The sequence below is a fragment of the Plutella xylostella genome, chromosome 22, assembly GCF_932276165.1.
Source record: "Plutella xylostella chromosome 22, ilPluXylo3.1, whole genome shotgun sequence".
Taxonomy (NCBI): Eukaryota; Metazoa; Arthropoda; class Insecta; order Lepidoptera; family Plutellidae; genus Plutella; species Plutella xylostella.
In genome coordinates, this window is record NC_064002.1 from 6174646 (window position 1) to 6404623 (window position 229978).

At 36.0% G+C, this 229978-nt stretch overlaps 8 protein-coding genes across 14 annotated transcripts; 6 read left to right on the forward strand and 2 right to left on the reverse strand.

Annotated features, from left to right (window-relative positions):
• Positions 1-3294: 3294 nt before the first annotated feature.
• On the forward strand, positions 3295-12231 carry LOC105394879 (elongation of very long chain fatty acids protein AAEL008004). Its single transcript, XM_048628933.1, has 5 exons — positions 3295-3578; positions 7956-8148; positions 10148-10222; positions 10307-10606; positions 11914-12231. Exons 2-5 carry the CDS (start codon positions 8059-8061, stop codon positions 12118-12120), a joined length of 672 nt encoding a protein of 223 aa, XP_048484890.1. The 5' UTR covers positions 3295-3578; positions 7956-8058; the 3' UTR covers positions 12121-12231.
• Positions 12232-14566: 2335 nt separating this feature from the next.
• Positions 14567-31488, forward strand: LOC105394878. The gene is made up of 12 exons (XM_048629099.1): positions 14567-14729; positions 15020-15114; positions 21318-21514; positions 22050-22124; positions 22508-22807; positions 23813-24012; positions 27866-27872; positions 28094-28148; positions 28361-28551; positions 28927-29001; positions 29093-29392; positions 30380-31488. The coding sequence occupies exons 2-12, from the start codon at positions 15060-15062 to the stop codon at positions 30602-30604; spliced, it is 1680 nt and encodes a 559-aa protein (XP_048485056.1). The 5' UTR covers positions 14567-14729; positions 15020-15059; the 3' UTR covers positions 30605-31488.
• LOC119694927 lies at positions 17185-20314 on the forward strand. Of its 2 annotated transcripts, XM_038122540.2 has the most exons (3): positions 17185-17234; positions 17449-17682; positions 18117-20314. In XM_038122540.2, the coding sequence occupies exon 3, from the start codon at positions 18125-18127 to the stop codon at positions 20039-20041; it is 1917 nt and encodes a 638-aa protein (XP_037978468.2). In that variant the 5' UTR covers positions 17185-17234; positions 17449-17682; positions 18117-18124; the 3' UTR covers positions 20042-20314. The 2 variants fall into 2 exon arrangements, with proteins under 2 accessions (XP_037978468.2, XP_048484886.1); XM_048628929.1 differs by lacking the exon at positions 17185-17234 and having other exon boundaries at positions 17357-17682.
• A 1592-nt stretch (positions 31489-33080) lies between the features above and the next one.
• On the reverse strand, positions 33081-49729 carry LOC105392381 (elongation of very long chain fatty acids protein 7). Of its 3 annotated transcripts, none has more exons than XM_048628930.1 (7): positions 49545-49729; positions 36764-36942; positions 35924-36114; positions 35421-35501; positions 34699-34998; positions 33807-34164; positions 33081-33656 (listed from the first exon to the last, which is right to left on the reverse strand). In XM_048628930.1, exons 2-6 carry the CDS (start codon positions 36822-36824, stop codon positions 33874-33876), a joined length of 924 nt encoding a protein of 307 aa, XP_048484887.1. In that variant the 5' UTR covers positions 36825-36942; positions 49545-49729; the 3' UTR covers positions 33081-33656; positions 33807-33873. The 3 variants fall into 3 exon arrangements, with proteins under 3 accessions (XP_048484887.1, XP_048484888.1, XP_048484889.1); XM_048628931.1 differs by having other exon boundaries at positions 33803-34164; XM_048628932.1 differs by lacking the exon at positions 49545-49729 and adding an exon at positions 37865-38030.
• A 717-nt stretch (positions 49730-50446) lies between these two features.
• On the reverse strand, positions 50447-55775 carry LOC105392396 (elongation of very long chain fatty acids protein 4). Its single transcript, XM_011564012.3, has 5 exons — positions 55721-55775; positions 54829-55016; positions 53955-54023; positions 53309-53608; positions 50447-50846 (listed from the first exon to the last, which is right to left on the reverse strand). Exons 1-5 carry the CDS (start codon positions 55773-55775, stop codon positions 50640-50642), a joined length of 819 nt encoding a protein of 272 aa, XP_011562314.3. The 3' UTR covers positions 50447-50639.
• A 14638-nt stretch (positions 55776-70413) lies between these two features.
• On the forward strand, positions 70414-108123 carry LOC105392404 (elongation of very long chain fatty acids protein 7). 4 transcript variants are annotated; one of them, XM_038122440.2, is made up of 9 exons: positions 70414-70500; positions 70927-71111; positions 86210-86487; positions 89481-89671; positions 91652-91732; positions 95104-95266; positions 96069-96205; positions 98944-99008; positions 107117-108123. In XM_038122440.2, exons 3-9 carry the CDS (start codon positions 86388-86390, stop codon positions 107373-107375), a joined length of 996 nt encoding a protein of 331 aa, XP_037978368.2. In that variant the 5' UTR covers positions 70414-70500; positions 70927-71111; positions 86210-86387; the 3' UTR covers positions 107376-108123. The 4 variants fall into 4 exon arrangements, with proteins under 4 accessions (XP_037978368.2, XP_037978366.2, XP_037978367.2 ...); XM_038122438.2 differs by lacking the exons at positions 70414-70500; positions 70927-71111 and adding an exon at positions 73634-73958; XM_038122439.2 differs by lacking the exons at positions 70414-70500; positions 70927-71111 and adding an exon at positions 85721-85887.
• A 3938-nt stretch (positions 108124-112061) lies between these two features.
• LOC105392766 lies at positions 112062-171849 on the forward strand. The gene is made up of 13 exons (XM_038122429.2): positions 112062-112373; positions 120679-120958; positions 164328-164466; positions 164877-164941; positions 165715-165853; positions 166207-166319; positions 167838-167972; positions 168420-168545; positions 169178-169397; positions 169814-169959; positions 170116-170475; positions 171069-171269; positions 171656-171849. The coding sequence occupies exons 2-13, from the start codon at positions 120802-120804 to the stop codon at positions 171754-171756; spliced, it is 1902 nt and encodes a 633-aa protein (XP_037978357.2). The 5' UTR covers positions 112062-112373; positions 120679-120801; the 3' UTR covers positions 171757-171849.
• Positions 171850-176495: 4646 nt separating this feature from the next.
• LOC105392776 (dual specificity testis-specific protein kinase 1) lies at positions 176496-229572 on the forward strand. Its single transcript, XM_038122564.2, has 9 exons — positions 176496-177128; positions 209556-209677; positions 221558-221756; positions 223030-223115; positions 224346-224475; positions 224832-224957; positions 225320-225435; positions 227343-227449; positions 227633-229572. The coding sequence occupies exons 1-9, from the start codon at positions 176724-176726 to the stop codon at positions 228700-228702; spliced, it is 2361 nt and encodes a 786-aa protein (XP_037978492.2). The 5' UTR covers positions 176496-176723; the 3' UTR covers positions 228703-229572.
• Positions 229573-229978: the final 406 nt, after the last annotated feature.

Below are 229978 nucleotides of genomic sequence, written 5' to 3' on the forward strand. Positions count from 1 at the left end.
ACTTTTGGCGGTAAAAATTTCCAAACTTTTAGAAGTAGTATTCAATGATTTGTCATAGATGAAATGGAATATCTCCCAGACTCACGCCGAGAAGTCTCGGCGGGAGATTCGTCGAGAGTTCTCGCGATCTCGGTAAACCATCCACACTAACGGTGTGGTCTTACTTGTGTTCGTGAAATCCCTTTGTGTCGGGCCAAAAGACCGACACCGATCGGAGAACACCCGAGCGAGAGAATGAGAAGGCGAGAAACTCACCATGCACACTCTCGCCTCTCCAGTGTTCTCGGCGTGAGTCTGGATGAGGCATAACAAGGCATAACGTGTTTCGGAAAAGCGTAGTGAACCCCAACTATCAAGTACGTACAAAAAACAGAACTACCTCTACTTTATCCATTTCATTTGAGACAACGCTATTTTTGCTAATATTTCCATGTACACTAGATAGGTTATTCGGTTTTATAAAAGATCTTGATAAGCGCGCTGTCGTATCGTTGATATTAATGAAACGCTTACAAATTCCAGTACCACTCATCAAATAACCTATTAACGAACTCAATAAAAGCATCAAGGGACCGCCAGCACCATTCTGTTCATAAGCAAATGAAGAATAGCAATGTATTTTCGACGACACATACACATTCAATAACGGCCAGGCGCTCAGTTTTTTTATTTATGTCCCACTGCTGGGCAAAGGTATCTCTCCCTGGGTCTTCCACCTATCCCTGTCCATGGCCTCCCCATTCTAGTTTCTACAAAATACGTCTAGGTCACCCCGCCATCTTCTTCTGAGTCTGGTCCTTTAGCTTATAGATTTGGAAAGCTAGGTAGGTATCTCTCCCTGGGTCTTCCACCTATCCCTGTCCATGGCCTCCCCATTCTAGTTTCTACAAAATACGTCTAGGTTACCCCGCCATCTTCTTCTGAGTCTGCTCCTTTAGCTTATAGATTTGGAAAGCTAGGTAGGTATCTCTCCCTGGGTCTTCCACCTATCCCTGTCCATGGCCTCCCCATTCTAGTTTCTACAAAATACGTCTAGGTCACCCCGCCATCTTCTTCTGAGTCTGCTCCTTTAGCTTATAGATTTGGAAAGCTAGGTAGGTATCTCTCCCTGGGTCTTCCACCTATACCTGTCCATGGCCTCCTCATTCTAGTTTCTACAAAATACGTCTAGGTCACCCCGCCATCTTCTTCTGAGTCTGCCCCTTTAACTAGGTAGGTAGGAGCATGGTAAGCTTAGTTCACGGACTAATTAACAGTTTTTATTCTAAATGTTAAGCATTTGTAGAAGTCGGCTAGAAGGGACTCTTTCAACTTTACCCTCTGATGCGATTCTTCAGAGAGGTACAACGAGCCCACATGATTAACCGACCAATTTAAGAAGTAATTTTTATAATTTTTTTAGTTTTATGATTTTTCTGTAGTTGTGAAAAATTATTTGATACTTGAGTATATTTTTTATATAGTAGTTGTTACTGAGCCACAATTGCTTGTTGGAAAATGAAAATTCATACCCTGTTTTTACCCCTTTACCCACGCTAGGGAGTGGAATAAAATTCTGAAAAAAAAATGGGACCACCCCTGAGCTCAACCCAATACATCAAAAAAATAATTTTCAAAATCGGTCCATAAATGGCGGAGTAATCGGTGAACATACATAAAAAAAATATATACAGACGAATTGAGAACCAGCCAACCAAGGGACTCTTTCAACGAGAGAGGGACTCTTCAAACGTTTTATGATTTTTCTGTAGTTGTGAAAAAATATTTGATACTTGAGTTTATTTTTTATTTACGACTTATTCTTAATAGTTGTTACTGAGCCACAATTGCTTATTCATCTTCAAAGTCAGAACCTAAAATTCAACCTCAAAGGATTCTTCTGTGTCGGTGTAGTCGTCATCATATTGTAGTCAAGAAAACAGTGACCAAAAAAATATCTACAACGAAAGTCTTGGAACTAAATTTTTTGTTACGTATCAAAAGACCTTTAAAAGTTTACCCATAAGATAACCAAGATAAATGGTTGCCTATCAAAGTGTTATTCCAGGGATATCAGCTTAAAAATGCCTCTAGAATATACGCACATCCAACTTGATGCTAATAATATATTATAAACGAGAAAGTTATGTTACACACTCATTCAAGGAAAATGAAAAAAATAGGAAACAGAAATAATAATAACGCGTCGTGGGTTTAAAAAACGAAAATCGAATGACGGGTTAAAGACCGAAACGCAATATAAATAATTCACAATCACTTATGTTTATTTATTGGTATTTTAAAATTTCAGGAATCCTTAGGTGTATGGAGTAGTACCTAATTGTAACCTCAAGCTGGTACTTACGAGAATGTCAACAAATGAATAAAGTCGCTTTAAAAATGATTTACTTAATGATAATTATTGTAACTATTATGTTCTATGTATACCTAATTAATATTCATTAATAATTTGCCTTTATAAAAGTATGCCTTAGCCTTACGCTATTACATTATAATGTAAAACGTAACTATATTATTAAGTAACAAAACAAAAAGTAAATATTACGGACTTCTGCAAATGTTACAATTCGTCTTGGACTCGATCATCAGATCTCAACCCATACATAATAGGTTACTAGCGCCACAGAATAATAATTAGTAAAAGCGCAAGCCTGTTATTACCCCGAGGTTATTTATTACTTACTAATTCGCTTCGCCTTAAAAAAATCCCGTGGGAATTTCGGGATAAAAAGTAGTAGTAGCCTTTGTGTTAACCATACCAAATTTCATTAAAATCGGTTCAGCCGTTTTGATGTGAAGAAGTAACAAACATACACACATGCATACATACTAACAAACTTTCGCATTTATACATACCTAATATTAGTAGGATTATGACAGATAATAATATACATGTACAGACATCTCACACACTGGCATCCGACCCCAAACTAGGTAGAACTTTAATATGCATATCGGAGAGCTGATGTATCTACACTTATACGTAAATATATACTTATCATATACCTATATATTAACACCTAATAATACGCGAGTACAAATATCTGTCTTTAAACAAATATCTGCCCCATCCGCGAATCGAACCCGAGACCTTCAGAATAGCAGTCACGGTAACTCATCTAAGAAAATTATAAAAGTACACTTAGTGATGAACGTCTTTCAACCCTACGAATATTATAAGTGTATTTTTTGTATCAAGCTACGGAACATTTATAAATATTCGTTTTCAATTGAATAGGTAAATAAAGCTTATTAGATAATAAAAACGTAATGCCCAAAGGTCTAAGTGTAAGTTATTATTCGGTTTGGGCCTCAAAAAATTTACTCAACAATACTTAATTTAAGGAAACATTCAGAACAATTTTCCTAATGAAATCTATTTAACTTGCCAAATTGCACCGAGGTGACTTGGAATTCGGTATAACGATACGGCATTATTTTTTATTGATATAAAATAAAAAATATATTAGGTACACTTTTATCAAAAATATCTGCTCAATAAAAAAAGTGATTGCGAACTAAAATGGGTGCAGTGCCATTGAAAAGTTTTGACTTCGGGTTTCTTCATAAAAGTTCATGTAAGTAAACAACGCAACGGTAAGAATAGTTTTGTAATTTTTTTTGTGTCGGTGAACTTATACACTCACGTGCAAAGAAACAGTTCCACTTACAGAATTCCGAGACTAAATGACCTATAAATAGTTCATAGGAAATTTAACCATTTTTTTACGTTTTTAGGTATTAAGGTAACGGGTCCATATATCGCGGTATTCAAAATGGCGTCCTTATTTCGAGTTATATTTATTTTCATGATTATTACTCATTTTAATAGGTTTGGATACTCTAAAATTACATTTAATCGTTCATTATCTTTAACTGAAACTACTTGATGTAGTAAATATGTTTAAAATTACTAAAAACTCATGTAATGTGCCGTGAGGGCGACGCCGCCATGTTTTTCATACAAACGCGACCCGGCTTACGTAAGGCCAGCCATATTTAATAATTGTGTTTTTTAATATTTATACGACGTTCAACTTTGTAAATAGTTTATATTTAGTTTATTATATTCTTATACTTACATTAAATTTAAATTTTAACACTTTTTAAACTAATTTAACCCCTTTAAACTCAAAAACAAAATACCTCGGTATAAGGGCCTGATTTTTATACGTTGTTCCTAACTCCGAGGTACCCTCGGTATAAGGAAAAATACTATGTCATGATTTTTAGCTTATAACTTTACAAATAATAACATTTGAAGTATATGCTTGAGTACATAATAATAATGATGAACGTGACAAGCTTATAACCTAATTCGGCGGTACAAAATATCCTCTAGGAATCTTAATATGACACGATAATTGTTGACGCAAAAATCATGATTACCTAGAAAACCTTGACTTAGTATGTATATTTGAAATGATAAAAAACAGTGTTATTTTATCGCTATTAACGTAAGTGATACATATTTTTACCAATATTTTATGCAAATCATAACAAACATATCTATATTGTTTCTAAATCAATAATTTGATAACTCGAAATATGGATTATTTTAAATACTTGCTGAACCCCTAATATGGAGTATGACATTTTACATAGGTAGGTAAGTACCTCGGAAATCGGAATATGACTCTACATCACACCTTCGCAGTGTCATCCGATGCCGTCATCAAACTATAAAATCAAGATGAATTAGCGACTTTCTTCCTAAATTTAAAAGGGGTCTGGATAGATATGCCTGACTTTACGAAACTACTACTAGATACTACTTATTACTCTTTTTAAAAGAAGAAAGAAAGAAATTTGTAGACGTAAAACTTTATTTGGGTGAATAAAATAACACACACGACGGTTGAGTTTTTATAACACTTATATACACAATTGCCTAATTTTATTTCCATTATCCTTCTACTTCGTGGTCTGATGGCCGTTGTAATATTGTTATCCCAGAATTCCCAGATAAATAAATGTCCTGTATACTGCATTTCATGTTTGGTTTAGGGGTCTGGTTGACTTTTTCACTTTCTTGTTGTTGTCACTGAAAAATAAAGTAAGTAGGTAAATTGTATGGATAGTTGACAGAATTAAGCTTATCCTTATAAGTAGGTACCCATTTTCACAAAACTTAGTGAGTTTAGAAACGAAAACGCTAGAACAAAGACCTAGGTTAGTAACTAAACTGATGCCAAATTACTGATAAAAACATAAAAATATTTCCATTTTACGTAGGTAATTTCCTAAAATAATTCGCACACAAGCTTACCTTATCAATTTTCCAATTGCATATTGCAAATACAAACATAATAATTTAATAAAAGATGTTTGTTTTGTAATGTAAAGACTTAACAAAAATACTTTCAAAGAATAGCGGCAAACTTTTCGGCGGAGAATTGAACATGGCGCCGGCGCGCCTCCAGTCCAGCGCGCATGCGCCATAGAGATGTACCTAGTGCAATGTTCCTTGCTTCCGACCTATGCTTGAATGAAAAAATAATCGATGCTGGATCGATTCCTGGGTAGATACTTTTATTATAATCATATTCGTTTATGGTAAATACATTAGGTACTCATCGGAAATTAGTACTGATAAGGTATTTGGCTTTTGTAAGTATTCGATACTTTTCCTCATCCCTTACACATCTACTTTTATTACGTATCATCAACTTTTAAACATTTAAGTAAGAACATAAAATATCGTGGAAAAATTTTAGACCTTACTTAGATAAAAACTATAGTAAAAAATGTTTAAATCATTCGAGTTCAATAATCGATTATATTCGATTACTGTCACTATTTCATCAATTTACCTCATCTCTACTCTATTTTTTTTTTAATCGCTTGGAAAAGTCCATAGATCATCATAGAAGCATTATGAATATTTTTTCTAGCCAATGTTACCAGTTGCAATAATGAATTATGAAAATGTTACATAAATAATAGAAATTATCACGAAAACGAATATAAATGGAGAGTATTTAATTCTTTTCATTATTTTCAACTACTATTTAGAATAATTAAATTTATTTGGAGTACTTTAAGGTTAAAAAAGTATATCGATATTTTCGATTGTAATTTCCTTATGTTCATGGCCACACTCATGGAGCCACTGACAGGACTAACTCGGAATATGGAACAGGCTACCTCGGTATATGGAAGAAACCATAATCCTACCTCGGTATTAGGGCAAATCGACATGTGTAATAAATTATATTTTTTTAAGTATAATTAATGTGTTATCAATGAATCTGTGTTCAGAAATATAAAAATTAACGTATATTCTTACAGAAGACAATATTTCACATCAATATTGATGGTTACAAATGCTTATTTTTCTTACTTACTTTCAAATGTTGTTATTTACCTCGGAATATGGACCCGTTACCTTACGTCTGGTAATATTCTAGTTCTAGAGTTTTTCAATGTAGGTACTTCAATATTGCAGACGGCGTCATTAAGCTAGCCTTTTGCGCTTAGTAATAACTTGGTGCTTTTCTGACTGGAACTTTTTCATTGCCCGTGAGTGTAATAACGTGTCATATATATTTATAATAATCTATGTAATCTATATTGCTGTAAAGTAAAGTAACATAAATAACAAAAAATGAGTTTCTGTGCTTAAATATTCTCAAAATATGTATAATGCACGATTTGGACTTTTGAAATTGACTGTACTTTCTATACCAATAACATGATAATTTGTAAAAATGAAGTCAGATCGTAACTATGTAACGGCTTAGCTGATTTTAATAAATCTGCGCTACAGATTTTATCCTCGATTACGACTCAAACCACAAAGTATTTGTAGTATTGACGTACCTAAGGCCTAATTTCACACCATTCGGTTAGGTTAAAAATACCTCGGTTTGGTTACATTTTGGACCGTTAAGGTTAGTGAGTGTCCCACCATGCTAAATCACGGGGTTAACTCCCTTGATCGTGTGATAAACTTGATTGCTGCTGTGGGGTTCCGCTAAGACTTGGTTAAGACCGGTAACCAGGCAACGGGTTGTTTACTTGTCACTCATTCTGTCAAGATTCAAGATGGAAAAATGAACAGAGCCTTTGATAAACAATATACGAACTAGATGTTGTGTGACATAAAGAATTAAGCGAAATACTGTCTGGGTTTTATATAATGTCAAACCGAGATAAAAGTTTAAATTTAATGTCCTAACCTAACTTGGAACCGCAATATAGAAACACAAATTGATGGCCCTACCTGTAAATCGAACCCGGGATCCCTGGGTGATGAAGCTGAGCTTCTACCACTAGACCACAGAGGTAGATTCAAGAAGTTAAACCGAATGACTTAATGAGAACTATTGAATTAAGTGAAAAATCTTCTAACAAAATATTTTAAAATAAGACCTTACTTAGAAATTGATATGTTATTTCCCGAGAAGTTTCTTTTGCACTGACACTCCATCTTGTTCGTTGTATTGTTTTTCAAAGGGCATGGCGTAATAATATTATTTTCAATGACGGATGTCAAAAAACAACCTCGGTAGAAATAGTAACCATGGCAACCTCAAAACCAAAAAGTTTGGTTGTTTGAGGTTGTTTGAAATCACAGAGACATAGACAACAAATTTCAATGAATATGACAGAATATTGAGTGAAGTGTGAGGAAAATGAGTGAATGATACACATAATGCTGGATTTATGAATGGTCTGTTAGATTTTCGTCGTGGGACTCATCCAGTTAACAAGGGTAATAATCCTTAAACGCGTCGTCAGCAAATCCGTTATTGAGACTGTAACTAACAGAATCATGAGAAACCAGGTCTTAGTGTTTCAAAGTTATGGAAGACTAAGATGCAATTTAGAGTCTGATATAATTTTCTATTTTTGTAATGATGATTGTGCATTAATATTAATATCAATTAGCAAGTTTTTATAATAATAGGTATATTGTGTATTCTTATATTATATTCATTATTTACTTTCAGATGCAGAAGTGGATGAGTTTCCTTTCATGCAGACACCCATACCAATAGCACTTATAATTATTTCCTACATACTGTTTGTTACCAAAATTGGACCAGCATATATATGAAAAATAGAAAGCCCTTTAACTTGAAAACTACCTTAATAATATACAATGCTGTACAAGTTGCATATTCAGTATACTTAGTAGTAAGGGTAAGTGTTTTGTAAGATGATACTCCCTAGTGTTTACTTAATGTACCTATATTGAAAATTTGTCATTCATTCTCATTAGTTACATAGTCAAATATGCTGAGGAATATTTCATAACTTTCTTTATCTGTGGTCTAGGAATGGAAGCTCCGCTTTAGCACCAGCGGCCCCGGGTTCCATCCTCGGGTAGCACCTTAAATAATTTGTGTTTATATACAGGGTGATTGGAAAGTCGGTGTATTCCTTTAAATGGGTCATAGTCGAAGGCATTTCCAGTCGATTGAACCCCATAATGCATTATCCGAAAGTCAATCATTTCTGAGTTATTTAAGTTTTAAGTTTTTTTTTATTTTTCCCAAAATTTATGTATAAAACCAAAATTTTTAAAAACTAACCATTTTTTTTATACTTTTTTGATTGTTTTGCATTAGTGACACCTTAGCAAACTAATTACAATCATTAAATGCGCAATATTCAACATAATTTAGACACAGTGCTTCAAAATAGTTGAAACATTAAAAAATGTTACGAAAGGTGAAAACAAAAATGCTAAATTAAAAAAGAATTTTATCTGAACATTTTTCAGGTACTATAGCTTAAAAACTTAGTCAATTTATTAGCTTTAAAATGATATATTCCAATCTCAAATCAATTAAGGTATGACCAAGATATAGCCAAAACAAACTACATAGGCGGACAAATCTCAGTAGGAAAACGAACAAGATTTGTTCCAATTTTAAGGTAAAGAGTCTTATAACTGGACTTTGTAGAGTTCCGAACCGTTTACTAATGATTGTTCTCCGATAGCACGGTTCCTCAAAAGCACAGATCGACGACAACGTTGCTTCACCGAAATAATACTTGTCCGATTACACGTTAGCCGAAAGTACTTTTCAATTATGATTGGTAACACAAAATAATTCTTCACAACCCGGTTCCCCAAAACCCAAAACTACTGTTTGACGACGGTTATTTCGCCGAAAACATGTAGACACATTTTCCAGTAGCACGTGACAATAGCACTGTTCGAAAATGATTGTTTTAACTTCACCGTGTTCAAACACTATGCCAAATGTTTTAGCTGAAAAGTTTCACCGAATAGTGTTATTTATCGGTTTTTTAAACAATTTTACATGCTATGCAGTCGAAAAAGCATTCTATCGTTGAACCCATCGTCATCGAAAAGTACTTACTACTTTCGGCTAAGCGTGTTATCGCACAAGCATTATTCCGGTGAAGCAACCTTGTTGAACCGCGCTATCGGAGAACAATAATTTAATTATTAGTAAACGGTTTGGAGCTCTACTAAGTCCAGTTTTAAGACTTTTTTACCTTAAAATTGGAACAAATCTTGTTCGTTTCCCTACTGAGATTTTTCCGCCTATGTAGTTTGTTTTGGCTATATCTTGGTCATACCTTAATCGATTTGAGATTGGAATATATCATTTTAAAGCTAATTGACTAAATTTTTAAGCTATAGTGCCTGATTTTTTTTCTAATAAAATTCTTTTTTAATTTAGCATTTTTGTTTTCACCTTTCGTAACATTTTCTTAATTTTTCAACTATTTTGAAGCACTGTGTCTAAATTATGTTAAATATTGCGCATGTAATGATTATAATTAGTTGGCTAAGGTGTCACTAATGCAAAACAATAAAAAAAGTATTAAAAAAATGGTTAGTTTTTTGAAAAAATTGCTTTTAAACATAAATTTGGGAAAAATCTAAAAAAACGTAAAACTTAAATAACTCAGAAATTATTGACTTTCGGATTATGCATTATGGGGTTCAATCGACTGGAAATGTCTTTGTCTATAACCCATTTCAAGGAATACATCGACTTAACAATCACCCTGTATATTATGTTAAGCAGTCGGTCCTGCGCCTAGCTCTCCGCAGTTGTGTCAGTCATTCATCCCTATTGAGGAAACACAACGGACTTGATAATGATGCTCCCGTATAAATGGCTAATCAACAATCCCATAAATCGCTCAAATGTTACAGATTGGAAGATTTTTATCAATAACCGGGATTGCATATTCAAAATGCTATTTAGAAGATAAAGCACACACAAACGAGGTGCGTATTAGTTATAGATTCCTTTCAGATTAATAAAAGTCGTCATAATTAAAATTCTAAAAATATCTTCAATGTTTTTTTCAGGTCCTGAGCGGAATTTGGTTTTATTTTTTTGCAAAACTGACGGAGCTACTGGACACAATATTCTTTGTCCTACGTAAAAAGGACAATCAAATTTCATTCCTGCACGTCTATCACCACATCGCTATGCTCATTGGTTCCTGGCTCTTCCTGAAATACAGCCCTTCAGACAATATTGCCTTCCTCGGTTGGATGAACAGCTTTGTCCATGTGGTCATGTATGCGTACTACGGGTTGGCAGCCTTTGGGCCACACATGCAGAAATATCTGACCTGGAAAAAATATCTCACAACATTGCAATTGGTGAGTAAATTGCACCTAATGTGTAGCAAGTAGCAATAGGCCATGTCTGTTGTACTGACGAATGTGAGTTTAAACGAGTTCTTGAATTAAGACCTTGGATAGAAAGAAAGAAAGAGGACAAAGAAAGGATACGAAAACCTATCATCGGTCTGGGTCGCTGGACCTGCGACCCTAGAGAGGTAGCCGGTTAAGGCTCGATGAGGCTGAGAAGGAGAGGAAAAGGAAGGTACACACGGCAACGTCAAATGGTTGGCAGGGCACACTAACGTAGTGTATGTGTGTGTCGGCGACGCTACGTCAACGTAATTATTTAGTTCTCGGCACCAACACACGGATATTGTAAACATGTAGTTGTGCCAGTGACAATGATTCATTGTTTTTATGAAGCAAAATTTTGCAAGGCATTGTAATAGATTGAATGGCTCAATTGGTATGACACAAGACTGACTAAAACCGAGACGGTGATTCAAATCCCAATGAACCTTAATTATTCTTTTTTTGTTTTTTTTAATAGATTTAATTTATCTTACAAGATGGTTAATAAAAGTATTGTATTATATACGTATAAAAGCATAGAAAGTAAATGAAACAAGTTATTAAGCGTTAAAATTTCCAAATTTATTCTTGCCGTAATATAAACATTAAGGATGTTATGTTTATGTTGTTTTTCGTTATAAAACATAGTTCTAGTTTATATTATTAAGGAAAATTTTCAATTTGTAGTTTTAAATCATAATAAACATCAGACAATAAGTAAAATAAAAGAATTAAGTAAAATAAAAATACCCAACAGTAGACTCGAACTCACGACCTATGTTTCATAAGTCTAACTTAATTCTACCAATGAGCTACGAAGTGTATAGACACGGGCAGTGAAATTTTGCTTCACGTCAATTTTATAACTATTAACTAACACGACCGGTTGATATTTTTATGTCACAGCAGTCTGCTGGTGCACGGGCGTTTGCCTACGCGCAAACTCGTTTGTGCTGTTGTGTGTGTGTGTGGTTTGTTACTGGTGTGTAAACCACTTTTATGCACACATGGACCACGTCAGTGTGCACACATACCTACACTACGTTAGTGTGCCCTGCCAACCATTTGACGTTGCCGTGTGTACATAGGCCTCCATGTGTAGAGGGCGATTGCAGCATGATGGTGATATTCTCACGTCCGACGGGTTCCTTCGGGTGGTTTTACTTGTGCGCCTGTCTGTTTAACTACGATTTTAATGAACATTTAGACCCTCATATATGTTGTTACCATGTTTAAATATAATTTACCTATATATATTTTTTTATTTACAGGCTCAGTTTGTGTCGCAGTTTTTGGTATTAGTTGCGCAGATCAACCTCACTGAGTGTCCAATGCCTACAGCTTTGACCTTAACTGTATTTGGAAACAATTTGTTCTTTATTTATCTTTTTGGAAGATTTTACTATCAGAATTATATAAAAAATAAAAGTAATATACAATACAATGTGGACAAGAAAAGCAAAAGCAGGTTGGATTGAATAATAATTATTTTAAATTGTAAGTTAATCACAATATCAGCTCTGTCGTGCGTAGTGTAAAATTTTGCATAATTAAATTAATTACATAGAAGAAATAAATTATTACTCAATTTTGTTTGTATTATTTATTTTATTTAGTGCTGCTGGCCCAAACATTAATTTTAGTAAAACAAATAAACACTCTGAGATTGACCCGTCAATAATAATTAATGTATGCATTATTCTGCGTCAGTGTCTGTTATGCATATATATTTTTGTCTCTATTTTCGGATCGCCTGAGCCTACTCGATTCATTGTTCAAAACAGAAAATCTAGTCGCTATAATTTTGCTTAGGTAGGTATACAACGCAAAAAGTTGCATTTATTAGGTACTTAATTGACTATTTAAGGTATGGTAATTTTAATCATTTATTATTATAAAAGTACTGTAGTAGTTAGGCATAGCACACGTGTAATAATGAAGTCTATTTTTATCTTCACTCATTCAACGACAACAGCGACCATGAGGTGTACTGTTTAGGGGTTGAGTATTCTGTAGATTCGAGTAGATGCGTCTGCTAGTAGTCACGGTTACCTTACTGCATCTTAAAATACCATTGAAGTAGGTATTACGCTGCCAAATTTAAAAGTCATCAGTCATATTATTATTATGGAAGTTAGTCAGATCGCTTCATCAACAAAAACACACGGTCAACGACGGATACACGTTCTATAGTATTGTTTAGGTGAGCATGTAAATAGGTGCCCTTCAGAAGGACTATCTAATATTCATAAAACCTAATGTACTAAAAATAGAATCTGAGGTCATGGCCATCTCTATTTTACAACATATAAATAAATTTTGCGCTTATTATTATGTTCTCACAATAAAACTGATCTTATCACTGCTGGTGGATGTTTTAATTGTAAAACATTGTAATAAAATATTACAGCCATGTAATTTTTATTTTACATTTAATGATTTGTTATTAATTTTTTTTTAGTGCAGGAGAATAAGTTAGGTGCTAGCGCCGCCTATGGAAAAAAAAAATATTTCCGTTTGAAAGCGTTATTACAAAAACTGCCAAGACCATTCCTAACAGACATGATATTTCCAATTTTTAGTACCTTTACGGAAGTTGTGTTTTTTTTGGGGGAGCATATCGCCTACATAATATCGGACGTAAATGAGATATCCTATCTATGTTTGAATTGGAACAAACTATGTCTGTGTAAATGATTTATTTTATATGTTTTCTAAGCATGCTTTTTCGACACATTTACGTCAGAGGTATGTTTTTGTCTCAAAAGCGTCATTTGCGCATATTTAATTAATTCTATTGTGTTGTTTTTGAAAATGTGACCATGCAGGTACCTAGATAGACTTCATGATTAAAAACAAAAATCTCATGATCATTATTTTGCAAGCCCAAGGTTTCGTTTTTATGAGTTCTCAAAACTCATAAAAAAACAAAAAGTCCTGCCTGGGTGTTGCATTACATGTCATTGTGACTTTATTTGTATAAATAAGATATCGATATTTTCATCATTCATCATCACATTACAAATCCAAACTCATGGACCAATATTACTATCAACTCGCACCTGTTTCGCACTTAGCACGGGTGCAAAGTTGACTTTAGCTGACACTAAATACCTACATGCCAGAAAAACTTTAAATAAAATGGTTGTTATTATAAAAGAACCATCGTCGTGAATCACTATCTTTAAAAAACAACCGCATCAAAGTCCGTTGAGTAGTAAAGTGACAGAAAAAGCTAATTTGTTTTTTTTTTGTTTGTTTGTAGTGACTAGCCCACACTGAACGTACTCGTTATTCTATGTCCAAACCTAATTTCTAATAAAATATGAAAAATAATAAATAAATAAAAAAAAATCATAAAAATAAAAATAATAAAATTTTCTAAACATTGGGTAGGAATTTAATAAAAGATATTCTATGTACATAGAATATCTTTCTGGTGGATATTCTGGCCACTCCTGAGTTGGCCTATCAGCCCTTTAAGGGATAACGTTGACTTTTGGGACACCCTGAATATATATTCTAAATATGTATTTAACTCGGCACTAATCTACAAAAGTACAATAAAATAATAGAAAACATCATTCTAGATATTTACGTTAAAATAATTAATACTCGTACACAAAAACCGCCCGAATGAAGAGTATTATGGTTGACTCATTGCTGATTTTACCATTAGGTACATTTGGAAAATGAGGTAAAAAACAATTTCCAAAATATGTTTTCTTTTTCTGTCTTAACTTGTCTACTTGTGATAAAAGAAAAACTGTCTGATTTTGAATCTGCCAATGAATTATCAGGCTATATTATATATGTTCTGTTAAAATTACAAAGGTAATATACAAGTTCCTTATCAAAGTCATTATTTAATCTTAACAAAAAAAAACTCCCGGTATTTAACTAGTTGCAAACAATGACACTATAACCATTATTATAAACGGACAGGCACCGAGACGTTGAGTATTAGGTGTACACGTGTTTCTTTTTTTCCTAAAACCTTTAATTATATAAAATAATTCAAAAAATAAATATAAAAGTTATATTAACTACAACATTTACCTACAATCCAGAGGGATATGAGGGATAGGTACCTGCTAGAACAATTTATATAGTAAATTAATATTTTTATTGTACTTGGGCTGGCTTGCGCCAAATATTAAATTAAATCTATTGCTATCTTGCTTAGATAGCAGACGAAATGAAAAATAGATTTTATATTTGTTGCTTATTAGGTTATATCAAAAAAACATAATATTTACAATCATGTCCAGTTCCACATTCCCCGAGTGCAAACAATAGAAAATAAAACAAACAATTTTAATGTAATCAGGAAAAAGTATAGTGAAAATATTTATTTTAACTTATTCCTCTTTCCAGTCTCACTCTGTGAGTGATCAGGAGTGCGACAGTGACTAGGATGGCCGCTTTCATTGAGCAGAAAGGCAGTCACTGGGATCTAACTAAAAGCCAATGTAAGTAATTAAATAATAAATTAAAAGTACCTAGGTAAACTGTGCGGCAAAATATTTGTGGTCACTTAAAACTGTGTTTTGAACTTCTATAATTCTTGACTGCCTCGACGTAAAGATACGGTTTTGGTATCATTTTTTAGCTTATTTTAAATACTTTTTAATAAATACATAAAAATACCATCAAAGGTGGGCTATTTTCAAAGTTATTCAAGTAAATGTACATTTTTGCTGTTTTTATTGACACAAAAACTAGATTAAGTGCTTGTAACTTATTTTATGTAAATATTTAGCAGTTGTGCATATTTTTATTAAATAGAGATGACTTTTTGCGGATAAAAGCATTTTATTTCATGTCCGTAAGGCGTTCAAATCTCGAGATATAATTTTTTATGAAAACTAAGTATCTAAAACTTTAAAATGGCTGCCATTTCTATAATATTGAGATTTAACCCCACATATGGGGGTGTTTTCTCGATGAAATTACTCACAGAAAAAAAAAAAAAAAAACACGCACTCACGCCTTGTACTAATGTACTCCCTTGCGGGGTAGGCAGAGGTGCATTGCTGCACCCACTTTTCGCCACTTTACTCATAGAATACACCCTTAAAGTTTGTCGGGTTCGAAAAACAACGCATTGTATAGAATAAAAATCTCGACTTAGAGGATAAAAAAAATATAAGTAATTATAAACAAACAAAAAAGGCGGGGACCAGCAGAGGGTTCACCATTTAGCTGAATGTGACTTAGATAGGTGTACCTTGTGTGGCGATCAAGTTGGTCCCCGCCTGCGATACTTTCCATTAACACTGGGGCTTATTTTCATCTTTTTAGCGTGCAGTCGGGTTTTTGTTTGTTTATAATTATATTTTTTTATTTGTAACTTTTTAGTTGTTTTTATTTTATGAAATTGTATGTTAGTAGTCAAGTTTTAGTTTATTAACATTTCTTATTTCAATAATTTTGATTTTGTGATAAAATATGCATATTTTTGTAATGTGCTAATCAAGCCCTTTCATTTAATACCCCACACGGCATAGTTGGAAAAATATTGTTTTTTCGATCATCACTTTATGTCCTCTAGAGGGCGCTTTATACATTTAAATATTACGTCACATAGCCTATAACACGATAATAAACAATACGCTTCTAACGATACTTCATACATCAAAATCTATCAAGCCGCATAGGCTACAGGAGGGAACAAAGAAACAGACAAACATACGAGTACATACATACATACATACATACAATCGAAAAACATTACCCTCCTCCTTCGGCAGTCGGGTAAAAATGAAGTGTTGCCAAACTTTGTCATATATAAACTATAGTATACTTATAGAAGATCAAAGATTTCTTCTTTACTGAGCTTTGGTCACGAGACAAAGGATTCATCCGTGCATCCCCAAAACGCTCCTATTTAGTGTTAAAAGATAAGCATTATACTCGTTGCCCATTCCAATAGTTGAATGTTAGGAGTAGTTAGGACGCTACCATATTGTTTACATAAAACTAACAACACTTAAGAGGGAAGTATACCACGTGCTCGTATATACAAAAAGGGAAAACGTTTTACTACCTCTAAATATTATCCAATCTCCATGATTTTTAGTATGTTATTGACACAAGGAATCACTAGGTTTATAGCTTTTCCTTTTTTCTATTGATTCAAAATTATAGGCACATCAAATAACGTAATTTTTGTGATAGAAACTTTGTAGAATAACACCGTTTGTGGAACAAAAACAAAGTATTTTTTGTAAAAAAACGAAAGCTATAAACCTAGAATAAATTATGCTGAAGCGATTGACATCAAAATCAAAGAGATTGGTTGATATTTAGTTAGTGTAAAACGTTTTCTCCCGAAACCAGAATTTCATCAAGAAAAGTACCTATTGTCAGTCGCGCAGTAATGGGATTTTACCCGGTAAATACCCAATTTTGGGTTTTTTCCCGGGTAAATTCCGAGGAAAATACCCGATTGGGTAAATACCTATTTGGGTTTTTTCAGATGAAACACATGGCAACGTATACACTGTATATACATATACAGTGTAAACTCCATATAATGTCACTCGATTTAATGACAAACTCCTTAAAGCGTCGATATCACTTCACTTTGGTTGGTTTAGCTTGATAATTTCTTTCTTTTTTAATGTAACATTTTATGTATGCTTTTTAAATTCTGTGTATGACTGTTTATTGTTTGTAATTTTTCTACACAATGTGTATTGTTCTGGAATAAATAAATATGAAAATATGAAAGCAAAAAATAAAACCGAAGATGGGGAGGGGGAAAGCAGGTAGTCTCTACCTGGACTGCGGGAGGGAGAGAGGTTGCTTACGCGCGTCACGGCTGGTTCGTGGAAGCAGCATGTGTAAAACCCCAACTCAATCACTTGTTGTTTTCGCTTTGTACCGTACGCACTGATGTTAGTTTGCTCTCTGACGATCTGAATTTTGTTTTGTGAACTTTTGTTTGCCCAGTGAAAATACGTGATTTACATTGGATTGACGACTATTGCGACCCTAACGGACTTCGAGACTTATTCTACGAGCTAAATTTATCGGTAAGTTTATATAAAATTTTAAGAAAGCAAGACAAACCTCGCCACTTTACTTCAGAAAGATTACTAACTTGTATTTTTTAAAAGCTAAATGTCATTTAAATGAGTCTCATTTCGGATAAAGTAATAGACGTTACAAATAAAAATTGATACATAAAATATTGTCGTCCATTTAAATAAAAAAAATGTGAAATTAGCAGCATGCATAAACGAGTTATACGTAATGAAATGGTCCACTGGCCACATTAGCATCAGCGCAAGTTGCCAGTATATCAAGATGGCTGCCGCGCGTTGATGACAAATTTATTTAACTTAAAAAAATGATATTAGTAGTTTTAGAGGAACTATGCTTCCAAACTATGCTAGTTTTTTCATTTGACTTTCTTTAGAACAAACAGTACTTACTAGTGCACTTAAGACCTTTTTTGTTGTTTTAGATAACATCATGCCCAGAAAGAAGAAAAATGATATATGGGAAAACTATTTACATTCAGCAACCACTAAAACGGTTAAGTGCAAGCATTGTGATAAAGTTTATCAATTTGCTAACGTCAACAAGATGGCCAACCATTTGTTAAAATGTTATAAATGTCCAGTGGTTACCAAGAACAAACTGAAGACAACACCGGAAACTAATACACCTGTGATAAATATGCCCCGGCCAGATGTATCACTGATTGAAACATCACCAGTCCAAAGTATGATAGATGTTAATACTAGCTCTACTAGTACAAATTCAGAACCATTAATATCCGCAGAAAAGAAACTTTACCTGGATCAGCTTTTATCAAAAGCAATATTTGTTACCGGTTCTCCTTTGTCCATGGTTGAACATCCGCTGTGGGTAAGATTTTTTAATGAATTGCAACCAATTTACAAGTTGCCATCTAGAAAAGCAATCTCAACTACACACCTGGAAGCCACTTATAATGAGATGTTAAAAGAAATTACTGAAGAGTTGAAAACTACAAATAATTTGCATCTGCAGTGTGACGGCTGGAGCAATCAACGCAATGAAGGAATTATAAACTTTATTATTGCAAAACCGGAGCCCGTTTTTGTAAAAAGTCTCAACACTCTTAACAACCGACACACAAGCGAATATCTTTGTCAAGAGATAATTAAAGTTATGAATGAGTATGGAGGACAAAAATTTGTAACTCTTATCGGAGATAACGCTAACAATATCCAAAGAGCATTTCAGATGGTAAAAGAATCCTATACAAACGTAATACCGCTTAGATGTATAGCACATACCCTAAACTTACTGTGTAAAGATTGTTTAAGGCCAGAACCTGTAAAAGCATTCATATCGATTGCAATTGACACTATAAAGGCAATCAAAAGAAGCCAAGCTATGAGTGCTTTACTAGCCCTGATAATTAAAGATAAAGGATCAGGCGAAACATTAAAATTGCCTGGAAAAACCCGCTGGGGTAGTTATTGTACGGCACTTAAAAGCTTAAGGAATTCAAGAGTAGCATTACAGACATTAGCAGTTCATGAAAATGCAGTTATTACCCATGAAATAAAGAGCAATTTATTAGATCCCAATTTTTGGACTATGACTGAACATTGCATTAAATTGTTGGAACCGATAACGGACAAAATTTTCAAATTGGAAGGTAACGGGATACTAATAAACGAGGTATTCATGGCTTTCAGAGACATTCAATCTACATTTAATTTCATAATACCCGAAATTACCCTGTTAAATGATGAGCATAAAGAGTTTATTACTGAAGCTCTAACCAGAAGAACTAATAATTGCATAAAACCTATTCATTATGCTGCATATATGTTAGATCCAAGATCGCAAGGCATTGAACTGAATGAAGAGAGTGAGGTGAATGCTATAGAATTTATACATGATGTGGGCCAATCTCTTAATATTGACATAGGCGTCGATCTAGCCAATTACAGAGCTAAAAATGGTTTATGGAGCAAACCATTTATTTGGAAACACGTTGCCGAAATGGATCCAGTTGTTTGGTGGAAAGGACTTTGCGGTTCCAAATTGCTGAGCAGGGTTGCAGTGCGAATTTTGACTGCTCCCTGCACTTCTGCAGCCACCGAACGGTCTTTTAGTACACATGCACATATTCATAGTCACAAAAAAAATAGATTGACAGGTACAGACAGGACAGCAACGATTGCATTTATCTCATACAATTGGAATCTACTACATAAACAAAAGAATAATAATGACGAAAATGACGACCCCTTATCTTCTCCTACGATTCCAAGCAGTCCAGTTACTGATGAGCGACCATCTACATCGCGAGGAAACGAAGCTGAAATAGAATTCTTCGATATAGCTAGAATATCAGATTCCAGCGAAAACAGTAGCGATAGCGACTAAAAATCTAATTTCTTTAAATGGTTAATGTTTAATTTAAATCTAATTTGTTATATAGTCCTACTTCTTAATATGCCAATAATACCTATTTAATAATTTTGTTTTAAATAAATATGAATATTATTGATTTTTTTTCTTTTATTCTGTATAATTCCATACTATTAGTTGTTACACATACTGGTACAGTCACAAGCTTAAATTTGGGACACACCTTAGGTTGAATATCGTGTAGCAAACTTCCGATATTGAGCTTGACATTCAACATTATTGCACTAAACTGTAAAGGAGTCTACACACCAAACCCGCCGACCCGCTGACTCAGCCGGCGTCGGCGAAGCCGAAGTCGGCGGCTAAAAAAGTTGTACTGATTTCTTGCCGCCGACTAACTCACCGACACAGCCCCATGACACATGTTGGCGGGTTGGCGGGTCGGCGGGTTTGGTGTGTAGACTCCTTAATGTTCACAGAAAATTTAACGACAGTGGGCCACAAATTAAAGCTCGTGACTGTACCATATTCACAGCAAATCGGCGATACCATAACGAGATGGAGTCCATAGTTCATTGCAGCGCGGGAAACTGATTTCTACTAGTAGTCATCGCTAAAGCGTCTATGAACTACGAACTCCGTCTCGTTATGGCTTTGCCGATTGAGTTTCTATGAAAATGGTACCTGGTAATATGTTTAATCGTAGTGTACAGTATTTTTCACAGCGCCGCGGGTCGGTTCTTACAGATCAAAATACGTAATAGTAACAAAAATGAAAATACCCGTCGCTTGGGTTTTTTCCCATGTAAATACCCGGTATTTTCCCAAATGGGAAAAAACCTGGGTATTTTCCCATCGGGTTTTTTCCCAGCGCCCATCTCCGCGAGCTGCAGTGCATCTCTATCGCACCCGTGCCAGGGGCATGAGAGTACAAGCGATAGCAAATGTTTTCCTAAATACCTATTTCGCTAGAATCGCGAAGGTATACTCTCCTCTTAACGACTGCTGCCGAAGCAACAACCGGGACCCACGGCTTAACGTGCCGTCCGAAGCACAGAATCATCCAGAAAAGAACCACTTGGAATCGGTCACCCATCCAATGGCTGTCCGTGCCAGTTGTTGCTTAACCTCAGTGATCAGTTACGATCACTGAAGCCAGCTCGACTACGTACGCTTCAAAATAATTTAATGTCAGTAATTTAAAAATTATTTTAAATAGCAATGTAGGGCTCACTGGCTTAACTATACAATTATTTTACCCATGTCAGATTTTCAATGAAACTATTTTCAGTTTCAGATGACGAGCTCAGCGATCTGCCGTTCATGAGCTCTCCTGTACCCATCCTGGCTCTGCTTCTTGCGTACCTCCTGTTTGTTCTTGTCATTGGACCTAAACTTATGGAGAAGAGAAGGGCGTTTGAGCTGAACAGTGTTTTAATTATCTACAATGTGTTTCAAGTTATTGTAGCGGCGTATTTGGTTTATAGGGTAAGAATTTTATAATTTATCTCTAGTTTGAAAAAACAACAATTTTCGTTTTGTTCCCATCAAAACAGTATCATGTTAACGGTCACTGTCAGACACTTGAACCAAGTTTCGAACCTCATAATAAAATTATGGCTTACCCCTTCGTTTAGGTTCAGCACTAATTTTGATTCAAAAATTTTGAATTAGATAGGTACTTACTCGTAAAATGAACAAGTCGCTGTTAAATGTTTCTTTTCCATATTTTTGCTATGAATCGAAATGTAGGCGTAGCATTTTCTTACGCCATGAAGACGCGTTATAGTGAGAAGCCTATGTCCACAAGTGGACATGTGCCTACTATTGATGATGTTGACTATACAGTTCAGTACAGACAGGATATTGTTTATATTGTATTTTTTTGATATTGTATTGTTTTCAGAACTGTTTAGACCGGACTGTACCTATGTGAGCAGAGGGCACACCAGATACATAAAACATAGCTAAGTTTTTTTTTTTGTATTTGTTATAAGTATCATGAGTTTCTTTTTTTTTTCAGTATTTGTCAACTTTGTTCGAGAAAGGATTTGTGCATTCAAAATGTTACATGACGGATAAAACCATGCGTAGAGAGGTATGGTGTATTTTTATAACCTATTATTTAAAACGAAACATAATTAAAAATAGAGTGTTTTAGATAATTAAAAGTATTAATTGTAAACCGAGTGAAAAGGCTTGGTAGCCTTATGATCGGATCGCTGGTAGTAGAAGCAACGTTTATTGGTATATTACAAAGGGTCATAAACATAAAAGATAACTTAACATACCGCCCACCTATACCTAATCGTCCTGATCAATTTTTGTTTTATGACTTTGGAAAGTTTTTTATTTTCAATTTACACGGTATAACAAAAGTGATGTATTAAACGGAAAGAGGACTCAGGGGGTATTATTTTTTGAAATTTCCGTAACTATATTAGCTTAATTTTATTATAACATTAAACCGATTTATTCCAGATCATCATCGACATATGGCTGTATTTAGCCACAAAGGTCACAGAGCTCATGGACACAGTGTTTTTTGTTCTACGGAAAAAGAACAAACAAATCACGTTCCTACACTTGTATCATCACTCAGCAATGGTTTTCACAACTTGGGCGTTTCTGAAATACGCGCCTTCTGACAACGTCATCTATATCGGCTTCTCCAATTCTCTGGTGCATGTGTTCATGTATACTTACTATGCGCTTTCAGCCGTTGGGCCTGAGGCTGTCAAGTATTTGTTCTGGAAGAAATATATGACCAGCCTTCAAATGGTAAGCATGAACAGGTTGATAATATCCCACAGCATGGTTTTTGTAATTTATGTTTGTAGAATATTGGCATAATAAGTTCCAAAAGAGGTGAAATCCCTTCAAAACCGATCACTGTAAATTGTAGCCAAAGGACTGAACTCCAAAAGTAACATCTTACGTAGAAGCAAGTTGTTAGTTGAACCATAGACTAGAATATTACAACTGGAGATAGACGGGTATGTTCGCACCTTTTTTAGCTAAGCTCACAGTTACGCCATCTAGTAGTAATAGTTTGGCAAAAAATAGGCCTCTTAATTATAGCAGGCATAACATAAAACACATAGAACACATGAAAAAGTTGTAGGGTCCTTCAGCAAAATTTTTCATGACGGCTACAAGGGTAGATTATCTACTTACCATCACCATTGGTGACTGGGCATCTCGGAACACAACACCTCAGAAAGGACATTGGGCTTGAATAGTCGCCCTTAGTCCAAATAAATTCACAGGAGTCTTATATCAGTTACGAGTATAAACACATTGGAGTCCGATCTCAGTTCAAAACAATTATATATGCAAGTTGTAGTTTAAAACGAGCACTTTAACTCACACTTTCTTCACTTTATTAATAAATAAGTCATAATTATTATTGAAATGAAAATTTGAATTTTTTCAATAACTGCATCATCACAGACTCATGACATGTTTATGACATTGACGTGTCAACGGAGTCCATAGCTCCGGCTCCTTATTCTGAGGTTTACTATTTTACACGATTAAGAGCCATCTAACAAATGATGTTAGTACTACTTGCTTACTCTGATATAATCAGACAACTTCGCTTGTTTTAAGTTGCCATAGAATGGGTTGAACTACAAACGCTGCGACTTCATAAGTGAATGCATCAAAATAACAATCTTAATACTTATACAATATTTAAATGATACAGGGTTTCTTCGATCCTTCGTATCGGACCCCATTCAAAGACCATAATACCAAGACTTTACAGTAATATTTTATTTCCAGATCCAATTTGTGTCCATGTTTGTGCACTACCTGATCTCCCTGATGTACTCCGAGTGTCCCCCATCAAAGGGAGTCGCCGTGTTCTTCGTTCTGCACATTCTGTTCTTCCTGTACCTCTTCGCTAACTTCTACAGCCAAAGTTACAATAAGAACAAAAAAGTCAGTTTCAACATCTGCATGGTAGATCAGAAATGTAAATAGTAAGTGCGTCAGAAAATCTTAGTATGTTACGTTCATTAAAAAAGTTATTGTTATTTTTGTGAGTAAAAATCTGTATGCTAATAGATACTATTTTAATAATTTCCGCGTGACCTTTTAGGTACTATGTGTTAAAAAATAAGATTTAAGTGTGTTTTACAAATTATTAGTAATTACTAAGTAAAAGTGTTTCTTAGTAACGAAGGAAAAACTAATTTTTAAATGTATGATTTATGCTAATTCATATAAAGCGCTAGACTTAATACCTATGATATTTTAAACTTTAATAATTGTACCATGCGCTGTGACTTGATAACCAGGTTTCAGTTTGCGGTTGACATAAATAAATATAATTTTAATTTTAATCTATGTTTTACTTACCTAGCCTTTTTAATAAACTCAAAGTGAAAGGATGTGGTGGATTTAGGCCGGACTTAAGAGGTAATAATATATAATAAAACCGGCCAAGTGCGAGTTGGACTCGCGCACTGAGGGTTCCGCATAAGTCTGTGAAGATTGAAACTTTTTCATTGCTTTTAAGTGTATATTATGTACTTACTCAGCGCTGTGGGAGGTGAAGAACGACGAGCTGGTACTGTGGTGCTACTTGCAAAAAGCCTATGTAAAGTAAAGTAAAGTAAAAATGTTTATTTCCTTTAAAAATATACAAGAGATGGTGAATGAACTGACCCCCACACTAGGCAATGCCTGTCCCGTGGAGGATAGAGATAATAATTAACCCATTTAAATACGGCTTTACAAGAACATAAAACTTATACAGTGCAATCTTGGATAAATTTGATATATGTTAGAAAATAAAATAAAAAAGTGTGTGTGTGTGTGTGTGTGTGTGTGTGTGTGTGTGTGTGTGTGTGTGTGTGTGTGTGTGTGTGTGTGAGTGATGGTGTGTTTGTGTGTTTAGATTACTTTACAAGGAGTGCCAGAAAGTGTGTACATGCGGTAAGTGCCAGGAGGTGTGATGAAATGTGCGCTATTTTAACTGTTTTAATAGACTTTCTGATTCATCATAGGTCCAGCTTATGAGATGATTGGTGATAATTAATTTGGTTTCAATGGTGGAGCAGTGTTTGAAGTTAAACAAATAGACCAGTTTATTATAAATGAATATCCGAAGATGAACATGTCTGATGATCAAGTGCATAAAATATATAAACTCACAGTAAACACAACAGAGGCTGGTAATGCAGTATGATGTAAAACACTATCTGCGGTATATATTTTATTATCCATTACATTTTATGTACTGCAGTGCACGTGTGTAGGCTGTGCTAATATAAAGGCCTAACATTTTTATTACTTACTTTAAAAAAATGCATCAAGGTTGTCAAAAATACGCTCTAATAAGACATAACGTCTCCAAAAAATAAATTCTTAAATACCTAACACTCATTCCTCTGCACAGATAATCCACCTTAGATGGATAGTACGTACCTGACTACATACATTCATATAATAAAGGTATATATAAATGTAGATGTCAAGGTACAAGGTCTGGATCAGGATCACAATGATGATCTTCAGCGGACGCGCTTGTAAGTTTACGCAATTTACCTACTGGTACAGTGGCGTGCAATAGGATGAGGTGATTTAACGTTTAAAAAAAAACGAAAAACTTAATACACGCGTGTAACTTGGAAAAATATTTGTGGGTTGATTATTTATTCATGGGGACATCTACGTACTTGTGTACCTAATTAAAACCTTAATATTATTATTCATCTACTGGTAAATTTCTAATTACTACTGTAGACCAAACCCAATTACAGAGTATAATCAACTGTAGGATTCCCCTATACAGCTATTACTTCTAATCACAGGTGGACCAAACCCACAAACACAGACGTAAATACATACATTTTACAGTTTTTTTTTCGGTAAACATTGGCCACGGACAACAATACCCAGACAGATTAGCGCTATTCCTGATTGCCGATGGTATAAATAAGGAACAGATTATAGGTATAATGCTTGAGAAGGTTTCTTCAGATACTTTAATGTTTCTTAGATTACTTTTGAATTTAACTATCTACTGATAGCATAAATAAATTATACAACTTCCATTTTGCATTATTAGTCCTAATGTACTAACTAACTAAAGTGAAACGTTCTGAGATTCCAAAATCGAGCAAATTTATAATCCATTAATAAAATGTCCAAAATTACATGCTCGCCACTGTACAAGTTAACTAAATAAGTAATGACCTAACTTCAAAATCTCATTTGTCTCTTACAATACTTAGTAGGTAGTGGGTGCTACAGCACCGCCATTGATAGATGTTCCTGGGTTAAAAGCTAAATTAAACATTTGTTAGGTACGGAAGTAATAAGTGTGTCGTCTAAAATATATTCTGGAATAAAAGTTTTATAGGTAAGTTTATTTTAAATTCAAAATAGAAATGACTTTAACAAATCAGTAATTTTATAAATATTATAAGGTGTACTTACAAGCTAACTCGTACTAGATTTATGTTCAGACATATTCTGATGAATGGCAGTATAATTAGTAGGTATTACCTTTATCGAAATAAAATAAACAGTGACCCTCTTTCTCCTTCAAAATCCATTCAAAATTCAGAACAATACTCAAGTACAAGAAATTTGATGAATGAAGAGGTGACTCATAAGCAAATCAATTTGGTAATATCTAAATCAGGGGTATAAAAAGAGGGGTGTTATAAATTTAACGTGTCCGTGTGTCTGTGTATCTGTCTGTGGTAGCGTAGCTCCCAAAATGCTCAACCAATTTTGTTTTGGTTTTTTATGGAGTGTTCTTCGCCTTTTTTATACATTCAAAAGATTTGCTACTTCAAGTGTTGAATATCGGAATTTTTTAATGTTTGTTGGGTTATCTATTTTGTTCTTTACCATGTTACCATGTTGTTATAATATAGGCACTGTCATGAAGTCATTGTTGTCCTAGGCTAGGTGCGAAACCATGTCCGTTTATCTGTATTTATGATGTACTTATTGTATAGAAGTGTAAGTAAAATTAGTTTTAGTCTATCTACATACATTCATGGTACTTACTCATATCTTACGGAATTTTCATAAAGCGATATATGCCTACCCAGAATTTCCGAAATAATATATTTTCGTTTGTAAGCTCAAATCCTTCGTGAAAATAATTCTTATTTTAAAAAACCATCGAATAACAATAAAACTATTTAGATCATCTCTCTCTTACTAAAGTGTATCCTGGTGGTTATCATAGAATTAAAAATTCTTAGTATTTTTCACTTCTTTATTTCCAAAGCAAGTTTGCTTTGTGGTTGAGAAAAACTACTCAATGGTCTATTAACACGTAGAACACGTTTATGTGGACAAACATATTGTTTAAATAAACTACCAAGGCTGTGACTAGATGGAAAATGGGAAACCTAAACAGAGCATTGAGATTATTTAAAGAAGATTATTACTATGCTCCATCGTGTTTTGTACTCTGTACACAAGTCTTATCACAAATATAGTTATTGGCAATACTTAACTAAAATAACAGTAGGAAATTGCCAAATTGGGACATTTTATAAATAACCATATTATTTCCCGCATAGAGATAGGTACAACATAAGTTGTAGATCGTATATATTCGTATCTATATCTGACATAATTTAAAAGTATTTATTTTTATTTGTCGGCACAATTACTAAATAAAATGTAGTTAAACCGCATACCTTAATATTTACTATATTGGTTTTAATTACAAATACAACTAAAGTGAACATTAACCGAGCATAATGGATTAATTAATATTACCGGTGTCACTTTCCACTGTGGTTACGAAATTGAAATAGTTAATTAAGTCTAAATAACAAGATGCATTTATCAAACGTGCAGTGGGCACGTAGGTACATAGACTAGATAGTGGAAGGCGAAATTTGCCAACTGTAAATGTAAGCCTCAAACTGTTAAATCTTCAACTTTCAAGTGTGGTGGTTTACTTGTGTTGTCATTTTTACCAATAGGCACTTCTTTAAAACTTAAAAAAACTCTTAAAGTGTCCTATTCCAGTACTTAGGTAATCGTTTTTATTTATTTCAGGCACATAATATTTAAATATTTAAGATGGCCACTGCATTTGGAATCAAGAACCCATCTTGGGATCTAACTAAAAGCCGACGTAAGTTATTTATAAAACATTAGTACTTTATTTGTGAATGTTTCAGGTTTGGAATACTTTTATTGTTTATCAATTAATTTAAGTTTGGTTCAATTACAATTCAAATTTATTTAAGTTTCGCTTATGTTTACGTTCTCAGTTGTGGTTCTGCGGTAGCAAAACGCAGCATGTTTTAGTTCTTGTAGTAAATAGTGTATTGTATTGTATTTCAGATGAAGAGACCGATGTATACCCATTAATGGGCTCACCAGGACCAGTGATGATGATCATAGCCCTATATTTGCTGTTTGTGTTAAAAGTGGGACCATCATTTATGAGGAAACGAGAAGCATTCAGATTGAAATATACGTTGATTATATACAACGCAGTCCAAGTGGCAATCTCAGTATACCTTGCGCAAAAAGTAAGTAAAATACGATTGAATAGAGATAGAACCAAACTTCCAATGCAAAATGTTGCCTATAATAGACTCTAGTTTTTCCCATGGAGACCTTATTAATTGAATCGTAGCTGGGACACCCTCTATTCCGCTGATCTGACGACCCTGTGTATGTCTGTAAGAGACATTATGTATCGATTATTGGATAATCCCGTCACCTTAGTATTCTGCTATATTATGAATTAAGATAAAAGTTATTAATTTGATGAAAGTCAACATGTAACTGCCTAATACATAATTTCTGAAATTTTCTCACAAAGTTTAACTTTATCCATGCATTTTGTAAAATTGAAGTTGTCGATATAAATGAAATAAAACTGGATTGATCTTTATTTTCAGTACCTCCGAGCACTAATGCAATACGGTCTATTCCCTGAAACTTGCCTGTTAGATAGAGAGGACACCCGGCATATGGTATGTTTTATATTTATCTATGAGAAAATTATTGATACAGCTACGACGTTCAACTTCTTTATCTCACATAATTGTTTAACTATGATTACAGTTGATAGAAGGAATCTGGCTGTACTTCGCCGCAAAAGTGACAGAACTCCTGGACACAGTGTTCTTTGTGCTTCGGAAGAAAGACAACCAAGTGTCGTTCTTGCACCTTTACCACCACTCCATCATGATGACGGGAACTTGGGCGTTCCTCAAGTACGCTCCTTCCGACAATGTCATTTTTATCGGATTCTTCAACTCTCTCGTCCACGTCTTCATGTATACCTACTACGGGCTGGCCGCGCTAGGACCACACGTGGCCAAATATTTGACGTGGAAGAAATACATGACATCATTCCAATTGGTAAGTTAATGGGAGTGGTTGTTTTCTGTTTGCATTAATGTACAAAACTAGTAGCGTTATTGTGTGTTATGTACTTTGCAAATCGAGCTTTTTAGGGTTCCGTAGCCAAAATGGCAAAAACGGAACCCTTATAGTTTCGTCATGTCCGTCTGTCCGTCTGTCCGTCTGTCCGTCTGTCACAGCCGATTTACTCGGAAACTATAAGTACTACAGTGATGAAATTTGATGGGAATATGTGTTGTATGAACCGCTACAAAAATATGACACTAAATAGTAAAAAAAAGAATTGGGGGTGGGGCCCCCCATACATGTAACTGAGGGATGAATTTTTTTTTTTCGATGTACATACCCGTGTGGGGTATCAATGGAAAGGTCTTTTAAAATGATATAAAGTTTTCTAAAAAACATTTTTCTTAAAGTGAACGGTTTTTGAGATATCAGCTCTCAAAGTCGTAAAAAGTATGTCCCCCCCCCTCTATTTTTATAACTACGGGGTATAAAATTCTAAAAAAAAATAGAGGTGATGCATGCTAATTAACTCTTTCAACGATTTTTGGTTTGATCAAAGTATCTCTTATAGTTTTTGAGATAGGTTGATTTAACTATTTGCTGCTACGGAACCCTTTGTGCGCGAGCCCGACTCGCACTTGGCCGGTTTTTTGTCATTGTATTGATACTGACGTCTACTTAGATTCATAATGGTGTCAATTCTGAGGGCACCAATTCTAAATTTAGTGCTGTCGATACATTAATCTCATTGTTTAAAATAAAATTCGACTCTATGAGTGTATCGGTAAATCTCGTTTTTCATTGACAAAATGTATAGTTTGATTTTGCTAAATTTTTATTTCACGCCTTCAGAATCAACATCATTGACGCATAAAAAATATACGACTGACAAAAATGACCTGCCGACTTGGTTTGTTTGCGGACAAGATTTCCTTATTTGTTGTCTGCTGTTTCAATATTGGCTTTCTTTGTCCTCAGCTTCAGTTTGTCTCCGTGTTCTTCCAATACCTGGCGTCACTGAAGTTCTCGGAATGTCCGCCGTCAAAGGGAGTCGCCATCTTCTTCACGTTCCAAATCATATTCTTCCTGGTTCTGTTCAGTAATTTCTACAAGCAAAGTTACACTCAGAAACAATCTAAATTGGCAAACGGTGGGTCAAAACTGTTGTCCAATGGTAAAACAAAAGAAGAGAAGGCATTATAAATGTAGGTAGACGCTGATGTAAATATAGGTAGGTAAATATTTAGGTACACAATTCGGGAAGATTATGTGGATAGATACTTAATAAAACCTATTTCACGATGCCAATAGGATAAAATAAATTCATTCTGTCATTATCTAAAACTTAATTTATAGATCATGGACAGCATGAATTTTATCTCACTGATAACTTTTATCCACAAAATGAAATTGTGAGACGGCCGTTATTTATGATTTGTTAAATCAAAATAATTTGAGTGATTTTTGAGATTGAAGTGAGAGAGAAATAATTGAGTTCATATATCATAATGAATTTTATGGTCAAAATAATAGGTAAGCTTACTACGTTTTATAGTAACAGTTATCTTTACAAAATAGCATAACCTGAGTTTAAGCTTTCTGGTATTATAGTGTGTCTATTGTTCAATGAATGTAGATTCTAGTTCTATCAAATACAACACAAGTCATATATTTTTGTAGGTAAGTAATACAACCTTTGAAATATTCTAGAATGTATTTAAATTATTTTAGATTTTATGTAAAGGGATCCTTACATTTTTTATCAAGACTTTAATGCAGGTAAGTTAAAATATTGTGTATTTTTCTAATAGAAAAGACAACCCCCATACAAATATTTACAGTTCTGTCCAGCTGTTTATGTCTCATGTAATAAGATGTATATTTGATCTTTCCATTAATTACGAAGAACAACCAAATTATGGATACCTAGTTATAATGCTGTATATGTGTTGGTAAATTTAAGTATGTACGTTTTTCTCCCGTAGAAGTAGATCATGATGGTTAAATGGCTGAAAGTTTGTACAAATTCTATTATGGTTTAAGTTTTTTTTTATAACTTGCAATATAATATTATTTGATAAATATTACTTACTGTCTTTGATTTCATAAGCACTTAATTATTTAAGTATGTCATTGTCGTTACGAGTATTAGTTTTTGCGGGCTGGGAGAAGTTAATTCAAGTTACCCTTAATAGGGCCTAACAGGTTGTGACCTAAAGTCTCTTCTAGTCTTTAATTGTCAAGTTTTTAGTTAATAATGTATAGGTACTTTAGTTTCCGTGGCTGCTGTAAGAGCACAAGATTAACTGCTCCGTAAAATCAGAAATTTATAAAAGGTGCAATTTTATCAGTGTATGTATTTCGTATCGGCGCACCATTCATTTTATTTGAGTAGATTTTAAAATATTCTATGAAATAGCGTTTGATGTTATAGTTGATGCGATACTTAAAATTGTTCAGTAGTTGGGATAATTGACCTGACATCGGGAATTACACTGATAAAACTCCATACTGTATATTAAAAAAAATTATGTGCATTAATAATATCTCAAATTAACAATTTGTTCAAATTAAACATGGCATCATCTTGGTACGTGTTAATTTGATTAGCCAATCCAACATTTCATTGACCGGGCTCGGAGTTCAAACTCGCGTGGACAATGCTTTGATCGTCAATTGTCAACATGACAATGAGGGATCATTGTTACGGTTCAATATCTTCAAAGGTCAGATTTACGTTTACAAGTGTTGGTTTTTGTTTCCGTTTTAATTGACATTGGGTATGAGGTTGCAGCCTTTCTATTGTGTAAGGAAATTATGTACTTACTCGTTATAAAATTGTAGCATAATTCTGCTGAACTTCGCCTTGATACGCTTAATTAATTAATTAATGGAATTGCACGTTAATTACTTATTCCTTTATGAGAGCTGAGACCATATCTGTTATGCCACCACGACTCTAATAAATATTATTTCACTTTTACTTATATTCTTAAATCATTTCAATGTGTAGTAGATAGTTGAACTGTTGATCTTTAGTCTTCAACCAGTCAGACTTACCGGTGGCTATATTAAGAGCTTTCATTATTCACACATCCTATTCTTTATCGTTTGTATCTATCATTATTCATTGTGGTATCATAAAGATGACATATCTGCAGAAAAAAATACCTTCGGCCACTACACGGGCTCGCTATCGACGTCGATAAACTTGTTGAATGCGCGTTAAACCAATCGCAAAACCGTATTTATGGTGAATCGCGATATAGTGACGTTTATCTACGTTGATAACGAACCCGTCTAGTGACAGCTTAGTTTTTAAAGTGAAAGATTTTACTGGTAATGGTTTTTTAAATGCACACGTCAGTTTCGTAGCGCCTGGGCGAATTTTAAATAGCAATCAGCAAGCCTTCCATTCCTTGTGTAATATACTATTTTTCAGGCACGTAACTTAATGTTATGGTACAGTATAAAATGTATAATATATCTACTTATTTAAGTAGTGTCACATTAGTTACAAAATACCTACATTTTAAGCTCCTGACTTCTCTGTGTGACTCTTGCTACTTTGGCAACAGCAGTGCTCTTTAACACGACTATTAATTTTTAAACTAACAAACTCACTACACCTCGTATTATTTAAAAATTATGTTTTAAAAACATAAATAAAAAATATGTATCAACAAAACCGTTTATTGCTGTTTCAAATTGAATTTGTACGTTACAGCTTACTTAAATACAATTTTTGTGGTTTGTTATCAATTCGACGTCACCACAAGATCTCCAATTAAATTTTTATAATCTTTTTTAATGAATCTTGGTTACCAGCACTATAATTATACAATACATGTCATAAGTTTATGCATGTTGCATGGAGGTAAATAAGTATTAGGTACTATGTTGGAAATTTACACAAAATATTGAGATCAAGTGATGATATTATATTTAGAATACCGCCAATGACAGAATATTATAATTGGTATACTTATATATTTTACATTAATTTTATTATTTTTACATTTCTAAATTGTACGCTTTATGTGCGTTCTTATAACACTTATATTTGAGCATTAATTATTGATTGGTAGATCGATAAAATTAAATAACTAACTAACACCTTTCTAAATTTAACATGAGTGCCTACACTAAACTGATTTAAAATATTATATTTATTTTTAAAATACCAACAGGTATCTTTATTTACAATCATCATTTACAATGCCATTAGATTTTACGAAGATAAAATATAATCTAACCCCCTTATTCATAGAAAAGTTACAATACGTTTTAACTAATAAACTGTTTTGTCCCTCTCTGTCAAAGAACAAATTGTACTTTGTCGGAGAGGGACAAAACAGTTTATTAGTTAAAACGCACTGTAACTTCTCTATGAATAAGGGGGTAAGTATATTATTATACTCACAATATACTTTATAGGTTGGTACATTGAATTATAACTTTTAGCTACAAAATCAATCAATTTTCTTGGTTGTCGTATCACGTTTGATGCCATTACTCAATCCGTTCGCTACATGATTAGTTTTACCATTTTGCTCCTTAATCTGTGAGGATTTTTCTTGTTTTTCCGTTCCATTTTCAATTTTCTTGTCGCCAGGTTTGCCGTAGGCTTTGTAGTAGAAATCGTAGAAGAGGTAGTAGAAGAAGATAGAGTTGGGAAGCGTGAACACGACGGACCACCGCGGGTACCCGCAGTCGTAGAAGAGAAGTTGCGACGAGTGGAGGAATGCAATGCAGAACTGAAGCTGGAATGAGAAAAAAAATATGTTATTGGCAAAGCTAATATTAATAATGCTTAAGCAGCAGCCTAAAACATTTACTCTCGTGCAGGTACCTAATTTTATTTTTAGCGTGTTAGTGAAAAATACGAGTCTATAGACGGAGTCTATGATTTGTAACCGTTAACCGAGATTCCTACAAATGGCATAGTTTACAGGAGCGACACTGACCGCTGCCGCTCCCTAATAGGCTAGTAGTAACGAAAATTTCTAGTGGTAGTGCATAACCAAATATTTCTGCAGGCTACTTGTCTTAGCTCTTAAATAATAATTTAGCAAACTTTTTATGTAAACACCTAGTATTGCATACGGCGATACTACACAACTGCATTCGACGTCCAGTTATACATTACATTGCCTAGAGTTGAATTTAGCAACTGAACGCAGTCACTGCGATGCAGGTGGTCAGCCTAATTTATCCTTAGGTAGATTTACTATGCACTACACTACAGTTCAATATAAATCTCGAATATGCACTACATTTCTATCACAACCACTCACCATTTGCAACGTAGTGATATGTTTTTTCCACAACAAATACGGATGGAACCGGGGGCCCATGGCTGCGAGCATGTAGTACGTATACATGATGATGTGGACGAAGGAGTTGATCACCCCAATGAGCGTCCCGTGGCCCCCGGGGTAGTACTTGGTGGCTCCCCAGGAGATCATCGGCATCACGGTGTGGTGGTACATGTGAAGGAATGTGATCTGGCGCTCCTTCTTTCTGATGACGAAGAAGACTGTGTCGAGCAACTCGGATATCTTCGCCAGGAAATAAATGTACACCCCTCTGGCCACCTGGAACACAAAGAAATGATAGCTTATTAATTACGCTCTAATACAGGCTGTTTTATATATATGAGAACTTGCTGACGCCATGTCGCTGTTTATGATGATGAGTATGAAGATGAAAGAATACCAACTGAAAAATATCTGCTAGTTAGGAAATCAATGCATGGAAGATAAAATCACCAAATGGCGATTTTATCGTTATACATATAAAGTATTATGCTATTGCATTTTTAGACTAATTCAATACTATGCACATAAATTAAAGTTAGTAGGTAGTTATTTTAAATTTTATTTATATTAAAACAAATACCTAGATCATTCCAATCAAGGGGCACCTAGTAATATACGCCTAAAACTACTTGCTGAGGGTATAATTGTAGTCGGGATCATCCATGTTATAAAATAAAATGTCCAAAATGTAAACTTACTCGAATAGCTTCAGGAGTATCTGAGAAATCAACAGGCTGGCATTTCCAACTATATGTCCTTAGCCATCCAGCATCGAGACCCTGAAATTGAAAATAAATCCGGTTTTATTATAAGAAAACACCCTAGTGACCCTAAGTCTGCTATACCTATAGCAGAGTTCGGGACCTATTGACGAACCATTATGACTGAACTTTATTCGTCACTTCAAAGGTATTTAACCAACTTTACGGTCAAATATTATATTTAATATGATTTAACAGACTTGTGACCGGAGCAAACTCTATTGTACTAGCTTAGGCTAGTTTGGATCCCATGAGTTTAAATATCTCCAATCCGTTAGCCAAGCATGGAGGGTTGTGGTTCGTCAGTCAGTGAATAATCTACCAATACTGGACATAAGACACTTCCAAGATTTCCAAGTAGCACTAAAACTTGCCTTGGCCATTCGGGTGACTATTAGGTATTCATAAAACTTATCCAAAATTAATAAAGAAAAACTCACCTCATAAAACAACCAGCAACTAACAAGAACTTGGAAGAAATTATACACAACCAATGTCTTTTGTAATTGGAAGGGTTTCTTATCCGTCATGTACCTCGGGCCCCATTTGAGTACGAAGTACAGGTACAATCCAATAATGGTGAGACCAGGGACTGGACTCCTGATCAAGAACCAGTCGTTGGTCCTGGGATCTGAAGAAAAGGAAACAAAGTTATTAGTAATATTATGATAATTTTAGATAATATTTTTGATAGAATAACTCGCGGTCATGATTATTTTTGCAAAAATAAAGCAGCTGTGTGATATTGTATTTGTCGGTGGTGAAATAAGGAGGACAAGGTGTTCTTTGTCCTTTACTCTTTACTGCAATATAGGTATTATTCTGTCCTACGCACATTTCCTCACAATATTTATCTTAGCAAGTGTATTTCTCAATAGGGTACTTAAAATGGTCATCTATGGGAGTGACAAACTCGTATAAGTTCAGTAAGTTATGGCCTAAGTTATTTTCATTACTTATTAAAGTTTTGAAATTCATGGTGTACCTATCTATATTATATAAAGTTATGTTAGTTTAACAATTAAAATTCCATAACTGGCTATTTATAGGTATTTAGATTCAGTAATCAAACCGGTTGCAAACCGGTCATGTTAAATTGAAAAGTTGATAAAATCTAAAAATATCGGTAAAAAATTTAGAATTTAGTCATACTGACCGAAGTTTTAGCAAACTTTTTATGTAAATAAGTACCTACTACTATCTACTTGTACGTATTGGACCATTACTCAAAATCTGAAGTTACTCAATTCTTAGTTAGTGTCAACTATAATTAAACTTACCAGCTAATTCCACAAACAGCCTATTGTAGACCCTAGAAAAGGAATTATTGGTGTCGGCCATCTTGGCGCTTTCCTTGAGTTCCGGTTGAACTACTTCCTCTTCCGGTCAGTATAATCCGCTGCAGATGTCATGAGAGAGATTTCGGCATTTTATACACTACTGCCTCCTCGCTCACTTCCTGAAATTGAGAAATAATAAACTATTAGCATGGACACCGGACAGTTAGTGTCTGATGCTCGGGCTGATGCTTCTGTAAAAAATCATCGTAGGCTCATTGATGAACAATGATTTTCCTGTACATAGTGTTGCATTTTTTTTTAGTAAGCTGAAAAAGGGTGATTCAAGCGGTCAATCTGAATAACTTTTGTTTTGCCCCTCTGTGTTTTGGTTTATGTAGGTACCTCTACCACCTTCAGCTACCACTACTGCAACACCATGTTTATTAGACGCAGATGAGAAAATGTGTGTAAAAAAATATGATTATGAGATAATTTTCGTTTTAATGTTGTGTAAGGTGAGCTAATGAATAAAGAATATCTAGGTTATAAAGTTCCATCTTTGGTAGTAAATTTGCGGCAAGAAAACAATACAATAACGTAGGTATTCTTGTTAAGGCATCGCAACTGCCTGTGGCTACGATTGCTTCTATTCTTGGTTGATTGACGTATTATTAAATATTTTTGTTTACATTCTTATTTCTTACAGATGGTGGTACTCTCATTTACTAACTGAGATACACTTGCTGAAATTAACTAGGTAAGTATTCTCAGGTTTATAAGAACTCCCCAAAATTTGATTTAGGTGCAACGTTGACTATTTCAGATTTATGCATGCATGCTTGATTTCTAATAATTATATTGAAATCAGACTGAACATTTTTTTTTTGATTATGGTAGGTAACCCTACATATAGGGACTTAGAGGTAATATAGTCAGAAGTATAATTTAAATTTAGTTTTAAGATGGTTACATAAAATTTAAATGTGTTTATGCATACAGATGTCACCATCTCTATCAAATTATATAAGGTAATGTGTCCGAGCACCTAGTAAATGAAGAACCCAAAATTTGATTATTATCAGAATTATAACATTTCATTACCCGACGTATAAGCAGCACAGATCTCATTTCCAACATTTTGAACAAACTAATGCAAAACTTATTGATTGAAAGTCCGCATAGCGCAAAATTCAGCGTTATAACCTAACACTGAAGGTCCATTTTTGTTCAGTTTCCCGCAGCACGTGTTATCGCGAGGGGTACGCAGACGCGACTGACGTATTTCTCCCTTCTCCCTTCCCTTACCCCCCCTTCCCTCCTGCCCATTGTATGTCTTCTTCACCCTCGACCCTCCACTCTCACCCCAAATGAGAGGAAATAGTAGGGAGCAATGTGAAATATGGTTTGCACGTTTACAATCATGCAATCGATTAAAACATTCAGCGAGACTATAAGTACTAAAATTTTAAAACGGATTAAGGTAAGTATTTTATTTAGCTACCTGATGATGATAGTTGGTTTACTATGTGCATTTATTGAACTTTTTAGTATAAATAAAACGTTAAGTAAGATGTACATGGTACTTTTCAGACCACAACCACATTATAATTATTTAAATATATTTTTACATAGTAAGCTTTCCTACATAGGTACGACAACGGACTAACTACATGCACTATGCTTTCTTAGGCAACTGAACCACATACAGTACATCTACCATGAAGGACTATAAGTCCAAGCGTTAAGGGCGATATTACGGCATTATATGTGCAAATGGTATAGAGAGACAAGTTTACTTGACAAGTTAGTGAGGATTGCAACATTTGTTGGGTATGCCTATTTGGCCTGAATACCTAAGCATACATAATATTGCTCAGTAAATACTGAAATTACTCAAAGTCAAACACAATAAGCCTAACCATGTGAAAAATATCCAAATCTAGTAGTAAACTGACTAATTGCACTTTTTTTTAAAAATAACTGTTGCCTCTCCCTACGTGTGCTTGTATGTGATTTGTATGTATTCACTATGTTGCAGATTATACTTTAATATTTAAATATATACCTAAAGGACGAAAATACTATTTAATACTCATGACAAACTTATGAGTATTAAATAGTATTTTCGTCCTTTATGTATATATTTAAACATTTAATTGGGGGGGGACGTGGAGGGATATGGGTTGGATATGGCTAACTGAGCCTCTAATACGGGTTTTGCTATTTAGGAAAAAGAAAAAAGGTTACGTTTTCTCTTGTCATCTGCATACATTATCTGTCAAAAGTTTCATGTAAGTTTCCGCTTGAGGCGCCACTTTAAGTTTATGCGAGAAAACGTAAACTTCTATAGTTTTTGACAAACTATCAAACCTGTACCAGACCCTCTGAACTAACAAATTGTATATTTACTTAATTACACCAAATATTTTTTGAGCCTTTAAGCTTCTTAGGTACATTTACCATTTAATTTTAATTATAGTTTGGTGTCTTTGTATTCCTACATTAGAAGCGTAGGCTTTAAAAAAGGTATCAAGCGGCTAAAGGCATCGAGAAACTGATAAGTAAAGTAAAGTAAAGTAAAAAACGTTTATTAACAAATTGCTTAAGTATTTGTGATGTGGCTGCAAATTCCACACAAATAATGTCTCGTCACATGAAGTAACGTCTCGTTTGACAACTTAAATTTCTGACCAATCGACTATTATTATTATCGATATCAACTTTGAACTGGTTAGGATATTTTTATACGTGTTTGGCTACTTTTTAAATGCTTAGGTACCTTAACTTTTTTTGTTCTATAGCGTATATAAAACATTTGAATGTTACCGTGAAGGTTTCTGTGCTAGATTCCGACAAACACGCGAACTTTCGCTTTTAAAAACTCAAATTAAATTCATAGCTTTCACTGTAACTATAATTTGGACAAGTTGGTTGGTTTGTAAGCAGTATGGGATAGTTAAGAAAAATCGAAAAATATGATGTTTTGAGACAGATTTTATCCTTTGTTAAAAGAGCGATGAAAAAAGTGTAAAAACAACCTTTTGTTTCACACTTTTTACAGCGCCTTTTTACCAAAGTATAGTCAATTTCTGTCTACTCGTTGAGATCTTCTTACATTGTAATCGTTCACTGTGGACGTAGGTGTCTCCCTAAAAATGCAAAACACTGTCCAAGCCGAGCATTCCTTCAAAGTACTTCAAACTCTACTGTAAAGGCATCAGGCCAACGGGATGTATTGTAGGACGTCCCACAATACGTTTAAATTTTAAACGTATTGTGGGACGTCCTACAATACATCCAACAGCTAGTCATTTATAATCCTATATCTATTTAAACTTTAAATAGATATAGGATTATAAATGACTAGCTGTTCCCGCGCGCTTCGCTTCGCCTTAAAAAGTTTTCCCGTGGGAATTCCGGGATAAAAAGTAGCCTATGTTCTTTCTCAGGGTCTATACCGTATGTATACCAAATTTCATTCAAATCCGTTCAGTAGTTTTGGCGTGAAAGAGTAACAGACAGACAGACAGACAGACAGACAGACAGACAGACAGACAGACACAGTTACTTTCGCATTTATAATATTAAGTAAGGATAAGTGATATGTTTCAGTCGATATAGGTACTTAGTTAATAATTTCCGGTAGGTTTGTTTAATATCATGAGTTAGTAACACGTAGAATCATTAACAAATTGCACAAAATCTAGATAGTATTAATTCAGCATGGGCTAAATTATACTTAATTAATTAATATTTATTATATGTTTCACATAGGTAATGTGCAGCGGAAAAATTGAGTCAAGTTATAGGCACTGTTAATATTCATATTCAAAAATATATTTTATCCGGTTTATGTAAATGCCTATATGAACAAATTGTTTGCTTATGTAAGTATAGCTCAAATATTTGATGGTGCACCTCATACCATGTACTGCAACTGCATGCCTTTACACCTGTAGGTCCAATATGGCTGTTTTATCCCACAATTGTCTTTTATAAAATTTTAATATAAATATGTAAAAGTAACACTGTTGAAGAATTAAAATTGTGTAGCATTAATGTCAAGTGTGTGCATAGTATCATGAAAAAGAGAATGGTTTTCAGTGTGGATAAACAGACAGATTACATCCTCTGCCAGGAGGAGGAGCTCATGACCGCTATGTAGCGACGGTGGCGATGACGGTGCCGTATCGGAACGTATTATTTAGCTACTATGTTCGTTTCTCGTGGACCATTGATTTTTTTTATTATACTCACGGGCAATGAAAAAGTTCCACTCACAAAATGCCGACACCAAGCGACTCAAATTTGTTTAAAATTTGAACAAAATATTATCGTTTTTAGTTGGTAATATCCTGATGCTCTTTTAAATGTACTTCAATATTGCAGAGGGAGTCATTAAGCTAGCCTTCTCCGTTTAGTAGTAATTTGGTGCTTTTCTCAGTCGAAACATTTCATTGCCCGTGAGTGTATTTTACTTTCTCTAGGTCATCTGCAAGAATTACTTTGCTTTTATGTTTTATTATATTTATGCTATGCGGTAAAAATAGATAGATCTTCATGGAATAATGGACTTCCCCGTACTAAGAAATCAATGAATATAATCATCAACTAGATCATTACCTTGCTGTAAAGATGACGTATAAAATGATGATGAACTTGACTGACAATATAATTATGATATTGCAATATTCCAAGTTTCTTTTCCTTATATATCTTTGTAATGTATCTAGACTTACAGAAGCAAAATTATAAAAACAAATGAAAAAAAAAGGATTTTTTTTTCGAAATTAAAGCATATTCTTGTAAATAGCATATTCATATTCATGTTATAGATCCTGATCGATCAAGACAACGTGAATTTGAAACTGAACCACATCAAAACTGATCCATCCGATTGTCAGGTAACGTAATTATGAGTTGACTACGCATAAACACACGTCAAGCTTGTCATGAAGGGACCTTTATTTCATTCGTGTTAATAAATAGCGTAGTTAATAGGATAATCGGTGCTCATTATCTGATAAATATTTCCCTTTTCCATCTATTATCAACCTGTCATTTGTCACGAGAAACAATCGAGAAGAGCTGCTGTAGTCCTACTTCCTGGGTCCTGAAAAAATCAGCTTTATCCATCGATGAATGTTCAAATCACGTCTCCTTTATAAAATATTGTACTGTATTCAGCGATTTTAATTCGTACTAAAAAATGTTTTGGCTTGTTTTACTTTTTGTTTTTTTTTGCTAAAGATCTTACGGGATAATGGGGTCCACCAAATAAAAAAACTAGTAGGTCTAAGTATAATTAAAAATTACTGATGTGCTATATCCTGCCAAGAATCGGTGTTTTTTGACGCTGTAGATAGGTTTTACTGTACTTTTTCATGCAGTTCTCTTTAATTTTCAACGCTCTACCACTGGTCACGCTTGGCATCATTTGGATGTTATATTAAATTTAATTCGTTATGTGAACGATACATCATCTGATTATTACGGTTCTACCTTTTTTGGCATAAGATTTATTTGCCTAATCTCGTATTGCATAGTAACGTTTGGTCAAAGTCTCGTTACGCCGAAAATCGTATGGCATAAATCTCGTTTAGTAAAAACTTATTTCGCATAACATTGTTTAGCCTAATAATGGTATGGCCAAATCTTGAATAGCCTAATAATGCTATGGCATAGGTTTATTAGGTTTATACAAAGTAATAATATTCGTTTGGCTTTAACTTTGACGGAGCGTCTCCCTACATAGCGCAAACTGGTGCCTTGTATTGTTTCCGCTGTTTGGAAAACGCTCCGCTCCGCTTCGCTGCGCTCCGCTTTGGTTTTGATGAACATGTGCACCTAACACGCTCCTCCTCGCTTTGCTCGTCGTCGCACCTATTTTTAGGTTTCGATCTCATGGGGTTTGTAATAATTATATTGGTCGTTAACTTTCGATTTTTTGATCATACAATATCGTGATTTTCGGGATGTAAGAGAAAAATACCACAATTTGTACATTTACTACGTACTTAATATATTATTTATTAAGATAACATTACGAGAAACAAGATTATACATAGGTATAGACGAACATAAATTTGAGCAAACGAAACTTAGGTGTTTAAAGATTGTGCCTTAAGAGTTTTAGACGAAACGAGCCTTATGCCACATAAGTCTTGGCAAAGTGATGGTTCGGCCAAAAAAGTTTAGACCATACGAGTTATGCGAAATGAGTTTTGGTCAATAAAGATTATGCGAGATGAGCGGAACCCGATTATTACATAAGCACTCTCAGGTGGTGAAAGTTTGCTCGGTCATGTGTCACGAGGAGATCTAATGTCAGAATTATTTTAACATTAAATAGAAAACGGTTCAATCGGAAAAGGAAGTAGTTTTTTTTTATTATATTTTATTCTAGTCACCTCATGCTAAACGTATTTCAGTTCTTTTGGTACTACAAAGCCATGGGCCGCCAACTACGCTACTTTTTTTTCTGTTGATATTTTTTCCCACTAGTCCTTGAATTTCTGAATGACCCCTATTTGCTATTTGGCCCTTGTGGTTTCAAAATCTGCGATTTTGTAGCCCTGCGCTGTTTGCTTCTGTGGTGGAGTTAAACACTGTAAATTGCAACCTCTGCCTCTGTGGTTAGTGGTTAGAGGTTATGTCAGCAATTTTGGTACACAACTATACATTCTTATGTGGTTTTGCGTCAAAAGAGAGGGTGACAGGTTGTTTTTGAACAACCATAAATTCGACAGGCAACAAGTAAAGACAATCATCTCTGTTTTTTTTATCATATCGTCAAATTATAATTTCCTCCGACATTCACAGTAACGTCGCTATAGCTCGACAACTTCGTGCGCGACCCTCCTTGCGGGGTGAAAGAAGTGGCGGGGGCGAGGTAGCACGACATTTTAGAAGACGAGTACACACGGAGAAAAGTGTGCCCGGATAAATCTGGCGATGACGTGTCACTATTTGTGACGTAATGTAAGAGTACCTAAATTATGTTGATCAATAAAAAGGTTCTAAAAACTAGTTTCATTATTTAGGGTGGATTCGACCAAGCTCGAGTAACTTTTTACTCACGATTAAACTATCAGTTACTCGGGATTAAGCAGATTTTGCATTCTACCAAACCTCGGCCAAACCAGCACGGCACACGGTTCTACAGAAAACCCCCGAAATAGTTGCCGGGGAGTGGGCACGAGCTAGCAGTAGTTGGTCCATGATTCGATCAGCCAGGTTGGTATCGCCATTTATCATCACACCCCAGAAATAAAGGCACATATAGGTAGTACACACTCGATTTATTCGGAATTACCGATCTTACAAAATACACGAGGATGCACATGATACAGTTGGATTAACTTTGATAGCGAAACGTGGTGATCCCTGCGGAAGGTTCACAACCGACTCGTTCAATAATTTAAATCAGATTAACAGTCCATCCCTGCTCAACCGACTACCCACCTTACCTTTTTATTTTTTAATATGCACCGTCCACAGATTCCACCCAACTGCCAACATTTCAAGTGACAATTTGACGTTTCGATTAATCGAATGAATTTAGTAAACCTTAATATAAAGCAAGGTAAACTCAAAATCTTCTTGAACTCCGACATAGTTTTATAATGCGATTTAATCTATTTGCGAAAATGTACGATTTGTGGTTTTTGACGTTATTTTATTGACGAATCATAGATAATAATAATATGATTATTAAAATTCAAAAGGTAAACATTCCAAGGATTGTGGCGGTTCTGGCCTCAACACTCATCCTAAGACTAATGGTCTCAGGATCAGTGGTCTCATGTGCGTCGAACTCAGATTATGACAGATTTTACAACACATGTGGCCGCCTCGACTGCTCGGCCGAGACTGCCATAATAATGACGTGCAGTGCACGCGTTGTCCTTCCCCGCGACCTCTCCCGCTACCCGCTGTCGTCTTGGGTACCTCGTCCCCTCCGCGTCTGTCACCCCGCAAGGAGGGTCGCGCACGAAGTTGTCGAGCTATAGCTGTGAGATGCAGGTGACGGCTCGCAGATCATGTTAGGTTGTCTATCTCGCGTGTTGGACCCTCGTAAAATAAATTATTTCCATCTCTGCCAGCTACGGTTTTAAAGTTGAAAGGCAAGGAGTGTATTTCTCAACGACCACTGCGCTAAGACGGGCTAAAATAACTCAGCGTATCAGTGTTAAACTGGTTAGAGAATTTATACAATTATTTACGTAACACAGTCATCAAAACAACGAATTATATTACTACGTAGAGCTGGTTTCTCTCTAATTACAACCTCTTTCAAATTCGTCTTACCTACCGGAAGGAAATACCGGCAAACCGGATTTAGTTTTTGCAATTCGCAACCTTATGTCATGGTGATAGTGGTCTGCAGATTTACATTAAAAGCTAATCACATACTTTCGTAATCGATTAAAACGATAAGAGTTGTGATTCAATTTAATTGAATGTTATCGGTACATTTATTGTCTACCAAGCGCAATATTGTTTACCAAACATAAGTAACACGGTAATATGTTATCATGAGCTGGTAATAGTCCACTGTTGGGCATTAGCCTCTCCTAATGAGCTATACAAGTAACTATACACAGAACACTATGTTCTCAACCTTACTTTTCTGGTCACTACAGCTTATCTGTCTCTAGTGTCTAAAAGTTAGTCGGCCCAGCAGCCGTCCCACGCTAGATCTTTCGTGGTCTCCATACGAGACCTTATGCTTCTTCCCAACGTGTAGGGTTTGATTATACGTAAATTATTTAGTGTACGGATAAAATGAAGTAGATTTACACTTGACCAAACTAGAACTAGTTTCCGAGACCGCAACTACCTCGATTAAAACAGAAAGTGGTATAAGATACGTCATAGTGAGAGTGAAGTTAACTATGGTTAACCCCGGTTGGTTGAAGAACATGAATAGTTTACTTTACCATATTACTGTAGTTATGTTACCTTTATTTATTGAGTTAATTATTATTCTATCAACTTTTAGTACAATATCATGGATCGGATAAGATAAGTTTTGAAGTTTACAAATAATTGAAAGAAGAATGTGACAAAATGACAACAAGAAAATACATATAATATGTTGTGGCATTTCCAGGATTAAAATATCACTCTATGTTTGTGCAAAATTTCATGAAAATCAGTGCAGTGGTTTAGGTGTGAAAGCGTAACCAACAGGCACAGTTATTTTCGAATTAATATTATAGTTACTCTGTTAGAAGACACGTTTATTAAGCACTTCGGTAATTCGATTCTGTCACCTCTAATAATAATAGTTCTTTACTATGATGATGCAATTTATTACGAATTTTATACAAAGAATGCATTTTAATAATTTGCTAAATACCTAACTGTTATATTATTTTTACAAATTTAGCCTCTTTAAATATAAGTGTATGACAAATTCTGGTCCTTTTCCATTATAGACAGCGTGAAGTTTTTTTTTTTGTGTGGTTTAAAATAGTGGCTAATGTGTAAATTAAAATACCCTAATTTGCTATACAATTACCTGCTATCTGGTGAAAGTAAATTCGTATCAACTCTACACTAGCTTGTGTTGCTTTTGTTTTACCCAATATAATAAACCCAAGAATATAGCGGTCATATAATTTTAAAAACTTACTTCATTATCATCATACTATGTAGGGTGTAGGTGCCAATAGTAATTAAGAAGGTATTATCAGAGTAATTTTTAGCTGATTCAGTTTTTTTTAAGTAAATTAGGTATGTAAGCTATTATATTATGTAGTATGATCATGGCTCACTCCTGGATAAAAATCTCCGTATGTGATGCTTAATCATGAAATGCAATATCACTGCCTTTTCTATTCTCCCTTCTGATTCAATTAAATTGTTAATCAAGTAAGAGCACTTAGCTCTATGCGTAAAAAATAAGAAAAAATGTTTTAAATCTGCGATAAGGCCGCCTATTGTACATTAGTTCTAGTCTATAAGAATGTTTTTTTTTGTATGTCTGATTTATGTGGTGTTCAATAAAGCAATATTCTATTCTATTCTATTCTATTCTAAATCTGTCTGACAAAACGTTATGCTCCAAGTTGTCCGATTTGTTACAGCCTCCAAGTCTTGTTTTTTAGGCGTATAAGACTACGGTATTTATTGAGGTGACAGTGATGGATCGATGTACCTACCTAGTACTTATAGCTAATAATAAATCGACTCCTAACGTTAAAACAACTCAACTGATTTTGATAAAACAAAGAAGAAAACAGTCTTGGTCACACAAAATTATATCTATACAAGTGCCATTGACTATATTATGTTCTTACTTAGAGTCATAATCATGACTTATAAGTATTATCATTATTCTGCATAAGCGTGTATGTAAGACTATATGAGAAGAGAAATTTTATTACCGTTATCACAATAATCACAACACAACAATTTGATCACAATAAATTATATAACCTTAACGCCGTTAGAGCAGAATTCTTCAAAATAAAAACGACTAGTTTTTGAAAAAGCAACACGAGCGCTAAGCTACAGTTTTACCTACTGAATTTCGGAGCTTTACCGTTATTAGGACTAACTTTTTTTTATAACAAGCATTCTATGAGTGGCATTTAGCTTCAAATTGGCGTTTTGCTCCAAGATAATATTCGTTTCGTGGCGACGTCAAATAAGGACAAAGAATATAATATAATTATGAAATATAAGTATAGTGCCACAAACTTATCTGTTCCGGTGACAGCTCACGTAAATGTGTAATATTTCTTTATTCTATTAGATTTTAAGTTTGCCAGTAGTTGTAATTCGCTCTTGTGGTTTCAATAAACCCATCTAATCTATATCAATACATAATTCATTAGTAAATAATGAGATATGGATCAATTTAGTTCGCTCTCACCGGAACAGATAAGTTTGTCGCACTATAGGAAAGTAATATCGTGATGAGTTTATAATAACCTAATACGGTTTCTGGATAGTTAAAGTTTGATAATTAACTGTTCTTTCATTGTAGCGCTTGTGAAGTGAAAGTATTCTAATTACCGCTGTACTTTATATAATTAAAAACATTATTTTGGACCTCTCTTTGTAAAACAAATAATATTTAAGATGTCTATTGTGTATGCCTTAAGCGTGCATGGTCAAACTACAAGATTGCTGAATGAAATACCAAATTATACACTCAAAAGAACCTTATTCTTCTTTTGGTGCCGTCAACTAACGGAGGTTGGCAATCATCTTGATTTCTTTACCTTAAGTACTTACTCAGACACAATATTGAGTGCATGAATGCAGGCATTAGTATTTTAACGAGTAACCAAACTTTAAACGTTATAATAATAAGAAGAATCATTGTTTTGCATAAGTTTAAAAAAAAACCACGTAAGAAACTTTTTCTTTGAAAATAATTTTAAGGCGAAGGAAAGGTCGTCGTTACCTACCACCAATACCGTATTAAATGTCTAATTTCAACTAGGTAAGTCTGAGTTTCAAAAATAATATGTATGAACACACGCTTTGCTCTCAGCAAAGCGCGTTGGTATTTTGATACTTTCACAAAAAGACTTAACTCTTCAAAAATTTAGGTTACATTTTGGTATAATAATCGCTCGATGACGTCACCGTTTTCACAAAAGATTAGTTCGTGGTATTGTTCGAACTAGAAAAGGTTACATAATTAGTGCTTTGGGTTCAGTAGACTAGAAAATATAAATGCATGTCAAAATGTCGCCGCTACTTTACAAGTGTTACAAATAAATAGAAGTATTCGCAATATAATATATTATCACAACTATTTTAACTGCGCTCGGAAAAAGGGTGTGCTATAGGTAAGTTGTAAGGTTACCAGGCGTGCTTCAAGATTTGGACATACATTTGACTTGACCAAAAAATTTCAATTTACATCAAAATCAGTGCAACTGCTGAAAAGTCGAATCATTACTCGTAATTGTTGGTGGGTTTTACAACCATAAAAAAATTATAGCACCTATAATCACCCTGAAACAAAATACAAAATATTTCGTAGATAACTTTATAACTTACTGCCTAATAGGTCAAGAGACTCAAGAGGTACTACCGAGTAGAGCAATACACTTAACAGGCTAGTACCGTGGTATCTTATTTTATTTGCAAAATACGATGTGTACATTAGGCAGTAAGTAACAAAAAAAAATTCATAGTTATAACAATCATTAAGTGCAAATGACCAATTTTGATCAGTCTATAATCATAAGCCATGTAGGTAGTTACTTTAGAGTAACTACACTAAGTTCTTATTTTGTCAAATGCTACTAACAGGATACTGTACCTACGTAAAGATAATGCTGAACCTATCAAAAATGAATTTGGACATTAAATATCAATTTGGCATGCTATATTTAATACTTAGAAGCATGGAAAAAAACACTCATTTTATGGCATACCGTTATTGTGAAATACCTACTTTGGTATTAATGGGTACCTTCGTAATATTATATGTACATATAAATTACCTATATTCATTGCACGTACATAGATTTCTATAAAGCCTACGGCACAGCTTTAATTGGTTTCGTAAAGGCGTTAGGGTGGTCATTAGTGAGGAATCGATTTGTCCACTAAGTGCATACAATCAATGTTGACGCAACTCTACAATCATAAAAAGACGTAGTGGCAATTGATGCGTTCGGTGCATTCAGCAGAAAATATTGCAAAATTGGGTTGCAATTTCAAACGTCGCACATCAAGGCATTTAGTTCAAACCTTTCTCGAACTAAGTAATTCGACTCCCAAAACAGCTATTATAAAGCACACTGACCTTTTTGTCTAAAACGTCGTTCCGAGTTCAAATTTAACTGGCACAATTTTTTTGACGCACTGGCTGGCGAGAAAAAGATTGACACGCGCGATTTTGCCGGCAGAAAAACGCGGTTCTTTTTTTGAATGTAACGGTTGGAGCGAGTGGCCGGCGGAGCGGGCGGATGGTGACTGTCTCGGGGCTCCGGCCTGCGCGGGAGCCTGCGGATGCTACTTACTTCCACATCCACAAGTTCCACTTTAAAATGGACAGTAAGTAGGTGAAACCGCGTAGGTAGCTCGGCAGGTGGACAAAGGAGGTTACAGCTAGTGGACATTTGAATGAAGTGACTGAAACTGGCTTGGCTTAGGTAATATTTGTAATTTATGTCGAATCATGGTTAATTTTCGATCGTTCTAGGCATATCATATTTTCCTAGTTGGTTGGTGTTTGTGTTTGCTGAGCTCGTGCTCACTATAAAGATGCTGTTTATTGTTTAAGCCCCAGGAAAAGGACAGAAAGTAAGTAAGTACCTATTCGTTTCTAGTGTGTCTGACAAAAAGACTGAGACAAAACGAAATTAATTAGGAATTCTTAAAAGTTTCCATTCTGTTATGCATTGAATTAATTAAAAATGAATGTTTTGTTTTAAATCATACAGAAATGAATGTTTTGTTTTAAATTTTACACAGAAATGCGGGTCCAAATCCCGTGTGTGAACCCATCAACCAGCAGTGCAGCAGCGTCTGTGGTTATTGTTCCAAGATTAGGACAGGAGTTTCGACTTTGGGGGCTTGGTTCAGCGAGCTGTTGGAACTACACACAAAGAAGAGAATATAATATCATGACTTTTTGTAAATAACAACAATCAGAGTTATACAAACAAAACTAGACTATAGATAATATATTGTTATATCAGGAGATCTCGATAAATATATTTTATTAAGTTTCAGCATACTTTATATACATACTACATTACAAAACATGAGTGCTGTTACGTAAGCAATATTAATAAAACACTCGACTTAAAAACTCATCAAATTAAAGATACTTAATTACTTGTACATGTAAGTACATACTATTTTTACAATAACATAGTATTATTCAACTCAGAAACTATTCTGCCAACAGCTTTTTTTCTTCTCTTATTTTTTCCGCCCTCATTTTCATTTGAGTTTTATAGCTTTGAAAATAGAACCTCATGAAAAGGGCAAAGAAGGAGCAAATAAGAAAGAGACAGAAGTAGTGGAAGAAGCCAGGTATAGGACAAGGACTCCATTTTTGCTGGAAGTGAAGATTGGAAACCACCATGATGAACTGGATCTGAAAGAAAAGACCTCATCAGCATCATTAAAATATATAGAAATCCAGTCATGGGTTAGGTGAATGTTTTTATTCATAGATACTTAATTCTTAAGGCGCAGTTAACTAAAATGCAGTTTAATTTCTCTTAAAAAATAAATCATGTCAGTAATCAGTCATAATTCCTCCATGTAGGTATATTTGTTACTTTTTCACGGGAATGTAACTGAACTATTTTTTACGAAATTTGGTGTGAAGAAAGGATGTTATTTTGGATTAACACTAGGCTACTTGGTATGCCACAATTTCCATGGGAAACATTTTAAATCGAAGCGAAGCCCTCGGGCACAATTCGTTCAGGATATTATAGTGGCAGAAGTAAAGCAGAGCAAGATACACAACTAAATGAAAAAGTGGTCCTAAAAGATATGTGGAATCTGGCCTATACAGGTTTTTATATTGACCAGTGTAACTTGTGCTAATATTAGATAGGTATTTAAATCGCAATCTGCAAATCTTGACCGCACAACCAAATCTTGCTATGATATTATCATGTTTAAAAAAGAAAATATATTATTCGGCCATTAAATGTTTTCGCATTTTTGCTGTACTCGTACCATCAATATTCTATCAATCAATCAAATAGTATTCAGGAGCAAACTGAAATGATTACAAAAATATCAGCAACTTTGTAAGGAGTCATTCTGATATTCATAACTCAGTTTTATATTATTTCTGAACAATGCAAGGATTTCCTGATGAATGGGTTAAAAATTTTCTTTTAGGTAGGTTATTTACATGTCTACTATAAAGTATAATTGCAAATTTTTGATGGATCTTCGCTTTCAAATATAATTTTTAAATAAAAAGTAAAATGTGCTAACATACTAAAATTCTGTAGGCACAAATTAGATGATACCTATATCTTATTTGATTGTACTTTTCGTATGATGGATATTATATACCTAAGAAAGGAAATATATAAGTGCAAGTTAGGCAGTAAAAGTAAAGTTATAATAATTTTATACAGTGTGTTGTTTTTCGGACCCGACAAACTTTAAGGGTGGATTCTACGAGTAATTTCATCGAGAAAAAACCACTTTTTCTTCTTCTTTAAGAAAATCATATCTCGAGATTTAAAGGCTTACGGATATGAAATAAAATGGTTTTATCCGCAAAAAGTCATCTCTATCCAATAAAAATATCCACAACTGCAAAGTTACATAAAAAAAATAAATTCAAAGCAACTTTAAAATGGCCGCCATTTCTAGAATATTGAGATTTGACCCATATTCTATTCTCTGTGGGGGTGTCAGTACCTGCACCTGGCTCTCTCGAATGGAACCTTTGTGCATATCCCCAAGGTCTAAACTGCCTTCCTAAGCTTGGACCATTTCCCACCACGCTGGTCCACTGCGGGTTGGTGGGTTCACATATCTAGATGTGCTAAATCTAGATATGCAGGTTTCCTCACGATGTTTTCCTTCACCGTAAGAACGATGGTATACATTGTACTTAAATTCAGAAAAGAACTCATTGGTACATGTCAGCGCCGGGATTCGAACCCGCATCTCTGGCGTGAGAAGCGGGCGCTTACCCGACTGAGCTACCACCGCTCTCCGACTGAGCTACCACCGCTCTCAGACCTTGACCCCACATATGGGGGATTTTTACTCGATGAAATTACTCGTAGAATCCACGCTTAAAGTTTGTCCGGTCCGAAAAACAACACACTGTATATTTGATTTGTTCCGGAATCGTCTTAATACAGTCCATCCATAATGAGTATCGTACTTTTTTCATAAAACTAAATTCCAGACAGCATGATGGGCAAATAAGTTGCCGAAAAATAAAATATAAATTGGCGTTTCTCCAATAATTTTGAATCGAATGAGTGTTAAAATTATATAATTATAATCAACAAGCTACATGTAAACTTCCCATATAGCAATCGCACGCATACAATATTCTGCCATTACGATTTAAAGCAGGCTCGCAACTCGCAACAACTAGGTAGTTACTATCGGGCTTATTTTAATTTTTTTTATTTATTAAAGAAAGTTATATGTTAAATATTTAATTTCTGTTTTGTATACTTCATTAAAAACGTGACAGGATGCGGTGACGGGAACTACACCGACAAGAGCAAGGCTCTTAAATTTAAGAAAAATATAATTAATTAGGTTTTCCTTATTGATATACTTATAAAGGTACACCTACATATTCTAGATTTTTAGAATGAATTTTTACTATTTTTAGGTTTGAAGCTAATAACGGAATACTTAAAGTAGGTAGGTATATATTTCTATTTTATCAGATCAATAATTTCGTCTGAATAAAAATAGTCCTACGTAAACTTCGTCATATTGCCATTAAAAGCTTAAACTATGTTTAAGAATTGTTTGTTAGCCCTAAACATCTGTTTAATACTGTGTAATTATTGAATGTCCAGAAATCTAAGAAAAGACGTTTACATTACTCACCAGTTGCACGGTCGTCAAATGTTTCTTCCACCAGATATACTTCGCATAGTCCGGCCCTAGAGCCGCGATACCGTAGTACGCGTACATCAACACGTGGACGAAGCTGTTGATCAGTCCGACGACCACGAAGTTGTCCGTGGGATGGTACATGAGGTGCAGCCAGGTCCACGAGACCATGGTCGTGTGGTGATACAGGTGGAGGAATGTCACCTGGTTGTCCTTCTTGCGGAGCACAAAGAACACTGTGTCTAGCAGGTCTATGTGCTTCGCTATGAAGTAAGGCTTGATTTCATTTATGACCTGAAAGAAAATGGTGGGTGCTTAGAGTATATTATACAATACTCAGGGTGGGTGTGAGTGTGAGTGCCGTTGAAATAAGATTAGCTATTAGTAGCGCCAGTGTTTCATATTTTCATAGTGTCGATAGACGAGCGCATACATTTTGAGCGGCTGCACTGATTTGATCATGATACGTGCCCAATTATAATGACTCAAACAGCAAAACTAGTTGTATTCGAATAAGTTCATCCGTTTAAAGCGACGACATGGCCACAGGAAGTCAACATACTCTCGCTAAACTAATAGTATATTGCTTTTTATGCATCGAGGGTTAGTAAAATTATCAGACGCAATGTTTTGTTTTTACCTGCTGCAAGTCATCTCCTTTTGGACACCGCGTTGTTATAATTCCATGTTTCAGCATGTATCTAGCATACTGAAATATAAACATAACATTATAAATACATTGCATAGCAATAAACACATCAGATACTTATTGCTACTGCCACTAGGGCAGTTTTGAACCTAGTGACGAAATCTAGTGCCTATAAGTATTTTGTACAACCCACCATATATAATAGAAGCGGATAAGATAATTCGTGCAATATCCCGACGACTGCGAGATAGGAATTTTGACCGTCGCTCCGGGTCGTTCCTGTCTCAAAGGATATCCGTGGCTATACAGCGCGGAAATGCAGCTAGTATAATGGGTACATTTGAGCCAGGTACGACCAGGGGTGGCCTATTTTACTAGATATATTATTATTATGAATTTATTATTATATTTAATGTAATATTTTTGACGAAGCACGTTGCTGATGTTTCTATTCTAGTGATTTGACGATGTATATTACAGAAAAATCTATGTTTTTATTTTTATATTGACGAAGCATGTTGTGGATTATTTATTGTTTGAATTTTTATATTATTATTTTTTTTGCATGATTGTATTTTGAAATTATTTTAAATTACATATAATTATATTAAAAATAAACAATTTGAATAGAAGCGGTCGTATCTCAGTCGGATCCCTGATTCACAAAGGGTTACTTTATACTGACAATAAACGAACGAACGAGCTGTCGTGCAATTGGCACGTTTAATACAGCGAGGTTGAGTCGTGGCTCGCGCAGCAGCGCTTCAAAACTTCGTTTTTAGTCATATAGAGTGACCCCCTAGGTACTTACAGTCTTACACCGCCACATAGAATAGAATATAATAAACAGAAACAGTACACTCACAATGAAAACTAAATACACCGAGTAGGCCACTTGCAGCGCGTTGTACACTAGCAGCACAGTGTTCAGCTTGTACGGCTGTCGGGTGGCCATGAAGTCGGGCAGGAACACCAGGACTATGACCAGGTAGGCCACCAGCACGAAGAACAGGCCGAAGCCCGTGTCCGCGAGTGTCCATGCTTCCGTCGGATCTGGGACATGGAAAAAATGATATGGTCTACCGGGAAAATTGAACAATTTTCCGCAAGAAACATATACACAGAGTGTTGCAAAAGTACCAACTTATTTTTTTATAGAAGCTTTGTTTGTCACGTGACTAATATGAAAGAGCCAGGAATAGGAAGAGTCGTTTTTTCTGCATGTTCCTAAAAGTCCCCCTTTTGGTTTACTATAACACTAATTTTTATTCATCTATAAATTAAAGTAACAATGCATAAAGTTTTTAATTTTGTTTTACAACTATTGCGGGTACTATGCGTATTTCATTCTTAAAATTGACCTGTCTATGTTTTTAAGCTATGTTTGTAAACTAGCAAATTCAGCACAGTCAGGTTAGCTAGGTACCTAGGTGATTTTATAAAAAACATCGTATAAGTACTTAAACATCGATGAGACATGACTTGTCCATACCGAACTATAATAGTTCATTTCGTGTCCATAAATATTCATAAGATTAAGCGTCATCGCTGAATTAATTTATTACAGAACTGAATTACCAGTCGATTCGTCCGAAAACACTATAACCTGCATTCTCAGTCCGAATTTCTACACTTCTCTAGCAGTGGAAGAAAAACGCGAATTGCTGCACTACCTCCGCGCCATACAAATTCGTAAATATTTTGCCAGAACATTTAATAAAAATCCAGTTGACTCTCTGAACGACAAAGGTACTTACTGACGTTTTGTACGTTTCCAAAATTCTCAAATATTCTATCGTAGGACGTTTCCATTTTTACTACGGATTATAGTTTATTGTTCCATAAATTCAATAAATTGACACTGAGTAACTGGATGCACTTGAAATATTTTAGATCACATTCTAACTTAAAACAATAGTTGTTGCTATGAAAATCGGCCAGTGAATGCTTTCACACAAAATTAGAAATGGGAAGTTAACCAAATACGGAAATGAACTATTTAATCGAATTCCTTTGTATTGTAATGGGCCCTAGTGAAAATTTATTTAATGAGGTTCATGACTGTACTCTAACGTAAAGGGTGGAATTTATTAGTGAAAGTGGTAATGATCAACATATTTTCATGGTGTTAAAAAGGGTAGTACGCTGAAAGCGGGTGACACTCGATATTCATGAACACTTATTGTTAAAAAAATACGTAGGTAAGAATTTCCTAAAGTCGTTGAAAAGTTTTGAATTGAGAAAAATACACAAATTTTATAGATGTAATTTTGATTTTGATCATCAAAGTTATCCACCGAATGAAAATGAAGAGTTTTGTAAGTTTCATATCTACAAGTATTTAATATGCACTTTGCCACAACAGACTCATTTTTTTAAACGCTTAGTTTAAATTTAAATACCTAATAAAATCTAAATTGTTATTAAAGTTTATTGAAATTTGGTAAATAATTGATTTGCTCATTACCAATCTCCAGGTAGTGTGGTATTTTAAAAAAGCATACTAATGTTTACGTTTTGAAACTCTTGCTATGTTTAATTTTTGAAGTCACTGACGACTGTACACCGTTTCACCGGATAATCTGGGGACACGGGAGTGCCCCCACCAAGTCGAGCAAAAAAGCGGCACGGCCGTACCATCGTTTTCTCGAAGCAATTCAGGCCATTTTCGACCCCCTGTAACTTCGTTGTGGATAAAACTAGAAGACTGAATTTTCACTAACCATGCAGGCATTGTAAAGACACGGTATATTTCAAATTTCATTCAATTTGAACCAGTATTTATTTATTTCTTTATTTTCTATGGATAAACAACAGTAATAGACTATAAGTAACTTAAATTTAACATAACAGTAGTTTAAAAATCTCTCACTCACCGATCATAAAAATTCTAAGGCACTTCTAGCAGACCTAGAAGCTTCAAATTTGGAATATAAGTAGTGTTCAGTGTATGAATCAAGGGAAAACTAAAATATTTGGGGGCACGGTAGTGACCATGCCCACCAACTCGAGTAAAATTTTTCAATTTTGGTCCCTTGATAGGTACATAACTACTTAAATAATTTCATCATCATATCGTGCCCCCACCAAGTAAATTTAGGCGCACGGTAGTGCCCCTGCCAAATCGAGCAAAAATTCCCGTCATGCAAATTAAATCCGCAAAGGATGGATTACCTACCTACGGACAAAGCACATCAGGCTACCAGTGCTACCACTTATAGTCAAATTTTCTTAATGTACAATGAACTTTGTGTATTGGAAACTAAGGTTGAAATTTAATTGGGAAAATTTGATGCAGTACGAAGTATCAAAGTTACGTTTATTCATTACGTACATTACGTAGCCAAAAATAAAGATTCTTGATTCTTATCTCAAGTTTGCGATTTATGTAGGTATGTAGGTACCTACCAAACTAAGTTAACGCACCTAGAAGGTACCGAAAAGAAAATAAAGTAGAACTGTCTACAAAATACAAAAAGAAATGAGATCCCATCAAAAACAATACTTGTCAAAAAAAACAAGTCTCGTAATACGTAAATAATTAAAAAAAATATTTAATGCGATGACCAAGTCAATATATTTATATAAAACATTTTTAAGTAAAGATTTTTAAGTTTGAGATGCGTGCGGGGATAAGACTTGGTATTACATGGATCTCACAACTTTTTACCGTAGAACAACCGAGTTACGAGACTTGGTTTTTTTGACAAGTATTGTTTTTGATGGGATTGATTTATCAAAACCCTTATTCGATTGGACTAAGGTTGGATTTTGTTAGTTTAAGTCATGTTATTTGATGAAACGCTCTATACATACTAAATTACCATAAAATATTACCCGTATATGTATAGAGAATGTTGCAAAAAGGGTACAGTAGGCCCAAAGAACATATCTCAGCTAGCTATTCCGTAAGAAACGTTATCACGGCTTTCGTGATAAGAAATTTTAATACCCATACTAAAAGACAAGTGTGTAGAGAATCGCAAATTTATCAAACTGAAACAAAAAAAATTGTGTTTAGTTTGATCACCTGAGTCACCTGAGTCCTGAGTCCTGTCCACTCTCTCACTCACTCACTCACACCCTTTTCTAACACCCTGTATATATTATGTACTAGCTGTTCCCGCGCGCTTCGATTCGCCTTAAAAAGTTTTCCCGTAGGAATTCCGGGATAAAAAGTAGCCTATGTTCTTTCCCAGGGTCTAGACCGTATGTATACCAAATTTCATTCAAATCCGTTCAGTAGTTTTGGCGTGAAAGAGTAACAGACAGACAGACAGACAGACAGACAGACACAGTTACTTTCGCATTTATAATATTAAAGTAAGGAAGTTAGGATTGTAGATCTGTCTGCCTGACTCGCAGTTTTGTAGCGTTGCTATGAGATGTAACTTATGAAAAGTTAAATAATTTGAAATAAGACTTTCCAGAAAAAAAAAAATATACTTACCTAACTATACATCATTCTGTTCAAGGAGCTTCACAACTATCAGTCTTTGGCCTACCTCATCACGCTACCTGTCTATAAGGCCGTCGCGTCGGTCCAGCCACCAGGAGGGTAGTTCCACGCTATATTTCATGGATGTTAATATTTATCTATCTGTGTAGATATACACATCAGGTGTGCGATACCCACTATTACAGGCTCTGCCTAGCTTGGGGTCGGAAAGCCGTGTGTGAGATGTCTCACATATTATAACTATGTATAACGCTGAATAAGACCGAGATTCCCTTGCACCGTTCAGCTTTTGGGGACAACCCACAACAAACGCCAGAGGTGACATATTTCATCAACAACATTGTGCTGATGCGTAAACAAAACACTGTAAACAACTGAGAAATTTGCGCCATTTCTTCGTTATCACAAATACAGTAAAGAATCCGTAATGGAAAACTGATCCTCAGACATTGAGAGGTTACAAGACTTCAGGTAAACATGAACATTGTTTAGTGAACGGTGGGACTTCAAGCTGACATGACCGTACTGGCTGAGTAGGTGACCATATCATCTGGCCAGTTGTGGTCTTGGGTTCGGTTCGTTGTAGTGAGTGTTGACGGCAGCGGCGGCGGCGGTGAAGAACATATTGTCGCGGATGGTGTTTCATATCTACGAGATAATGATCAGGTAATTTGTCTTTGATTTTGGATATACAGTGCGTTTTAACGGTGATTCCGTGCCTTCTACGGCCCTATACCTATGAGCCTATATGGCTCAGACAAGAGACAAAGGGTATCTTATACTTAATTCAATATAGGTACTTCTTACTCTGATTCAGCATTTAGTTTTTGTCACCGTAGTGAAACAGACAGATAACAATTTGTTCTTTGACAGAGAGGGACAAAACAGTTCAATAGCTAAAGCGTCCAGTAACTTTTTTATGAATAAGGGGGTTAGTTTATTGCACATGTTATAAATGAGCCTGTATTCCTTATCGTAAAATTACGCATAGAAAGAAATTGGGTAAGTTAGTAAGTACTTACATAAATTATTTATCCATAAGATATAACAGAAATATTTATTAAGACTTGGTATTTTTTGCAATTTACATAGTATTTCTATGTGCCTTATTTGTATAAAACTAATAATTGCATATTACTTATGCAATTACTTGCATGACACCTGGATGAAACCGGAAACGAAATAATAATATTTTTTTATTAATGCACATCATTAATAAAAAAATATTAGAGCTCTACTATGCTCAGAAACAAATCGAAGCAAATCCCCAACCTTAAAGAAAACCATACTTTTTAATGACCTACCTAAATACAGTTAACCCTTAATAAACAATTTTAGAACATGTGTTACCTAAAATGCATTCTAAACCGTCCTATTGTTTCTTTTTCATAGACAGCCATGGTCATTATCATAACCCACCATACCGTCGTTTGTAGGGCTAAAATACTTCAGAATACCTCCCATCTCATTACGCTCAGACCCTCTGAAACGGATGTGTAAAGTCAACTTTCCTCACAAACGTCTCGGCAAGGCGCGTATCCTGGCATCTCGTTTAACAGCCAACAATCACTTGCAAGTCCAGCTGGTTAGGACACCGGCACACCGGGGGCGATTGAGAAACCTCCGCCCGTTCGCCCGCTCTGTTCTCAGTCTTCGACGAACCACGGCCTCATTTGAGCCACTCCCGCGCACCGTGGCCTTCGCCCGACCTTCGGGTGAGTACGTTGCGTCACATTTCACTATAACTGCGGCCTTGAGCTTTGTGTGTTGCCATCTTTATTTGCATTTATTAATTGCATTTTTTATCGATCGCGCGTGGACGTGACGCGTTGTTTTGTTTTTTTTTTGTTGAGGTAGGATAATCGTGAACCTTATACATAGAGGGCTCATTGTATCTAATCACAGTTTGCAATAATCATGAACGAAATACGCACAAAAAAAATGAATGCAAGGAAGTCTCCAGCTGAAAATATCTGAGTTTTCAGGATTTTAGGTCGCGATTTGTATACAGTAAATAAAGTATAGAGTTTGTTTCGGTTCGTGGGTCATCTTTCTAGCCAAGTAAAATATACAATAAAAACACCAGATCCAATGCTATGATGTGTAGGTATAGGATATCAAACTTTTTAAAAAGAACTTTGCCTACTCCTCCATTTTATACTGTGGCTTTGTTAACGTAATCTTAATAATAACTGATGTTTTTAACAACAAATATAAAAATAAAATATATAAACACTCACACCTCGTACTAATGTACTCCCTTGCGGGGTAGGCAGAGGTGCATTGCTGTTCCCCCCCTTTTCGCCAGTGTCTATGTTAGTCCCAATGTAATAGGGGGCGGGCCTATTGCCATTTTACGGGCACATCCAAGACCCGAGAACAAATATCTGTGTTTAAACAAATATCTGCCCCGGCCGGAAATCGAACCCGGGACCTTCGGCACAAGAGTCAGCGTTGCTAACCGCTGCGCCATCCGGTCGTCAACAAATACCTACATTAAAAAAATATCGAAATATAGATTTTTTTACAATCCGACCATTTTAAATACATATAATTTTTGCGTACCTACAATTGGATTTAATTTGATTGGTAATTATAAAATTCCAACCACAACTTTTGACTTGGCCTCCACAGCTATAAATTGTTCACCGTTTCTAAGCATGCATAACTAAGGAAATTAAGGATATTGCCTAACTTTACGTAGTTAAGGAATATTCCATTGTTAATGTATTGAAATAAATAACAACAGTTTCATGGGATACTTATATTATCATGTGTTACATACAGATGATATGTATAATATGCATTTTGTGTTAGTTTTTTTAGGAAATCTATTATTCGTAAGGCCGGTATTACGAGTATACCCGTAGTTTTCAGTTACTCAGTATGTGCTAGATAAGATTATAACTATTGAATCTACGAAACAATATATGAACAAACAAAGTTTTATATTATAAAATAATATATAAAACAATAAATATAGTATGTAGAACATGATTTTAGCCGCTGTAGTTTACACTATAAAGGCAACGAGGCATTTCATCGTCAGCTGTCGGCTTGCGTAAGGCTCCGGCGGCTCGAGTCGACGACATTGACAGTTGCTTACACTCACCTCTATCGATTACCCCAAATATAGGAAACAACATTTTTGTGAAATATGTTAAAATGCGTCTTAGGCTGTGGGTAGAGGCTTCGCTTGGACAGTCAGGGTTCACTACATTAATTCGATTATTTTTTTTACGATTATTTTTTTTATTATGAATTTCTACTGCCGATTTATTTACAAATCCGAATTTAAAGTTTCCGAATAAAGAAAATGACTTATAGGTAGGTAGTTAAGTTTTATCAACTATTCGTCATTTTGGTTATTTGGTTTAAACAACAGATTTATTGGAATGTATGAAATTCATAGTTTTAAATATCATCATTTTTATATTCATAACAAATAATTCTGATAAACGTAGTGTACTCGGGTACACACAACACAATGACAAAACAATGATAAACTGAAATGAGCCATGTCAAATACGCATTAGGCATGTAAACAAAGTAATATTTGGGTAAGTACCTAGTTGGTCATAATGCCATAAGTAGGTATTATATTCCAATACCATTTTTTTTTCGGCGTGACTATGCTGGCTGCTGTTAGGTCTAAGCTTAGATTAACAAAATACGGTAGAGTTTCAGCGCAAAAAAAACGTCTCGGTAAATAAAATGATACCTCACTTTTTGAGTGAGCTTAGTTCGGTTTCAAGAAAGTGAATAATATGCAAACACACGTCACAATGCATTAAAAAGATGTAAAAATAACTGCCGAAAACGCAATGCACCTTTGATCCTTCCTATCAATACCTTTTTAATCATATTGCTAGGGTCTCAGGTCAGACTTTATAACTAACTTGCTTCATAGATCTTGCCCAAGAAGGAGTATACCATCGACTTACTAATCAAGAAAGCTTTTTTACATGTACTTACTTATATTGTTTTCTATATGTAGGTAGTACATGTACGGTCATGTCCAGAGAAACCTGACCCCCCTCTCATAGTAACAATGCTTCTGAGGGGGGTCAGGTTTCCCTGCCACTTAATGTACTAATGTACTTATTTATATTGTTTTCTATGTGTAGTATCTTATGATTAATGAGTGTACTCACTGAAAGTTACAAAATTCATAATGGATTTTACAGCTCGCTTTGCTAAATAACAAGGTTGTAGTGGTAGACATTTGTCATATGATTTGTTTCACAATTTATCTAAGGTTGTCCCAATGGTGAGTGTAAGTAGCGTTTCATTAGCGTATGCTGTTAACAGCACCTTGCTATGTTTGACTTCTTATTATTAAATTATATGGGCCATCTCAAGTTTTTGTAATGTTTTACAAACGCATCAACTGAAAAAAAACTGACGGTGTAATAAATTGTGTAGCGGTTGTCTGAGATTCTAAAACTTTACAGGGATGAATTATCATTGTTACTGAAAATTTACATAGCCCATTCAGTTAACGAGAACTTTGGGTCATTGAATTAGGTAATTTTAGTTTTATGTGAAAGGCCGTAAATTTGCTCAATAAATGATTGTTTGTAGTCCAATAAAACGATTATAAATACCTACCTCAATAAATTCGACATTTAAAATGCCGCCACCGCCGCCGTTTGGTCAGTGGATCTAAAAGACGTGTGTGAAAACAAACGGACCATATTTAATAATAATCAATAATTGTCATGCCATTCGCTACGGTAGCTAACGAACTAACCGCAGCATACTCGTCAATAGATAGAGGAATGATATGGTGAAATAACAATCTCCGTTGCGAGACTTGCTAAAGTTGGCAGTTTTGCAATTTTATTGCGATTAGTTTGTCTCCGCGTGTGCGTGAAGGTCATTGACAGATTTTGAGCAGATGAAGAAATAGGTCAGTAGGCTCTACTTCCTATGTTTATTCGTGATATTAATATAATAACCCCGGCTCTATCAGTCGATTACTCAATACGCAATTTTAGCTCGAAGAGATACATTTTACGATATAATACCGGTTTTTATTATAATATTTAATATTGTTTTGGTAAGCGGACGTGTACCTACCTAATGTATAAATATCTTCAATTTCACATGTTTAAAATATTAAAATAGGTTTCATCAAAAAAGAGCCAGCAATTCGTCCTCGGTAGTTCGCCAGGTGGCTGTCGAAGATTTAAATGACTAACACAGGGTGCTCTCGACATTGAGTAAAAGGCTAATTTTATCGAGTTCAAGGTGGGCTCATCAAGTCATCAGACATAAATTCTTCTTTAAAGTAAGTATGAACTATGTTGTGAAATCTAAAAGTAGGTACGTAATCTAGCCTTTGTTAGTATAGTCATAAGTATGTCTTTGTATTGATTATTAATAAGTAAGTAAATTGCTTTTGCTAAAAGGATAAAATACATATCATGATGCATATTTAAATTTTTTGTCATTATACGATAACCTCACCGGACAATAAGTACTTTCGGAGTTAGTTGAAAAATCTCACTAATTACTATTAAATTAAGGCGAACTAGTTGACCTCTCATAGTGGAAGTCGGAAGGAAGTAGTTAGGTTTCTAATTTTTATTATGTGCGCAGTTCAATTAATCAAATGTATGTAATTAAAATTTGCCTATTCCTTAAAGTAGGGCCACTTAACGTTAATTTAAGGTACTTTATGCAAATGTACGAAAATATCAGGTGAAAATGTTTAAAACAGCACTGTTCTAGACTTGTTATTGCTAAGGGAACAGAAAGTAACCATTAATATTTTCAGTGAATATGTTATTTGCCCAAAATATATATATTTATATAATATGTGCATACATACGTAAGTACATATATGCAAAGGCTACTAGGTACATCATTGATCAGTTTATTACTTACCGAAATCTAATTAGATACAGAGTAGACGACTAAGTTAAATGTATTTCATGCAAGTACAGTAAAATTAACTCTCAATTGCAACAACCTTAACGAATTGCTATGTACGAAAGTGACCGCTTCATATTCGTCCATACAAGTTTAAAAACAAGTCTCATTTAAAAAGCCGAAAGTGTAACAAAGATCATAGCAAGGCCGGATAAAGGTCGTTTAAGAATTACAGATTTAATCAAGAAAAGACAGGTTGAAAAGTGATGAAAATAATACGAATGTAGGTAGGTGTGAGCGGCCTTGACCAAGATATGCAGTGGCCGGTTTCAAGATGGATCTGTGCAGGAATTTCGTAGCGGACACCGATCGATGTGACGTGTCGACTGTCGAACCACTATTCGACACTCGTTTGTTTTTTACGCGATGTTTTATGCCTTAATTATTTAAAGAAGAGAATGCACTTTGTTCCATGCCTGTGTTTGTATTACGACAGAGAAGTAGAGTCTGTTAGTGTAAGTACTTGTGTTTAATGGTTCGTACTGATCTGCAGTATTTTTTTGTTTATGGGTATAATTTTTCTTCGTGTGTAACAATAGATGTGTACTAGGGCAGATTAGATGTAAATCGTAGATGATCTTTGACAAACAAGATGATTGTCGGTGCAAAAGAAAAGTCTCGAATTGGTTATCAAAGTTAACTATATATTGCTGAGAATGCGCGGGGCGTATAATATAAAATTACAATATTTACCTACTTTATTTGGTCCGAATGAAATCTCAATGTGACACCTACTACTTGGTGTCCCCCATGGCCTAAGTACTTAAATTCTTTCGGCGTTGAACGTCAGAAACTTTTAAGGTAAAGTAAGTTTTCTCACATTCGTCTAGAAAACGTAGCTACATGTGTTTCGCCACTGTGTCGACCGGATCAGTGGAGTTGCCTCACCCGACTCGCAACTGTTGGCATTTTCCGAGACGCTTCTTTTGACTATTGATCGCAATTATACGAGTAAAATAGGTAATAATAGTATGAAACCGTATACCTTAAATGATATTGTCAGTGAAATGTGAAAATGGATAAAAATACCTACGAGTAGGTAATAGTTTTCTCTGTCTATGTAGCATTTTCTCGCGAACTGGGTTGATTAGTAACAACATTTTGAAAGATTGATTTTTATTTGAACACAAATACACTGACACGTTAACTTATAACACACCTATTTTTGCATAGGGGGTTAAACATATATAGAAGTATTGGATGTATTATAAGAATTAATCCCGTTTATAGCTGGAGAATTAATTAAAATAAAAGCGTACCTACATATCCAACAAAATCATAAGGTTATCCACGAAATAAACTTTATTTACGATGCAATGTTAATAATTTGGTAATTGAATCCAACCCAGAATATTCATCATCATTGAGGACTTTCAATCGGAATTATTACTTAATTATACACCATCTTGAAAATATATGATGTGGCCTGTGTGCGGTCTACAGAGAGGAGGTAAAATCTCTAAATGTCATATAAAAATAGAGTCTTAGTTAGTTTTAATAATATAGTAGGCTATTATTAATGAATTGCTAATATAACTCAGTATTGCAAAATACAAGGCGGCCCTCTAAATCATGATGCAAACGAAAGTGTTATAGAGGATGTCTTCTATCGTGTATCAAACGAATGTCCGTTTGATCCACGACTCCCAATTCACTTTTTTTGATATCTTAAAAATAGGCAATTAAATCCAACCTAGCTACTTTACAGCCTGCCCGCTGGGGACCTTAGACAAGTGTTTGGATGAGAAAGTCCATGTCCAGTAGAGGATACTAGGTATAAGTACAGTATATTCCGGGGTGATAGTGAATAGTAATTTATAGTACCGATACAATACCTCACCATGGGATTTCCTATTGATAAAGTCTCGTTCTCGTTACATCACGTCTCCAAGTTCATGACCAAGCCATAATGCAGCCGCTTCTCACGCTAAGAACAAAGAGCTTACCGGAAATACACTCCATACACGTTGTATTAATATGAAGTATTGTATATAATGAGGAAAGATTTGTGTGTATGTAGGTTTGTGTAAACGAAAAATGCCATAAAGTTGGTATTTAACCGTATGCTAAAAAGTCTTCCTCCACTGTTCAAAATCAAAAATTATTATATTGCTATTTTTTTTCCTGCCCCCGTATTTTGTAACTCCGAGTGGGGTTGGTTGGTATAAAATGGCCGACAACTTAGAGCATTATTAATTAATAACTTTTTACTGACTTATCTGATTTCACAAACGTTTATGTTGAATGTATAAGGATATATTGGTAGGCTTCTTGCATATTTCTTTCACTAAGATTTTTGGTGTTTTCGGTTAATAAGTCTCTAAGTTGATACCAATTATCACCGGTTGCCAACTCTTAAAAAGTTACAAAATACGGGGGCAGAATGGTATAATTTCCACCGGAAAACCTTAGAAGGCGATGTGAAGCTCGCGTGCAAAAGCTAGTCTTACTCACAATGATAACAGAACCTTCGCATCTCTTACGTGACATCAAAGTTACCTTGGCTCAAAGTTTACAAAATGGCGTATTTAATAAAATATTAAATTCGCAACTTTGTCAACCAAGGACAGAGATTTGATTATGCTAAAAGATATCTTATGACAGCTCAAACATAGATTTGGACGTGAGATTTTTGTTAAATAAACTACTAACTACTATTATTGTTGCTTTTGTATTACTTCAATCTCTATTAAAATGTACTATACCTACTCGTACAATTACAAAAATAAAATCAAAAGTATTACGATGTAAAACAATAATATAAGGGTACGATATTACAGTCTCTTTTTTCCCTTTTTTTAACTCATCCAGTTGCTTACAAGTACAACCAAAGGGCACTAAAAGCATAACTCACAGCTTTAAACAATGTTTACCGCCAGGAGGCGGCGGCGGCGGGGCGAGCAATACCATCGATCATGCAAGTTAAGCAACCTTTGCATCGTCCGAAGATGGACCGCGCGCCCACCTGCACATGACCAATTAAATGCGACATGCCTTAAAGTTTTTCACTTTTATCTCTGCTGGTTTGAGCGTGATATACGATGTACGAATTTTATGTATCTTTAAACATCTGTTTATCTCCTGCGCATCAAGTTGTGAAGAGGTCGTCGAGTTACCTTCTTGTTCCTTCGTGTCAGTGTCGTGAGTGCTCATTTAGCTATTGTCATGTATTTTTGCATTAATTTATGCTACTTATAATGAATTTGTCAAAAATATTTTATACATCATATTAGACAGTCACAAAGACTTTGTGAGATAATATATCATCCAATATAATATTTTACGACACATTAAATGTGTTAAAACTTAAGATTACCGTCAATTTACCGGGAGGAGCAATCTTTAGCCGGCTAAACTTAAGTCAATCCGCAGTCTCCCGGGAAAAATGTAACTACCTAGATATAAAATTCACATACAATATTTATCAACAGTCTACATATTGTACAAGTTCATCAGTGTCTTAACAGGCTACTTTCAAGCCCAAATGACGCTCCTGCGAACAAGTTAGTAATCGTACATATTTTAGTAAGTTGAAGAAAATAGTTCTACCCGTTGCCGAAATTTCAAGGTTCAATCACTTGGCGGCAAGAAATTTGTCAGTATGATATGAAACCGGTGCGTCCAAGGTCCGACATGACTCTCCACGCGAGGACTCGAGGAGTGCCAGTGCCTTGAACTCTTTCATCAAAATATACAACACGCTTTACATTGCTTATTTAAATATACAGATGGGCCGTTCAAGTTTAGAAATAACACATTTTCTACAGTAATTTTCAAAATACACTTACGAGCATAGAAAAAGTTCCAGTGACTAAGGAACGTCAGTGGCAGGTGGAATTTTTGTTGCACGTGAGTGTGTGATTTACTTTTATTTCAATTCAGTAATATTGCGTTTTCTTGAATAATATTTTAAAAAAATGACTTAATAACAATCAAATTATTTTTGCTATTATTATTAATCAATAAGAGAATATAAATTAATAAGAGATTTTACTATCCAAAACTATTTTGTTAAATGTTATGTTACTACCTAAAAGGTAGTCAAGTCATTTATTTCTAATCAATAGAAAACTACAATCTATCCTATTAAATTAACATTCAAAGTGTTCATCATGAATTTCATTATTTTGGTAATTAATGCATATACATATGATAGATATGCCTTATCAATTTTTCATATTATTTACTAATATTACTCAGAAATTTTAAAAGTATAAGCAATTACTGCAATGAAATAATCATAATTTAATCATAAAGTCATTGAATAAGGATACTAACATGTAAAACTCATCATAATTTAAATAGAAAAACAACAGTTTTGTAAATCGTTCATATTAGTTAGTAAGACTGAGGATATCAAAGTGGACTTTGATTTGGCCGCAGCGGTCATGGTCAAACAAAAGTCTGCCCAAAGTTCATCAAAATGTTAGGCACTGGATAAAGGTTATAACAGTAAAATCTAATAAATTGAACTTCAAAACATATCATAAAAAGCTCGTTTTTAACAGCGATTGTAAGTTTGAAAAAAATACTATAATGACCATAATAATCCAAAAATAAATCATACCATGTCAGGTCTGAAACATTGCCTTTCCCGAAACTTCTATCGTGCGTCATCTAAACTTACTGTGTTTTGTTTTTTGCATGTTGTTTAATTTTGATATATGTTCAGAATTTCCAAATTTAACTCTAATATTTCAGATGTCCAAATTTACACCACAAGTCACGAATTTGTACTCACAATAGTTTTTTGCTTCAGAACGTCAGAAGTCCTTAATTATATCACAAAGAAAACATATCATTTTGTGGCATTTTATGACCATAACAATGATTAAAAGGCGACGCAAGAAGAAACGGCGTCACATCGGAATATCCCGTAATAGAAGTACCGTAGATTACACTTATTACAAAAACGTTTCATTCATTAGTGTGACCATAACATAATCTTATGTGAGTACATAGTTATGACGCCTATCATATAGTTTTAAATATGAGCAGAAGCATAATTATAATCGGGTATATTGTTTTAAATATGGGCACATAATTAAAATTGATAATAATAATATTTAATTCATAAGATTTACAAATAAATGGGTGTTCAATTAGATTTGTTCCTGAGCTTAGCTGTAAGAAAAAGGTTTTCCAATGGAAATTTCGTTGTCACTACTCCTATGAACAACTTGAAACGAAGATAATACTTGCATATAACCGCTTAACTTGAAACATGTGTACTGACAAACCACAATGTCCTATAATTACTGCTGAAGTACAGATCATTACTTATATATTATACTTCATTGACTTACCCGCAGTGTTTTTCCCCTATTCCGATCCCATTGTGAAGTCACCAACCTTTGCTACTTTATTAACCTGTTTGTTTTTTGTTACTTTAATCTTCCAAGCGATCGTCAAATTTTAATTTGTAGGGCTATCATTTTCCCTGTATATTTTATCATTCACATGTTTTCAAAAACGTGACTTTCTTAGATAATAATAATAATATAATAATATGCGAGGACATCTCACACATGGTAATCGGGCCCCAAGCTAGGCAAAGCCTGTAATATGGGTATCGGACTGCCGATATATCTATGCAGATATACATAATTATTACATAGAGGTAGGTACCTAGTAGATATTTCTGGCTTAAAAATCATAATTTCAACTGGATTGCAGTAACCCACTTTGAACTTGGCCACTGTAATTACTATCTTATTACCAGTAAGAAGTACTTTTTATCATAAGTCTAATAGCTTTCATTAAGGTAAGTTAGGATATTATTAGTTTTGACCAATTTTGTGGTACTAAATATTAAGACAACACACATTTTTTGTCTGCTTGAAGAAGGTTCTGGAACTCTAATAATTGAGATGTTTACATTCTGTTTGCTTCAACCACACGTTTATTCAAATGACATCAGGCACGAAACCGTAAAAAAACCCTAGGTATTATATGTTTATGTCGAAGAATAAATTGTATTTCTTTGACGAGGTTAAATAATAACCACACCTCCTTTACACTGTTTAATAAAAACGTTTCCTTTGTTTTCAGGTAACTATATACCTATAGAGAAACAAGTTAATTGGGATTGACTTATGTAGGTACTCTAACAGAGAAGTTACACAGTCGAAGAAATCAAAGGTAAGTGACAGCAGTTTTTCGCCTATTCACGCCGCTAAGCATTGTTTTCAGTATTTTTTCATGTTTACTTACATATTCACTTATTATCAACAGTGACTAATAATTATTAATTTACAAATCTTCTGTTATATAAAGCTGTAGTTATACATTGTTTTTCTTTCAATGTGTATTTAAAATAATATAGTCACAACTTATCTTGTATATTCTTGGCCATGTTGTATTTAGTTGTACACACTTAGTTATTACATTTCAACGCACTTATCTATCCTTTTTAAAATAACAACATTTATAAGACGAAGATATATAATAATTTTTAAAAAGGCATAGAAAAAAAATTAATTAAAAACGTTCAACCAAATCCTTCCAGAAAAATGTATCTTCGTCTTACCTCTATACTTTCTCAACTCTACTTCTTTCTGCTTGTAGGTCCAGTTGTGTAGCACCGAAATGATATTACACGTCCTAGTGTACTGGACATACTTTATAGCCTACACAGTTCTGTTGGCCATCGCCGGTCTCTGGTGCTTTGAGGAGTGCAGCCTGACTGAAGAAGAAGAATACATCTTCAGGAACACCTACGGTGCCATGCTATTTTGAGCGTGACGTGTATTGTAAGTTCATTATGTTTAAATACTTATTTTATTTTATTGCTATCATAAGAGACGCCTTACTATGTAAGTACCTTAAATACGTGCCTCTGCGTGCGGGTGCGTTATGAATGTAGATAAACGTCAATTTGTGATAAATACGGCTCTGTCATTGGTGCAACGCTTTTCGTTTCTGTCTCAAACACACTTTAATCAGTAGCGATTGTGGGATTGTTTCTATCAATAACGTCAAAACGACCTTTGTACCATCAGTATTATAATTCACGCATATATGCTAAACTAAACTTTAAAGTTCACTCGGGATTTAGTAGAGAAAGGTTAAAGTAATAAATTGTTAAGGCAGTTAACTAGTATGGTTCTAATAATAATATGACGCACGCATGATTTCCAGTTCAAAGTTAAATTTATTCATGCTGTTTTGTTTTTTTTGCTAGATTCCATAGGTTTTAGTGGTTTTACCCACCTATTTATTTTTTACCATAACCTGATATCCGGGATAGTTGAACCTTGACAGTTTAATCATATTCATAATTATTATTATTATTACCTAGTACCTATATTTATCCATGGTGATGCCTCATGAAGGGGGAAGTACCACAAATTTTGAACAACGGGCAGTTTATTGAACTGAATCCATGGCATTTCATGAAATGCCCGTTGTTGTCCGTAATTACCGGTCGAATAGATAAATAGGTAGGTATATAGATAAATTATATATTTACCGAGCACAATACATACACAGGTCACACGTAAAGATTAGGTACATTAGTTAATGATAAACACACGGCATTATAATATTACAGACAGACAGTAAGACGTTAAGATATAGACAAGCAACAAGTATATTTATCATGGTAGCAAAAGGGTTCTTACTCAGCATAATGTTAGGTATTATTATTAATGCTATTTGGTATAAAAATTAAGTGCTGGTGATTATAAAATTTTCGTTGCGTTCCCCTGAGTCATCTCTCACGATAATTTCGGAAATCATAGTCGCGAATGCCTGCAATTTACCTAATTAATTAACTTAGGAAAGGAAATCTAAAGAGTCCTTGTTACCAAACGCACTTTCGTAATGAGAAGGCCAAATGAGTAAAGGATTGAATGATACGTTACTGTGCGATGTTAAAAATAATTAGTAAACAATTAAATAATTACGATTCGGTGTTTAAACAACTAGGTCTTAATGAAATGAAGGAAAGGATATGATATAAAGCCTATATTTCTCACAGATTTTTGAGAATACCGTAGTTTTTCTTATAAATTCACAACCTACATAATATATGAAGAATGTGAAAAATATCATTTAAATTCACACTGTTATGTATTGGTAGCATATTATAAAAAGTATTTTAGGTGTAATATTTATTTCAAACTACTAACTTTTCCGGAAGCTTCGCTTCGCCTAAAAAAGATGGCCTTTTTCTGTCATCCGATTTTTATAAATACCAGCACAAATAATAAAATTGAAAACCAATATTAGCCCAAGCAGTCGTGTACTGAATTGTTATTCCTTCCCTATTGAGTTTTATAAATAAAGATTGATCTATATTATAAAAAAATATTTATATGTCAACAGGAAATCTATTCTAAGTTACGTAATATATATTTACGAAATGGTTAATTCGATTCATCTGTTACTTTTTCCTTCACCTTTATTTGAAGTCACAATCAACACGGTACATAATGTATTGCATTATTTATAACCTCTAACTGCAACTATTAAAACTAACATTTAAGCAGCCTACAAACCCAATATTCCCATCTTTAATTTGAAAGATCATGGGACCATATATAATGTTTAATTAATTCCTAGTCGGAAATTTAAATCAACGTGTTAAGCTTAGTTTGTTTACCACGATCGCATACTATGTACAAGTAGGTACTTTATTTTATTTTCTTTTTTTAGGAAAACTTTACTAAGTAATTACAATAATCTAAAAAAAAATAAAGATAACTTAGGTCTAACAAGTTTCCACCTTTAGGTAAAACATTACTTGCGGAATTTTCTTTCAAATTTTCTTTCGTTTGACGTCAGTAGCTGTTATCTATCTATAGGTAGCACCTGTGGGTTGTGGGTATGATTTTAAACAACTATTAATGTATGTATTGTATATTGTTGATGCTTTCATACGTATATATAAAGTTTCGAACTTTAATATTTTGAATAACATGTGTACGGCCAAGTTAACCTTTGTCGATAGAGTTGTTAAATGATAGACATGACAAAATAATACCGATGAATAGTTTTAACTAAATTAATGACTATGCTTTATTAGGCCTTAAGTAAAAAAGCGTAATTCGAATCAAAATATGTTAATAATACTTCTGTCACAAGAAAATTGTGGAAGGCAGAGTGTGCCCATTCTAAAATTCAAAAACGTAGACGGCCTTTGCAGGAAGGCCGCCTACCCCCACTTTCATGGAATTTCCCAGCCTTTTGATTGACCCCCACTCGGTTTGCCAACAATTACGACACAAAGTCGTCCTGCCGTTTCGCTTAATGCCGCCTCTGCTACTTTCAGTAGTCTATGGCATCTCGTGCACTGAGGAATGGGGCAAACCTGTTAATATCATTATAGTCGTAATCACAACTCGTATATATGAAAATTGTATTTGAATCTTCGTTTCAGTTGGTAGTGAGCCTTTTCCTAAGTGGCTTTTAGACCTCATTAATTATTACAAAGGATTTGAAGACGTTTTTCTCAAACAGTTTTTTATGGTGTGTTCAGTGTTTGCAAGATGTTAAGGGGATTGTGTTCCAACAGGAGGACTCTACTTGTTTGTGTTATGTAAATTTGGTAGAGACCGTGCCCTTTATTTAAAGGATATACAACCGATTGGTATAAGGTATGTAAGCTATTGTGTTATTATACTTTCTAATGTTAATTGTTTTTTTTTTAATTTAAATATTAAATAGTATTTATCATGAAATAAATAAAAAAAATCATATATCTGTAGATGGCACCATGGTTGGGGCAAGATGTAAGATTATTTAATCCCTGTAAGTTATTTAAAAAACGAGAATATTGTGTCGAAATAAAATAATAAAATAAAAAAATCATAAACATTTCATCGCGATACCTAATGGATACTATACAGCGATATTATTGTATATCAGAGTTTATAGATATTTAATTAGGGAGTTATTATTTTTATTTCTATACTTTTATAAGTACAGGAAGCTGTGTTTGAGTGCATAATAAATAAGTTTAGAATATTAATGATTGTAGTTGTTAATAGGAAAACCAGTATTTTCTGTCTGATCACTGATTATACAGTGACAGGCTAGTATTTACTGTATTTTTTCTAATAATATTTATTTTTATGCATGTTGCTATACGGCATGATGACATGGCAAATTTGACCTGTTTTCGATATAATAATAAGAATTTTCTTATAAGTCATAAGTCATTTATTCATAATATTACGATTACATGTCAAAATTTAAATACATAATAATAATAATAATATAATAATTTACAATTACCAATAATTAATTACCTTTAGTAGATATAATGTCACAATATAATTATAAGATTATAAAAATAATCATTATTACACAATGTATAAATAAGTTAATAAAATTAATTTAAATTGAATAAAAGATTAACTAGGTCGAACATTCAATTGATAAATTCGTCAAATCTATAGAACGCTTGCTCGACAAGCCAGCGTTTTAGTGCGGACTTGAACCGATCATGGCTAGGTGCTTCCGTGATGGCAATAGGCAGCTTATTATACACCGCGGGTCCCATGACATGGGTGAGCTTCCCAGACTTGGCCAGCCCGCGGCCCAGGGCCATCAGTTTGTTGGCCCGGCGCGTATTGCGATGGTGCACGTCGCCGTGGGTTTGGTAGGAGTCGTAGTTGTCTCGGACGTACATCGCTACCTGGTAAATCACTATGGAGGGCAGCGTCATGATGCCTAGCGACTTAAAGTACGGCCTCGCGGAGGTGTCCTGCGACACGCGTGCGATGGCTCTGACGGCCCGCTTCTGCATTCTGGCGGCGCGCTCCCAGTCGGCGGCGCGCCCCCAGAGCTCGGCGCCGTACTGCAGCAGCGAGTGCACGGTGGCGAAGTAGCAGGTGCGGACCACCTCGGCGGGCACGGTGCGCGCCAGGCGGTTCAGCGCGAAACATGCGCTGCCCAACTTTCCGCAAACTTTATCGATGTGAGCATCCCAGGTCAACCCTCTGTCGAGTATAAAACCCAAGAAGGTGGCGGCTTTGGTTTGTTCGACGACTGCATCAGACCCTATATTATATTTTGTTGATAGTATAGTATAATAATTATATCATATTTAAGAATATTATTTGAAAGCTTTATTTGTGTACTTTATGGTTTGTATATTCGGTCAATTACACCATAAAATATTTAATTAAGTAATGGTTTTTGTACGTAAAGGATTATGATAGTCCCTGTAGCTACATACATGATATTTTATCTTCTTCTTTTCTTAGGATCTGCGCTTTTGTGTTGTTCCCGATATAATGTCAATCAAGGCAATACTTACAAAAGATCTAAGTTACTTATTTATTACATAATAAATAATTTCAGTTGAAGCAGCAATGTTCAGACAAGGGCGTTGACTAGCATGAGCAATGAACCGTGAATTACTGTGCAATTTACACTCAACAGTTTGTGAAACTATTTCTCAAAATCAACACCTTTTGTAACTTAAAAATAAACGACAAAAAATAGGAAACAGAAAATACTACACTAATTTTGATGTAAGACAAAAAAAGACAAGACTGATTTTGATGTAAAACAAAGCGAAGATCATGTCAATCTAGTTTATCCTTTAGTCAAAATTTGCGTATTGAAATGAGGATATCAGTTTTTATATGAGGATTAAGGATATCAACAATATAACATCGGTATTTTATATCACTTGTATTCAAAATTGTTCATGACCCTCGGGAATCGTAATAATAATTACGTTTATTTTTGACCAAAGACTCAATAAATACATCATATTAATAACAATGCGATCTAAATTTAACTTAACAGTTGGCTTATACAAGAGCTATCGATTGTCGTGTGTTGGGATGATGTCGAGAGAGCGAAAATCGAGATGCGTGCTATGTTCCGGGAACTGTTGATGGCTCTTGAAGCAACGCTAGAGTTACGAGATAGAATCGTAGTAAGCGTAGCAACGCTCAAAGACATCATTTTTGTCGTTCGTAACGATTTAATCATCGTGAAACTGAGCTCATGATTATGACATCTCGCCCAAATAACAGAACACAGATGAAAATGCGGGTAGTGGTTGGATGAGGAAGGCCGAAGACCGAGTGTTGTGGCGCTCCTTGGAAGAGGCATATGTCCAGCAATGGATGATTATTGGCTGGTGATGAGATGAAAATGGGTGCACCAATGCTCTTTCTCCTCTGCCTACCACTTAAAAGTTTGCTAAGACCAGTTAGAGTGTAGGTTATGATAAGTTAAAGTTTCAATAAATAATCCAATAAAATAATATGTGTCATCAAGAATAATCATAATTTGAGGATAATCTTCTCTAACAAAGCATTTATATTTACATACTTGTACAGACAGGAAATCAATAAGTAAAGTACTTACGTCTTTTTATAATCGAATGTTACATTACAAATGTTTACATTTTACTATTGTAAATTTGTCAATGTTTTACATGTTCAGAAGTCTTGCCTATGGGTATAATTAGTGCTTAAACTGATAGTTAATAATGTGACCCCTTTTAGAAAATCTCGCAGGGCTGTTAGCTGAAATACATAATGTAAAAAACTATAAATTTTTAGTGAAAGTAGCATGCAATATTAAAGCTGTAAGAACTTTTTATTTCATAGGAAAGTTAATAACTTTTCTCCACGTTTAATTTCTTAAAATAGGTGAAAACATAAATAAAGTCAGCTTCTTCAAAAATATACGTATAAATAAGAAAATACTGATTTAATTATGATCGCTGATGAATAAAGTTTCCGAAATATAATCTTGGTTTCGCAACAAATACTGAAATAGCATGATTTGTATCATTATTTCGTAAATCTCATCATAAGTTGTGAATTTTTAAATTATAATACTGTTATATTATACCGTCTCTGCATTCTTAAGTGAGTTTCGTAAGCGCAGTTCAGAGCAATCCTTCAAGTTTATGTTCGAATATCTTTTTAAATTGACTTATTTATAAAATCATTGGATCCAACAATCAGCAAACATTTATAATTTGAAATATTTTTGACCTAGGGTAGATAGGTTTTGCCCTACGCATTACGATGTAAATTAAAATTAATATTAAAGTCATTAACTAATAAACTCACCAATAGTTTTATATTATTCAATCCTCACAGTTTACAGTCAAGGTTACTAACATAACAGTTCCGGAAAACCCAATAACAACAACAATAATTGCTGCACAAAAGTTGGCCCCAGGAAACAATAGGTTACATAACAATTATCTAATTTTTAAATGGCGGAAAATATGCTGGAAACGGCGAATGAATCTAGATCCTTCCGACCATGGAGCTCCTAATGAGAGTACGTGGAATGGAGTAGGTACGTGGTTTTCGCTAGTCCTTGGCTGCTACCGGTTGCATTACTTCCGTTGGTTGCGTGCAGCGTGCACTACAAATATGTGTTGCCCACTCCATTGCCTAATATCTCACTCTACGGTTAGTCGGTGCGCACCATTTTCATCGGGGCGCATTGAGAAACTGCGCAGGATCATTTAATGATATTTAGGTTTATTGCGTTAGAGTGAGCGCGTGGATGTTTACCAGAGATTTTTAATCATTTACTATTTGACCACCGACGATTTTCTATGCACCAAACCGTTGCATCATTTGTAAATATACTAAATTTGCACAAAGATTCATATGTTATTATCAATAACTTTTGACCAATGTTTGATCAAATGATAATTATGTTTTCAATAAAAAAACTTGGCAATTTGAGACCCCACTGTCCAACATAGCTATTACTATATTATATTGCTAGATGTATCAGGTACCTATGACTACCATCAATCTGAACTCAATCGTAATCAAATTTAAAATTCGAACAAAATATTTGTTGAAACGTTCCAATTTCAAAAACGCGTGTAGCACGAAGCTCGCTGACAGTGACCGCTAGTGCGTTTGGTCACATTTGGGCAAGGTCGCGCCGCGAGCGGAAGGCCGCCTTGCAACATGCACTTTCGTAATGAAAACTTATGATTTTTCGAGCGGCAACAGATTTGAGACCCAGCGCGATTGGACGCTGTTTTTTAAGGTGCTAGATTACGGTTTGTGATTTCTAAAAATGGAAAAATAATCATCATATGTTATATATATATATATACATGTATGTTATATATATATATATGTTATGTATATATACGCACGCGTTACGAACATACATGATCCGTAAAATATCAAATTCATTTATATTGTAGTACGAAGTAGAAGTAAAAATCCAACTGTGTCAAATTGAAAGTTAAATATTACATTTTAAAGATACTCCATAAGTTCATAATAACTAATTTGCTATCATAAAAGTAGGTCCCAACTTTCAAAATAACTGATGCAAAAAACACTACCTATTTTAAACTATTTCAACTACATATCTGACAACAAAGTATTAATTTAATTAACCGATTTAAATTCTCTATGTACTAACAACAATATGAGTTCATTGTATCTTCATAGTTTGTATGTTACCTCAAGCAATGCACTTGTACCGATTGCAAAACAAACAAATGCATTTGCACGAACGTACTCAACAATTAATTAACATATTCAGGCATTATGTTTGTAGAAGATACTTTGTATGCTAATGTTTTTGCGAAACTTTAGGCATGGCCAAAAATACCTTGAAGTTAAATAGTTTGTATAACAGGCTTTGTGCACTTTTATATCTATGCCTATGCATTTCCGGTTTCCGTGTGACGGATAACATTTATTTTGTTAATGATACTTTGCTAATCAAATACACACGCGAGTAATGAAAAAACATAGCACCAAATTACTCCTAAACTTCACTGCTTAATGGCGCTGTCTGTAATATTTTTTAAAGGACATTTAACAGCGCAGAATAATACCAACTAAAAACATCAACATCAGTAGACTCGTTTCAGAAGGGCTAGTCTTGCTAGACGAAAATTTACTTTTATTCCATTCTTTTCAGACTAGAATAAAGATCAGCTAGCAATTAAATGGATATAACATGCAGATACGCATAAAGATCGCAAGTACGTCAGCAGTCAGTACAGACGTATAACTTACGTACTTAATCATTTAAAAATTATTTGCATGTGTATGTAGGAAAACAACATGTTATGTGTCATGATTTTTTATAGAGCACTTTTAAAAAAGTTGTTACTAAAGAACAAATAAATACATACAAATTATGTCATCGCAATCAAATATAATTAGCAAGTATCATGAAAATGGTTGAACATAATTTCGTTAAAAAACTTCTAAAGTCTAGCCTCTAAAACGGAAGGTACCTATGAAAAAAAAAACTGAATAATAAAATTAACTTAAATATATACATTAATGATTGTAATGAGTATAAACGAAAATACATCTCTCTATTATAAGTTTATACATACACTATTTATAAGTTACTCATAAAAACTTGCCTTTGAAAAGAAATTAAACTCATTAAGAAAACCCCTTTGACCGGTGTAGTATAAACGGTGTATTGTAGTCATTGTCCTAGACCAGTCTTGTCACAGCAATTATCTAGATAACCTAGGTACCCTAGACGTCGATACTCACTGTTATTATGTCAGTGAAGACTATTGTTGTTTATGAAGAACTAGATTTTTCCATTATGCTACTCATTTCCGGTGACATTCCGTGCCCATGTGCTACTTTGTAAACAATCTCTTAAGTGTGTATCATTTAATTATTGTAAGTATTAATATGTATAGCATTGAATCTTTAAAGAACATCTTTAAGCTCCTTGAGGTTACAGGCAAGTTTTTTTTACCACGGTATGTTGGATTCTGTTCTCATGCCATGCTCATATGGGCCACCTCAATACTAGGAATAACATACATCGAGAGACTGAAACGTACACTAAATAATCAAAATTTACTAACTGAATATCTGAGTTGTTAACAAGTACCTAACTGTTTTTAAATAACAATTAGAATAGAATTTTTGATAAAAAAATTGATGATCCACCTTCTAAATATGTACTCGCATTTATGACATAATACAATGATTTTTATGATGATACTAAATACCTTATACAAGGATGTTTATGATTAACTTTTTAAGTAAGTTGTGTTAAGTAAATAAATAATTTATCTATCTATCTATCTATCTACAATAAAGAACTACCTTCAGACATAGGGGTCACATTATAATAGTTAAGTATAATCGCACTCATTAATTTATACTCGTAAAAAAAGATATTATCATTCATTTTCCTTCATAATTATCAAAGTTGTAATGTACAATGAGTAAGAACAAACAGAAGGTACATGGTTATTGCCACATGTTAATATACTGATTTGTATTTTATTAAGTACGTCTTAATTCATGGTTATAAATGAAAGTGTTATATTTGTCTGATTACTAATGTTTCTGCAGGAGTGTTAGTAGCATTTAGAATCACAAAATTCAAATGTCATTGAATTTTGTTAGTTTTTGCTTTATGGCAAAATATGTATGTACAACGAACCGGCACTTCAATTCCTTAATTCTAAAGATAAAGAATCCATGACAGGATTCAAACCCACGGCCTCACGAATGACAGCCGAGATCTTTCCCGTTTCTCCACCACGACCCCGATGTCTTAAATGTAACTAATTTGTAGATTTCCACGACAGTAAGATTTGACCAAATCTAATCTTCCTTAACTATGACTGAGTGGTTTCAACTGGAAAACCCCAAATAACCTGTTATAAACCCATAAACATAATCCAACGTTAAGACTAGATGATAGGGCACGATTATTTTTTTCCCAGACACCTGTGCCTACTGCCTACTGCTATAAATTTATATAATTATATTACGTATATATTATAGATACATTCACAGGCTGGCAGAGTTTATCCGGAAACTGTTTAATGTAAAGACCATGACTTAAAAAACGTTACGTTATAGACTTTGTCCGCACTTAAACCAGAGACTCACCTAAAGCAAGACGTAGCTTGTAGAAGCTGGATAAAACAGGTCGACTAAAATCAGATATATTAGCAAATTTACTAGCAACGAGAAAAAATCGCGCAGTAGCTGCTATGAAACGTGTTTTTGTGGGAAACGTTATACAAAATTACAAATGTCAAGTAATCGCGGGATTTCTCTGTGTAATTAGAGAATTACCCCGCAGGGGATAAGTGTTTTGGTGCTAGTGTGTTTTGTTATTTTCATGATAAGATAAGCAACCACCTACAATCAATCATATCTCTGACTTGACTTCTCGCCTACCACCTGGCCACCAACACTGCACTTTTCAATAGGTACTAAAACAACAGGTTATCTGATAGATATGTTTCTTCTAGACTTCTTTATACCTAATACTATTATTATTGTGTTCCGCTTTACTTGAGCCGAGACAGACAATATTGAACACATGAATGTTTAAGACCAGACACAATAGTTTTGATAATTATGATTGTGCAAAATATAGGGTAAAACTGCCAGTTATTGGCCAACTAAGCGGATTGGCCACTTGAAAGCTGAATTATTTCATACAGATTAAACCAAAATTGACAGATGGTGTATGAATGTAATCTAGAGAAGCTACTTCTGCCTCGTGGGAAATCAATAATTTATTTAGAAAACTATAACCGATAAAAAAATATATGTTATTGCAAAGCTGTGTAAAATTGCAGTTATTGGCCAAAAAAATCACTTACCGGCCATCCATAGGCTGGTTATTGGCCACAGGAAATAATTTTATAAAAAAGCTTTAAACCTCTAAAAAATAGAAATTAATGTTGTCTCCTTTAATAAAAACTTCATTAGAATCAGTTGCAGAATAATATTAACCACGGCTAAACTTCAAAAACAAAAAAAACAATCAACTTTGTAAGAATAAAATACTAGGAATATAACATTTACAATTACATGTTTTTTGTATACATAATTATATAATTACTTAATAAACACCGTTCCTGCGTAATTTACATACAACCAATCAAGCAAAACAAGATCTACCGACGCTGTACGTGCGTATTTTATTCATCGTCATAGAATCATCATCAGCCAATACTCATCCACTGCTGGACATAGGCCTCTCCCAAACATAACACTCGGTCCTCGTCCTCGGCCTTCCTCATCCAGCCACTACCAGCTACCCGCCTAAGATCGTCGGTCCAGCGGGCAGGAGGGCGTCCCACGTTGCTTTTGCCTGTTCGTGGTCTCTATACGAGAGCTCGTCTAACCCAACGGCTATCGGTTCTTCGGCAGAATCGGGAGATATGACTGCCATTTTATCTAAGCACATTTTGATAGCTATATGTCGGTAACCTTAGTTCTTTGACAGATAACCCTATTTCTGATACGATCTACCAGAGCAACCCCAAGCATATAGCTCTCTCCATAGCATGTGCACTTTAAATCGGTGCACCAGTCTGCACCATACGTCATCACTCATCACTGTGCAGGATGCAGTGGTTGACTAGACTTTTGTCTTCAGGCTTTGAGGGATGCCTATAGGTTGGGAAGCAGCATTAGGCCACTTAGCATCCAGCTGAGTTCCGGCAGACATTATGCCATATTGACGATGTCGTCTGCGCAGCGGAGGTGTGACATGTGTCCGTTCCAGTCCAACGTCTTAAAGACATCGTCTATTGCATCGGTCTTCAGTTTCTGAGATATTACATCTCCCTGTCTCACCCCTCGTTGCCTTTGGATAGGTCTTTTCTTGTGGTCCTGTACTTGGACAGTCATAGTAGCAGCATTGTATAGACACCTCAACCCCCGATATAGCGACAGTCGATTTAGCATCTCTCCAAGGAGTCCAAAACTGCCCGTCTCTATGGAGTCGAAGGCTTTCTCATAGTCCTCAAAGGCTAGACACAGAGGCTGATTATACTCTTCGGTCTTCTGTATAATCTGCCTTACTGTGTAGATCTATTGTACTAAAGTCTTTTCGAAACCCAGCTTGCTCTGGGGGCTGAAACTCGTCGAGCTTTTGGGCAAGACGGTTCGTCGATCGATATCCTTCAATAAAATATTGTTGAATTTCTGAAAACTATTTTCTATTGTCTTGTCTTGTCTTTTATGAATTTGAAGGCTTTATTTAAGTCATCTGAAGAATACTGTCTTCGTTTAGGTGGCATCCCGTTGCTGATGGTTTGCGCACTGTAACAAAATACATCGGTCGGATATTGGCCACTTCACCACTAAATACTGGCCACCTATGCCAGTAACTGAATTTAATTGATAAAAGTGCGTGATATTTTGCCACACGATACTACAACTTATAAATATTGTGAAAAAAGTCGATTTTCATCTAAATAGAGTACTTGCATTTTTATTTAGTTATTGGCATAGGCGGCCAGTAACAGAAAATTTGCAATATATTGATTCAATTATTGGCCACCTCCATAAACTCACCTTCCCAAAGGTAATTGCATGAAACTATAATATATTAATAAAACTTACCATTAACACCATATAAATATGCTAAAGAAATCACTTAAATTGCGTTCAATCACCAATAATGTCAATTTTGAAGAAATGTGTTTCGTTAAGAAATACGTTACTCTGAAACCTACACGCGGAAATCCGACCGCCAACTGTCGGAAAAAGGCGGCATAGTATGGCGTTTTTTTTCATAGTGGCAAAAAATTGTACTAAAATCAAAGTCAGTTAGATAACAAAGTTCTATTAAAAAACACAGATGGCAGGTGATGCCTCATTCCTTATTTTATGATTTTTAAGTTTATAGTGGCCAGTAACTAACGATGGCTAATAACTGGCAGTTTTACTATCCTACATTTATAGTATTAGTCGTATTTGATGAGCGAATCATCATAATCGGTAAGGCATGGAAACATACATAGTGTACGTAAGTTCTGTCGATAGCCCGAATGGTCAATTTTCAAATCTTCGTCTTTACAAGGTCGACTTTCATAAGACTTGAGAAATGAACATGTCAATATTATATCGACCCGCGCCGTTTCAATGTTAATTTGTCTATTAAACTTATTATGTGGGTTAAGGTTACAAGCGCAACTGGGATTTACGCACTATTTTTTTTTTGTCAGCGTGTGAACTATGGTTTACTTTAAAGTTATACTTTAGCTAACCGACTTATAAAAAGTTATAGTGTATATAATAAGGGATTAAATATTTTTTTAAAGGCCATTATAGGATACATAACTTTATAATATTATGGAACTATGCGGTAGCTTACTAAACAACTTAAATTTGAAACAAATGCTAAATGCTTTTTTTATAATACATATCTCCTTATTATACCTACTCATGACATCCAATTCCATGTGATATTATATATTGAAAACTACCATCATAAACACACAGTCGTCATCATTATACACAAACATCACATTATGACTAGATATGTATGAGCACGCTACTACCATTTCAAAATTATAAAAGAATACAAAAAAATACGTAGGTGGCTAATTAAATTGTTAGTATTTGTATCAATAGATGGCGTTGTTAAACGTAAAATATTTCTAAGTTTGATTGCCTACTGATTACAGTGGCAGTTGAAAACACAAAAAACTGCAAATAACTTTTCGTCACTGTTTGTTACCCAATATAATAAAATAACCCACATGTATTTCAGTAAGTACCTATGTATATCCAAGTCCCGCGAAATATCATCTTAAACATTCCATGATAGGTAAAAACATTGATAAGATTGATATATCAAATAATTATATATTAATTAAAAGGCGATAAATAAAAAGTGCAAAACTCATACATCTCTATTAAGTTCCGTTCATTGTCATTGACATTGAAAAGCTCACGTGTAGCCAGTGACAGTGAAAGTCGGTAAATCCTCTTCCACACGGCATTAACCTTTCACCGATGCGTCTTAAGATATCGGCCGACTTTACTGAATTTATATGAGTAAACAAATAATTACTATTATTCTAGGTAGGTATGTACTGTGTCGTAGTAGCTAACTAATTTTATAAGCTTACTAAAATTTATTTATATATTTCAAGTTCATATCCATAAGTTTTGTGGCAGTTGCAATAATAGGAGATAAATATAAATAATGTTCAATTTATTTCATCAACGACTTCATCATGTTGGCCATTGTTCATGTAAACTTATATATAGATACATGTATATTATGAATACGTCAAGGGCATTTTGCACTTTAATCGTTGCGAAACTAAGACGTACTATAAGGAATGTCATTTATTTCCGACGCCCTAATAGTTTAAACCACAAATATTAGTAGAAACATGCGATCACCAGAAAATGGTTATACAGGTTTTCGAGGCTGTTAGAAGGTCTGCGGACTTATTTCGCCATCGCTATCTCGTGTGCACCGGACTTTGTACTCACTTGCTTGACCAGCCTCAAATGGCACAAGGCAAAATGTACGCTAAGTGGAGAGTGGAACGCGCAGTTTCATCTGATACCTTGGTGGGGGTTTGTGTCCTTGTGTGCGTGTGGAAACGGATGGATCTGATTGGTGGAGAGAGCGCGGGATATTCAATTGTGTTTCGGACATCAGCGCTTGCGCACCTCAGGCTCGGGCGCAAATTGCGGTCGTCATTCTGATTTCTATCGAGAAATGAGATGTGCTATTGGTATTTTGTAATTTTAAATGAAAAACTAAAATGAAAAATCACATCGAAAAACAAAATCGGTATACATTTATAAATTTTATATTATTAACGATCAAAGTTTTAGTTAATTGATTAAAAGTTTTTTTTACTGTAAGACAATTTATATCATTATTTAAACATAGCATTTATTTAAAAAAAAAATGATTAGCGCATTCTCGATAAAGGTTTAATGTCTCTAACCATTTCTCGATAACCCAGCGCAGAGCACAAACTTTTATAAACTTTCTTCGTGCAAAAAGTACATGCACAATCTTTCAACCTTATTATAGATCTCTTGGGCATTCGCTAACTTTAGTAACGTGTTATATGCTTTGTTTTTAATAGTTTTTTCTTCTGTTTCAGGTGACAGCTTGCTGCCGGCAACTTGTTACCGTTCATCATCGAAGTGCCAGTGCCTCTTTCCTCGTAGCGATTCGGACTAAACAACCGCACCAAAAGCAGTCGTGAAAAAGGCTGGAATCAGCCGTAACTTTATTCAGTGAAGTGTGTGTTTTTTGTGTGATACTAAAAGACTGTCAAGATGTCCGGATTCGTGAAGATCGCGATCGACGACTACTACTCAGATAGTAATTGGACCACCATTATCAACAAATACTGGATGCTAGCTGAAAGAGTATCAGGTGAGAAAAAATATATATTTATTATTATTATTATAACTGCTAACTATGTTCCCTGTCAGACTGTAGATACCTACACTTAGAGGTGCATTGCTGTATCTACTTTGTGAAACTATATTATTACGAATTTATCTTTTATCTCTTATCATTATGAGGTAGGAAAGCGCACGTACTGTTCATGGTTCATTTAAAGAATTCATTTAAAGAAATAATTTGAGTTCAGATGAAATTTTTAAATAGTGTGCACTATCATGTTAGATATTAACTTAAGTATAAAAAATATCTGTTTAAATCTACCCAACTAAAACTACAATATTATAATATCCGCAATAAAAAATCTACCTGCTTGGTAATTATTAGGAGGGAATGTAAGTCAAATGTCAAACAACTTAAAAACTTTATCGCATTACCCCATCGATGTATGTATATCTATTTCGTCCACACTGTTAATTAATATTAATATGTTAAAAATATCAAAATACCGTTATTATTTTATTCTATGACTTTATTATTTTTATTTCTTAAAAAGCAAGCGCGCGCCTGCGTTGAACTCTTTTGTACCAAATTATTTTCGACTACGAAATTTCGTAGCATTAATAACATGATTACTTCAGTTTCATTATTATGTTAAGTTTTCTTCTTACGCGTATATGAATCTGTAGGCTAATATCTTACTGGGTAGGCATGAGTGCATTATTGCACATTTATTGATAATAGTCAGGCCTAGGCTGATATTTGTTTAAAGACAGATATTTGTACTCGGGTCTTGGGTCATAATGTGTATAGTGTAGATATATCAGCTGTCTGATACCCATAGATGGCCGTGTGCGAGATGTCCCCACATATTATTATTATTATTATTTATAAAGCTGGATTACCACTGATATACAGTTATTATAAGTAAAATGGCTACTCGAGATCTACTGTCGGGTCATTGAAGAGCAAATACTTTCTCAATAAAAATAGTTCGGAATATTCCACATTGAGCTAGGTCACGGACACGGACACAACTTTAAAATGTAACATATTATGTTTATAATTATAATGTATTATAATAATTGACGTGGAAGAAAAAAAATATTTTTTGTAAAAATGAAAATTAATAACATGTAATTTTAAATTTCATGTACAAGCATAGAATTCGAAACATGTCAATAAATTCTCTATGTAAATTATATTATATTCTCGATCGAATCAAAAATGAACATCTTTAAAAACATAATAATAATATGTTTTTTTTTTTATTATAACGGTAAGTATGTAATATGTCCAATACCAATTTCAAATCAACTGCTTAGTTTGCTCATTATCCTTCCAACCAATTCCTACAGCGATATCGATAAAATTTCACCCTGTATCACTTCAATGTTTACAAAAGAATCTCTCTTAGGTGTTAGAAACGTAAAGGCTACACAGCCAAGCCTTTCTATGCGCTAACACGGGAAATGTACCTACAGTGGTAATACTTTGAACTTTATATAGTTCTTAACACAACAGGCGTAAGAGTCGAAATTCGATAGCAGGCTTAGGATTTAATGTGGCCTCTACACTGTACTTATTCGTTGTCTGTAGAGGCGGTTCTTACCTTGACAATGGCAGAGAACTTTCACTGGTACTGATCAAAAATTTACTTGAGATGAACACGCCTATTTGACACACTACGCGATTAGTTTGTACCTGTTGCATGAGAGCCGAGTAGATTTGTCGGGGGTTCTCAGGACAGACGTCTGTTATATATGTATGTAGATAAACATCATTATATCACGATTCGCCATAAATACGGCGATGTACTTGGTATAACGCGCGTAGAACGAGTTTATCGACGTCGATAACGAACCCGTGCAGCGGGGACTGGTTTGATCCCGTGACGTGTACCGATGAGTCAATTTACCCTTTGCAGAAGCGTTGTGAAAAATTGTCCCGAACAAAGATGAGAGACCATAACAGGGTAATGATACGCACACTTGTTTTATCTGCTTGAGCCACGCGTAGGAACTAACGTCCCCTTCAACATAATAACTAAATGTTTGGTCTGGCAGGATGTCATCATGATGTGATATAGAAAGACGTGTGATGTAGTAGGTATAGTGCATACGTAATAAATTTTATTTTATCCACTTTTCCGGTAGTATGCAAATAATACAATTAGCTGCTGAATGCAAAAAAGTTTATTGCCTGCTCACTATGCGGACACAAATGTGGTTTTATTACGCGCCTTTTCAAAAATCGTGGTGATAATGACGTGTTTTGTGACCCCCTGTTGAATTATATTTAAAGTTTTAATAACAGACTAGGCATCTCATAATTATAGGAAGAACCTTGGAATTCAAAAGTCAAACCAATTGAAATACCAAACTAGATCTAAATGCTTAAATACTAATATTATTCACCTGTCTTTTGCACCACCAGAATGCAGACGAAGTTGCGATAATTATAAAAATTTGAAAGTGTAAAAGTAACTTATATATAATTGTTTTTTTTTGTAAAGTTTTGATAACTCATCTTGTTAAATTACTTGTAGTTTTCAAATCGTTGCGGTAAACGCGTTAAATAATGGAAACAGTTATACACATTTATACTTTGGAAGATATAATAATAATATTTAATCATATCTGGAGACATCTCACACACGGCCATCCGACCCCAAACTTGGCAGAGCCTGTAATATAGGTATGGGAAAGCTGATATATCTACATAAATACATAGATTGATAGGAACATATTACATAATCAACACCCAAAACCTGAGTATCTGAATTGACAAAAGTTGTTTAGGCTTACTTTATCTCTTTTCCAACACCATTCATATCAAATATATGAACAGGGGGACACTCCATTTAAGACTATAAACGAAGTTTCGTAGCGCTGCTGTGCGAGCCACGACTCTATCATATGTATTTAAAATGCCGATTGCACGACAGCTCTCGTTCCTTTTTCGTCAGTATAGAGTAACCTTCCAATTTCCTTTTAACTTTTACACCCTTCTTTTGTTTCCAGACCCTCGAGTGCAAGGATGGTTCCTGTTCGACACCCCCCTGCCCACGCTGGCCATGGTGGTGGTATACCTCTCGTTCGTGATGGTGGTAGGCCCCCTGTGGATGTCCAACAAGAAGCCCTTCCAAATAAAGAACACCCTCGTGGCGTACAATGCCTTTCAGGTGTTCCTGTCCTCGTATATGTTTTATGAGGTAACATTTACTCATTAATAATAATAGTTATCATTTTATTGACACCAGACTCAGTTTTTTTTATATTGCTTGCACGTATTTACGTGCAGTAATTATGAATTTGTAATTTTTTTGCACTTCCCTACTTTCTGCTCCTGAACCTCCTGCAGGTCGACTGGTAGAGAATGCTCTTAGCATTAAGTCCACCTGATTGTACATCTACTTTTGTAAATAGTGCAATAAAAGTATAAATAAAAAAAATAAAAAAAATTACACAGGTTTACTAGAAATAAACAGTAGGTAGGTTAGGAGTGGAGTACATAATAGCTTAGATAATAAAGGTTGGTAGGTTCATTGGTTTATTCAGTTAAATAGAAGCAGTAAGAAGGTATGTCGCACTAGGCGTAGCCTGTATTTGTTGATTTTCGTAGTACAAGGTGCAAAAGTAAGTCGGGCACTGGAGAGGCACCGCCTTAACTCTTCAAGTGTCCCTTCAGTCCTCAACTTATTTTTTCACCCTGTATATCAGAAATTATTCCAATCGTAGGTATCACCTAAATAGGTTCGGTAGATTTTAGGTAAAAATATAACACACACAATTTTTTCGTGTGCACTATACATATAAATATTAGTATGATTCGTCATCATAACCATGTTGGGGTATAATCAAATTATAATACAAGCCATATTTATGCAATTTTCGACCTCCAAACTCCAGTTTTCATGGCCACTACGATTTGAAATTTACCGTAATTACATAACGTTCCATTCACACACTGATACGCTACATAAAAATAAACCAAAACCGGTTAAAAACAAAGCGTGTACGTGAAAAAAACATAATTATTGTAACGCAACGCACCTTGACCGGTATAACTAGCCGTTTTGCTTTTAGCACGAATGTGCTACGTCCGGCCACTTACGAAAATCTTATCAATTGCCTACAACTTCCACAGTCACGTGGAAAATCGGTCAATGGCTTCAGTGATCTGATAATTAATTACATTTGTGATCTGATAATTTGATTTAAAAAATTGATAGATTTGTATACGGTTTTTGTAGGTACTAGTCGTATTTATATAATGATATATTTGGAGACATCTCACACACACACACATTAAATTGGAACCTTGGCGGCATTTTGTTCTATAAGTATAATAAGTTTAGTTCATAGCGATAGGAATGTTTATTACACAAAACGTGCACTCAGATAAAAAAAATATTAGAATAACATAATTAGGATAATATCTAGTTCCTAATCTAACACCTGTACCACCGTATGTAATCAAATACATGATTCAGACACCATGATCTATACATACGTAGAAACACGTTCATTGAGCGAAGATTTTTGGCTCATTGGTTTCAAATACATAATGTTAAATTCTAGTAAGCGTCGGACTAAACACATTTGTATATAAAATCATAATTAGTTAAATTAGATATAAAATCATAATTGCCAGGCTATGGAGTAGAAACTAAAGTACATGCTTACTGCACAGAGACTCTACCAAGTAACCTACAATTTTCTAATTGTCACGTGATCGCACCACGTTAAGACCTAGCTAAGATCTCCGTTCAATTATACACTTTAAAATAATTAGCATAAGACATTTTAAGGCTTTTCAGGACAAGTCACGGGTGCATGGGTTACTAAATTGACTTACTAGACACGCTCATCGCTCAATCCTTGACATCTTCGCTATTTTCTTGTTCTATGCGATTTTCATATTCCATTGTGAACTGGGTTTTATGTATATTAAGCTAGACATGAACGTTTTTGTAAACCTTGTCATGCTATTGCAGCAATTTTTTTATTTAAAAAAAGCGATGTGCCGTTATTTTGTCATTAAAAATAAAATTAGTCCTTAAAACGATAATGTCGCTAGATACTCGTTAAAGAACCTATGCTATGTATAAAATGATCCTCACATTCCTTTAATACATTTTCTTTTCAGATTGTATTCAGCAAAATTGACCCTTATGTGTATTTGCCCACAGCACCTAATGTCAGGCTGGTGGGGTGACTACAGCTTATCGTGTCAGCCAGTGGACTACAGTGATAGTGACAAAGCGAGACGGGTATGTGGTTTTCCTTATCTTTCTACTGTCTTCTTGCGGCCGCTACACGGGTTCGTTATCGACGTCGATAAACTCGTTTAAAGCGCGCTTCAATCACAGCCCCGTATTTATAGTGAATCGCGATATGGTGACGTATCTTCATCGATAACGAAACTGTGTAGCGGTAGCTGACGCTACTTACATTATACGCTCATACGAAGCCAAGCAAAGTCGCAGCGGGCCGAATTAATTATACCTATCTAATTATGAATAAATGTTGCGCTACAGCCCAGCCCATTTCGGCCCCCTCCCGACACCACCGTGCTCTGTGCACGTATATTTATCGGACAGGATGTGTATGTGTACACACTGTACACAGCTTTACCATAGACTAATACACTGTAGTCTAAGTCTTTACCATCATTGATTACTATCTCTTCTTAATACTTTCGCAAAGCCGCTAGACGCTGCGAAGAAATTCAAATCCATCCATGATTTGTCATTATTCTGGAACATTTAGAACTGCCACGCTGCATTTCATTGGGGGTGTATATGCTTTAGTGTAAAAGTAATCATTTGTGTCATTTTTAAAATACATGCTAGGGGTGCAAGGTGGCAAGGCCTCTCCAAAGCATTAACTGTGATTTATATACCTATGTATGTACGTTTATACCTTCGGCGCACCCTGCCAGTCAGCAACTGACGTTATAGGTACTTACTGAGAGTTAACAACCCCACACATGCTATAGTAAGAAGCCTATCTATCTAAAATCTATAGCTCCATCTAAAATCTCAGCCTACCCATATTTCTATCTAGAAGGGTTTTTCTCTAAACCACAACTTAAATCTTAGAACATTAGAAATAGCTTAGATATATGTATCTGTGCAGATATTGCATAGAAAGTGATGGTTGCAACAACTGCAGCATCAACGGTGTCAATGCCTCGCGAAGTCGGACGTCAAAGATGACTTGGCAGATGTGACATGCGATATACTGGGTGTAAATAAATAAAACCACATGATCTAGTAGGAAAACTAAACAACTATGCCGTTGTTAATGTACATTAACAACTCTCTTCTTCTTCCTTTTCTTCTTGTTTCTTTCGCCTACTGTGGAATATTGTAAGGAGGATGGATTACAAAATACATTTCCAAGGACGGGATTTATCGGAACCGCCCTAGATAGCCAACATCTTTTCTAGGAAGAATTAATGAATGTAATAATTAAAAAAAGAAACAAATTCAACTTAGTTTTTTCATATACATATAAAAATTAACAAAATTATGTATATATTTTTTAGTTATACAATATTTTCGTGTACAATGGAAGTACGTTTATTTTATTTATTCACTTATAAGAAGTAGGCACATACACAGATTTATGTATATGTAGGTGGTGTTTACCTGTGTATGTGCATACCCAATAGTTGATAAACACATATTTCCGAACATATCACATCTGCTATCTTGCTTCATCTCACGCGCAGCTAAATTCACTCTCAATGCCACTCGCTACCCATAGACACCGTTACCGGACTTTCGAACAACATGTTCTATTCTAAGTTTGAAATTTAAAAGTGAAACTTATTTTTTTTGGCAAAGAAAAGTCTGTCAATAAAATCTTACGTTTACACATACCGGATATGTAATACTTTTAGGGTAATGTTGTAGACATTTTGAAAGTTCGGATATGGGTAGCTAATAATATAATTGTAACACCTTTTTGTGTTTAAATAAAACCATTATTTTAAAATTCCATTATTTTAATTATAAATATAAGACCAATTCAAAAACCAATAATAACATTTAGCAAAACGTATATGTACATAAAAAATATATATATTAATTAAGTAAGGTATAAGGAAAATAAACTTTTTCTCGTACAATGTTCAAGCTACCAAAGATATAAGTGTGCCCCCAGTGCAAACATTTTAATACGGAAAAATGAAAGAAGCAACGAACTACGACGAAAAGTTAATCAAAAGCTTATGTGTATTATTTTAGAGTCAAACTGTTTTCACTAGGGGTGTATACTTATCTCTTTGGTTGGTTATACACTTGATTCTTCAGTCGTTCCTGACGTACTTCCTGCACTCTCTAGGGATCTCACACTGGTAGTCGATGTTGCGACGCTTGTTGCAAGAATAACCTTTCTTCTCCAAAATGCGGCAAATTTTGTCTCTAACACTTGGATAATCATTTTCAGAAAATATAACGTTTTTTTCGAATTCTAGCAGAGCCTTCCCGTATTTCTTTAAATAATATAAACGATTTAAAAATATTTGGAAAATGTTTCCACGGTTGATACACCTCTCGTACTTCCTTGAACCAATAAGGCCTGCTTTGCACAGACAAGCCTTCCGTGGGTAGCGCTTGGCTTCGCAAGCCAAATACTCGATCATTTTCCACTTGTCTTCCAATAACTCTGTAATAGCACATTTCTGACACAAACTATCATAGTCGTCTGTGTTTAGTAAACCTACTTCAATTTCTATATTCAACTCGCGAAATTCCAACCAAAGTAAAGGAATAGTTTGCAAATAAAAATAATCATGTTGGATAGGGTTTCCGCAAACATTCATCTGATATTTATATTTATCCCTGAGGTTACACTCCGATTGTTTCACGTAAAATAATGCAAACAAAATTTGCAAACCAACATTTTTCAAAATCATTTTTGAATAGTAGGTAAACTGCAATCACCTACTCGACACCTAATGACAGAAGGTATAGCGCAGGCAGTATTTATAGCTGCCTTCCGTTACACGTGTGGTAAAATAAGTGCATTTTCGTGATCGTGACAAGTGAAAAAAACATAAAAAGTCGACAATAATTAATTATGCTTACTTTTTAATACAATGCTGGCATGAATTTTAGGACTTTTCTAGATGATTCGGTCGAATTCTTCTCATCGACAATACGAATATTAACATTCCTGGTTTGGTACTTGTAGAAAATAAAAAGGAGGATTATATTCATTATATCTATTGAAGTGATATAGGGGACATGTTCCGTTTCATCCAGAAGTTAGGCAGCCAATATCCATACGTCACTGTGACCTAAGACATCTATTGTGCCCCCTATGAATCAAATCTCACTCTGCAGGTCAAGGTTTCTTACCAAATGCAAAATACAAATAATTATCTTTATTGGTATAAAGCCGTGTATCGACTGCGCGCGGCAAACCATCGAACATTGGTATCGCGCAATATAGGGACGCCTGTGCCGCGCGCGGCAGCGCTGAAATTGCATAGGTTTGCCAGGGTCGAACATAGCTCGCGCGGCAGCCGCGCACAGTCGATACACGGCCTAACAAAGGTTATATCCAAGTAAAACAAAGTTGTCGGAATTACCTTATGCCTGCACCTCTTACAAAGCTGATCTTCTTCCAGATGCTGCACCTGTGCTGGGTATACTACTTCTCCAAGCTGTCCGAGTTCGCGGACACGGTTTTCTTCGTGCTGAGGAAGAAGAAGAGCCAGATCACGTGGCTGCACCTGTACCACCACTCGCTCACGCCCTTCGAGGCCTGGGTGCTCGTCAAGTTCATTGCTGGTGAGTGGGACGCCCTACGGCCCGACGACCTTAAATTAAAATCAAATCAAATGGTATTTTTTGCCACACAACAAATACACAGAAATATAGGCTTAACCTAACATATCTATCTAATGGTATTGATTGGACGAGTAGCTGGTATAGGCTGGATGAGGAAGGACAGTTGTGGCGCTCCTTGAGAGAAACTTGTGTCTAGCGGATGATGATGAGCTGATGATTAAGATAAATGTAGGTATAATGCCTATCTATGGCCTCGTTTTTCACTTGAGTAAATCTTCCTTAGCAAGTTCTACTCAACGATAATCCAGCCAATCCCAGCGCTGGCAATACTCCTTGATATTTATGTATCACATTTTCTTATTGATTGTTTGTATAAAATATATTAAATACTTTTATTTGCACCTAGATACTATAAAGAAAAGGTCAAAAATCATAAATAGTACAAAAACGAGAAGGCCATCTTATTGCTACATATCGATCTCTGTTATGTACCACGACGGTAATTAAACTACCTTAATTACCGTTGAAGTATAAAGTTATTATATTTTTTATCAATAGTGCACAAATTAACAAAAGATAATAAAAATCCTTATTGCTTCATTATAGACACGCTTTTCTCTCTATCATGGTGGTAAATTACAAACAATCATAAAAAGTAAACTTAGGTACACCGGTTTCCAAATCATAAAAATATTGAATTAGTAAAAGTATACGGAAAGACAGGATCTTTCCTTCGGAGTTTGGACGCAGTTCGGACTTCAATATTTCCTAGAAGGGTAAATAACCCTGTTACTGTCCACAGGTGGTCACGGAACGTTCTCGAACATCGTCAACAACCTGGTGCACGTCATCATGTACGCGTACTACATGATGGCCGCCATGGGCCCGCAGTACCAAAGGTTCCTGTGGTGGAAGAAGCACCTCACCACTCTTCAACTTGTAAGTACACATTTTGTTTGAACTCGGGAACTTTGGCAGAATAGAGTGCCCTGTCTTTGATTATAGTCTATGAACCTCAGAAATCATTATCATCTTCAGCACGTAATCGAATCTTCCGCTGCTGGAAATTGGCCTTAACAAAGGATGCCATAAAACTGTTCGGCCGTCCTTATCCCAGCTACTATCAGCTAGCTTTGTCACGTCATCGGTCTTTAAATAGGTTCAGGAGATCCAAAAATATCTCTTGTCCTCTTCGAAACACCAACAGTATGACCAGGGCCATTAAAACCAGTGACCCAAAAGAAAAATAACAAGCTCACACAAATTATTATGCTTCAACTGTTTCATTTTCTTGTCTCTTTTACAAAGTAACCACATCCGTAATTGATTGAAATTGTTTCGTAAAGCGCAAAGTTGGACCAATAAGGTTGTATCCACTTTGCACCGCACCTAGAATTCTTTAGCGAAAGGACGAGAGCCGCGTGCTTGCGCAAACTGAAGCTGCTAGGATCTATGTGGGATACGCGCACGGATGAGTTACTTGCTGCACGATTAGCATGCTATTGTAAATTAAATTGCAGCAATAGTGCAACAAAGAAGGCCAGATGCAATAGCAAAGTCAAGTAGATAAATTACGAGTATTTTTCGTTATTAACAAACATAATGATGACGATAAGCTTTTTGTAAGCAATGAAAACCCTCATATGATCTGTGAAAACAAAACATCACTTTGCTATTCAGCGTATCTTTACGTTGTTGCAAACAGGTAAACAGATAAACACATCTTATAAGACCCTTTTTTCTCTCGGGGTATACAAGAAGTGAGTGTCGAAAGCTAGCTAGGAGTACCAGGATCGCAGGCTACGCTGAAGGTTGCCGCGGGTTGCAACACCCGCCCCGGGCCAAGCGGAACGCGCCGTATCCTTTCTCTGTAGTGTGACCATGAGGGGATGAAAGTGGCGGGACATTTATTATTTACCGTAGGGTTATATACTTACCATCCTTTTTCTGAATATTTGAATGAGGATAGCCGAGGACTGAGTGTTTCTAAGGCCTACTTCCATCAATGGACTATGTTTACTAAAAATAACGATGATAAGAATCAAATCGTAACGACTTTTGTTCATATTTAATTATAGTTAATATAAGAATTGTATCACATAACTTGCACTTGACCGGTATTAGAAACTTCTTCAAGTCGCTTGAGCAAGCAACTCGGTCAAGTATCATTGCTTACCCTTGAATTGCACAGAGTATTAATGTGTGAAAGAAAACCATTAATATCACAACACGTACCTACTTCCAAAAGTGACGGCTACATTCATCACATTATTAATTAGAGTAGGTATTCGTAGTAGGCTCTGAAAGTACCTATCTACCTACTAGCTAACGAACATAATTGTTTTCAAATTTATTATCTATGTCATATACCTACTTATAAATTAGGTAGCCATTAATTTGATTTTTAAATTTTAATTATTTAAGTATTTATGAAAACGTATAGAATACTGATGTAGAATGAAGAAGTACAATAACGATGAAATATACTTGTTAATAGTCCAATTACTACAAACAATAGTTGTTATTTACTAACGGAATAATGTTTATTAGAACAATTTAAATTATAAGATCTTAACCCAACACCTTAATAATGTAACGGAATCAATGGAAACCTTCTACCGATCATCAATACTCAAACTAAAAACATTTTAGCCACCGTACAGTAATAAACGATGATATCGCAAGATAACAATCTCGACACGAGTAACAAAGCTATTATAAATAAGCAAAAAAGCAGGTATATTGACTCTTATAACCCAATGGCCTATTAACATTTGAATGTATTGCTTTTAATTATATAGCACAGTTACTTGCTGTCACGAACAGGCAAGATGTTGACTAATGAATATTGTTGCACAAAGGATTTGTATGAAGTATGATCATAGACCTGGGTCTGATGAGCCCAAAGCTAGATCAAGATAGCTTTCAGCATGTAGCTGATGCTTTTGTGTAGGTACTTCTATATTGTATTGTTGCAAAATGAAAACTATAATATACTTTCTTTCATTTAAATTGGCAAGTGGTATCCTACTGTGAACCTATCTCATTAATTTTGTAATATTTGTAAAAGTATATGATTATAGTACCAACCAAATAAACACTCATTGTTTTGGTTATAGTGAATATTTTTTAAGTGTCCGAACAAAAATGAAAAGTATGAAATCTTCTAAAACTAGCTTCAATGAATTTGTTATTGGCCCTTGAAGTTAGTAAATATTGCATCTTACACCCAAATTTTCCGCAAATCCCAATTCCCAAGCCGCGTGGTCGCCCTAGGGTGGCATTCAAAAGCGTTGCAGTTCAAGAATGTTTCCTTTCGTCAAGAAACACCGATCGAAATTAATACGGCCTCATGCTTGTTGCACAACGTAAATGAGCTAGACCTAGTGAGAAAACCTGATGTATCGAAATTTCTTGACACATTCTGCGGGGTTTAAGATAGGTGCTATGAATTGATTGGGGTTTTTGTACACTATTTCTTCAACAGAGAAAAATGCTTCTAGATTTTTACCAGACGTGTTGGGATACTATTTCGAATAGATACTTAATAGTGCGTTTAGCTTTGTATAGAATATACATTGTAATGTATCGCGAAGTAATTTAAACGAACGTACGACCGAAATTAATGTGTGTATGTGTAATGTGTCTACAATAACATGATTTTCTTTTCTTTTCAGGCCCAATTCTTCATGGTGCTGTTCCACTCAATAAGTGCTCTGGTATACGACTGTGGATATCCAAAGTGAGTATCCACTACCTATAATATATCTTAACCATTACGATCATGATATATACTTATTCATAGTGCTACGTATGAACCTGCATGAACATAATCATGTTAAAAAAATGCCGTCTGCTTTAATATTAAAAAAAACTTTGCGCACAGGTAGTCTATATTTAATAGAATACTAGGTGTATAGTTTTTTATAATATTTGATTGAAATCGGCTAGAATCCCAAACAAGATATTTCACAAATTTACAGTAAACTGTACAGTTGAAAGTTAAAATAACTAAACTGAATGTGAGAGCTACATCAGTGCAATTCTGGACTTTCGTACAATCGTATTGCGATTCTTAGAAAATTTGCTATTTGAATATTATGCAAGAATTTATGAAAAATTACATTTCGGGTCGCGAAACCGGTGAGGAATCTGCGTTAATATACATAGATACGTTTTGATAATGTCCTCATCCTCATGTCCCAATAATACAGTACAAAGTAAGTTACAAAAAATAACCTGCGTGAAGTTAGCAGCCTAAAGTTAGCAGCCTTTGAATAGCCGACCAAATTAAGATGGTCACTTCAGTCATTGCATACTTTATCAATTAAAACACGTAAAAAGCCCCAAAAACATTGGAATAACAATGCTAGGTATTCATATAAACACTATAATATGTTCTAAAATAAAAAAAATACAAAAAATACGACGTTTACTTACCGACGCCCTTGTTGGTTAATGAATATTTTGTATGGGGGCACCAAGATGCCATAGACCTGCCAGCATCTCACCTGGTTTATTATGTGTGTTGACTCATTATAAAACACTGACAGAAGTTTCATCAACATTGAAACGGTATAGCAGGTGTCCAGGAGCCACTTTCTGACAGATTTTGGGTAAAAATTTACAATATTTCACGAATAATCAAGTTTGCAGGTGGAACCTGAAGGAATTCAGCTGCAAATGATAGTTCATATGAAAGGTATTATTAATACCTAGAAACGGTTTTCAGCAATTTCAGATAAAATGACTTTTGGTGAATATTCAAGGGGAAGATCAGAAAATAAAAGTTAAATAAATAAATAAAATGCAATAATTATAAGTTATTTTTATTTTTTATATTATTTGACTGTATTATGTGATACTAATTTATATTTTAATTTTTAATGTATATTTCAATTTGTAAACTATATGGGAAATATCCTGAAATAAAGAATTTATTATTTATTATTATTATTATTATTAGCAGCCCAAGATTACCATTTTGTATGGGGGCACCAAGATGCCATAGACCTGCCAGGATCTCACCTGGTGTATTATGTGTGTTGACTCATTATAAAACACTGACAGAAGTTTCATCAACATTGAAACGGTATAGCAGGTGTCCAGGAGCCACTTTTTGACAGATTTTGGGTGAAAAATTGACAATATTTCACGAATATTCAAGTTTGCAGGTAGAACCTGAAAGAATTCAGCTGCAAATGATAGTTCATATGAAAGGTATTATTATTACCTAGAAACTGTTTTCAGCAATTTCAGATTAAATGACTTTTGGTGAATATTCAAGGGGAAGATCAGAAAATAAAAGTTAGCAGCCCAAGATTAACATTTTGTATGGGGGCACCAAGATGCCATAGACCTGCCAGCATCTCACCTGGTTTATTATGTGTGTTGACTCATTATAAAACACTGACAGAAGTTTCATCAACATTGAAACGGTATAGCAGGTGTCCAGGAGCCACTTTCTGACAGATTTTGGGTAAAAATACACAATATTTCACGAATAATCTAGTTTGCAGGTGGAATCTGAAGAAAATCAGCAGTATATGAAAGTTCATATGAAAGGTATTATTAATACCTAGAAACATTTTTCAGCAATTTCAGATAAAATGACTTTTGGTGAATATTCAAGGGGAAAATCAGAAAATAAAAGTTAGCAGCCCAAGATTACCATTTTGTATGGGGGCACCAAGATGCCATAGACCTGCCAGCATCTCACCTGGTTAATTATGTGTGTTGACTCATTATAAAACACTGACAGAAGTTTCATCAACATTGAAACGGTATAGCAGGTGTCCAGGAGCCACTTTCTGACAGGTTTTGGGTAAAAATTTACAATATTTCACGAATAATCAAGTTTGCAGGTGGAACCTGAAGGAATTCAGTTGCAAATGATAGTTCATATGAAAGGTATTATTAATACCTAGAAACGGTTTTCAGCAATTTCAGATAAAATGACTTTTGGTGAATATTCAAGGGGAAGATCAGAAAATAAAAGTTAGCAGCCCAAGATTACCATTTTGTATGGGGGCACCAAGATGTCATAGACCTGCCAGCATCTCACCTAGTTTATTATGTGTGTTGAATCATTATAAAACACTGACAGAAGTTTCATCAACATTGAAACGGTATAGCAGGTGTCCAGGAGCCACTTTCTGACAGTTTTTGGGTAAAAATTTACAATATTTCACGAATATTCAAGTTTGCAGGTGGAACCTGAAGGAATTCAGCTGCAAATGATAGTTCATATGAAAGGTATTATTAATACCTAGAAACGGTTTTCAGCAATTTCAGATAAAATGACTTTTGGTGAATATTCAAGGGGAAAATCAGAAAATAAAAGTTAGCAGCCCAAGATTACCATTTTGTATGGGGGCACCAAGATGCCATAGACCTGCCAGCATCTCACCTAGTTTATTATGTGTGTTGAATCATTATAAAACACTGACAGAAGTTTCATCAACATTGAAACGGTATAGCAGGTGTCCAGGAGCCACTTTCTGACAGATTTTGGGTAAAAATACACAATATTTCACGAATAATCTAGTTTGCAGGTGGAACGCTCCTGGCCACCTGCTATACCGTTTCAATGTTGATGAAACTTCTGTCAGTGTTTTATAATGAGTCAACACACATAATAAACCAGGTGAGATGCTGGCAGGTCTATGGCATCTTGGTGCCCCCATACAAAATGTTAATCTTGGGCTGCTAACTTTTATTTTCTGATCTTCCCCTTGAATATTCACCAAAAGTGATTTAATCTGAAATTGCTGAAAATGGTTTCTAGGTATTAATAATACCTTTCATTTGAACTATCATTTTAAGCTGATTTCCTTCAGGTTCCACCTGCAAACTAGATTATTCGTGAAATATTGTGTATTTTTACCCAAAATCTGTCAGAAAGTGGCTCCTGGACACCTGCTATACCGTTTCAATGTTGATGAAACTTCTGTCAGTGTTTTATAATGAGTCAACACACATAATAAAACAGGTGAGATGCTGGCAGGTCTGTGGCATCTTGGTGCCCCCATACAAACTGTTAATCTTGGGCTGCTAACTTTTATTTTCTGATCTTCCACTTAAATATTCACCAAAAGTAATTTAATCTTAAATTGCTGAAAACCGTTTCTAGGTATTAATAATACCTTTCATATGAACTATCATTTGCAGCTGAATTCTTTCAGGTTCTACCTGCAAACTTGAATATTCGTGAAATATTGTCAATTTTTCACCCAAAATCTGTCAGAAAGTGGCTCCTGGACACCTGCTATACCGTTTCAATGTTGATGAAACTTCTGTCAGTGTTTTATAATGAGTCAACACACATAATAAATCAGGTGAGATGCTGGCAGGTCTATGGCATCTTGGTGCCCCCATACAAAATGGTAATCTTGGGCTGCTAACTTTAATTTTCTGATCTTCCCTTTGAATATTCACCAAACGTCATTTTATCTGAAATTGCTGATAACCGTTTCTAGGTATTAATAATACCTTTCATATGAACTATCACTTCTAGCTGATTTTCTTCAGATTCCACCTGCAAACTAGATTATTCGTGAAATATTGTGTATTTTTACCCAAAATCTGTCAGAAAGTGGCTCCTGGACACCTGCTATACCGTTTCAATGTTGATGAAACTTCTGTCAGAGTTTTATAATGAGTCAACACACATAATAAACTAGGTGAGATGCTGGCAGGTCTATGGCATCTTGGTGCCCCCATACAAAATATCCATTAACCAACAAGGGCGTCAGTAAGTAAACGTCGTATTTTTTAGTAATTTGTTTATTTTAGAACATATGAAGTGTTTATATGAATATCTAACATTATTATTCCCATGTATTTGGTGCTTTTTACGTGTTCTAATTGATAAAGTATGCAATGACGGAAGTGGCCATCTTAATTTGGTCGGCTATTCAAAGGCTGCTAACTTTAGGCTGCTAACTTCACACACCTCAAAAAATATCATGTAATAATATGTATAATATTAAACTTTGTGGACAAATGACATAATAAATGCATGGAAGTAATAAGTCCTAGCGTGTTTTGAAACTATACAAGGCCAGAACGCAGAGGTTGGGACTGCTCGCGTATATTTTCAAATTAAAATGGTGCCATGATTTACTTGAAAGTATACAAGGCCATTACGCACTAATCGCGTATATTTTCAAGTAAGTTGGGCCAAAATTATGGCTTGAAAATATACTGCAGCAGTTACCACTGCGTACTAATCGTGTATATTTTCAAGTGCCAAGCGGCAATGCGAGCACTTGAAACTATACGTGATTAGTTACCAGGTAGCCCTTTTGAATTGTTGCTCTCTCTTTCTTTCATGCGAAATAGAAATAAGTCTATTGCTTTCTAAACATTGCATCATCATTCCGCACTTGGCATTGTTTTCGTAGCGTGTTTTGAAACTATACAAGGCCAGAACGCACCCATAGTGTACTAGCACTGTATAGTTTCAAGTGAAAAAAATAAATATTTTACTTGAAAATATACACGATTTGTGCGTACTAATCGCGTATACTTTCAAGTTGGGATTTATTGAATCGTACTTGAAAATATACATTGCTATTACGCATATTGCTTGATTGGCGTACTTGTCGCATATAATTTATACCTACTTGCTGATTCTAATTTACTTAACTATTTCGTTAAATGTAAATGACTACAATTGACTTGTTCTGCCTGCAATACCTGTAAAATGATAATAAATGAAGATGAACAAGCTCTAATTTGATTGATAAATTGATATTTATAGCAATCATACTTGCAAGTAAGCATACCTACTAATATCTTATTATTTAAATGAATTAAGAGTAATACCTACTACACTCCTGAACGGATAAGACTAGCTTAATGACGCCGTCGGCAATATTAAAGTGCATTTAACAGCGCATCAAAATATTATTATAACCAACTAAAATAGTAAATTTTGATCAAATTTTTAATTTAATGGTTTAAAAAAAATAGGGTCATTTAGTGTTGACTTTTTGCTACTTGGACTTATTCATTGCTCGTGAGTGTAGTAAGTATTACCCTATAGACCTATTATAGACATATTTTTCATCAAGTTTTGAATTCACCGTAATTGTCTTTTATGAATTGTTCTACACCCTCTCATGAGATAATTTTTTCTATTAACAACAGTTCTACAGTTTAATATCAATTTACTTTTTAACTTACGGTGTAAACAAAAAACACGTTACGAAATTAATGCCAAGTGCGGAATGATGATGCAATGTTTAGAAAGCAATAGACTTATTACTATTTCGCATGAAAGAAAGAGAGAGCAACAATTCAAAAGGGCTACCTGGTAACTAATCACGTATAGTTTCAAGTGCTCGCATTGCCGCTTGGCGCTTGAAAATATACACGATTAGTACGCAGTGGTAACTGCTGCAGTATATTTTCAAGCCATAATTTTGGCCCAACTTACTTGAAAATATACGCGATTAGTGCGTAATGGCCTTGTATACTTTCAAGTAAATCATGGCACCATTTTATTTTGAAAATATACGCGAGCAGTCCCAACCTCTGCGTTCTGGCCTTGTATAGTTTCAAAACACGCGTTTTCGTAACTTTTTTTTTGTTTACATCGTACAGTTTAAAAGTAAATTGATTTAAGATTTAAATTAAACTGTTTTTAATAGTCAAAATTATCTCAGAAGAGGGTGTTGAACAATTCATAAAAGACAATTACTTACGGTGAATTCAAAACTTGATGAAAAATATGTTTGTAATAGGTCTATAGGGTTAATACCTACTACACTCACGAGCAATGAATTAGTCCAAGTAGCAAAAAGTCAACACAAAATGACTAAATTTTTAAAAACATTTATATTAGAATTTGATCAAAATTTACGTTTTTAGTTGGTTATAATATTTTGATGCGCTGTTAAATGTAATGTAATATTGCCGATGGCTTCATTAAGCTAGTCTTTTCCGTTCAGGAGCTATCGTCACTGGAACTTTTTCATTGCTCGTGAGTGTAGCAGGTATTACTCTTAATTCATATAAATAATAAGAGATTAGTATTCTTGCTTGCAAGTATGATTGTTATAAATATCAATTTATAAATCAAATTAGAGCTTTTTCATCTTTATTTATAAACATTCTATAGGTATGACAGGCAGAACAAGTAAATTATAGTCATGTACATTTACCTTAATAGTTAAGTAAATCAGAATCAGCATGTAGGTATAAATTATATGCGATAAGTACGCCAATCAAGCAATGTGCGTAATAGCAATGTATATTTTCAAGAACGATTCAGAAAATCCCAACTTGAAAGTATACGCGATTAGTACGCACAAATCGTGTATATTTTCAAGTAAAATATAAATTTTTTTCACTTGAAACTATACAGTGCTAGTACACTATGGGTGCGTTCTGGCCTTGTATAGTTTCAAAACACGCTAAGTCCTAATAAATGTGAAAGATCGTGATAATTTTTAGTTACTCTTTCACGAGAAAAATCCTGAAATATTTTCTTTAGAATAACGGAATGGAAATAAACAACAATTTAAAATAACAATTAACATAAAATAACTCATTGACATGCACTTAAAATTTTAAATTAGTGTTTTAGTATGTACCAGCACGGATATTAATATAGGTAGGTAATACTAAGTAGAATTATCAGTAAAGGATTGAATTTGTCTTCGGAATATGGCGATCGATCCTCGTAAATGTATATTTAATCACTACTACTGCATACAGAAGCCAATAGCTTAGGATATTGTAGTTATGACCAATGACATGTGAGGTGAAATTGGGAAAAAGAAAGTACTATGCTAAAAACTAAATTTACTAAAATTCTACTATGCTAAAAATGACACCACTGTCGGACATGTAGTCCTAAAACCAATAAGTATAACAATAAAGTTAAAATATTTTGTAATTGTAAAAGCCCAGGTGTATACCAAAATCTTTCATACATATAATAAGAACACATAAACGCCTGAAGGAAAACTGTGTGATTTTCACAATAATAATAAAAAGTAAGTGTTCATTTATAAAATGTTGCAGCGGATAGGCTAACGCAATGTATCTAGATCACGGGTTTTTGTTTGAGACCTAATATGCAACACCTATCATCGAAATATCAGGTTTCCCATGGCCTTATTTTGTGAAGTGAGTTTTGTTTAGTCATATTTTCTTAGCAATAAGATACCTACATTATTATAATTTTGAACAGAGCAGACTAACTATGAACTGGGAGGAACATGCGTAACCCTATGACTTAAATTGTCCGTGGTATCATCAGAAAAAATCTAGATACATAGGTACCTTATACCTTATATTCTTAAAAAATTTACAGCATTATGACAAAATATTGTTTTTTTTGTCTAGTTACTAAATTCAAAATTGCATTATTTTGTCTTAAATGTCTGGTTTATCTAATTGAATACGCAATGTGCCACTTTGATTCACCGATAAACAAAATAGAAAGTTCAAAGTCAATCTATTGAAATATAAGTATGGGAACTTCATTCAATACTATAGAGATCTATAGAAATCTCTCCGGTGTTCAAAAGTCCAACTTGACAAAAATATTTTCACTAACGATCTACAGGTTATCTTTCGCAAGTTGGCGCGCCTGCGTTGTTGCGCTAAACTGTGCAACCTGCAATGCACATCAGTACACTGCAAAGGAAATCAGGGCTTGTGTAGCAAATCTCAACTAGTAGCACTTCCCTATAACCTTATTTAGCAACTCCATCACTTTGCGACACCTGAACGAATCTCTTTGTCAATCTTCAACTGAAGTTGTTATATTGTCAACATTGATAAGTATTTTACTATTTACATCGGTTTTCTTACTTATTTCTTTACCTTCCACAGGATCATCGCTGCTGGTCTCATCCTCCACTCGACCATCTTCATCGTCCTGTTCATGAACTTCTACATCCGAAGCTACCAGCCGAAGCCGAGAGACCCCCCGACCAAGGTCCCCGTGGCTGATGCTTCCAACAACAACAATGATGCCAAAGTTCCAAATGGCCACGCCAAAATGAACGGATACACCAACGGCCACATCAAAAATGGTTACACGAATGGCCATGTCATCACAGATGCCACACAGAAGGAGAAAGTCCAATAGTCAAAATTTTAGATGTAGTCGATATGCAGAGTCATTCTGCAAGGGATATTAGTTTACGATTTAACCTGTGGATAATAGTTACCGTCGCTTATGTTATTAAACTTGTTATGTTGTCCTTTCTTGTAAATTTTTCACTTTGATTTTCGCTGTACGAAGCAAACTTTTGGTCCAGTTGAATGGTGATGTAGTTGGTTACCGCTCCTTATTGTGAGGAGTATTTCTTCCAGTGATGTTTGTTATGTATATTTTATATTTAGGAATGTTGTAATGTAAGCGACGCTAAATGTAGATATTATATTGTTAAGTAGGTATGTCTGTCTTCCACTGCGAGCTAAGCTCAGGTTTAGTAATTAGATTGAACTGTAACAAATAGTTGTGTAAATATGTACCTGGATTTATATATAGGTATTGTAATAACTATTTAATTGTTGTTTTGTTTATTTTACTGTCTCCGATTAAATTGTCCTTTTTCGGTTTACTCGTAAACTACCTCATTTCTACCGTCCAGTTTTTCTCCTATTATTATTTAAGTTTAGTTCGTTCGTCCGTCCGCATTAAGCTTTATTTAGATGTAAATGTAGTGTTAATTTATTTATCTTTTTGTTCAGATTTTGTTTTACTTTCTTGATCATCTATTTGATTGTAAATAATCAAGAATGTTATTATTTTACTTACCAGTAAATGGACCAAAAATACCAAATTTTGTATATTTTCTAAAATTTACAGTTATGTATGCTGTTTTTTTTGCAATTTTTAACCGACTTCAAAAAAAGGAGGAGGTTCTCAATTCGTCGGGATCTTTTTTTTTTTTTTTTATATTTTTTTTTATGTATGTTCACCGATTACTCCGCCGTTTATGAACCGATTTTGAAAATTCTTTTTTTGTTGTATTGGGTTGAGCTTCCAGGTGGTCCCATTTTTTTTTCAGAATTTTATCTCACCCCCAAGGGTGGGTAAAGGGGTAAAAACAGGGTATGAATTTAAATTTTGGGCACATATTAACCGATTCTAATGAAATTAAGAACGTAAATATAGTTCTTATAACAAAAAAATATGATGGTGACCTTGAGCTGATCTGATGATGGAAACGGAAGGCAGTCAGGGGAACTCCTCAACGGTATATAGCAACTACTTCGTGTTTAGGCTTGAATGATTCGTATTGATTAGTAGGACATTTTGGTATCATTTGCACCTTACTTTTGATTGAAAATTATTACAAATAAACTAAAAACTATTAAATAAAATAATAATTAAAAAAATTAAAAAACCGACTTCAAAAAACCACTAAAATGTAAGAAATAATTTAAGGTTTACACAAATTCTACTCGTATGAGACAGTACAAATATACCTAAGCAGGAACTGTTCTTTTTTGAAGTTGGTGCCATATTTCTTCAGATTACTTTGTCACCGCACCAACATCAAAAAAGAACAGTTCCTGCTTAGGTATATTTGTACTGTCTCATACGAGTAGAATTTGTGTAAACCTTAAATTATTTCTTACATTTTAGTGGTTTTTTGAAGTCGGTTTTTTAATTTTTTTAATTATTATTTTATATAACGATACGATCCAAACAAATTCAAGGTCTATACTTTATTCCAATGTTGAACTTGAGCAATCAATTAATTATTCAACGAAAAAGCCATTGGGTCATGGTTTACACTCGATTTAACAAACAACTTTCATTATTTTTTATTCTTCTCTTGACAATGATTATTAAAAAATAATTGTAATTTTGTATAAATTGTAGGTAATCATTTGTAAAAATATATTAAAGTTATATTTCAGACTGTATATTGTTATGTAGCTCCCAGTGGAAGCTGCAGTTCTAGTACGAACACAGGGTATGCCGATGTAGTACCAACCATACCAGTCAGTTATAGGTAAAAATTGTATTTTAAAATAGTACATAGGTGTTGTATACAGAGTGTAAGTATAGGCTATAAAATGATGTATTATATACATTTGTATAACTTTTTTTTGTATAAATGGAAATAAAATTTTCGACTCATGAGTTGTTGTTTTTTATATCCTATATATTATGTGGTCCTTGGGTTGAATTCCCCAAATAACGATTAAATTGTTTTTATAACCTATACATGGTATACAAGTTTGGTTAGGATTAGGATATAAGCTAGTAGGACTCTTAGGTGAGTTTGTAACAAAACATCATTAATAAGCTGATCGATAAAGAGCCAGGCTAGGAATTGCTATCGCGGTGAAAGCCTCGGCCAGTGAGATTAACATCAGGGGGTTACTCTCTAAATCACCGAACGGACGAACAAGAATTGTCGCGCCATCGGCACGCTCAATCTCAATACAATGAGATAGAGTCGAGGTTATCGCTACATTTTTGTTTTTCCCAAGCTTTGAAGCGCTGCACTAGGGCTCCCACACATAAACACGACACGATGTCGCATCGTGCCACGACGCGGCGTCGTTTCACGATACGACGTCGCGTCGCGGAAATTTACGACTACCATCGTAAAAAAAACACGACATCGTAACGTAAAGTTCCGCGGCACGATGCCGTCGATACAACATTCATTCCCTAAAAATGGACCGCAGTAGACGCGTACTGCTTCTGCTGTTAATAAGAAGACGAAGAAAGAAAAGACAGATACTCAGAAGATACTGGATCCACCCATTTCTTTCAACAATGAATAATGGGAGTCACTTTTTAAAGAAGTACAATGCCTTGAAAATTGACCACAACAAGTTCGTGTATCGACACACACGTAACGACGTCGCGTCGTGAATTTACGCGACGCGACGTCGTATCGTGAAACGACGCCGCGTCGTGGCACGATGCGACATCGTGTCGTGTTTATGTGTGATAGGGCTCCCACACATAAACACGACACGATGTCGCATCGTGCCACGACGCGGCGTCGTTTCACGATACGACGTCGCGTCGCGGAAATTTACGACTACCATCGTAAAAAAAACACGACATCGTAACGTAAAGTTCCGCGGCACGATGCCGTCGATACAACATTCATTCCCTAAAAATGGACCGCAGTAGACGCGTACTGCTTCTGCTGTTAATAAGAAGACGAAGAAAGAAAAGACAGATACTCAGAAGATACTGGATCCACCCATTGCTTTCAACAATGAATAATGGGAGTCACTTTTTAAAGAAGTACAATGCCTTGAAAATAGACCACAACAAGTTCGTGTATCGACACGTAACGACGTCGCGTCGTGAATTTACGCGACGCGACGTCGTATCGTGAAACGACGCCGCGTCGTGGCACGATGCGACATCGTGTCGTGTTTATGTGTGGGAGCCCGTAGCCCGGTTCTATCTCGTTGTAAATGACAATTCTTATTCGTTCGTTTGCCGATTTAGAGGGTGACCCCGCAGTCGCTGACTGCCCAGGGAGCAGCAACGAATATAAGGAACAGGTGATAGGACACTCGACTAGACTCTTTGTGAGTTTCACCCCAGATTTAAGAATAATATAGGCGGTAGAGGTATTAATAAGTTAAAAACTATCAAAATGATTCACTATGTAGTAAACCGTACAAAAACACTTGTTGTAAGTAATTTTGTTTCATTATTACTGTGAATCTGAATCTTGTATAAGTTTGTTGAAGGCATAGAATAGAACAACGCGGACTCGGTTGAAGCCTCAGACCACTCATTCTCAATGGTTGAATGGGACTTAAACAAACGTATGTTGCTCAACTTGCCATCTATTGAAAGTGTGAGGAACTTCTTGTTATGCTTAGTTAGCAATAAAAGCACCGGCCGATCAGGCGTAGCTCCCAAGACTACTAATAATAATGCGGTATAGCAGCAGATGTTGTGCATTTTTAAATGGATTTTAGAGATGTCACTATTTTACTAAAGCTGTGCATGTTGATATTTTGATATTCGTCTATCGTCTCGGCGATATTACTTATTAAGTTATGTATTTATCTTATAAGTTGGGTAGGAAGGTTACACATTGCCGAAGTCATTTATTTTATAAAATGAGTGATAAGTGTATCTATACCTTTTGTAATTTATTAATTTAGTGTCATTAAAGACAGCAATTCGGTGGTTTCTCTCCCCTCTCTGACTAATTTGTCTGCCCTAAACCAGAACCCTACTTCAAAACTGACAGACCATTTTTGTGACCTATAAGTGAAATGTTCTCACATACAATAAGGAGTTCAGGTTACAATGGACACAATACAAATACAGCCCGCATTGAGAAGGGTAGAAAATTTTGGACACACAAAGCTCGGTCTTGTTTCATTTAGTTCCTTGTACCCAAAGCAGAGGGCGACAGTGTATACATAGTACTACATATTTACGTTCCATTTCAAGCAAACTAAATAGTTAAGTGCAGATCTGTCATTAAAATAACATTTCATTTGGCTCCTTACAAAAGTAACATAAATTATTAATTGATTTGATTTGAAAACTAACATTAATGGAAAGACCTATTCATCAACGCTATTTTTCAAAGGGAACCTACATACCTACACTTAATTGACTTCACATCTAGTTTTCCAATCCTACAGCAAATTTTAGCTGTAGATTGATAATGTTGCTAAATTTTATTAGTTATTTCTGTTGAGTAAAAATCTGACTCTACAAATATTATTTTCTCTTAAAAGTACCTATGTTTTAGACCAAGAATTATGTGAAATGGAACGTAAGTAATTCTGTCGAACGCGCCGGGCGCCGGGACGAACAAATCCTATCCCAGGGAAGTCAGTTTTATGCGCGAACTCGCGGCGACCGCCCCGCGCCGAGCGTCCCTTCCCCTGCCACTGAATACAACAAAATACCCACCTTACCGCTACAAAAAAAAACACTGGAACCCAACTCCAATACCACAAATGTGCAGTGAACACAGTGCAGTTACACAAAGTGAACAAACAACGATGTTATAAATCCAGAATGACACGAAAGCTTTTCGCCCAGCGTCTAGCTATCGTGAATAATGACATGAAACAACATTTTGTACGCCGATAAATCGGCTGTTACGGTGTTCTCTAATCGGTAATGTGTTGTTCGAGATTAGAAGTGAATGCTTTAAAAATCCTGGAGCATAGTCCTGTATTTTGCCAAAGAGTAGCCAGGGCTGGGATCCCGTGGAATATGCTAATAAGAAGGTTCCTTTTGACCTGGAGTAACAAAAAGCTCTGCACTAGAACACTGCAGTGCGATTTGCGTTGCAAATTTCCTGTGTTTATTTCCGTTCGTGGTCTATTTGTCCCAATAAATAGTTAAAATGTCAGTGCATTGTTGGTTTGTGTGTGTTTTCAGTTGGTCTGAGCATTTTCAGAAATAAAAGTAAATGGGAGCGCAAGAAATTCTTATTGTTGTTTATGGGAATATAACATACGTATTGTTAAGTTTCTAAGAATATTGCATGAATAGAAAATATATTATTATAGAAGTTCACTACGAGAAGCATTTATTCGCCAGGTTACATCTATCATTGTATCTAATAGAAAAATTATAATGAAATATTTAAAATTCAGACGAAGAATATGATCATGTTACAGATTTCAATGAAGCACTATAATTTATAAATCATATCATCAGCTAAAATTTTACATATTTAAGTGAACAGAGCAAAATAGTGTATTTTGTCTAATTTCAAATATTATTATACCTACCCAGGTCCTGCACTCAATTCAATTCAAGTCAAAATACAGTATTGGATGCAGATCCTTTGTGCAAACCGCACTACAGGGCTCCAGTTTGGGGAAGCAGTTTCAACAATTTATAGCTCAGCTCTATTTACTTCCTTATCAACTACTTGGTTTAAGAAGTCATGTAAAAGATGTCTAGTGGACCCCTAAGGTCATACACGTGGAAAAATAATGGAAAATGAGATTTTAACTGGTATTTGTTCTAAAGTTTACTTATGAAGAATTTCAACACAATTATTTGGTACAGTTAAGTATATTACGTCCAGCAGTGGATGATAACGGTGATATAATCTTATACGGAATAAATAAAAATTCTTGCTATGAAGACATTCGACATTAACTACGTATTGGTACCTCACAAGACACACAAGGAAGGAAGCGGTAAGCCGATCGAACATAAATAAAACGGAATGAATAAGACATGACGCGGCGTTGAAAATAAAAACAAAATGTGATGCAAAGCAAACAGTACAACATACTTCTCGAGCGAAATTAAAAAGACAACAAAAGATATCTACGACTTAACTATTTCTTGTGGAACGGAAGTTATCAGACTTTCAACCGGTTTCTTGCCCGCTGTACTACAAATCCGGTTCCAGTCTTATTTGTTTGTCTTGCACTTGTGAATACAGATTCATGTCTTAAATTTTAACGAAGCTTTCTTGGGATGAGATTGGAATATTTCGCTTGATATAGTTGATCATTATTTTATCAATTACAACGAATAGAAGCTCTAAACGAGTATGATCACCGTGAAGAGATATCAGTTGAAAATAAGATCAGCAAAACCTTTTTTCCGCAAAGGCCTCTTTTGATCGTAGTGTTGCCTAATCTACTTGGCCGATCTCTTACTCATATATTTGGTAATGCTCCGCCATCTAATCCACTCGTTGATTGTTAAGGCAGCCTCCTACACTCCTAACTCACTGTCGGTACCTATATACCTACCTACAAAAGTTTACCGTACTCCATTATTTTCCAAATCTTTCGAGCTCGTAAATTTAATAAAAGAGTTCTTCAAGTTATTAAAACTTACTAATAGAATTACGTTTTCGTAGGTGGTACAAGATTACAAAAGTTTCTGAACGAATACACATACGTTACAATAAACACACAGAAGAGTACAAGGTAATAATAGTATAATGCAGTATAACATCAATGTAATTTATAAAACTTCTTATTTTAAGAATAACTCGGCTCTAACAAACTTGAATAAAAAGGCTAGGGATGTCAATTTTATACTATTTCCAGAAGCCACCTTTTCACACATCTGTCCCCTTTAACCGGGTGTAGTCATGCGCAAAAGTGTTTCAGGCCTAGTTGACACTTCACGTGTGATTGACGTCGTCGGCTCTTGCATTTATCACATCGACACCCTATATCTTTAGCTGGATGCAAAGCAACATTATCTAAAGGTTTCTTCCAGAAATGATAAATTTACATGTTACAGGAGATTTTGTTCCTACATAAAGTCGAATAGAAGTTATTTTATATTTCTTTTAACGACAACATTTTCAGCCAAATTTTAGAGTAACACAACTGAATGTTGTGCTAATTTTAATTACACGTGTCCATGAAAGTCGCAATTTCCAACAAACATCTAACATTTCCAATATCAGACTCTGTTCTGTTTGTGTTTGAAAAAGGTCTCTGTTGTGTAAATACAAATAAACTGACAAAATACACACTGCCATTTAGTTATTGCGGTTAAACCTATACAATGGGGCCCCACTATTGTGTACCTTGCGAGCGTGGGATGGTACATTCTACTCTTTATTTAAAGAAAAAATATACGCTAACAGGGGGTGATGAGAACATGCTATAGCAAGGCTAACCAAACCATTTGAAGGCTATAAAAATGATCCCTGTCATAAGCTCTAGTGTTGTGATGTGGCCGATGGATCACAGTTTAAGAAAGAACTATTATCATTTTTTTAAGAGAAGTATAATCCTTTAACGTTTTTATTCATCATTAATACCTTTGTATAATTTTATTTTGTTAGAAAAGCAAACTGCATGTTAGCAAATAATAAGCATACGAAAACAAGTAGGTATGACAAGCTTTCACAGATAAATTAATACACAAAGGCACCAACTTGTGGTATTCACCAATTTAAGTGGTATTTGTTAGGGATAGCTAATATACGTAAAAGAGAAGTAAGTACATAATCTATTAATATTCAAAATTAAATCACTTTTCAAATCTAGAAGTACCTACGAGTGTATTTTTAACAATTTTGTATTAGATACACATTATATATCGAACGAATATAAATATTTTGTGATGAGATAGCTGTAAAGAGTAATTACTGTTTTAAAACTTTGTTATGTTTGAGGTAAAATAACAATTAGAAATTATTATAGCTCGTTATTAAACCTGCAAGCACTATTATAACATAGCTAATTATTTGCGCCAATCTAGTAGCGGTTACGATTTATTTTAAACTTAACAAAGTAAATATTAATGCAATACAAAGCTTTACTCCTTAACACTTACACACAATTATATCGTTAACACAATAGATACACCAGAAATCAAAGACAGCAAAAAGTCTAACCTAAAATTTGACCGCTCCATGACAAAACAGACCTTACCCTGATGTTCATTAGGATAATAATATAACAGAATAGTTTTATTTTTTCCCATTCCCCAATGAGTAGTTGATTGCCGTTTAGGGATGAGCGAACACCGTCCGTTCAGGCAATTTGTCCTTTTAACCATTTGGCGTATGGTTTTTACGGCCTTGTACGGATCGGTTATTTTAGTGTGTCTAGTTTGCCGGTCGGGGCCAACTTATAGTGAACGGTAGAGGGCGGGACAGGCGCGTGGCGGTGGCGCTGTCACGTGATTCTGGCTGAGACACTTATGCACTCGACTGTACATTCAATTTTGCTTCGGAACATATACACTTCGGACCTATACAATACAATAAGGTGTGCCAACAATCGGATGCAGGGCCATGGTTATGATTGAGGATTTTAATAATTGTATATTGTTATTAATGCCAACGAGAATATCGTTACAGTACTATTGTAAAGCTTTTTGTACAAGAAACTTAAAACTTCCTTTAGTAACGTGATATGGTGACAAAGAAAAAAACCCTGATAACTGTCTTATATTTCGTAGATAAAACTAAACCACAAAGCGCACTACATCAGCAATATAGATAGAATTCTGTATTTCATTGAAACAGCAATAGAATTTAATATTGAAGTAGAAGTTGAACAACTCATCCGTTTGGAAGCAACTCGGTCAAACAGATGACCGCGCCGGCGAACACTCTATTGAGAATTAAAGTAGTCACATGAAGTCACATCAAAGCAGAGTCTGCTAAATTTTATAGATGTCAATTGGATCTATTGGATTTAAACGCGAGGAAATGTCATATGTGACAGTGATGACATATTTGACATGATTTGACACGTAACGTAAAGGAGTGATTTATTATTTGTTCTTCCTTCTGGCGTAGGTAGGTAGGTACACTGGGCAATCCTCGAATGACAACTATTCGGACATGATGAAAGGATGCCAAATTCTTTCATCATGGTGACAAACCTCTGCACTGGATATTAGATAGATAAGTAGAAAGATTACTCTTATTTTAAGATTTATCCAGATATTAGGTATTACTGGTATTACTATTGCTAACGTATTCAGATTGTGATTTTCTTATGTCGGATTTATAACAAAGACGAAAGTTTCTAGAGCTAGGCTATCTTAAATCTCTCGGGAGACACCCCATTAGAATGTAAATTCGCAAATGTAACTGCCTATTCTTGATTTGTGGAGTCACAAATTCATTTCAAGTCGGGCTACCAATTGAAAATTCGCACAGAACAATGGAGCCAGATTTAATTTATATCTCTCTTTGTTTGATACACATTTTCTAGATAATTAGGGTTCTGAGCCACCAAAGTAAAAAAACCCTGCGTCCGTACGTCTGTCCCACGTCTGTCCCGTCTCGTGACTCCTGACTAATATCCGTTTGTCAAGAAAAAAAGAGGTCTTCTTCGTCAAATCTCGACTAAATATTTAAAATACTAGATTCTAGATGTGTAGGTACCCTAAGTGCATCCTCGCTTGCAAGTCACCTCTGACTACCCCTTCGTAAGCAATAATTATGTGTGTACTACTTTATTATTTTTTTGCTAATCTGATAAGATTGCAATTTTTACATGTAGGAGAAGATTTGGCTATGTTTTTAATCAATTTACATTTTAAAAAAATTATTATATTTATTCATGAACTCTACAAGTTTTCGAATAAAGGAGACCGTGGCATCCAGTGTCTGTCCACTTCAAACATATTGAATGAAGCGTCATAAAATGCGCTCCCTACGGCCCTTTGTGCAACGCCCTTTACCTGCCCTTAGATTCAATAGGACTTTTTATGCCCACTGTCCTTTGCGGGACCGAATTCGAATTTATGAGCTAAAGGTGTTTTGATAATGGCTTAATATAGTGTATGCGGTTCCAAATACGTTTGGTTTTGGAAGACGACTTTGGCACTTAATGTAAAATATAATAAGGATTATTAAAGATTTTTTTACTTATTTAAAATTAATTGATGCATCACTTCGTGTATATTTTATGTATTTTGATATGGTTACCTGTAACCTTGCAAAATGTGCTCTATAACCAATGACCCGATAAATGTAAATAATTTAAACTCTCAAAAAGTGGAAGTACTTACTACATCTAGGTACAGATATTCTAAGCTTACCTATACGTTATATTCGAGCTAAAACCCATATCAATTCATGTAATAATTGTATCTATCCACCTACGATGATTTATATACCCAGCCTGTATTCATTCATCCCACTGATAAAGGCCACAGCCGCAACACGAGATACAGCACTGTATGCGTTCCCTTTACAAAGTCCTCTGAATTTGAGTATTTGTAAACAAGAATGGTCTCTATTCGAAAGTTATAAAGGCGACATGTAGCCATGCCGAAAGGATTATCTATTCAAACCCCAAGTGTAGCGGATGCTCGAAATCCATCTCTCTCAGTTTTTAGAACATTTACGATGTCCCAACTTTTTCTGCTGTCATCTAAGCTTATGGCCTGTCACATGCCTATCATATGTACAAACTTGAAAATGTAGGCTTATGGAAAATGAAGTTTTATTGCTCTGCTACCTTTATTTTTATTTATCTGTAGAGTAGGAACTAACTTTTGACTAAATGTGTTAAGCGCTGCCACAGCTCCAAACAAATTTCGTACACAACGTAATATGCGAGTTAAACATTAACTTTGTAGTTTAGACCTGCCGCTACAGCCAGTTTAAAACCATAAAAAATCAATAAGTTTAATGGCTAGAAGCACTTAGCTACATTTCACATACATTTCAGTGAAAAATGAACCACTTTTATTTGTCCATACGTTTCTTGACAAACAGCGTCTAGACGCCTTTATATAAATGTAAACAGATCGTATCTCGCGTCAGCATCGCGCGGCGTATTGTTGTAGAATTTTAATCGGATTCATAAGTTGAAAAAATACACTAATTTAAAATTCACATTTCTGGCACGCCACTTCACATGGAAGTAAAGCAAAGTACCTTATTTAAAGGTAATTTTCATGTTTAAGCTGTAAATTGTCGACGTTGCTTTTTTCCAACGTTCCAAATGAGTTTAGACTTACCACGGCGAACTTCTTAATTTAGAGGGTTGTTAAATAACTGCACAATAGGCGCTGCTATAGAAATAAAGAACAAATTAATAAGGTGATTAAGGATTCTAAAATCTACAGTGGGAGTATTTTACAATCTACTATCCCAGCAATGGGACTCAGACATCTACAAGCTCTACATTTACTAATATGGTACCTAAGGCATGGCACACACGAGTCTGTCGGTTTCCACATTAATTTTATCTATTAGTATCTCCATTATTTCCACATAAATATGGCGTACCTATATATCACCTAAGTTTTAGGTATATTCTCCTGACTACGAACCTCCCCTACTCCTAGTTGATACCTGTGAGTAGGTCTATGCTGATACCGGAACCAAAACAAACAAAAACTCCTTGATGGTAAAAATCTGTGATGTAAAGAAGATTACACAGACTAAGGATAAACGTGATTGCGTGATTCCATTTTGTTTCACAGAACCAACAGTATCAAGGAGCTTTCCATCAGAACTAAAAGGCCTTTATCGAGAAATCTGTTTTAACACTTATTTATCGAGCCTTTACTGTGCTTCAGTTGACGTAGGGTGACTTCAGTATTGATGAAAACTGTTTCATGTTTTATAGAAGTATAGTTGCTGCCACCTTCTTTTATGGTTTGGTTAGATGCGGAGCAGTCGTTCCTGGTAAATTTATGATAGTTCTAATATTACATACTATAGTTATCATAAAAAGGATTTAGGATAGTATAAGTACCAAAAAGACCCTCTCTGATTTTGTTATATTTATGAGAAAGGCATGTTTTTTTTCCATTTCTTCTCCAATATTTTTACTTTAAATCCTAAGGGTTAAAACTTCTTCCATCACAACAACGTGCTATCATGCTATGGGCAACTTATTTCATTCAAATTCTGATAGACATATTGCATGTTACAAAAAAAACAATTTTATTAATAATAGGTAAGTAGTAGGATAAAAAAGCTCTTTCTAGCTTCCATGTCACTGAAAGCGGCCGCGGCCCAACACCGATAAGACACGAAGCTCTTGTCTGACCTTTGTGGCGTAGTAACTTTTTGAAAGATACCTTTTTATAGTCTTTGTTAAATATTTTTTTAACTGTAGCTTTAATTGAAGATTAGAGATTACAGACGGTGTGATGTATTCGTTGAAGAGACGGAATGCTTTTAGCGGCTCTTTACTATTTTATAACAATCTGTGAAATGGAACTACTAGAATAGAATATAACGTTACTCGTTTTTCAATGTGTTTGTGTTTATTTAAGGACTTTTGTCACAAAGTAACAATGAAAGTCTAAAAGTGACCAGAAGATCATAATATAATTCCCAATTTTAAAAAGCGATGATATTGTTACTGTTTTATCAATTATAAATCTGTACATGTATAACAATGGAATCAAATTTATAACCGGTCATCGGAATAGGTAGACTATCTTTGTTCCTACCACTTCTTATAACATAATTTTCGTCGGGGATTATTCTGATATGATCAACTATTCGCAGACACGTACGACACGTTACAATTAGCTGCATCTCGTCACAACTATCTTTACCCAACTGCAAACTCACACGAATCGATACACTGAAACTTGCTCCTCGGCGTGAGGCTGTTCAGTTACTTGAGTGTTAGACGGAACAGGACGGAATCTCATTAGTGCTATAAGACTTGCTGGTCAAAAATCAACAAAACTGCAACCGTAATCAAGCATTTGCCCTGAATAATTCTAAAAACAGTCGCAGATTTTTGCAATGCGACGTCGCAGTTTTGTATATAAGCCCCAATTGAGCTTAACTTTTTTACATAAACACTAAGGTGGAATTTCACCAAACGCTAAACGTATTTAGTAGCCTGTCAAACGTATGTCAGTTAGTACAAAATGTATTTAAAATTTGATTTAGATACAATTTTAAATACGTTTAGCGGTTGGTAAAAGTGACCCTAAAAATCTATGTTCGTAATTCCATCAATTCAAACTTGTTTATCTCCCGCAGATAGCGGAGCCCGAGTGAGACAAATGACAGTCGCGGCGCACGACAATCCTCACCAATGACAGATCAACACCACAGATCAAGTGACAGCGAAGATAAGACGCATGTGACGGTCTGTTGTGCGGCATGGAGCGGCCGCGGTCGCCCCGGCTCCGGCCCACGCTGCGGCACTTCCACAACCAGCCCGAGCTGCTGGGAGGCGGCTTCCATCTCATGCTGAGGTGGATACTTTACATATGGCTCGCGAGCTGCGGGCCCCTCGGCAACACCGTCAAACAGGATGGTAAGTACAAAGCACAGACATATATGACTAGATGCCACAAGTGCATTAATTTATTTGAGAACCGGGCGTGCCGAATTTTGTAAGTATAGGAATTATTATTTTGATACTGATAATGGCAGCTGGACAGAATTAAATGTATGAAACAAAAACGACACGCGCAGTACTTACCCTTGGGGAATCTAGTGCCATTACGTCTGTGATGCAAAGTAACATAAGTAACCAGATTAGGTACACACAGCGTTTTACGGCCGTAAAAAGACAACCCGACAAGAAGCTTATCATTCGGGCGTGTTTACAATAAAACATTATTTTAAACGCCAACGGCCCTTAACAAAATAAGGCCGTAAACACACAAAAACCCGTAAACAGTGAGTCGATCGTAAACACGCCATACACACTCAGCACTGTCAAAATACGAGAAACAGATGTGCATTTTATGTGGTTCTTCCGCAATCGTACTGGAAGACGCGGCTGTGGATGAAGATATACGGATCTATATTTTATTTAATACAGGGTGTTGCATAAAGTTAAAAAAATGTTCATTCTCTATAGCCAAAAGTCACGTGAATAACATAGTTTCTATGGAAAATGATAATTTTTATTGCAAATTTTGAAATTCTGATTTCATTTTCAGGCTTAGCTAAACCATGCATGCTGCACATGTAGGTTTCGGCTTAGTATACCCTTTTTGCAACACCCTGTATATCAATGGTTGCGCGCATTATGTGTGTCGTTGACTTATTTAATCTGTAAACAGTTGCAGCTTACGCTATAATGAGTGCAAATATTATTTGTTTGATTAAATACTTCTACGGTTTATAAAAAAATCCATGCGTCATCATTTTGTAACTGAACAAAAATGAAAAAGTCATATTATTCAAAACCAAACATAGTCCCAAAACTCATCAAACAGTTCCAGCCTGATAACTGAGACCAATACTCGAAACTATATCTTATTTCCACGTACATTACGTCGAATCTCCATTGGGGAGGGTTGCCAGTTTAACAGTCACGATTTGCCAACCATGACGAAGGGTTCCGCACAATAGTTTGGTAAAAGATAAAAAAGCGTTTTTGTTTCATCCCTCTTCCCTATCTGACAGCAATTAATGTTGTATTTCACCTTTTGATTCATCGCCTAATAGAGATATTTTAACGAAAAATGTTCGCCGCACCTGGCGAATCCGCCCATAAATTGTTCTATTATTTATGGTTTAGTATAAAGATGTATGGATTGTAATTATTAGAAGTAGGTAGGAGCACTTAAATGATTGGCATTTTGTTTTATTGGTGTTCAATAACCGCTCATACGTAATTGTTTCAACTTACACTCGTTAAAATTTGTTATAGCATTTTAATCTAAAGTTATTTTACTCAATTTGTAGTAGACCATTGAACTTTGTTATGCCCTTCAAATTGTACATTGTGTTATGGGTTTTATTGTAGGTTAAGTTTCTAAGTCTTTTGGTTTCCTAATATAATATTAAGGATATTATCTTCGATTATACTAATCATAACAATATTTGTTGTTAGCAACGAGGTATCACTGTTTCCCTATCATGTCGTATGTCTCTCACAAGTACTCATAATAAACAGAAATTAACCAAAACCTACGTAAGTAATATCTTAATTTTCCTTTATGTCGATACTGTATTCTCATTTTAATAGTGCCTGCTTTTTTCTCATAATTATAAATTTTAACAATAATACAACTTGCAAGCAATGAAAATAAATATTTGACACACCTAGCACAAAATTACTCCTAAACGGAAAAAACTAGAGTCTTCAATATTGAAGTACATTTTAACAGCGCATCAGAGTATTACCAGATAAAAATGAAAATATTTTTGTAAACTGTTTGAAAAAAATTATGTCATTACATGTCGGCATTTTATGAGTAGTTTTTTTAATTACTTAGCTTTTGCATTGTAAGTACTTGTAAACAAAACAATGCTTATGTGGTATTATTAGTTTTCTATTCTCACCGCATCCAGATTTAGCTTTGCCAATCTCTACAGTGGCCTTACAGTAGGCTCCTTATCGCTTAGCTGTTCCTTGCTGTTGACTTGACATAAAAATATACATATTATAAGTAATAATTATTATATATTAGATATTTTTTTATGAATTATAAATAATATTAAAGTTTAAAAATTTATTAATATTGAATTAATTTAATTACTGAATCGCGTTAGTATTGATCAGTATTTTTTGTAATGCTAGTAAGAAGTTACATTTCAGCTTTAGGTGTTTTAAATTATAGAATTGCATCTATATGTCTCTCTATCTTTGTGCAAGTCCAAACACCAGTCTTAATATTATTATTTGTGCGAATGCTGTTAAATTTCCTTGTTTATTTACAAATTCATTGGACGCGTTACAGTGATTGCTCCATACATCAGTACTTTTAAAACAAGCAACTCGGCACTTCAAACTTTTCAGACGTCTAGGTTTTGTACGACAACCTTTTGTGACTTAGTCTTAAAGTAAAGGGAATAACTTATTAACACATTTCATCGCTCGAATACTTAATAAAATTTGAATAATTCTCAGAACATTTATAACATTTATGGACAAAAACATTGGTGATTTGGTGGAGGATAGTAAGATACACTCACGGGCAATGAAAAGGTTCTACTGGGAAAACAACAAATTACTCTTTAACTGAAAAGGCTAGCTTAATGACGCCTTCTACAACATTGAAGTAGGTACATTTAACAGAGCATCAGGATATTGCCTACTAAGACAAAAACATCTTGTTAAAATTTTAAATTAAATGTTTGGAAAAATCGGGGTTGTTTGGTGTCGGTATTTTGTGAGTGGAACATTTTTCATTGCCCGTGAGTGTAGTAACAATTAAACCTTACGAAACCACATTCAACGGACACTATATAGGTTCTCATCATAAAATGTACAGACATAAACATACATTAGACAGACTTATGTGCAGGTAAACTTTGATAAAATATAACGGAGCCCAAAATCAAGGCCTAAAGAGGCGAGCTACGGGTCCCGGGGGCCCTATTCATTGATATTAGTAATCGAACTACACGGGCCTTCGGAGGTTTTCCTTCTCCATTTATAAGGAAATCGATAATAGGAGATCTTTGTTACTTCACTTGACAAGTTTGAAACTAGCGTGTTGCTATGAAGTTTCAATACTGTGTGGAATCATTTGTAGTAGTAGTAGTATAACTTTATTATTGTACATAAAACACATAAAATATCATTTAAGACTTAAAATCTATAATAATACAATAACGGTGGCCTTATCGCTAAAAGCGATCTCTTGCAGGCAACCCTACGAGCTAAGAGAAACCATTTTGATTATAAATGAAGAGGTTGTACAAAAATGTAAACACTAAATGAAAAGTAAATTAATACCTACTTATTTTATTACTAAACACTTAAATACATACAACATACAAAATACTATATTGCATAAAATATATACACATGATAGATATTTATTATTCTATGGCATAGAAGAAAGTTAATGTAAGAATTTTTTATCTTATGTTCTTTATATTCAGCATAATATGTATTAATACCGGTTGTTATAGGGATACCTATTTATGATATACATACATGATATGATTGCCAAAGCATTTATAAAGTAAAAGCTGTATTTCAGTAATATGATAAAATTTATCATAGGAATAATAATTAACCAATATCACTTTAAAAACCTGCTATAAGTTACATGTATACCTACATTATTTTATAACCTCCCCGACTCTCCAGGTTTTAGTTAACGTTGGAAACCCATAAAGTAGCCTCCAAAAAGTCTAAAAACCCGGGCAGTCATTCAGCACTCGTAACTAACATTTTAAAAATTCACAGACAACCAAAACGAAGCGCAAGGAATCACCGAAGGCATTTGTTTATTGAATAGCTCCGTTACTGCACTACTGACTGATACAGCTTCTAAATCCTACCATGAGCTATGTAAAATTAATGTGCGTGAGTACACAGTTACCTCCACAACTAACTTTTTAGTGGGGTTATCAGATTTTCAAACAATGATTATTTACCTACTTATAATTAATCTTGATTGAGTTAATTTTGCTGTAATATTATGAACGTACTGCAGATGATTTGTTTTTTTTGTATTTAAACAATACTATTGAATTGAATGTAGCGTAGATCTAAGTTAGGTACTTTATGTCTTTATTTTCTTAACACAAAACTGAATTTGCGAATGAAACAAAACTATGCACATATTATTATAACGTTCCAAAAGCAGCGGGTAATCTGACCATTCTAGTAATATTTAATTTTAAATTGAACCATCTACAATTAGTCGTAACCCCAAAAACAGCCAGAGTAAAGCACCAACAATTTCGGGCAAATCATTTATTTTGTGCGCCAAAGTTAAATTTAAGCTTCCATTTTATATTCAGCGGTCCACTGTCGCACAGTAAATCACGCCGTTAGCATGTTTCACACATTTTAAGCCTTCGTCGTGTGTCGTTAAAAACGGATCAAGCTAGAAAAATTACCCTTTAGCCTTTGGCACGGGTGATTTGGTAGCAATCTGTCCGAGGGAGGCAGTGGTCTACGTAGGCCCACAGGGCGGATTTCTAGCGTCGCTTTATTCATAGTATGCCTTGTCATTTCGGATCATTAAACGTTAAAAGAAGCAGGAGTCATATTTTATTATTAAAAAATATGTGATATTATTATATGAAAAATGTATTACAGTTTACAGGCATGACAATCACAGACCAGAACAAACATGGAATCCCACTAACATTCAAATTTTCTCCAAATTAAGCAGTTATTTGTCGATTTCCCGAAGCCCGTACATCGGAGTGGATGCTAAATCACAAATAATAACATCGTTACAATACAGGACTGAGTCGTCAAGCCGAGGGCCGCATTAGTATTCGCGTTTCTGAACGAAAGAGCCGATTGTTATCGCTAAGTGGTAAAGTTTCGGCTCGGGAGTTTTAGGTTTAGCGGCACTTATTTCTTAGACAGGTGGCCGGTAGTGGCAGGATGAGGAAGCCCAGAATTTATCTCTATGACAAAGAGTTCTCTCCGATTGGCGAGTAGGTATATAAAACATTTTCTTTTGATATTCTCTGGTTTCGTTTGTTTTACTTAGGTATCGATTAAAACTTTTAGTGTGAAATATTGAAAAGACAGTTTAATGAAACATCACAAATACACCTATTTCTATTTCCATAATTTTCACCCCAGTCCCGTAAACGTCGAGGCGCAAACTTGCCCCCTCCCTTTCTGCCGCCATGTTGTCCCACCACACTTCCACAAATTTTACACAATACAACCTTTTTTTTAACTGCTTATCGAAAAATAGGGTTGTTACTTGTTTAGTGAAGTTATGGGTCTGTTATAGATGGATAGCTCCGAAACTTGTGAATAGAATTAAACCAACTGGAATCAAAATTACAGATAGACACCTTCACTATCCATAAAGATATTATAGATACATAGTACTTCTGCGAAAATCATACTCACCTACTGTTTTAGTTGAGTTTGGTTATATCAAGGAGCTCTTTATAACAGTATCCATATTTTGCATAAAGTTAAACATTACTATCAAAGCCTTCACCGACACGACAGTAGATATATCACATAAACATTAAAGAAACAATGTTCACAAGCAAGTGTGCCAAAAACACGTACTTCAGGATTAAAACATAACACACTTTCTTTTAAAGACAACAAACAGTAGGGCCGCTGCCACAAACTCTGATCAAGCTTTAACTAGGATTATCTGGTAATCTCTGTACAAGTATGTACACACATACATAAAACCAATCCACGTTTAGTAAACCGTCGCGCCCCTTGTCACGGAGCCGAGGCCTAAAATAACTAATTTCTCATCGGAAACTGTCAAAAGTTGTCTCTTCTACAAACGGATAGTCACAGGCTTCTGTATAAAGCGTGTTTTGTTATGAATTTATGAACTTCCTTCCCATCTCGGTGTTGTTCAGACAGCTGCAATTCTGAAAGCATCAAATTAAGTTTTAGCGCATTAGATCAAACTTAAATTCGACCCTTGAAAAATATGATTTCAATAATTAATTATGACATTTGTAGGTATATCAGCTAAAATTAATTTATTTGCTAAATTTAAAGTTCAGCCTAAAATGTTTGATTTTATAAATGAAAATTTAACCATAGACAATTATTCATCATGTAAAATTTTCAAACGACTGTTTCACAGAATTAATATGAATTATCCATTGTTTCATTAAACAAAACCATAGATTTCCCTTCACAATCATCATCATAAGACTAAACACCTCCTGTATTAAACGGCAGAAGAGACGATCCGTCTTAATATTAATGTAGTTGTAGGACGGATGATGAATTACGACACAGCAAAGCACTTTGTGATCAACGCCCCTTATTATTTTCTAAATGTTTTGTGCGCTTCTGTTTTTTGTACTTAATCTATGACACTTTTATTAACCGAGATGTTTTTTTTTTCTTCTCAATCGAATTTGGCTGGAAAAGACGGGTATATATCATAATGATTTACGCGTGAATAAGTTTGTAATACTTACGTACTTATAGAATTCAATAAGGTATAGCAAGGTAACACACATCAAGCTATTTAATGCATTTTTTTATGTGTGCTTCAGGTATATAATCTGTAATTAGCATTCATCAATTATGTCTATGATCTGTAAAAACATCCCTGGAAATGGAGGTTAGCGCCAGGTAAAATTAAATAATCTGTTTTATCACATTGGTAAGAAGGGCTTCTATTTTTATACATAATTATATCGTTTTATATAATCTTGTAACATTATAAAACTTTAATAAAAATTAAATAAAAACGTTAACCTAATGTATGTTGAAAATGGTTTCATCGCGCACTTAACTTTGAAGTGAACTTAGAAGGTATATTTTATTTTTAAACTTTCTTTCATACACCTGCCCACATGCTACCTACCTCCATTATGAACGACTTATGTACATGTACCAACAATGAATAATTATAGCCTCACCTTTTTTCTTTAATACTTAAAATATTCCATATACAGGGTTATTGGTAAGTAGACCGGATCCTTTCAGGAGGTGATAGAGGAAGGCATTTCCAGTCGATTGAACCCAATAATGCATTATCCTAAACTTAACCATTTCTAAGATATTTAATATTTAGGGTTTTTTTAATTTTTTGCCAAAATTTTATGCTTAAAACCGAAAATAAAAAAAACTAGCCACATTTCAATAATTTTTTTGGTTGTTTTGCATAAGTAACACCTTAATAAACTAATTAAAATAATCAAATGTGCATTATTCGACTTAAATTAGACATAATACCTCAAAATAGATAAACATTTTGAAAAAATATTCAAAACGCAAAAACAAAGAAATTAAATTAAAAAAGATTTTCATATGACATTTTTTTGTGCACTTTAGCTTAAAAACATAGTCAACTAATAAGCTTTCAAACAAGATGATTCAATACCAAATCGATTGAGGTATCAACAAGATATGGCCAAAACAACCAGAGAAAGCGGAGAAAACTGAGCAGGGGTTTCCATACTAAAGTTAACAGGACTGAAAACAATCACACTTTTTACCTTTAAATTGGGCTAATTTTGTTAGTTTTCTTGTTGAATTTTGTCCGTCTGTGCTGGTTGTTTTGGCCATATCTTGGTGATACCTTAATCGATTTGGTATTGAATTATCTTGTTTGAAAGCTTATTAGTTGACCATGTTTTTAAGCTAAAGTGCACAAAAAAATGTCATATGAAAATCTTTTTTTATTTAATTTATTTGTTTTTGCGTTTTGAATATTTTTTAAAAATGTTTATCTATTTTGAGGTATTATGTCTAATTTAAGTCGAATAATGCACATTTGATTATTTTAATTAGTTTATTAAGGTGTAACTTATGCAAAACAACCAAAAAAATTATTGAAATGAGGCTAGTTTTTTTTATTTTCGGTTTTAAGCATAAAATTTTGGCAAAAAATTAAAAAAACCTTAAATATTAAATATCTTAGAAATGGTTAAGTTTAGGATAATGCATTATTGGGTTCAATCGACTGGAAATGCCTTCCTGTATCACCTCCTGAAAGGATCCGGTCTACTTACCAATAACCCTGTATAGGCTGAATTATGATACTCGCTTTTGGACATACTTTGGTAACTAACTTGGCCTGTGCCTAAAAAGTCTAAGTTAGCCAATATAACCTAAAATATCGCACAGTTCTACTCCAGCTGTGGCCATTGAGGAAGAAATTTATAATATTGCCTCGTAAAAAGGTGAGACTACTTGTTAATAAACACCTGCCACCCTAAGGTAGGCACCTTAGCAATAAGGTGAACAGCTTATGAACGTAACAAATAGACCAACTTAAATAAACAAAGCACTTACGACTTACGTAAAAGTGTAAGAGCTGAAGCTTTTTGTTTATACATAACGCTTGTGATGTTACTATGATCATACCGACTCGATTTCAAGTGCCTAGGTTGGTATTTAAAATTTTCGTAAATAGATAGGGACGAGTACAATACCAGCACTAGACTTGCAACAGATTCTCATTGTAGAGATGAGGATATAAAACTAATCATCGTTTCTATGAAATAATTTACATAAAGATATATTATTATGGTCAGTTTCATATGCAGCTCTATACTTTAGTATCTTGTTAATGTAAAAACCATTGAATGTGGGAATGTATAGTGCTGTTTACCAGTAAGACAGGGTACACCAATGCGAAGCTACTGATGAACACCCTGTACATATACCTATAAGTATAGACATATTCATACCTATAGATAGAGCCTCACTTTCCGTTACTGCGACGACAATAGAATCCTCCATCTTTATTTGTGCATCTTCTCTTACCTCATTTCGACATGCCTGCAGGCGGCGAGGCTGCGCTTGCCCTAAGTATTCAAGTTTTTTACTACCCCCCCAATCCTACCTTGGAACCTCATTTTGAGGGCAGTCCACGAAGGCGAGGTCTCACATTAACCTGGTCGAGCTACAAGAGCGAGGGTCCACTAATGGTGTCTATACTCGAGACATTGCATTCGAGAAATAGAAGATTGAGTGCTTTATAAAGAGTTCGGAATACCGCTGTTTAGAAGTTTTGGCATTCGGTCGGAGCGAGGTACAAAGTTGGGCAGTAAATTAATTATGTAATAATTTAGACGGTTTCTTGTCTAAAATATTGTATTTAAAGCGTGTAAACTGTAGGTACTTATGTCGAACTTAAGCAAAACATCAAACTTTTGGGCGGTGTCGAGAAATTTTGTCGTCTCAAATTAACACAGTTTGAATTCTGCGAAACTTCGATGCAATGTACGATAGGTTCTCATATCTATAGTACCCCTGTATAATTATATAGGAGTAGTATATTCAGCGTCACAATATCCGTAGATACCTTAATTAGCTCAGTCTGAAACTCTGTCGCCACTTGGCAACTAGTGAGTAACTTGAATTAAGCATGCCTGTACGTGCTACGTGCCTACACCGCGCCGCCGCGTGTGACACACTCTTCAGAATTATGTCACCGATCTATGGAGATACTGGTGGGCAATCATATTCAGTTTTAATTTGTATACTTTAGACATATTTATGGATTATTATTCAACATTTATGTCTCCGAAATGGTAGAGGGACACGCAAGCTGGCCATCGCTCCGCCATAGGCTCATTACTTTTTGGTAGGTGGTTAACTATAAGAAACAAATTAAAATGATTTAATTAATTGATCATCGATTTCTGCAATGAAGTCTATGTTAAGCAAACACAAGTTGAAATATATTAAATGATAGCAAAGCGCCAACAATCAATAAAGTCAATGAATGAACTTTCCAAAATTCCTAACTAAACAGACAGACCAATTAATCAACCATCACACAAGGATCAAATTGGGATAGCAATGGCGGTGCCAAAAGTAAGGATTAGACTATCGGGAGCGGGCAGTCGGAGGTGCGCGATTCAATCCCTTATTAGCCTCACTTCATTATGGGTCTATATGACCCCAGTCGATAAGCGTTGTGGGCTATTTCTGCTGGGATATGAAAAGGGTTTTGATAACAATCGTGATTCGTGCGGCCATTTTGGATTTGGAATGAATTTAGGGTTAGGTGAAAAAGCTCACTGATTTTTTTTAATGATATTATGATTGTTTATAGTAAGTACTTATTAACTAGTGCAATTCTAGGATATACAGTGCTCCAAAATTTATAATGCGCATAGAAATCTTTGACAGATCGGTTGTTTTCGATTATGTGACACATGATATTGACTCCTATTTCTTTCGAACAAGGTGCAAAATGCATGTGTTCTTTTAAAGGCTCTTACGATTTAATGATTCGGGTATGAAGATCTGCATGTGCATTATTAATTTTGGACAAGTGTACATAGGTAGGTATAGATATCTATGGTATAATGCTCTATATTATCTATTGCCCATAGATAATTTTTAAAGGGTAATTAGAATAACGTTATGCATATATTGATGTTGATTCTGAAGGCAGAAATTCTAATTTTAACGCTGTCAAACTAAAAAATTTGCTAGCATAAAATGACATTTATGGAAACATTCATAGAGTCGAATTTTAAACAAAGAAATTAAGGTTTTGACATCGCTAAATTTAAAATTTCTGCCTTCAGAATCGATATCATTGTATACTTAACTACATATTCTAAGGGCGGCTTGCGTGACTTCCTATTTAAAGATATTTTAATTTTAGTTAGCTAAACGCATTTATCTCAATAAACGTATTTATACTAAACACAATTTGTATTGTCTTGCACGGCTCATTTCAAGTTGTAATTTAGCTAAACGTATTTAGCATGTGTTACGTTTCATTCTATGCATATTTTCATCTAAACTTTTAAGTTTTAAATGTTTACGGCTAGAAAAATGCGTGAACAGAAACAAATGCCGTCAAAATTTTACTGACACTGTCACTAAGTGACACTTGACACTACACAAACAATAACAATGCCAAGATCTGTACAACATAAGAATTGAATTGATTTCTCCCTTTTCTGCAACTCCTCTGTCCTCTCCATATCCCCTCTAGTTCTGTTCTCCTATGAAAGCGTTGCGTTAGCATACCTACAGATGTTGGAATTTCATTTCAGTTTGTGATAAAACTCAAAGTAAGTATGAGTGGAAAAAGTGGCTCACCAATATCAAGCAATACCATGAATGAAGGAAAACATCGCGAGGAAACCTACATATCTAGATTAAGCACATCTTGATATGTAAACACACCAACCCTCAGTGGACCAGCGTGGTGGGAAATGGTCCAAAATTAGGAATTGTAATGGTACTAGGTATAGGTACGACATGCTTCAATGCCGCCGTTTTTGACAGATACAATGCCACTAAACGTATTTAGCGGCGCTAAACAGCCAATTTTGGGTATTTAACTTTGACACTTCGATAAACGTATTTAAGAACAAAATTTTTGCTATGCAAGACGTTAATTGCATTTAACAACTTAAATGTGTTTATTTTACCCTTAAACACAATTATCATACGTTACGCAAGCCGCCCTAAATAATAATAATGTGCTTGAAAAACCAAAAAGTTTTTCATAAATTATAAAGATCATACTTATAGGTATTTTTTGCTTTTATCAAATCAAATGTAAAATATGTACAATATAATATTAGGTAAAAAGGTGCAGTGACACATTTGTACAGATATGCAGAAAAGAAAGCTCTGTAGGTATAAATAAATATTTCGAGGGAGAGATACAAACGATTAGGGTATGTTTCCATTGTTGAAATGAAAAAAAAAATATTATTTAAGGACTAACAATAATTAATTAACATCTCATTTTAAGTGAACAAATGTATATTATGTTCTTATGAGAATAAAAGTTTAAACCTAAACCTAAAATACGTATTGGTACTCATCCAAATAACGGCATATTTTTTTTCCATGGGCATCCATTCCGATTGAATTGAATAACCGAAAGCCGTAGAACGAAACTTGTTTAGAATGACCCCTAGGTCTCCCTTACGGCTAACTTTATCACTTTTGCAACACACTGTATTAAAGGCAAGTGCATATGAGTACTTACATAAATTATTTTCTGAAATAATATGGTTTACAAAAATTCAGACCTTATTAATCATCATTTATCTTTTATGTAATTTAAAAAAATGCGGTGTAAACTAGATACCCGTTCTGGTCGTACAGTAAGAGAGAATGGAAACGCAGCATCCTAACAATGTTAGAGCGTGGGTGTCGCGGCTCCGCGGTCCCGAGATCGATTCCCGACCGGTCCCGCCGGTGTAAGTAACCAGATATTATAGTCGACGAATTTGTTGCTCCAAAGGAGAATGTCTTCTTTATTTTGGAACAGGAATTGTTTATTGTGTTTCTTTTTTCATTTAGTTTCCTGGATAAGACTCTTTGTTTTAAGATACACTCATGTGCTCACGTGCAATGAAAAAGTTCCAGATGGCAGGTGGAACTTTTTCATTGCTCTTGAGTGTATAATATTATACTACTAAACTCTTTTAGTTTCTAAAATTAAAACCCCGCTTACATTTATTTATCAACAATTTAGCTTTCTTTGTAAAGCTTTACCTCTGACTCCTCACAACGAAACCCCATAAACCGCAGCTTTTAAATCGCATCTGCAACAGTGTAGGTTGCAACATCTCAAAACCCTGGAGGGTTTCTCTATACTTACGAAAAACGAACGAACGAGAGCTGTCGTGCAATCGACACGTTTAATACAATGAGATACAGACGTGACTCGCGTAGCAGCGCTCTGAAACTTTGTTTTTCGTCATAAAGAGTGACCCCCCTGTATCTGGCACTCCGTAGATCCAACACAATAGCTCAATAAGTCGGTAATCGATCCCGACAGAACTCAGTAAACGATAGAACACAATACATTCATCGGAGGCACGTCTCACCACGGCGGCTGCACAGATGTAAAACCCGGTAACTGAGTTAGTTCTGCAATTAACTCGGAGTCCTCGGAAAAGTGTAGAGAAAATACTGTCAGTTAATCGTATGAGTGTATAGGTATATTCGTATTTAGTATTAAAGTGATAATATAATTAAAAATAATATAAGTAAATAACTATTGATACGCCTAATAGTTATTTATATTATTTTTAATTTCTATTATCACTTAAATACTAAATTGTTCAATGACCTTTTAAATATTTTTTTACCTATAGGTACTGAAGATTATTTGAATATAGGTAGTAGCAGTTCAATTTAAATTATTAAATAGCAATCTTATTGAGATTGTCAACTAAGAATATTAAATTTTCATTCACCTCTTCCGAAGTCTGACCATTTACTCAAAACACTTCCATACCCAATATCTCGATAAACCCATCACAAACACATCCTCTGCCCTGGTTCCTGAGAGGCTCAGACCTAAGGCTCTTATTACACTATGTAATCTGGAAACAAAGCACTTGATCTGACCATCAAGCCGGCTCCAATCATCATAGATAACATCCACTGTAACCACAGCTTAACTTGCCATGCGGTGTCGACCTAAAAGCAGAACACAGAATATAGCTTCAACAGTACAGTACACTGTACACAAAAGGTGTTCCAGTTCTGTCGAACTACGTTTGAAACCAGTAGTGAAATATTAGACTCGGAAATATTAGACTCGGGAAACCGAGGGTGGCATTGCCATTTGGTGACAGTCATTACGCGTAGGGTAAAATAATTTCTTAATTGTGTGTGTGTGTAACATGAATTGTGCAGTTTAACTTTAACGTTAACTCCTAAAAACTGAGCGAAGCACTAGTCAAAGGTTTCTATGGAGCAAATGCGATTTTTTATTCTAGGTATTCGGTGGCCGAAAACTAAAATTTGTATGAGTCGAGAGTATCTACATCTAGCGGTAAACAAAGGCGGGGTATAGTATTTACCTTTAAGGTACTAGCTACTATTACACCTATTCTGTGCATCGACTTAAGACTGCAGCGCGGCCAACAGCCTGATGAATGCTATGACATACGATGCAAGATGCAGATCTTAGATCCAGCAAGATCCTAGAGCACTAGGGTTCAAAGGTTACTGCATGGTCCACTATGACTCCAAACATTAAACGGCCAAGACTACACGGTCAGTTCACGAATAAGCCAATCAAGTCAGTACGTATCTGTGGCCGATCTGAGGCTGCAGGGGGGTCACTCTATGTGACGAAAAACTAAGTTTTAGAGCACTGCTGCGCGAGCCACGACTCTATCTCGTTGTATTAAACGTGACGATTGCACGACAGCTCTCGGTTTGTTTTTCGTCAGTATAGAGTAACCCCCTAGTATCGGGAGCTGTTCAAATCTGCATAACGAAATGTGAGCACAAACTGACACGGCAGCCTTTGACTTTGAGCTCCATTTGCTCTGAAGACTCTTTGTTTTGAGTTTACAATACAAAAGTCTTCACCAAACGCTACGGATATAATACCTCTAAAAGAATTGATACAGTTTCAGTTTTAGCATTTATTTTTGACCTCGCCCGGAGTTGTATACAATACATAAATGAAATTCATTCTAGGTATGGGACGTAGGTTTTTTTTTGCGTAGGCCCATTATTTGATTTATTTTTAGAACCATACCATACCGCTAAAATTAGTATCTATCGTCTTTGAGAAACTTTATGAGTCAAAGCTTATAAAAGCGCATAAAATATAGAAAATGTCTAGAATTGAGCCAGTAAAAACACGAAGCGATCAAGAATTTTCTATAAAACATTTCTTAATCGCATTAAATTCCCGGTCTGCAAGAAAACATAGGAACGACTCGAATCGTAAAGTAGTCGATCGATTCAATAAGTTAGAGAACTTTAAAGGCGGATAAACAAAGAAAACTAATAAGAAACGTGAAAGAAAAGTCCAAGTCAACGTTGAACCGCAAAACTTTGGATAATCCCGGGAGATGAAAAACTACAAAGGTCCCGAATAAAAGCAGCTTGCTGGACGACGACCGCGGCCGAGACACGACCTGTGCCCGCGCAAGTCTAGTGACGGACGAGAAACACTCATTATAACACCATTAACACCCCACTTTTACATCGGTGGTTAAAACAGCGAAGTTTTGACTGACATTTCTTGAAAACATTCACGCGTAAATTGCAAGCCTATTTAGATTTCAGTACACTACAAACCTATATAGGAGTGTCTTTTCTGATTAAATTACACGAATAGTACCTATGCATTTAAATAAAAATAAAAAAAACTATGCATAAACCCTATAATATGTCCGTAATAGTTCTTATATGCAAATCGCCACCTCCTCTCACTAGCAGAGATCAGCGACAACACTTGATTTAGAAGTTCTCATTGAGTAACAGATGGATCAATTCAAATACGCAGCAGAATTAATTACTTCATTTATTAAGACGGATGATTAAAGTGAACTTTCAACTTTGAAAGCCGCAGGTGAGAAAACCTTCGACTTTTGTGAGAATCCACCTTTTGACGCAATGTCGATCGCTGAATAATCGCCTAATCTAAAACGGCTTTTATTAGTAAGTAACAAATCTGGGGGCACGGCAGTGGCCCAACCAAGTCGAGCATAAAAGCGGCATTACTATATTACATTACACATGCGAAATTTAATATCAAAATTTAGTGCAAATACTCTTATTCTTTCATACCTACATAATATTATTATCAGAAACTAGCGGTCATGATTACAAAGAACGAAAACAAGTAATGTTTGCTCACAAGATCTCTGGATAATTTGTTCGTGTTTCTAAGTTAGATTGCGGCCGGCTCTGTCGTCAATTGAATACCGGCGGAGGTAAAAAGTTAAATGAGTTGGCAAAAGGTGCTACAACGGAAGTCGTATGGCTAATGAATACATATGGGAACATTTACATAGTTTATTAGCTATAACTAATGAGTACCTTAATTACTTAGTTTTGTTTTTAGGTATTCTGTTATGCATTATTTACTAATTCACTATGGATGTTATATCTGAAAATAAATGTTTAATAATTATTTAAATTAGTTTTATTTATTAACTACTTATTTTATGTAGAAAAAACATGTTATTTGAGATAAAAGTCTGGGGTTAAATAAATGTCAATTTAAAATTTTATACCTCATAATTTAACACTCATATTCATAAATGTTAGCATTTCTACGTTTATGTGCAATCGTGTTTATGGTTGGTCAGTGTATACGTGTACTTGGAAGTCTATGCAAAAGAGAGTAGGCAATAGTGGGCTTATTGCCATCATTCGGGTGCAAATCCAATCTTTCAGCTATCAAAAAGCCCTTTGACTAGATGTCATAGGTACCATCGTTCCAACAGCAACTGGCAATAAACCCGCATACTACATGGGAAACTCGAGAGTGTCATTTTATGCACCAATGAGACAGATACATGTAGTACCTATCTATACGTTTGATTTTGAACTTGCTTACGGTCAGCTTTTGGGCAAATGTAAACTAAGCCATTAATCAAAGTACGCAACACATTACGAACCCAGAAATCAGCAGGCTGATTACTGTTTGTCAGTAAAACGGACTGAATTTCCACTGCATTTTCAGGATGTCATCTGTCAAACGTTACACGGGAGCTGTGCGGCAATCTGCTGAATAGCACGAGCAAATAATGAGAGCGCTAAAACGTGCTGCGAGGATGATTGGGGAGATGGACTTAAATTAAACTTTCAGCTTTATTCCGAGAGACCGACCGTTGAAATTGTGCTGAAAAACAAACTTGGCCTGGCGTCTCAAATGTGTGATTTTATCATGTTTTTAAGCTCGTTGTCTTATCGCTCTTAATTTTACTGTAATTAGCAACAAAGTTTTCTACAGATGCCCAGATACCATTACTATACTACTTAGGCTGTCGGTATCATACGTAGCCTTTTTCTCATGTAGCGGAGGAAAGTTCACAAATTCCAAGAATCAGTTATCCCGCCTCATCCTTTATTTACACCGATTCAAATTTCGAATTACCGTTTTTGCCTGCAATTTGCAGCACCGTTTTACCATCTCCGGTGTGGAGGTGAACTCGTTTTAATTGCTTAACGATCGTTCCCGCGCTAATTGATAGATGGCGTCTGACTCGCATTGGCGTTCATTAGCAGCTAACTTCACAACTGGCCTTTGACGGCAGCGGCGGCGGCGGCGGGCGCTTTAGACAAGTGCCTTGAGGAAACTCCAGTTTTATTTTGTAGAGACGGCGACGGCCGTTTATTAGATGTTTCCATTAACCTGGTTGCTCCAGCTCTTGTTAGACTTACCGTGATCTTTAGTTGCTCTTAACGAGCCTTTCAAGTTTTCTTCTCCTTGATTATAAATGGGTACATTTTCTTGGATGCACTTTTGGTACGAAGCCGTTTTACTTTTATAACAATGTTTTCGACTGTAATCGCTAAATAAGATTATGAATTTTATACAGATCATTACTCTCTGTTCCTGCGAATATCCAACATGACATGTGTGTAATTTTGCTTGGTTGACAGACACAATCAAATAACAGCTCGTAAAGCTAGCAACTCACATGGTGTTGTGAACTTGTTATTTCACAGCGGAAAAATACAAAACACAAAAAAACACAAACCGCAGACGAGAGCTAACCGTTGGCAGGTGACAGATTCCATTGTATTAAATAAGTTTAATGAAAGTGACAGAACAAACAGATTCAACAGATGAATCTATGTATTAGTACTTATATAAAACAGCGTGGACTCGGATGTGCTGTCTTATGTACAAGTCATAAAGTTACTAGACGTTAGTTTTGTTACTTCTATGATACGAGTACATATTTCATGATATTTACACAAATTGCCTGGTTTTGTATCACATGAGTGACCAGTACGACTATATCCTAATTAAAAATCTAGTTTATACAAACAAGGTGGACATGTTTACATCAAGCCCTTAAGCCTTAAACGGACACAAAAGGCAGACCAGTTAAAAATTAAAAAGGCCACTTGTTAAGGTACATAATTATCTTTCTTAAATTGTTTAATTGTTGGGCTCAAGCGAACAATTTCCTCCGAACAACTTGTGAACTAGTAATTATAGCTCTCGACGAGTCTACAAAGACTGTCGCTTGAATTGTAAACAGAAATATACAGGTCTTTTTAATATTAATGTTGTTTTTATAATTATAGTTATTAAAATCTTGGTTCTTGGGTTTACATTGTACTGAAAATAGTTCATCATAATATGTATTGCTATTACGCTGTTTCTGTTTTAACTTACTCTATTTCTTTCCAAATATAAAAAAAACTTTATTTCCTGCTAAGAAATCAACCACAGCAGATGAAGAAAACTTTTCTAGTCAACTTTATTCTCGACGGGGCAATGAGCAACAACATAAGGTGCTAGTTACAAGCACACAATATAGGTACCAAGCGCAAGGTGTAAACTTTCTTCCATCTCAGTTTTCAAACTGTACATTCTTCTTGGAACTCTCCAAACTTGTAAATTACGGCCCAATTTGTATTTTAAAGGGGAACGTGATGTGACAGGATGGTTGTAATAACGTTTTTATAAAGCCATATATCTTTCGAATCGGCCGTATTTCTGTCAGTTTGAAAACGCTCGGCTCATTAAGTTATGTTGTTTTTTAGACTGATTCCGATGTTTGATACAGACCACCTTGTGTTACGAGAATAGGGGACTTTTAAACCTTTCGATTGGTTAAATTATTCATACGTAATAATACCAGCATTATTATTTTAAAGTGTCTGTACAATTAAACAAAGGAAGCGACACATTGAAATTAAGTAATTGACCTCTTAATTTTGAAATTGTTACTCAGAAATTAAAAAACGTTTATCGGTTTTAATGATTCTATTCAAAGGTTTGTGTTCACATACTGTACTTGTTATTCTATGATTCACATAAATAAACGCCTTCATGTAATAATTATCAAATTCATTGAACGTGATAGATTTAATCAAAGTCTTAATGTCTAAAAGTATTAAATGCAAAGCAGTAGTAAAGCGGAGCGTCCTCTAATGATCCATATCACTTAGTAAAGAGTTATGTGCTGTTATAAATTCTTTTGACACATGGGTCTTCTATTTGTGATACTTTTATAGTTTTTTATGAGGAAAAGAATATGCTGTGCATTTGGATTTATTAATATCTTATCTTCATTATATTATGGTTGTTTGTAATATTTGTACTTATCTCAATATTCTATGGAGGTATATTACATGAAAATAACAAAATATTACTAAGTGCATTTTTTATTATTTCCAAAAAACACTTATATAATTATAAATCCATTATTTATTTATCCATTGAATGACGTGATAGATAGATTTGATAATAATTAGATACCTGTCAATAACCTAACACTACACAATTACTTTCGAGTTGCAAGTAGAGTAACTGGAAGGAACGGTAATTTTCTTATAAATAGTACAGAGTACAGAGAAAATCAATACGAAAGTCTTTATTTACTTAGTTCTATTCTAAGCTAATGATCGAGTATTTACTATAATGCCTGTAATCACCCTGTCGTCGGCAACGCAGCCTATTATTCTGCAATTGTTTTAATACTGTTTGCAGAGCGCATTTCTAATAGTAGGTATAGAATATAATAGAAGAAGTTTTTGAAATTATAATACTTTATTATGTTTTGAGATATTTAAAACTTGAAGTTTTTTTCTCTCAACCGACAATTTGGCGCAAATTACAAATTAGGTACGCTCTAAAACTTTCATCGGAACATAAATTATATGATGATGCTATTTTGCTATGCTCATAACATAATAATCACGACAATATTATCTTGTTTAAGCATTTTTAATTGGGTGTAGTAAGAAGAGAAAATAATCTATAGCATCCCTCTTCTTCACCGTAACCAGCTAATATCCTGAAATCGTAATCAAAACTTTGTAAGGTCGATACTATGGCATTCCTAATACTGATTTACTTTAGAACATTGGTACTCAACCTGTTTTATATAAGGGCCACAAACACGTTTAAGTCATGGTGTCGCGGGCCGCAAGCAATTTTTTTTTAGCTATTATAAAACGATGTTAACTAACGAATAATAATATAAAAAAACACATGCATATACCTACTACTATGTGTAAAAAACATCGAGACTAGATCAATAAAACAAAAAATGATTGTTATTCATCCAAATTTATTTTATCACCTTCACAGTATGCTCCTTCAGAAACGATACAAATTACGCCAACAAATTATCCAATCATGTTTTTAAACGCTGCTGTTTCCAGAGTTGTGTTTAGTACTCGCGGCGAATTTTCCTTTTTGTCTTCTATCGATTGTTAGTTAAAGTCATGTTGACTGTTCTGTGCACTCGGAATTCTTGCCAGAAAGTCAAACGGTAGGGACAGAATATTATTTGCGTAGTATAATTTATGTAACACAGCAAATTTGACGAAGAAGGCCAGATTTGTGGAAAAAAACTCGAGAAAAGATTTTGCACCACGATATCGTGCCTTTCGCACAAGGATCATCATTATGAATGAATTTTTGACCGAACACTCAAGAAATACCATCGAGCATCCACCATCCACCATATTAACCAGATATGACTGCAGCTCATGGCTCTAGCTTCCTTTTTTCCTAAACTCAAATTACCACTTCGAGGCACTGTTTTCAATAGATAGATAAATAAAGAATAATAGCCGCGACTACTAAACACAACTCTGAAATCAGCGTTTAAAAAAATGTTGTGATGATTGGATAATTCTTTGGCCGTATGTGTATCGTTTCTGAAGGAGTAAACTTTGAAGGTGATAAAATAAATTTGGATTAATAACAAACATTTTTTGTTTTATGGATATAATCCCGATACTTTTTATACAGAATGTATAGTATAGGTACATATTCTCTATTATCTCTCATGGCACGCGGGCCACTGATAAAGGCCCGGCGGGCCACATGCGGCCCGCGGGCCGCAGTTTGAGTATATCTGCTTTAGAAGAACTATGCACAGCTGAATAGTTCACAAACTGAGCCTGGTTTGTGTCACCTTGACCCGCTGGCCGATCGAATGTGCAGCAGTGGCGACAGGTAGAAAGTTGCATCACCCAGTGCAGATATTATTTATCTATATTTGTAGGTTCCCGCTTGCAACGGCGACCTTACATAAAAGGTAGACCTAAGACAGGGAGTCGGTACTAGCAAGATGAGAAGAGTTAAGTGTTGCGCCTCCTTGGTAGGTACATTCAGGAGCGGTATCGTGAAGTTGAAACGAATAACGAAATAATTAGTGTCAAATTAAATATAATTTGAATCCGAAAATGGTTGTCAAAACAAGTTCGTGATCGGGAGCCAGGGAAAACAAACAAAAACTCGCGGAAAAGGCTAAAGTATAGGAGAATCGTGATGTGTTTCAAGGTAGAGCACCTCTTGCTACGGCTACGATTTGCTACGAAAAGTTAGAGTTTCGTAGCTTGCTACGAGTACTGAAAAGTTTTATATTTTTATCGTTTATTGAATAGCGTGCATAGGAGTCACTTGTGTTTCAAATAAAACTTAAACGACCCTCAATAAAATCATAACTCTATAGAAACCATAAAATTAGTTTCTAGACAATAAAGCCAATATCACAGTCGCCATCCCTGAGTGAGCTACCCTAAGGTACAAATAACTATAAAATGTCGACAGATAGACACGCAAAAAGGGTGATTCTAATAACAATAAATTCGTGGGTGCAATTTAAACGCGATTATTGTCACTGAAGCCCAGTTAATGGCGGAGGCGTGATACAACGGGCCCTTTCCAAACTCATTAGCGACAAAATACACTCAGAAAACATTGAAAATCCGTGCTTTTAAAACCGTTCAAGTGTTTGAGGCATTATTTTTGTGCGTTGAATAAAGGTAGGCATTGTTATCTGTACGCACCTGCTATATGTACAATTATAGTAGAATATTACACTCGTGAGCAATGAAAAACTTCCACCCACAAAATGCCGACAACAAATGGTCCCATATTTAGTAAATTATATTTTTTACGTTTTTAAACGGGGACCCATGTGAAGAGAGACCGGTAAAACCAATATTTTATCTCATCGTGAAGTATCCATGTACTTTTAAGCATATAGGTACTAAGATTGTTCTTGTTAGGAAATTGTTACATATAAAAATTTATGTATATTACCTTAAAAGTGACAAGATAATCTCAGCTTATTCTTGTTTACCCTGTATTTTACATTGAAAGAAGAATCCATTCTCACACAAGAAAATCCCTGTGATCTCTAGATTCTATTCACATGACAGAAAAATATTCATTACCGTGGTGGAGACATGAATATCTATATAATATTGTTGTCTTTTATACTTTGTATCACATGAATTTATCCGTTTTGCTCGGCATGATTGGTACAAATGTAAAAGAAAAACTTTGGTGTATTTCCTTTGTGATCTGGTTTATTGATCGTAATAGGTATTGGAAATGCTAGAAGATGTTATGGTTTCTTTAACGGTTATGGTATTTGAATGCATGATTGTAAAAACACACTTTTTTTTTACTTTCGGGACTCTTCTCTCAAAATGTACATATTGTTATAGAGAATACTTTTAATCGATTGAAAAGGTTTCAGAAAGTATGGTCTGGGGTGGGTTTTTACAATCATGCATTCATTTATTTATGTTCAATAAGGCCACAGCCACATTACAGCCACCCGGCACCACCCCGCACCTTTAATTGATAGTCTGGAGAATTTATATCTAAGAGAGCCTGTTTCACAAGGTATCTGTGTATAAAACTTGTACCTTTATCCCACTGTCAACCTTCATCTAGACATTGTGAAAAAGGCTAATCCTAGTCCTAATCCTAACTAATATTATAAATGCGAAAGTATGTAACTGTGTATGTCTGTCTGTTACTCTTTCACGCCAAAACTACTGAACAGATTTGAATGAAATTTGGTATATGGTCTAGATCCTGAAAATGAACATAGGCTAATTTTTATCCCGGAATTCCCACGGGAAAACTTTTAAGGGCGAAGCGAAGCTCGCGGTAACTGCTAGTATCCTATAAATTTAAGAAGATAAAACATCGCTTATCCTTCTGCCTTGCCCCAACCACTCAACGTAAACACAGATTCACAAAAGCGTCAATGTCATCTCTTTCTGACTAAAATTCGATTGACGTGTACCTACCTCTTTTTATTTACGCTTCTAGCGATAAGACCGCAATTTTTTATTTACTATATATGTTTTTTTTTGCCAACTTCAAAATTCTGATTTCAGTTTCGGGCAGATATACCATGCTGCACATGTGGGTTTCGGCTTAGTATACCCTTTTTGCAACACTCTGTATAAGCTATGTTACTTATGTTCTTGTTTGTGTGCAAATTGAAAATATTACGTGTATCTATCTTTCCATGAACTATTGATGACTATAATAAAACTTACATACTGTTCAACTAGGGAATCTGCATAAATCCGTGACCGTAAAAACAACATCTCTATAATTAAAAAAATTAAAAAACCGACTTCAAAAAACCACTAAAATGTAAGAAATAATTTAAGGTTTACACAAATTCTACTCGTATGTGACAGTACAAATATACCTAAGCAGGAACTGTTCTTTTTTGATGTTGGTGCGGTGACAAAGTAATCTGAAGAAATATGGCACCAACTTCAAAAAAGAACAGTTCCTGCTTAGGTATATTTGTACTGTCACATACGAGTAGAATTTGTGTAAACCTTAAATTATTTCTTACATTTTAGTGGTTTTTTGAAGTCGGTTTTTTAATTTTTTTAATTATTATTTTATTTAATAGTTTTTAGTTTATTTGTAATAATTTTCAATCAAAAGTAAGGTGCAAATGATACCAAAAAGTCCTACTAATCAATACGAATCATTCAAGCCTAAACACGAAGTAGTTGCTATATACCGTTGAGGAGTTCCCCTGACTGCCTTCCGTTTCCATCATCAGATCAGCTCAAGGTCACCATCATATTTTTTTGTTATAAGAACTATATTTACGTTCTTAATTTCATTAGAATCGGTTAATATGTGCCCAAAATGGAAATTCATACCCTGTTTTTACCCCTTTACCCACCCTTGGGGGTGAGATAAAATTCTGAAAAAAAAATGGGACCACCTGGGAGCTCAACCCAATACAACAAAAAAAGAATTTTCAAAATCGGTTTATAAACGGCGGAGTAATCGGTGAACATACATAAAAAAAAATATAAAAAAAAAAAAAAAAAAAAAGATCCCGACGAATTGAGAACCTCCTCTTTTTTTTGAAGTCGGTTAAAAAAACGCACACACACAATGAACACAATACAAATAAATTAATAAAACAAACCGAATGTAAGTGGTCAGCCGGCGCAAAATCCCGAATCTGGGTGACGATGGGCGCGGGGCGGGTTCGACGAATCGGGTTTGACGCAGCGGGTTTAACGCAGCGGGTTCGACGCAGCCGATCCAACGCGGGATTTAAACGCACCCGTCACCGCACAATGGCGCCCAGTTTTCATTATTGCTGCTTTGGGAAAATCCTCGCTGATATTGATGATAGTTCCATCTGATCTCTATTTGTTAAACTTGATTTTGAAACACTTGTGAGTCTGTTGATAGGACGCTAGCTGATGAAAAAAAACCTATAATATTTACTAAGCTTATTTTATTTAACATAGGTAATGTTACTTTTTATCTAATTATGCTTCGGTTTTTTATAACATAGCATCGGCACGTACTGGGTGGATTTTAACTGTAAACTTTCCATTAGCAGACGTTTGTTAAATTGTCAAATTTTCATTATAAACTATAGGTACTCACGTATACATATATACACATACATAAATATATCTACTGTGATTTCCGCCTGTTATCAGCTTGGAACTTGCACCTGATGACTGAGTAGGTATTACTAGGCGAGGTGAAATAGTGTGTACTGGCCTTTAGTTAGAATTGTTAGAGCTGATGTTAGGTCAGTTTTATGTCAAAAAGATGAATTATGTTTATGTATTTTTACTCGTAAGGGCATAAAGTAAAGTTTATTTAAATTTAGTTAGGAAGGTAATACTGGAAGTAGTTTAAATTCTGTTATAAATTGATATACTTACGTATGTATAAATAAATTGATATAGCCTTTACGTTTCATGTCCATTTCAATAGTTCTATTACACTAGTAGGTGTCGTAAATTGATAATGATATCTCTTTAGGTAATGTCTAAATAAGTATTTTACATAAATTTTAACATTTTGTTTTGGTTTTGTTTCAGGTAAGTTCCTGCAAGCGACTACTACACTTTACTAAATATACTTATTATAATATATATCTACGGGTAAATATTATACGCTTTCTGGCTTTAAGAAGCTAATAAGAAGGTATTCCTACTTTTAAATATATATATATATACGATTTGTAAACGATATTTCCTGATCATATTAATCAAAATGTAACTTCATGATATATTTTAAATTTTCAGCAATACGTAGCAGCAATAATTTCATTAAATTTTATAGTAAACCTCAGTCACATGAATTTTAAAAGTATGATAAAGAACATTCATTTCCGCGGTTGCTCTGAGTGACGTCATTAAGGCGAATCCGTATTCAAATTAAAATTAAAACAGCCCACATTAAGGCACCGGCAATCGTTAGTCTTAATTTGAGTTTCCCAATTGTTAATGGTTGAGCAGTAGTGAAAGCTATACTACTTATAACGATTGCAAAAGATAATAATATTTCAATGGGGCCAAAGTAACGTGAAATATTTCGTTAGTATTATCAATTATTATTAATTAATACACCAGACAAAAAAATATTTAAAAAGTAGCAAAACTATACTTCAATATATTGTACATGTACCTTACAAATCAAATTGGCTTTCATCATAATTTTTCACCGACACGCTTATCAAAAAAGATAAAAACAAAAAGCTTGAAAAAAAAAATCCATATAAAAATTACATTTATACAGACGAAAAATGAACCTCTTCTTTTTTCGAAGTCGTTTAAAAACAGTGTACAAGTAGCTTTAAACATTGCATCCCCCACTGGCAAGAGGGCATTAAATCGAAATGCACAGTCAGCTACGAGCGTGATTGACGAGCGGCCGCCGTAAGCAAATATACAGCAAATATACAACAAATATACAGCTACAATACAGCTACGTAGACTGCGCTCGGGCGTGGACATTCACGTCCTGCTAGGAAACGGAAATACTGGGAACAATAGAAACGTCTTTTTAAATACCAGGGCCCCTATCGCGAAGACAAAATGAATATAACATTTACGAAGTAAATAGTGTCAAATTCAATAAATTTTCAAAACAAGTTCGTTATAAGTACACTGACCAAAGCGAACCCCATGAAAGCTATATAAAATCAGCCCGTAACTTTGAACAAAATGTTCATTACACATAGCCAATATACGGCCTGTATTCCAACTGCAGTTTAATTAGGATGGCTATTGGTTAATCAGGTATCTTTGAGCCAAGTTACCCACTACCATCAGGCATACTGTATCGGCATCTTTTCAGCTTTGTTTCTACTACATGACTCTGTTAGCAGAAGAAACTGATTAATTACTCTATAAATATGAGTATAAATAATAAAGTGCATGACTTTATCATATGAATTTCCCAATTTGTCATACGTTGACCCTCATTGTGGTCCCATTAATGATTTTGTGATTAAGTAGTTACTGAAGCCAGCTGAACCCGGGCCACAGCGAAACACTGCCATCAAGAATACACAAGTTTCTAACACCTCAATTACTACCATAATCCACCAAACATAAACACATACAAGTCATAAGTACAACACACATTCTACAGTAAAATCAATATGCCCTCCGAACAGCAATTATTGCTATTTGTCTGAGGAATATCCGGTTTTGTATGTGTTAGCTGAAAATCGTTTTCTTGTTAATAATGTTAGGGTATTTATCTCTACACAAGGGTCGGGACTAACTAATGGGTAGATTAGACGTACATGTAGGTACGTACAATGAACATACTTATGTACAATTTGTCTACGTATTTATAGGCTTAAGAGTTAGGTATCTGATGTAAATCGACATTTTGTCACGGATTTAGAGCCCTGACAAGATAAGCATCCATTGGTTTACGCACTAACCGAAACGTTTAAAAAAGTTAATTTCCTTAGTCTTTCTAGTGCACCATTATTAGGAATAATGTAAGGAGATTCTCAATTCGTATGTATGCATTTTTTTAATCAGCAAACTAATGTAGCATGGTAGCGTATTACTGGACCGACGACCTTAGACAAGTATAGAGGATAGGGCTTTGTCATTATTCATTATTTTGTCTATAAATCCGGACAATGCTAACTCGAGTATACCACTTCAACCCTATTTCGTCCATTTCTGTTTACCGTACTTAGTAGATAAGTTAGAAAACCCTAAGCTTAGCCAAAGGATGTATACGCCTAACTACTTATGTGTATTACCTACAAAATTTACACACACATCTTAACAACTTACATGTCTTATAATATGTAAAAGTGTATGGTATTTATGAGGAAAAACTACTACATCCGCCGTATTTACTCCTCAGCTATCGGTTAAAAACCCAAACGATACAATTTTCAGGTCATCCGTCCGTGCAGCCATCCATCTTGGGCTGCCCCCTCGAGTATAGATGTTTTTCCAACGTACCGTAGTCATTGATTTAGAACGGGTTGCAGATCGCACGGAGTTATAGATGGCGCCACGAGCGATATATTAGGAAGGGCGGAGAGAAAGGGCTATTTGATGGACACCGTCGCATCGCAGGTGACACCTTAAAAAGAGGGTATCTGATAGATAGATTAATGGTGTAGGTTGATTGAAAAAATATGAAGGTCGATAAATCACTTAGCATCTATTTGTTTAGCTTTGAACGAGAATGTGCGTTGTTATAAGTTTGTCGTTGAGTTCTCGTACACCATAATCTAGATCGTATTAGCTTTAGCTTTTTGTTTATGAGCATTATTAGTTCTTAGCTATGGATGACATAATAGGGGAAAGTGGGTACCCCCTACCCACCACCCCTCACGACACGCCCATAGAATAAATGAAAATCTTATTACAAAGCCTGTAAAAATGATTTTCAGTGCTAAGAACAAGTTTTTCAGGAGTAAGTCGGTCAACATTGGTTCTTCTGTTCAAAAGATATTCAATCATAATTTCAGAGGTTCGGGGTTTTTTTCACATGCCTAAGTATTATTTCATATTGTATGAAAATGCCAAACATCTACGGCAGAATTAAATAGAAAATTTCATAGTGGGCGGTAAAAAGGTTTTCCTACGAGTACCGCCAGTTCTGTCCTCCCGCCCACTCGCTAAGCATGAATAATAAAGTGTCGTGACTACTCGTGACACATATTAGTGTGACCTTTTTGACGGACATGTGTCACATGTGTCACTAGCTCGCCAGTGACAGCTGACTACTTAAGACAACCAAGTTAAAGCTCTATTAATAACGTCGCGCTTATGATCTTTCGAGAGATAAATTAGTCGTCCCTCTTGACAATTTGCAATTCTGTCAGGGTCGTTAAAATTGTCATGTTCGTTGTGAGTGATGCTTCGACAAATGATTCTCATTAAATAAATAAATTAGGTTGTTCACTGACCGTTTTGGTCACCACCTCTCATGTGGATACTAATTTAGTTTTAAATACATCATTAGATTTAGCCCTTAAATTGTCTACTGCTAGATACAGGTCAATACGCTTTGTCCTCGGCCATACTTATTTATTAATTTATTATTATTTATTATACTCATCCAACTCCTACAGGCAAACTTTCCAAAGGTAGATCCAGCCGTACTAAGTATATAAGTATCCACAGAGCCGCGACAGCTGCAGGGGCAAAACATATAAAGTACTCTAATTTAAAAGCCTCTTACAGCTTTTTGCCCTTTGCTGTCGAAGCAGCAGGTTCCTGGGGAACAGAGGCTTTATGCTTCATCAGAGAGCTTGGCAAGCGCCTGAAGGAAAAAGGTCATGATGCTCACTCTGGGTCGTTCTTGGTTCAGCGCATTTCGTTGGCGATACAGCGCGGTAATGCGGCTGGCTTGTTGGGCACTTTCGAGCCAGGAACGATACGAAGCGGCATCTTTGACTAGTTAGACTAAGTTTGAGGCGAATAGTTTGAATTTGTAAAATTTTATCTTTTAGTTCAGTTTTCATAATTTTATTCACAATTAGGTTAGGCTTCATTAGTTAAATGTTAATTTATATTATAACCTTGAATAAATGTTATCAATACTTCATAAAGCTTAAAGAAAATAAAATAAGTTTTTTTAAAAGTATCCACTTAATATAATTTCGCATCCCGCTATGGTAACAAACATGGCCTCTAGTTTTTAATCTATCGCTTGGATTCATGACTAGAATATTCTTTTTATAAATTGATAAAAAAATCAAGTAGGTACATACTTAGTTGGTTAGTCGATATTTGAATTTATCCAGTGCTAAAGGGAATGAAAATGTCAATGATATCGAAGTCGAGTTGAACTACTGAGTGAAGTAGCTCCCGTTGGCACAACTCCATCGATCTGGTCCTTCATAATCAAATGACTCATAATCTGACTCACTTCCTCTTATGTACGCCAAAACTTTTCCCACATTTTCCCCCATAGAAGAGGTTCTAGAAATTAATTGCCCAAAAAGACGTAATATTTATAAAACTCACAAGCACTTTTTCCGCCGGCTTACTCGACCTAAAGCAAATAAAACTATCAGACCAATTTTTCTATAACCTCAGCCTCAAATTTCCATATGCATGAATGACGCACACCATAGGTGATTGAAGTTACACTCTGCACTCTATTTCAAATGGGTAGGGCATATTTTCGATTGAATGAATCCTCAAGAGTCTATTTTACTAACGCACTTCAGTAAACGTTCAAGCTTTCTATTTGTAGGGACACCATGATGCACGAATTCAGGCAGGATAGATATTGAGAGTTTTATACATGTACTGATCTTATTAACGACCTACCTTAGAAATTTATGTTGATAAAGTTTTGTGCTTTTTGCTTAAGCTCGTCATTCTCAATGTGTTGCTAATGTACCCATTGTAAAAAACCCGTGGCAAACAGAATTATCTACTACTACTATTACTATTACTAAAGCAATATATTTTCTTCGATTTACAAAAGTTGTTATGAATGACTCCATATAGGTACAAAATAGTGTTTAAAATAGATGCTCTGAGCAACTTTCCCCAAGAACCAACTAAAGTAGAATAGTAGCATATCCGAATATGTACTGTAGTCATATTTTATACTCAATACTTCACATAGAATCTCTAAAGTGGGTCCGGTGTGGCCACCCTACTTCTCACTATCCGAAATAAAATATTTATTCGCCCGGAGGCACTTTTTCTCTTTGATTCAGTGGTTTTATTGGCGGCTGGCGTTTCACTGTAATAAATGTGTTAGGGGTGGTTAGTAATAAATAAAATTACAACCAATGGATGAATATTTTAAGATAATTCTAGAATCCCACTAACTTGACAACTTTACGATGATAAATCGAGAAACGTAGTTTGCTTTATAAATTGCAGATGGCTTTTAATTTCGGCCGAAATAAATATGAACCTCCCTGGCTGGTAATTAATTACTTAAACCATTAAAGTAATTAATGAACATTAGGCCAATGCCTATTTCATTGATACCATTTCAATTACACTAATAATCAAGACAGGTGGGTACATTAATACTATAGTGGACATCTTAGCACAGGTTATGAAGCGAAAACTCTTTGACTAACATACTGCATGAAAAGATTTTACCAAAAATTTATAAACCCTCAACGAAGATTTCAATTAATTAATGGCTTATCACTTTTAACACTTATTGTTAGAATATATTAGAGTAGGATAGTACCTAACAATCTACAATTACATTAACTTATAATTATTAATCTGTGGCTGGAGTCACCTCCCTATTCTCTTACTCTGAAGACAGTGAACAAGGCTGCAGGTGTCCAAAATATGACAACTAAAAAGCATCCGACTACCTTGACCCTCGCCCATGTATCCAGCTGTAATTGCGTTAAAATAATCGCAGTAATAAAGGCGGCCATTTTGAACGCTCATGCAACGTCATTAGCTTGTCGCGGGTGACACGGCACGCGACGCGGCGACACGGCAAGCGGCGGCACGCGACAAGTCTCATGCTAATAGGGCTAACGAAAACATTTAAGCAGTAAGGTTTTATAACCTAGCAAATTGGCTGATTTTGTATAAATTTAACTATATTTTAATGGACATTCATTATCAGAAGTAACGTCAGTCAGTCAGTATTATAACTAACCTTCTGATGGAATATTTCAAGATAGTTTTAGCTAAGGTATAGATTTAAGATTTGTTACTTAGGGTTTCGGTGACAAACTTGAGACACTCGAACTCATCTAGGGTTTATAACCGTGGTGAACGGATTAACCAGAGATTAGCGTCAATCGCTGACTGGTAGAGGGAGGCCCCTTTCCTAGTCGAGTTCTTAAACTTCCGAAACTATTCAACTTTCTTATAAATTCGTGTGACAACAACTCTTCACAGTTGATTCGTACATACATCACGGGGACAAAACTACTCAATTAACATTGGATTAACTTTGCGGTTGCCGTCGCAGCTAAGCCGGTGTCGTTGAGGTTTGTAATCGGATTACGTTGGGACTATAAGTATGTTTGTTTATAATTAACATAAAGTCTTGGTTGGTACTCTTTATGTATAATCAACAGTATCTAAACGCAGACACATGGGCTAGCATGACGGTAGTTGCCAAACGAGTAAACCGAAATGCAGTATGATTACTATAGCTACGTACCAAAATCGGTTGTCTGGAAGGGATCGCTATTAGCGATAAGACCGCCATTCGTGCATTTATGTTATGTAAGTTAAATGTAAGTTTTGTTTCATGCTGTGCAAATAAAGATAATAACTATAGCTAGCTTAGTGGAAGGAAAGAGAAGGCCTGGAAGGAGAAAATTGACGTGGCTGTGCAACATCAAAGAGTGGACCGGTGTAAAAACCGTGGAAGAATTATTTAAAACAGCCAGGAACAGAGAGCGCTGCAAAGAGCTGACTGCCAACCTTCAATGATGGAGAGGCACTATAAGAAGAATAACTAGCTTAACAAAAAACCGATTAATGCTACTAGTAACAGTCGTGGTTAGAGCAACAGCGCCACGGAACATCGTTTTCGTAAACTAGAGCGACCTACCTAAAATCAACATTGCACATCAAATAAGAACTAAATCAATGGTAGCCTTTCATTTTATCTGAATCCATAAGTTATCTTCAAGCCACAACCGTGCTACAGCTGGGTCCGTTGAACTCAAGTACTTCCTATATCCGGTTCCGTATTTCAATCATGGATTCCTAAAAACTTCATTTCCGTGGCTTAGGGATCGTGATTAATATCACATAAGGCGAGCGACTTCGCCCTTAAATCTTTATAAATTATACCCATCTAATCCTGTATTAGGTAATATGTCGGGTTTTTTTAATGAATAAAATACGGATATTTGCTACAGATACATGAACCGTACCACCATAATAATAATTATGACTATATTATGTCTACATAAAACTATATTTTTTTAAACTTATATTACTTACGGTTTCCACAAAATATTTCTAATATTTTTCTTTATAATACCTAAATACCAATTTAATATTATGTAGACTTATTACATCATCCATTCAGGGCTAAGTAAAAAAAATGGCCAGTGAGTTCCACACGTGTTAACGACGACGAAGATTGTTTCCAAATTTAGAGGTTTAAAACAATCAGTGTGGGGAAGTAAGCTTAAACTAACACTTTGAGCATTTTATTTACGTCGAAACTGTGGTTAATTTAGCTCGAAACTGTTGAAATAATTTAAAATGCTCCACTGTGGCTGTTTGGAATGCATCGCTTTGAGTGCTCCAAATTTTTCAAATATGTTACATGAAATCGATCGATGCTGTGTGTTTTTTTTTAAACCGAATGTTCACTATAAAATTTAGACGTCCAATTAGTTTCGCTGCAGCTACTACTTATACAGCGTATATATCATTTCAGTTCACAAAAAATGTGCATTTCCCTATCAAAAATATATAAAATTTAGTTGGAAAAATGATTTACGCGCCAAACTTAGAAAGTGATAAAAAAGTTGTTCGGTATTTTTCGCCGGCGTTCCCGAGAGTAGGAAAATATTATTTTAAATTCCCCGTGTTCACTCATTTATCGGTGGCGGACTGACCGATGCCGTGTTAAAATGTTTTCCATGTCCCCGCCGCCGCCGCCGCCAGCGGTCCAAAGTGCCCGGACAATTACCCACCACCTAGCAAACCGAATTCAATCGATGCCTTTCACGTCTGTTGAATCATTTATATGAGAACTTGACGTGGATATTGTTGTTTCCCCGACAAAGGTTTATTTTTTGGTGAGCGATCATGGGATGAGGTTTTTTTGTAGCATGGCAGTGCACTTTGATAGGAACACACTGTAAAAACAACGTATCCTGAGTATACCAAGTAGACTCGATTAAACCTTATTTCTATAAATCATATACTGAAAAAAACTGCGAATCACACAGAAAATATGCTTCAGTTAACATTAAAAACAGAAATTGGCCTGAAGGACATAAAATGTTATCCGACCAAACGAATCTATTCGAAGGTTTCCATTTCAAATATTTCATTGACATCTGAAAGTCTGAAAGTAACCGCGAGCATACATTAAATCTATAACATATATATATAAAAACTATAATAGTTTATTAACTTAACTTTATTAATTCTTCTAAATATTAAAAAAAAAACAAACACTCACACCTTGTACTAATGCACTCCCTTGCGGGGTAGGCAATATTTATAAATGAGCATAATAATTGAAAGACCACAGTGAACATTACCCAGTAAAAGTTAGTTTCATCGCTGGTTGGACCCTTCGCAGGTGATTTGGCAGCCGATCAACAATGGCCGGGTAGCAGTGGCTACGCTGGGAGCCAAGGCAAATGGGGCCAAATTGAAAGTTTAACGCGAGGACAGTACAATTTGGTGAAGCATCGAGATGGTGTCTATAAAATTTACACTGATTTTAATTCCTTATTGGTGTTTATTTTCTTTAAATAGAAAAAATACGTTAAACCTACATTTTAAAGTAAATTTTCCATTCAGTATGTACATAAATTGTACACCAGTGTATTTATCTATGTCCAATATAAGCGTAGAAACATTGAGCCACGCGCCAACACAACACAATAAAGCGAGTTAAAACACAGCAGGATTTGTGTGTATCGGTATCTATTTAAAGTTTTATTTGACATCAATGCAGTAGTAAATAGCCGGGCACAGTACTGATGCGGCTTAGATAGTTTATCCCAGTTGCGGAAGCCCGAAGTGTCGAAGTAAGTAGGTTAGCGCCCGCGGGGACCCCCCGACAGTGGGGACGGGGCTTCACTGCAGTTATCGCACTGTTTGGAATATTCTTACTTCAAAATGAGGTTCTGCATTCAAGTAGTTTGGAAAACTAACGGTTCTGGCTTAGGTGTTAGCTTGTTTGACACAGAAAATGAAATATAGGTTTATGTGAGAGGTATAGATTAGTTTCAGTATAATTACCAATATTAGACAAACCACTTCATGTTTCAAACAGCGTAATAACAGCATCTTCTACGATTCCACATTTTGTTTGTTAGTGATATCTCTAATCCTAACTAATATTATAAATGCGAAAGTAACTGTGTCTGTCTATCTGTCTGTTACTCTTTCACGCCAAAACTACTGAACGGATTTGAATGAAATTTGGTATACATATGGTCTAGACCCTGAGAAAGAACATAGGTTACTTTTTATCCCGGAATTTCCACGGGAAAACTTTTTAAGGCAAAGCGGAGCTCGCGGGAACAGCTAGTAACATAATAATTATGTCCCTTTGGATCCCTTTAGATACGGAATCGTAATAACATTGTTCGTTCTTAATCATGTTTTCCTCTTTTGAATGGTCTAATCCTACCCTAATCCTAAAACATAGATCAAGAATCCCGAGCATGTGCAAGCTCGACCGCCAATACTATCTCACCAATTCATGACTACATTAATCCATTTTAATTTGTCAAAATTACGGTTTGTAATTCACTTTATAGGTGACTTCAGTCAAATACCTACCTATAGATACGGTATTTTACAACCTTACGTATATTTATAAAATCGGGTCTTTTCGAAAAACAAGAACCTTAAAAAGACGACGACCAATTTTTTAGACCATAAATATTAGCATTTTATTATTAATCTTTAATTTGATATACATATTTACCTTTTGAGCTAAATTAAAAAAAAGTCCTCAATGGTGCAGTTCTTTAAATAAATACGCTTTTTCCTTTGAATAGCGTTTGCTTTAGCTGTATAAAGAAACCACCTATTTATCTGTACTCTGGCCATTAGAGCAGATAATTAAAGCTACAGTCATTATTAACTTAATTAATTTGTAATAGCTAAATTATATAATTGTACGTTTGCGTATAGGTACTTGGAATTTTTACATTTAACTATTGATAAGGTAATTAATAAGAGTATCTGCTTATTAAGCTAAGATTTTAAGTGGTAATAAAAAGACAAAAATATATTTTGAGTGCGGAAAAGTTCTCACGACTCTTTATTCTGAAATGCTATTATTTCAACATCCGCAAAAAATAAATAATAGTCGTACTTACTCTGTGATATCCAATCCGTACCGAAAAAAACCAACATTCTTAGTTTATGTAATTTCCTCCAACACACTCCATTACCTACCCTGAGCAGATTTAATTTTTGCTTACACAACCACACCACTCCCGGCCAGTCGTAAACACAACACAACTTAGCACATCATAACTAAACACAAGGTCAAGAGCAAAACCTCCAATTTTCGGAGGGATCTCTAATAACACCACCTACGACGTTGAAAACGTATATATTTCACCTAACCCGCACTTAACCTGGTAATGGTTGAGTAAATATACAGTATCGAGAGCTATCGATATTGGATATTTTAGGGTTGGGAGCTAAAACCAACGTCGGCGTAGATTGGATAGATGATCTAAATTGTCTGAGGGTTAACTGGTTATAAGCAGCCGCCCCGGCCTTGGGCGATTTGAGGTTTGCAGGCTTGGAATGGTTTTTGCCACTGAACTATAGAAAGCTATGCGACCGTAATATTATCACAATGATAGATACAGGAAATGTAATAAAAAGTACGTTTTAACTACAAATTTATTCTCATCGTGTGAGTGTGTCACCGTGGTTATAGTATTAGCCAGTCAAATAAGCATGTGGTGCAAAATTCCCAAGGCATAAAAGGTACCGTTCGCTAGAAATAAAACATTTGAAAATTCACACAACTTGTTCACTTTTTTAGACTTGAGTTCAGAGCTGAGGTAGAACCTGGCTGGAATACTTCACGGCGGACAGACAGCGGCAACCCTGCTCCACATCGAATATTAATACATATCGGCCGACTGCATACGCGCTACTCCACTCAGACTCAGCCTTCGGGTATTCAGCAATGTACACTTTTTTTATTCTGATGAACGAGTACAAAATTAAAATGCTACACGATGATATAAAGGATATTTAACCAAACTAATACTTTGAACTTAATCACAAATGTCAGCCAACATAAGTAATCCGTCTACTTTTCGTTTTAAAAAATGATTTACTCAGTAACGAGCCGACTTCTGCAGTGGCTTTGACGTTATATTACCAGGAAAGCTATTCACAACACGAATATTCCTTAGTATTTCTTCTGAACAGTCACTCTTGTTAAAATCTCAACAACAGTAAGTTATGCCAATGCCAAGTATGAAGATCATACACCTTCACTTCACCCTCATAGGCAGAGAATGAATGAAACCATGTTCACCTTTGCCGGTGTAGTAAGTAATAGAATCGCTAAGCTGTTAAGAATAGTCCCACTGAACTAGACCGCGAATGTAAAGCACACACGAGCTACTTGACCGATTGATGGCATCCGAGACGGACACGACTTCAGACTTTGAATGCAGGAGGCGAATTCTGCAGACAGATTACGTATAATATCTATACCCTGGACTGCTGGACACTTGACTTTACCATGAGCGATGAGGAGTTTGAGGTCATGGGAGTGCTGTTTAGTTAAGGGTGTAATCCGAGCCAGAAAAAAAGTATAACCTATTTCCAACATGAATTCAGAGTATACATTTGTAGAAGTCATAAGACCTTGTTTCTTGTGTGGCCTCATACGTATTATGTGCAAGATTGTTATCGAAATGTACATAAATATTTTGAATTTCGGATATGCTATTTCCGTTATAAGCAGCATTCAGTTTTAAAACTCGGCTATAGAATACTAAATTTGCGGTTGTAAGTACGTGTTGTGAATATTATGTACTGTTTTGTTACTCACACTCTGGCCTAACTTTTTATGTTTTATTGATACTGAGTCCCTACTGCAAACTTTTATGCTTCTTGTATAGACATTTACTTAATGTTGCAGAGCTAACAATAAGTTATTCCGGTTTGACATGATAAAAATATTCTAGGTGCAAGGCTGCAAGTATCGTACTTACAAAAGTAAAAAGAGCATAACCCGAGTCTATGATCTGTCCGAGGGCGCTCGGATCACATATTAACACCTTAATAGCAACCGAAGTTGCTTAGCTCTAGCAAACCTTAAAAGAACGCCAAAGCCTTCAGAGATGAAGTTGATCTATAAAATCAAAAAAAATATTCCACGTATATTATTCATCTGTAACGATACGAATTGGACCGTAACAAAACCAATTTTATAATTGTCCCTAATAGAGGGTAATTTGGGAGATCCAATGGCCGATATCGCATCAAGTTGTCAGAAAATGTGAAATATGATTCGTTTTCGAGGTGATTTAAATTTAGTTATTGTTTTGGCCGTTAATTTTAAAGTTTTGACAGCAGACACCTTGCCGCTGCGGTTCTCACGTAAATACTTTTTAAAGCAATTACGAGTAATTTTAATTCTTACCAAGGCATAAAATAAATGGTCTTCACTAAATCCCAGTTTAAAACTATTCCTTATTCAAATTAGGGGCGTTTACTTCTTTTTATCACCGTAATGTGACCTTACCGTAACTTTTATTGCCAGTGTTATCCCTTGACAAATGCCTACAACACATTTTAATCAAAAAGTTTGTTAAAGAGTCGTCGAATAAATTAGGCCCGAGAGACGGAAATAGAATCCGCTCCATGGAAACTTCTGTTCTCTAATTTACATGTTGAAATTGCGTTTGTTTTCATTTTTACATTTGTGAAATCTAGGCAAATATGGCACAGTAAATTTTTTATTTACTTTTTATATTAAGATTATAATATATTTATTCATGCTCAAACTTGAAATATTTTGAAGCGAAAATAGAGTTTCAAACTCTATGTAAGAAAATGTGAAGAAACAACGTGTGAACGAAGCCTCCATTAGAGTATCACTTACAGAGCTAATGCGATGCAATTTTTTGTTAGAAAAGGTGAATATATCAAGCAATCTCCTGGGAAGTGCTCTGAAAGGGGACAAGGGGGTACAGATTATATGACTTGGTTAAAGTGGGGGTGGGTGGCTCGACACATACCTACAAGTTAACGGTAGATAACCTGTTTCAAAGTAATGCTTTGTTATCCAGATACAACCGAGAAATTCCATAAAACAGTAAAAGGTTTTTTAAACAAACCGTACCTAACGTAGAAATTCCCAACGTTCGCTCGCTGCCAATACTAAATCCCCGACTGCGCAGGATAAAAACCCGTAAGTGTTTAAATATAGAACGCAGTCGATCCCTTTCGACGTAAACTACTGTTTTGTGCCAGTGACACAGAAAAAAGGCAAAATAAGAGAAAGATTGCGGTCCACTAGAGCACACCTAAGTCAGCTGTGGGCCCCTGCCATCATTAATTTCTGTTTAGGAACTGATGTCTCCGGATATATTGACGTCTGAAAAAATGTTTTCAGTAATAGCAAGGTTTATATTCTTACTGGTTACCCGCAACCACTACATTGGTTTGTGTATTGTGTTGGTGTATAAATATTATATGTATTTGTATTTTTTACGAAAAGCTTTACTGAACGTATTTAAATGGAACTTTATGGAACCTTACATTATTATAGCGGAACATAAACAGTAAAGAAACCTACATTTTAATGCAAAGAAAAGCTCACGGGAGAAACAACCTGTATAAAATGAACCCTTCCGTTAATGTTTCTCGCGGTCCCATTACTAATGATGAACATTTATCAAACCGATAACCAATAGGAGTTCAGCTCGCGCGATCAAATTAATAGCGATCGATATGTTTCATTTTAAGCTGCGTACAGACCGGCCCGACGAACGCCCAACGAACGCCCAACGATGGATATTTATCATAAATAATACAGGGCAGATTGCAGCAACAAAGGTCAACGAAACCCGTTCGTTGGCGTTCGTTTGGCCGGTCTGTACGCAGCTTTAGACGTAGAGTGATACCACCTGTGTTGAATGTGGACAATATTCCGAATATTACGACCGAACGGTGTATCAGTTAGTGGCCCTGACTATACTGCTATACTGAAGGTCTCGGGTTCGATCCCCGGCCGAGACAGATATTTGTTTAAAGATAGATATTTGTACTCGGTTCTTGGGTGAATGTAGTATAATTATAGTCATAAGTCATGTTTATTCTATGGCAATAACCATAATATGTCATGTGTGTGGTTATTCGTGTACTTAATATTTTATACAAAACATTCCCTACTAACATGAGGCATTTTTATAATCACTCCTTATTATGTTAATAAATCAGTTCAGGAATGCCATACCTTACCCAAAATTAAGTAATTAACTTTATACGACAAAATTTAATGCACGACCAAAATAAATTGACCTCAAAGTATACTTAGTAGGTAATTTCTTAACCTCTGACCGATAAAGTAGATGTTATAAGTAGTTAGTGTGTGTCTGTCTATGGACAGAGCGTTGTTCTATACGGATGAACCGATTTAAATTAAGTTCATTTCTTTTTTATTCCTTGAAAGCGCATTTTTTATGAAACATTATTCTTTAATAAGTATGATTTGTATAATTTAAGTAGTATATAAGTATGACCCTTTGTGATCGCTCAAGTATTTTTTTCCTAGAGGTGCAGGAGCTGTGAGTTAAATAGGACGCCAACTTTGACTTCAACTCCAACTAATATTTGCTCTGCTCTGCCCTAGTCCCAGTTCACTTCACTCGACGTACCCACCCTATTACTTCAGCTTTCAAACCTGAAAATACCACAGATTAGAGATCGAGTCTACTGGAGGTTTATTACAATCTCCGCACGTTGGAGATATCATACAATAACACTGTCATTTAACGCCCAACATCACATAACAAACATCTCTTCCGCCCCGGAATCGAACGCGGGACCTTCGAGACAGTACGGCTACGGCTGTGCCATTTCAAAACACAGTAAGCGCCAACTTAAAAAAAATCGGGTCTTTGATTTATACATTATTTTAGGCGGCTGTGCACAAAACTGCATTGTCAGAATATCAAAAAACCGCTCAGAAACGAAAATAAAAATTATAAAACCTAGTAACTCCACCCTGCGATATCAAAAATGCCACGAAAACCATTTTAAAACATAGTAAGAGCCACCAACCATTTTAAAACATAGTAAGTGAAAATGACTTACTGTGTTTTAAAATGGTCAATGGCTCATACTAGGTTTTGAAATGGTCAGCAAAGGTCAATTTTTGCCCGTTAATTTTAGTAAGTCACAAATGGCATACATTATTACTAACACTTTTTTCGAAAAAAATATCAGATATTTCAGAACCTGTATCTTTGAACCAATGAGACCTAGAGAGTTGAATTAAAAGTACAACATAAGGAAATTTTGTCTACTTTATAAAAGCTACAGAAACCTTTCTCGTCAGAACCTTTCTACTAGCCCTATTTTGCATAAACCAAAAAAAAACTCAAACATAGTAAACTAATTTTAGCTCAAAATTTAGGAAATATTGTCTAATTTAAGGCAGCCATAAATAATGTTCGTGTCAGACATGCCTTCTTAATATGGCGATTCAGTTCATTTAGATAAAACAAAAAACAAACTTAAAAATATGCCGGTATTTCAGCTATTACTTATAGTGCGGTCGTGTAAAGGTGCTGCAAAATTTGATTTATATTATGTAAAGCATCCAAAACATATAAAAAAAGAAAAAACATATAAATTATTACGTTATTATTAATTCAATATAATTAGTTTTACCAGGGCATTGAAATGAAGGGACAAAAACGTTTTCTGGCTCTCCTGAAAATTTTGTCTCTTGGCTGTTACTGTGTTTTGAAATGGCACAGCCGAGTAGTCAGAGTCATGAACCACTTCACCATACAATCGTCAAAAAAAAAACAGAAATGAAATAAAACGCTTTCTATTAACGAGGGGTTTCCCTAATTTGACCACTTTTGTGGAACTTGTATAATTTTGTATGTGGAACGGTTTTCGGCATTGCAAGAATGTAACAGACAGACAAACCCGTAAATAATTAGGAAATATGTGCACGCAAAGTGGCAGTTTTAACCGACAACGCAGTAGAGAGGGGAGGTTGCGTGTTTAGCACCCTTGTGCAATTTACAAAGTGTTATTGTTTGACCAGTGTCAGATTCAAAGCTTATGTATAGGGTGGTGTTCATCAGGGATAAAAAAAAAATAAACAAATACAAATTAATTTCTGGCTTTTAATTTTGATCAGCATGAAACATATCTGCATTGAGGTGCGATAATTAGTACAGTACAGAACATTAACATACAGTACAGTAGTTTTCATATTAAATATCACAATGATACATTTCCCAAGAATCCGTTTTATTTCTGTTATCTACAATGTTTATTATAATTCTTTCTTCACCACTAATAAGTTTTGTCAAAAAATACAAACAAAAAAAAGTATGTACTTATATAAAAAACAAAAGAAACTGAAAATGTACACGCCCCTCATGAACTGAAAGTGCGAACACAAAGATTGAGAGCTAAATTATTCTTCACGCAGATTTCCTGCCAAAAAACAGGCGTCTTTTACAAATAACTCACGGTTCCTAACAAAAACAAACCTCCACACTCCACCGAGAACTCTTAAAACTAATAAATTTTCCCCATTATTCAGCTATAATGATTAAGAAAAATCTTCCAGCCAAATAACACATTGCGGATTTTTTAAGTGTAATTGAAAATAATAGGGGCACCTTCCGTTCCGAACTCTGTTTTGCGCCCTTAAAATAATACAAAATGAGATCACGGTAGAAAATATCTTCATACCACACCACACAAATACCTTTCTTGCCCTACCGCGATAAGGTCCTAATTTGAACTGAGCTAGTTAATTTACAAGAAGATATTTTTTAAGGTTTCGTGACCTCTGAAACTGTACTTGACCCAGCTAAGCGAAAACTCATACAATAAGTAACTCGAAATGTCACAACTTTGCATATAATCGTTAGGGAAAGAGAAAACTTTTTAAATAATCTTTCAAATGAATTGAAGATAGAGTTTGTAAATTGAGACGGAGCTTATGAAATGAAAAAAGGTGTAAATATTTTATTATTACAATATGTCCAATACCTGTAGCTACTTACAAGACTTACACTTATGAATTCTAACACTTACTTACCAACATAAGTGATTTAAAATGACACACATAAGCCCCTATCATGCTACTTCAAAATTATTCAATCCTCATTTTTATTCATCGTCTTCATTTGGTAACATGGTGGCTCCAAGTAGCGTGAGTGCAGACTGCGGGAGCCATTGTATTGTAATTGCGGCCATTTATCGTAATCTTTCAACAATGTGTATCAATAACACGACTTTAATGGAGCCGGGGGTGCATTTGTCGTGTGCGACAGGAAACCTGACTGCTAGTCGTGAGATAGATACGGAGTAGCCAGCCATTATAAATTTTAAGTTGTACTTATACTATTATACAGTAAATAACGTACTTAACTAAGTAACTCAGTTATCTTGTTAGGTACTTAGATCTTATGGCATAATGACGACGAAGGTCGCATCTGTCAAGAAACCTATACCACTTACATGACCACACATCGGTGAAATCTAATCCAGTGGCGCTGGTCTGCCTTATCGCCAGAGGTCTTTGATGATCGATTTCAGCTTGTGGAACAGAAATCACGCAGATATAATTATCTCTCTTTCCTACTTAATCTGATAGACATAATATGCCGTATTTTTCAAACAAACACCGCACCGTGCGGTGCGTAGCAGTCTAATGACAGATACCTAATGATGAGGATTATTCTATCCGTGTGGACAATGTCCACTGGACATCCGGCTGTTGCAATAACCGCGAATCTATCTTGTTGCACTAAACATACCAATTGAATTACAGCTCAAAACTTTATGTTCCAAGAAAGAGTAGCCCTGTCCCCAATCTTGATCTTTTCACGTATGTTTGACCGACAACTGACTAGTCCTCTCATTCCAGGTTGCATGTTTCCCTCCCACTGGCACGGGCGCTGGTTCCAGTCGGGGGTGATCCAGCCCATCCTCATAGACGGTGACCGCCTGTCCAACAAGGGCAAGTGCCTGTCTTCAGAGGGGGACAAGTTCCTCATTGTTGATGAGTAAGTGGTGCCATTTGTTGTAATCTAAGATAGGGCGGTTGGTTAAGAAAGCTAATTTTGGGATTCGAAGTTTGGCTAGTATTAGATGGATGGATACATTTATATGGCGTAGTTTGATGGAAAAATGTGTCCACTAGAGTCTTACCATGTTGACACTCTGTGTCTCTGTCTCTGGTTTCCCGAGAGATGATGGACCTTCACTCCTCTCATCAAGAAACGATTTCATTTGACTATTACATCATTTACATTTGTGTCTTCACAAAAATTCTGGACTAGAGTAAAATTTGAAAACTTAGCTTCAATAATAAAAGGGCTTCTGTTTCAAAAGACGAGCAAACTTTGAAATCAACTTGAGTAGGCAACAATATTTTTTTCAGCATATTTATTTAAGTGTATTTCGATTGTTACAGAAAAGGGTGCTACCGCTGTGTCGTGATGCACGAGAAGCATAAAAACGTGCTCCAATACAAAGAGAGTAAGTACCAATATCAAAAGCCTTCATTAACTTTATTACATAGGTTTTCAAGCTGCAGCTAAAATTCCAAGATTCCAATAAAATCAATTAGTTCATACCTCGACGATAGCTGCTCGGGCAAAGTTTGCTTAAATTTTAGATGGCTCCAGAGCAACTAGAACTCCGCTAGAACCCGATTTAACCATCAATATAATAGTGAACAAGTTATTTCCAGTTGGTACAAGTACCTTTTGAACATTTATAAACACTAACTGAATAGTCAAACAGCTGAAGAATCAGTTTTGCCGAGTTAACAAGAGTTATCTACTTGTACGTGTAGGCAGGGCGTTACTTTAGTAAACAGTAGACGGTAAATAATTCAATTATATCTGTCATTTTTTATTCTGATCGTGACAAAGGTTTAAAAAGTTATTGAAATACTGTTCGGGATAGCCATTAATAGACATGCTTTCTGTATAATTTTGTTGTTGTTGCGAGTGTGTCAAATAAATGTTTTCTTTCTTTATCTTTATCTGTCACCATCATCATCAGCCAACAATTACCCACTGCTGGACATAGGCCTCTCCCAAGGAGCGTGACAATACTCGGTCCTCGGCCGTCCTCATCCAACCACCACCAGCAAACCGCCTGAGGTCGTCGGTCCAGCGCAAGAGAGCGTCCCACGCTGCGTTTGTCTGTTCATGGTCTCCACGCGAGAACTCGTCTACCCCAGCGGTTATCGGTTTCTCGGCAGATATGACTTATATCTTATCTCTTTCTTTCTCTAATTCCAGCATTCTGCCACCGCCGGGACGCGCTCCCGCACCTCTGCTCGCTGATCACGGGCGACGCCCTGCTCTACTCCATGTTCCGGGAGAGTGCTGATCCCGTCGACTGCCCGCTGAAGGGACCCTTCTCTTTCACTTACAACAGGTAAGACTTAGGTCCATCATCAGCGGGCTTCTTGGTTTGCCCTAGACCTTTCTCATTAAGCTGAATTCAATTTACGGTTTTAATATACACACAACATGTCAGAAGATGACTTATGCTCAAGGTGGATTATTACTTATTACCAGTGTTGGTCCTTGGACGTTGCCCCCTAAAACTCTAGTATTTCAACAAAGGTTTTCAGCACAGTCAATATGGGTAATAGACTCAAGGTCCGCGATGCTGTGTGGACCTAAGCAAACCAAGAGTTTTGTTAAATTGACTTTCTAATCATTTTTTTCTGTATCTAAGTTCCTTAAAAATAGAGATGACTATAAAATAAATGTATAATCTTCCAGGGGTCACGGGGACTGCAAGAGTCCTGTGTCGTCGATCGAGAGCTGCACGGAAGACTCTCGACTGCTTCTTAACTACCAGGCCTGTCCCGATGTGCATGGCTCCGAGAGCACAGGTATGTAGACCTAGCCTTACAGGAATAAGGAAGAAATGAAACCCTCCCGAAAATAGGGTAACCCGGAAACGTAATGGTAGCTAATTCTCCACCAGCCAAAGACCATATATTGTAATGAATTTAGGCTCACGGCTCAAAAGGCTTACCTATAGTTGAGAATTTTAGCTCTGTATTGTTTTCCGCGATGGTATGTTCTGTAAACTATGGTACACTTTTCCTCTTAATATTTATTATTATTATTATTTGTACGTTAACATTACACAGTTTACGTAGGTAATTTCAAATTTCTTGGTGCTCTTCCACAGCAAGCAACTAATAAAACTAAAACTTCCGAAAGTATTTTCGTAATACTTTAGTTATCCAACATACAAATGTGTTCTAAAGCAATATATCTTTCATGCCTGGACAAGATTGTTCACATATGTCCCGGCATGTTTCCAACAGATTGTCGCCCATTGTTTAGACTGTGGTTTAGATTTAGCAAATGCCGGACCTAAAATAACAGCTTTTAAGTGGACAACATGATGTTGTAGTGGATTTGAAACTGACTAACAATATAAAGGACTAACCGACTAGGTAAAAATTATGCCGAAAGTTAAAAAAAACTAATTTGCAAAGCCGAAAAGAAAACCGTTATTGTATAAAAATACCGATGTATTCAAAAATTTATAAAGACTACATCAACTTTAGGAAGCACATCACACTAATTCACAAACACTGACATAAATATTTCATACAAATAGGAATCAGAATCCGTAGTTTCATAATTTATTAAACACAAAAGCACGCGAAGCGTTTCGTACTTCGCCTTAACATTCCCAGTGAGCTTCTATATTAATTTTATATGTCGTGCTGTCGAGCTCATTTCTTGGATGTTTCCTTTTTGTATAACTGAACACTTGCATTATTCAAACGGATGCCTGAGTATAATACTTGTTCGATGTATATTTTTATACTATATTCCTCTTAAACTCGCATAAATAATTTGACTCAGTATGCATATAATTGGGATGCTTAGATTAGGACAGTAGGATCCGGTGTGTAGATTTTCATACAGTGAATGACAAAATCGACAATATACACTCACAAGCAATGAAAAAGATCAAAAGACAATATGCAGCACCAAATTACTCTTATAGCCTCTACTCACATACGGTATTACTTCGAGAACTATCGAGTAATAACCATAGTGAGTACTGACAATAAGACGGAAAAGCTGTCAGCACTATTCAAGTACATTTAACAGTGCATCAGAACATTACCAACTAAAAAAGAAAATTTTTAAGTAGATCAAATTATAAATTATGTTTTAATAATTTGGTGTCAACATTTTGTAAGTGGAACTTTTTCATTGTTCGCGATGTGACTGTATATCTTTATTTTATATCTGTCTGTCTATGGATATTATTGTCTCCCATACGAAACACACAACAGAATCTCTCGAACTCTTCCAGTGGAATGAATCTTATTGTCTTCCATACGAAACACACAATAGAACCTCTCAAATCTCCGTTCTAGTGGAGGAGCTGGAGTGCCTGGCGACGTGGAAGGAGGGCAGCCTGCGCTTCCTGGTGGGCAAGATCCACCACAACCACGCCACCAGCAACGAGGACCGGTACCGCTGCTTCGTGTACGAGAAGACCAATGGAATCAGTGAGTTTTTCCACCATCATCACAATTTATCACGTTTCACCTCCCAGGGTTTTAGATCTAGTATAATGAGTAGAAAAATGCTGTCTCCTATTAAACTTAGCTCTTTAGAATATATTGGTAATCGATTCTTTGACTGATAGAAGCAGACACTTGATTCACTTTATTGTAACCACTCTTTACAAATATCATACGATTGTACCATTATGGTTTGATCAAGAGGACGTCAAGATTCCTATAAACATTTAGAGTATTTTTTCCAGACCAATTGTGTTTTGACAAAAAATATGATGAATGACGTATGATGGGAAGAGCTTGCGGAGGATCGTGATGTGTGTAAAAAGAGTGTGTTCGATAGGCGTGAGGCACACGATCAAGCGTGGTTTGCTTTCACAAACTCTATCTTCCAATCCACAACCCTCTCTAACCTCTCAATTCCTCCATTCCCAGCATCCAGCAGCATGAAGGAGGAGAGCTCTGGCGGCGTGGAGTACCGCGTGGCGCAGTCCGGGGACGCCACGTGCAACGGACTGTTCAGCGCCACCGAGGGGTCTAGGACCATGGCTTTGAAACGGGGTATGTGGAGTAAGCTTTAGTGGGTGTGAGGAGTCCTAGGACTAGTTGTACGTCCTATATCCGCAGCATCCAGCATAAAGCAGAGAAATCGGAACCCTCTCAGAAGCATTGTTACTATGAGATGGTCAGGTTTCTCTGCACATGACCGTACCGCGTGGCGCAGTCGGGGGACGCCACGTGCAACGGACTGTTCAGCGCCACCGAGGGGTCTAGGACCATGGCTTTGAAACGGGGTATGTAGTGTGTAGGGTTTAGGGAGTGTGAGGAGTTTTAGGACTGGTTGGACTTGGAGTAAATTTAGCTGATCATTGAAAAATATATAAGGGAAATTGGCTAGAAAATTAGTCCGGATATGACACCCAACCAATAAGTTACTGAAATGTGTATTCATACAGCATGGTGGGAAATGGTGCAAGCTTAGGTAAGGAGTTTAGAACTTGCGCATGTGCAGAAAAGCTCAATTCGAGAGAGTGAGATGCAGGTACTTAAACCCCCACAGAAAATATGTAGAATGAATATACTCAATTATTTACTGTTTCTTCCTCACTGTAAATTACAACCCTACACATATTTGCGTTGCGAAGACGTAAAACAGCACACCTTTACCAAAATGTTCTCTCGTCCAATTCCAGTGTCAGTCCGCTTCAACTGCCAGTTCCCTGCATGGATGACGTTCTCGCACACGTGGCACACGCTGGACTTCAGCAGCAACTACACGTTCTACCAGAAGAACGCCACGCTGCGGATCACCAACCAGACCGGTGCTGACGTGAAGGTCTACTGTGTGAACGTGAAGGCCAGCTCGCCGAGCGGGAACTCGGTGGCGCTGGTGGCGCATTGGCAGCATCATTGGTGAGTGGTTTCTTAATACAAGCAGAACAGCTAAGCAATTAAAGTATGACTACTGTATTACCTAAAAATATATTAATTTGTGCAAATGAATTGACCGCATGATTTTGTTATTTCACTTGATTTATGGCACCCTTTGGGAGAGGCGTATGTGTCCTTTAGTGGACGATTATGACGGATGATGATAGATGGCTACCACTAATCAGTGGTCATTTATATTGGCATCATGCCACTTTTAACAAAAATTGCTCCGACTTGGTGTATCTTGCTTTTACAGTGAACCATCGTGAGGTAGCTTTAATAGTAGGTATGCGGCTGCCGAAAAGATCATGTAGCGCGGAAATGAGTTCGCTTTATTTAACCTCGATTAACCTCATTTCTCTGTTTTCTTCCCTAAACTCCTGATTTCCTCATTCCAGTGTATCCCGCTACGTGTGTGTGGTGCTCTACAAGCGGGATACCTTCATAGCGGAGCTGCAGCGCGGGACGCCCACCCTGCGACCCGACGATGCCTGCTCGCCGCACCACTTCGACGCGGTTACTGCGCCTTATGTCACTTTAGTTGGTGAGTTGCAGGGTACAGGGTACCCTGGAGATTGTAGCTGGATGATATGCTGATATGTAGCAAATGACCCCTGATGTATATGGATCGGATTCGGTGCTATAGCCTGTGTCTGTGATGGTATGACAAATTATAACGCGTTGTATTTTCTCTTTTCAGCGAGCAGTCCCGAATCAAAGGAGTGCCCTTATCCTGGCAAATACAAAATACAACCGAACCGACACTTGCGAAGTGTGCGGTCTTTAGTCGGGGAAAGAGAAAGAACTCATGATCACAAGATCAAGAATAAACGAGATAAAGCAATACATGAACATAATCGTAGAATAAATGGTACTAGGGTTTTCAATTTTAGCGTAAGGAATATGTCTGATGCCCCAATGTTGAGGAGTCGAAGGCAAGTGGATGACTTCGACATGGGCCGGTGCTTGGTCAACAACTATGATAGGTTAGAAGTTGGCTGCAATTCAGCGAAGAACATGGAATTCTACTCCACTTGTGATAGCAAGGAAATGGTCACAGGTAAGAAGTTTTTACTGCTTTCGTTAAATCACCAACGCATGTCTTTTTCTTAAAATCGTCTCCACTCAAATAATACATTTCCTAAAGATTTTACACGACCGTTTATTACTTACATATAACTCAACAATAACACTTTAAAGTTAGTAAAGTTTTGTACCCTGCTCCGAACCTGAAGTATTCGTCAAGATGGCAAGAAGACCAGCTACCGTACCTATACTTGACCTCTACCGAACACATTAGCAATTCACAATCCTTTAGCATCTTCGCCTGTCAAGATCCATTCAAGTTACTTCGGATTTGACAGTCAGGTTGTTAATTGCTAATGTAATGTACTCTGTAATAAGTTAAAAAGAGACGACGATATATTTTTAAGTACCGATTTTTATGCCAGGTCCTCTCTTTATTCCTTCGTCATTGACCTCTACCGACACATTAGCAATTCACAATCCTTTAGCATCTTCGCCTGTCAAGATCTATTTAAGTTACTTCAGATTTGACAGTCAGATTGTTAATTGCTAATGTTTGGTGGTGGTAACCTCACTGCACCATCTTTTCAAAGCTCACGTCTCAATCCTTTCCATAACCCTCCACAGCGTACACCTGCCACGGTGGCTGGTACGAAGAGGGCGTCTCCTTTGTCGTGACGACGCCCGTGACCCGCGACAGTACGGCAGCCAGGAGGTACTGCTTCGTATCCCGGGACCGCGGTGCCAGCCTGGCCGTCACCCGGTCGGCCAACAACTGCGAGCGCGGCGGCGATGACGTGGCGCTGGTCTTCAACGCTTCGCCTACGGGTAAGGGTTTATTTTTCTTACTTATAAAAGGTGAACTATAAAGGTACCTACTACCTACACAGTCCATTTTTCTGGACGAAGACTCTAACTTACTTGAAATAGTAATTTGTGTGTAGTGTAGCTCGAGTTGGATTGGATTGGAATGGTGGTTTATTGGTCTATGAGAGTTTATTTTGTAGAGAGTGCTCTAATTTTAAATCACCAAGCTAGGAGTCGTCAAGGCCTTTGTAAGCAAGCGAGCTGGAATAGATGCCATGGAGCCAAGCGAAAAATATGGCACAATATAAGGCATCGTATTATTTTTGTTATGCTATTACTATACTACGCTCGACGGCAGAGAAAATAGGATTGCATAAAATGTTTTCATAATATTATTTTCTTTTCAGGTGAATGTCAAGATCAAACCAACAGCCAGTCTTTGCAGCGGATATCCCTCCCTCTGGCCTTTGCGATAGCCCTTGTCGTCCTCAGCGGAATACTCAGATGATTCTAGTGACGCGAATGTAGAGAACATTATCGTATTATAAACGTTTTATAATAATGAAATACAATATGTAAAGAATTATGTACTGGGGCTCCTATTCGTATTTGTCAAGGAACTCCTGGCCTGGAATGAGACCGTAATAAAAATGTATAGTATGAATTTCAATCTCCAGGCTATAGTAACAAGGTATGCGCTGAATCTTCAAATGGCGGATAGGAGTCCCCAGTAAGTATGTATAATTTTGTAATTAAGTAATTTGTAATTAAGTTGTGTTGTTTATTTTTTGTTGAAGGTTATAGGTTTAAAAGGTAAGTAGTTAATAAAAAAATATATCACATTTTTATAAATGCCTCTAATCTATATATCACGATGTAGATAGTCATGTGCGTATTTAAGGTAAGCTGATATGAACTCACTCACATTTATATTTGTAGGTACTCTATTATTTGCAGGCATTGGATTGTTATATTTAAAAAAAAACTTGGTCTAAATTTTGATTTAGCTCTATAATTAACAAATTGTAATTAAAATCATTATTATAATTTAGATTATATCCTAGGTAATACTTATGCTGTTTCTGATTATGATTCGAATACATTCAGTTATTTTCGGTTAGGTACCCCACATGGAATCTCGAAAGTATATATTATGTATTTAATCTAGAAAAACTATTTTTGAGTATCCTAAATGCAAATACTAGGAGGGATCGTGTGTTTCTGTATCATAGAATTGTATAATAACTAGAACCTAGATGTATAATTTGAATTAGTTTACATTAATGATAATTAAAATAGCTGTTGAAGCGATCGGTTGTGAGATATTTGCTGTTTCTTGTTGCTAAATGATAATCATAATCACTCATCTTATAAACCATTTTATATACCTACTTAAAAATAGAGTTTTATAACCGTGCCCTCCCGCTTAGAAGTTTTAGTAGGAGATGTAAATGAGTATAAAACTAACAACGAAATTTTTATCAATTGTACAAAATCTTTAACAGCACTTTAAATTAAATAAATAGGCTTATTTCAACTTAACGCGAGTGAGGGCTGAAAAATATAAATATATAAGTATATATTGAATCAGTTCACGAGATTGTTACCGTCTTTTTATCACAGATTTTATATCCAGTGATATTTAAATTATCAAATAGTATCTAATGTCAAATAGCAATAACACTAGAATATTTAGCTAACAAATGCTAGCACATCATTCTGACTTTTAGCTTTAAAAGTACTCAGCATTAAAGACTGTATATTATCTTTATACATATATAAACTTTTCTCAACATTTTATTCTATACATTTGTTAAAAGTTTTAGTCATTACATTATACCTACTCGATATGGCGTAAATTATACACTTGTCTACGGCATCAGTAAATCACTATCTATCAACGTATACAAATTTTTAAGCGCACCACAGTCGGTGAACATAATAGGAGCATTCGTCCTGAAATAAAAATGGCATATTATTATGTATCTAGCCTGTCTAAAACCTGGTCATTTCACAATGTTTACCTGGTTTTAGACAGGCCCTGACTACATAATAAATATACATGTATTTGAAAGCATGTTTTAAAATCTTCAATTTGGAAATAAGTAACCCACGACGTGATTGGATGTTCTGTACCTGCCTAGCTAAACAGAAAGAGATGATTTGCGTTGATGGTGGTATTTTTACTTCTATCTCATTATACCTATCATACACAATTTCCTAACATTAAAACGACATCTTTAGTAAGTAAAATTTATAAGTAAACTGCATTTTGTAATTTTTGAGATCTCTTGTCACGTTGCCCACATATTCACTAAATTCCACTACAGGCAAATTATACCTACAGATATACATATTTACTGTAGGTGTTTCAAAAGTACAAGGGCAGTTATCTATAGACATGCCTATGAAGATTATTTAGAGAAAATTCCGTAATATTTGACCATTTGGTAATTTTGACCTCTGACCCAAGTACATATTTTTTTTTATTATTTTCTTACTTTAGGTACTTACCTAACTACTTAGGTAAAAAATACAAGTTTCATTAAGAGATCCCAAACATTACAATTTGTGTTGAATAAGTAAGTTGTAAGAGAAGCCATAAGATGGTAATTTTGTGAAGCGGTTACATTATGAAAGAAACGGATTTCAATATGGTGGATGCAGGTATCCACCAAACCAAAATGTATATAACTATCTACTTAAACATTGAGTACACTCAACAAATCATTGAAACGTTTACAAATCATTAAAATTCTAGCTTTTAGCACGACCTATTAAAACAACACCAACTAAAGCACCACACGGAATATTCATAATACTTATTGAAATCTAGAGGAGGAGTTAATTTACTGGTCTACTACACTCACGGGCAATGAAAAGGTTCCACTGAGAAAAGCACCGAATTCCTCCTAAACGGAAAAGTAACATTAAAGTACATTTAACAGAGCATAAGGATATTACCAACTAAAACGATAATATTTTGTTCAAATTTTTTATTAAATGTGTGAAAAATGTGGGGTCGTTTGGTGTCGGCCTTTTGTGAGAACTTTTTCAAAGCCTGTGAGTATAAGTGCTGAAAACGGCTGAAGTGCCATCAGAATTTTAATACAAGTACCTACCTACCTATCGCTCATTGTTTTCTCTAAGTCCTAAGACCATTTAAATTATGTTCATATATGTTCAGGCACACAAAACATTAAGGTAGAGTTTCTAAAAGGTAGCGCAGGTACCTAGGTATTTATTTATATCCTATTCTGTTTATAAATCCGTTTGTTTCATACATGAACATGAGTACGAACATTCAGGAAACGTATGTTTCCCTTTAAACAAGCAATACTAATAAACTAAGAGTTTGTTTAATTTAGATAAGTAATTAAAATACTCATTTTGAGAAGTAATGTAAATGTGTTGGTAGTTAAGTCTAGATAAATAAATAGATATTAATAACTTCGCAACAGCAATAATTATTATATTTGTATTTATAGCTACTGGGCGTAAAAACTTTTAAAATAGTTAACTATACGGATAGGTGACATTGTAAAATGAGGCAAATGTTGTTTTTTTACAGAGGGGATATTTCGTTCTATAGGAATAATACTCTGCTAATAAAATCAGCTTATTGTTGAGGCAGTACCTACCTATGATGGTGATGATGATAATGATGATGACCTCTCCTAGTTCGTCTACCGGCACAGATTGCTGATTACAGCACTGGTTACAGCAGAGCTGAAAGAGTAAGAGCCTCCGGTGAAAATTCTTGAAAAGTTGTTATACCTACTTACCACCACTACTAAAAAAATACTTTAATTGTACTATCTTTAAACAAATTTTTTACTTACTTATGTCGTTTTCAAAATACCCGAAGACAGGCTTTATTCAGATATAATATATAGGTAGGTATAAAGTGCGCAGAAAAAGATAAAATTATGAAAATGGGGGACGTACTCCTACTTTACTACTCCCACTTCTGTATCCAGTCATTTGTCATTTGTGGTCATTAAGAATACAATCATACAATCATATTTAGTATCTATCTATCTATGTATTTGTGTAGATATATCAGCTGTCCGATACCCATAACACAGGTTCTGCCTAGCTTGGGGTCGGATGGCCGTGTGTGAGATGTCCCCACATATTATTATTATTATTATATTTTCTGCATCAACATGAAGCTGATTTTGTTAGTAAGTAAATCGATCGTTGTTTCCATTGTGTGATATAGTTAACATTTAATTAAATTAGTTATGTAATAGTTGTCAGCATTGATCATGAAATATTAAACAGCGAAATTTGCAATTGGCAGTTTTATTCACTTTTCAAGCTTTAAAGTCCTACCTATATAGACCGCTGTAATGAAGAAAGGAAAACAACATGGCATCACTTGATCGTCCCCTCACTCGTACACATACAGTGAATTACAGTGTCGAACATTCCGGTGATGTCACCTTATACAGGGTGTTGCAAAAAGGTATAGTTACTAAGCCAAAAGGGGGTCTACTCAAGGGGTCATTCTGAACAACTTTTGTTCTATGAGTTTTGGAAATTCATGAATGATGTTTGCATTTGCATTCATGTGCTTCATAAAAATGCTTCATTGATGGTCATCATCAGCCAATAATCATCCACTGCTGGACATAGGCCTCTCCCAAGGAGCGCCACAACACTCGGTCCTCGGCCTTCCTCATACAACCACTACCCGCCACCAGCCTAAGGTCGTCAGTCCAGCGGGCAGGAGGGCGTCCCACGCTGCGTTTGCCTGTTCGTGGTCTCCACTCGAGAACTCGTCTACCCCAACGGTTATCGGTTCTTCGGCAGATATGAACCAGCCCACTGCCACTTCAGCTTGCATATTTTGACAGCTATGTCGGTAACATTGATGGTCGCTTTGACATATTTTATAAAACTACGGAGGGACTTGTCGCCAGCGACAAATCCGCGGATTGGTGCGCCCGTGACTGGGAGCCTTATGAGTATTGTGTTGTAGTAATCCTCATTTTGCCACTAGCAAAAAATATCATTTTACATCGCTAAAATTCAATGTTCGTCAGAACACTAACATATCCTCAGATAATAACTTCTTCGCTTATCGCAGCAAGAGGGATTTTCCAACCATAGACGATAATACAAAATATTTTAAAACCATAGACTAAAATATCCGTTATAAACATTCCATACGTTACTACTAAATATATTTTAGAACTAGCAACATTCTGAAAAAAACATGTTTACCAACTTAACGGAAAGTCATGTGTATTGTCAAGTGTAGTTTGTGAGTGATGCTTGCTTTGCTTGCGTGCTTTCTGCCATAGAAATAAAGTTAAAACCAACACTTGTTAATTTAGAGCTATGGTATTATTGAAGTCGCGGTATTATTGAAGCTCAAAGCTGTGCGTTGATGACGACACATGTGTGCATCACTATGTTCGAGGCGGGATGATGGTCTGCCGTCGGTGATCAATCTCGTTAGCTATAATGCAATACGACGAGACACCGGAGGCTGGTGTGAAGAGCAGAAGCACTGGCGACGGTCCCCAGCGGAGGAAGCCGACAAAAGTGCTTAAGATCGCCGAGAGCTTCACGAACTTGGACGAAACAGCGAAGAATGGTCGGTTTGTGCGAGGGCCATACTCGAAGCTCGGTCGGAGGTACCGGAGCGATGGACAGGACGGTGGGAAGGGCCGTTTGGGCCCTGGTGTGTGTTGTGACGGGGAGTGTGAGCAGGATACGAGTGTGAGTGGCGAGTGTGAGAGGCAGGGCGACCGCAGGGTCACGGGCTCGTCATGCACGGCTCTGAGGACCGCCGTGGCTGCGTTGTACGCGCTGGATGATTTCGTATTGGAGAAGATTGGTGCTGGATTCTTCTCCGAAGTTTTCAAGGTAAGATTTGTTTTCTTTTTATAAGGTTTTAAAAGTATTATGTTATGATTCTAATGTATAAACAATTGGTGGAGTTTTGCATTAGTATTAGCAATCTGAAGTCAAACACTTGTATTTAACAACAAATATGCCAACCTCTTTAACATCCAGAAATTAGCAAAAATTGGGTATAAAACTATAGTAACCTTTGTTTTATAACAGATAACAATATTATCAATCATATCTTTTTTATATTCAATACAATCATGAATCTGATTAGATTTTATTGTTGTGTTTCAAAGACTGCATAGTCACAATGGATATCTCATGTAAAAACATTGGTTGGTGGGACATCTTGTGGGCAAGATTGGACACTCTCTCATGTACTTATTGCAAACCTTTACAAAAGAAGGAATGTTAAAATCTCAGCTGCATCAGTACTATTTTACAGGAAACATCTTTGGTATATCCTGCTAACATTATATTTCATTGTGATCAGCTAATATTATATGAACTTAACCCATCATCGGTCCCAACTACAGAGCCTCAGAAGCATCCAGGATTTCTTGTGTGAAAAGAAATAATTTTTGATTTTAGTGATATAAGATATAATGTATATCGCATTAGAAAGGTGAGATTTGTGGAAAAATTGTGTTTACTGTATGTCCACAACTCAACCCATGGGTTAATGGCTACATTACGACTTAGGAGGCTAGTTGTGATAGGAAAGCTATTTGAGGAGACACATATTTATAAACTACTCCTACTACTATGTTCCTGCATTCAGATCAAGATAGTTTTCTTTGTGGTAAAATTGTTGGTAACTATTGGTAACAATAGTGCACCTGCTATTGTGATAATGATAAGCTAGCTACTACCACTAACAAAGAAATATTATGAAATCTGAATTATTGTTAACACGTCAACTGATACATGCTTCTCACATACTATATTTCAGTTAAGGGAGAATTTCTGGTGCTGACAGGGTTTGGAGAAAATATCAACTGCTTAGAGATTGGATAACATACTACATTTGCAAAAAATTGGCATTGTGCTGCACTGGAACTTCAGGCCAATATGTTATTATTGAAATGGAATGAATCTAAATAATATAGATCAATCCCTATGCTTTGAGTGCCACATAATGTAATGCCTAATATTGTCTGAAATATTTTTTTATGGTTAAATATTACAAGATAGTGGATAGAAATTTTTGCATTTCATCAACAATTTCAAAGGAATTTGTATTGTTCTCTATTAATACCTTATCTTTACTATGTAGATAACATAACTTATAGTAATGATGAAGAATGTCTAATATGAATTATAGTTTATGTTTACCTTATGTTATGTGAATGGTTCATACATACATACTCTGCGTAATTTGATTACACTTAACTGACATTGAGATTGTATGTTACGCTGAAAGTGACTTACAGTCAACCTCTAATTTCTTGGAGTTCTCTAGTTCACTTTTTTATTTGAAAGGTTTTTATCACACTTCTTATTCACAACATGGATCAAATATGTTAGCTCAGGTGAACTTAATAAAAAATAAGAGAAAGTTAGCACCATTCAATGACAAATTGTAACATAATATTTAATAACAAATGTGTTACTCACTTACCTTAGTACACATGCTTATTACCTGTGTTATTAGCACAACTGCTCATTTGTTTCACTACTGAAATACTTTAACGCTGACATCATAGGTAGGTAGGAATTCATAAATAAGCTGAATACAATATTTATAAAATAATATTTCAGTACATACCTACTTACTTACTTAGTTAGCCTATCTTAGTCACTGATGGCTGGCAAAACATCAACACCAAATTATTATTCCGAGCAGTAGTCTTAATTGTTTCAGATTTTTCCATGCTTATTACATCATCTAACTTGGCCACCCTCACCATGTAACTATAAGTATACTATATCACAGTCATGTACATGCATTTATATGTATTGTTGCTTTGACAAATCAGGGTAAAATCCATTTCCTAACCCACCATTTATGACCACCAAGTTGAGGTAAAGGAAATGACTCCACAATAATATTATATTCATTGCTATTCACAGCACTCAATGCTTGCTTTGTATGCTATAGACATCAAAACATTTCAAGGGTATTATTTAGAAAGGTCATAAAATTTTGTAGGTACCTACACACAGGTATTCCTACACCTATTCTACAAATTTCATGATGAAAATATTTCAGACTCTTAACTGTCATAAAATTCGTAACTCTTAACTGGTGCTGGTTTTAATCAGGGTATAATAAAATGTAGTTAGAATACCAGCCAAAACGATGTGCAACAAGGCCAGTGGCTACAGCGGGATTTATGACTGACGCTAATCTGACTGGCCAACCCTTTCACGACGCGTCGGTGACAAACCTAGTCTGGCTGTTATGCTTGTCACCTCACCACTGATTTCCTGATTTGACCGTAAAGGAATCTCTGCAAAAGTCGGTTTTGAGCGGCAACTGCGACGGAACCAGTCAAACAAAACGTAACAGTGGCAGTAAAACGTAACATTCATTCATGAAATACACAAATAAGTTTCTATACAGCATCATAAGTTTTGCAAACCATTGCAGAAATCCATAACATCGCCAGTCAAAACACAAGTGTATGTATCTCATTGAAATATCGTACTTATTTCCTACGAGGATATTTCCTTCTGTTGAGGAAATGATTCACCGTCGCAGGATATGCAACCTTGGTGGTCGCTATGCCGGCAAGGTTCACCAGAGTGACCGTTACACATTCGTACGTTTAATTGTTGCGGTCACATGTAATTTACGACATTATGGTGTACTATAGGGGTCTCTGGACGAAACCTTAGAATTTATTGGTCAAAATACATTACGATGCTATGCAAAGTAGTTATTCGATCGATTGTGAAGGTACCGTTGACTTAGAATTAATTAGTTAGCACTAAAAAGTAGTTTCATTTACTAACTACAATAGACTTTTTGTTGAAAATATTTCATTGAACCGTGTACGAAGTATTCTGGAAGGCATTCTAGTAAAGCTGTTGTAAATCCCATTTGCTCACTGCATTTCATGACACAACGCAGAGCTAATAATGATCTGGAGATTAGATTAAAATGAAGCGCGGGAGCGCACGGGAGGCTCCCAAGTTGAAGGCAAAGTGTTAGTTACCGGCTACGACTTAATAAATGTAATTCCTCAGACGAGCTCACCTTGCTGAAGGCAAGCTAGTTCTATTATAAATGGATGTGAACGATCATAACTACTGAGTTATGAAGTGCAAAATTAATTGCTACAACGTTTATGAGCCTTGCCGCGTATTTTTATGAGCTTTCAGTTGACATTTTGTGAGCAATGCGCGCAGTTACTTTGAAATATATGTTTTTTTGGTAATTATCTTACGATTCAACTGATAGTGTAGCGTGTAACCTTACCCTCAATGTCATTCTTTATAAACCGTTCGACTATTGCACGACAGCTGTGCAAAATTATTCCTATGCTATTCTTCGTCCGTTGTAAACTAGACAACAATTTTTGGTTTTCATATGTTAATTATTATAATTACTAGACGTGCGACGTGCCATTTCTGCTAATCCATTAAATACCGTGTTCACAATCTTTAACACGATCCACCTCCAGCTTGTTAAGAAAGCCCTCATCAAATACTAATAAGTATCGTCGCGGCAATCCCGAACATTCCAATCTTGTCTAGACTCTCGGTTCTGTCGACGGCTAAATTATTCAGATACGGATCACATTCCCCGCTCCATACGAGAATTAATCCATGTATTTTAGTCCTGGCTTCCATCCACTTGGCTTTGCATCGCACTTCATAACATTTTTGAAGCTTGTTATTGTGTTGTTAATTGTCTCTTAACCCAAGTGGAAAGGTGTTGTGAACAGCACTAGTCAATAATGATAACGCGAGTGCTCAACATTCAGTATTTCTTATACACACGTTACGAATTACGATACATAGAACACGTTTTGTGTCAAACTCAATTGGCATGTAAAATTGCTGCCACTTGTGCCTCTTCCCGAAGCAACGGCTACCGTTTGTCATGTAAAAATGAGGCAGATGACGACTATTGTATCACATTTTGTTAGTAATGACTAATGTCCTGGTTAACATATCAATACATGCGAAGTAACTAATTGAAGATTTTGTTAAGACACGTTCTTTTATAACTCCAGTTAGCTATTTGAGATATTACAAGTAAAGAAAATTGATCTAAGAAGACCTATTGCCTTAAGTTTGAAGTTGAATTTAAAGTTTTGTTTCTTTTATTCTTAGTCATGAAACCACTAATTTACAAAGTACATACAACTAATGATCAGTCACTACACAACTACCAATGAGTCTGCACGTTCTCGTAATAAAATGACAGCGGTATCATTTCTTTTTTTCCACGTTCTTTTTTAAACTATTCAGTGCACATTTTGACGAATCGCCAAGGTTTTACTTTCTTATCGTTTACATGCGAGCCTATTTCCCCGCAATTACATGAAACTTGGTTTCACCCAGATCATGAGAGCCGTTCACTCGATTTCCACGGCAAGAATCGAATATACCACTTGTAAAACGTTTTCGACTTTAACGATGAGAAGAAAACATGATTGAGCATGACACTGCGCATTCGGACGGCTCAAAGAATGCTCCTCAGTTTTGCACACCCATATTGGAAAGTTGTCAGATCAATGATGGAAATATCTCCATGAATAAAGTGAAAGTGCTGATGATGCACCACCGTCACTTCATGGAGCACTTAAAAACCATTTTCCTCATTTCCCTAGGCGCGACCGAAACAAGGAAATCATTAAAGCATCATTGTAATGTTAATGAATCGCTGGTTTTATGTGTAGATCATCTTATCTTTTTGTAACAAACTTGCAACTTGTTTTTACTTTGTAACTGGTAATTTACTTACACCAGTTTTAGTACGTTCATAATTTATATATGAATACGAGTTCGATTCTGGTGCTGCACCTATTTACACTGATTATTTAAACCTTAGTTACCTCTTGTTGTGCTCTTATTACATGATGGTTAAGTTATGTAACAACACGTATAGTAATGAATACTTCATACAGATTACGATTCGATACCAGATATTGCAAAATGTTGGACTACATATCCACATGTAGGCATACTTAAATGTAATAAAAAAATATTTGCTATAATTCTGAATTTAATAAAACAGATTATTTATGACTGCACTTGTATTAAGTAAAAAAAAATATTAATCAGACACGCGCTAAATTTGGCACAGTAAATAACTAGCTATTATAATTATGTAGTGTAGTCGTAAGAAGTAGTTCAATTAAATTACATGAGACGACCCATGGCTATTAAGATGCATATGAAATTAATAACATGCATGATATTATATGATACTAACAAGAAAATGTAAGCGAGCTATCAGACTCCGAAATTATACATCACATTCTCATTTCACTCTCATTCGTTCATGGGCTACGAACAATTACTTAAATTGATGTGTGTACTGCGTTCGGATCGTGTCAAACGAACTAAAGGGGCCCTTTGGCTGGTTAATTCAATCATACTCGGTCTCCCCGCGTTGTCCGCTTCCTACTCTCGTAAAATTTGGTTTGTTTTATAATAGCATCCGCTGCCTCTTGAGACTCGGTTGACATAAATGTATGTATGTATAACTGGACTATTGGACTCGCATGAAATTGGCATATTAATATCCTAATAAGAATTTTTGTACGATATTTTGAGGTTCGAGTTTATCCAGTTCTGATTTTATGTATGAATAAACGTGTAAACAAACATTGCCATTAGGTTTTTATATTTCTGTAAATCAGATGCACTTCGGCGTCCTCGAGTATCAATCATTGTCGCTCATTTCCGTGTGAATTAATGAAACAATACAAACATCAACAATCAAGCCGCTGACTCAATCATTGATCGTTAAAACGCTGACTCAGTAGCTTTATTTTGTTTTGTTGCTAACAGCTGACTTCTTGTCCCAATTCTTGCTAAATTTCATCTCTTTTATAAATTTAATTGTTGGCTGGCGCAATTTCTGGCCTTCTTAGTCTATTTAGTTAGATTCTTACTCCAGATAATCATTATTGCAAGTCGCAAGTCTCATACTGCAATCTTTGTATTCTTAATTAAGAGTCGGTACTTACGTACAGACTTAGATGGATCTGTGCGATAGTCTAGACCACCCGTTTAAATGTTAAATTAGCATAAACTAGTAATACTATCATGCTTAATTTGATAGTAGACTTTGTTTTTTCATCTTTCTGATACAAATTAATCATCAAACACCGCTAGAAGTGTTCTCAACCGAAGTAAAGCTAAGCAAATGACAATACACTTTTTATTATCTTTTTTTGTAAACTATTCGTGCGTAACGGAGTATGATGGATTTGAAGCGTAATCTATCTATTTGGACGATAACGTCTTGACTTGGACATTTTAATTACACATACTATCATAAAATTGGTGGGTCTTTTCCAATGCGCTTCACGCACATAATTTATGCTATAGTACCTATACATATATAATACAATATACTGATCTGGTTTATTAATTAAAAATAACGTAACCTCATGAGTTGCACCTCTCGCACATGGCCCTAAAAACAATAGGCGGTGTGACCGAAGTGTTATGTAAATGACAAATAGCACCTGAGCGATAGTCGGCGGCGTAAAATCCGCTCGTGGGATTGCGCGGTGTGTGCCGACTTTCACGCACTCTCGTTAAAGACTTTCGCCATTAATTAAACCAAGAGGCAATAGAACAATGGCGCAAGAAGCCAATCTCGATGTGTTGCCGTTAATTGCCGATCGGATCGCCTTTCACGAGGGTTCAAAAAACACCGAGATCGAGTTAAACTATACACGCGTACACACAGGTGCCAACAATACACGCGTACGCGTACACACAGGTGCCAACAATGCCAACCTTTTTTACAACTTTGCGTACCACAAGAATGTTAGAAAGTGTTCGTGATTGAATGCCTACGTAAAATTGGCTATATTGCGATAGGTGCGCGACATAATTTTTCTGTATTGGAGTGGAAAATAATGTTAAAATCTGCTGTTGTGAAACGCTGGAAGGTTGCGTTGCGAATGTCGTGCAAATTCTTTTATCACTCAAGGTTCTTTTGGAATGCAACGAAAGTGCTATCATAAATTTATCTGATTAGCCAATATGTGATAGTTATAGCAGCGTATACAATTATATTATATTAATTATGGTCGCCGAATTAATATATCTTTGATTTAGTAGTAATATTGGCCTGAAATACCTACCTATAATCTAGATTCAAAAAGGACTATGTTTAGCAATGGACGGTTATGGGCTGACAATGATCATCGCCAATGGTAGCCTAACACACCTGGGGACAACTTACAGCGTCATATCGCTACACTATTTCAATCACAATTCATAATTCTTAATTCAATTTCTTGTTAAAATTGAAAAAAACAACCCTACCTTTACCTAAATATTCATTTGCGAACATTGTAGCGAGTCAGCCCCTACTTAACCTTTAATACAAATCCGAATGTAGCTACACATAGCACAGTACCGACTCCGGCGTTCTCTACTGACAACAATAAGGTATGCTGGCGCTTGCCCGGTCCAGAGGTCGCTGACCCCGGCGCGGGTTACCAAGTGAGATTTCTTAAACCAATCGCTTATTAGGTATTCCATATATACGCCCGTTTAGGTCCGCCGAGTGTTTTGTAACCGCGCAGTCTATTTCCAGAGCGGAAATGATGGATTTTTTCTCGTCCCATCCCGCTGCTGACGGGTTCCGTAGACGATTTAACGTTGCGCGTGCGCCGCTCTAATGTTGTTTATTTACGTGTGAAATCTGTCGTCCTCTTCCTCATTCCCATTATGTGTATTGTTTTGAATGTTACGTGTAATAGGTACTGCTTCAGACGGCTTCATTGATGCTGTAAGAATTTATGGTATTATTGTCCAGTGACGGTGAAGTGTTCTCATCTGCGAAGTGTTGATTGCATTGTTGTTGCATGGTGGGGAGATGTGTCCCATGGCCGGGGTCGGCGACCCCGCGGGCCGCGTGCGCAGGCCGCGGGGGGAGGGGGGAGCCCAAACACTTGGCTCACGTTAATTTATCGCCTAGTTGTAAAACTTGCACCTTGCCATTATCACAGAGGCGCGATGTTGCAACCATCCTTTTCTTGAGAAATACTATTCTGGAGCACCTTTTCTTTTGTCTAGAGTCTAGAATATCACACCTACTAATTAGTTTAGTACCTATGTACTTATTTATAATGAAATGGGCTTATGCTATTGCCCTGTCGTGTCGACTTGCAATTTCTTATGTTTACCTCTATTGGAATTGTAATTTGAGTCCAAGTGAAAAGCGGTCGACATTCACAGGAATGTCGCACTATACTTGTCGCCTACATATTGGATTAGACCGGATTCCGTGCTACTTTCACAGTTTTGCTATTGACAGGGTTTAGTAATCATGAAAGTAGTAACACATGTGTGGAAAACACAATATTCGCAGCATGTATTGGCATGCAGTGGGTTGATGCGCGCGCGCAGGTCCCCACATTCCGCCTCGCGGAAAGCGAGAGTGCGGGCGCAGGGCTCCACGCAACCATTACCGCACCAGGATTACTGCCATTACTCCATCAATTACTACCTCATGTTTGCGCGCTCACCTATTAATGCATATTATTACCAACACCGCCAGACTACATTGTTCTACCGCGCCGTGGCCTCTCGTACGTCTGCTAACACTCCGCAACTAACAAAGCTCATTACAATAATCATTACGTGAGTGTGTATGTATACTTTCTTACGTAAAACCGCCAACAATCGCCAAATGAATGAAATGTTTCATTTCGAAATTCACAGCCGAATTGTAGTTGCTTTATTTAGTTCTTTCACACGTGAGCCTGCATCGTGGGTAATTAAGCTAACCTTTCCGTGTTTATAAATCTTCCCGCGGCCTCATTACTTGTGTAATGTAATGTCTTTAGCTTTCAAAAAGTATCGAAGACTTCATGTCGAGTTGGGCCATTATCGCAGCGGGAACACGAGCTTGCGCGTACGGCCACGGGATTCAATAATCATTAAAGAGCAGCAGTTTAATAAGGCATTCCCACTGTTGAAACAGGTCCAGTGGCCTTAACAATGTAATTTGGTAAATGTGAGAAGTTTTCAATGTACTTTCATTCAGACAAAGGTTCCGGCTCGTCTCGTTCTGATGTTATAATTCAGTGATAACATCTCGCCGGAACCACTTCTCGTATTACATTACTTTCATGTTTAGTTTATAGAATAAGTTATTACGTCAACTAGAACGTTGTTAAGTAATATTATTTTAAATAATAACTATTGTTTATGTTGACCCGTGGAACGCTTGAGAAGCAGTCGTAAAGGGAAATCAAGTCTTATTTGTCCTGGCGTAAAAACAGTAGAACTATCGTTTTTCACCGTGATAAAAGTCCGATTAGCGATTAGTTGATACGTCACTCGTAAGGGTTCTTTTCTGTAAACCACTTTTAAAACTTTAAATTAAGATTTGATTAGATTTGTGAGAAAGCGGAAAGATATTATAGCACTAAAAACAAATCAATTAAATTGTGTTTGATCCTTCGGATCAGTTCTATGCACGTGCAAATACGAAAATACTTACAATTAATTACCAATAATCCCTCTGCAGATAACAATTACAAGTACAATTTGATATATCAATGCCATTTAATTACAAAGCTATTCTTTGAAGCACTTAACACACATTCGTTTACGAGTCGGTCTGCGGATTAATTACCAAGGTAACTGATGAAAATGGAATATGTCCGAATGAAAGTGACGAGAAATGCCGAAATTCGTAGAAAGTGAGTGTTGGATATAAAATGTAACAGCCCGTAGCGATACCATAACAAAGTTTAAATGCTAATTGTTTTTTTTTTCAATTATTGTAGCTGCACACGCTCGGGCATATAGCTTTCTAGTGCTCTTGTCTTGTGGTCTCATTTGTTAATAACTGAGCGACACGCTATTATTTATCAATCCGGTCATCTTTCAAATCTAATTCCTTACACCTGATGGTTGCGATGAGACGATATTTCAGTAGAAAGTTCATAATTCAACATGAGCCTAGAAAGAGACGAGACGGAGACAATTTCTTAAGAACGTCCGCAAAGTTGTTTTTTAAACAGTCATCATTATTTTCGTTTATATACAGGATGTTCGGCATGCTCAATGCGATACATGTTAATGTAGCAGCGCGGCCTGTACTTAACTGAACTACCAATAAATGTTCATGGAACATAAATTGTACAAAACCAACCAGCTTATTAAACACCGCTTAGTTTCCGTATGAATAATTTGTTCCTCCAACTAATAACAAATTGTGGTTAGTTTTTTTATTAAATATGAAATAGCTATTGGTTATTGCCGGTGTCCGCGCGTGCCAACCTCTGCCTTACGAAACCACACTAGATGTCCGCGCTACGAGGTCACTCTAGCATAACAACAAACAAACGTTAAATACAACAAGACAGAGTCGTGGTTAGCTCACAATCGCTGCAAAACATCGTTGTTCGTAAGCTAGTGCGACCCTCCCGCACTAGGTACACTCGGCGATAATAAAACTTGAACATTTACTGTTCAATTTAATTTATTGCGTCCGGACACTTGTGTAATACGATTTGGAGAAGAGGTGTCAATGCGCAATAATACTTTTGGTAATTGGTTGAATAAGATGGAGAGTGGCATAATAGACGGACGGGTCGCTGACCGCTGAAGATCTTATCGTTATCAATCAGGGCCGCCTCTACATCCAATTGTTATACAAAATTTAGCAGACCTGCGGCCATTACAGTAACTTTGCTTTAAAATAAAAATCATCAGCCTATAGCAGTCCACTGCTGGACGTAGGCCTCTCTCAAAGCTCAAAGCACGCCACTGGATGCGATCTTTAGCTTTCCGCACCCCATCATAACCAGCCACCTTTCGCAAGTCGTCACCCCATCCAGCCGGAGGGCGTCCCACACAACGTTTGCCTAGTCGCGGCCTCCACTCCAGGACACGTTTACCCCATCGGTCATCGGTTTTTCGACAAATGTGACTAACCCACGCTTATAAGGGTCTAGCTAGACAGACGGACGGACGGACGTTTGGTTTGCAGTCCTATTGCAGTCGTGTCAACTGCATTCAAACTGCACCTGAACTGCAATTTGCAGTTGGATTGCAGTTGAAATGCGGTCCGTCTGTCTAGACCCTAACTCGGTGAGCTATGTCGATGACTTTAGTTCTCTGTCGGATAGTCGGATTAATTACTAACTCTTTGCCTTATGTAATTAAAAAAATCATAATTCTTAACAAAATACAGATATTAATATCTTGTAAACGTGAATTATCGGGCGAGTTTACCCGCGGTACTAGCGTCTTCGCGTGGCAACGGCGAGCGCAACGATGCGTTCGACTCGGCTGCCCGCGGCGGCCCACTTGTGTCAGTAAAAAACACCACCTAGGGACCGAACGAGAAGAGCATACGGTTGAAACATTTCAACCGTGATTTTGCTCTTTCGCTTATTGGTTTTGTACTACAACAGTTAAGTACTAATCAAGTTTGTACAAAAGACTCCAAATTACGAAGGCACGATTTCTGGGTCTTATTTATAGAACTCGTGCCCTGAAAAAGGACTCAAGTCGCGAAATGAAGACTAAAAGACTTGAGTTTCTTAGAATACTAGTACTGCTCAATACGAACAAGACTTTGCTTCCTATTCCTAAGTTACAGTTAAGAAATAAGGTAATAATTAAGTATGCCAGCCATGCATGGTCAAATAGATGAGGAACCCTTAAATTGTCTGCTACTCATTAGTAACCTGTGCGAGTCTGTGTATGATGGGCACAGACCACATGACGGGTGAATGCGTGATCGAGTATATCGTGACTTCGCCGAATTTAACGGCAATAGAAAAAAACATGTGAACGTTTTAAAAAAAGCGTCGTTTCCGGTCTCGCGCGTCTGGTCGTCGCGTGCGCAGGACGGGATGCACTATGCTTGCGCAAGCCGACATATTCGGAAGTACGGGTCAGGCGGGACGGGGACCGTGTAGGATGGACTAGATATGGGCCGATGTGAATGTTTCTAATACCAAAATTCGATGCTGAAAAATTTAATGTCAACAAATTTTACTTAGAAAATTTAGAATTCCTTCGAAATATAAAATGTGGTAAAATTATTTAAAATAAATACCTAATTCGATTTTTTTCAAGCCATTGGCATCATCCAAGAGTGGAGCAATTTTATTGTTTTTATATATCTATTGTAATTAGGGCGCCAATGTACCTACTATTTACTTTTTAAACACATTCCTGAAAACTGTTTCAATAGTGAATCAGGTTAAACCAATACTTGTTAATGTTATGTATAATGAATTACATTTACGACGACTGTTGACATGACTGTGTTTCGACTGTAAATTGGCATTTTGCCTGTTGCTGCATTGTTGTTTATTTTTAAGTTTTATTGGTCAGTCATGATTGCAATTTTTCTGGTCTCGACTAGATCTGCTCTAATAAAAAAATTAAATTACTGCCGACAATTACAGATGTACACAGTGGTATTGTAATACTTAAACATATATAATTAGAATTATACAAATGAATTGTGTGGGCAGTAGCGAATATGGGTTAACATTTACTGAAAATAGATCGTCGCGAATCGGTCGGTACAAACGTACACCTATACCATACATTACAACACTAGGTAAGCACCTGAGTCAAGCAAATAGGTATTTGTTTTTGAGACGTAGCAAATTTTATGTGTGAGTACATACCCAATTAGTCTAAGAATTAACATTTTACGACTCTGTAGAAAAAAATGCGAAAAAAATCAATCGTGATGATCAAAGCGCAATTCAAAACTCTACTCCTAGACGATAGAGGATTTTTCGACCTCAGGTAATTAAGACAAGTAAGGACATTATACGCAATTTTTATTCGTTGTTTGTTTTTGCCATCTTCATGTTTTGAAACGTAACTACCCATTATCCACCGATATTATAAACTTCATTAAATACTATGTAGATATAATCAATTCTGACACTAGAGCCATCTATTACTTTTGATAACATTAATTAGATACCTATTCATCATTAAATAATAATTATCAATTCATCACTTCGAAACCGGTGACCTAACCTATCAACATTTCTGTCGGATACCAAGTCAAACAGCTGATAGGAGTGACACCGGAACTTGATCCGACGATCGTGTCGTCTGCAATCGCAGCAGCACCAGGGGGTCACTCTATATGGCGAAAAACTGAGTTTCGGCTCTAACTCGTAGTATTTAACATGCCGATTGTATCACTGTTCCTGTTTGTTCGTTTTTCGTCAGTATAGAGTAACCCTCCAGCAGTGTGATGAACCCTCTTCCGCCGTCACACAAACACACACACGACATATACACTATCGCTGTTATGTCACACACACGATAAATTTGCTACTAATCTACTAAACTATGCGAGCGGCCCACTCCCCTACTTATTATGTTACGCGATCCGCATAAACTTTTTTAATTAATAATTTCCTCAAATTGCAAGCGCACTCGCCAAATTGTCCTAGTTACAATTTTATACTCATTCAGCCTATGAATTGACCTACTGCATGCAGGAGTTCTCATATTCTGCTGCGGATGCTTAATAATCTGCTTGTTGGATGATAACGATTATTATGTTATGCTTTAGTTTAATATGTTGCTTATAAAAGGTTAATTTGTATTCTTATAAGAAATAAATACCATCAACTACACAAAAAGCATTATTTCTTATATGTATTTGTTTTACTAGTTGCACAAAAAACACACGTTTGGTACATCTCTATCCATCCTTACGTATCGACGAACGTGAATTCCGGTAAAAAGTCTAACAATTTCGTAACGAATAGTAAATGCTCTGATATTGCCCAACGCCCACCGACGCACTTCCACAGAATTTTGTTATTCAAATATTGAAAGTGAAATGATTATGAAACCTCATTTCTCGTCATACCCTAGAATCATCGTAATGTATGTAAACATAACATCAGATGCATAACAAAAAGGTTAATTGGAAGTTAGATGCAAGATGTAATAAACAAAAAAATATCTGTGCTACCACAAAAAACTTTAAACACTGTTTAACTAGTGTTTAAAACAAATTTTGACAGATTTTGTAGGCGTTTGACAGCGCTAAACATCTGTTAAACACTGTCTAAGTTTTTGTGGTAAAGCCCTATATGTCTATTGTCTACGTATAATTTGATTAATAACAGTTACCAATTTAATGCATTGGTTATCTAATTAAAATAACAATGTGTAAGATTATTTATTTTATTGATCTTGAATAACTATGTTAACTAAATAACAAACAGCTTGTATACTATCTTGCTGGCACTTAACTGCAGATATTATATCAGATTGTTAAGTTGCAATAACCTCTTGAGTCATTGCTACTACTAATACTACTATTGAATATTAATTTATTGAAATGAAAGCTGATATAACATTTACATTAATAGACTTACTATGTTTTGAACTCTTCTTGAAGTAAATAGCTGCTTTTGCAATTTAACTATTATTCAATCTCGTGAGTTAATATTAAATTTAACCTACGTTATTTGTCTCTGGCAACTATTTAATGAAAAAGAAGTAGTTTCTGGGTCACCCCTCAAATTAATTTAAGCGTGACGCTATCATATTCCAAGCAGTTGGCTTGGTAGTCAAACATCAGAACTTTTATTTGTATAGTATATTTTAAATTTATTTTCCTCAAAATCTTGTATAATGGAATGTTTATCATGAGGTTCTACTCCTTTGCTTATTATATATATGTATTTCGGTGAATCTCGCAATGTCGGTCGGTCAATGGCTCAGATACATGTCTAATGAATCATTAGAATGATTGGAATTCCTTTCGTTGTAACAAAATATTAGGGTGGACCGCGTTGGATTAACTGCACCATCGCGTGGCGGTAGATCATATGTTACGTGGTCTGATGGCGCAGTCGGAAATATTGGAAGCCTTTGGAGTTGCTCACTCAATTTGAAATGTCACGACAAGTTAGTCTCATACGACGCATACGACTGATCTCAGGCGACATCTGTGTCTTTTTATAACATAATTATAGTTCGTGACCAAATACCATTACATTAAGGCACTTCTAACAGTTCCTGCTCATTGGAGTAAGACATCATGTTGGCTCGTTAAAATTTAATTAAATCAATCCAGCTTCTAATGTGAACTTACAATTTTAAAAAGCGATGCGAATGTATGATGTTGTTAAGTTAAATTCATCCTCAACTACAAAGGTTCCGATGTTTTGATGAATTATTTACTAACAAAATGCGAGCACATTCCTTTCCGCCGTTGTAATTGGCCATTCATTAGGCGAGCTAAGATCGGCCACATTAACATTTGAGGCTGCCCTCACCTTTGTTCCCTCAACAGGTATTGGTCAAGATAGGTGTTTCCCAACTGTGTCACGACGCCGGCGACAGATGGCATGCGCGCCCACATGGCGCCAGCCGACCGCACTCACGACTACCCGTAGACCTTGTGATTCTTAATTGGTAACAACAAAGGCTATTTTCCACTAAATAAACAGCCTGGTGTCTCACGAGTGGCTCTGTCGTCGGCTCTACGGTCGAGGACACAGTTTTACAACTGGTGTCAATTTCGCAGGCGTAGGCGGTTTTACGAGCATTCTTGCCTGACAAATGGTGTATCAAATGTGTAGGACGGCGCATAATTATTCCATCATATCGGAAGTAGTTACGGAGTCGATTTGTACAGATCATTCGCTATTGGTAATAACAGATCAAACACTGTAATACACCGTGTAATGACACTTTCTGTGTAAAGAAATTGTGAATAAGTTGTTCAGCGGCAACTCCCTTTACACTGAAGGTGAAGGTTTAGATGTAAACAAAGAGTATATAATCAATGCTGGCGATCGGACAATGCCAGATAACCGCAAGAATATGTCGTGAAGATACAAGATCATGTTTATGTTCTTCCTTATTAGTGATAGTCACGCTGCCATCCTTGTCTTTATTGTTGTTTTGTCTGGAATAATTTAGTTTGAATGAACTGAATAAAATAGTCATTGTATGATTTTGATGAGAAGATTTTTGCTTTCTTTCAACATAATTTTCTCTACACGTTCCCTGAAATAACAATTAGTTACAAGCAAAGTATGTTAGTATATGCCATTTAAATACCAAGATTCGCATTGCTGATTTTATGGCTTTGAAATTACAGTATTGTCTACTGTATGTGTGTGTGTCGCTGGGTGACCGCCAAATGTGATCGGAAATCAAGTCGTCATCTCGTGCCGGCGCCGCCGCACCTTTGAAATCTATTTGGTAGGTAATTTAATTCGCTATCGATTATAATCAAAGGCTATAAATCCATCGTTTGACAAACTAGCCAAGTATTTCAAGCGCGCTGTTTATCAAAGGTACCTATACCGTTGAAAATTGAACCCATAATTAGATTTGTAAATGTAACGCTCCGGCCCAAAGGCACAATAGCCATATCGTCACGGTCGATTTGGAGCCTTCGATACTGCGAACTATTTCTACTCCGAGAACCACAATGTTATGGTTCGATATCCGTTTATTTGGCAGGAAATCTCTTTACAATTTTATACGTACTATAGTTACATTATGGGCCTATTTCATAATATCTGGATAATGGCTACCTCCCATAGTTAGACATACTATCACATACAACATGATTACGGAGAGTGACAGCATTTTATCCCACACGTAGCCATTATCCATAGAGGCCCTAAAATTTACAGTACAAACAAAACATAGCGTGAACAGTGACTGTCCTTGGTAGTGACTGTCGGTACGCAGCCGCGCCTGACATCTTCAATGGTGACTCCTCATTCACCTCGGCTACTGTGACTGCTATAAATTAATCATTGCGATGGGATTTTTAACCAACTGAACTTGTGCTCAATAGGAATGACCTTAAACGCTTGTAAGCCACAATAACAAACTTGATGAAGAGTGTCAACTTCTAAAAAAGCATTTTGTTTCCAATGTAAACGCTATCATTAATCTCTTAGCTCTAGCGATGGGTATGGCACAAAGGTCGGGGCATCATTTTTCCCTTTTATTTTTGGTTAGCTCAATGCTTGTGCTGTGACCTACTCAAGTCATGTAAGTGGCTTCAACATTAATAGGGTTTCGTTGTATTGACTTTTAAATTGATGATAAGTAATCCGATTGGACGTGATTTAGCTACGTTTCTTACTCTACACAGGGTTTCTGTCTTGTTAGTAATTAGTGGCTGGTAATGGTCACGTTGGCCTGCCTTGGCTTTGTTCTGAATCTGATATTATTATGATATATATATGTAATTTATATATATGTGATTTATATATGTAAAAATTCCATATTTAGATTTAGTCAATTATATACTAGGTGCAACCATAACATTGTTATAGCGATTCATTGCTGCATTGTTAAAGTGCTCAAAAATGTGTTATCAAAACAGTTATCGATATGGTACGTTATGCATATGTCGTCAGCTATGTTATGTATATGTCACAGGCATCTAGATGAATTTCCTTTTTGATTGAGTCACTAGCTCGTTCATTGAATGACGCTATTCTCTAATACTAGTAAGGAAACCCTTATAAAGTATGTTTTTCTCTATTTTCCTTACCTTAAGGAAAAGGAAAATGTGAGGTTAAAATAAGGAAGCACTTAAATATTATATAGTCCTCTACGAAAACAAAACCATCTCATCTAAAAGTATAATATTTAAAAAAACTTTGCACAATTTATATTGTCAGGATTTTATAGACGAATTGAGAAAGTGGTTCAACAGTTTCAATACTAGCTAAACACCTCCTACATCCGTTACACGAAAAAAACCTTATCTTCCCCTTTCTTCAACAATGCAGATAGGAGCATCTACTTTCTTAGTTTACATCAAGATAACACCCATCCCGCATGACGGATGGGCGGGCCGCAAGCGCTATTACATAAACGAGAAAGTATAATGTGAACGAATTGAAATGAGAGTCCCATTCATACAAACCGTAATTGCCGCAAAGTGCATGCGATCTGACAGCGTATTAATAAGTGATACGCGAGCGACTGGAAAAATGCTGTATGTCGACATAGCAGACGTCGAGACAGGTGCTCGGGACGCGGCTCCGCTCAACTGGTAGAAACGGAAATCTTTGCTCGGGCATTTTAATTCCCCCAGCTTAGTATTATAATTATAACCCATATCAAAGTTCGAGGAATTCAGTGTCTATGTTGTATGCATATCTGGACCAACTCGATTTCGCAATAAATTACGTCTTTTATATGTGTTTGCTTTGTTGCATACGATCCAGATAAGGCATTGTGATAAGGTTCATAAAATACATTTATTGTTCAAAATTATCTTATTATTTACGCATTGTTGCAATGTTAACAGTTTTGTAACGTTAAAAATATTCGCTCATATGTTACCTACTCCTTTCCTTGACCTAAACTGGCTTATATTTTGTGAGAAACATGATAATTCGGAAAGCTATCGGCATGCTTTGGGAGAGACCTAAGTCCAACAGTAGACTGCTATAGGCTGATGATGATGATGACTGTTAATTCGGAGCTTTCTGGCTAATCTGGCTAATTTAGTTAGGCATAATACTATATCAGCAACTTCCTTTACATCAATATTGATAGCAAAACTTACATATTTCGCCAACTTTCTGTATAAATGTCTACGTTTACGTTGTAATAACCCTTACGCTTGGAAACTTTCCTTAATATTTCCGATCCTGCAGCAAGCGAACACATAGTTCCACCTTTTTAGTGGCAATTTCCTTTTCATTTTCAAACAATGCAACCGTGCTGAACTATGCAGAAACACTTGATTGCTATGCTTGGCGAAAAAAAACCACACTCAACATGCAGTTACATGTTTAATTTGAATTCAAATATAAATACACATTCAAATAAAGAATGGCTAATAACTAGTTGCCACACGCAGTCACTCGTATTTTTAACGCCCTGCGTATAATTTACTAGCAGTACTTAGTAGTTTAGTTTTACAACAGGTTTAATAAAGAAATTAACAAATAAATGCTGGTAATTTGTGCAAGCGTCCGCTTTTAGCATTACTTTTGTCGGTATATCGACACTCTGGTCTTGTAAATTGTAATTAGTTTATATTACTTGCCAATCGACTTATAAAATACAATGATGTGAAAGCTGAGGAAAAACATCAATGTTGTTGATTGCAATGTGGCTAATTAATGGACTCTACGGCGTTTTAATTTCGCTATTGCCCTAACCTATAAAACTTATTCCAAACTACATAATAATTTTAGTTCGATTCAAACATCTTTTAATATTTCACACAAGAGAGCACGTTGAAAAATTGCGAGTTTCATTCCTGCCTTGTCATTTCACAAGGCTGGCCGCTGAACTTTAAAGTTTGTTATAAAAAATATAAACAAACCATATATTAGTCAATAACGACCAATTTATAATAGCACAACACGTTATTATCAAATAGTGAACGACCTTGCCACAGTTTGGCCCGAGATCAAGTGCCGATGACTTCTCAACACTTTCTACTGAGTTTTTGTTGCGTTCTCGTCTTTGTGTATGCGATAATGATCCTATATAACAAATGCTTATACAAAGCAGTTTTTGCCCCGTCACATCACGGGAAAAGTGTAACAGAAAGCGCATTGTAAACTGACTTGCGATGTTACTGCGTATGAAAATGTTAATGTGTTTGAATTAATAGTGTGCTCCACGTATTATGTCATCAACATTTACTTTGTTTTAGATGTGTAACTTTTTGTTGTTCCCAAAAGAGTTATATAATTTATTATTTTTATTGCTAGCTGGATCTCTGTGTAATTGTAGCATTTATAACTTTTGACCGAATTCTCACGAGAAGCTTTAAATAACAATCTATGATTCATGATGTTTGGGAGCCAAACAACGGTAGAAGTGATATGTTTATCTCCTAGCATCCGTTTCAGGCAGGTGCTAAAGCTGACAGTAATTCAGTTGCTCACCTGTAGGCTCCGTTCCAACTAAAATGAGTATAAGTAGTTTGATGCTTCCCCCTTTCTTTCATAGGAATCAGTGTGACTGTAGCCAACTATAGCCATTATAATCGTCTGATAATTTATTTTAATTATAGGTACATAATACATATTATTCTCTTTAGCTTAGCAAACAATTAGTTAACCACGAACTGAGCTCACATGTTGATTGCGTTTCTTTGACGTAACAAGGTGTATTAAGTTTCATGTTTCGTATCTCAGACGGCCCACGTCGGTTGGCTGAGCACCGGCTATGTTGGTAAAGATTCTCTGATAGTTGAGTGCTGTCTGTAATAGACCTGATGAATATGCATCAGACCGTCATGCCGTGCTTTCATTTGATGATCTTGCAACTATCTTCTGTGCTAAGATCATTCTGCAAACAAGTAAACTCGTCAATCTTAATTCAGCGTCTAATGATACCGACAGAGATATATTGCTGTGAAAATTTTAAATGCTGCTACTATTATCATTGCCGCCGCTATCATTCAAAACGACTCACGTGAAACCTCCATGCAAAAATCTCCTATTGAAATTATGCGAAACACTGGCGCCACTATCAATCTACAATCAATAGTATCTCATCGGTCGAGATATGAATGTGGGCTCGGAGGATGTTGCTGCAACACAACCTGTGACGCCGACGCAATGGATGGTTACTCTATACTGACGAAAAACTAACGAAAGAGAGCTGTCGTGCACATTTAATACAACTAAATACCTAGAGTGGTGGCTCGCACAGCAGCGCTCAGAAACTACGTTTTTCGTCACATAGAGTGACCCCTAGGCCCGAGGCCTACGCACCTCCCACTGGAACACCTTTGATTGGCCCTTTGTTATCTCGGACATTATTCTTTACTCATCTGCGTTGATATTATGTCTTGTATTCTTACAAATCTGAATTCTTAATTGGTTAATTTTTGTTTGTAGTTTGTGCTACATGTTTTTGTTTACATCTAGATTTTTCAAGTATGTTTAACAGTTATACAATCTACAAGTTATGCGTAATCTGCAAGTGCTGATAAATCAGTCTCGTAATCTATTTTTGCAACACCCCGTATATTATGAACTAGTTGTTTGCAGTGCTGACGATAAGGTAATCACAGCAGGCCGACGCTCGAACGGGGACAAAGTAACATCCCATTTTATACGCTTACTTATTGTTACTGGCCATAAAGTCGAGGCCTCTTTTATGAACTGTAACGAAAATGATGATATGAAGATTAAATCTAATAATACACAGTTATTACGGGTCGTTGAAGGATGCACCCGCGGTGCAGGAGGCCTGATGACGTGCCCCCGTCGGTGCGAGCGTGCCTGCTCCATTTCACACAACCATTTGTTCTCTTTAGCTAGTCATCCCACTGACCTAATTGGGGGAGTTTATTGTGCCGCGACAGGTGCATGGAAAACCTTGATTCATTTTGTAGAGAGGCTGTAGTTAAAGAACATCATTTATGATAATATACTTAACTAAAGTTGTAGTTAACATGGCGATTAGCATGGCTCACATTGGAAGTTCATAAATGATCTGTATTGTTAATCGATGTATTCATATAATAATAATAAACTTGACAATATAACTTACCTACTAATTAATGATAGATATAAACATGTTAAAAGCTAATAAAATTGTAAAAGGAACAGTTAATAATTGGTCGATCTCACAGTTGCAATCGAATGACGTTGGAGAAGCAGATGCGGTGCGCGGGATCTCTGCAATGACGCATTCTGAGCTATTACTGCAATGAGATTGTCTTATTATAATGTATATATTTACTACTTATTTTATAGAAAACCAAAATAGAATCATCAACTTGCAATATAGCGTGGTGGTAGCACACTCGCTTATTCTCACGATCGGGATTAGGGCTCAAATCCCGGTGTTGACATGTACTCATATGGAAAGAGAAGAAATTTACTCATATACCATCGTCCTTAGAGTAAATAAAACATCGTGACGAACGAAAATCTAGATCTAGTACGTCTAGATGAGTGAAGCAAAAATCCCCAGTAGACCAACGTGATGGGAAATGGTCCAAATTAAGAAAGGCAGACACAAAGGTTCCAATTTATATGAATAAATAATGTTAATTTTTTTATTGTAATATAATAAAAAAAATCTATCCGATCTTCCGTTAAAGCTTGCACCAGAAAATCTGTCACTGGACGAGTCGCTCTTAAAAACTAGCTGACAGTGCGCCGCGGAAACTAGATTAAAATGTTCCCTAACGACGACAAATGAAAATTCCATACAGAGTTCATTTACTCTTTCGCTTTCAGCTTTTAAATGAAATTCTGGACGCGAAATTTAAATTGCGAGATAGTGAGCACTTTTCATAGCAAACAAAATGTGTCTGCGAGAAAATGAACACCTGATTAAAATACTTACGTATCGTCACCTTCGTTTTAATAAGTTAATCACGTGACAGCTAAAAGATTGTAGAATCAAATATGATTGTCTGTCCACGCGATGTTGCAATAAAATTTCAATCATAATTTGTGAAAGTGTTTTTATCCATCAGAGTAGTCACCGCTTATATCTACTCCATCAATAAAATTGCTATCTGGAGAGTACTGAATGCAATCGGGCGTGGCTATTGTTTATCCCATTAACATCGTTGTTGTTCATACACTTCTAATAGTGGCTATGTGTGACGAAGTGACGAGTGCTATCTGAAGTTAATCACTTTTGATTATACATAACATGTGCCAAATTGTATTTACATTCGACACAACATAAACTTCAACTGACCTGCTTTCTTAAAATATTATTTTATAAAACCATAAATTAAAACGTGTTTGGATTATTTATATTTCATAGATCCAGTTGCTTGTTAATTTCCAACATTTAAATCTCATTAGCATCCGATTACATCTCTTATTTAGAATTGTTCAAGATTTAGAACTTCCGTATCCATTTTTATCGGCTTTTGCTGAGATGTCAACAGTTAGATTTTCTTTCCTTGGTGACTCCAATACTCGGATGGTCGATCAGTGGACCGTCATGTAGTGCATCGCGAATCTGATCGTCCACGGCCGACCTTGCCGCAGATTCCGGCACAGTGGAGTATCACTTGGACAGTAAGCCGAGTTACTGTGCTCGAATTAGCCGGCGATGCGCGGGCGCCTAACAGACGGGGAATTTGTGCCGTATCCGCCGCTTTAATATATAGGTGAAGTGTTATAATTCGCTGCGCTGCAATTTAGGTAATTAACAATGTCGCGTACAATTAACCAATTAAAGATGCCTCGCTAGGAATAGATTAGACATGTGTATGATGTGCTCGATTTTGAACACGCAACGTCACTTGATGGTTTTTAAACTTTCGTCGGAATGGATTTAGCTAGTGCAGTATGCGCGCGACGCGTTCCCGCTAAATGTGGAATGCGTGCGTCGCCGCGGCTCTTCGAAACGGACAACGGGATCTGAAGATTTGCGAACTCACTGCGCGATTTTAACTAGATTAGTCGGCCATACTCAATCTTCTTGCTTGCCGGCCATAATTAAACTATAAATTACAACGTAAACAATAATAAATTGCAATCGCATTTAGCTAATTGAAACTAGGTATCACAGGTCGTTAGTCGTTAAGTTGTCAATATGTGCATTTTTATAGGTCAGCCATATTGCAGTACTAACTATAAAATAAATCTGGCCTTAACATGCCATTGGCAGTAAAGTTAAAATATTTCCAATCCAAAAAGAGCTAGTTTCGATCTCTGCATTCGCCGTAAAACCTCGTAAATATTTATTGAGTTGCACAAAAAGTGCAGCTTACGGCTGGTTCGCTGCACGTCCAACTATATTTTTAGTCGGACAAAAATAGACGCCGACCCGAACTCTGGGCTATATTTATTGAACTACCTTTACTACTATGATGTGATAACAGTGTTTTCCTTTTAGACTGTTATTGTGTTTACAGATTTGCCTGCGTTCTTTTGCTGACATTTTCTGGAATTCCTAAAGCCTCTTTATGAATTCAACTAATCTTTGATCAATATGCAGTTTCCACATCTCTCGGTCCATAAGCGTAATCGGCAATCCTCTTTTGTGGCATACCAACGTGAAAACACAATTAATTTAACACCCAAGCCAGCCCGATATCTTGTGGAGATATTTGAACAATGCCTATGTTTCCTTAAGCCGTCGCGGCTGATTTATTTAAGAAGCACCGGGAAGAGATTTGAGAAATGCTTGCGGCCGCCGGCGCACGGACGCGCGGCTGTAACGCTATCACCAATCTTGAAAACTCCCCGTTATGCCTGAATACTTTCAATCAGTCGTGAGAGTTTAAGCTTTGGGAATGTTGAAAAATAATTTACCTCAGTGTGTTTAAAAGAGAAGAATTGGCCAGGATTTGTTTGCGAGGCGGGACAAAACAATACAAATTCAAGGTCCACTTTTCTCGGCTGCAGTCCATAAAATATAATGCGGCGATCCCAGCGTGCAAAATGGGGGACGACGGTTCTCCGTACATGGCACGATGTCTGCATTCACGGCGTCCCGACATGCCCGTGCCTCTAAAGTAATAAAATTAAAGCTTTGGCCGAACCGCCAAAAGGAGTCTCCCCATACCGCTTTTTATCGACAATCTTCGGGTTTTGTTTCCGACTGTATTTAATTTAAACCTGATTTATATTCGCAGCTTGTCGCCGAAACAAATGTTAAAGAATTAAAATCGGCAACATCATTATGTGAATGAATCATAATGTATCTATTTAGGATCATAGAATTTATGCGGATAGATCACAGGTAATTATAAATTATAAGATTGATTGATTCTATCGATCCAACAGCACGTGTAGACACGACGACAGTGCGATGATAATAAAATAGGGTGTCATTGGCACGTCTAGGTGCAATAAAGCTATATCTAACTGCAGCATTACAGTCATATATTTTATTGTAAGAATATGATAATAAACTATTTCACAGCAATGTTTTTTATCAAGTTTTATGGATGGAATACAGCATCGATAGCCACTAGCCGCCCAGACAACACTTATAAGAAGGCACACTGCAAATAAGCATCCTAAGCGTGAACCGCTACTCGACCGTGCGAAAGGCTAGATAAAAGATCTCGACTACAGCTATCCATATTGGGCTGAGCATTTACATGGACGGTTTCATTTAGTTGGCCAACTCGGACCCTTGCGGTGCCGACAATAAACCCCCTTTGAACCGCCCAATTAGTTTGCGTAACTATAACCTAGCCAACGTTAACAACTCCTGACGACACTAAAAGCCGGCTTTGAACGGCTAAGCCGCTTTTGATATAATATGGCTAAGAACACTTGGGGTAACATTACATATAATATGACCCAAAAAAAACAATTCGAAAATCGGTTAAACCGTTCGGGAGCTACGCTACCACAGAATGATACACACAACACTCCTCTTTTTTTAGGGTTCCGTAGCCAAAATGGCAAAAACGGAACCCTTATAGTTTCGTCATGTCCGTCTGTCCGTCTGTCCGTCTGTCACAGCCGATTTACTCGGAAACTATAAGTACTACAGTGATGAAATTTGATGGGAATATGTGTTGTATGAACCGCTACAAAAATATGACACTAAATAGTAAAAAAAAGAATTGGGGGTGGGGCCCCCCATACATGTAACTGAGGGATGAAATTTTTTTTTTCGATGTACATACCCGTGTGGGGTATCAATGGAAAGGTCTTTTAAAATGATATAAAGTTTTCTAAAAAACATTTTTCTTAAAGTGAACGGTTTTTGAGATATCAGCTCTCAAAGTCGTAAAAAGTATGTCCCTCCCCCTCTATTTTTATAACTACGGGGTATAAAATTCTAAAAAAAATAGAGGTGATGCATGCTAATTAACTCTTTCAACGATTTTTGGTTTGATCAAAGTATCTCTTATAGTTTTTGAGATAGGTGACATAATAAGTTTATTATATTTGCTGCTACGGAACCCTTTGTGCGCGAGCCCGACTCGCACTTGGCCGGTTTTTTATATATAGACGTTGTCTTAATATCGCGAAACCATGCATTCGCGTTATTTTTGTTGTAATGCATGATCTGACTCTATGAGAGTTCGTCGGTATCTGTAATATCAACTGCCCAGAAAGAAGTCGACATCACAAATAGCGGATATGAATTGTGAGGACTTCTGTCTATTCTCGTCTGTGATTGGCTTTGGATGCGGCGCGATCGCTTCCTTATATTTTTCCTCGGGCGACTTCAGCTTGCAAACACCGCTTGGAACACATCCAAGTCGATGAAAGGAGGCTATACAATGGGAAGAAAGCACCCATTTGTATCCTTTTTTGTCCATTCTATTCAGTATTTTTTACATTTCTGTTATTAAAGAATTTCGGAAGCAGGAAGAAATAGTGCTGAAAATGCAATAGGAAACTAAATATGATACTATTATCTATTGTATATTTTAATAATTTGTATAATAATTAAGAAGCGTAAAAAAATATATCGCTAATTTGACCTAGAAAGAAGCGATAAACAATGAGGTCAAGATGCAAGAGAGCTTTATTTGCCTACACCAGTTATCAGGTACATATGTAATTACAGATTGCAGAGTATGCATGTATGTAGATATACTAATACAAAGGTATATATATATCAATATCGAATTTTAATTTATCGGTACAAATAAGAGGGACATTTGTGTTAATAAGTAAAAAAACTTTCCCCAAAAATAGCTTAGCATAAATACAGAAATCACTTACCTTTCAAAAGGTGTCGCTGTCTCGTTAGCCGCTCTATCCGTTCTTCTCCACATTCCTCAGCCTACCCAATATCAACGTAAAATAACCCTTATTAAGTATGCACATAAGAGCTCGTGAGTTGTTCGGTCGGCCGTGTCAAGTGGTGGCCCATGGAGAGCCGGGGCGTCTTAATCCGAAAGTCAGCTAACGTGGGTGTCGGGTACTGTTAGCTCCCACTTCCGACGGTTATGTTGAGAACAACACTCTGTTTGAATTTAGAATTAGATCTCTTCATATGAAATGCATAATGAATGCCTGGGGAGATGCATCTGCGGTTCAAGCCAGCAGGTTGGTACTATGTAAGGTTATTTACAAGGCAGGGATCGACCATTATTATTATTTTCATATTTCATATTTATTCATTTCAAAACAATATACATTGTGTAGAAAAATTCTTATAGCTAAAATCATTAACAGGCATAAACACATTGAAAAATAATACACAGGCATAAACACATTGAGAAATAATTAACAGGCATAAACACATTTCGAAATAATTAATTAACAATAATAAATGTATTACAATAAAATTAGTCAAATACAATAAAATCAATTATATTATAAATGTCCTTTAGATACAATAAGATTAATTCGTAATTTGTAACTTAAGATCTAGATAAGTATTCATCAATGGAATAGTAACATTTCTTCAACAAAAATGACTTAAGTTTGTTTTTAAAATTAGTTTTGTTATCTATTAACTTTAGCTCTACCGGCAGTTTGTTGTACAGCACAATTGACTGATACCTCGATGTGTGCTTTGCTATTTCCAAAATTGGGACAGGATGAACATTTTTTATTTCCTTTCTTCTCGATGCATTTCGGGCAAGTTTATTGTTCACATCTTCAAATTTATGAAGATTTTTTGCTAAGTCGGTAAGCAAGACGAATATATAAAGACATGGAACGGTGAGTATGTCGAGAGCGACAAAATGTTCTCTGCATGATTCCCATTGAGGTATTCTTACTATAGTACGAATAGCTCTCTTCTGGCAAACAAAAGCCTTATGCGAATTATAGTTGTAACTATTACATACTTATATCTTGTTAAAGCCATTTATTTCCAAATCTTAGTTTGTTCTTATGTACATAATATTTGTCTATGTAATCGTTGTTTTAGCTTGAAGGTGCAATGACAAAACTCTTGCTTTATCCGAAACTGTCTTTTTCATAAGCTGTGATGACCCAAGTGGTGAAGACCTAAAAACCTCCACTATACCTACATAACTTTTCAGTCATTCGCAGCGGCTTTCCTATCTAATTACAATATAATTAATTCCATTGTAACTCCTGTCCCTGTAGCACGGGGCGCTATTAAGACGTGACAAAAGTTCTCCGTCGCGCTCGCTCTCGAGTGCGATGCAAAACTCTTGTCACGTCTTAAATGCGCCCCGTACTAGCCCTTCAGAACGTAATAAGTCCTTCTCACGTGACCTATATTTATCTATAGGATATAAGAACCAACAAATTGTCAGAAGTTTAATGAAGTGTATGATTTTTGAGAACGGTCCTACCGTTAATGTGTACGGCCACCCCTTTCAGTCATCTGCAGAAATCAACTTAATATTTCAGTCAATATTTTACTAAACAGAACGAATTTCCGCTGCATCTGACGAAGATGATGATTGTTGGATTCATATATTATTTAAATTATACAACACAATAGTCGAATTATAACTTGGAATAAAGAAAAAGCAGTTTTCCCCCAAAATGTCTCGCTAACAGGATTTCAGACCCCGTCGCCTCGAGGGGAAAAGTAAATTGATGAATCTACTGGCTTACAAACTTGAGGAAAACAATTGTATAAGTGTTGTGTGTGTGTGAAATAGGTTTTATTTCAACAATTTCTTGTATGTTTTACTTACTTAGGGCTTATTTTTCAATGGTCAGATAAATGTTATCTAAGGAATAATATTGTTGCTGTCACTGTCTAATAAAAACATTCAGATGTGACAGCATCTGAATTATTCCTCAGATAACTTTTATCTGAATATTGAAAAATCAACCCTTATTTCAGCATTCTGAAAGACCTCGTACCTATAGTGGAAACTCACATAAAATGCTACGAGGGCTACACCGAAAAGATCGGGAATAGAATACTTAGGAATAAATTAGAGTGAAACCTTTTTGGTGTATCAAATGTAGTGTTTTTTCAAACATAATTCCATTTTCGAATTTTAAAAAAAGTAAAAAATAAAAGAGTATTGACCATTTGAATTTGACAAGTCGGTGTAAAAAATGGAGCTTACGCGGGAACATTTCCGTGCAATAATTTTTCACAACTTTCGTCGAGGTTTATCTCAAGAACAATGTCTCGCCGAGCTTGTTTCTATTTATAAACTTGAAGCACCAAGTAAAACGACTATATATCGTTGGTATTCTGAGTTTCGCCGTGGACGTTCCTCTCTTACCACAGTCCCTTCTACTGGTCGGCCAAAAACAGCGGTAACACAAGATAACATCGATGCTGTACGCCAGTTAATAAAAGAAGATAGACATGTGACATACGAGCAGATTCGGGCTTCTCTCAGCATTGGTATGACAGCCATTCAAACCATTTTACATGAAGAACTGGGTGTCAAGAAGTTAGTTTCGCGCTGGGTGCCCCACCGTTTGACCGAGGAACAAAAGTCGGCTCGTGTTAATTGGTGTCGATCTGCTCTGCAACGGTTCAATGGAGGCAGTTCAAATGCTGTCTACAATATCGTCTCTGGTGATGAATCGTGGATTTATTCATATGAGCCCGAAAGAAAACATCAATCGGCAGTTTGGGTCTTCGAAGGTGAGGTCAAGCCAACAAAAGTTATTCGCTCACGCAGCGTGTCGAAAAAAATGGTCGCTTCGTTTGTATCGAAAACTGGCCATGTGGCTACGATTCCATTACAAGAACAAAGGACGGTTACTGCTGATTGGTACACAACAGTTTGTTTGCCGGAAGTCGTAAGAGAAATTCGTAAAACTAACCCGAATCGTCGTATAATCCTTCACCACGATAATGCAAGCTCTCATACCGCTCGCAAAACAAGACTATTTTAAATATGGAAAACGTGGAGTTGATGGACCATCCTCCGTATAGCCCTGATCTGAGCCCCAATGATTATTTTACATTACCAAGAATTAAAGATATGCTACGTGGTCAACGGTTTAGCGGCCCAGAAGAGGCGGTCGAAGCTTACAAATCAGCTGTTTTGACAGTATCCACTTCAGACTGGAATTACTGTTTCAATGATTGGTTTAATCGAATGAAAAAGTGCATTGAATGTCACGGAGACTACTTTGAAAAACAATAAAAGTAAATAATATTATGATATCTTTGTACTTTTTTCTATTCCCGATCATTTCGGTATCGCCCTCGTAACTTTCTGTCAGTTGATAGTGAAATGAGAACGCAACTAATCCCAAAGAATAACTTGTACTCACCACGATGACAAACATATGTCTAGCTCTGGTGTAAACATATAGGTAGGTAACTACCTAAAGGAAAAAATATCATTATAATACCTAAAGGAAAACACAACATCTGAAAACATAAACAAATGTAAATATCCCAAGCAGTGTACCGAAACAACTAGAGATAGGACCTCCCCTCATTAATTCGAGCTGCGATATCATGCAGCATCAGCGTATCGGAATCGGAACAGTTACTCGGAACGGTCTACAAATCTACAATCCAATCTCACCTGCAGCGGGGTTACTGTAGCTTGACAAGAAACGAACGAACGAAAGCTCTCATGCAATCGGGCCTTTAATGCAACTGGAGATAAGAGGGTGCACGAAAGGATCCTCCGCGAGTGACGTATACCTACCTTATACAGGGCTTAGGGATACCCTTTTTGCAACACCCTGTATACGTCAGCGAATGAGAATAGGTTGAGTGACAAAGTGAGGTCGCGGAGATTACCGCAGAAGCGCCCCGAGACTTAGTTTTACTGATGATAGAGTGACCCCACAGAGCAGCCTACATCGCCACCCCACTGCCGGCCTTCGTGCTTCCCTCCATTGTTTTCTATTTTACCATTCTAAGCATCCAGGTGCCGCGAATAATATGCGTAATTCACACTTTTATTGTGTCGAGTGCCGATAAATATGCGGATTATCCGATTGTCGAAGGCAAAGAATTGTTCTCGGCGAAAATTGTTGTGATTTATAAAAAAATACGATTCACATTTCTATGCTACTATGTTTGTAGCTGTCCCTTGAAAGTTTAGCAGAGTTAAGTTATAAGACCATAGTCGAAAATCCAAAAAATATTTTTACTTGGAAATCAGTATCTTTGAGGTCAATCCTTTGTTATTGAAGAGAAAAACGTAAGCAATGCCGCTCACTGTAAATAGATGCATTTACTGCACAGCCGAAGGCATTCAACGGCTTCTTCAACACTGCTATTGTTTAACTTGTATCAATGTTATTCAAAACGGCTAAGTAATAATGATATTTATGAATACAAACTTGAATGTAAAGACAAAATATATTATGTTCTGTACTTTAAAACAATATTAACAAATACAAATTCCGAACATTGTTTTGCAAAATGAAATATAAATTTGTTGAACATGTAATTAAGTTGGTGAAACGGCTATATTGTTTGACACGTATGCAGTAGTCGGTAATCTTTACCACCCCATCAGTCTTGATTAGCCGTGACTCATCGGCCACTACGAAGGTGGGTGTACTCCGCTACATCGACATTTGAAACATAAATCACTCCGAAATTTAATGTTACGCTAATGAAGTCTTCGCTTAACGACTACAAAGCTGAAGTTAATTAGGTACAATCCTCTTAATTTTGTGTGAAGAAGGTAACGCGATGCAAAACTTAATGAATGCTAATTTTAGGATTGTTTATCGCGTTGGCGATTATTATTTAACTATTTTAAATGGTTTTTGTGAATATCATAATCGAAATTAAAATGTTTATGACGCCATCCGTCAAAAGATGGTGATTCATCCTGATGACGATATCAGCGGAGATCCAAGAGGGGACACTGCCCCACACATTCAAGATCATAATAATATCACAGTTCAAAATGACTCATCTGATAAACACTCTGCAGTTTTGCTATCGATTTTGCTAGCTTGCAGCTATAAGATAATTTGTCAAGAATCGTGAAGTTGTAAGGCATCGGTGTTTCGGTGATTGATTACGCCGAAGGTCGTCGGTTTCGGACAGCCGTCACGTGGCTGGGGCAGTCGGCTTACGGAGGAGCTCAGGCAATCTCATTAGGGGCTTCATCAACCTACTATGTAGATACTGCGATTTTATGCTTGTATACTGTACTGTATACATATCTATTTATATTTAAAAGTACAGTGTATTAATAACGATAAAGCGGATTTATAAGTTCTTAAGGCATATACTTGTACGAACTTTGATAGGAATAAGATACCTTATCGATTTCATTAGAAATATTTTGTTACGGTCATCCGGTTATTCGTTATCAAAGTTATATCGATAAGGTGTGCTGGACCAAGAATTTATGCCTGTCATTGCCGTTATATACGTCAATGGAACTTTTTCATTGCTCGCGAGTTTAGATCATGTATTTTAAGAAAAGCTGTTAACAGTATGAAATGCTGGTCATTTAAATATATTTCCCTATTGTTGCAGGTTACCCACAAGACGACCCACAAGGTGATGGTGCTGAAGATGAACCAGCAGCGCGCCAACCGGCCCAACATGCTGCGCGAGGTGCAGCTCATGAACAAGCTCAAGCACCCCAACATCCTCGGGTGAGTGGCGAATACTGAGTGTATTTGAGCAATGAAAAAGTTCCACTAACGAACTGTCGGCACCAAATGACCCCGATTTGTTTAAACATTTAATTTAAAATCGAGACTTAATATTTACGTTTTTAGTCAGTTATATTCTGATGTGATGTAAAATGTACTACAATATTGGAGAAGGCGTCATCAAGCTAGCCTTTTCCGTTTAAGAGTAATTTGGTGCTATTGTCACTGGAAATTTTTCATTGCTCACTGCAGTGTAATAGAGGAATGGATGGCGCAGTGGATAGTGACTCTGACTGCGGTGCCCACGGGTCCCGGTTCAAAAACAAATGTTAATAACTCCCCAATTTAAGAGGAGCCCTATGTTCTGTAGTAGTATTTATGGACTGTTTGTGTGTGTGTGAATACAAAATCCTCCAGGGTCGAACTGTATATTGTATATCTTAATGCCCACGTAATACCAGTACTAAAATCGTCCAAGCGAAATGAATTACAGTATTTTCCATCTGATTAATGGGGAGTATTCGAAGAAAACGCTTATTATTTTCAACCATTATCTGAACGATAACCTTCACCAATCTTTTTGTGTTCTATGCAGTTTTACATATTTATTGCGAATATTATTTTAATTGTCTTACATGGGAACACGTAAACACAAGAACTTCTCGAGTAAACTCCAGTTTATTGTCCAGAAACCTTCAGTAGCGCAAACATTAGTGGTGATTTCATCAAAGTAAACATTTGACCTGGAGCGGTGAAATAACGGTATCTTTCGTTTACATAATGGCTTTATTTAATAACGCCTACTCACTAAGTTTGCAGTTAAATATGCGATTATAAGAGTTGGGTAAAATTACCTCATTGTTGTATATTGTATAGAAAGCTGCATTAAGTAGAACAATTTGATGAAATCAACATAATGAAATGTCTTATTACGGTTTTGAAACCGATTACACTGGCTGGACCAAGGGACCGATTTTCGTATGTGTTATAGTTTCAGAAATTCTTAAGGGCCCGTACAGGGTGACGTGCCGCGCCAATTTTGGGTTTTCAATGCTCTTCACACAGCACACGCAGTGACACGCACACATGTAAGTTTGCACAGTGGGTCGATAAACTTTTACTCGCCAACTTTATTGACAATAGGGAATATGCGTAATTTTTTTTTATACTTTTATTGGATAGTTTTACATCACTTTATTATAGTAAAAAAAAATTCAACGCCAAAATAAGTAATTTAAGGTATTTTAAAGAAAGTTAAAAAATTACAACCATCACGACCACTTTGAAATTCCCGTCAGGATGGCGGGCTGTCGTGACGTCATAATCGTTTAATTTCACGGCTCAGAATAATGAGTCCGTCAGTCGGCATAGATTTTTTACCTAATCAAGTAATCACAGAGTACTTTTGTATTTTCAACAAACCAATGTTGTCATGGTAACAAACGAAAAAGGAAGTGTATAAAGTGTGATCAGTGGCTGTTTTGTAATGGGAGCTCGTAAATAGCTGCTAGTAGCTCTTTTGAAATGGGAGCGCGCAAACCAGAGGACCTTTGTACACAATACGAGTATTACGCTATTATGGCAATATGAATATAAAGTAATATTTGTATTGTATGTAAGTACTTACTGTAACTTTGGTTCTCAGTAAGAGAGACTAGGGTTAGTGGGTCATTCTATTCTATTATCTGTGGGGGTGTAAGAACCTGCACCTGGCTCTCTTGAATGGAACCATTGTGCATATCTCAAAGGTCTAAACCCCCTTATCTAAACTATCGAATAAGATTCCCTAATATTTGGGCACACGGCTCTCGACTTTTCAATAGTCTTTGCTGTCCTTTTCCGCAGCTGGCCACAGTTTACTCGTTCATACTGCGTAATAAATTTAATGTGTCCAGTTCTTCTGATTACGAGAATTCTTCCATAACTTAATTTAGAAAAAAATAACAACTTTTGAAATATACTAACGACTGCCATTAACCTAAAAGTAGAAAGAGCAACTTGTGTCATGTTCATGTCATAATACTTACAATACAAATTTAATTTTATTGTGTTGCAATATGAAGCATATTTGAGTGGCTCGTTGACTAGCGAATGGCTGTTTACGCCTCATTACAATAGAACAACTAGTGGCAGCCCATACACTACCAACAAAAAATATAAATAGTCCTAAACTTTGCAAACAAACAAGCATATCAAACAAGAAGTGGAGAGGTTATAGGAGGCTAGGATCTACTCGTATTGGAGGAATTTTTATGTGATCCATCGTATCTGATCACAACGAGCATCACAAATACTCGGTGACATTAACATTTCTTTGTTTACACTTGACATTTATTTAACTATACGCAAACGCAAAGAAGTTATTATTCTGAGATTGATATATAAAGAATTATGACGTCACATCCGCCCTAAGAAAATGGGTGACGTTTCTCGGAAGTTAGAATTTACCGAAGTTTTTTTGTACTTTTCAACTTCATTTACTTGCTCAAAAATAAATTATAATCAAAAATAATGATGGAGTCGTAGTTATGAAACAACAAAGTTTATTATAAATAATATTTGACCTTTATTTGAACCACTTGCATATTCCCTATTATGTTCAAGTACATTTTGGGTGATTTTAGGGTAAGTACCTAAGTATAATTCTTACTTACACTGGTAGGCACCAGGAAAGAGTAGAAATTAATAGGGGTGCCACTTTACTCTATACTCGGAACCCGATTAGCTTTCTCAAACAAATGTGGTATTTACTTGTAGAAAGGTAACTACAAGTATTAAAGTGTAGATAATAAGTTTCGGGCATCCTCCAGCCAACTGAACCCCGACGACAAAGCAAAGTAAATACATAGTGTCGCAAAAAGGCTATACTAAGCCAAAAGGGGATGACTCAAGGGGTCATTCTGAACAACTTTTGTTCTACGAGATTTGCAAATTCGCGAAAAAAAATATTCGTTTTCCATGGTAAAAAGTCACATGTCCAACAAAGTTTCTATGAAAAAGGTTTTTTTTTGTTAATTTCCAAAACTCGTAGAGCAAAAGTTCAGAATGACCCCCTGTCTTACTCCTTTTTACCCGACTGCCGAAGGAGGAGGGTAATGTTTTTTGATTGTATGTATGTATATATGTATGTTTGTCTGTTTCTTTGTTCCCTCCTGTAGCCTAAACGGCTTGATAGATTTTGATGTATGAGGTATTGTTAGAAGCGTATTGATGGCGCGATGGCTATAGGCTATGTGACGTTCCATTAAAATGTACATAGCGCCCTCTTGAGGACATAACGTGATGATCGAAAAAATAATAATTCAACTTTGCCGTGTAAGGTATCAAATGAAAGGACTTGATTTTCACATTACAAAAATATGCATATTGAAGGTATTTAAATAACAACACCAAAATTATTGAAATAAAAAATGATCATGAACTACCTACCGACGTAAAATTTCATAAAATAAAAACAACTAAAAAGTTACAAATAAAAAAATACAATTATAAAAAACTAAAAACCTGACTGTACGCTAAAAACATGAAAACGAGTCCCAATGTTAATGGAAAGTATCGCAGGCGGGGACCAACTTGACCGCCACTCAAGGCCGTTTTCTAAGTAACATTCAGCTAAATGGTGAACCCTCTGCTGGTATAATTTGTTTATATACCGCAATTTTCAATACCTGTAAGTACATTTTTTGGCAGCATAATATTTTTACTTAATTTTAGGGTTTCGAACGTCAAAAGAAAAAAAGCAACCGTTATAGGATCTCTTTGTTGTCCGTCTGTCTGACTGACTGTCTGTCACCGCCCTTTTTCTCAGAAACGGGTAAAGATATCAAGCTTATATTTCGCATAGATGGGGAGTACCCCAAAAAATATATTATGGTACTCCCTGTCCCACACAAGTAAATTGGGTCTTATATTTTTTCCAGTTATTTTGATGTGTATCCTTTTTTTTATTTGTTATTTTGTATAAGTATGTGTTTCTTTTCTTTAAATCTGTATTTTTTTGTTGTTGCTGTCTATGTGTCGAAAAAATGTATCTTTATCTTCAAATCACGCCATCTATCGTTTGTTTTTTTTGTGGCTACTGTCTATAGAAGAAATTCCGTCATTGACAATTTTACGTTACGAATTTATTTTTATTTATTTTATTTTTATTTTTACATTTTCGTGGAGAATCAACAGCATTTTGTTAATAAATAATTATTACTTATGAACACATAACAACTTGATGCCATTAACAGAATGAACTTAGTAAACCCAGTAAACCTAACACATCCAGAGGAAAAACAAAATCTCTTTCTCTCTCTCTGAAAAACATACTTAATAGCCCAAACTCGATGCTTTTAGCTATTAACATCTTTGAAATAAAATTGAGCCACCACCGTGTTACTGCCCTCATCAGATCCTCACGAGACCATACCTCAACCAGCACCAAGAGACTGTATTTTTGATCCCTAACCTAATGTTCGTGCGTATTGTCATCACTTAGATCCATTCGCTATATTCCTGCTCCTCATCAGACCTTTACGAGACTGTAATATCACGAGAATATTGCACACTATCTAATTTAATTTAATGTATTGAATATACTGGAAGAATTATGCTTCCTCAATTTCAAATCAAATTATGTTGGTGTCATAAAAGTTGAAAAAGTGCAATGACAACCAATGTGCAGTGATTTTGTATCTGTACACGATAAGATCGCGAGCTGTCAGTGCTGCCTAAACCGACGTGACCCTTCTTTGGAGGCCAGCGGCCAACTGAGTCAAACGTCACTTGTGTTTATGATTTTATAACACAGAAAGCCGCCATAGATATTTGTATGAAGATTTGAGGGAAAAAAATTGCTCAAGTTTGGGATTAATTTACACAAAATAAGTGTGTGTTTATTAAAAAACAAGGTATTTAGCGCCTAGTCCAAGCCTTTAACTTTATAATATGATAAAAATCATATGAAAATTCTTTATAATTACGACACAGTTGTTACAATACGGGAGTGTGATTGACTGGTTTTTCTTGATATTCTGAAATTAATTTACAGTTATCCATAATCATTTACTTAAATTCGAATGATTCAGCACCTAGCTAGACTCTTCAACTACCTGTGTGATTTTTTTCAAGGCTGTAGAGCATCATTTACTACATAATTCTATGACAATGCCAACCCTCGATTCCCTATTGCAGACCCTTAATCTGACCAATCTAAAAAGTCACCTGTATTCCCTAATGTAGGTACCAAATCGTTTTTTGAATAAAGCTCGACTGTCCGATTCGACACCACCATAAATGATCGAAGACACCACCAGTCAAACTTGATGATCGTACCTTTTGTTTCGCTGCTTTCTTCGTGCAAACACATCACGGAGTGTTATTTCAAATCCCATTGTCTGCGTTTGTATTAACTCACTGATAAATACGGAAGTGGCATATTGTTGTTTGAGCCTTCTATTACTTTTGTATGTATTGTGCACAAGCATTACTAATACTTTGCTGAGCGAGTAATAACTTTCTGAAGTAATATTGTGTACAAACATCGTACAACAGTGCTGCATGATCATCATTATATTACATTAAACGTTTAAATTCTATATATTTTTATTAGTCGAATCGTATTTCATACTTTTTACATCGTAATTCAAAGATTCACGTAACCGTTACTACATTTTCTAAACAATGAGCAGTTAGTCAGCGATTGAGTTCCTTATTGGAACTTTTTCTTGTTAAAAACTTTCACTGATGATCTTTGATTTCATAGATGTCATGGCGCTCGTAGCAAAGGTTGGTTTTTCTGCACGCGAGTCGTTTTAATTAGCAATTTGCATTGATGGTGTTGCCATTGTATGACAGCCTTGGCAGAAGCCTCATTGCATGATCCTCGACAGATAATGCCGCTATTATTTATAATAACTTGCAATTAATTCGTTTCTTCACTGTTCTTATAAGGTATGATTTAAGTATTTTAGAGTCTCTTATTGTTTGCTTATCTTCATTGATATCCATTTATTCTGACTCAGTACGTGCTCTTAATTCTAATTGTAGGTGATCTAATAATTTCTCTCGCGAGTCTAGTAAAAGTTTATAATTCATAGTTTTCTCGGCGGTAATCAATAATCATAACTAATAAAGGCCTAGCCCTAGTCAGGAGTGATAAATAACACTTCAATCACAGTTAAAGCACTTTATTCACTTATCACTTTAAGTATAGGTACACGTTACACAGAAACCACAACCGATCACAACACCTCATGCTTCAACGTCTGTCGATAGACTGACTACTTCACTCTGTGAGTGATGATACTCATGACAAGTCTTTAGTAACGGGGTTTGACTACAGGTGGCGACACTAGACTTACTTCCTATAAAGTCAAACCCCGCTATTATTAAATCTTAATTAATATTATTCATTCTAAAATCTTCTCAGTATTTACTAATATTAATAACAATTTTAAATCAATAGAGAAATGAAAACATTACTATTCTTAAAAGTAAGTTTACTTCCTTGTTTACAATTTGATTCGAACTTCCGTTTAATAGAAACACTTAACCAATTATTCCAATATTCATCATACATACATACATTTTAATGATTTCAGTATATTTAATTAATACCTAAATGCGTAATAACACTAATAACGCTTACAGCTCGGCCATCTGACTTTCTGGTACGTCCTCGTACAATTGCTTGGATGAATTTACCTCTAATATGAGTATATAATTATACAGTAATAAAGATTTCCAAACAAAATATATTCATATCTATCGATTTTAATGATATTCACCCAAACATTATTTATCAACAACACTAATCATAAATCATAATATAATTTAGACTTAACTATATTATTTTATTTTATTTTAATCTATGCCATAAATACTAGGTATAGCTACTAATGACGAAAAATATTATTAATATAGTTTACTTGTTTAAGTATATAATTCTGCACTATCTTAACTACTAACATTCACACGAAATTAAATTTGACATAGAGGCAATTTCTATTATTATGTTTTCAAATTTTCGATTACATGCAATATACAATATTTTTTTTAAATGCTGCTAACATTGATATTTGATTTTTCTTTTTCATATAAACTGAAACTACCGATTCCTATTAAACTTTAGTGATTGGATTATTTTAATTTCAATATTGTTAATAACCAACTGTTTACTAGGCTAGACTTTCAACATCACTGCCATTAATCCCATCATCTGAAGAACTGTCTAAGTCAGTAGTGAGATTTAGCCAGGGGCGTAATTTATCGATAGATACTATTGCTTCGTATCGTTGATTACGTTTCCTTGTGATAGGTGTGTCTTCTATTACAAATCTGTCATTAGGAAGAATTTTCGTCACCCTGTATGGGCCTTGGTATTTGGCCATGAGTTTTTTGGATTTGCCATCGTTAGACCCTACATCTCTTTCAACGCGAACGAGATCTCCTTCTTTGTAATGACTTGGCTCCTTTCTCTTTGAATTAAATCTTTCCCTATCTTTTTCTTGTTGTGTTTGAATGAGTTGCCCAACCTCTTGTCTCATCTCAGTTATTTTCTCTGGGGGAACGACGTTAATTGTGTCATCAATAACGTCGTTCATGATAGACTCTGAGGCGTTGATCGACCTATATCCAAACACAAGCTCGGATGGGCTCTTTTTGGTTGTTTTGTTAACTGTGGTGTTCAGTCCAATCTGTATTTCGGGTACATGTTCATCCCATGCTCTATCGTCTTGGCCATGGCTTTTTGTTGACAAAGCGTCCACGATGGTTCTATTAAACCGCTCCACTTGCCCATTTGCCCTTGGCGTGGCTACCGCATTGAGGATGTGTTTAATCCCCGTCCCTTTTATAAAGTTTTGGAAAGCGGTGCTCGTAAAACAAGAGCCACGATCTGTAATTAGCCTGGAAGGTGCTCCAAAATAACTGATGTGTTCACGAATCACTCGGATTGTGGTCAGTGTTTTGGTATTGCGGACGGCTGTTATATTTACGTATTTCGTGAATCCATCCACTATCACGAGTAAGTAGCAATTGCCTCGTTTGCTGCGTACAAAGGGCCCGAGGTGGTCAGCATGTATAGTGTGGAATGGCCTTTCCACTTTAGGGATTGGGTGAAGGAAACCCTCCTTTGGTCCTCCTGCTGCCTTGTGGTGCGCACATTCCAGGCAGGCTCCGACGTATTTTTTGACAAAGCGGCGCATTTTTGGGAACCAGTACGTATCTTTGATACGACTTAATGTTTTATCAAAGCCAAAATGCCCAATGTTATCATGATTGCGCTTTAAGACCTGCCATCGAACGGCTTTGGGAACAACCCAGCGGAGTCCGGCTTCTGTAATGCGGTACACACGACCGTTCTTCAGTTTGAAGTTCTTAAGAACATCAACTGCTTTTTCCGCGTCGAGACTAAGCAGTGTGGACTTATTGGATGATACCTCATCATCTATGGTTTGAGCGGTACTAAGCCAGTTGTCGGTCTCAATATTAAGCACATCTAGAATATGTGATTCTGTTACCGCAGGTTGGACTGCGTTCCGACTGAGTGCATCCGCATGAGCCATTTTACTACCCGGTCGATATTCGATGGAACAGTCAAACTCTTGCAACTGTATCCACCAACGGGCTATACGCGGCACTAAATCCCGTTTCGTGAGAGTAGTCCTTAGAGCGTTGCAGTCTGTATATATTTTAAAGTTTATGCCCACCAAATAGACTCTGAATCTGTTTAGGGATGCAATCACTGCTAACGTCTCCAATTCGAAGGAATGCAGCTTTTTTTCATCATCAGTCGTTTTTCTGCTGAAATAGGAGACAGGTCGTAATAGCCCTGATGAGTCTCTCTGCATAAGAATGCCAGCCAAACCATTTTTGCATGCGTCTGTATGTAATTCTGTGATAGCAAGGGGGTCGTACAGAGCAATAACTGGTCGCTGAATCAGGGCTCCCTTAAGAGTTTCAAATGCCTTATTTTCAGTTTCTCCCCACTTCCAGTCACAATTCTTCCTCAAGAGATCGGTCAAAGGCCTAGCTATGAGAGCAAAGTCTTTGACAAACCGCCGGAAGAAACTCGCAAGGCCAATAAACTGTCGCACTTCGTGTTGGTTTTTCGGGGCGGGAAATCTACCTACTGCCTCTGTTTTACGACTGCCTGGTCTGATGCCATCTGCGCTCACTTCAAAGCCCAAAAAGTCTATGTTGCTATAAAAGAAGTGGCACTTGCTGAGCTTGAGAGTAAGCCCACCATTCCTGAGCAAACTTAAAACTTCTCGTAAGCGGGCAATACCTTCCTCAAAGTCATGTGCTGGGATGAGAATGTCATCCATATAAACGACTGCAAATTTCACTTTAGCGTCTGCCAAAATTTTGTATACCGTCCTTTGAAACACCGCAGGCGCATTGACAAGCCCGAAGGGCATTCTTAAATATTCAAATTGCCCATCTGGTGTAACGAAGGAAGTCTTAGGCCTTGACTCTTCCGAGATTGGTATTTGATAATACCCGGAAGCCAAATCCAGGGTGATAAAAAAATTGTGCCCTGCAAGTTGGTCAAGCTGATCCTCCACTAAAGGTAGTGGGAAGTGCTCTTAGTTCTTGACCGTTCGCTGCATTCTCGTTCACTGCTGCGGCGTATACTTGGTGACCTTAGGACACGCCGTCGACGACGCTCACGGCCGCTGCTCCTGCTCCGCGTCCGTGACCTTCGCTTGGACGGTCCAGCTGCCTCATGTTGCATGGGTGGCTCATGGACATGCTCATCTTCCATCTGAAACTTCGACATCAAGTGTGAGTTCATCATAGTAAATATAAAAATGCACTATAACGGTTGGTCCATCATGCCACGTTACGTAAATATATGTGTAGGTCATAAAAAAAGCATATTATTACCACTTAACGCCATGTCAGAACATCCAACATGTGTGGCAATTATGAACAAAAAGTGAAGAATACTAACAAAATAGGCATGTGTTATTCCTGGAATAACAATGTTCATTTAACACTCGGAATCGTTTGCATTGATAACCTAATTATTATCCTCATTCAATCTAGTAGTACACTTGTCCAAAATTATAATGAACATGCAGATCTTCACACCTGAATCATTAAATTGTAAGAGCCTTAAAAAAACACTTGCATTTTGCACCTTGTTCGAAAAAATGTGTCACATAATCGAAAACAACCGATCTGTCAAAGATTTCTATGCGCATTATCAACTTTGGAGCACTGTAAAAAGGTTTTAAAAAAAGAAATAATAAAAAAAATATAGCTTGAAAAATTGTTGTTATAACCGTTTAAAATAAAATAAAATAGATTTATTCATTGCGGGTTTAACGACAATTCAAAAAAAAAATGTGCATATAAAACTTCATTGTTAGGATCACTAAATTCCTCAAAACATTTATTTTGTAAGTAATCATCAGTGTAGGTAATTAATTTTATCTAGAAAAGTATAAATATTTCAATAATAAAGAGTATCATGTTACATAATAATATACTTATAAACATATATTATGTATCCGAGGCAAAATATGCAAGTAGTATTGTAAATCTAATATTGCCTATATGGCACGTTTCAGCGTCTGAGTACATTCACGCTATAATATATTGTACAGTCAAAAATAAAATGAAGTAGTTCATAAAAACACAAAAAAAAAATTACTTACGTTTTTTGTTTGGGCGTGGCGAGAGATTTAGTGTTAAATTCTCGTTCATCCAACTTCTGAACTAAAGGCCTAGCCCTAGTCAGGAGTGATAAATAACACTTCAATCACAGTTAAAGCACTTTATTCACTTATCACTTTAAATATAGGTACACGTTACACAGAAACCACAACCGATCACAACACCTCATGCTTCAACGTCTGTCGATAGACTGACTACTTCACTCTGTGAGTGATGATACTCATGACAAGTCTTTAGTAACGGGGTTTGACTACAGGTGGCGACACTAGACTTACTTCCTATAAAGTCAAACCCCGCTATTATTAAATCTTAATTAATATTATTCATTCTAAAATCTTCTCAGTATTTACTAATATTAATAACAATTTTAAATCAATAGAGAAATGAAAACATTACTATTCTTAAAAGTAAGTTTACTTCCTTGTTTACAATTTGATTCGAACTTCCGTTTAATAGAAACACTTAACCAAATTATTCCAATATTCATCATACATACATACATTTTAATGATTTCAGTATATTTAATTAATACCTAAATGCGTAATAACACTAATAACGCTTACACTAATAAATCGATCGCTGCAGAAATTTGCCTCTAATGGCACAATAGCTTTCGGTTTCTAATTTATTAGATTTCTTAGTGCTCAATAGGTCGTTTACATTTATGTTCTCATCATTCACGACACAAATGGTCAATTGTATCATCTTCTTTCTAGTTCATGTTCCCACAACTTCAAACTGTCTTTGTGAAACAACTTATGTAATTTCCATGCCCACTGCAGTTTTGGCCGAAACCTTGTGTAATTATGTTGTTCAGAATCTATGACATCAAATTCCACTCAAACCAAACACCGATGATATCCAGAGCTAATGCAGTAATAATAAACCTTTGAGCTATTGCAACTATTCAATTTGAATCCCAACTAAGCTCGCTCTTTAACTCTATTCTCCATTCGCTCTATCCTCTGATATCGATGAAAAATCTGCTATGGCACCACACAGCCGTCGGCTGTCCGTCGAACCTGCGTGCCTGCAGGGTTTACTCTATACTGACGAAAAACGAACGAACGAGAACTGTCGTGCAATCGGCACGTTTAATAAAATGAGACAGTAGTCTTTTTCGTCATAGAGTGACCCCATAAAAAAACCGCCGTCACCTCACAAACCCTATCCCCATTCCACTCACTCACTAACCACCTCACCCGCCAGGTTCATGGGCGTCTGCGTGCACGAGGGGCAGCTGCACTCGCTCACCGAGTACATGGCGGAGGGCGCGCTGGAGCAGCTCATCCTGCACCCCACGCGGCCCATGCCGCAGCGCCTGCGCGTGTCCTTAGCGGCAGACATCGCCGCCGGCCTGCAGTACCTGCACTCGCTGGGCGTGTTCCACAGGGATCTTACCGCTAAGGTTAGTGGGGAGTGGTGAGGGTTTTAGTTAAGGGGGAAAAAGGTGGTGCGAGTTTAGTGTATCTGTGTGGCTTGCGAAGCCAAGCAATCCACATATTAGGACATGCCAGGTGTAAGGACGCGCGCAATCAAACCCAAGTATGATGTTAGAATGCCGTTTATTGGTAGGGGGAAGTGTTGCCACACTACACAGGAACTGAAAGGTGTCGCCGTCGACGGATAAAGAGGAGTGTTATTAGTTTGATGTACATAATATATCTGTGTATCTAACTTTGGTAGCGTACCTCCTATAAGAAGGATCGTATCTCTATAAGAAGGAGTAAGCTGTTTAGCACCCGATCCTGCGACTGTGACTTCAGAGTGTGCTCATTGTAATTTATTAGCTTACCACATGTCTGAACAGTTTTTATTAGGGTTCCGTAGCCAAAATGGCAAAAACGGAACCCTTATAGTTTCGTCATGTCCGTCTGTCCGTCTGTCCGTCTGTCCGTCTGTCACAGCCGATTTACTCGGAAACTATAAGTACTACAGTGATGAAATTTGATGGGAATATGTGTTGTATGAACCGCTACAAAAATATGACACTAAATAGTAAAAAAAAGAATTGGGGGTGGGGCCCCCCATACATGTAACTGAGGGATGAAATTTTTTTTTTCGATGTACATACCCGTGTGGGGTATCAATGGAAAGGTCTTTTAAAATGATATAAAGTTTTCTAAAAAACATTTTTCTTAAAGTGAACGGTTTTTGAGATATCAGCTCTCAAAGTCGTAAAAAGTATGTCCCCCCCCCCTCTATTTTTATAACTACGGGGTATAAAATTCTAAAAAAAATAGAGGTGATGCATGCTAATTAACTCTTTCAACGATTTTTGGTTTGATCAAAGTATCTCTTATAGTTTTTGAGATAGGTTGATTTAACTGTAATTTTGGTTATTATATTTGCTGCTACGGAACCCTTTGTGCGCGAGCCCGACTCGCACTTGGCCGGTTTTATTTTATTTGATTCAATCCTTGGAGGATTCCATTATACCTAGTACCTCTATAATTATCCCCCGATCCCAATAATATTGGAGATAAAGTAATATTTTTCTCGATAACAATAAGAAACAAGACATGTGACGAACTCTGGTGATTTTCCCAAGAATTTTCCTCTTTTATTCATAATACAATAAGGGTCAAAAGGATAAATAAGACCGACTAAAAATAGCTCTATACCTGCGAATGTATCCTTTGTACCATTGTTCTAATGTTTGTTCTGAATATCTGTTTCAGAATGTATTATTAAGAAATACCGGCGACGATGAATATACGGCCATCGTCGCGGACTTTGGACTAGCCGCGAAAATACCTCATCCAGTGTAAGTTAAAATATTATCTATGATTTATTCAAACTACTTGCTTGCGTAAAAAACTGTTTTGTGTAGTATTAAAATCGTAATGGCTTTTCAGAAGTAACTTTTAGTTTAATACAGTATAGGTAACTGGCCTTAACTGGTACTTTTTTGCAGTATTGGGTTTTCCCAAAACATTTAGCGCTTATATTGTCAGTCATTGCCTGGTACTAATAATAATATGTAGTTATTATAAAAAATATGTAGTTCTAGTACCTAAATTACTTGATACATATTATTATGAAGCCCATAAAATTTAATCAAAAAACTACAATGGTTCGTCTTCATTTCAGTTATCATAACATTGCTAGATTGCTATATTTTAATGTGTTTACTTGAGGAACCAATGTTGGGCTAAAAGAGCAATGTCGATTCTCAACGCTGGGCGTCACGCGAATTCGCATGATGGGCAAAAAATATTGCGGCAAGTCATTTGTCAAGTTGATAATTTATTATACTGCCATCAAAATATTGCATAACACGAGTTATAAGAACTTATAAGTTATAAATAATGATTTTTTATCGCTCTCACCAGCGATGGCTTTATGGTTGGCCACAATGTCGTGTAACTGCTCAAATGGTCTTGTTTATAAGATGTTCCATATCATGTTTCTTGTTAAAGCATGTAATGTTTATATCGCTAAAGATTTATTTTATGCTTTCATAGTGACTGGTATTTTAATTAAGCCACTAGAATAAGTAAGTTTATGATTGGCTCATCTATCGTTTATGTCTGTGTTTTTAAGCATCTTGCGCTTTGTAAGTGCAAATGGCCATAAATGTTAAAGAGATAGCACTCTAAACCGCAATCGTATCGTCAGCAGCAAGGGTGGTCTTGGTCGCTCGCGGCTTTTAGTCAAATCGATAGGAGGAACAAATAGAATACTCGACTATTATACTGCTTCAATTATGAATTCAAGAATATTGTACAAACAAATGTTAGTTTGTTTAGTGCTTAGGCCGCCTGTCCACGCGGAGTGGGCTAGTGGATCAGTATGCGAGGCAATAATCGTCCAATGATCTTTGCCAGTGCTTCCCAACAAACTTTAATCATCATCAGCCCGTAATAGTCCACTGCTGAATATAACCCATTCCCAAGGCAAGAAAGTCGTCAAACACGCGACTCAGACGACTTTTGGAAATACGCCATTTCCCTTTTCTCAACACCCTGTACAAAGGCTCACACTGACATTCCAGGAACGGGTACCGGCTGCCGAGCGTGGGCTCGCCGTGGTGGATGTCGCCGGAGTGCCTGCGCGGCCGCTGGTACGACCACCGCTCCGACATCTTCTCGTACGGCATCATCCTGTGCCAGCTCATTGCGAGGGTGAGTTGTACATCATGTTATATATGTAGGTACCTACCTACACATCATCATCACCTCCAATGAAGGAAGGGTTTTAGGCCTAGGCCAGCTACTAATATTATAAATGCGAAAGTTTGTGAGTGTGTGTGTGTGATGTTTATTACTTCTTCATATCAAAACCGTTGAATCGATTTGAACGAAATTTCGTATGGAGTTAGCTGACACCCTGGATTAACATATAGGCTACTTTTTATCACGTAATTCCCACGGAAAATCTTTTTAGGGCGAAGCGTAGCTCGCTAACAGCTAGTAAAAACATAAATTCCCCCTCCTAATTCCTGTCCTCGCATTATGAATAAACCCCCTTCCTGTGGCAGGTGGACGCGGACCCCGACGTGCTCCCGCGCACGGACAACTTCGGGCTGCACTACATGGCGTTCGTGGAGCTGTGCGACGAGACCACCGCGCCCGAGTTCCTGCGACTGGCGTTCAACTGCTGCATTGTAAGTTATAGGTGTAACCCGACCTAACGCTTAAGACTGTGGTCCCAAACGCCGATACAATCCTAATTCAGTCGGCGGCAGAAAAAAAAGCTACTGGGATCGCAAGCCGCTGCGTTGAGCAGACACCCGTAGAGGCCTCCGCGGAGGAATGTATAGCGCTAGTAAATACATACACTCGCATGTCATATAAAAAGCATCCGCCGCGCGGCTCATACCACATGAAAACATTTAAGGCATTAAAAAAAATTAAACAACTAACTTAAAACGAACCTTTTTTAGAAACTACCGATTAATATTATTATTTGACATGTCCAAGTTTTATTTTCTTAAACATACTAAAATCCACACGTTTTTCATTCCAGTACGAGCCGAAAGCGCGGCCGCTATTCCCCGAGATAGTGACTCGGCTGGCGGAGATCCAGGAGGGGCTGGACGAGGCGGCCTGGAGCTGCCACACGCCCAACAACAGCATCGAGAGGTGAGCTGGTGCAGCGACACAAGAGGGCCGAGCTTGGATGGGTAGCCGGGGTATAGGGGGTTGAGGCCTGGTTGCGTTTATAAAATAGACAGAAGGGCTAGCACGGCGATGACAGCTGCAATCGACGAACAGCGACCGAGCGGTATAGCGTAGCAATGGCGTCGCTCATTCTTCCGCTTGCTTCTTACCTCGGCTGGCTTGGTCTTAGCTCGGTCGGATGCTTTACTCTAGCTTACGAAATAATTCCGAAGAAATCGGAGGGTTGCTACGCTAACCACTTCTCCATCATCTATTAAGCGTACCATCTTGTTCGTCCGTTTTTGTAACACAATAGGGAATATGCAAGAGGTTCAAATAAAGGTCAAATATTATTTATAATAAACTTCAACGCCTCCATCAATATTTTTGATAATAATTTATTTTTGAGCAAGTAAATGAAGTTGAAAAGTACAAAAAAACTTCGGTAAATTCTAACTTCAGAGAAACGTCACCCATTTTCTTAGGGCGGATGTGACGTCATAATTCTTTAAATATCAATCTCAGAATAATAACTTCTTTGCGTTTACGGCGGAAGTTAAATAAATGTCAAGTGTAAACAAAGAAATGTTAATGTCACCGAGTGTTTGTGATGCTCGTTGTGATCAGATACGATGGATCACATAAAAAATCTTCCAATAGATCCTAGCCTCCTATAACCTCTCCACTTCTTGTTTGGTATGCTTGTTTGTTTGCAAAGTTTAGGACTTTTTATATTTTTTGTTGGTAGTGTATGGGCTGCCACTAGTTGTTCTTTTGTAATGAGGCTTAAAAAGCCATTCGCTTGTCAACGAGCCACTCAAATATGCTCCATATTGCAACACAATAAAATTAAATTTGTATTGTAAGTATTAATGACATGAACATGACACAAGTTGCTCTTTCTACTTTTAGGTTATAATGGCAGTCGTTAGTGTGATATTTTTTTCAAAATTAAGTTATGGATGAATTCTTGTAATCAGAAGAACTGGACACATTAAATTTATTACGCAGTATGAACGAGTAAACTGTGGCCAGCTGCGGAAAAGTTTTTATTATAAATAAAAGATAATATGTATGTTATACGTTATTATTTTTGTAGCATTAAATTCGGGGATAATCATGTAGCTAGATTATTGTATGTATGTATTTAGATTAAGCACATTTAGATATGTGAACCAACCAATCCGCAGTGGACCAGCGTGGTGGGAAATGGTCCAAGCTTAGGAAGGGGGTTTAGACTTTTGAGATATGCACAATGGTTCCATTCAAGAGAGCCAGGTGCAGGTTTTTACACCCCCACAGATAATAGAATAGAATGACCCACTAAACCTAGCCTCTCTTACTGAGAACCAAAGTTACAGTAAGTACTTACATACAATACAAATATTACTTTATATTCATATTGCCATAATAGCGTAATATTGTGTACAAAGAGCTACTAGTAGCTATTTACGAGCTCCCATTACAAAACAGCCACTGGCCACACTTTATTACCATTACAAAACAGCCACTGATCACACTTTATACACTTCCTTTTTCGTTTGTTACCATGACAACATTGGTTTGTTGAAAATACAAAAGTACTCTGTGATTACTAGATTAGGTAAAAAATCTATGCCGACTGACGGGACTCATTATTCTGAGCCGTGAAATTAAAAGATTATGACGTCACACCAGCCCGCCATCCTGACGGGAATTTCAAAGTGGTCGTGATGGTTGTAATTTTTTAACTTTCTTTAAAATACCTTAAATTACTTATTTTGGCGTTGAATTTTTTTTTTACTATAATAAAGTGATGTCAACCTATCCAATAAAAGTATTAAAAAAAATTATGCATATTCCCTATAGTGCTTTCATGGTTTGTTAATTCTGTAATGATGTGGTTTCAGCGAGGAGCTGGAGGCGTCGGGCCCGCGCTCGTGCCCCGCGCAGTACGCGTGGCCGCGCCGCCCGCAGCGGTACAAGTCCGAGGGCGGCAGCCCGCAGCCCGACAGCGGTGAGTGTGCACTAGAATTCTGTAGTCAGGATATATCTATTATTGTACACGTGAAGAGACTGGCCGCTGCTGTTGTCTTTATCCCAGATTGATTGACAGAATATTGATTGATTGTTATATTTAAGGCGTATTTAAAATGTTTTTACGAACGTGACCATCAATAATCTGGTGTGTAATCCGCAGCGCACCACCGGCGCTCGCTGTCGGAGCTGGAGTGGTGGGGCGGTGGCGGCGGGGGGGGCGGCGCGGCGGCGGCGGGCGCGGCGCACCGCTCCGCCTCGGCGCTGCAGGAGCCCCCCCCCGCGCCCCCGCGCCTCGCCCGCCTCGCGCGCCAGGCGCACATCATGCTGCTGCGCGACCCGCCCCCCGCCGCCCGCGCGCGCCTCCCGCCCCCGCTGCACCGCTACCGCGGCGTGCACAAGATACTGCCGCCGCACTCGCGCGCCTCGTCGTCCGGCTGCCTGGCGCCGCCCGGGCCGCCCGACGAGCCGCGCGCCGCCAGCCTGCCCTCCTCGCCCGCGCCCTCCCGCCGCGCCTCCCCCGCGCCGCCGCCCCCGCCCCCGCCGCCGCCGCCGCTGCACAAGAGCTCCTCCAGCATCGAGCTGCGGCGCCGCGGCTCGTGCGAGAGCGGCATCTTCTCCGTGGCCAACGAGGACTGGTGCGCGGCGCGGCGCGGGGCGCTGTGCCCGTGCTCGCTGCTGGGCTGCCACCGCTGCTGGTGGTGGGCGCGCGCGGCGGCGGGCGGCGCGGCGGGCGGGGAGGGGGGCGCGTGCGCCGCGTGCCTGGGCGCGTACGAGCGCGTGCTGCGCGCGTCGGCCGGCTCGCTGGACGACGACGACGGCTTCCTGTGCGGCGCCAGCGACGACGCGCGCGTGCACGTGCTGGCGCGCTGCTGCTGCCGCGTGCCCTCCTCCGTGTGCACGGACAGCTCGGAGGACGTGGCGTCGCTGGGCTCGGACAGCGTGTGCTGCGACGACCGCCGCCGCCCGAGCCGCCAGATCTCCAAGATCGTGGAGTACTTCGAGCGCAAGGGGCAGGACCTGCGCTGCGAGCGCGCGCTGCGGGGACACTCGCGCCTGCGCTCGCTGGCGGCGGCCGGCGTGCTGCGCGCCGAGTGGCTGCTGGACGTGCGGCACCGCGCGGGCGCCGCGGGGGGCGGGGCGGGGGCGGCGGGGGGCGCGGGGGCCGGCCGCCTCACCGTGTGCGAGGGCGCCGTGCGGTCCAAGCTGCCGCTGTTCGACAAGAAGTCGTAGCGCTGCGCCCCCGCGCCCCCCGCGCCGCCCCCGCCAACCCCCTAGACTATCGCGCGCCTCGCCGGCCTAAACCTAGTGTGTTATAATATTACTAAGCGAATCTTAGATACTTGTATAGAAAAATTTATTAGAAACTTCATACGATTCGTAGTCTGTTCTTGTTAATCTTGTAGTGTCCAGTGAGTGTGCGATAGAACTTCAAATTAAAAACAATGAAACCACATTTTATGTGGTGACTTGTATAGCGGTTACTACACCTACTATTTACACAGTAATACAATGAACATTTTTGATTCGACTGATTTATAGGCGTAATTTTCAACTCGTGTTTATTACGATTGTAAATAGACTTAGAAACTATAAACCTATCGTTAAATAGTCAGTGTGTGAATAGTCGTTGTTGATTACAGGCCTATTGCCGGCCTTAATCAATTGAGTATTAAGATATTGATTATGATGAAAAAGATGATAAGATAAAACACCCATATACTTATATATTATACAGTGCTGAGTGAGACACACTAAGTAAATATACATTATGTGTATGCTACTTCTTTCCTAGGAATATGTACTAGGAAATATAGTACATGTCTTCCCGATAGTAGAATACATTTATTAAAGCTCCGGTGCGTGCATCATACATTATTATACGGATAATACAATATATAAGGACTGAAATTTATTTACCAGGAATAGTGTTTACGCAGTGGATGGTGTTTAGTTAAAGAATAACTCTTGTATATACAACATTTTAAGCCTAATGAGTTTTTACAAGTTTATTACTAAAATAATTTATATACAGTATTATTGTAGTCCTTGCCAGTTGAGATAAAAGAGAAGTGTAAATATGATTATACTTGAATTATTTAAGTTTTATTTTATTTCATGCATAAGTCTGTCATAATAATATTTCTATTTTAAGCAGCGGCAGCGATTTTTAAACTACTGATCTTAGATGTAAACTTACGTTAGTTTCTTAGGGGCGATTTTATTTAGTTATTTAACCATTCGAAATTATTTAAAATGCATCTAAGTATATGTTTATTTGACCAAGTCACAGATTTATTTACATATAAAATTTCGTAACTTTAGTATTTTTTTACTATAAATACTTGTAATTTACCACCTTTGAATATTTTATTTAAAAAATTATAGATTACTATATTATGTATGATACAGTCATATTTATAAAGGTCTTCATCATTTCAAGTGGCATACTCTAGTCTCAATTAATCAATATCTCCATTAAAAACTGTGACAATCTCTATATCATTGC

What these genes read in the sequence shown, in the direction of transcription:
- LOC105394879 (XM_048628933.1), top strand. Translation starts at nt 8,059, where the DNA reads ATGAAAAATAGAAAGCCCTTTAACTTGAAAACTACCTTAATAATATAC. An exon ending in CAGTATACTTAGTAGTAAGG is followed by an intron (nt 8,149 to 10,147) that starts GTAAGTGTTTTG and finishes CAAATGTTACAG; the next exon opens with ATTGGAAGATTTTTATCAAT. An exon ending in ATAAAGCACACACAAACGAG is followed by an intron (nt 10,223 to 10,306) that starts GTGCGTATTAGT and finishes TGTTTTTTTCAG; the next exon opens with GTCCTGAGCGGAATTTGGTT.
- LOC105394878 (XM_048629099.1), top strand. Translation starts at nt 15,060, where the DNA reads ATGGCCGCTTTCATTGAGCAGAAAGGCAGTCACTGGGATCTAACTAAA. An exon ending in ATATGACCAGCCTTCAAATG is followed by an intron (nt 22,808 to 23,812) that starts GTAAGCATGAAC and finishes TTTTATTTCCAG; the next exon opens with ATCCAATTTGTGTCCATGTT. An exon ending in CAGTATACCTTGCGCAAAAA is followed by an intron (nt 28,552 to 28,926) that starts GTAAGTAAAATA and finishes CTTTATTTTCAG; the next exon opens with TACCTCCGAGCACTAATGCA.
- LOC119694927 (XM_038122540.2), top strand. Translation starts at nt 18,125, where the DNA reads ATGCCCAGAAAGAAGAAAAATGATATATGGGAAAACTATTTACATTCA.
- LOC105392381 (XM_048628930.1), bottom strand. Translation starts at nt 36,824, where the DNA reads ATGGCCGACACCAATAATTCCTTTTCTAGGGTCTACAATAGGCTGTTT. An exon ending in GTTGCTGGTTGTTTTATGAG is followed by an intron (nt 35,502 to 35,923) that starts GTGAGTTTTTCT and finishes TTTCAATTTCAG; the next exon opens with GGTCTCGATGCTGGATGGCT. An exon ending in ATATCACTACGTTGCAAATG is followed by an intron (nt 34,165 to 34,698) that starts GTGAGTGGTTGT and finishes TTCTCATTCCAG; the next exon opens with CTTCAGTTCTGCATTGCATT.
- LOC105392396 (XM_011564012.3), bottom strand. Translation starts at nt 55,775, where the DNA reads ATGGAAACGTCCTACGATAGAATATTTGAGAATTTTGGAAACGTACAA. An exon ending in TGGAAACGTACAAAACGTCA is followed by an intron (nt 55,017 to 55,720) that starts GTAAGTACCTTT and finishes TCCATGTCCCAG; the next exon opens with ATCCGACGGAAGCATGGACA. An exon ending in AAGGAGATGACTTGCAGCAG is followed by an intron (nt 53,609 to 53,954) that starts GTAAAAACAAAA and finishes ATTTTCTTTCAG; the next exon opens with GTCATAAATGAAATCAAGCC.
- LOC105392404 (XM_038122440.2), top strand. Translation starts at nt 86,388, where the DNA reads ATGTCCGGATTCGTGAAGATCGCGATCGACGACTACTACTCAGATAGT. An exon ending in ATAGTGACAAAGCGAGACGG is followed by an intron (nt 91,733 to 95,103) that starts GTATGTGGTTTT and finishes ATCTTCTTCCAG; the next exon opens with ATGCTGCACCTGTGCTGGGT. An exon ending in ACCTCACCACTCTTCAACTT is followed by an intron (nt 96,206 to 98,943) that starts GTAAGTACACAT and finishes TTTTCTTTTCAG; the next exon opens with GCCCAATTCTTCATGGTGCT.
- LOC105392766 (XM_038122429.2), top strand. Translation starts at nt 120,802, where the DNA reads ATGGAGCGGCCGCGGTCGCCCCGGCTCCGGCCCACGCTGCGGCACTTC. An exon ending in CAACACCGTCAAACAGGATG is followed by an intron (nt 120,959 to 164,327) that starts GTAAGTACAAAG and finishes CTCTCATTCCAG; the next exon opens with GTTGCATGTTTCCCTCCCAC. An exon ending in GCATGGCTCCGAGAGCACAG is followed by an intron (nt 166,320 to 167,837) that starts GTATGTAGACCT and finishes TCTCCGTTCTAG; the next exon opens with TGGAGGAGCTGGAGTGCCTG.
- LOC105392776 (XM_038122564.2), top strand. Translation starts at nt 176,724, where the DNA reads ATGCAATACGACGAGACACCGGAGGCTGGTGTGAAGAGCAGAAGCACT. An exon ending in ACAGGGATCTTACCGCTAAG is followed by an intron (nt 221,757 to 223,029) that starts GTTAGTGGGGAG and finishes TATCTGTTTCAG; the next exon opens with AATGTATTATTAAGAAATAC. An exon ending in CAGCCCGCAGCCCGACAGCG is followed by an intron (nt 227,450 to 227,632) that starts GTGAGTGTGCAC and finishes TGTAATCCGCAG; the next exon opens with CGCACCACCGGCGCTCGCTG.